This window comes from Mastigoproctus giganteus, chromosome 4 (assembly GCF_048544385.1).
Source record: "Mastigoproctus giganteus isolate SK-2022 chromosome 4, ASM4854438v1, whole genome shotgun sequence".
Taxonomy (NCBI): domain Eukaryota; kingdom Metazoa; phylum Arthropoda; class Arachnida; order Uropygi; family Thelyphonidae; genus Mastigoproctus; species Mastigoproctus giganteus.
The window spans coordinates 179,478,896-179,767,253 of NC_143578.1; the positions used below are offsets into that span (position 1 = coordinate 179,478,896).

At 36.3% G+C, this 288,358-nt stretch overlaps 1 protein-coding gene across 1 annotated transcript; it reads left to right on the forward strand.

The window, feature by feature from the left end:
- The first annotated feature begins 850 nt into the window (after positions 1-850).
- Positions 851-224,871, forward strand: LOC150087228 (CAP-Gly domain-containing linker protein 4-like). The gene is made up of 13 exons (XM_090372414.1): positions 851-1,120; positions 21,613-21,868; positions 39,222-39,365; positions 60,558-60,760; positions 100,194-100,329; positions 124,442-124,591; positions 141,037-141,171; positions 152,413-152,536; positions 182,695-182,768; positions 183,035-183,098; positions 193,443-193,468; positions 204,851-204,913; positions 224,663-224,871. Exons 1-13 carry the CDS (start codon positions 851-853, stop codon positions 224,869-224,871), a joined length of 1,854 nt encoding a protein of 617 aa, XP_090228540.1.
- Positions 224,872-288,358: the final 63,487 nt, after the last annotated feature.

Consider the following 288,358-nt stretch of genomic DNA (forward strand, 5'->3'; position numbering starts at 1 on the left):
ATTCTTCTGAATTGGCTTCTATAATTCCTGTTCTCGGTTTCGAAACAGTCCGAACACGTGCCACCATCAGCCAACATCCATTTACTGTCCAACTTCAAACCCACAGAACCAACTTTTCATCTTCCTCATTTATTCATTCAACTGCTGTTTTCTGGAACAAACAACCATTATGTATTTCCTGAAAATTACAATCTACAGAAGTTCAAGTCCAGTGTCAACAAATATCATCTTTCGTCTTCCCAACCTCCATCCCAAGCACGGTACTAAGTACTATAGGTTCTAATACCTCTCGTGTTTGGGGTTCACATAAAAAAATTAAATAAATAAAAAAAAAATTCTTCCTGTCATCAATGGGACGTGAACTCATGTCTTTTGCACCCGGGATGGGGAGGATGATGATTCTACCAACTGTGCTACCCACGAGGGCTAGGTACGAGCAACAAACTAAATGCTGTCGAACTCAACTACTCTTTCTGAAAAGAGTGAGTGATCTGGCAGCAAAGAAATGAAGTTCAAAAATGGTGCAGCAAAAAAAAGCTATTTTCGTTAAAGGCCTATGGATATGTGGTATTGTGGCTGAGAGTTCCATTTGTTTTGTTACCTATGAATAAATATATGTAAGTACAACTTAGTGTTTTTATTTCTAAATGTACTAAATTACTAAATATTTTCTTTTGTAGTCTCCAGAACAGTATTTTTGATAAGTTCGAAAATCCGAACAAATCGAAAGTCCCAATTACTCCCTTGCCCAATTAATTTGGATTATTGGCGCTCCACTGTATTGTAATGTAATTGTAATTTTCTTATAATTCTACTTTCAGTGCTGTAGTTGAATTATTGAAATTGAACCATGACTGCAACAAGAGAAAATCTTCAAAATGGCCAAGATGAAACACCTGCCCAAACAGAGCCACCAAGAGATTTTCCCATAATCCATCCATCATCTGATGCACCATTGTGCAAAAGCTGTCACCAGCTAGACCTGCCATTCTTTGATCCAAGTTGTCCAGGATGTTTGGAAATACTCCGGGATCCAATCACCACAGTGCCACAAATCTTTGCAATTATTCGACAGTGGATGCCTCAGACACAGCAGAATATTGAAATGTTGGTTAATGAGGTAATTTCCATATCTGTAATATATAGATGAGATTGGTGGGGGGAATGATATAATTATAAATGTGTGAATGCTTCAGATTAGGTAACTGTGTCATAAATTTATTTCATAAAACAACTTGAGATTACTTGACTTTGCTGTTGTCTCTCATTAATTAAAGAAAGCACAGTGGGATCAAACATCCTTCATGTAGTGCTTATCAGTGATCCAAGCTGTATCAGAAATGTGATAGGAAGTCATGTTTTTGAAATGCAATAATGAGTAGTAATCGTCTTAGTGGTAGCAGTAATGGTAAATGATGCAAGAAAGCAAGCTTATATAACATCGGGGGGGGGGGGGAAGACAAGTTCATCCATCCACACCCTACAAAAATTTGTCCAGTTCTCCCTTGAATTTATTCAACCCATTAGCTTCCACAACAACAGATGGAAGCTTGTGCCAACAATCAACTGAAGGCAAATTTCACTTGTCTGTCCTGCAACCATCCTTTGCCAACTTGAATTTATGCCCCCTCATGTGTAGCCTCAGCAAGTGGATGAATACCATTAACATTCTGCTTACTCAATCCATTCAAGGCTTTGAACACCTCAATTAGATCTCCCCGCAGGTGCCTGGTCTTGAGAGTTCTACAATTTGCAGAACTGAAGCCTTTCTAGGTAAAAGCACCCTCTTGTTCCTTTCCCCAATCTGGTTGCCCTTCTCTGCACCCATTCCAGCAGTTCTACATCCTTCCTAAAGTGAGGCCTTCACACCTGTATACAGTACTCAAGATGTGGCCTTATACCAGTGGTTAATCACCTCCTTATCCCATCTAGCAAAGTTTCTGTATATCATTGACAAAACCCCTTGAACTATCCTGGCAGCATGTCTGACTGCACAATTACTCCCAGGTAATTTTCATTCTCCACTACCCTGAGTGTAGTACCACACAGTTGATAAGTTACTCTGGGGTTACTGCTACCCATGTGCAGTATCTTGCATTTGTTAATGTTAAACTTCAACTGCCATTTCTCAGCCCGTCGACCCAATTTTCTTAGATCTTGTTGCTATAGCTCACACTGATGAATGCCATTAACCACCCTGGCAACCTTTGTAACATCTGCAAATTTAGACATTAATCCTCATACCATCATTAATATCTTTGATAAATATTGAAAACAGTGGACCCAGAATTGAACCCTGGAGAACTCCACTAATAACATTAGTCCACAAAGAGGACTAATGGATCTGCAGGATCATCTAGACAAGACTTCAGTTATAGCTCGGACACAGCATGGTTTTGTTAAGGGAAAGTCTTGCCTGTTCAATTTGATTGGATACTATGATGCAGTCATGAAAGAAATGGATGCAGGGAATAACTTTGATATTATATATTTGGATCTTAGAAAGGCTTTTGATCCTGTTGCACATGGAAGACTGCTGCACAAATTGGAGCGGTGTGGCATTGGAGGCAAATTGCTGCTATGGAAAAAGGTTGGTTGAGGGGGAGAAGACAGAGAGTGGTAATCAATGGACACTGCTCATCATGAACTAATGTTATTAGTGGAGTCCCTCAGGGTTCAGTGTTGGGTCCATTATTGTTTTCTGTATTTAGAAATGATATTGATGATGATGGTATATCAAGCTTAATATCCAAATTTGCAGACGATACAAAGGTTGGCAGGGTTGTTAAGGACACCACTGACGCTATGCTGCTGTGACAGGATCTGGAAAGGTTGAGCAGATGGGCTGAGAGGTGGCAAATGAAGTTTAACATTGACAAATGGGAAACAGCAACCCCAGAGCAACATATCAACTCTGTGGTACTACACTGACAGTGGTAGAGAATGAAAAGGACCTGGGGTAATTGGGCAGGCAGATATGAAGTTCTCTGAGCAGTGTAGACGTGCCTCAAGAGTAGCTCATGGTGTCTTGTCAATGATATACAGGAATTTTTCTAGCAGGGATAAGGAAGTGATTATTCCCTTTTATAAGGCAATGGTCAGGCCACACCTTGAGTACTATATACAGGTCTGGAGACCTCATTTCAAGAAGCATGTAGAGCTGCTGGAACGAGTACAGAGAAGGGCAACAAGATTAGTGAATGGAACAAAGGGTTGCTCTTATGAAGAAAGGCTTCAGTTTTGCAAATTACAGTGTCTGGAGACTAGGCGCCGGCAAGGTGATCTGATTGAGGTGTATAAAGCCTTGAATGGTTTGAGCATGCTCAATGCCGATGGGATCCTTTCTCTTGCTCAGAATAAACACCTGAAAGGGCATAAATTCAGATTGAGGAAAGACAGATGTAGGATAGATGTGTGGAAATTTGCCTGTAGTCAGCGGGTAGTTAGTTGGTGGAACAGACTTCCATCCCTTGTTGTGGAAGTTGATAGCCTAAATAAATTTAAGGCTCAGCTAGACAGGTATTTCGAACGAACGGAGGGGTGAAATGGAAGTGTTTTTTTTTTTTTTTTTGGGGGCTGATGCTACATAAGCTTGCTTTCTTGCATCATATGACTCTACTAATGCTAAGAGCAGTGCTCATTTATAAACACTCCGTCTTCTTCCACTTAATCATCCCTTTATCCATATAAGCAACTTGCCTTTAATGCCACATTGCTCCAGCTTGTGCAGCACTCTTTTATGTGCAACAGTATCAAAAGTCTTCCTAAAATCAAAGTATATGATGTCAAAAAATTATTTTTTGCATCCATTTCCTTGGTCACTGCATCACTGTAAACCTTCCAGCCTTTGCAGGTAGTTCAGGTTGACAGTTTGAGCGAATATACAAATTGTGCTTCCCTTCTCACATTCAGTTGACCTTTGAATTTGTTCAAACTGTCAGCCTCAACTACCTGCAAAGGCAACCTGTTCCAGCAATTGATGACTTGCTGGCTAAAAGAAAAGTTCCTACAATCTAGTCCAGATCTCTTCCCCTGTGATTTGAATTTATGTCCACCAGTTCTAGAATTCTTTATAATTGTGTAAATTCCACCTTTATTCATTTTACTAACCTCTCTGAGTCTTGTAAACCTCAGTCATGTCACCTCTGAGGTACCTGGTTGCCAAACTCTGTAGCCACATAATTGGGTTTGTTCCTTGTATGGTTGCCCTTTTGCAGATCTCACCATGTGAGCTGCCTGCCTTTGGGCTCTTTCAAGAAGCTCAATGAACAGAGTGCTAAGTGAATCAGCACTAAGTGAGCATCATATTTCCATTAGGTAAAATATGTATTTGTGAGTTTCGAAGACTCACAAATGTCGGTCAGTTTATTTAATATTCAAAAATTTGTGCATATCAAATATTCTATATTACATATGTACACTGAAAAGACAGAATTCGTGGGAATACCTCGTTCCTTGGGCAACACGATGCTGTTACCCCTCTTGTTAGTGGACAAACCCACCTCTTTGCAGGTATATAGGTACACTGCATTCACATAGTGGTAATTTGATGTCAAGTATGGATAAACATTGTGAGTTAACCGATGAGATGTTAGTGGGTGCCTGATGCATTGGTCACTATCATGAAGGTAGTACAGAAATTGCACGATCCCCATTCGGCAGTATCAAGAGTATCGGGAATATGCCATTTCCGGAATAACATCTCTTTGTGGACAGCGCTGTGCGCTGAGAAAGGTGGTGGATGAACGTGGCCGTCGACTGTCTTGCATTGTTTCAGCTAACCGGAGAATGACAGTGACACAAATCACCGCCGACTTCGAGAGAGGTGTCAGAAACGTCTCCACCAAGACCATCAGGTGATCATTAGCCACAATAGGTTATGGGAGCCGCTGACCCACCAAAGTTCCATTGCTAACACCGTGACACAGGACTCTGCGCCTCAACTGAGCGAAAGAACATCGGCACTGGACCTTGGATGATTGGTGATGGGTCTCATTTTCAGTTACTTTGAGCGGATGGGAGGGTGCATATCTGGCGGAAACCACATGAAGCTATGCATCCATCATGTCAACAAGGAACTGTTAAGGCAGGTGGATGGTCTAGGGCGTGTTCAACTGGCACATGTTGGGACCTGCACATCTCTGAATGGACCAGGTTACGTGTCCATCCTTGCAGACAATCTGCATCGCTTCATGGCCGCCGTGCACCCACTAGGCAATGGACTCTTCCAGCAGGACAATGCACCTTCCCACAAAGCCGTGGTGACTAGAACATAGTTTGAAGAGCATTCTGCATATTTTACCATGTAATGGCCTCTCCATTCATCAGACATGAACTCTGTGGAGCATCTTTGGGATGCTGTGAAAAGGTCTATTCAAGGTTTGGATCCTCCACCCAGGAATGTGATGGAATTATGGACAGTAGTGCAGCAAGCATGGATGGAAATACCTGTGGTGGAATGCTTTCATGAACTAGTGGACTCTGCCTCGCCGTGTCACTGCCCTTATCCGGGTGAAAGGTGGGCCTACCTATTACTAGGTAGGAATCCCACAATTTCTGTCCACTCAGTGTATATAATTATATTAAGTAACTACATTGTATATCAAAATTAAACTTAAAATGCAAATTAAAATCGTGAATTTATTAATCTGATGGCCCTTGGCTATTGAGTTTTAATATCTTTGGACTGAAAAATGTGTCGATTTTGTGTTGTACTTTATCCCTTTTCCTCTCGCTGTACAAAATCATGTAGGCATTCATTTCTTTCTTTCGTATCATATGGATAAATATATGTAACGCAAATGTTAAGCAATATGGAATATATCTTAACATCAACATTTTTCAAATGTTTATCTCAGAACTATGTAACAAGTCACTGGACTGCAATTAAATTAGGGTGGGAGAAAATTTCACTGCGCTTGCAAAAATTTCCTGAGTCTATGTTGAAAACATTTTAATGCTGTTTTGCTATTCATTCTCATGCTATTGACTACATCAGATGAAACATTTTCATTAAACATGCCAAAAATTCAATCTGTAAAAGCATTCAATTCAAAAATTCAATCTGTACACAGGTAAAAGGGCATTATAGTGAGTTGTGACAAAGTTATAGTGAGATAGACGCCTGGTCAGCATGAAGAGGGAAAGACCAAACCCAACAGCACGACGAAACAAATGGCCCTCAGTCCTCCAGCGGCTTTCACTCGCCCTCCTACGGCAGCGAGAAGATCAGAGTGAAAGCAGAGGGTGCTAAGAATCTTTTGATATGACCAGACTGCCATGCCCGGAAACTAAACTTGGCCTGTTACAACGTAAGATCACTCATCAATGAAGACAGGATATTAGAGCTGGAAAAGGAATTAGAAAATGTGATTGGAATATCATCGGTTTGGCTGAAAGAAGAAGAAGAAATGAATCACTTATAAGTTTATCAAGTGGAAATCTGCTGTATACCAATGGAAACAGTGAAAGGACCAAAGGTGGAGTTGGCTTTCTGGTCCATAAAGATATAAAAAAACAACATTTTGGAATTCAAAAGTACATCAAGCGTGTCAAGACTGCCACTCAGGATTTCTAAGAGGTACGTTTATGCACCAACATCAAGCCATAATGATGAAGAGGTTGAAGAAATGTACACAAAAATTTAGAGTATTCTAGATGAGCAGAAAACCCACTACACTATTATTATGGGGGACTTCAATGCTAAGGTTGGAAAGAGACAAAACAGTGCAGAAAGGGGAACTATAGAAAATTTTGGAATTGGAGAAAGAAATTAAAGAGGTGAATGACTTGTGGAATTTGCAGAATCTCGAAGAATGTCAGTAATGAACCCTTTTCAAGAAAAGGGTGAACAGAAAGTGGACATAGAAGAGCCCAAATGGATTAAAAACTAATGAAATCGACTTCATCCTCACTATAGAAGATATATCATGAATGATGTTACCATCCTGAACAAGGTAATGTTGGAAGTGATCACACACATGATATAGATGTAAGAAAATAAAGGAAAAAAACGGACTCGAGTAAATAATACAAAGGTCTTTGTGATAACAGAAGAGGAGAAAAAGCAGTATGTACTGGAACTTAAGAACAAGTTTGAGCTTCTGCAGACGGCTAAGGACCAAGATATTGACGAGTATTATTACAACTTTCTGAAAGTGATAAAGCCCAAGAAACCTATAAATAAAAAGAAATCCAAATAAGGAAAAATTAGTCGAAGAAACAATTGTTATGATGAACCGAAGACGACAAATGAAGGGCAAGATATACACTGACAAGGAGAAAATTGAGTATACTGAGTTATGCAAAGCCAATAGAAAGAGACTCAGAGAGGACATAAGATTTAACACAAGAAAAGTAGAAAAGCATTAAGGGAAAACAAAGGACATAAATCAGCAGCCATGAGCAGTAACACAGAAAGACAAATGATACTGAAACTGAAGAATACCGATGATGTACTTATAAAAAGCAGAAAAGGCATAATTCAAATAGTAGAAGACTACTATAGAGAATTATACAATGAGCGAGGGAATGATGCCAGCAGTGGGGAAGATGGATTGCAAATTAGTAACACATACAACATACCCAATATCCTTCCTGATGAGGTAGAATGTGCATTGAAGAATCAGAAAGCCCCGGGGGAAGATCAAGTTACTGTAGAGTTATTAAAATTTGGAGTAAGAGACATGACAAAAACTGGCAAGACCCTTCACAAAATGCATTAGAAAAGGTGTGACACCTAAGGAGTGGAATAATGCAATCATAGTTTTGCTGCATAAGAAAGGAGATAATTCAGAAATTTGTCTATAATTGGAAATTATAGAGTAATTAGCTTGTTATTCCACATGTACAAGTTGTTCACAAGGATCATTACTAGCAGATTAGAAAGAATACTTGACGAGAATCAACCGAAAGAGCAAGCTGTCTTCAGGACAAGATTCTCAAATATTGATGACCTTCACGTAATATCACAGCTAATGGAGAAAGCAAATGAATATAAAACACCATTATGCCTGGCATTTGTGGATTATGAAAAGGCATTTGGCTCCATACAGCATAAGGCAATGTTTCGAGCACTGGAAAGACAAGGCATAGATACCCCATATATTATGATTTTTAAGAAAATATATGAGAATGCTACCTCCTTTATTAGACTAGACAAAGATTGTAGCAAATTTAAAATTGAGAAAGGAGTTCGACAAGAGACACAATATCTCCAAAGCTGTTTACTGCTGCCCTTGAAGCTTTCAGAAGATTAAACTGATCACAGAAATAAGTCAATGTGAATGGAGAGTATCTAAATCATTTATAATTTGCAGGTGACATTGTGGTCCTAATCCACGATCCCAAAGAATTAGAGGAAAATCTTAATCAGTTGTGCAGAGTTAGTAAGGATTTTGGACTAAAGATGAATATGGCTAAAACAAAAGTAATGATGAAGATGAACAAGTATGCCACAGAAAGGGATATGAGTATTGAAGGAGCAGTAATTGAAAAGGTGGAGTCATATACTTATCTGGGACAAGTCATTAGCTGTAAGAATGATAAATGGCTGGAAGTCAAGAGAAAAATAAATTTCAGATGGATAGCATTCAGGAAATATAGTCACATACTGAGGAGCAATATCCCAATTTATCTGAAACATAAAATAATGAACCAATGTGTACTCCCCACCATGACTTATGGAAGTGAAACTTGGGCACTCACCAAAAGAATGGAAGAGAAGCTGAGAACTACACAGCGAAGAATGGAACGAATCACATTGGGAATCAGACTGTTAGATAAGAAGAGAAACACATGGATTAGGCAACAAACTCAAGTAAAGGACATTCTTATCAAAACTAAAGAACTAAAATGGTCTTGGGCAGGACACATAGCTCGAAGACATGATGACAGATGGACTAAGAGAATAACAGAATGGTATCCAAGAGGAGCTAGAAGAAAACCTGGAAGACAACAACAGATGGGCAGATGAAATTCATGAGTTTGTGGGTAGTAAATGGATGACCATTGCACAAAAGAGATGGAACTGGAAAGTTACTGGAGAGGCCTTCATCCTGCAGTGGATTAAAAATGGCTGATGATATAGTGAGATACGGGTTATAATATAAGAAAAGCATTATAGTGAATCAGTGTAAAGCAAACTGCATTATAACAAGGACCTACTGTATATTGGCATAATATAGGTAATATTCAAGGAAAGTTTGTTCGTCAAGACTACGGGCATTAAATAAATTTAATTATTTAATTTAATGTAAGGGCTTTAATTACAAAGAGGCCGACTATGGTGGACTCCAGTATTTCTTGAGCTCTATTAATCGGAGTTATTACTATATGCTGTTGAACACTAATGCATTATGGAAAGTGTTTAAGTAATTTATCCTGGTTATCACACTTATTCCAGTTTCGAAGTACTACAAAGGAACAATACCAAAAGAAAAGAGCGCTGTGAATGTAGTGCTGAATGTTAGAGAGGTTCTCTGACATTTACAAATACCTGAGACAAAAACAGTAACTGCAATCCTGGAAAACTGCATCCTTATAAGATCAAAACAGTTTGAGTTGTTGCCTTCCAGCTGAAAGTCTATCATGCAAACTTGTGTTGCTTAGCTTGAATATGACCAACAGTGGCTAGATTGAATTTTATGGGCTGAAGTTAACCCCTCAGAATAACAGACAAGCTGTTACACATTGAGATGGTAACAGTATGGTGTGGTTTCATATCATCCAGTCTTATAATGTGACCATAATTTTTTAAAGGAATTATTAAGGAATACTTGGTTACTGTATCTGCAACAGGCAGAGTCAAAGACTTGACAATGTCTGAGGAATTCTTTGTTGTTGCACAGCAGCAAAACAGAACTGATTTAGAGACCACTTCTACCTACCATGTAAAATAGAGACGAGAAAATTTAGTGAAAGTGTGAATGACTCATTTCTGCAAAACAACAGATGAATTTCCGGGATAAAGGAAAATTGCTGTCTCCTAATTCTCTAATATGGTACTTACAGCAGAAAACAGGTTGACCAGAGCCAATGTCCATGTCGGGAATATGCCCTAATCTTTGCCATTGGCTGTGGACACATAGATAGCAGTTGACCAGTACAACTTCTCGGTACAGTAGAGCCAGGTGTATCACCGCCACCTTATTTTTAAGGTGGCTGTGGTTGTATAGGTTTTACAGGCACCACTGAATTGTGGAATGTTTTAGCTCTTAATTCGTACTCTTAAGAAGTAATCCCTTTAGCTCTAAAAATCTAAAGGGATTAATTCTTAATTCCTTCTTTCTATAGCATCAGCTCTATTGCTTAAAGGCCAGAGGTGCAAACAATGCATAACCAGGTTTCTCAAAATCAATTCATATGGAAATTTTCTTCATTATACGGAAACTATTTTCAATGTAGTAAAGTAAAATATTCCAAATCCTGAATGGTCTTGAAAATTTTAACTATGTTGATCACTTAAATTTTGACTTTGTTGATGACTAGTTAGTGGGTGATTCCATGCTTAATTTTGAAGATGGTCCCTCCTCGACCATCTTCAATTTTGTTGGAACTTGGTGTAGATATTTAAACAGGTTTCCAAAGAAGCTGTGCAAAAATTCTTTTCAAAATATAGTATGCTTGAGGCATTAGCACCGTTTTTGTGGAGGTAACTTGTGTTACGTGGAGCAAATCACAAAAAATTTTCAAAGTTTTAAGTGTTACTGTTGCACAACATTGAGAGGTAGTGCTCTGAAACTTTATATACCTAGTTAACTTTTGGCAGGGCATGCAAAACGTTTGGTGTCCAGGTTCAAAAACCTTCACATTCTTTACAATGCGGTCTAAAACTGGCACCAAAAATTTGTTGCAACAAATTTAAGCAATACTTTTGAAAGTCATAACTTTGAAATAAAAACCTTTGGTACCTTCTTCTTTGGCATTCCATTTAACATCTGCATGAATTCAGCCTAACTAAATATGAGCTCTTATACTTGTTTGCTGGCTGAGATATTTTTCTTCAAAGATAGACTCAAAATTTGACCTATATTTAGGGGCAAATATCTTAATGTGGGACACCTTCAATTCTCTTGTTTTTGGCACCATTGGAAAGAGCAGGTTTTAAGCAACAAGAATCATGGTTTTTCAGTTTTGTGTTGACCCCTCCTTTCTTTGGGGTATGCCTGTGTCGTCTATCCTACTTCAATTATGCAATCAGTTAGGACAGTGATCTGAGTCCTCGGAAATCAGGGGTTTTAAGGGCCCCGGATCTCTGCAGCTGCAAATCGTGTTGTGTTTTTAATGGAGAGATCGCTTAGCATCTTTCCGCCGCACAAAAATCCATTTTCTTAATTTGTTTTCCCTGGCGTGGTTTAAGATGCTGACAGAGAGAAGGTGACATGCAAATAACACTTAACATTTATTATAAACAAAAAGGTCATGTATACAATCTGCGTTTACACAATAATAGTACAATGAGTAAAGTGTGCATCAATTCTAGGTGCAACGATATGCTAACGGTAGGACATAGAGTTACAAAATTCATTGGCGCCTCTGTAGCCAGGTGGGAAGGAGCAGCAGTGCATAGCACACGCTTCTTGATTAGACCGGGGTTCAAGCCCATCACCACCAAATACGGAGGATGCGGAATGGTCAGGGAATGACCACCGCATATCCCGCAGCAATATGGCCTTAGTTGCTAATGCTCCTAAAAACCAAATAACAAAAATAGCAAATGAAATTCATTGGTCTCGCGAATTCATGCGATTGTACATTTTGTCTTTCTAAACAAATCCTGTCCCTTACTTCTAACATCCTCTAAACAATTCTAGAACGTAAACTATGATACACCTTATTGAATTAATTCTAATTTCCACATATAAAAAGGAATAAGAAAGGGAGCATTGAGTTTAAAGTATATTTGGCTGTTTCACACATGTTCATTTATACATAAGGATGGTTTGCTTACCAGTTTAAATGGGTTTGTCCTATGGCTTGTTACAAGGCTTCCTTCTATAGTGGAGTGGACTGTGGTCTTCTCTGGCCATCCCAATCCTATCTCTTCAGTCTGAACATATGGTGCGGACAGCTACTGAAGAGACTTGGGCGAGAAGCCGGTGGTGACTTTGGCAACGACAGCGACCAGCATCGATGACCGCAGGGATCCACTATACAACGGTGAACCGACAGCAACTATGTCGATGGTGGTGAAGATCTTTAAGAAATCATGTTCCTCGAACATCATTCCTATGTTCGAGGAACATAGGAATGATGTTGACCCAAACCAGCAGAGCCTTCAGTGGTGGCGACGAAGACACACCCTTTGGGCTCATTTCGGGCCATTTTTATATTCTGTGCTGTCCTTTGTCTTCTAGAGCAAAACTCTTTCATTGGCCACTGAAGTCACGAGTTTCCTGCCCAAAACGGTCCAGGGATGACTCATGCTTCCAAAAGGTTCCTTCTGTATCTGGTCAACTTATTTGGGCTCCTTGGTGTTGGAGACATTAATAAATAAAAAATGCCCATCTACTTTCTCACGCTGGTTTCCCTTCTTGCCAATCTCCCATGACTCTCATTCTGTTACCCTGGTCGTAAAATCTTTTGGGTATTGCGGTTGGCCAAGGGGAGCTTGACGTACTGTATTCTTTCATTGTAGATTAGTTGATGCAATTCTAGATGTAACCCTAGATAACATTCTCTCTGGCTCATTGTATCCTATGTTCGACATATGCTGCGAATGTACTTATCTCCAGCAAAATCTTCTGATTCCCTGGCTTTCATGCTGACTAATAAGTGGACATTTCTGCAAGCAGTGAAAACTTAATTAACTTTATTACAGTCTTTGGCCTGGGTGCTATTAGTCTTCAGGGAAGTTTTATCTTACTTCTCATCAGATATGGGGGGGGGGCAACTAGTTAGAGCGAGAGATTTTCACATTCCCTGGGATACAAATTTCACCTAGCTACACTGGGAATATTCTCTCTATTCTTTCAACTGGCGATAGATGCCCAACAGTTACACGATTCATGCTTGATGTTGTTCCGTTACAATATTGATAACTGAGTATTAGTATAGATTGGTTATAATTACAGGGAAAGTAAAAACTCTCGGGCTAACACTTGTCTTGCTACTTAAGGCCTAAAAAATGGCCTTAAATATTTTATATTTTCCACATAATATTTGTATACTTATTTGATGGTGAAGTTTGACATCTCAATAAGGACAGAACTATTGCATTTACAAGAGTTAAATTTTCTGCAATTACTCTGCTCTTTGGTTTAAGGAGAAAGGATATATTGCCAATGCACAAAAATCTGTTTTACAATGGATGTGCAAATGTCAAGAAAAAAAATTGCATGGCTTTCTTTAGTGCAAGTTTCCAACCTGAAAAGTGGTCTTTATTCAGGATTCCAAGCATAAAGATTGTCGTCCCATTGTTGTTTTTGGAGCTGGAAGATTGGCAATAATTTGTTGTTCAGGAATTCAGCAGACATCTTGTCTAGCAGGCCAGTGAAATGAACGAGCTGCTCCATGAGGATGCATGAAATTTGCCAATACATCATGTTCTTCAATGAAATTTCACAAATATTTCCAATCCACCGATTATTGTCATAAATACAGGCAATGTATTGGCCAGGTTGTAAATTAACAATTGGCACATATTGAATATTGGCTTCACTAGTCTGATCTACATGAGCTGCAAATGATGATGGCGTGTCATTTGATACTCTGCAAACACGAATCTGTCTTGCATCAGTAGGAATGAAGTGATGATTTTCTCTTGAAATGGCTTTACTTGCTCAATTTCCTCTTTAGAAACAAAACAGAATTTTATTCCAGCCACATGCTTGTCAAAAAAATTCAAACGTTTCTTGGTGTCAGGATTTGGTTTTCAATTGGGCGTTGAAGACTTGCACGTGCTGCCAATCGATTTATTGTTCCACCAATTCCATCACATTGGTGACTTGCCATGGCTAGTGCCAAAGAAATTCCATTCAGCACTGATATCAAAATCCTTCAGATGATGACACAAGTTAATGAAATTCTTGTATTGAGGTGCAGAACCATCACTGAAGCAGTAAATGTGCCTGATTTCTGTCATGGAACTCTTCAAATATTCAGTTAAGTTGATTAGAAAAACATGCACTGCAATTGTCATGTCGAAGGCAGTCACTGATTATGCAGAAACTTTTATATTCTGAAGTTCAACATCCTTGTAATAAATATCAAATGGATGCAATAGCTTGGCTATTCTCCCAGTGGAACCATTGAACAGCATCTTGCACAACAAATGAATACTTTTCTGCAAAATCCATCAAGATGACGAATTCTCCTGTCATTAGGCTTTCCTTTGTTGACTTCAAATGGTAACTTTGATGTTTAGCAATGTAGTGTTGACAGGAAAGGTTAAATATTTTTGTACTCAACTCTTCAATAAAATCTTCTGTTGTTAATTGCTTTGTGTATCTCTGTCAGTGTGTATCCATTGCTTGAATTCAATAATATCTTCTGGTTCATTGTTTTCAAAAATATTCTCTAGAAACTTTTTTAATTCATCTATTCCTGGACATTTTTCACACTGATGAAGCATACAATTTTTTGACTCCAAATCACAGACTGTTTTACCAATGAGAACCTTGTAATCACATTCAACAGGACTTGCTGCTAGCATTAACTTGACATTTTGATGGATTCTACATACACATACAGAATGTGTTCCTAGTGCACCAACTGTGACACACCACTTGAGTCGAAGTTCACAAAATTTAGAAAATCCAATGTCAGATCCATTTATATCTCGATAAGTTATAAACATTTCCTTCAAGTTGCTGAGTAGTAGTCGCATTTGCATTTTTATTCCATCTGCATTTCTAATGGAAATGTAATCTTTCTTTCCAGGGCATATCCGACTAAATTCATCATCTTCAAAAAATTCCATCACCTTTTGTTTACTTGCTCAGAAAGCTTTTTTCCTTGCTTTTTTTCCAGGTATGGCCATGATTCCTTCTTCTTCTGCTTTAAGTTTTATAGCTTTCTTGTCCATTCTTTCTGAGACACTAAACTCTACCATTGTTTTCTTTATGGACCAACTAACTGGAGCTAGTGTTAATATTTGAAGTATTTCTGAATGACTTGATACCTCAACTTTTCTTTCGATTCTTTCAACAGCTCATTGCAATCTAAACAGTTTCCACACTAGTGACTTGCATTTGGCCCCATGATGTCATTTGGATCCAAGCCACCAATAGATGCAATTTTACTAGCACTTACATCTTGTACTTGACTTGCCTTCCTTTTGGCATAACCTTGTGAGTTTCTCTCTTAGCCATTCGCTGAAATTTCAGAGGAGAAATACCAATAGCCATCAAACTTGTGTTCAAGCTTTCAGTCAAATGCATTTTGTCATCATGGTCTGATCCAGATGAAGTTGATGTTCCTGTTGCTGCTTTTCGGCTGTTAGATTGTTTTCGGCATGATGGGCACAGCTTCTGGCCTGGTTTTATGTCTACTTTTGCTAGGTCTTTCAGGTAGTCTGCCATTGACAAATCAGTTGGTTGTAAACTTTTTTTTCACTGTATGATTTTTCTTCTGGAAAGGATTGCAACATGAACACTGCAAAAAGTGATATTTTGTCAAAAGCAAAGCTTCATGATGTAGAAAAATTGTCTTCTTCACCCAGTTTTAATCTCCGTCGACCTATCAGCTGTTGTTCTTCAAATTCAAATTCTTTAAATAATTTTAACCAGTTTTGCATGTATAGGATAGCACATGACATTTAGAATTATCCATATGACTGATGGCGCATGAGTCCAGCTTATCTCCAGCAAAATCTTCTGATTCCCTGGCTTTCCTGCTGACTAATAAGTGAACATTTCTGCAAGCAGTGAAAACTTAACTTTATTACAGTCAAACAATAAAAAATAGAGGAACAAAATAAACAAACTGTTCATCATGAAGATAAAACACATAACAGCATGGTTCAAATATCAGCTATTTATATTTTTTTTTGTATGGTTCTAGAATATTCCAGAGTTCTAGAATGTTCATCAGTTTTTTTTTTTTTTTTTTTTTTGGAATTCAAGAATATTCTAGAATTCCAAAAAAAAAAAACTGATGAACATTTTAGAATTCTAGAATATACTCTTTCTAGATTATTCTGAGCATTAGGCAGGATTAAGGAAGTGTTCTGCAACAAAAAAAATCTCACAAAATAACAATACGGTACATAAAACTACTTGATGTTTAGGCTTAATTTGAAGGCCTTAAATGCAAAGATACAAAACAGATAAACCATGATCCTTGTAGCTGAAACTCTGCTCTTTCCAGTGGTGGCAAAAATGAGAGAATTGTAGTTGTCCCATATTTGCCCCTTAAGATAGGTCAAATTTGACTTTCAAATTTTGAGTCAATCTTTGAAGGAAAATATCTCAGCCAGCAAACAAGTATAAGAGCTCATATTTAGTTAGGCTGAATTCATGCAGATGTTAAATGGAATGCCCAAAGAAGAAGGTACCAAAGGTTTTTATTTCAAAGTTATGACTTTAAAAAGTAAATGCTTAAATTTGTCGCAACAAATTTTTGGTGCCAGTTTTAGACCGCATTGTAAAAAATGTGAAGGTTTTTGAACCTGGACACCAAACGTTTTGCAATCTCTGCCAAAAATGAACTAGGTATAGTAATACCCCGACTTACGCTACCCCGACTTACGCGAACTCGGAGTTACGCGGTTCTTGATTTTTTCGTTTGGCAACGCTGCCGCCCACTATCTTCAAGGTCGTTTTTCATATGTTATCGATATACGGTGCGACGGCGGAGAATGAGAGCGAAAGATGAACAAAATTCAACTTTACTGCTTTTATGTTTTTTATATCAGTGAAGGGGAAACACATTTCACCATAATAACGTAAAAACCAACACAATTCCAGCTATCGGTATAATCGCAAATGCAATTAGATCGAGTTTACTACCAGTTTATAACAGATTTCACTAGCAGAAACGCAACTGGATTTTTATTGTTTTATGGTAGTAACCCCTAGAAATGTGAGGTGTTAATAGTGTATCTCTGCCTTTATGGTGTTGTTTATTCAGTTGCTACATGCGCGCAGCTTTGTTTATGCGTATCAAGCGTGCCTCCTCGTTTTGTAATTGTGCTTTATTCCTTAAAAATGAGTAAAATACTTAATTAAAAGATGTGAAAAGGAAGCGTCCTGGTGAAGACACTGCAGATTCAGAGAGAAAAAGAAAAGCAATTATCGATAAACAGAGGCGGACTGGGTCAAAAATTCTTACCCGGGAAAATTTATAGTGGCCTCATACTATGGTTTATGGCCAAAATCACACTGGCCCACCGGGGTTTCCCCGGTAAGGCTAATGGCCAGTCCGCCTCTGTCGATAGAGAAAAAATATGAAATTGTGAAACGCTTTGAGCGAAATGAAAGACCATGTGATATTGCACGTGCTACAGGCCTAAATGAAGCAACGGCGAAAAGTACATGACAATTGCAAACTTGACAGGTTGAAAATTGAAAAGGGCTCAATTGTAAAGGGCTTAAAAATTTTAGAAAACATAGACTCCAACGAAGAACGCGTTATAGCTACAAAGCAAGGAATAAAAAAATTATTAGCTTGCTACGAAGAAATTCTGTGTGAAAAAAAAGAAGGCGCGGTGTCGTCAGACGAATTTGTTAGATTTTATGAAGCCATCGACATCGAAATAACTTTTTAACGTAAGTCATTTGTTTTTTTAATACATATTTTGTATTAATATGTATAAAGAACTGCAATTTTATTAATATTTTTCTTCTAAACTAGTGTTTTTGTTAGTCCTTGGTCCCAATTAAGCAAAATTTATATGTATTTATATGCAAAGTTGTACCCCGACTTACGCGAATTCGACTTACGCGATTTTCGTCGGACCCACCTATCGCGTAACTTCGGGGTATTACTGTATACCAAGTTTCAGAGCACTACCTCACTGTAGTGCAACAGTAACACTTAAAACATTGAAAATTTTTTGTGATTTGCTCCATGTAACACAAGTGACCTCCACAAAAACGGTGCTAATGCCTCAAGCATACTATATTTTGAACTGAAATTTTGCACAGCTTCATTTGAAACCTGTTTAAACATCCACACCATGTTTCAACAAAATTGAAGATGGTCGAGCAGGGACCCCTAGGCCACTTGACATGGAATGACCCTAGTTACAGCTTTCACATGTTAGAATTCACTTAAAATAAACAACACTGTGGTGGTTTCTTGTGGAGCAGAACAAAGATCCACAAAGTTAAATGTATTTTTCTTTTTGAACATTCAAAATCCCAACAGAAGCTCAACAAACTTCTGATCTGCTTTGAGGTGTAGCTAGTTGGCTGCAGGAATAGGCACTGCTCTTGTGACCAACAACAAAGCTGCCACTGCACATTGTATCATGTTTCTTTACTGTTTTTCCAGCAGTGTAGGGTGTGTGATACCCAAAACCAACTGTTGGAAATATTGTTATGCCAACTGAAGACGGAAAGGAAAGCAACCATTCATCCCATGCTAACTGACCACATTAATCATCCCCTGAGCATATCAACAGTTGAAACTTGATAGTTGACAGAACTTCAGATGTAGGACCGACAACTATCAGAAAAATACTTCAGATAATAGGTTTGTCATGCAACAGCTTATAAGCGGAAGCAATAACCAGCAAAGCATGTCACTTAACGTTCTGTGAAACAGTCGCATTAGATATTGCAGCAGTGGCACAATGTTATGTGGAGTAATGAATTGCACTTCACAATAAATGGGTGTGGCAAATGCCCAAAGAATGTTTTTATTTAGAATGTATTGCAGTGAATTCAGTGGTGGTGATGTGAGCCTGTTTTACATGACTTGGACTTGTTCCACTGGCTGCTGTAGATTGCACAATGAAGAAACCTATCTGTTGTTGCATTCTGAACAATTCTGCCGTTCTTCCATTGTGCTACTTCTCTAGCAAGAGCCTATTTTTTTTTTTTTTTTTTTTTTTTTAGCATGACAACACACTTGGTTTCACAAAGCATGCTTTATTACAGTAATTGTTTGTGGAAAATAATGTGGCACCTAGAAATGACACCTGCACTTCTAGGCTAGATTGCATATCTTAATACAATTGTTGCACACATTTTGGATGTTTTTGAACAACAATTGAAGTCTGCAACAGGCCTTCCTAGTTCAAGCTGAGAACTAACTGCTGCCTTAATTCAGCTTTGTCTTTAGCTGACTTAATAGGTTGCTAGTAAGTCAGCTAAAGACAAAGCTGACTTACTGGCACTTTATTTTTCATGTAACTTCTGTATCAGCAATCTTGATAAACTATCTCTGGTCATATCTATAGGAGTGGAATAAGGCAGCTTATTTTGATGTAGCACCAGTATTCACATGCCAAAAACATGTGAAAAATGTCTTCCAAAAGGTTAATTTCATTATTCCCACGTGAATCTAACTTAATATTTAAAATTTCTTTTTTATAACCACATTTTTCATTTGGTACCCCTGTCTTGTGAGAGGATAGTGTATATAAACATTAGTAAAGTCATGTTTGTCTTTTTGAGCATTAGTGAAAGTTGAGTTTGTCTTTGTATACATATTATTTAGGACACAATGTTAGTATGCACCAAATGTATAAAACGCTAATAGGGCATTCATTAAATAGACTGACTAGTTTTATAATAACTGGAGCTGAAAAGCTAGAATTTATTTTATTTATTTATTTATTATTATTTTTTCTTTCCCCAGGTGCTAAGGAGAGGTGCTAACATTAATGATTAATGATTGGCCCCTTTGCGTGGAACATGGTCTTTGATGAATATTTAAATGAAGAAATGCCTGGTGTCACAAAGATAGCTTATGCTGACGATCTGGTAGTGATGGTTCAGGGAAATTCCAGATCTTCCATAGAAAGCAAAGCAGAAGAAGCTTTGAGAACATTAGAAATATGGACAAGGAAACATAAATTGCAGGTCTCAAAGGAAAAGACGGTTCAGATGTTGCTCAAGGGAAGACTAAGCATGAATAGAGCTCCTACTGTACGGCTGATGGGGAGTGCCGTTCGATATGCACAAGTAACAAAATATTTAGGCTTAATGATTGAAGAACGTTTGTTCTTTACAGAACACGTTAAGTATTTAAAAGTTAAAATTAAAACCTTATATGCCAAGCTCCGGAGGGTGATTAGAAGAGATTGGGGTATAAAAGGTAGAGGCCTCAATCTGTTATATGATTGTTTATTTTCACCTATAATGTGTTATGCTGCCGGGGCTTGGGTTCATAGGATTGGGAATAAGGTTATTCAAAAACACCTAGTACAAGCACAAAGATTTGCATTACTAGGGATTACTCGGGCATGTCGGACGGTGTCCACAGAGGCCTTGCAGGTAATATCAGGTAGGTTGCCAGTCCAGTATGTAGTATTAATAGCTGGAGTTGGATATCTTACTAAGCGAAACATCAGGAAGACAATAGTAAGAATAAGAACTTGTCCAGAACCAGGAAAAATTTATACAAGAGCAGATGTTAAAAATGAAAAGAACAGAGTTTTAGAAGAAGTTAAAATTAGATGGCAAATGGAATGGGAAACATCTGAAAAAGGACGACAGACCTTTATGTTTTTGCCGAGAATTAATATAATTGATGTTAAAAGAAAGTTGTGGCAACAGTTTGGTCTTTGTTCTACGTTTTTGTTAACTGGACATGGATTGGCATTAAGACTCTTTCAGCTTGGACTTAAAGAAAATGGGTTGTGTAAATGTGGAGAGCTTGAAACATCTGAGCATGTTATGCTTGACTGCAATTATTATGTTGACTTGAGAATGGAATTGGAACTATCAATTGGCTATCTGGAGAAAGAGAGACTCCATGTTATGTTCACTGATAAAAGGTTATTTACTTATTTTAATAAGTACGTTTCGGAAGTCTTTAAAAGAAGATTTAGATTGCTGGGTAGTAGTGGCACGCCTCCAAGTGGCAGGGATGTCAACTCATCCAATTAGGATCAATGGATAGAAAATCAAAGTTGATTATCCTTGCATGAGGCTAAGTGGCCAGATAGGAATTGTTTATTGTTCGGTTATTATTTATTTATTTATTAACAAAATTGAATTCTAAAAGTTAGGAAAAATCCCATTCTCTGACATTACCGCGGATAGGCTACGGCCTCGGTAGCGGATTCGGCGAATGGAGGTTAAAATGTAAAAATGTATAGGAGTGGAATAAGGCAGCTTATTTTGATGTAGCACCAGTATTCACATGCCAAAAACATGTGAAAAATGTCTTCCAAAAGGTTAATTTCATTATTCCCACGTGAATCTAACTTAATATTTAAAATTTCTTTTTTATAACCACATTTTTCATTTGGTACCCCTGTCTTGTGAGAGGATAGTGTATATAAACATTAGTAAAGTCATGTTTGTCTTTTTGAGCATTAGTGAAAGTTGAGTTTGTCTTTGTATACATATTATTTAGGACACAATGTTAGTATGCACCAAATGTATAAAACGCTAATAGGGCATTCATTAAATAGACTGACTAGTTTTATAATAACTGGAGCTGAAAAGCTAGAATTTATTTTATTTATTTATTTATTATTATTTTTTCTTTCCCCAGGTGCTAAGGAGAGGTGCTAACATTAATGATCGTGATGGATTAACAGACATGACCTTGCTGCATTATACATGCAAAGCAGGAGCCAGTGGTGTTGGTAATGTCAGTACTGCTACACGTACTGTTGGCCTATTGCTTGATAAGGGAGCTGATGTTCATCTTAGGTGTCGTTGGACTGACATGGCTGCTATTCATTATGCAGCTTATTTTGATGTAGCACCAGTTCTTGAATTGTTATTAAAAGCAAGCAAGGGAGCAGGTAAAATATTATAAATATATTATTGAAACTAAAGTTATAATAATATTTTATATTAATAAGTTGTGTAACAAGAAAAAAATTTTTAATAAATAAAAATAAAAGTATCCAAATTTGTGCATTAAATTTGATTTTGAAATGTGCAAAATGTAATGTCAGGTACACTGTAACATTAACTTTCTATTTGTGGTGAAAGGTGAAATTTGATTTAATGATGTCCTTCAATAAGATAGCATAAAAGCTTTCATTTTCTTTGTGTATGTAAATGATTTTTTAGTTTTAAGTGGTTTTAAACAATAATGTAATCAGACATTTGGAAATGGATAAAGCATAATGAACATAGCTGTAACATTTTAGTGTGAAGATGATATGGTATCATGCACATTGAATGCTTATTCACATTATTTATAATAGAAAATAAGGGTGCAGAGAGGGAAAATAAGGTTAGTTTTCAACATGAAAAGATTCTTACCAAGAAACACCAGGGCTTTGTAAATTGCATTCTCTGGAAATTAGACATCTGCTTGGCAATATAATTGAAGTGTATAAAGCTTTAGAAGGTTAACTAAACTAAATGCTGATGGCATCGTTATTCTTTCTCAGACTATTCTCTTTTTTTTTTTGTAGTTGTTGGCGCATCGGCTTCTGTGGCCATAATGCACCTCCCAAGTTTTTTGCAGTACTTTGATCCAAGCCCGAGGCGGGATTCGAACCCGCAACTTTTGGGTTGCCAGGCAGGCACTTTACCCACCCGGCTAGCCAGGTCGGTCAGACCATACTCGCAAAGGTACTTAAAGTGAAAAAGGATGGTTTTAGATTATATGTGCAGAAATTTGCATTCATCCGGGGAATAATTGGTTGTCGTTATTGAAGTTTGTAGTTTAAATAAAGGAGGTTTGAACAAATTATACTATGATTTTTAGCATTTTTTGAACAAATTATTAGAAGGAATGGAGAACTAACATAAATTTTTTTTTTTTTTTTACTAATGCTATATAAACTTTGCTTCCTTGCATCATTTTTATCATTACTAATAATAATAGTAATCTCCCTGTGAGCTGTACTAGTCATACAGGCACATTGTCCACAAATATGCCTCCCAATGAACGTAGAAAAAGTGAAATAGAAAAAATAAAAGTATGGCCGTGAGAGAGAACAAAAACAATATTATCCAACCCTTTGTCTTTTAATATAACTTCCAAAGCTGGCAAAAGGAAATATAGATGTAAAGTATATCCAACATCTAACAAACACCAGACAGAAGATATGGATGGTTTACTAAGCAACAGCAATTACAAAGACAGGTTCAGTAACTGTAATAATTGTGTCCTTTTTCTCTTTGTTTTGAAAATGGATAGTATTTGTGTCCCCAGAATTAAAGTCCAGTCAAACATACAGGCTCAGAAACATTTCATTTCTGGTCACTGTTGACATGACATATGAGTTCAAAAATGTGTTGGAGAAATAAACACATTGTTTTTGTAAAAGAATGAATGATGTATCGAGTCTTTAAAATTTACAGCTAAGATATAAGCTGTGTACATTCAGAATTATAACATTCCCATGCAAGTTACAACACGTACAAACAAAAATTACATATAAAAATTCTGACTAATTGATATTAGCTTTGTTAGCATTGTCCACAAATATGCTTCCCAATAGTAAAATAGAAAAAAAAAAAAAAAGTATGGCCATAAGAGAGAACAAAAACAATGTTATCCAACCCTTTGTCTTTTAATTTTAGTAGTCACATTTTTAATTTTCTAATTTCTGGTTGTGTTGCTAATGATTAGACACAATGTTTTGCAATAGATTTAATTTTTTTCATTGAGAGTTAATACAAGTAGGTACACAGAAATTGTTAATGATGATTCAAATATCTTTTTCAAAAGCATGTTTTATGTTGTTAGTCTATTCTTCATGCAAATTTAAAAAACTCATCCTTCAGTAAACGTTTTATAGGTTATTTGTTGATTTGAGCCATTAATTCTTGCATTAGAGTTAATATGAATTTAGAATTCCAACGTCATTAAAAAAACATTTGTTGAAGTGAGAGTTAAAAAAAAAAAAAAAAAAATTCTACTTCATCTGGAAATCATTGAATAACTTTCTTGACATTTCATTATCTTATCTTTATATCTTATCCACATTGTCCACAAATATGCTTCCCAATAGTAAAATAGAAAAAAAAAAAAAGAAGTATGGCCATAAGAGAGAACAAAAACAATGTTATCCACCGCAGATCAACCGTATTTAGCAGTCAGGGGTTTGAACCCTAGTTTACTCAAGTATATCAAGTATATCTTATACCTTATCTTTATTAAGAGATTTAAGCCCACTGAAATATATCATACTTAAGAGAAATTCCATTCACTATATTAACTAGAAATGGATAAAGCATAACATTCTAAATGTTTATAAAAGTATAAAAAAAAAAAAGGTAAACTGCAGCCATTATCAACCCACTGCAGGATGGAAACCTCCTCAACAACTCATGTTGAGGGAAATGGACCATAATCTGCCATGCTGGTCCAGTGCAGGTCGGCAGATCAACCGTATTTAGCAGTCAGGGGTTTGAACCCCAGTCTACTCAAGTTGCATGCTACTGCACTCTCGCTCCTGAACACTCGGCTACAGAAGCCTCTATAAAAGCATACAACTATTATTCATTAAAATTAATATTAATGCATCCCATCAAAGAAGGCAAATTTGATCCATGTATTTCCTTTTTCCACAAATTACTAAAATCTCATAAAGAAGACACCATATATCTTTTTTTTTGCCTAATAGTTTAAAATCAATAGCTTTGAACTCTATCATAACAAAACTAAACACTGTCAATACTCCATGAGCATATTCAGTCTCTAAGTTACTCCCAGTGCTAACAATGGGTAGCAGCAATGTCATGAAACAACTGCTCTCTCTCTAATTGGATGCCTCCGTAGCCAGGTGGGAAGAAGCAGCAGTGCGTAGCACATGCTTCTTGATTAGACCGGGGTTTGAGCCCGTCACCACCAAATACGGAGGATGCAGAAAGTTCAGGGAATGACCACCGCATATTCCCGGAGCAATATGGCCTTAGTTGCTAATGTTCCTAGAAACCTGATAACAAACAAACAAACTCTCTCTAATTATCCACAATGAGAACAAAACACCTGTGATACTGACAGGAATGTTGAACCCTTAGTACTTATAATTAAATGTAGTCCACTATATAAAAATGTGAGTATATACAGCTTAACATTAATTACTTTCTGAAGTTAATGTTTGTTTTCTTTCAAAACATGGATTAATAAACATGAATTTAATGATTGCTTACAATTATAAAAAGAAACCAGGAGCAGTATTTTAACAGTCCATAGTTTTTTTTTTTTTTTTCTCTTATTGTAATGACTGGGAATTTTCTCATTATATAAACTAATTGTTCACTTTAAAATAGCTCCTGATGCACAGTCATTATAGTGAAATTGAACAGAGAGAAAAAGAAGTAGAAAAAAAAAGTAGTAGTACAAGGTAGTGGTTGGTTTGAAAAATGTGCCATTTATGATGCTGCCACCAATCAAAATGATTCCAAGTTGTATACTGTTTGTGATGACCTTTCCTAACAAAAAAAAAATTATTAAATGCAGCTGGATCTCAGTCTTAATGTTGAAAGGTGACTCCTACTGGGCACAATATCAAGCGTCTTCTAACCTGAAAGCATCTAATAGGTTGTACAAGCAGCAAGGAAGTGATGCTAGCAGTGGGGAAGATGGATTGCAAATTAGTATCACTTGCGACAGACCCAATATCCTTCTTGATAAGGTATAACATGCGTTGAAGAAAATAAAGAATCAAAGTCCAGGGGGAAATGAAGTTACTGTAGAGATGTTAAAATTGGGTGGAAGAGACATGGCACAAAAACTGGCAAGGTTCTTCACAAAATGCATTAGAAAAGGTGTGATGCCTAAGGAGTGGAATAATGCAATCATAGTTTTGCTGCATAAGAAAGGAGATAAATTGGAAATTATAGACCAATTAGCTTGTTATCCTACATCTACAAGTTGTTCACAAGGGTCGTCATTACTAACAGATTAGAAAGAATACTTGACGAGAATCAACCGAAATAGCAAGCTGGCTTTAGGACAGGATTCTCAACTATGGATCACCTTCACATAATATCACAGCTAATGGAGAAAGCAAATGAATATAAAACACCATTATGCCTGGCATTTGTGGATTATGAAAAGGCATTTGGTTCCATACAGCATAAGACAATGTTTTGGGCACTGGAAAGCCAAGGCATAGATACCCCATATATTATGATTTTGAAGAAAATATATGAGAATGCCACCTCCTTTATTGGACTAGACAAAGACAGTAGCAAATTTAAAATTGGGAAAGGAGTTCGGCAAGGAGACACAATATCTCCGAAGTTGTTTACTGCTGCCCTTGAGGAAGCTTTCAGAAGATTAGACTGGTCTCCATTCACACTGACTCTCCAGTCAGTGTGAATGGAGAGTACCTAAACCATTTACGATTTGCAGATGACATTGTGGTCATAAGCCATGATCCCAAAGAATTAGAGGAAAACCTTAATCAGTTATGCAGAGTTAGTAAGGATTTTGGACTAAAGATGAATATGGCTAAAACAAAAGTAATGATGAACAAGTATGCCACGGAAAGGGAAATAATGATTGAAGGAGCAGTAATTGAAAAGGTGGAGTCATATACTTATCTGGGACAAGTCATCAGCTGTAATAATGATAAATGGCTGTAAGTCAAGAGAAGAATAAATTTTGGATAGATAGCATTCAGGAAATAAGTCACATACTGAAGTGCAATATCCCAATTTGTCTGAAACATAAAATAACGAACCAATGTATACTACTCACTATGACTTATGGAAGTGAAACTTGGGCACTCACCAAAAAAATGGAAGAGAAGCTGAGAACTACACAGCAAAGAATGGAAGGAATTATATTGGGAATAAGCTGTTGGATAAGAAGAGAAACACACGGATTAAGCAGCAAACTCAAGTAAAGGACATAGTTATCAAAACTAAAGAACTAAAATTGTCTTGTGCAGGACACACAGCTCAAAGACATTATGACATGGACTAAGAGAATAACAGAATGGTACCCAAGAGGAGCTAGAAAAAAACCTGTTAGACAACAACGGAGATGGACAGATGAAATTCATGAGTTTGTGGGTAGTAAATGGATGGCCATTACACAAAACAGAAGGAACTGGAAAGTTGCTGGAGAGGCCATCCTGCAGTGGATTGAAAATGGCTGATGATGTCCTTTTCTGATTAATTTATCTGTTGAAAGGGACTGTGCCTTTGAAAGCAAATGAATATTTGGTGGAAATTTACCACTATTTAGAAAGAATTAATTGAATTAATTTCAATAAGTGCATTCCATTGAAGAGAAAAAGGTTTTGAAACTTGGGTGTGCACATATTGGCTGATTTTGGGCAAATATTTAACTAGACTGGTAAAATAGTGGCAGCCTCTGACATGAGTATTTAAAGAAGACATTAGAAGTGAAGTGAAAAGCTATAGTGGAGAACAAAAAAACTGCATCACCTTAAAAAAAAAAAATAACATTTGTAGTGTAACGTATAAGATATTGTTTGATTACAGTCATTTTGTTTGTAACAAAGCAAAGGTATTGCATCAGATAACGCTTCTATTGCATCAGACTAATTGCAAGGTATTGCATCAGCCATTTCTATAAATATGCCATTGGAAGGGTATACCCGCTCATTAGTATTCTGTTTTGCAGAGGTGTAAGCATGGCTCCACATGTTCAGTTGACACGAAGAAAAATAAAGTGTAGCTGCTGCTCTGTCCCAGGAGTGGCTTTCTACTTGTCTATCGCTGATAAAATAGACTGCCACCAGTCAACAGTATCCCGGGTGCTGAAATTAAATCGTGAAACCAGTGATGTGAAGAGAAGACGTGAATCAGGCCATAAGAGAGTGACTACGCCTTCCCAAGATCGATATTTGAAACGGCTATGCCTTCATAATCGGCATGCTACTGCTCCTGATCTAAAACTATACTTTGAGATGGCCTCTGGTGTTGAAACAAGTGCACGAACTATCGAAAGACGGCTTTCAGAATGTGGTCTGCATGCCTATAGGCCCAAGAAGCCTTTGTTGACCCAACAAATGAAGAAGTGACTTGCTTCAGCTAAAATGCATGTTTCATGGACAGAAGAGCAATGGGACTCCGTCACCTTTCTGACAAAATGAAACCCGTTATTAGGGATCATGACACAGACATCCAAAACTGCATATTTCAACAGCACCTTGCCACACAGCAAAATTGGTATGTTTTATGCTATTTAGATTTATAGCATAAAACTGAGTATGAGTTTGTCTTCTTGTCTCACAAGGCTTAAAACATACACCAATATTTTTCTCTCTTAAGGTGCAGTCAAACCTCAGAAATGCTGGAATTATAGTGTTGGACTGGCCCGGCAACAGTGCAGATTTGAACCCTATTGAAAATTGCTGGTACATAATGTCATCTAAAATTGCTCAGAAGAAGCCAACAAGTATTCGGCTGTAGGAGAGAGCATTGTAAGGGTGTGGTACCACGAAATTGGGCAACCGTATATCCTGAAGTTGATTAACTCCGTGCCAGATCGTTGCAAAGCTGTAATTGCAGCTCGAGGAGGAACAACAAAATATTGAGGGCTTATTTTGCTGATTTACAGTAAATAATACTATTATGTCACTTGCCATTTCAGTTTGTACATGTAAATGCAATAAAATGTATGTTTGGTTGTCATGATTGCCATTTGCATGATTTCTGATATTTCCATTAATTGTGCATTTTACCCTTTGTGAAGATATTTATGGCAATTAGGTATATCAGATGGAGTCTTTTTATTGGATTTCATTTACAAAGAAACCCATCTAACAAATGCATTTCGAACATTTCTGCAACCCGCAATGTAGCGAAAAACACATTATTTGCAAAATTACAAGTGGTGCAATTTTTTTGTCCACCACTGTATATGAACACTTTTTGACATTACTAAATTGAAAAATGCAATGAACAACCACCAATTGCATGGTCCAAAAGATTTTTCAAAAAAAAAAAAAAAAAAAAAAGATGAACTTATGAATCACAGAAAAGAACTTGTGAATCACAAACTGCTGGTGCAATCAATCCAAAACTGCTCAGGCAAGCTGAAAGCTCTAGGCAGGTTATTCTCATATGTACAAAAGATTCATGTTCTTTTCATCTTGCTTGAATAAAGGATTTTGCTTGTTCCTTTTAAATGTTATGTCAATATTTGAAAATCTGAATAATGAGTGTTCAGTAAGGTATCCACCTACCTATGAAGGAAATGAGATAGAGGCAAAAATCTGTTTTTGTTTTTTCAGTGCAACTCCCCTGGCCTTCAATACACATGTTCCACTTTGTTGGCAATGAGGAAATACCAGACAAATAAAATTCTTTGTTCTGTCCATCAAAGAATGCAGAAACAGCAGACTTCAGTTGGTTATTATCAGCAAATCAACATCCATGTACGTTTTTGTTGCTGTGTCAAAACATGAAATAGTCACTGGGAGCCAGATCTGGACTGTAAGGTGAATGGGTAAGTTCTGTAAAGTCAGTCTCTCAAAGCAGCAGTAACAGCATGTGACCTGTGCACTGGTACATTGTCCTGAAGAAGCACACCTCTGGAAAGTTTTCCACAGCATTTTTCCTTAATGACATCCCTTAGTTGTACAGTAGGGCTGCATATGACTCCCCAGTGACTGTCTGCTTATGTTCCAAGTAGTGAATGTACAAAATTCCTTCAGTATCCCAAAAAATGGTGGCCATAATCATGCCAACTGAATGTTGTGTGTGAAAATTTTTTGGGTGGAGGAGAACCTTTGTGCTTACATTGCATTGATTCTTGCTTCCCAGTGATTAACCCGTTTCATCACCCGTAATAATTCTGGAGATGAAAGTTTCAGGATCCCTTCCATTGAGCTCTAAATTCGCCTCACAAAACTGTACTCTGAATTGCTTTTGTACAGGGGTCAGAAATCTGGGGACCCACCTTGCACTCACCTTACTCATTCCCAAATGTTCAAGGAGGATGGCTATAACTGTTCTCTCAGATGTTACATTCCCTAGAGATTTAGGACAGCTTTAAACATCTGTCATTTCAGCACAAGGGTTTCCATAGTTTGGCATATTTCTGGATTAGTTGCTATCACAGGCCTTCCTGGACGTGGATCATCTTCAATGGACTCTCTACCCCCATGTGAATTGTTTTGACCAGAATTTCACCTGGTGCTTTGAAGGTGTGCTGTTGCCATACACAGCTACTATCCTTTCATGAATGGCCTTTGGCCCATTTCCTTCTTTGCTGAGAAACTTGATGACTGAACAATGCTCCAATTTCAGAAAATCCATAATTTGATACCATTGTCTTCCTTCTTTCTGTTACAGCAGCACAACCTAAAAACATAGTGGGATCAAAATTAGTATGATTCAAGTTGAGACGTAGGAACATGATAAATCATGAATCATTGAAATATAACTATGGCAAATACCTTAGGTTGATAATTTATTGAATGCCCCTCGTAGTTCTTAGATCAACTGTGCCCCACCCCTATTTACCTTGGTCATTACTCCTTGATGTGTTAAAACGTGTAAATTTATTGGATCAATATTTGGTAGATATTTCGCTTCACTTTTAGAAGTTGATTACCCTAGCAGTCTAAATCAGAATTTGAAACGAGTCAGCATTTATTTATTTTTTCATGCTGGCGCCATAAAATAATTACAGTAAGTGCCGGTTATTATGATTTCATTTGCAAATTGAATTTTGATTCTATTAAACAACAATTCTAATAAGCAAAAATCGGAGAAATATTACCACCAGGCTATAAAAATGAAGGTATAAAGCACCAATTTACACTTTTATTACCTTACCAATGAACAAAATTAGAATTACTTGAAAATCAACAAACAAACTAAATGATAAACCAAGTGATCAACAAACTGAATGTTGTCTAACTCAACTATTGCTGAAAAGAGTGAGAGATCTTGCTATAAAGAAACAAAGTTTGAAAATGATGCAACAAAAAATAAGTAATTATATTCGGTGAAACAGATGTTTTATAGTAAAAGTTCTGTCAGTGACAGTGTGAATCACCATAAGAAGCCATTATAAAAGAAGAAAGAATTAATATATTTAGTTGAAGAAGAAAGATTGTGGTTGGAATTATAATAACTCTTCATAACAATGTCTAATGTGAGAGCATATTTAGCCATATGAAAGGAACAAAAACATCTAAGCGATCTTTTCAATGAAACTTTGAAAATGCTCTTCACAGTGAAATCCAGACAGCAGAACTATTGTTATAAACAACTTTGGTTCAAGGTTTTGTTTATAACAATCATCTTTAAAGCAGTGATAATCAGTTAGTAATAGACAATCTGTAGCCAGAAAAATACTGGATGCACTAATGCTTGAAAGCATATTTTTCTGCTAAACAATCCTAAAGTTGGTATCTTAATATGAAATGCATTCATTGTTACCGAAATTTAATTTCAAGGTGCAACTCTAGATTTATTTAATATGAAAATTTTAAATAAATTTTTACTGAATTTTAAATTCATTGTTTTGTTATATTTTTATCATTTTAATAGTATTTCTTTTGTATTTCAAATTCACGTTTATGACAGAATGTCTGCCTTCACTAAAGGTTGCATGGGGGTTTTGATATTTCTGGGGTCGGGTTGGGGTTCACCACTTTGATCCTGGAGTATTGAACTGCCTGTGTGTCAATAGTGAGGAACACATTATGAGTTTTGAATTTTATAATTGAATTTGAATTTAAAACCAGATTACATAATTTAAAATTGTGTAATCTGGTTTTAACGTATCATTTCGTAATTTATTCGCATAAGGAGTATTGGTAAAGAAGAAATTCTACTGACTGAATAAAAGATAACTCCTTGTTTATTTCTAAAATATTAATAGAATGTAGTAAAAAATGGGCTTATGTAAGCTCTCATTTATATAAGATTTATTTAAATATCCTGTGTTCTACTGCTCTCTGATAGAAATACAAATATCCTGCTCTTTTAAATTAAAAGGTTGTTGGTACAAAAAATGGGAGTCGGAGGTTTAATGGTTTAATTAAGAAACAGAAAAATGCACAGTGGAGTTACAGCTATTAAGAGATACCAGTTTATGTAGTTTGTGAGTATTATAAACCTGTATGTAACAATCACATATGGGATAAGACAAGTGAAAGCTGAGTATGAGGCTATAGAGAAGATGGATAACTAGCAAACAGAACTAAGATTGTAAACAAGTGGTTCTATTCATATGGAAATAAAAAAAAAATCACATGGGCACTTATTTGATTAAAGTGGAAAAGCTGTGGAAATGTCAGAAGTGTCAGTCAAGTTGAATAGATACTTAGCAATGATATTTACAGCTCACAGCACATTCAAACCATGTGAGAAACAGTAGCAAAGAATTAGAATGCCGTAAAATAATGATTTCTGAGACGTCTATCAGTAAAGCTGGAAAGACTAAAGGAAAGTAAGGCTGCAGAGGTGGACAGCATACAAAGGGTACTAGAAAAGTTTTGCAATATAACACAACAATGAATCACAGGAAGCTGCTTGTTGCTACATGTTGAGACATGTTCATACGTGCATAGTAGCCGCCGCGCCAAGTCGTTGGGCTCAGTTATTCATTAGTAGTGAGAGTGTCAAGTGCTTGCGATGGCATCGTGGTCATGAAATGAGATAAGGACAGTTTTGCGGTATAATTTCGTGCATGGTTTAACCATAGACCAGTGCTTAGAAGAAATGACTCTTGCACTAGATGATGATTGTCCACATCGTACAACGATATTCAGGTGGTATAGAGAATTCCAAAGGGGAAATTTCACTCTGGAGGATTCTGAGAGGCCGGGAAGGCCACGAACGTCAGTTACGGAGGAAAACGTTACTGCTGTGAGGAAAATGCTTGACGAAAACAGGCGAGTGACCTACCAACAGATAGAGGATACTTTGGGCCTAAATGCACCAGCAATTCATTCGATTCTGCAAGATCAATTTGCATGTGAAGAAACTTTGTTCTCTCTGGGTGCCGCATCAACTGACTGAAGAGCAGATGACACGACGTGTGACTTGGTGCCGGGAGATGTTAAAAAAGTTTGATAAGGGACAATCTCGGTATGTGAACAACATCGTGACAGGTGACGAGACTTGGCTGTACTATTACGATCTGCCGACCAAGGCTCAAAACAAAGTTTGGGTCTTTGATGATGACGACACACCCGTAATTGTCAGAAAATCCCGATCTGTAAAGAAGAAAATGATAGCTGTATTTTTCAAATCGAGTGGAATTGTGGAACGTGTCGTTTTGGACACGCAGAAGACAGTCACAGCTAAGTGGTATACTGAACAATGCCTGCCTAAAGTCATTGGATCTATGAAGAACCTGCGGCCAAAGTCAAGAATGGACACCTGGTACCTCCATCACGATACTGCTCCAGCTCACCATGCCAAAGCCTGCACCGAATATTTGACCACGACAGGACTGAAACTTCTCGAGCACCCTCCCTACAGTCCAGACCTTGCTCCCTGCGACTTTGCACTGTTCCCGCATGTGAAAATGAAGCTAAAAGGGAGGCGGTTTTCCAGTGATGAGGACCTTCTACGGGCTTGGGACAATGAGTGTGCTTTACTCCCTAGTGAAACTTGGCAGAACTGGTTTAAAGATTGGTTTCGGAGGACGGAGAGGTGTATTGAATGTAGAGGAAATTACTTTGAAAAAATTAAATAAACAAAGCTGTATTGCAAAACTTTCCTAGTACCCTTTGTATATTCAGTTTTATGTTAGAAAAGATGCATATCAGAACAGTCAACCTGTTGGGAATATAATGAAATCATCCCTTGCACTTCTCAATGCTCATGTCACATGACTTCATAAAGGAGGTAATAGGTAACTATAGATTGGTCAGTTCGAATTCTGTAGTGGGTAAGACCATTGAATGCATGGTTATCCTTAACCATAACCATCTCTATAAGTATATTATCCATAATCAATCACAGCGTGGGTTTGTGAAGGAGACAAATTGCCTGACCTATCTGGTAAAATGGCTATGAAAACAGGCAAAGTAATATAAACATTTGAATACAAGAAAAACATCAGGAATTTTTATTATGACTAAGATTTTTTTTTTTTTTTTTTTTGACACATTTCTACATGAAAAGCTAATTGTATAAACTGGAGCAAAGTGGAATTCTTTGTTATGTCAAGGGCAAGCTGAAAGATGGATGTTCTTCCAGGTGGACCAGTATGGACCTTTATAAGTGCTGGGGTCTTCTTTTAATTTGTTACTAATGGCTTTGGCATGGGAGTACAGAGAAAGCTGTCAAAAGTTGCTAATGATTTGAAGGTAGATAGTGACTCATTATTAAAACCAGACCTGTAAAGTGGCTACTAAAAGTTTATGCTTCTGATTGTAAGGTTTTTCATCTAGGTATCAGAAATCCAGGAATTTTCTAAGCTGGTGAGAAGGGAGAAGAGTAGTTTGGGTTGAAAGAATTATGGGTTTTAAAGCACTCAGATGTGAAGTTTACCATGCATTGAAAGCAGGCTTTTTTTTTTTTTTTTTATTATGAAAATTCCAAACTGTGTACTGTGTGTAGTTGAAGGTTAAGAAGATACTCGTTAACATTACACTTGCATTTCTGTAGATTGTAAGGGTTTGAAGTTTGATAGTAAAAGGATGTTGATTGGTTGTGACACTGTTTGGACTGATTTGAAAGAATGAGGGGGGGGGGTTATAAAAGCCAATTCAGAAGAACAATGCCCATAGAAGTATATATAAAAGGCAGGCAGAAGAAACAGAATATCAATGAGACAGAGTGGAATTAACTTAACTGCCCTCTTTTGAATGGAGTATAGAAGTCTGAGAGGTTATCAGTACACTGCTCCAGATGTGGAAACAATCTTCCTTGGATATTGTTTCAGAGCAGATATGAGATTTGTACAGAGTAAGTAGCTGTTTAGAAGTAAAGTAACACTGAGAACAAAAGAGAAAGCCTAGTTTTTTATATGCAGGGGAAACAGTGTTTGTGATATACGTCAAGAAAGATTAGCAGTCAGGGTAATCCCTAATAGAGATAGTAATCTTCTCTAGAAATCTAAGTGTCATCAAAGATAAGCATTAAAAAAAAAGAAGAATCCTTTTTGCAAGATATAAGACAGGACTGAGCTTTAAAAAGAAATTAACTAAGGTATCTTTGCCCCACTAGAGAATTATCTGAAGATCAGCATCTAAGGATCAGCATTTACAGGGAAAGGTTTCTCAAACTGCAAGGTGGAATGCAATATGCCATTATCAGCAAAATTATGGATAGGATTTCCATAGTCAGTGAAAGAAAGAACTGAACCTTGGGGAATACCACCATTAGTGGATAAGTTAGAAGACAGACAGACTGCTGTTTCCATCACTTAGAGTGGTCAGAAAGAAAACTGGATACCCAATTATAAAAAAGCAGTAAACCATAATATGGACACTTATTTAGAAGACCTATATTATGCTAAACACAATAAAAAGCCCTTGAAGTGTCAAGAGAAACTACCTGAGTTTCACCAAAATTTTCCATCGAATTTGTCCATAGATGGGTAACATAAGCCATTATATATCACTAGTGGATCGATAGTGATGAAATCCATATTGGTGATCAAATGGAAGGTTTCTAGATAGTTTGTTAATGAATTTCTCCATTACTTTAGAAAGTGTAGAAATAAGTGCAATGGGAAAATAATTGAATGGGACTGACTTGTTACCCTTTTTGGAACTGGCTGGATATGAACAAATTTCAAAATAGAAGGAAAAACACCTTTGAAATGAGAAAGTGAAAAGGGGCAACACAGAACAAGTTTTGAGAACAAGTAGAGAACTACCATCAGGACCTGGTACTTTCTTGGCATCAAGATTGTTCAAAATTTTTCTGACATTCTTTTGCTGGAAGATCACAAGAAGTATTTAATGGAATGTACTGGAAATGGTAGGAGACAGTTCACCGAAATTATCAATACAAGAGATAGAAGAAAAGTAGGACTAGTAAGTTGTCTTTATCTGAGGTGGCAATAGAACCATCAGTGGGTGTAGAGATGAACAAAATTTGTGGCCATTAGCTTTGGCAAGAGACCAAAATGCTTGACTATCATTTGTTGGACAAGAAGCAAGTTTTCTACTCTTAGCCTTTTCAAAATCTAGTTTGTACTGGTTAATAATTGCTTTGCAGTAGTTGCTAGCTTTAGTGTAGGCAGAAAATTGAACACGGAAATTTGGAAACAAGCCAGTTGCGACATGCAACATTCTCATCCTGAACAGCCTTAGTGCATTTATGGGCTAAGGCTGTTCAGGATGAGATTTTAAGCCAAGTTTTAGATAAAGGATGAGATTTTGCAGTGGAGTTTGGAATAAAAGATTTCATTCGTATGAGAATAATTTCATGGGCATGATCAGAGCAAACGGCAGTCGGATTTAAAACAGTAATCCAACAAAGAAAAAAAAGAATAGAAATCTTGCATATCATCCCATTTTGCATTCTTGTTATGCCAAACAACACTAGGTTGAGAACGGCCATGAGAGAATGGCTTTATTGGAGAAGAGACCATCACCAAGTCATGATCTGAGGTGCCTAGAGTTGGAAGGGTTGTTTTTGAGAAAAAGATCAAGAGCATTGGCTGTGTGGTTAGAATTGTCTGGTATTCTGGTAAGTAAATGAACAATCTGTGCTAGGTCATTAGCCATTGCAAAAGACAGCATCTCAACCGGCTGGGTCTGTGTTAATAGAAAAACGAAAACCAGCTGGAGTTTTGAACATTAAAATCATCAGGGAAAATTAACCTCACTGTTAGCAAGGAGAAGGTCAAGTTTCCAAGAAAGGAAGTCAGAGTTCCAAATGATTAGTGGAGTTGGGAGAACGATAGAGGCAACAGATGAATTTGAGAGAATGTGATGGATATTTTAAACTAGAGAAGATCTTAAAGAGGAGATTTCAAATTGCTGTCTCTGAAGAAAATGAAGAACCTTTGAAGCAAAAGGAATTGTACAGTGATTAATTACTTAATTCCTTTCCTTTCCTTTTTCTTGTTTTACATAATTCTGAAGGATGCTATCTCTTATGGGAGATTTTCTAAAAAATTTGCAAATTTTTCTAATTTGGGAAATTGATTGTTTGTAATTGTCAGACAACATAGGGAATTCACAGTCGTTATCTAGATCAAGAGAATTTTAAAAAATCCTCGCCATAGTATCTTCACACTCGATAACACATTAGTAACTGCTGAGTGTATGGCGTGTGAATAGTATAGTTGATTAATTATAGGTGATAATTGGCCAAATTTTTTCATAACAGTGGCACCATCATTTGTCGCTGCAACTATGTCGGTTGCTAGATACAACGTAAAAATTTATAGCCTCTCAGAAACTAATTCTAATGTTTTCTTAGCATCGCAGGAACTAACTATTGGAACTAAGTCCAAATTAAAATCTTCTGCAAAATGGTCTACGTTGATATTCAAATATCTGCAATTTCTTTTGCTAGTCCACTCATCCAAAGTTATAGAAAATTTTTTTCCCATTCTTCTTAATGCAATCCAATTCATTTATATTTTCACGTTTGGCATTGTCATAAAACATATAAATGAGATCCATTACTCGAGTTTTGTTTTTTGGTAATGAATATCCCCGTTGTTGCAAAGACTCGTATGAATGAGCTTGTTGCAATGCTATTAATGGACAATCCATCCATTGCAGCAAGTTTTGCTATAATTTCTTCTAAACTGCTTCTTTTTACGAAATTAAAAATACTGGCTTGTTTTTGTGGGCAGGAGGAGGGTCCGGGTGTTTCTTACTTGTCGATTATTATTTTACAAACTGCTTTCAGATGATAATGGAGATTGCTCATAGATGACCCTTTGCAGCTCAATATTTTATTACAATGATTGCAGCATCCTTGTTTTTTCCAACCTTTTTGAAATTATCCCAAACCTCCGACTTATTTGCAACATTTGTTTTGGTCTAAAAATCAAATGAAACATTTTAAATATTTTTATCAATGACATTAATATTAAATAATGAAAGAATGTTATATTATTAGAATAGACATTAATATATTTACTTCCATTGTTTTTGTTTTTACTGACTAAAACAAGAATAATAACAAGCAATAACATAAACTTCCTATTCCAGTTTAGTCCTGTGTACTACTGGGTAGTACACAGGACTAAACTGGTCTGGTCTGGTCTGGTCTGGTGGGGTACACATGAGCAACACAGCTGATGTCATCGGTCAGTTTGTGTGATGCCACATAGAATAGCATAATGGAATGCGTTTGTGGATTTGCATGTCAAATATTCGCTTGACTCGTGAAGATTAGTTTTACTACAATGCTTGTGCTCAAGGCAATTTCAAGTCAAAATGTTAACGTTTTTAATTAAATAATTAAATTTTTACATATTAATTCTAGTATCTAAAACTGGTTTTTAAAAACCGACAAACCCTAATTATAAGCAAGATCATATGTTAAATAATATGACATAACTGTTTTACTTGTATTGGGCTTAAATTTTTTTATTTATTATTTTTATTATTATTACTTTTTTCTTTCTTTTTTTTTTTTTTGTGTTGTAGTGCTCTCTTCACAAGTTGCCTTGATAATGTGCTACAGATGAGATGCATTTGAGTATACCTCAGTATTTCTTTTATGACAGGCACTGTTTATCTATAATGTGAAATAAATTATTAACTTTGTTCTTTTAAAAATTCCTCCTCTAATTGCAGGGCTTCAATCCTATTTTAATGTTAGTGGAAAAATGAGTATACAAAAAATGTGCTATAAAAATATACTATGCGACATGATCTCTTGGGTTGATGGGCCATTGTGTTGACTTGCCCTACTGTTATTATTCAGTGGATAAATAGCACTACTTTTGTGATATAAGAAGTAGTATGTAGTGGGGCATATTATTGCAAAAGGGGTCGTAATCGGGGGTGGGGAGAGAAACTGTTAATGTTGTAGTTTAGCTTTCACCCTTCTACAAATGGCTAAAAGTCTTTTAACTGTGAATTTAGAGGGATAAAAAATAAGTGTTGATAGAAACTTTTTTGCATTTTCATAAATTCCCTTAAAAGAAAGATTATACTTCACTTCATTGGAGTAAATAAAATGTGGTCTTATCAAGTAAATATTTTTGGATTGCAGGTAATGACTGCCTATTAGTAGTCTGAGTATGATTTTATGTATAATATTTCTTTTGCGATTTCTTTCTAATATATTGCGATTATATTGCGATTTCTTTCTAAGATATTGACAGCCGGTGTCGTGAGTTTGATGGTGGATCACCGCTTCACATTGCAGCCACTAACCTGTGTGTTGAAGCAGCCAAACTTCTTATAGAATATGGTGCAAATGTTTCGCTGAAAGACAGTATAGGAAGAAAACCATTAGGTAAATACTGAAAACCATTTTTATCAAAATAAATTAGCTTTTTTTTTTTTTTTTTTTTTGTGTATCTGTAAATATTTGGATTGCTTTTGAGATTGGAATAATACATAATTATATGTAATTAGAATTATATATTATGCCATTAGCATGAATGATAATGTACCTTTTTTATTTTAAATCAGAAAGTGCATTTCAGATAACTGGTGAAAGGATTCCACATCAGTTTACTTGAGTGTTTGAGCTATGCATGTAGGATTTTGAGTGACAAACTTTAGTTGTTTTTATCTTTGGATAACTTCAAAATGGCTAATTATTCTCATAATATCTTGTACTGTACTATAGTACTATATTTTATATAATTTTTTTGCATAGCTGCCTTACTTCCTTTCAAAACCGAAAGAGAGACCCACATCGGAGTAACTTGCCTGTGTGCACAGTTATCAAAAGAAACCATTCTTATTTTTGAAATTTTGTTAACATACTCTCACTGTTTTATTTCATGCATGATTTAATTTTAGTTTTTGATTTTTAATAATAGTGGGCACTTTCATTTAATGTTTGTCTGGCAGGGGAGTATGATTTTGGTATCTCAAAATGACGAGAGCCTTCAGTGGGGGAGTTGTGTATCTGTACCAGTAAAATATATAGTAGACAAAACACATCATCAGCCATTTTCAATCCACTGCAGGATGAAGGCCTCTCCAGCAACTTTCCATTTCCTTCTGTTTTGAGCACTGGCCATCCATTTACTACTCAAAAACTCATGAATTTCATCTATCCATCTCCGCCTTTGTCTTCCAAGTTTTCTTCTAGCTCCTCTTGGGTACCATTCTGTTATTTTCTTAGTCCATCTGTCATCATGTCTTCGAGCTATGTGTCCTGCCCAAGACCATTTTAGTTCTTTAGTTTTGATAAGAATGTCCTTTACTTGAGTTTGCTGCCTAATCCATGTGTTTCTCTTCTTATCTAACAGTCTGATTCCCAATATAATTCGTTCCATTCTTCGCTGTGTAGTTCTTAGCTTCTCTTCCATTCTTTTGGTGAGTGCCCAAGTTTCACTTCCATAAGTCATGGTGGGGAGTATACATTGATTCATTATTTTACGTTTCAGACAAAGTGGGATATTGCTCTTCAATATGTGACTATATTTCCTGAATGCTATCCATCCAAAATTTATTCTTCTTTTGACTTCCAGCCATTTATCATTATTACAGCTAATAACTTGTCCCAGATAAGTATATGACTCCACCTTTTCAATTACTGCTCCTTCAATCATTATTTCCCTTTCCGTGGCATACTTGTTCATCATTACTTTTGTTTTAGCCATATTCATCTTTAGTCCAAAATCCTTACTAACTGTGCATAACTGATTAAGATTTTCCTCTAATTCTTTGGGATCGTGGCTTATGACCACAATGTCATCTGCAAGTCGTAAATGGTTTAGGTACTCTCCTTTCTGCGACCAGTCTAATCTTCTGAAAGCTTCCTCAAGGGCAGCAGTAAACAGCTTCGGAGATATTGTGTCTCCTTGTCGAACTCCTTTCTCGATTTTAAATTTCCTACTGTCTTTGTCTAGTCTAATAAAGGATGTAGCATTCTCATATATTTTCTTCAAAATCATAATATATGGAGTATCTATGCCTTGTCTTTCCAGTGCCCGAAACATTGCCTTATGCTGTATGGAGTCAAACGCCTTTTCATAATCCACAAGTGCCAGGCATAATGGTGTTTTATATTCATTTGCTTTCTCCATTAGCTGTGATATTACGTGAAGGTGATCCATAGTTGAGAATCCTGTCCTAAAGCCAGCTTGCTCTTTCGGTTGATTCTCATCAAGTATTCTTTCTAATCTGTTAGTAATGACCCTTGTGAACAACTTGTAGATATGGGATAACAAGCTAATTGGTCTATAATTTCCAATTTCTGATTTATCTCCTTTCTTATGCAGCAAAACTATGATTGCATTATTCCACTGCTTAGGCATCACACCTTTTCTAATGCACTTTGTGAAGAGCCTTGCCAGATTTTGTGTTATGTCTCTTCCTCCCAATTTTAACAACTCTACAGTAACTTCATCTTCCCCTGGGGCTTTCCGATTCTTCATTTTCTTCAATGCATGTTCTACCTCATCAGGAAGAATATCAGGTATGTCGTATGTGTTGCTACTTTGCAATCCATCTTCCCCATTGCTGGTATCATTCCCTCGCTCCTTGTATAATTCTCTATAGTAGTCTTCTGCTATTTGAATTATGCCTTTTCTGCTGTTTATAAGTACACCATCGCTATTCTTCAGTTTCAGTATCATTTGTCTTTCTGTATTACTGCTCATGGCTGCTGATTTAAATCCTTTGTTTTCCCTTAATGCTTGTTCTACTTTTCTTGTGTTAAATCTTCTTATGTCGTCTCTGAGTCTCTTTCTAATGGCTTTGCATAACTCAGTATACTCAATTTTCTCCCTGTCAGTGTTTTTCTTGCTCTTCATTTGTCGTCTTTGGTTCATCATGACAAGTGTTTCTTGACTAATTTTTTCTTCTTTGGATTTCTGTTTCCCTATAGGTTTCTTGGGCTTTATCACTTTCAGAAAGTTGTAATATTCCTCGTCGATATCTTGGTCCTGAGCAGTCTGCAGAAGCTCAAACTTGTTCTTAAGTTCCAGTACATACTGCTTTTTCTCCTCCTCTGTTATTTTAAAGACCTTTGTATTATTTACTCGAGTCAGTTTTTTCCTTTCCTTTCCTACATCTATATCAAGTGTACATCTTACCATTCTGTGATCACTTCCAACATTTACCTTATTCAGGACGGTAACATCATTCACAATATATCTTCTGTTAGTGAGGATGAAGTCGATTTCATTAGTTGTTAATCCATTTGGACTCTTCCATGTCCACTTTCTGTTCACCCTTTTCTTGAAAAAAAGTGTTCATTACTGACAGTCCTTGAGATTCTGCAAATTCCACAAGTCTTTCGCCTCTTTTATTTCTTTCACCAATTCCAAAATTTCCTATAGTTCCTCTTTCTGCGCTGTTTTGCCTTTTTCCAACCTTAGCATTGAAGTCCCCCATAATAATAGTGTAGTGGGTTTTCTGCTCATCTAGAAGACTCTCAATTTCAGTGTACATTTCTTCAACCTCTTCATCATCATGGCTCGATGTTGGTGCATAAATCATTATAATCTTTAGCTTGTACCTCTTAGAAATCTTGAATATTAGTCTTGACACCCTTGGTGATGTACTTTTGAATTCCAAAATGTTGTTTTTAAAATCTTTATGGACCAGAAACCCAACTCCACCTTCACTCCTTTCACTGTTTCCATTGGTGTACAGTAGATTTCCACTTGATAAACTTATAAGTGATTCATTTCTTCTTCTTGTTTTAGCCAAACCGATGATATTCCAATTCACATTTTCTAATTCCTTTTCCAGCTCTAATATCCTGTCTTCACCAATGAGTGATCGTACGTTATAACAGGCCAAGTTCAATTTCCGTGCATGGCAGCCTGGTCGTACCCAGAGATTCTTAGCACCCTCTGCTTCCACTCTGATCCTCTCGCTGCCATAAGAGGGAGAGTGAAAGCTGCTGGGGACTGAGGGCCATTTGTATTGTTGTGCTTTCATTGCTGGAGGGTTTGGTCTTTTCCTCTTCACGCTGACCAGGCGTCTTGAAGAGAACCACTCTACACGTTCGTTGCCACCTAAGTGACGTAACAGGGCTTACCATCGAGAAGGTGTGCATGAGTGGATTTTAGGGAGGCAGGCCAACCGGACTTCTCCTAAATCTTCTGTAATAGAGAGATATTGGATCCATCAGTGTTTTAGGCTGAGTGTCTGATAACACACAGGATACCTGTTCCCCTCTAAGCCCCGACAAAACACAGTAATATATTAAATATTATTGATATACTGTAAATTAAACTATCAACCATACAAGGTGTGGTAGTGAAGTTCCTGAACTGATACATTAGAAAGAACACAAAGTTGAATTAGCTCAAAAATGGTTTTATTTTTATTCAAAGTAATTATGACCTGATTGAATGCACTTTTTGCACCATTCTAAAAGTTTCTGAAAAGAATTAGTGAAGGTGCCCAAAGAGTGTTCAGTTCAGTGGTTTCATATTTTTTTGTCCTCTGCATCCTGAAATCACTTTACTTTGAGGGCAGTTTTCACTTTGGAAAAAAGTAAGTCTGCTGGTGCTAAATCAGGAGAGAGTGAAGTACCTGTATGTAGAATGCCGCATTGACTCTCTCACATTTCAGGTACAAATTCCTTGCAAATCACACCCCTGTTTGTCAAAAAGCATGATTAGCATTGTTATGATCCTGAACTTAGTGAACAAAACTTTTTGGGCATTGGTGATGATTTTTTATTCCACTGCATGCTCTGACACTTTATCTCTTGGTCATACTGAAACAACCAACACTCATCTCCAATACAATCAAAGAAATTAAGATTGTCTTGACAAGAGGTCTTCACATGATGACATTCTTCATTGCTTTTGCTCATCCATGAGGCTATGCAGCACAAACATTGCACAGACCTTCCATTTTCCTAAATGTTCATGCAGAATTTGACAGATCTTCTTATTCATATCCAACTCATCTGCTGTCATTCTGTGGATCAAATGAAGAGCTATTGCCACAATTGCCCAAAGTTATGCAACCAGTGTTGAATCCAGAGTGTTTGCACTGGGGGGGGGGGGGGATGTAAACTTCAGGGGTACATGCACCAAGGGTAAGAATGTAAACTTTTGGTTCATGTAGTATATTTTTTATTATTATTTAATATTTGCAACATATGTATATGTTACAAACAAATCTGTATATTTTTATTTATGAATGTTATAATAAAAGAATATGAGAAAAATAAAATAGGAAACAAAAGGAAATATTTATTATTTAACATCTAAATACTAATAGTCAGTTCACAAAAACCACATTACTGGCAATAATCACAGTTTAATAATATGAAAATCACCGATTAAAATTTGCAAAAAAAAAAAAAAAATATTCTAATTATAATCAAACATGCACGTACTGTATTGTAATTATCTTATTTTTCTTTGCACGAGTATCAGTCACTTCATTTATTAATTTTTCCAGTAACTCATTTGGACCCTCTTAGCTTATCTTCATGCAATCTTTCAATATTACAGTACAGATGCATATATAATAAAAAGGATATAAAATGTATTGTTTATAGGCTGTGACCAAACTGCCTTGTTTGTATAGAAAGGAAGAATTAGCCACAACCCTTGCTGTGAAAAAACAAATAAAGGGAATGTGAAAATTATAGAGTGAAACTGCTAACGATTGAATTAGTGGTAGCTGCAGACTCCCCAGAAAGCTACAGGACACTTTATAATTACAATAACATCTGTCAGGAACTAATTCAGGCGAACCTATTCACCTGAATCTTTTTTGCGATATACAAACAAAGAATTGTCACAAGTAGACCGTTTGTGTGAAACACTATCAAGAGATGGTTCGTGTGACAATAACGGGAACCTGAAAACCATAAAATGAAAATGCGGACACTTGAAATAGTGGCTTTTAGTTACAGTTTGTGCAGTCAGAAATATTGCCCATTTAATTATTTTGAAAATTTCATGTCTTTTGAATTTTAGTGATTTATTTTTGCCGTGTGCCACCTACAAGTACCACAATAATTGATGTGATTTTTCATGTCATGTTTATTTGACATAAATTTATTGAATTCATGTTTTTTAAAATAAAAATTACTATTTTTCACTGGGGTGGGGTTATTCCACCAGGGGTGAAACTTACCCACAGTCATCTCCCTGGATTCAACACCGTTTGTGACTGTCTTCATTTTGAGAGGTTGGTGAATGGGCACTTCTTGAATGATTGTGAACATCCTGACATCCATCTTTGAACCGTTTATACCATTCAAACACACTGGTACAACTTAACGTTTCATCATAAACAGTTTTTAACATTTTATGTTTCTTTGCAGATTTCACATTTTAAAGCAAAATCTGATATTTGTTTATTGCTTTATTGCAAAATTGTAACATGGAACATTAATGCTACTATCAAAACTGGTCGTTGCTTGTAACATGTCAGCCTACTGGACAATCTCTATGTCATCATCTGTTGGAGGAAGTTTGAACTACAACATACCTCTTCAGTTTATTTTCAAATTAATCGAACATTTCCGCAACAGTACCAGTCTTCCCAGGTGCCTGGTTTCCAGACTCTGCAATTGCAGAATTCAAGTCTTTCTTGGTGAGAGTACCTTTGTTCCCTCACTAATCTCATTGCTCTTCTTTACGCTCATTCCAGATCTGCTGGAATGAGCGTAAAGATCTACATCCTTATAAAATAAAATAAATGACATGCAAGAACTCTCTGCTGTCTATGATCATTAATGAGGGTGCTAGGCACAAACTTTGTTGAAACACATTGCAGTCCCATATCTTGTGTTCAAATTGATTGACATTTCCCATAAGAAATAGCAGTTTCACTAGCAACTTCACAGAGAGTTGAATGTTGCACACTCCTGACCAGATCACAAATAAGCAATTGAATCATTATTTTTCAAACTTGTGGGTGGCCATAGCAAGAATTATCTTTGAACAACAAACAGCCTCCTTTAAACTTTGTGAGCCACTGATAAGTGTTCAAATTACACATAGTATCTCTTCCGAAAGCTGGTTTTAACATTTCATGATGTTCTGTTGCACTTATCTCTGATTTGAAACAAAATTTGATGCAAATCCACTGCTCAGTAAAATAACTCATTTTACACTGCAACAAAACAAATGACATCTACTCAACTCATGCTGATTCAGACAAACTGCAGATGATGATGATTCATTATTATATGTGAGTCACTGAATGTGTTACAGTAAATTGCAACTCACCATGACACTGCAGTTTCAGGATACAAATACAGTCTGTGAACTTTTTGATCACACTGTACATGTTCACATCACTAAGCAAAATGGCAATGAAGTAACACCTCACAATAGAGGACTAAAGTTGTGTGTGTGTTGCCAACACAATGTAACTATTGCACAGAGAAAATTCAGATTTCTTTTGAAACTCACCAGATACCTTTCAGTAAACATTCTTTGCTTCATTTTTTATTCATTTATTTATTTATCTTAGCTAATAAAAACAAATTTGGGTGGCCAGTATTCATACTCCAGAAAATGTTGGACTTTTGAGTTTCAATGCAACATAGTCCAGAAAAGTTAACAAAAAAAAAATGATGAACTTGGATTATCTCGGCATTCTGCTCAATCAATTGTTTAATCGGATTTGAAAATATTTCTGTACAGCATTGCAGTGCTGCATAAACTTTACAAAACAATAGGCTGAGAAGATTTCAATTTGCATATGGGTAGGGGCAAGAAATGTAGAATTACACAAAACTCCTTTTGAAATGAAGCTTATTTTCATTTTTAGAGCCGAAGCCCCCTGCCAGCTTCATAAGAAAAGTAGCCATTGAGGAAAAATGATTGTTAGTTTGTTCTATCAAGTCATGGTTTAATTAGACCCTTCTTTAATGAAACTTAACTCACAGTGATACCTTCATATACTTCAGAAACTTTCTAGCACAGCTAATAGCAATTCAACATGTTTCCTTGGACACTCAAGTGGTTAATTCAAGTTGACACCACACCACACCCAACCAGTGTTGTGTTGGTTATTTGCACACTGTTTTTGGTTATTGTACATGTCATACAGATCATCACATCTGCAGATATTTTTGCCTTCTGAGTTCAGATGCGACCCATGCAACTTTTTCTTGTATAGTTGCTTGAAATATGGGTTTTTCTGCAGGAAACCTGCTATATCCATGGACTTGAGAACTGTAATTATTACAGTTGTGTTGCAAACCTCACTGTATGCCTTCAGGAATATTTTATTAAAATGGAGGGCATCCAACCATCCAAGTCAAGACTGTGCCATCTGGAAAAATATTTTCCAATAATCTAAGCATTGAACATCAGATTGGGAAAGAAGGAAAGGAAAACTTACAAGGTATAATTAACCACAAATTAAACTAATCAAATTAATTGCCCTTCTACCGCACAAAATTAATAATGTTGAAACTTCAGCCCATTATGTTTTCAGGTAGCTATTGCTCTTACCATGTGGATGAGCGGGTAATGGAATTTATTTGGATTTTTATCTGAAGTTTATAATGGAAAAAATTAAAGGAATTTATTCAATACAAGGTATGAATATTAAATAATGAGACTACATGCAGCTACTGCACACAAGAGGATAAAGACACAAGTGCCATCAATGAAACAAGGGCACGACAGTTGGCCTTGAACCTTTCCCTAGTTTTCTGCCAAGCCACATTCCAGCAAGCTCAATTACTTTGCAGTGAGACAGGTTTCATTACCATATGTTTTTGCACTTTGCCTGAAAAATGACACACAAAAGAATCAAACAAACAATGAATCAACGACTAATTTTTAACAAAACTAAAGAAAACACCAAGTTATAAGTTGTTACGTCAAGTTTATGCAGTAGATACTATGTCAAGTGCTAGTGTGTTTGAATGGCATAAAAGATTTTTAGAAGAAAGAGAAAATATGGAAGGCTATGAATGACCAGGCTGTTCACGGTATCCATTACAACTGATAAATGTGGACTGGATAAGGACAGTCCACATTTATCAGTTGTGACTAGAAGTGAGCATTGTTTAAGAATGATTGCATTAGAACTGGTTATGGACAAAGAAACAGTTAGACAAATTTTAACTGATAATTAAGGCATGAGAAAAGTGTGCGCCAAGATGGTGCCAAAAACTTTGAACAGAGATCAATGAATGAGAAGACTCCAAGTTTGCAAAGATGTTTTGATAAAAATTGAATATCCAGACTTTCAGTACTGTAATCACCTGCAATGAAGGTTGACAATTCCAGTACAACCCAGAAATTGCAATGAAAGACTAAACAATCCTCCAGGGAAAAAAAGCAAGAATATCAAAATAGAAAATGAGAACCATGCTTCTTGTTTTCTTTGACATTAAAGGAATTATTTTGGCTTATTATTTCCCAACAAATCAGCCTCTCAATCAAATGTACTACATTAACGTTCTGACAAGACTGCATGAAAAAATTTTAAAGATGTCTGAATTGTGGAAGGATGGTTGGATGCTCCTTCAAGGCAGTGCTCTCTATTTGCCAGTTCCTAGCCAATAAAAAAAAAAAAAAAAAAAAATCACTGTGTGAACATGCACCCTACTAGCCACTAGTGAATATTATCTTCCCTAAACTGGAAAGTGTACTTAAGGGGAACCCGTTTGCAGTCAATCGAAGACATTCAGGGAAAAAAAAAAATTTTTTTTTTTTTTTTTTTTTTGTTTAATGAAAGCCCCAAAACACAGAGATATTAGAACATATAGTACTTAGTACCCTGCATGGATTAGAGGTTGAGAAGGCAAAGGGGGTTATTTGTTGACATTAGACTGAACTTCTGAAGACTAATTTTCAGGAAATACGTACGAAGGAAGGTTTTTCCAGAAAATGGCAGTTGAATGAATAAACGAGGAAGATGAAAAGTTGGTTCTATGAGTTTGAAGTTCGACAATAAATGGATGTTGGCTGGTGGCAGCATGTGCTCGGACTGTTTTGAAAGCGACAGCAGGGAATTATAGAAGCCAATTCAGAAGAACAGAGCCCATGGAAGTATCTGTAGAAAAGGCATGCAGCAGAAACATGTCTATGATACAGCGAGTGGAGAGATTCTGTTAGAGATGGGTCATTAATTAGCCTAACTGCCATCTTCTGAATGGAATCTAGAAGCTGAGAGAGGTTTGGGGGCACCACCTCAGACCATGGTAGGGTGGATTTGCGATTTGTACAGAGTGAACAGCTGTTTGGAAGAAAAGTAATGCCGAGAGAGAAAGAGAAAACCAAGTTTTTTTAGATGCAGAGGAAGAAATATATGTAATGTGCTTGTGCCAAGAGAGATTAGAAGTCAGGGTAATCCCCAAAAGAGATATATCACCTTGCCAAGAAATTGGAGCAGAAGAATCCTTTTTGCGAGATATAAGACAGGTCTTAGTTTTAGAAGGATTAAAATCAATTAAGTTGTCTTAGCTCCACTGGAGAATTACCTAGAGATCGGCATTTAAGGAATTGGTAGCAGATATTTGAGAAGTTGAAGCTGATTGAGCAGGGCAAGGTTTTTCAAAATTGAAAGTGGAATGCAATGTGCTATCATTGGAAAAACTATGGATAGAATTTGCAGTCAATAGAAGAATGTCATTAATATACAAGAGGTAAAGAGTGGAGGAAAGAACTGAACCTTGGGGGACACCAGCATGGGTGGAGAAGTTAGAAGACAGAGAGCCATCTTTCTTATAACTTCTATCATCCCATTTCAATTACTTTCAATGGGACGATAATTGGATGGGAGCGATTTGTCACCCTGTTTAGGAACTGGCTGGATGTGAGCAAATTTTCAAGCAGAAGGAAAAACACTTTTGGAATAGGAAAGTGAAAAAAGCAGCAAAGAACAGGAGTAAGTTCAGGAGCACAGGTTTTGAGAACAAGTGGAGAAATACCATCAGAACCTGGAGCTTTCCGAGCATCAAGTTTCGTCAAAATCCTTCTGACATCCTTTTGACGGAAGACAACAGGAGGCATTGAATGGAGCGTTTTGGGAATTATGGGAGGTGTTTTACCAAGATCATTAATATCCGAGTTGGAAGAAAAATGAGATGCTAGCATGTCAGCTTTATCCTTCTGTTGAAGTGACAACAGAACCATCTGGTTTTACAGAAGTGGGAGCAGAGAGGGCAAAAGTTGCGGCCAACAGCTTTGGCAAGAGACCAGAATGCTCGGCTACCATTAGGGCAAGAAGCAAATTTTCTACTCTTAGCCTATTCAAAATCTAGTTTAGACTGATTAATAACTGCTTTACAATTGTTGCGAACTTAAATGTAGCAGAAAATGAAACTGAAGAATTGGAAACAAGCCAATTACGATATGCAACGTTCTTCTCTTGAACAGCCTTAGCACATTTATTGGAAAATCAAGGTTTAGATAAAGGATGAGATTTTAAGGTGGAATGTGGAATAAAGGATTCCATTCCTACAAGAATAATTTCACTGACACGGTCTGAGCAAACGTTGACTTCAGAAGTTTTGAAAGCGTAATTTGACCAAGGAAAAGAAGAAAAGAAATCTTGCAGGTCATCCTATTTTGCATTCTTGTAATGTCAAACAGCATGAGGTTGGGAGTAGCCATCAGATAAAGGCTCCATTGGAGAAGAGACAATCGCCAAGGCGTGATCTGAGGTGCCTAAAGGACCACTCACTTCGAGCGTGTACTTAGAAGGGTGTTTGTGAGAAAAAGATCAAGTGTGTTGGCTGTATTGTTAGGATTGTCCAGTGTTCTGGTAGGTAAATGAATCTATGCGAAGTCATTAGTAATAGCAAAAGCCTCAGCATCTCAACCAGCTGGGTCGGTGTGACTAGAAAATGGAAGCGAGCTGGAGTTGTGAACATTAAAATCACAGAGGAAAATTACCTCACTGTTAGGAAAGTTGGACTGGACAAAGTCAAGTTGCAAAGAGAGGAAGTCAAAGAGCTTCAAGTGGTTAGTGGAGTTGGGAGAACGGTAGAGACAACAGACGAATTTGATAGAATAAGGTAAAGAGATTTTAAGCCAGAGGAGATTCCAAATTACGATGTCTCTGACAGGGAATATCGGAACGGACATATGCACAAGTACCAGCTTTGCGACAAAAGGAATCATACAGTGAATAATTTGGGAAATTGAGATGAGGAGTAGTTGAATCAACTGATATCTGAGATTCTGTCAGAAAAAGTACATGGGGTTTGGCAGAAAGCAAGTGGTAATGGACATCGTTGAGAATGGAAATGAGACCACATATATTTATGAAATGAACTAGGAAGTGTTTGGGAGGTTTAGATCTTTTTGCAGATAAGCTTACTCTATTAGTTTGACAATTCATGGTGTATTTAATAGTACGAAAAAGTGGTGGGACATGCTGTACGAAGTAATGAAATTTTTTGGATATGGCCTGCACATGACATGGCCTCGACAATGCCCCCCCTGCATACACACTACTCTGACTCCCTCCAGTCACTATCTGGCAGAGTACAGGTAGCAAGATTATTCACTAGCTGATCCGGAAGCCTCCTAGAAGGTTACCAATAGTTCAGTCCAGTGTACTAACTAGCGGCCAGCCTGTGAACACTGTTTTAGAACTGTACCCTCGAAATGTAAGGAAGATTGGATCTCGCCATGATGTCCATCATAACCTCAAAAGTCATCAGTCATACTGCATGATGGAAGAGATGGGAAGGGTTGACCGGAACTTAGCTGTGGAGACTAAACATGGGTTCCATCACTTCAAGCCTCCAATAAGCAAAGTGGTGGTATTGCACCGGTTGATGAAAGTTATCTACCACCTAGTATTTGTGTATTTATTTTATTGGTTATTAATTAATTAATTAATTTAACATTTTATTCTAAGCATGGAAATTTAACAGTTAATGAATGAATGAGTTCCTATATAACTGGAGTTGTAGGAGAAATGGACAGCATCAGTGTTTAAGCTACCTTATTTATTAAACGTCTTGCTTGAAACCTTATGAAAAGGTTTCATAAACCTTTTCATAAAAAGATCCAAATTCAAACCTAATCCTAGACAAAAAAAAAAAAAAAAAAATTCTTAAAAATTTTCAGATCACGAGAATTCAGAATCACAGTACAGAAATGAATAAGGGAGTGAAGAAAGCTTTTTAAAGAAATATTTTTTTTGTGAAAATTTTTCTGAAGCAATGTTGATTTAAAAAGGCAGAATCTGAAAACTTTCTAAGAGAATTTATAAATTTGCTAAGTAGATCTAATTAGTAAATTAATAAGAGGAGTTTACCTCAATATAGTACGTGGAACACTTCCGTATGATACCCTCCAGAAATTAAAACGGAAAAAACGAAAAAATCGTCAACTTACCGGTACATTAAAGTAAAATATGAATAATTTAATAATCAATTTAACACAATTCAAAATCAATTTAAAACAATTAAAATTCAAATTAACGCAATTAAAAGAATCTAACGAAAATATTCAAAACAATTTTCCTTCCTGAAGCTGACAGTGCTTTTCGTGATCACAGGAATGAAAATTACCGAATCAGGCTAAACCTGCAACTTAAATAGTGATTATATGTCTTCGCGCATGCGCGTAAAGGTCCACGCATCGGAGATCAAATATGGCCGCCGAACATTAACAGAATTCTCGTGTAATTTAATTTCAACGGTTTCTGCAATTAATAGTCGCATATAATTACGTTTAACGTTTTTATTTTGGCCTCGTTAAATAAAAAAGTGTTTTTCGTTAATCGCATGAAAGGCTAATTCTGACGCTGAACGAGAAGCACGAACTGAGGCTTCGTGTTGATTTACACGAATATTAAGAGAAAACCGCGTCGAACCTTGGTAAGACGAGTCGCAATCACCGCAAGAAATGTTGTATACCAGATCATTAATTTGTGTTGCGAACGCGGAAAGAACCGAGCGATTGTTCAGTATAGTGTGTAGCTTCCGTATAGGCCTAGCTATAATTTTAAATTCGGTATCTTTAAAGAATCTGTTAAGCTGTTTGTTCCACTGTTCAACATATGGGACAGAAATAAAGTATTTTTTGATATTACTATTGTTGGTAGGTGTAGTATTTTGTATCCTATCCTTAGCTTGTACCCGAATTCGATTTATTGTGTTAATGGGATAACCCCTGTTCAAGAATCTGCTAGTTAATATTTGTATTTCTGAGTCCAAAGCAGAATCTGTCGTTGAATATTTATAGGCATTTAGAAATTGATTAAAGATAATCGATCTTTTGTAGGTGAACGGGTGGTAGCTATTATAATGTAGAAGCATACCAGTGTTTGTGGGTTTTCGATAGATGCTAAATTGTATTTTGTTCGAGTCCCGGGTAAGCGTGAAATTTAGAAAGTTTAATGACCTAGTATCCGTATCTTCCCTTTCCAATGTAAATTTGAGTCTAGAATGAATATTATTAAACGAATGTAAAATGTCTTGGATAGTACTACTATCGGTAATAACTAGAACATCGTCTAAATACCTCCCATGGTATGTGATACGGGGACGAAAAGGTGTCAAATGTATCTGCTCAATCGTTGAGAGATAGATCTCTGACATTAAGCCACTCAGGCTCAAACCCATTGGTAATCCAAAAATTTGTTTGTACACCTTGTCTCGAAAGGTGATGTAGTTAGCCTCAACTAATAGTTTAATTAAGTGAAAAATTTCCTTAATAGGCAGCTTCGTATAATTAATCGGTGTCGAGTTTTTTATTTAACATATCCCAAATAATATCTAATGTGTATTCAACGTTTACATTCGTATATAATGAGGTAACATCTAATGAGAATAAATTGTCATTGTCGCCGAGTCTACAGTCTTTAAGATTATTAAATAATGTATCGTAATTCTTAATCCCAAATTGTATAACCTGTCTAAAAGGTTTTATAATGTTATATACATGTGTGGCTAAGGCTGAAAATGCCGAGTTTCTGTAGGAAACAATAGGTCGAATCGGAAATCCAGGCTTGTGTAATTTTACCTGACCAAAAAGTGCAGGAATATTGTATGTTCTGGACTTCAATTCCTTCAACTGAACCATAGTAATGTAGTCGTTTTTACGATATGTGGTTAACGTTTTATTGTATTGATTTACCAAATTAGTAAACTTCACGATAAGTGGAGGTATCAGACACAACTGAATCTAACTTATTAATATAATCATGTTTATCTAGTATTACCACTGTATCTCCTTTATCTGCCCTCTGTATAATAATGTCCTTATTTTCTCGAAGTTCTCGTAAAGCTGAAATGTCATGTGTATTCATTTTAGGAAGTCGCGTTTCTTTTATGTTATTCACTACTTGGTTAACCTGTTGAATAAATACATCTTTTTGTGGAACACTACGAAGTCCAAATTCAATATCAATTACGCATTGTTTTTTTGGCAGCTTCCGAGGTGGTAAATTATAATTTAATCCTTTGGATAAAAGGGAAATCTGGTCCTGCGATAGTGTACATGAGGAAAGATTTGTAACCTGTTGATATGTCGGTTCGTTGGATACTGGGTGAGGGGGTGTTCGTGAACTAGCCGACATATTCTGTGGTAGTGCGTTATGTGTCTGTGGGGGGGATGTCACCCAACTCGTGTGAACTTGGTCGCAAGCTCGTGACAATGCGTTAGAATTCGCATGAACGTGTCTTGAACTATTCGATAATGTTTGCAACTTATTAACGTGTCTGTTTTTTATTTCTGAGGCTTGTGCTTCCCGTCGCAAATCTATGGAGGTCTTCAATACAGACCAATCGTTCGGATGTAGATAATTTTTTAATTTATCGCGAAGCTTCCTAACCTGGGAAAGGTATTTTTGTTTATCCGAATATCGAGATTTTAAGGCAAGCTTAACAATATTACGTGATGTCGCCAGTGATAGTTGTTTTATGCCTGAAATTTTTTGATTTAAATTCACCCTGGGAAACTTCGGAACGATGTTGTTTTGAAGGCAATATTTTAGGAAAGAAATATGGTAACTTTGGGCCGAGTACCTTAGTGTAGATTTAATGTAATTTTGTACCAAGCCATTCAAAAAATCTCCCATAATTGTGTGTATCGATTGTATACTACTGGAGAGACAGGAAGTGAATGAAATAGTCAGTAAGAGTTTGAAAATTAATTAGATAGTATGAATCAGAGCTGTAATACTCAATATGTTCTACGTTGATAATAATATTAGTAAATTAATAAGAGGAGTTTAACCTCAATATAGTACGTGGAACACTTCTAGCTACACCTACCAACAATAGTAATATCAAAAAATACTTTATTTCTGTCCCATATGTTGAACAGTGGCACAAACAGCTTAACAGATTCTTTAAAGATACCGAATTTAAAATTATAGCTAGGCCTATACGGAAGCTACACACTATACTGAACAATCGCTCGGTTCTTTCCGTGTTCGCAACACAAATTAATGATCTGGTATACAACATTTCTTGCGGTGATTGCGACTCGTCTTACCAAGGTTCGACGCAGTTTTCTCTTAATATTCATGTAAATCAACACGAAGCCTCAGTTCGTGCTTCTCGTTCAGCAGCGTCAGAATTAGCCTTTCATGCCATTAACGAAAAACATACTTTTTTATTTAACGAGGCCAAAATACTTAACGTTCAACGTAATTATACGCTACTATTAATTGCAAAAACCGTTGAAATTAAATTACACGAGAATTCTGTTAATGTTCGGCAGCCATATTTGATCTCCGATGCGTGGACCTTTACGCGCATGCGCGAAGACATATAATCACTATTTAAGTTGCAGGTTTAGCCTGATTCGGTAATTTTCATTCCTGTGATCACGACAGTCGGTCGAAAAGCATTGTCAGCTTCAGGAAGGAAAATCGTTTTGAATATTTTCGTTAGATTCTTTTAATTGCGTTAATTTGAATTTTAATTGTTTTAAATTGATTTTGAATTGTGTTAAATTGATTATTAAATTATTCATATTTTACTTTAATTATTTATATTTTACTTTAATGTACCGGTAAGTTGACGATTTTTTTCGTTTTTCCGTTTTAATTTCTGGAGGGTATCATATGGAAGTGTTCCACGTACTATATTGAGGTAAACTCCTCTTATTAATTTACTAATATTATTATCAACGTAGAACATATTGAGTATTACAGCTCTGATTCATACTATCTAATGTAGATCTAATTAATATTAATTCACCAAAATCTTTTACATCTGGGGGAAAGCATGTTGACTCTTTGTTTCATCTGTTACTGTAGTAGTTTTGCCAGTTGTAGCAAGCTGAGTCAAAAGAAATTGAGAGTATTTGGCTTAGAATAGACTTGGATAGACTGTCTACTTTGAAATTGCCACAGATGGCAGCCATTTTAGCTCCCATAAGTATTAGGAATATCTCTCTTAAAGCAATTTGGTCTTAGGCAGTTTGTGAACACCATCATTTAATAATAATTGATCTTAATCTGATTAGCTGCAGTGATTATTCATGCATCATGAATCTATAGATAAAGGAACCACTAGGTGGCAGTAACCACAGTGTAATGATGTGGGATTTACTTATAGATGTAACTACCATAAGGGGTAAAGGGAAGGGTTTTTGCTTTTGTAAAGGTGACTGTGGTGGTCTCAGGCAGTTTTTAAATTCTATACAGTGGGACCAACTGATGATGTTACCAACAGCAAATTCTAAATGGGAAGCATTCAAGGAATTAATCTTGGAAGCTACTAGGCTTTTTATACTAACTAATAAATACTGTTCAAAGTTTAGGCATAAATCTATGTCAGATGAACTAATGAGACTCATGGCCGAGAAGAACTGCATGGGATGCATATAAATTATCAGGCAACAGAGAAGCCTATGGTAGATATAAGCTAGTCTGTAATCAAGTCACAAAGGAAGTTTATGCAAGCGAAGGCAAATTACAAGAAATCTTTGGCAAAGGATGCAAAGAAAAACAGCAAAGACTTCTTTACTTGTATAAACTCAAGATGGAAAGGATTAATCAGATTGATCCACTTGATATTCATGGTTTGACTGTAGGTGAATCCTGCTCAGATAGCTGGCAAACTGAATGAATATTTTACATCTACATTCACACATGAGGAATTCTGTAGGGAAGTTGAGGCCAGATCTATATCAAACTCTAAAAGGGAGCTAAATGATTTTGTAATAATTGAGATCAAAGTGGAGGAAAAATTGGATAAATTTCTTCTCCAATTGGAAACTGGATAGATCTCATCCACCCCATGTGGATGGGATCTATCCAATTATATTAAAGGAGGCTGCAAAGGAAGTAAGCAAACCCTTAGCCATAATTATGAGAGCATCTTTGGACTCAGGGAAGGTACTCATGAACTGGAGATGTGAAAATGTATCCCCAATTCACAAAAGGGATCAAAGGGGCACACGAGAATTTACAGACCTATTAGTTTAACTTTTGATCTGGGGAAAATAATGGAGTCACTGGATAAAGAAGCATTGCTGGTTCATCTAGACAACACTGCACTAATAATTCAGACACAGCATGGGTTTATTAAAGGAGTCTTGTCTGACCAATTTGATTGGATACAATGATGTGGTCACAAGGGAACTGGATGCAAAAAAGTAATTTTGATATCATATATTTGGATTTCAAGAAAGCTTTTGATACTGTTGCACATGGAAGACTACTGTACAAATTGGAGTAGTATGGCATTAAGGACTAGTTGCTACAATAGATAAAAGGATGTTTAAATGGGAGAAGACAGAGAGTGGCAACAAATGGACTCAGCTCTTCATGGATTAACATTATTAGTGGAATCCCCCAGTGTTTTTGGTGTTGGGACCATTGTTGTTTTGTAGATTTATCAATGATATTCCTGTATATCATTGACAAGACCTCATGGCTTGGTCTGGCAGCCTGTCTCAGAAAACTTCATATCTGACTGCACAATCACCCCCAGGTCTTTTTCTTTCTCCACTACCCTGAGTGTAACATCACACAGTTGGTACATTTCTCTGGGGTTACTGTTACCCCATATGCAGTACAGTACTTTGCATTTTCCAATGTTACTTCTGTTGCCACTTCTCAGTCCATCTGCAACAGGATCTAGAAAAGCTGGGCAGGTGGTCTGAGAAGTGGCAAAGTACTGTACTGCATGTGGGTAGCAGTAACTCCAGAGAAATGTACCAACTGTGTGGTGTGTTGCACTCGGGTAGTGGAGAAAGAAAAAGACCTGGGGTTAATTGTGCAGTCAGATATGAAGTTTTCTGAAGCAATAGTCAAGAAGTGCCTTGACTACTGTGTACAGATCTGGAGGCCTCATTTTAAGAAGGATGTAGAGTTGCTAGAACAAGTACAGAGAAGGGTAACAAGATTGGTGTGGAGAATGAAGGGATCCTCTTGTCAAAAAAGGCTTAATTTTTGCAAATTTCAGTGTCTGGAGACTAGGCACCTGCAAGGTGATCTGATTGAAGTGTATGAGGCCTTGAATGGTTTGAGCATTGCTGATGGGATTCTTCCTCTTGCTCAGATTAAGATCCTGACGGGCATAAACTCAAATTGAGGAAAGACAGTTGTAGAATAGATGTGCAGAAGTTTGCCTTTAGCCAGTGGGTTGTTGATTGCTGGAACAGAGTTCCATTCTTAAATAAATTCAAGGAAGAACCAGACATATGTTTGGAGCAAATGGATGGGTGAAGTGAGATGGGGGATTTTTTTTTTTTTGGTTATGTTGTATAAGCTTTCTTTCTTGCATCATATGCCTTTGCTAATGCTAATAAAAACCTTGGAGTGTGGCTAAAACTCTTTTATTAAGATCCTGAGGGGCATAAACTCAAATTGAGGAAAGACAGTTGTAGAATAGATGTGCAGAAGTTTGCCTTTAGCCAGCGGGTTGTTGATTGCTGGAACAGAGTTCCATTTAAGAGTTCCATTCTTAAATAAACTCAAGGAAGAACCAGACATATGTTTGGAGCAAATGGATGGGTGAAGTGAGATGGGGGATTTTTTTTTTTTTTTTTTTATGTTTATGCTGTCTTTAAGCTTTCTTTCTTGCATCATATGCCTTTGCTAATGCTAATAAAAACCTTGGGGTGTGGCTAAAACTCTTTTCAAAGAGACCCATATTAGCCTTTTCTGAAGCCTGCTGGCTTTCACATCAGATCATATACAATATATTACCAAATAAAGTTTGCAGTATCTTATACAGTGAACTTATGGAAATTAAAAAATTTTGTTGTACAAATATTTCATTATAATGCATGTCACTGAAAATTATTTCAAAAGAACCTTTATTTGTTCAAATAAATTCTATTGCATATTCTGAAATATAGACATAGCAATTTCCACTTTATTTTGCTTAAACGTTGACTTTAAAATCAATAAGTAAATAAAATGATAAGACCATAACTACAAGGGGAAAAAAATATTTACTTGAAGATTAGTTTTGAAAGTGTGTATTGTATTAATAAGAAATATGGTACAGTAAATTTAAACTTAGTTGAAAATATTAATTCAAGTTGCACCATGTTAAATTGGATTACTAATTCTAGGGGTTTATTTTTACAAATGAAATAAAAGGAAAGTAATTAGTAATTACTTGTCCCCCTGTATTTAGTAAAAAGTAATTAGCTGCAAAGTTTACAAAGCGTTATCAATAAGGGAAGTTGACTGTGAACTTGGGGAAATATATTTGGTGTAATGAAATTTTCATTAAAACAATATTTGTCACAGGATTTTATTGTAAATGATTTCTCATCATATTCATTAGCAATTTCTGGAGTTTTAAATTGAGAAATTCCGCAATAAATTATTAGAGTGAATAGAATAGTTTTTGAGCTAAGCCATGTGGGGGGCTTATGCCTCATCCACACACACACACACACACACACACACACACACACACACACACACACACACACACACACAAATGCACATTCATTTCAGAAATTTCACTCATTCTGTAGATTTGAATAAAACCTGATTGTTTTCCTTCAGTTCTCCTGAAAATGAGAATAGTTTTTCAAGCAACAGATACAATTTCAGACTTTGGATAACATGTTATACTTTTGAGAGGATGATGGAAAAGTTCAAAATGAAAGCAAACTATAATCATAAAAGTTTTTTGTTGAACGTATTTGGTAAGGAACTATACTAGAGGAAGGACTTTTTCCTTCTCTCATAAGACAAGTAATAAAACCATCACTGCTAAAAGAAAATCTTATTTGATGGATTGTATGCATTCTTGTAAATAGAACAGAACATTAAAAAAATGTTATGAATAAAAACTTAATGACCATGATTAAAACAGAAGGCATAAAGAATCAGAAAATAACTGAACACCGGGACATGAACCCCATGATCACAGATAATGGGATTGGCATCTGCTTTTTTGAAAGAAATTAAAATTCGAACATCTTCACTAAAATCTTAATGCATTAATCAGCTATTTTGATAAGTTATTTAATTTAATTGTATCATTTATTAATTACTGAAATGATATCATTATGGTATTTTTAGGGGCATTTTTTAGCACTGGAAAACTTCATTTTAGTTTTTATTATAGTGCACAAAAATCAAGTTGATTTTAACATTGTATTTAGAAATTTTGCATAAATCTTCCTAGAATGCATTCCTGATCTTCCACCTGCTGGCCATACTCCAGATCTAAGAGATGTCATAACTTCCTTAAGAAATTTACTCCAGGATGCTACACTACATAGTTCTGTATTTGCAGACATTACAGCTAAATGTGGCATCACAGGACGGGTAGTATTGAAATCAATGGGATTGCATTTAGGAGATAAAGTGATAGTTGGTGGAGCCAAAGTAAGGATAATAAATAAAAATTACTATTTTAAAAATATTTTCAGTATAAATAAAACATCCTTCTGTATCTCTGTTCTAACATAGGTTTTCTGCATCTTTTTCACAGAAAATAAAATTGAATCATTATTAAGTTCAGAATTTTTTTAAAAACTTTGAATATTTTCATAATAAATTGGCCACTAGCTATGATGGTGCATGATGCATAAATGAGGAATTACAGAGTAACATGTTTTTTTGTTGGTGGTGGGAAGTTATCACTATCCCTTTTTTAAGATGCCAAAAAAATATGACTTGATATTTCAGAAAACATACATTCAAGACTTTCCATGTATTATAAAATCCAGAAAAGGTAACATGTTGTTTGGTTATTTTCAAATAAGCATGAGAATAATGTGTGTAGCACACAGAAAGAAATGCAAATATAGATGTAGCATTTTGAAGTGAAGGTGATAGTGTCATATGCACCAAATTTTTTTTTTTTTCTCCCATAGAAGATAATCATCCTCCTAGCTGTGCTAATCATGCAGATGCATTATTCAGAAATATGTTAACAAATAGTGAAATAGAAAAAAAAAAAAAAACACAGTTTAGGAAGACCTGCAACATCAGGCTTGTTAGTGGACACAAAGGGGCAGAGGGAAGAAGTAGTAGTAGTGATGTTTTTGAGAAATGTACCATTTTCATTTGCTACAGGTGGCAGTTAGTGCTTGCATAAAACTGAGAAATTTCAAAACAGAGTTTAACCGAAGTTTACTCTTAAAACCGATTTTCTCAGATTTAGGGAAAATAATTAAAAGCTTATAACACAGGTATTTATTTTATCTTGGGTAGATTGTACAAATCGTAATCAAATCTTTTAAACAAAATCTATCACCTCTTATAGTAAAAAAACATAAAAAAATTAAAATGCTCCAAAAAAGTAACCAGCTTGAGATTATACAAAATTACAAATTGTATTCAAATCCTTTGAATAAAAACTATCTTCTCGTATAGTAAACAAAAAAATAATAAGCCCTGTAATAATAAATAAATAAAAATAATGTGAAAAAAAACAGCTTGGGGAAATTACTATTTATTGCACAGCTTTTTTCTGAAAATGATCCTTTAAAAGACACAGCATTTTTCATGATAGACTTGACCTTATTTTTGTGTTAAAGGGACCAGTGATCGAAAACACTCTCTCAGATTGGACACTTGTTGGTTTAATGGTCAGCAATAAACTTTCTCCAGCTTTTCACTTCTACTGCTAGTTGCCTCCAAAATTTTAAATTCTTTGTTGATTTCCAATTCACTCTGATATTTTGAAGGCTCTTCAGTTAATCTCTTTATTACACTATCATACTCTGGCATGAGTGTATCTCCAACATCGGAACTAGACGAGTCTTTGTTTTCTTCTAAAAGAACAGTTAGTTTATTTTCAGTTTCTTCGTTCAACGCTAAGAATCCTTCGGAATGTTTTGCAGATAATCTCTGATAAATCTCTTCAGCATGCTTTTTCAAAACTTGCTTGCTTGGAAAATCAAAAGTTATTAAACCTGAATCTTCTTTCCTAAACTTTTTGGGGTTGTTTAGATAGCTCAGCAAAGCCACAGTTTGGCAATTTCGTCTTGCATTGTAACGCTGCAAAAGGCTTTGGTGAAACTTTAAAGCAAATGGATTTTCTGCTGTATCAAGCTTAGCAAGCAGAAATTCTATTGAAGACTCTTCTTTAAGTAAGTCTGTATCTTCTGAGGTTGAAAGATTCTGAATAGCCTTCAGAATCATTTCAACTGGTCGCAAAGTTTCACATAGCAATTCAAGTGTTTTTCAGTCATCGTCAGACACAGCTTCAGTTGACAGTACTGCACATAGAGTATTTGGAATGCAATTTTTCAATTTCAAAAATCTCTCAATCATATAGAATGTGCTATCCCATCTAGTCTTGCAATCTAATATAAGTTTATATTCTTTCCCATTAAATTTTGCTTTAACAAAATTTTGCAGTATGTCATTTTTGGTAGGTGATTTTTGAAAAAGCTTGCAAATTTTTCTGACTTTGTTAATAGTTTATGCAATTTTGGCCATTGGATTGAAGAAATAAATGAGCTCATCGGTAAAGTTGGTTTGATAAAGCATGCCTTGCTGTCTTTCTTCAACTTCTTCATCATCACTACTTTCTTCATTATTTTTATTTTCTTCATTGCCTTTGGGAGACTCGGACTGTAGCACCATAACTGATTGCTTTTTCATAAAGTTCATCTATAACTGACAGATGTATACAATGGGCTATACATTGTTGATGATTAGGTGTAATTTGCTTGCCAAACTTAATCATCATTGCTGCTCCATCGGTGGTGCAGGCAACAATATCCTCATCCAAGTTCAAACCAAATTCCTTCAAGTGTCCATTCACAATTTTCTCAGTTCTTCTGTTATCAAGTGAACCATTAATTTCAATAAGACCTAACGACCAATGATTGTCTTTTGAATGCACGTTAATATTCGTATACCTTTTATTTTGTATAGATGTATATTCGTCTAGAGTCAATGAATACCGTGCATCCAAAACCAATGAATTTTTGAAATGCTGAATGAGTTCTTTCTTAGTTTTATAATAATTCAGAACCATATTTTTAATTCCATTCACTGAGGCTGGTGGTAATTTATCGTATTTATTTCTCTGAAGGTGAAGGCTTGATTGTATAAACTCACTCTTGGCAATTGAATTAAAAGAAAATCCATCTAAAGCAGCTAATTTTGAAATCTCTTCTTCCATTGATTTTTTAACGATAAAATTTTCGAATGTTCTTACCATTTTTACGGGAGGTTCACTGTTATCTTGTTTAATGTCAATCAGGTTCAGTGTTGGCATTCGAGGTGAGCGGACACGCTTAGTCAGGGCTCCTCAGTTAAGTGGTTTACTTTTGGTTAGTGCTTTTAAATATCTGATTTATTTAGATATTGTTGGATTATTTTGTTATAAGTTTTCCTGTAACAGTTTGATTTTAATAATATTATAGATATAATTTTGTAAAGTTAACTTTCATTGATATTTATTTAATTTTATAATGGTAGTTACGAAATCTGCCTTAAACACGTCACAGGGTATCGTGACTCACACGGAAATAGCCGATGGCGATTTACAGGTGAGTAATGATTTAATCCGTTGTGGAACCTGTGGAATGTTTTCCAAGGTCGACCCGGTGACTAATCCTACCTCACCTGGGGATTCTTTTCTTTGTGATCGATGTAAGGAGTGCACCGATCTTAAATTACAATTTGGTGCACTGATGGAACAATTTGAGTCTGAAAAAACGGGTGCTTGCCCTCGAGAATAATGCATCTGGGAGCTCGTTGGGGACTCAAGACTCCAGCAATCTACCAAGTGATGTACACCTGATTCGAGCCTCAAAACAGAAAAACCAAGTGCAAACTACTCTGGTTAAAAAGGACATTGTTTTATTAGGAGACTCAATTGTCAGGGAAATGGGGAATATTTTTTGTAATAAGAATAGGTGGAGTAGAACCAGGGTATGTCTGCCGGGGGCAACTATTGATGATGTCACCAGCAAATTGTCAGATTTTAAAGGGGTTAAAGAGAATATTATTCATGTGTGGACTAATGATATTAAACGTACACAATCTGACGATTTGTTGGAAAAATACAGGACCATGCTGAGGAAATGTCGTGAGCTAGGCCATAATGTCTATGTGTCTGCAATTCTGCCCAGACACGATAGGAGGGATTATATGTTAAGAGCCTTGTGGATTAACTCAAGACTTGAAGGAATCTGCAATTCTTTAGGGGGGAAATTTCTATCAGCATGGCCCACACTTGTAGATAGAAGGAATTTGTTTTGTAGAGATGGGATACACTTAAACAAAGGTGGTGCAAAAGTTTTTGATAGTATTATTGAGGATACCTTAAAGGTTCAGGGAAACTGCTAGTTAGGGGGAATGTGGGTAATAATGACACTCGTTTATCTGATAATATTGGTCAAAGTAACTCTTGCACATACCTTAAGAGTTCTTATCTGTTACCCCAACTGGATGTATTATCTAGATGTTCTGGGGGCAGAAACGTTTCACGTGAGTGGGTAGCTAATATCAGGGAAGAGAGCCTAAAAAACTTCAAGGGTTGTTAAATATACAAGAACAGTAAATCTTAATTGTTTATACAGTAACGTTAGAAGTGTCGTCAATAAAATGAGCAAATTCGAACTGCTGGTTAAAACAAGTAATGCAGACATAATAGGGCTTACAGAGACGTGGTGCCACCCGGAAATTGGAGATGATGAATTTAAGTACGGCTTGTATAATGTATTTAGGAAGGATAGGGTAGATAGAAGGGGTGGTGGGGTAATGCTTCTTATCAGAAGCAGCCTGAGTGCGACAATAGCTTTCCCCTACGGATTCAGACATTTCAAATGCTAGTATAGAGTCTGTGTGGTGTGAGATAGTTGGAAACAAAGGTATAATGTGAGTAGGAGTAATCTACAGACCAGGTGATTTTGAAGATTATAACAAAAGCCTCTACATGCAAATGGAATGGGTAAGTAAGCATCAATGCCTTATTATGGGTGATTTCAATTTGCCTCTAATTGATTGGAGTAAATGAGAAGGAAACTCAACATGGAGAACAAAATTTTTAAATCAACAAATGACTTTTATTTGTATCAACATGTCAGAGAAAGTACTAGAGAAAAGAATATCTTAGACCTCATCATCATCATCACACATGAATCAGATGACATAACAGGCCTGACAGTAGAGGAACCAGTAGCAGGAAGTGATCACGGAGTTCTACGGTGGATGATGATGAGAGAGGTAGCAGAAGTAAAAGGCAAAGGAATGGGTTTTAATTTCAGAAAAGGAAATTACGATGCCTTAAGGTACTACATGGCCTCTATTAACTGGATAGATATCATGCAGAAAATGAATACATTTGAACTGTGGTACGCTTTTAAAACATTAATCACAGATGCCTTGAATGTGTATATACCATTAAAAAAATACTCCACAAGGAGGGTTCCAAGTTGGATTAATAGTGAAGTTGCCACATTACTTGAGCAGAAAAAGGTGGCATGGAAAGGTTACAGAGCAATAAAAAGTACTGAAGCCTATAACAGCTACAAGGTATATGTAATAGAGCCACAGAAAAGGTTCGACAGGCAAAGGCAGTTTATGAGAAATCACTAGCAAACAGCAGAGAGGGGGGGGATAAAGAATTCTTCACATATATAAATGCCAAGAAGAGCAGGACAAACCAGATCGGACTGTTACGTAAGGGAAGGGAAAGGGGATAGTGTTAAATACACCAGCTGCCGTTGCAGATGAACTCAACAGTTATTTCGCATTGATATTTACAAATGAAAAACCTTTTGTGGCAATGGGAAATTGTGGGAGCGAAGTTAAAAAATATGTAATTAATGATATTGAAATTTCGCAAGATTATTTAATGAAAAAACTTTCGAGCCTACAGGCTAGTAAGGCCCCTGGAGTTGATGGAATATACCCTATAATCTTAAGGGAGGCAGCAAGCGAGTGCATTGAACCATTGAGGCTAATTATGCGAACATCACTAGACTCTGGGGAGATTCCCTTGGATTGGAAAAGTGCAAATGTATCTCCCCTACATAAGTGTGGCTCTAAAAGGGAAGTTGGAAATTATCGTCCTGTCAGTCTGACTTCAGTAGTAGGGAAAATCATGGAGGCAATGATCAAGGGTGGAATTCAGGATCATTTGGATCGAATTGAAATTCTCAAGGATACTCAGCATGGTTTTGTAAAGGGAAAATCATGTTTAACAAATCTGGTTCGCTATTTCGAAAGGGTCACTCACGAGCTGGATTTAGGGAATAATTTCGACATTGTTTATTTAGATTTCAGCAAAGCTTTTAACTCAGTCCCACATGAGCGGTTGCTTTATAAGCTGGAACAGGTTGGAATCACTGGGAAAATTCTTAGATGGATAGAAGGATGGCTTCAGGGCAGGAGGCAGAGGGTTGTGATAAATGGCTATTCCTCAGATTGGGTTGATGTAAGAAGTGGGGTTCCCCCAAGGATCAGTATTAGGACCACTGTTGTTTTTAATTTTTATAAATGACATTGATGAAGGAATAGAGGGCGTGATGTCTAAATTTGCAGATGATGTTAAAATTGGTAGAGTAGTTAATGATCACTTCTTCAGAGAGAGCTAGATAGACTTCAGGAATGGTCAGAAAAATTACAGCTATGCTTTAATCCAACGAAGTGTAAGGTATTACACCTGGGAAACAGTAATCCCAAAATAACTTATTCACTTGGTGGAGTTCAACTAAACCCAGTACTGGAGGAAAGGGACTTGGGTGTTACGATACGGTCAGACATGAAATTCTCTGAGCATGGAAGTAAGGCCCATGGTGTCCTATCGATGATCTATTGAACTTTTGCAAGTAGACGTGATAATCCCATTATATAAGGCTTATGTTAGACCACACTTGAATACTGTGTTCAAGTATGGAGACTGCACCTAAAGAAAGACATCGAGCTTCTTGAAAGGGTACAAAGACGGGTAACTCGCCTGGTGAGATCGGCAAAAGGGCGTCCTTATGAAGAAAGACTTCGAATATGTGGTTTGCAGAGTTTGCAAGCTAGACACCTTAGCGGAGATTTGATTGAGGTGTTTAAGGCTCTGAGAGGCATCAGTAAAATGAATGAGGACGAAATTTTCAAGATTATAAATGATGCTAGAACTAGGGGACATAAATTCAAGTTACGGGGAGAAATGTTTAGATTGGACTGCAGGAAGTTTTATTTTAGCTAGCGAGTTATAAATTACTGGAATAAGTTGCCTTCGTGGGTGGTAGAGGCCGACAGTTTGGGGAAATTCAAAGGTCATCTGGATAGTACTTTCGGGTAAGGGAAGCGCATAGGATGATAGGTTTAATTTCCTTTTTTTTTTTTTTTTTATTAATTATTATTATTTTTTTTTTTTTTATTTATTTATTTTTTTGTTTGTTTTTATCATTGTTTTGTTCGGATTTTTTTTTTTTTTTTGGCTGGTGCAGCATAAGCCATGGCTTTCTTGCACCATGCGGCTATTACTAATACTAATGCATTTTCTTTAAATGCAACATCAAAGTTGATGTAGATCCTCCAGATGACTTCATTATTTTCTGACATTTCGAACATTGTGCTTCATCTTTGCTTTTTCGAGCAAAATAATTCCATACATTTGATTTCATCTTAGACATATTAAGAGTAATAAATATTAATTAGTAGGAATTTATATCACAGACAATTTTAAATAAAAATATTGAAGATAACAAAGGCACAATACTATGCGTCACTCCCACAAACACTGAAGGAAGAGTCTAAACGAGGTAAGTTTCAAAATTTTCAGGAAAGAAATTTTTTTATTTATTTACTTGCAATTTTTTTTTCCCCCAATTAAATCTATTGTATTTTCAAAATTACATAAAAGCTAAATTTGGTGAAGCTGCTTTTGGGAGAACATTTTGATCGCAGATTTAATAGGAATAAAGAAGCAAAAAAACTTTCTACGATCGAAATTTGATGCAATATTCAGCGAATCTGTTTCTAATGGGTAGCCATCAATAAGGCACATTCCATAACTTGCCTGGCGAACAAGATAGATGGAACGGAGAAATGTTGAGCACTTTCTTTTACGCTATCGCTCCGACTCACTCAGTTGTAAATGAGTACACCTGCATCGTGCCATGTTACAGTTGGGAAGATAAAAGGTACCCCTCCTAGATTTGGGCCACTTGCCCGTGAGATTCGTACCTAAACATAAAATAAAATAATAAACGTGTCTAAAACATAAAGCAGTTGAACGATCCAGACAAACGAACAAGGCCTGACGTAGCCGAGTGGTCAGGAGCGAGGATGCATAGCACACGTTCCTTGAGTAGACCAGGGTTCAAGCCTGTGACTACTAAATACGATAAATATTTGTATTGACGATCTATTGTAAACTCTACTGACTTGATTGTCGTGCCAGAGTATAAACAGAAAAAAAAACAAAAGTAATTATTCTGAGTTTTTTTGGTGCCTCAGTAGCCAGGTGGGAAGGAGCAGCAGTGCTTAGCACACACTTCTTGATTAAACCAGGGTTCGAGCCCGTCACCACCAAATACAGAGGATGCAGAAAGGTCAGCGAATGACTACCGCATATCCCCAGAGCAATATGGCCTTAGTTGCTAATGCTCCTAAAAAAACCAAACAACAAACGAACAAACAAACAAAAGAAAATGTGCGTAACAAAAAAACTATATTCTAGGGCTAACTAAGAAAATATTCGAACCCAGTTTTAGAAGCTCGGTTTCGGTTTTAACAACTCAATATGAAAACCGATTTCAATGATTTTATAAAACCAGTTTGCAAGCCCTAGTGGCAGTAATCAAAGTGATTCTAAGCTATATCCCATTGTAGTGATATTTTTTTTTTTTTAAGGGAAAAAAGTCAATTTATCAAACCCAAGGCTGTTTGCTCTTAGTTTCAGTGTTGGAATGTAACTCTGTAGGGTACAGTAGTGGGCATACTCTTCTGAATAGCCTGAATGCATTGGTTTTCTTTAGAATACTGTCTGGCACTTGATAGTATTAAGCTGTCCTTGTCATCTGCTCAATTTGTGTACTGGTAAAGTGGAATGTAATTTCTTGCCTTCCTGTGAAAGTGGATGATTGCAGTTTAAATTAATTTCACTGAAGTGAAAAAAGATTTTGAAGCATCTGTTAACACATTAGTTTTCATTTGGTAACTGCTCAACTAGTTAAATGAATAGTAGTAACCTCTGACAATTCTGTTTAGCTGTTTTATTGGTGAGCTTACCACACTTGGGTGGAATCAGAACCTTTAACATTATCTCATCTAATTGGATGATGCAAATCTAGCCAAGTTCTTTGTTTTCTTGAAGCAGACAGAATTATTTAACAGATTTTAACTGGTAATTGCGCTACCTAATAGAATCAGGCACGATATGGCCTTAGTAGCACTTGTGCCATTAAACAACATATTAACCAACCAACACTTGGGAGGGTCCCTCACAGTGAAATTAACTAGCAGTGGGCTCTGGTAGAGTAAATTATTTTGTTTAAAATTTTGTAAAAATGAAAACTGTCCATAAATGCTTCATTGTCAAATGCTTAAGTAAAATTATTGTTAAAAACCAAATTAGCATTTTAATAAAATTGTAAATAAAACTTGTTGCTTTATTTGATGCAGCAGTATCAGCTACAGCTGTTTATGAAATAGTACTTGGTCATATTTTAGATCTGAATTCTGCAAATTCTTCAATTTTGGTTTTTGTAAACCCAAATATGCAACTTAGTGAATAGGTGTAATTTGTTTTTCAAAGTTGTTTTCATGCTGCTATCTATTATAAGCTGCCGCCTACAATTAGTTGGAGTTGGTTGCATACAGAGAGTGGGTGCGAGAGTACGTGTGAACAGGCGAAGTTTGTACGGCTCCAGCAAATAGAGAAGTTTTTGCTTTTTTATTGACTTAAATTGGAATATTAATTTATTTTTTAGAGTTGCTTTATATTCCTAGTAACAATACGTTAGTTTAAATTGAATTTAGACAGAGATTTTGTAGGTTATTACTTAGTATCGGTAAGGGTATCAAATCTACATATGGACAGGTTTTGCAGCTCCCGCAAATGAAAAGTTTTTAATTATACTTAGCCGCTTTATTGACTTAATTGTTAGATTAAATTATTTTCTATAAGTAGCTTATAGACCTAATCAAGCTCCGTGGTTTATTTTGAATTTAGATAGCGAGATTTGGAAAGTAAATAATACCTCGTGTCCATAGATTAACCGTTCGTAACTTGCTGCCATTGTTATAAGATACAACGTGTGCTAGCGTAAGGTTTAACGGAAAACTAGATAGCGTAAGGTTTAATGGAAAACCGGATAGCGGGTATAGTAGTATCAATTAATGAGTAAAATTTATTAATCTTATTAAATTTCATTGTCAATTGAATTGTACTATAACTAAATAAATATAGCGACCTAGTTATTACAAACATAACATCATAAATTAATACATATAAGTTGACAGGGGATAAAAAAGTCATATAATGTAAATTGGAGATAATATTTGATACCGAAATACATAAATATAGTGTTATAACTGCATTGGGATATAGATTTAGGGTTATATTTTGTATTGGAATTTTATTGAACTTGAATAGAAATCAATACTCAGACCAAAGCAAAAGGCTCAAACTAGTGGAAGTGCTGTGGCTCAGGGGAGAACTGAGGGGAGCGGTTGTCCTCTGAATCACAGTCTATTGAAATGCACTGCTTGTTTGATGTTTGTGGAGCAATCAGGAATGGGACATGATATTGACAAGGGGAATGTCTTTGTGTGCACACGATGTAAGGAGTGCAAGAAAATCAGGTGCCAACTCGGCATTGTTATGGGCTTACATGAGAGCTTGAAGGACGAGGTGGATGCCCTCGAAGGATTTAAATTGAGGGCCCATCAAGCTCTCAGCTGCCCACATCAATGCCAGAACTTGCACTTGAACATCGCGCAACACAGCGGCAACCCCCCAAGGCAGAATGTGCTGGTCCCAAAGGAACTAGTTGTTGTAGGTGACTCTGTTGTCAAGGAAACGGGGAACATATTGTGCAAAAAGGATAGATGGAACAGGAACAGGGTATGTCTGCCAGGGGAAAAGGTTGATGATGTTGTAGGGCAGATATTATCTTTAAGGGCACAAAGGGTGATATTGTTGTACACGTTGGCACTAACAATATTGAGTAGGAGACCGGCAGAATTACTTAGCAAGTACAAGACAATGCTGAAAAAAAGCTGTGAGTTAGGGTTGAATTTGAAAGTGTCTGCAATTCTGCCCAGACACGATAGGAGGGAGTATATGATGAGAGCCTTGTCGATCAATTCGGCCCTGGAGAGATTGTGCAAGGCTCAAGGGGTAGAATTTTTCTCAGCCTGATCTGTGCTTGTTAACAGGAGAGACTGCTTCTACAGGGATGGAATACACCTAAATAGAAAGGGTGCAAGGATATTTGCTGATGCTATCGAGGCAGAGTTAGGTGGGTCGGAAAACTGCTAGCTTGGGGGGATACACAGACTAATATATTAACAGTAGCCGCTGGCAGAGGTAAAAGTGATTCTTGCACTACTTCTATTGAAATGCAATTGGGCAGCAGCCTGGAAAGCAAAGAAATGGGAATTTCCAGGACTGCTGGGAGTCATAGTGGAACAAGTAAATACATGGGCTGTGTTAGGATAACTAAGAGTAGAAAGAGGTGCATGTATACTTGCATGTACACCAATGCTAGGAGTATAGTTAATAAATTTGATGAGCTTGAAGTGCCAGTCAAGACATCAAAGGCAGATATTGTTGGGATATCAGAGACATGGTGTCACACAGACATAAGAAGTGCAGAACTGGAATTTGGAGAGTACAATGTGTACAGAAAGGAGAGACAGGACAGGAGGTGAGGAGGGGCTATGCTGTTAGTTAAGAAACACATAAAATCTAAGGAGGTGCATCCAATTGATGTTGGTGGACAATGCAATGTTGAGTCTGTTTGGTGTGACATAAGCACTGGGAAAGGAAAAATGAGAGTAGGTGTGTGTTATAGGCCTAATGAATCTGATGAGTATAATGAGCAATTGTGCAGAAAAATATTGGGCCAGTAAATTAGTGTGTCTTATAATGGGGGATATTAATTTCCCGGATATTGACTGGAATTTGTGGGTTGGTCACTCACACACTAGCAAGACTTTTTGGATTTATTGGATGATTGTTTTCTACAACAGCATGTTCGGGAAGCAACTAGAGGGAGTAATTCTCTTGATCTGATTATCAGTAGTGATTCTTCATGCATCAAAAATCTGCAGATAAAGGAACCACTAGGTGGCAGTGATCACAGTGTGCTGAAGTGGGATTTACTCAAAGAGGTAACTACCATTAAAGGTAAAGGGAAGGGTTTTTGCTTTCGTAAATGTGACTACAGTAGTCTGAGACAGTATTTAAATTCTATACGGTGGTACCAACTGATGATGTTACCAACAGCAAATTCAAAATGGGAAGCATTCAAAGAATTAATCTTGGAACCCACTAGACTTTTCATACTAACAAAGAAATTGTTGTTGTTGTTGTTTGTTGGATTTATTGGTGCAAGGGCTACTAAGGCCATAATGCACCTATTTCAGTCTTATTTGGTACATGATTGTTATATTAAATAAAAGGATTCAGATCAGGTGATATTTGTTTATCAGTTTGAGGAAGGTAAAAACATCATTAATATCTCGTCGGTCTCCAAGAATCTGTTGTAAGGTAAGTTTATTAGAGGAAGATAGATGTGAAGAGAAAGCTGTTTTTCGTTCTCTCAGATATAATGGGCATTCAATGATCAAGTGGTTTACTGTGAGTTGAGTTTGACAGTTGCTGCATAGTGGAGGGTCTTCCTGAGTGAGTAAATAACTATGAGTTAGGTGAGTATGTCCTATTCGAATTCTAGCAAGTACTACTTCTTCCTTTCTATTGCCCCTTAGGCTTGATAGCCACTTCTTGTGATCCTTTTTGATCTGAAAAAGCTTATTGTTTTTTTCTCCCTGCCAAATGGATAGCCATTTTTTTCTAACATTGGTATGTATGATGCATTTTAAATCTGTGTAAGGTATCTGCATGTCTGATTTTATGTTACTGGCGTTCTTGGCTGCAAGATCCGCTTGTTCGTTTCCTCTGATTCCAGAGTGCCCAGGTATCCAACAGAAAATTAATTTTTGCCTGTTTGCAAGAAGCTGCATTAACTTGGTTTGAATTTGTTGTAGAAACGGATGACTGGATGGAAATTTACACTGAAGAGCAGATACAGCACTTAAGGAATCGGTGTAGATAATAGTTTGCGGATATAATGACTGTTTTACATTGTCTAGCGCCATCAGGATAGCATACAGTTCTGCGGTGTAAATACTGTACTCCAAAGGAAGCTGCTGGGATATTGTAATGTTTGGTAGAACTGCAGCTGCTCCAACTTTACTATCTGTCTTGGAACCATCAGTGTAAATTTGGGTAAAACTAGAGAACTGAAAAGAGTGAGTTGCATGGATCTGCTGAAGACTGAAATTTGGAAGTGCATTCTTTCCCCATTGTTGGAAGTGTTGGTCAACATTGGCCAAGGGTATTTGCCATGGTGGCATAGCCGTGCTATTATCTAAAGTTATGTCATTCATATTTAGTTCCCAGCACGTAGTTATGCTTTCTAATCTAATTCCACATGGTTTATTCTGCAAAGGTTTATTTTGGTACAAATTATGCCATTTTGGGGTGAATAAATACTGCTTTATTGGATGATGTGGGAAACTTTTGATTTTTGCTGCATAACTTAATAACAGAGCTTGCCGACGAAGAAATAGGGGTGGTTCATGTGCTTCCGTATAGAGACTCTGAACTGGCGATGTACGAAAAGCTCCCAGTGCAATTCGGAGGGCATTGTGATGTACTGGGTCGAGCCATTTTAATACACTTTCTCTAGCTGAGGCATATGCAGGTGACCCATAGTCTAGTTTGGATCTTATGAGCGACCGGTATAAGTGCAGCAGCATGTACCGATCTGCACCCCATGACATAGCGGAAATTGCCCTGAGGAGATTCAGCTTCTTTAGACAGGTTGTACGAATGTGTTTAATATGCTCTAAGAAACTAAGTTTTCTATCCAGAATTAGTCCAAGAAAGCTAATACTCTGTTGAAAAGAAATTGGATGAGAATCAAGATGTAAATCGGGATCTGGATGTAAATTCCGTTTACGGCAAAAATGAATTGCTGTTGTTTTTTGTTTTGAAAGTCTGTATCCATTGTTTTTGGCCCACTGAACAAGCTTGTTAATTGTACCTTGAAGCTGCCTTTCAATGAAACGCATGTTTTGTGACTGGCTTGAGATTGCCAGATCGTCGGCATACAGATAAGTTTCAACTGTGTCGGGAATACATTTGTTAATGGAATTAATCCTGAGAGAAAAGAGCGTGGCACTAAGCACAGAACCTTGAGGGACCCCCTCTTCTTGCAGAAACGTTTGTGAGAGAGCAGAGTGAAAACGTACCTGAAAGGTCCTATTGCTCAAAAAGTTCTGAATAAATTTTGGAAGATGACCACGAATACCGGATTCATAGAGATCGTGAAGAATTCCATACCGCCAGGTTGTATCAAAAGCTTTTTCGATGTCAAGACATATCATCACTAGGTGTTCGTTCCTGAGAAATGCATTTCGGATATTTCCTTCAGCTTTGACCATAAGGTCAAGTGTTGATCTAGTTCTTCGAAATCCATATTGATTTTGGCTTAGAATGCATTCAGTCTCTAGGAACCATGTCAATCTGGCATTAATTATTTTTTCTAATGCTTTTCCTATACAACTAGTTAACGCTATCAGTCTGTAATTTACTGGATCTGAATGGTCCTTTCCTGGTTTTGGGAAAGCTAGTACGATAGAATGACGCCAACTGGTAGGGTAGTAGTCCTCGCCAAAGATTCTATTATACAGTTTTAGCAGAGCAGAAAGGGATTCTTCACTTAAGTGATATAACATGGCATAGTACACTCCATCAGGGCCAGCAGCACTATTTTTGGATCTTGCAAGTGCGCTACGTAACTCTGCCATGGTAAGGGGTGCATTATATGGATGCTGTCGTGAAGTATTGAAATTGAGATTATGTTTTTCTGCTTGTATTTTATGTGCCTGGAAACTTGGCTCAAATGCGGTTACAGCGGAGATTTTTTCAAAGGTTTCACCTAATGTATTAGAAATATCGGGAGGATTGCAGATTTCTTTGCCTTTTAGATATATTATCGGAGTGGTTATAGGTGGATATTTTCCATTAATTCTTCGAACTTTATTCCAAACAGTTCTGATATTTGTGGTCCTGTTTATAGAGGAGGCATATTTAGACCATGTCTCTTTTTTGCTTATTCGTTGTATGTGACAAGATTTAGCTCTTGCTTTCTTGAACTGTATGAGGTTAGCTGTGGTTGGGTATTTACGAAATAAGTTCCAGTATCTATTCTTTTCTTTTTTCGCATTGGTACAGGCTTCATTCCACCATATTTTTGGGTGGGAGCGAGTTTTCATAGATGATCTGGGTATACTGGTTTCTGCAGCTGCTATCATTTGCTGAGTTATGTATGTTACGGCAGAGTCAATGGTGAGGGTCTCGATAGTCTGAATATCTAGATGTGCCAGCTCTTGATATTTCTTCCAGTTAGCTTTGTCGAATTTCCAAACAGTTTTTATCTCAGTTTGAGGAGGAGAGTTAGCCGATAGTGTGCATATTACTGGGAAGTGGTCACTATTTCGCAGGTTATCAGTGACCGTCCAATCAACCAGAGGAAGGAGGTTTGGCGAGCATATTGAAAGATCAATTGCAGAAGTTGACCTTGAGGAAAGATGCACGTACGTATGAGTCCCATTGTTTAATAATGTTAAGTTGTGCCTTTCAAGAAATTTTTCAATTAACTGACCTCTCTTATCAAGGTGCGAGGAACCCCATAGGGGGTGATGCCCATTCCAGTCACCCAAGATACAGAAAGGTGGTGGCAGCTGAGTAACTAAATCATTCAATTCTGCTAGAGAGTATGAACAGTTTGGCGAAAGGTATATAGAAACAACTGTTACCGCTATCTTAACCATAACTCTAGCAGCAATTGCTTCTAAAGTTGTTTGCAGTGGAACTGGTCTGAAAGGAGTTCTGGAGTTTACTAGCAATGCTACACCTCCATGTGCTGTATTAGAGTCATTCCTATCCTTTCTAAGCATTATATGATGTTTTATGCTTATAGTTATTTTAGGGGTCAAGTTTGTTTCCTGTAGACAAAGAACAGCAGGCTTATATTCGGTAATTAAGTCATAGACATCGTCTATGTTAGCTCTGAGTCCGCGACAATTCCATTGAATGATTTTGTGCATTATTGAGGATTATCGGTTGTGTCTGCTTGCTTACGGGATGTGGTCTGTTTGCGCCTGTCTAGTCTTTTTTCCCTTTTTGGGAAATTTGGTCTAGTGACGTCCATGTCCTCCTCTTCCGCATGAAGTTCAAGAAGTGGTTCATCTCGGTGTGAATTTCTATCTATGTCCATGGTATCAGTATTGGTTTTTTGATTATTTCTTTCAGAGCTTGTTTGATTAACTGGCTGCTGTACAGAATTTTTATCTGGCGGTATTGTCAATGGTGTGTTTACCGAATGAGTTGATTGCTGTTGGGTAGGCTGTTCTTTTGGTGTAGAGAGGACTGACCTGGCCCAATCAGAAATTGAGATGCTTGGTGGAACTGAACAATCTGTTTGTACTGTTATGGATCGCTGCTTTTTTACAACTGAAGAATAAGATGGCAATTTATTTGAAATTAAACAATGTCTTTTTGCTTCTTGGTATGGCACCTTGTGTTCTACTTTATACTTTTGTATATTCTTTTCAGTCTGCCACTGGATGCACTCCTTTGAAAATGCTGAATGATTCCCCTTACAGTTTGGGCAGCTTTGTATTTCATTGGGGCAGTCTGTGTGAACATGCTCTTTTGAACCACAGGAGGCACAGGTGGTTACACCCCTGCAGACTGCTTGTGAGTGTCCAAATTTTTGGCATTTAAAACACCGGACTGGGTTTGGAATATAAGGTCGAATTTTGCACCTTAAATATCCAGCTTTAACAGTTGTTGGTAAAATTGGTGTTTTAAATGTAAGAATGACCGTTCGGGTAGGAGTAAGAACCCCCATCTTTCTTAATGACTATCCTTTTGGCATTTATTACATTTTGATCACCTAATTCCTGAACTATTTCCTCCTCAGATACGTTAAGGAGATCCCACTCGGCTATTACCCCTTTAGAGGAGTTTAAGGTGGCATGCGGGGTAACCTTTGTGGGAATTCCACCAAAAGTCGATATTTTTAATAGTTTTTCCGAGTGTTTATTCTCGTTCATCTCCACTAGAAGGTCTCCAGATTTTAATCTTCTAACCATTTTTGGTGGGCCCGCCACATTCTCAAGACATTTCTGTATTAAGAATGGGGAGAGCTTACTCAAAGGACTGTCAGTCAAAGAATGCAGTATCAAAAAAAGAGGAGCAGGGCTTTCTGTTCCTTCTTTTTTCTGCCGTTTTGCATTTCCTGCATTTAAGTCTTCTCTGTTTGAGAGATCTGGATCATGAGATCCATAAGTGGCATGTCTATTTATGTCCATCTTTGCTCCTTTTTGCCCCGGGAGAGTGTTTTTCTCCTCCCAGGTTTCCAGCCCCGCCACGTGGAGGCAGGAGCGGTGCCACCAGTGACCAAGCGGTTTAGAGGTTTAGTTAGGTTAGTACGGATTATATATATATATACACAAGGAAAGAAAGGTGTATTTCCTTTCTGGATTCTACTTCAAAGCTTTTAAGTAAAGAATCACTTAAGAAAAACAAGAAGAATAGTGACACTGGAAAATAAATATAACTAATCCGCTGTGAAAGAACGCTATGTATCGCACAAAATATCGCTTGGGCACTATCGCTTGGCACTCGGGGCCAACAAAGAAATATTGTTCAAGATTTAGGCCTAAATGGAAGTCAGATGAACTAATTAGACTTGTGACAGAGAAGAAAATGCATGGGATACATATAAATTAACATGTGACACAGAAGCCTATGATAGATGTAAGCGGTCTGTAACCAAGTTACAAAGGAGGTTAGGCTGGAGAAGGCAGATTACGATAAATCTTTGTAAAAGGATGTAAAGAAAAACAGGAAAGAGTTCTTTACTTATGTAAACTCTAGAAGGAAGGGGATGAATCAGATTGGTCCACTTGATATCGATGGTTCAACTGTTGATGATCCTGCTCAGGTAGCTAACAAGCTGAATGAATATTTTGCATCGACATTCACAAATGAGAAGTTATTCAGGGAGGGGAATGCCAGAGGTCTATTCAATTCTGGCAGTAAGCTAGATAATCTTGTAATAACTGAGAGTAAAGTGGAGGAGAAATTGTTGAAGATAAACACAAGAAAGGCACCTTGGGTGGATGGAATCTATCCAGTTACATTAAAGGAGGCAAGCAAACCCTTAGCCATAATTATAAGAGCTTCCCTGGACTCAGGAGATGTGCAAATGTGACCCCAATCCATAAAGGAGGATCAAAGGGAAACACAGGTAATTACAGACCTGTTAGTTTAACTTCTGTTCCAGGGAAATTATTGGAGACACTGGTTAAAGAAGCATTTCAGGATCATCTAGACAAGACTTTAGTTATAGCTCGGACACAGCATGGGTTTGTTAAGGGGAAGTCTTGTCTGACTAATTTTTATTGGATTGGATACTATGATTTAAAGTACTACATATGGGAAGCAGTAATCCCAGAGTAACGTATCAACTCTGTGGTACCACACTGATAGGTATAGGTATAGGTATGTTGAGGGTCTGACGGCTCCGGGGATTTCTCCCATCTCCGCGTATGTTCTTTGTATCGAGTGACAGTACCCTGTCTATGCCAGAGGTTTAAAAATAATGTATGGGTCATGTGGTATGTAGTTTGTTGTGCCCATTGTTCATCCGGCCTGTTGGCCGCCGGGCCCCCAGTGGGACCCGGCGTTACCATACCTAGCGACGGGGACGCCGGCCGGGTGTACCAAGAGACTAATTATACTCTGGCAGGTCCTGCCACTTACTTTCCTGGGATTTCGGTGACGAGGACCTAAAATAAAGGTTGGAGTTATCGCTAAGTTGGAGTTATCGGTTTAAGTAAAATTGCATTTAGAAAGCGCTGCGTGGGGTTTTATGCTGAAAGAACTATTTGTAGAGAGCCTAAAAGGTCGGGCAAAATTTGATGTGATTTAAATTTGGACATCTGGGGCAGTCGCTGTACAAGAGAAAGTGTTGGGAGGGGAGGGTGAAGACTGGGGGGATGAAATAGGAAGAAGAGGGGTCGGATAGAGAGGTGACCCCACATTTTCAGTGGGGCATGCCCATGCCCCACCAGAGTGAAAATATGGGGAGGCGAGGAGAGGAGAAGAGCAAATACCCCCTCCCCTCCCGCTCCCCGAAAAAAAAAAAAAAAAAAAAAAAAAAAAACCGCACAAGGGAGTGCAGTTTTGGGTCGATAGTAGGCCATTCAAATCATCCTCAAGTCTTGTCTTTCTGTGGTATGGTGAGTTTATTGCTTGTGTTTTTTTTTTTTTTTTTTTTTATTACTTGTTTGACCTCCTGCATTCTTCCTAGTTGGGTTGCCTTTGGTATATTTCTATCATTGTTTTCCTTCTAGAAAATAGATCCTGGGCATATTGACTGAGTGCCTTGTAGTCCTCTTGAGTGTCTAGCAGTCTGGGTTCTTGGTTGTCTGGGATATATTGGATTGACGTTATTAGCTGTAGTCGCAGGTCGTCATACAAATCGCACTCAAACATTAAGTGTCTCCAGGACTCCGGGTTGCCACAGGGACAGTCCGCGTTATTTATGATACCAAGTTGGTGAAGTTTAGCTTTAAACGGGCCGTGTCCTGTAAGGAGGAAGGTGGTATTTCGACCAGGGTGAAACCACACTGGCGCCTTAGGGTACAGCTTGGTGACAGTGGGGAGGAATCTTCTGGTCACTGCACCTTTTTCTGTGTTGCACCATCTCCTCTGCCAAATCTGGATGAGGTGGTCGGTGATTCTTCTCTTCTCATAGTTGCGGTCATTAGTGATGTCAGTGGTGAGGTCATACATCGTAGCCGATGTGTTTCTGGCAAGATGGTAGAGCAGACCACAGCGGGTAGCTTCGAGATCCAGGGGTAGAACTCCTACTAGGACTTGGAGGGCAGCCGTGCTAGTTGTTCTAGTTGCTCTCGACATGGTAAGGAGGATGGTCCTCTGAATGGTTTCGAGGATCCGTTTATTCACTTCTAGTGCCGCCCTCGCGTACCAGACAGGGGAGCCATATGTGATGGCAGGGATGAAGATAGCATTGTAGTACAAAGACAGGGTAGTACGTCTGAGTCCCCAGTCCCTGCGAGTGACTCTAGCGAAGAGGGCCGCGTATCTTCTTATCTTTTGTTTAATATATTCTAGGTGTGGTTTGAAATTTAATTTTCTGTCCAAGATTATTCCTAGGTATTTAATCTGTTCGCACAGCTTAACTGTTTTGTTCTCAATCTTAATTTGTGGTGGTCTCCTTAAGTCTAACGTACCTTTTAGCAGCACCGAATTTGTCTTGTCGGGTGCTAGTTTGAGCAAGTGTAGCTTCGTCCAATCTAGCAGCTTTTGCAGGGCATCATTTGCTTGGATTTCTAAGGAGGATCTGCTGTCAGCCTCGATGGTCAAGATCAAGTCATCTGCATAGGCCTGGGCCTCCACACCACCCAGATCCATGGCGAGGAATTCGTCCAGGACAAAGTTCCACAGGAGTGGCCCCAGGACAGAACCCTGGGGGCAGCCCCTGTGGACTGGGCGACTGAGGCATTTATATGGTGTGGTAACTTGCACTGCTCTATCAGCCAGGTAATCCTTCATGCAATAATAAAGATTCAATGGAAGGTTGGCAGCTCTGAGTCTCGCCAAGACGCTCGGCCACCAGAGGGTGTCGAACGCCCCAGCAAAATCCACTGCGATGACGAGGAAGTATTTCCTTTTACAATGGGCGACTCTAGAGAGGAGGTTCTGTATTGCTTCGATAGTGGATTTGCCAGGAGTAAATCCGTATTGCTTTGTCATGTTAGGATTTGCTTCATCATAATGCCTTGTGATTCTTGTATGTAGCAGCCGTTCGAATATTTTACTGAGGGTTGGTAGCAGGGCTATGGGTCTGTAGGAACTAGGTGTCTCTGGTGGCTTTGTTGGGTTTTTTAGGATCAGTTTTAAATTTGCTTTTTTCCACTGTAGTGGAAATTTACCTGCTTCCAGGCAGCAATTGAATAGTTTTAGCAGTAATTCAGGTATATGTTCCGTTGCTTCTTTTGCCATCTCCGGTTCAATTAGGTCCAATCCAGGGCATTTCTTATTTTTCGCGCGGCTTGCTGCATCCTGAATTTCTTCTAAGGTGAAGGGGGTTTCTATTTGGTCATTATTATAGGAATTGTTTGCTTGGCAGATAGCCTGCTGCTCATCTGTTAGTGTTGTTGGCAGCTCCTGAAGGATGTTGTCCAGGATGTTCCCAATCGACTCCTCCCAGGTTATGGTTAAATTTCCTTGTGCTGTTTTGGTGGCTGTCACGACTTCCCCCCTGGGGAGTTTGTGAGTGGTAATTTTGTATACCACCCCCCAGGGGTTGCTGTTTCCTGACCCTTGTACCAACCTCTCCCATGATTCTCTTTTATTTTTCTTTATCTGTTCAGTATAACAATTTCTAGCGATTCTATATTGGTTCCTGAGTTCAGTGACTTCTTGTTGCGGCCAATTCCTCCTAGCCCTCTGAAATTGTTTCCTTCTGTGTTAGAAAAGGACCTGGGGATAATTGTGCAGGCAGACATGAAGTTTTCTGAGCAATGCAGACAGTCTGCAAGAGTAGCTCATGGTGTCTTGTCAATGATATACAGGAATTTTTCTAGCAGGCATAAGGAAGTGATTATCCCCTTGTATAAGGCAATGGTCAGGCCACACCTTGAGTACTGTATACAGGTCTGGGGCCCTCATTTTAAGAAGGATATAGAGCTGTTGGAACAAGTACAGAAAAGGGCAACAAGATTAGTGAATGGAACAAAGGGTTGCTCTTACAAAAAAAGGCTTAAGTTTTACAAATTACAGTGTCTGGAGGCTAGGCACCTGTGAGGTGATCTGATTGAGGTGTATAAAGCCTTGAGTGGGTTGAGCATGCTCAGTGCTGATGGGATTCTTCCTCTTGATCAGAATAATCACATGAGAGGCCATAAATTCAAATTGAGGAAAAAAGGTTGTAAGATAGATGTGTGGAAGTTTGCCTTTAGCCAGTGGGTGATTGATTGCGGGAGCAAACCTCCATCTGTCGTAGAAGTTGATAGCTTAAATAGATTCAAGGCACAACTTGACAAACATTTGGAGCAGGTGGATGGGTGAAAAAAAGGTGGGTTTTTTTTTTTTTTTTTGGGCTTAGGCTATATAAGCTTGCTTTCTTGCATCATGTGCCTATGCTAATGGTAATACACAGATCTGACTAATTGTAGGTGGCACTAATTATAGGCTTAAACTATCTTAATTTTTATAGTATACTATAAAAATTAAGATAGTTTAAGACATTTATCTACAGCAGTATGCTGAAAGGTTAGAAATTGTGAGAAGAATCATATGCGGTGGCTTCTTGATTTACATTATCTCGATTTTACTAACGAGATTTTACTCTTGATTCCAATTAATTTTCCAAGATGCTCTGCCTCAGACTTCTAAGATTTGGACCAGGGTTGCCAACTGACAAAAAGTTTAAATGCAGATTATTACATAGGTGCCAAGCTACTTCAGTTCAGTTTGTCTTTTACATGGGGGTGCTTCCGTAGCCAGGTGGGCAGGAGCAGCAGTGCGTAACACAGGCTTCTTGATTAGACTGGGGTTCGAACCCATGCCCACCAAATACGGAGGATACGGAAAGGTCAGGGAATGACCACCGCATATCCCCCCCCGGAGTAATATGACCTTAGTTGCTAATGCTCCTAAAAACCAAATAACGAACGAACATCTTTGACATGGCATGTTGTTTGGATGAGCTTTGCAGATTCTCTTATATATTTTAATAGCTTCAATAGATTTGTAGTTTTGAAAATAATTTTTATAAATATGGGACCTGTGAAGAAAAGTGATCAGTATAGTGATGTTATTTGGTTTTTAGGAGCATTAGCAACTAAGGCTATATTGCCCTGGGGATATGTGGTGGGCATTCCCTGACCTTTCCGCATCCTCCGTATTTGGTGGTCACGGGCTCAAACCCTGGTTTAATCAAGAAGCGTGTGCTATGCACTGCTGCTCCTGCTCACCTGGCTACGGAGGCACCGTATAGTGATGAAAGAAAGCTAAACGCATCCATAAATATGTTAAATTTAAAAAGTAAATTATAAAAATTATTCAAAGCAGGCAGCAAAAATGGTGAGTGTACAGCTGATATTGCTAAGCTTTTAGGTTTAGTGTAGACCACAGTTCACACTATGTTATTAAACAGGGAAAAAATGAAAGTTGGCCAAAATTAGTCCTGGAGAGACCAAAATAATTCATAAATATACTGTTATTGTAAATTAAATGGAGTGAGAATTATCTTTGTGGATTCAAAGAAAGCAACACAAAAAAGGCTACTTAAGTCAAGAGTTAATTAATGAGAAAGTCAGAGTCATTTTCTATATCCTTAAAGAGCAACATCCAGCAATTAATGTGGAGTTTAATGTTAGCAGAGGTTGGTTTCACAGATATAAAAGTAGGACACATGTTAAACTGTAGATACATCATGGTGAGGCTTTTTCAGCTGGTAAACAGAAATCTGATGAGTTTGTTGCAGGTTTTGGTGATTAGTTGAAGGAAAACATTAATGAGCAGGTATTTAAATAAGTTTTAATGAAACTGGGAGTTATTTTGGAAAAAAATGTCTAAAAAGAACCTACATTACGGAAAATTCGAAAAAAATTATCAGGCCTTGTTGCTTGATGCTTGGCTCAAATGCTTCTGGGGATTTTAAAATGACATCACTTTTTAATTTATCATTCTGAAAACACCAGAGCATTAATGAGCTTCAATAAGGCACATCTCCCTGTAATTTTTAAGAGCAGTTGAAATGCATGTGTCACCAGTTATATTTTTGATGACTGGTTTAAAAATTATTTTACACTAGCTGTGGAAAGGTATCTTAAGAACAGAAACTTAGCACAAAAAGCCACCAGTGGCTTCCCACATCTGCACCTTGTGTACCAGTAATACTATCTCTCTGATTCTGCCTATGGATCAGAGAGGTAGTATTGATAACTTTTAAGTGTCATTGCTAACATTTAAGAAGTGCTTTCACACTACTGATGGTGATGACAAACCCATCTTCAAAGAATTCTGGATATCTTATAACATCAAAGTTGCCATAAATAAAGTTCCAAAAGCTTGGGACTATATGAGCACTAAATGTGTCATCAGTATGGAAAAATATGTCACCTGACATTTCTGCAGATTGAGGGGTTTCAGTCAGAGAAAGAAACAAGAAGAAATTCCACACCTTGTTGAAAATCTTGGCCTTGCAGGTAACAGCTGAAGATGTGGATGAGCTTGTGGGCTCTCATTCTTCTGATCTGTCTGAGGAAGAAATAGAAGTCATTGGTGACGCTGTTGTGTCTAATTCAAAGGAAGTTTGCCAGCTTGAGTCAAGATTAACAGGAGAAAATATTAGAAAGATCATTACAGTAGCAGAACAATTAAAAGATAATGCTTGGAGAAAGATTTACTTTGTGATAGGGTTTTCAAGTCAGCCAATTTTGTGATGCTGCAGTGGAACCTTACAGGGTTATTTTGTGTGGGATTGTAAAAGCTAGGCAGAACAAGTTGGCAAACTAGGGTGCACCCCTGCTTGCCTAGCCAAGATTATGGCTAGTTCATGGTTTAATAAATGGAGAGTGAAGAAATACAGCAATAGTGAGAGGCTGGCAGGAACAGGTAAAGGAAATAGTGAAGGATTAAAGAATGGGGCATCTACCAGATGAGAGCAGTAGGAGAGGTCCACTGATCTTGTCTAACCCCCCCCCCCATGTAGATAGAGCAGCCTCTGGTTGGTGTTAGAAGAGTGTGGTCAGTGGTTTAGCCCTCTGTCAATGTAGACAAGGTTTGTAGGCTATTACACCAATGTGGATCTTGGGTGGGTACCCACTGCTAGCAGTAATCCTAATATAAGAAAAAGGTTTGCAGCAGTAAACGCTCCATGCTGAGCTGATTTACTTGGCATCCACTAGAACCTTACCCTAAGGATTAGCACTTGGAGCTATGTACTTTTTAAAAAGTCACCCACACTGAGCTGGTTTACATCTGCTAGAATTGTACTCTTAAAGATTACTGTTTGCAGGATTATGCTTTAAAGAGTTAACCCACACCGAACTGGTTTACAAGTGCCCACCAGTTATCCTACCCCTTGGAGCCAAGAGTTAGCATTTGGCCTTAAGGAGGCAATCTCACACTCGCTTTGAGTCACTGATGCCAGCAGATTGACCAACTAGGAGAGGGTTTGCAACATTCAGAAATGCTCCCATGCTAGAAGCAGATCCCCATGTCAACATAATCTTCCTTACAGGTCAGGGTTTGTGGTGGAAAGGCTATAATAAATCCAACACCTTGGTGCAAGGGGCCCTGGTGCCAGCTTGATCCTGCCCTACTGGAGTGTTTGCATGTAAATAATATCCACAGTTCTTTGTGGCACTAGTGTCAGCAGTTAAGTGATGCTTGTGTGTCATGGGGTGGATCCGTAGCCAGGTGGGCAGGAGCAGCAGCGCGTAGCACACGCTTCTTGATTAGACCAGGGTTCGAGCCCGTGACCACCAAATACGGAGGAGGTGGAATGGTCAGGGAATGACCATCACATTCCCCGGAGCAATGTGGCTTTAGTTGCTAATGCTCCTAAAAAACCAAATAACAACAACAATAATGTGTCATGTTATTGGAGGTTTTTGGAACTGTGGCTGTAGTCTGGATCATCTATGGGCAAAAGCTTTGGTGGCAAAGTGCTTGAAGGGCTCTGACTTCTGCAATGAGGTTTTCTTGGCAACCTGGAGGGTTCTGATGTTGTTTAATAGTATACTCCTTGGTGCTTACCATTTTAGAGATCCAGTGTGCCAGTAATCAAGAAGGTAGTGTAGAGGTCGGTGTTGTCTTCCACCTTACTGTCTTGACATTTGGGATGAATCTGTTAGTCACAGCGCATTTCTAGGTGTTGTCCCACCTTGCTTCCTATATTTGTACTAGCTTCATCTGGATTCCCTTAATTTCTCTTTTCAGATTATTGGCTAAGTCTGTGTTGTTTCCAATAAGGTGAGCAGGTATTCCTTTTCACAGACAATAAGTGAAGTCCAGATATATTAAGGGATATACATAGTGCCAGCAATGGCCTGCAGAACAGGAGAGTGATTCCATCTTTCAGGCTGTGGTGGTGGTGGTGGTGGTGGTGGTGGTGGTGGTGGTTGGAAGGATTGGCCTTCGCAAGGAATCCAGGTGATGGACATTGATGGCCCTGTCAGTGTGCTGGAACCTGACTACAATATAATACGTAATTAATAATTTTCAAGAATGTCAATTTGTATATAAGTGCCAGAATCCTGCTTCTGAGACTCCAGTATGGTAATTTTGAAAGTCTTTGGCTGGTTCTTAGGGCATATGTGGTAGAAGATGATCATTTTTTAACCTTCTTCTACCTGATATCATCCATATTAATATAGGTCTTTGAAGCTGCCACAGACATTCTCACAGATATGCTATGATTGCTACCTGGGAGCCTAAAACGCTGCTGGAACTGATATTCGGGCGACACTCAGTCAAGTGAACCCATTTTTGGCAAAGTCCAGATGGTCTGTGACAGCCAAATCCTCTGTTTGCACCTTCACAATGGTGGGACTGTTAATAATCCTGGGTATAACCCCCATGTACAAGCACACTATGGGTGACCACACAGGTATGAAGCAACGTAAGCAGGGGTCGAGGTGTGGCACCCACACCACAAGGAGAAATGCCTCGCCTCTGTGTTACCAGGCAATACTAGATGGTAGATGACTCATCAACCAAAACACCACCACTTTGCTTATTGGAGGCTTGAAGTGGTGGAACCCATGTTTAGTCTCCAGAACTAAGTTCTGGTCAACCCTACCCCATCTCTTTCATCTTACAGTATGATTGATGTCTTTTGAGGTTATGATGAACAAAATGGCGAGATCGAAACTTCCTTACATTTTGAAGGTACAGGTCTAAAATGATGTTCGCAGACGGGCCGCTAGTTAGTACACTGGACCGAACCTATTGGTAACTCTCTAGGAGGGTTCCAGATCAGCTAGAGTATAATCGTGCTGCCTCTACTCTTCCAGATAGCGACTGGAGGGAGTCCAAGTAGTGTGTGTATGCGGGTCGGCACTGTTGAGGCCACGTTGTATCAAGGATCTGGGTATATTCTTACCATGTACACCATATCCAAAAATTTCATTACTTCATACAGCATGCCACCCCCCCCCCCCACTTTTTCGTACTACTAAATACACCATGAATTGTCAAACTAATAGAGAAAACTTATCTGGGAATAGATCTAAACCTCCCAAACACTTCCTAGTTCATTTCATAAATATATGGCACCTCCGTAGCCAGGTGGGCAGGAGCAGCAGTGCGTAGCATATGCTTCTTGATTAGACCAGGGTTCGAGCCTGTGACCACCAAATACGGAGGATGCGGAAAGGTCAGGGAATGACCACCGCATATCCTCGGAGCAATATGGCCTTGGCTGCTAATGCTCCTAAAAACCAAATAACAACAACATAAATATATGTGGTCTGTTCTAATCTCAATGATGCCCATTTCTACTTACAGTCTGCCAAACCCCATGTACTTTTTCTGACAGAATCTCAGTTATTAGTTGATTCAACCACTGCTCATATCAGTTGCCCAAATTATTCACTATATGATGCCTTTCACCTCAAAGGTGGTACTTGTCTTATTCTGATATTCCCTGTCAGAGACTTGGTAATTTGGAATCTCCTCTTTTTGATCTTCTCTGGCTTAAAATCTCTCTACCTTGTTCTGTCAAATTCATCTGTTGTCTCTACTGTTTGCCCAGTTCCACTAATCACTTGGAACTCTTTGATTTCCTCTCTTTGCAATTTGACTTTCTCCAGTCCAACTTTTCTAACAGTGAGGTAATTTTCCTTGGTGATTTTAATGTTCACAACTCCAGCCAGCTTCCATTTTCTAGTCACACAGGCCCAGCTGGTCGAGAGGCTGAGGCTTTTGCAATTATTAATTACCTTGCACAGATTGTTAATTTACCTACGAGAATACCATACAGCCAATATGCTTGATCTTTTTCTCACAAGTACATGATCGAAGTGAGTGGTCCTTTATGCACCTCATATCACAACTTGATGATTGTCTCTTCTCCAATGGATCCTTTATCTGATGGCTATTCCCAACCTCATATTTGACATTACAAGAATACAAAATAGGATGACCTGCGAGATTTCTTTTCCTTGGTCGAATTACTGTTTCAAAAATTCTGAAGTCAACGTTTGCTCAGACTGTGTCAGTGAAATTATTTTTGTAGGAATGGAATCCTTTATTCCACATTCCACCTTAAAATCTCGTCCTTTATCTAAACCTTGGTTTTCCAATAAATGTGCTAAGGCTGTTCAAGAGAAAAATGTTGCATATCCTAATTGGCTTGTTTCCAATTCTTCAGTTTCGTTTTCTGCCTACACCAAAGCTCGCAACAATTGTAAAGCAGTTATTAATCAGTCCAAACTAGATTTTGAACAGGCTAAGAGTAAAAACTTGCTTCTTGCCCTAATGGTAGCCGAGCATTCTGGTCTCTTGCCAAAGCTGTTGCCCGCAACTTTTGGCCATCTCTGCTCCCACCTCTCTCTCAAAACCAGATGGTTCTGTTGTCACTTCAGCAGAAGGATAAAGCTAACATGCTAGCATCCCATTTTTCTTACAACTCGGGTATTAATGATCTTGGTAAAACACCTCCCACAGTCCCCAACACACTCCATTCAGTGCCTCCTGTGGTCTTCCGTCAAAAGGATTTTAACGAAACTTGATGCCAGAAAGCTCCAGATCCTGATGGTATTTCTCCACTTGTTCTCAAAACCTGTGCTCCTGAACTTACACCTGTTCTTTGCTGCTTTTTTCACTTTCTTATTCCAAAGGTGTTTTTCCTTCTGCTTGGAAATTTTCTCATATCCAGCCAGTTCCTAAAAAGGGTGATAAATCTCTCACATCCAATTATTGTTCCATTGCAATTACCTCTAATCTTTCTAAAGTAATGGAGAAATCAATTAACTGCCAACTCTTAAACTATCTAGAAACCTTCTGTCTGATCAACTATCACCAGTATGGATTCCGTCAGTGTCGATTCTGGTGACATTCTGGCTTATGTTACCCATTTATGGATAAATTCAAGGGAAAAGTTCGGTGAAACACTCGTAGTTGCTCTTGACATCTCAAAGGCTTTTAATCGTGTTTGGCCTAAAGGTCTTCTAAATAAGCTTCCATCTTATGGCTTATCAACTGTGTTTTGCAATTCATTATCCAGTTTTCTCTCTGACTGCTCACTGAGGGTAATGGTAGATGGCTCTGTCTTCTAACTTCTCCACTAATGCTGGTGTCCCCCCCAAGGGTCAGTTCCTCCCCCACTCTTTTCCTCTTGTATATTAATGACCTTCTTCCATTGACCAAATATCCTATCCATAGTTTTGCTGATGATAGCACATTGTATTCCACTTTCCTTTTTGAGAAACTTTGCCCTGCTCAATCAGCTTCAACTTCTCTAAAATCTCCTACCTATTCCTTAAATGCCAATCTCCAGCTAATTCTCCAGTGGGGCAAAGACAACTTAGTTGATTTCAATCCTTCCAAAACTCAGTCTTGTCTTATATCTTGCAAACAGGATTCTTCTGCTCCTATGCTTATCTTTGATGACACTCCGATTTCTAGGCAAGATGATATATCTTCTTTGGGGATTACCTTGACTTCTAATCTCTCTTGGCACAAGCACATTACAAATATTGGTTCCTCTGCATCTAAAAAAACTTGGTTTTCTCTTTCACTCGTGTTACTTTTCTTCCAAACAGCTGTTCACTCTTTACAAATCACAAATCCGTGCTACCGTGAAATATTGTTTCCACATCTGGGGTGCTGCCCCCAAACCTCTCTGCGGCTTCTAGATTCCATTCAGAAGAGGGCAGTTAGGTTAATTAATGATTCATCTCTAACAGAGTCTCTCCACTCACTGTCTCATAGACGTACTGTTTCTGCTGCATGCCTCTTCTACAGATACTTCCGTGGGGACTGTTCTTCTGGATTGGCTTCTATAATTCCCGCTCTCTCTTTCAAACAGTCGAACATGTGCTGCCAACATCCATTTACTGTCAAACTTCAAACTCACAGAACCAACTTTTCTTCTTCCTCATTTATTCATTCAACTGCCATTTTATGGAACAACCTTCCTTTATACATATTTCCTGAAAATTACAGTCTACATAAGTTCAAGTCTAATGTCAAAAAATAATATCTTTCACCTTCTCAGCCTCCAACCCATGCACGGTACTAAGTACTATAGGTTGTGTTTGGAGTTTCATAAAAAAAAAAATAAAAAAACCCCCACATATTCAGGTGCAGACTGAAAACCAGCATATAACACAAAACTCTCTTACATTTATCCTCTTACTTTTGCCATGATATAGACAGACAGGATACAGGTGCCACCTAAATATAACAACTACCGGGACATCACTTTTCTTTTCTTTTTTTTTTTTCTTTTTTTTTACTACTAATCATAAAATTTCATTTGGTAATCACACGGTTTGCATGGGCGGCTTGACATTCATTCATGTTTATACAACTCAAATATAGGAAGGACATTGTGTATTATATATATTGTCGAGCGGCACTGGTGGTTTCCCCTACAGGCTGTGTATTATACATTGTTACACTACAAACTCTGTCAGATAACTAACATTATCTCTGTCAATGCCAGAGATAATGTTAGTTTGCATAGTGTTGGGTTGTGTTGGTCTGTTGGTTCTCCGGCCTTTAGCCAGGGTCCCCTTGTTGCAAGTCCTTGCCTCCGGGAGGCAGCCAAGTGTGGTTATTCGAAGTTCCATGGCAGGGTGGATCCTTGACTGCGACTAATCTTGCCAGTGAAAGTCCTAATGGAAAAAAAATAAATACTAGAAGAGGAAAGTGTGAAAGGGGGTGACAGTAAAGAGGAAGGGAACAGATGAAGAAGATTAAGGTGGTGGGAGGGCTGTCTAGCTTGAAATAGGAAATTAAAGGGATAGGCGAGAGCACCCCTATGGGAGGAGCCCAGCCTCAAATGATGGGAGGGACAATATTGAGTCAGTTTGGTGTGACATAAGCTGAGTGTGGGTGACTGTGTTATAATTTAATAACTGTGATGAGTATAATGAACAACTGTACAGACAAATAGTGGATGAGTAAATTAGAATGTCTTAAAATGGGAAATTTTAACTTCTCATCATGTTAAACCTACCTTTTAGTTCAGAATAGCTGCACAGAAGGATCACTGTACTATGTCTGGCAGTTGGCAGGCATGGAATATAGCAAGATGTAATATTTACGTTTGTGTTCTTTATTTCCATAAGAGAGTGATGCAGTCATAGCTTGACATATTGTTACAGCAGGATTGTTAATTGTGGTAACTTGCTGAAAATAAAACTTCAATAGAACACAACCAATGTGATATTATACAGGTGGGTGATTTGTGAGTGCTTCCTACCTGCTGTCTTATATTATGTGTGATTTCATACCAAGACGTTTTTTTCATTTTGTTTGCAACTTAACAGTTTTTGAGCTGTGTTGTGACTTTTTGTGATACTGAGAATGCCCACAATTAAAAAAGAAAGGTGGCACCAAAGAAAAAATGCTCTCATCAGTATGCATTTCTTAGCATTATTTGAAATCATAGGTTTCCCTGCCAACAAACAGTTGCCAGTGTTTATTGTGGTAACAAACATTTTCAAATGAAGCAGTAGAACTTTTGTGGTTTCTCACTCATCTTAATGTAAGACAAATAAACAAAAAAGGGTGAGCCATTGGAATATTTTATAAAACATTAAGAAAGATTTTCTATGAACTCAGAAAGCAAAAAAATAAAATAAAGGCAGACATTTCATTTTACTGCATATGAGCTAATTGTTAAGAATGGTGAACTGCATAACACTTGTGAAATGTTAATTCTGTCTTTGTGGAAAGTTATACTAATTAGTGAAACAACAGCATAGGGGCTTTATCATTGAAATATTAGGTGATGAATAAGAATTTCCTTGCAGTTGGTTGGTCTTGGCGCATTATAGCCTTAGTAGCTAATGCGCCAATAAAACCCAAACCAAACCAAACCTTGCAGTTGGTTGAGACTACAGTTATGGACAAGCCATGTATCAGTTAACTAAAGAGAGTTGCAAATTACTGAGGGGTAAATTACACTGAACGACAAATTTTGGGTCATATTTTGTTATGGGCATGAAAGTAAGTCTACTTTATAGATTTTGGGCTGCTAAACATGTAAATCATGCTTAAAATGGCAGGGTGGCTCTTGTTTTCAAAAAAGTAGTTTTTATATTTATACAAGATGGCAGTGAGATGTAGCTACGAACATACCTGTATAAAACACTGGACCTTTTCGCCTTTCTCTTGTATTCAGCTTCGGGAGCATCCTTTGTCACGATTCCAACAATAACTGGCTAACATGGTGGCACCTCCAATTGCTTCTGTATCTTTACTCCATCCCTGTGATGTCTTGATGGAAGTGCTCACCGTGTTCGTTGCTGACAGCACCATCGTTTGGTGGGAAGAAATCCAGGTGTAAGTGCTAGAAATGCATCTTCAATGACATCTTTCACCCCAATTTTTCACAAGAAGTGATGAGATCTTTCACAAGCTGCCTGTAGTTGCCAGCTTTAACATTTCCTAGAAAACCAGTCAAAACATTTCGAAAGGCTTTCCACACCGATTTCTCTCTATCATTAATGACATGTTCGAACTGTTCTTCTTTGAAAAGTTGCCTTATTTGTGGACTGATGAAAATACCTGCCTTAATCTTCTCTGTACTAAGTCTTGGAAATTTCTCTTGCTAGTATGTGATTGCAGGACCGATCACTTCCAAAGCCTTCACAAAATTTTTCATGAGCCTAGTTTGATGGGGAGTTCTGAAAGCAAAACTTTTTTTGATTCTGCCAGAGGTTCAAATGCTGCATTCTTCATTCCAGATGTTAATGATTTTTGTTGTGGCCAACTCCTTGTTACAACTATCCCACTCGCAGAGAAAGCAACAGTGCTTAGTGTAACCCTTTTGTAGTTCTTATAAAATGACAATTACCTTTAAATCTCCACATACCTGCCACTCACACTTCTGATAATGCACACAACTAAGAGGATATTCTCCATGTTTGCATATGTTTCTTTTTTGTGGACGGCATACATAGGAGGTATTGAAGGCTGCATATTTCCATTGTGTAATAACACTGCCTTAAGGCTAACCTTAGAAGCATCTATAAATGGTCACCATTCTTCAGGAACGTGCCTCACATTCATTGCTGCCATTAGACCATCAACATCCTTACAAACAGTGAGTTCACCTTCTGTTTGATGGAATTTATCATATTCTTTATTTTGAGTACAAAATGTTGTCACTTTCACAGAATGATCTAGAAGATTCCACTGTTGTAGCCAAAAGCTCTGCCTTATTTTTTGGCAGTTCAAGATCCCTGATGAGGTCATTAAACTCACTTTCTGTGATCTTATGTGGTTCAGAAGGATAAAGATTTGGACAAAATGGTAGTTTCCTTTGGTTGTTGTACTTCTTTGTGTATATCAGGTTAATGTTCATCATTGTCTTCATCAGAGTGTACTGAAAAACGGTCTGGTGATTCAGGAATAGGTAGTACTTCACCGTGAGGCACAGGATGAGTTGCACATGGTATATTTGATTACATTACTGGCCACTTTTTCTTCATTGTCATCCCTTTTCTAATAGGAGGCACCCATATACATAAGTCTGTGACATGATTTGTTGGCTCCCTCCATATCATGGGCATTGCAAAAGTACATAAAACGTCCCTTTCTATTCACCCATGCATTGAGTTTTGATGAACAGGTAATGCTGCATACGTATGGAGCCCAGTTCTTGTCCTGCTCACCTACTTTACATCCAAAGTACAAGAAGTAGGTCTTTTTTTATGGCCTGAGTTAAGGAACTCTTTATTGAAGCTAATGTGACTTCCCCACATACATAACAGAAGTCATCTGGACTATTCACACAATTACTGGGCATTCAAACAATTGCATGACACAAATACTATGCAAAAAGAAGGAATCTCACAGAGAACAAATCACTCTGTACCTACTCATATTTGAGGATTATTGCAACATAGTTGAAGATTCATTTGAGGCAACAACTTATCACGTGATGCAGAGCAAGGTGACAGTTGCCAGTCATGTAATAAGAGCATGGTGGTACTGAAACTGCGATGTTGCAATGCGTTTTTCCAAGAGCCATAGTTGATAATGTAGAGTAACTCACTAATGTGAGACCTCAACTGTAATTTGAAAACAAGAGCCAATCGACATATTTTAATGTGCTTTTCGTGTTCAGCAGCATGAAATTAGACAATATTAAGTATTTTTGTTTTCATAACATTTTACGTGTTGACCAGTGTTATCGAAAGTATGAACAATTCACTTAAATGTCATAAATAATATCATGTAAAAGTAATATTAACATTAATAAAAATAACATAGACATGAAATTGTATTCAATAATTAAAGTGTACAAATTATTTCTCAGTAAACTGACATATGGCTCACCCTGTACTTTGTTTAGGATATGTGAAATATTTCGATTATTTTATATTGTGAGAAGATATGTTGTGACTGAAACTTAATTTACCCAGAAGGGGAATCAATTTTTGCAACTCTAAGGCATATTTTGAAAAATACCATATGCCATTGATAAACCTTATTTTCTGAGCAACTGATGAAGCACCCATTATTGTAGGTTGATATTGAGGATTTACACCAAATTAAAATTGTGACAAATTCCTTAAATATGATCAGATATTTAAACAGTTGTGCCAAGATAATGATAAGCAGTTTGTTTGCTTGTTACTACATACCCGGCACCTCTGTAGCCAGGTGGCTAGGAGCAGCAGTGCGTAACACACGCTTCTTGATTAGCCGGGGTTCGAGCCCAGGACCACCAAATACGGAAGATGCAGAAAGGTCAGGGAATGACCACAACATATCCCCAGAGCAATATGGCCTTAGTTGCTAATGCACCTAAAAACCAAATAACAACAACATACTACATACCCAAGAATTCGTTAACCCTCAAAAGGGAATTGCTTGACATGCTTTGTAGAACTGCATAATAACCTGTTGTTATTTTAGAGTAATGAAAATAAAATTGCCAGATGCAGTGCTTCAGCTGGACTCAACTGCAAAAATATTATTTTGGTATTCATTAACACTTTGGATATTTTCAAAAAAAAATTGTTGAAAAATAATTTGTCTATTTTGTGCGCCGTCAAAGATGATCTTGCAGCTTATGATAGACAAGTTCGTGGATCACCTTTATACCCTTAGAATTGACAATAGGCTTAAAAGTGTATTGAGTACATTGTTACTTCTATAGCTTGTAATACTAACCCAGTAAAGATTTTCAAGCTAGTCACAGTGAATTAGTATTAATATTAGCCATATAGTGCAGGCAACCCAGGCTTTTGCTGCACTGGCTAAAAAAAAAGAATGTTTGAATAGTGACTCCTTTCATCATAAATTGTGTGTGATGTGAATATAAAAAGGAGATAATAGAAGTATTTTATGGTTAGTTTAAAACTCATTTCAGCAAAGATGGATATGTACAACTTTAGGAGAACAAGAAAATATCTTCTATCCATACTTGTGAAAGAAAACATTGCCCTTGCTAGCTTTCCCTATCTCATATCTACTCAAGAAGGGATTCGGTGCTTTCTAGTCTCCTGTCCAAGAAAAAGAAATTACTCAGAAGTAACAAAACGAGGAAATCTTCAGATGATCCATTTAAACTTGAAACCTGATTTTAATTCCCTGCTTTGTAGGCTAGGAACAAAGTTGGCATTTAAAACGTTTGTGAAATGTTTCTTTTCATATTTTTTTTTTTTTTTTTTTGGGATCAATAAATATGGTTAAATTTGATGTCTTTTTAAACATATTGTGAAAAAAATTTCATTGCTAAGTTGATAGGGAATGTGGATGATGGACTTATTTCAAATGGAAAAATGTAGTAAAAGTGGGAGGAAATCATAAAGAATCAAGAAAATGTTGAAGTTCATTGATTTATGTGGTTTCATTTTTGTTTTACTATTAGGTTGTAACAATGGTTCTATGTGGTTTTAGCATCCCTAACTGATTGAGTATCTCTTTGTTCGTTGCCACAATTTTTTTTTTTATATTATATGTCATATCAAATTATGTTGATAATAATCAATAATAATTTAAATAATCAATATATATATATTGATTATTTAAAAAATTATAAATAATTTTGTAAAAAAGGGTAGAAATGGATTTAATTAAAGGCTTGAAAAGTTTGAAAAATTAAATATATTTCAGTGAAAGAACAATTGTAATAAATGAAAATACCACCCTAATTTAAAAGTTTCTACATTACAACATGGGAAAAACACAACACTTTTTACACCATTATCACAACTTACAATACCATTACATACAATTTAAAAAATAATAAATCAATGATAAAAAAGTTTTTTTAGAAAATTGTAAACAGATCTTCAAATATGATTGGAAATAATACAAATGTATTATAATTTGTTATGCCTCACTCTGGGAAGTATGCCACCCTGTCATTTATCATACTTCCACAGCTTAGTCTCATTGTATTCATTTAAACTGGCATAAGGTCTTAAAAATACAAAATTATAGCAATTTCTTTCAAATAAATAAATGTATTGAATTAAAACACTAAAATTTTAAAAATGTTCAGTCAAAATATAAAAACCTTTCTTCTTCATTAATACAAAGTAAAAATTATTCTACTTTGGCTAATCCCAGGTCAAAGTAACAGAGTTACTTTGTTGTATGAGTGAATTTTACTTGTTTATGATTTTAGGATTAAACTCTGATTTAGCAAGTTGGATTTTGTTTATGATGCTTGTTGTAACATTTGTGTAAAACAGTTATCTAGCAGTCTGTCTATATACTTAGGGTAGGACCATATACAGTGAGGTGTGCACTTTTAGTAATTGCTGGAGAAGTGAATAGATGTCTAAGTATGCTCTTCCCCCCCCTCCCCCCAACCTGGATTATTTAGAGTTCATATCAAAGTTTGAATTATAATGGTCTCAGCTAAGTATCCCTTAAAATAGAGTTTTGTCATTTCATCAGTAGGAAACTGAAATCTTAATATAAGATTTTTAATTATTTATTTTACATGCATTCTAATTTATCATGTGAAGGATCCAAAATCCAGAAAGCCTCTGGTCCCAAGCTTTCTGAATTATGGATCCAGTGCTGTACATATATTCACAGTTACATACAGTTTCATGTCTTTGGTGCACCGTGATATTATCCTAGTAGATGACTGCAATAATTGACAGACTTGATAAACACAAATTTATTTTTTTATTTATGAGATTAGAAGCTAATATGCTCATAAACTGGAAAGTGAAACTAAAACTAAGGTTTTGGTTTGCTTTCGTTATCATCTCTGCAGTCTCAGGCAAATTGCTGCTCTTTTTATTATTCCACTAAACTAGGAAAACTGCATTCTCAGTTTTCCTAGTTTAGTGGAATAATAAAGTTGTGGAGGTACTTTTTTATGTGTGCAGATGAACGAAAATAAGAATAGCTGAAAGTGGTAAGGGTATGGTGTCTTGGTCATGAGTCATGGCTAGCTCACTCAAAACTAAATTATCCAATGAAGGATAAGGTGTTCCTTCCCAACAAACATCTGTTCCAGCTTATAGATTAAGGGTTTATTTTCACCTTTAAGCAGTTTGTCCATGACTGAAAATTTCCAAAAAATGCAAGAAAATATCAGAGGAAATTTTAGTCATGGCAAACACCTTAACCTGGAAGTGAATACCGAACATGTGAATGAGTTAATGGAATATCATAGAGAAAACCTCACGATCGATAATTTTATTGAGTTGTAGGCAAAAATGCTTACTGAAGAAAGGAATGATAGTGATCATAAAATCTCTGGTATCTCTTCAAAGAGCATGAACCAGAAGTTTTAAGGGAAATCACGAGGTTGGAAAAGACAGCAGGAGTCGTAGAGGATTCCAATTCCAACGATGAAAGAAATAATGCTGTCAGAGTTTTTATGATATCACTGTTTTGCTATAAGGTTTTTATGATGGAAAGAAGACAACTTTTCATCATGAAATTCAGTTTTCTCTGAATGAATTTGTCAAATGGGATTAATTTATCAGGTGTATACAGTAATTGTATTTGTTTTCAGTCTGTTTTTCACAATCTCCACGTTAGCATTATTGTTGCAAAAAACTATACATTTCTGCAACTGTAGTATCGTGGCATTAGCATGAACTTAAAACCATATATCTATGTATGTGGCAGAGGGAGCTCACTTTAGTGGAAAAAAAGGGGAGGGGGAAGGAACATTCTAATAAAAGGATTAAACTCACTGAACTAACAGAAAGCAGGCTGATTTGGGTAAAGTACCTTATTCTATAAACTACTAAAAGCATATTACATATGTCAACTGCACTTTTCTGTAGTGTATAGCAAAATTTCAAAGGAATGTACTGTTCCTCTTTAACATCCATCAGACAAAGCTAGCTGGTGGTGAAAAACAATACTACTGACTAAACAGCCACACAGGTAGGAGCATAGTTGCTCAATTAACCCCGGGGGCTCACATCTGGTGAGTATGGGCTTGGCACACCCAGGGTCTTGAGCTGGATATCATCATCATTCTTCTCTTTCTTGGTGATTCCCTTCTACTTTTGTCTCTCTCTCTCTCTCTCTCTCTCTCTCTCTCTCTCTCTCTCTCTCTCACTCACAGGGTTACTCGGGAACTTTTTTTTTTCCTGGTGCAGCATAAGCCTCAAGCTTCCTTGCATCATATGGATATTAATAATAATAATATAATAATAATGACTTTGGTACAAGACACATTCTGTGCACCATAACTATTACCCCAACCACCAGTGCTGATAGGTTGGTAATCCATGTTTCCTTGTGAAGACAGTCTTTCTTTGATAAATGTTGCTTGTATATATTATTCTAAATTTTACTTCTAGTTTTTATTCCAAAAAAAAAAAAAAACCTGAATAATGAACATTTTTGTTTATGTGACTTTTAACTGGCCACTTCATTAGGACCATGAGCTAGTGTCATGTTGGCCCAAAACACTGCTCGAGCACAGCATTCTGTGAAGTCAACTAGCTATTGAAAAGTGACTCGAGGAATGTTGTTTCATTTATGTAACATAATTCATAACAAACACTCAACCAGTACAGTTTTCCTTTCTGCTTGTAAAATGTATACTGACAATCATGCCTCTGTGGAAGTTCAGGAGATTCTGTCTGTTTCCCACTGCTGATGAACTGATTTGAGCATTAGTTGGATCACATGATTTTATGACACTTTCATGCACCATGTGACTGCTTCACTTTATGTATTTTTTCATAGATTGATACATACATCCAAAACTCCATGATCCTAATAAAGTGGCTAGCTATTTTATTTGTTTTATACATCATTAGGCCTGAATGAAACTTAAATAGAAGATTATTATATTTCAAGGGTGTTTTTTTTTTTTAATAGGTGGGTACTCTACGTTATTGTGGAGGGACACAGTTTGCTTCTGGTATTTGGGCTGGTGTAGAATTAGAAGAGCCACATGGGAAAAATGATGGAACAATAAACGGAATTACATATTTCAAGTCTGCCAGCAATTTTGGTAAAGTATTTAACATCCTTCTAAAAGAATATCATATCAAGTTTAGAATTTTGCAAAATCAACTTTATCTTTTCATTGCAAATATTAAAATTTAAATTTGTGTTATATTCTCTTTGATATGACTATAAAAATATGACTATAATTCAAACTGTTGAATTTCAGTTTGTAAATTGTGTTGCTCTACACTTATCCACTTGGGTTTATTTTATTTTGTGAAACACTGATGGAACTGATATACATATTGCACAGTGTAATAGACTGAAACTTTACAAACTTCAAATGCCACAAGCAATCATGAATTGGCAACAATAGGAAACATTACAGTTTCCATATTAACATTTTGGTGCAAACAGACAAGGAAGAAGGTTAATCAACTATTTCATCTTCAGCAATGAGTGCCTTTTTTATTTGGATGGTCAAGTGAATAAACAAAATGATAAAGTCTTGGAAAATAAGAAACCACACACTTATAATGGAACAATTTTAGTGAAATTCCCAAGTTGAATGGGTTTTGTGCTTGTAATCACAAAGGTTTATGGTCTTTTCTTTTCATATTCTTTTTTGATATGTTAAAAAACTTTCTTCTACCACAGATCATCAGTCCATACAACACTAAGATAGTGTATCTGCTCATTTTTCTGTTCAGATACCTTAATTTCTTAAATTAGTAGATGGGGTTCCTGGACTGCGTATCATTAGATTTTTTCCTCTGGGTCTTTCTTAAGAATCAGATTTATAAGTAACTATTTTATCAGAAGATTTATGTGAATTGAAGAATAGAATCAGTTACTACCAATTATGTAACAACTGAATATTAGAGTGGGTGTGACAAGACTGACTTTCATTGGAATTTATGCCATATATACCTAGTGGGAGTTATGTTGATATGTATAGTTCCTAATAAATCCTTCAAGACTAGCTTTCATTCTGTGCTTCATATAATACAAAGGTCAGTGCATATTATGCAAAAACCGATGATAATCTTACCAATTGATTGAAATCTGTAATACTGAGTTCCATGCTACCCCTGTACTCATGCACCAAGATGGAAGTGTGATCCAATTTTTGAATGCAGAATGAATAAAACCTGTTGAAATTGAAATTTATTGTGGAATGTTGACTCAGTATAGTGAAGCACATATGAGTTAACTCTGAGCAAGTCTACAAGTGAGTGAATAAGCATAAGAATGATATTTATAGTGTTAGGGATTGTCCTTGACAGGGCAGGCACATCATATCGTAACACTGGAAGTAGAGTTGTTGGGCAGTGGAAGAACTCATGAGGAAACCATCACATTGCTATTGAAGAAATGAAGTAAGCAAAGGAAGTAAGCAAACCCTTAGTCATAATTATGAGAGCATCCTTGGATTCCAGGGAGGTCCCCATGGACTGGAGGTGTGCAAATGTATTAACAAAGGGGGTTCAAAAGGTGCCACAAGTAACTATAGACCTCTTGGTTTAACTTGTGTTTGGGTAAAATAATGGAGTCACTGGTTAAAAAAGCATTCCTGGATCATCTAGACAAGACTGAATAGTTAAGACACAACATGAGTTTGTTAAAGGGAGGTCTTGTCTGACCATTTAGTATCCACATAGTATCCAATAATTATTGGATACTATGATTTGGTCACAAAGGAACTAGATGCAAAAAATAATGTTGATATCATATACTTGGATTTTGGGAAAGCTTTTTATACTGTTGCACATAGAAGACTGCTTAGATAGTATGAATCAGAGCTGAAATACTCAATATGTTCTACGTTGATAATAATATTAGTAAATTAATAAGAGGAGTTTACTTCAATATAGTACGTGGAACACTTCCGTATGATACCCTCCAGAAATTAAAACGGAAAAAACGAAAAAATCGGCAACTTACCGGTCCATTAAAGTAAAATATAAATAAAGTAAAATATAAATAATTAAATAATCAATTTAACACAATTCAAAATCAATTCAAAACAATTAAAATTCAAATTAACGCAATTAAAAGAATAACGAAAATATTCAAAACGATCTTCCTTCCTGAAGCTGACAATGCTTTTCGACCGACTGTCGTGATCACAGGAATGAAAATCACCGAATCAGGCTAAACCTGCAACTTAAATAGTGATTATGTGTCTTCGCGCATGCGCGTAAAGGTCCACGCATCGGAGATCAAATATGGCCGCCGAACATTAACAGAATTCTCGTGTAATTTAATTTCAATGGTTTCTGCAATTAATAGTCGCGTATAATTACGTTGAACGTTAAGTATTTTGGCCTCGTTAAATAAAAAAGTATGTTTTCGTTAATGGCATGAAAGGCTAATTCTGACGCTGCTGAACGAGAAGCACGAACTGAGGCTTCGTGTTGATTTACACGAATATTAAGAGAAAACCGCGTCGAACCCTGATAAGACGAGTCGCAATCACCGCAAGAAATGTTGTATACTAGATCATTAATTTGTGTTGCGAACGCGGAAAGAACCGAGCGATTGTTCAGTATAGTGTGTAACTTCCGTATAGGCCTAGCTATAATTTTAAATTCGGTATCTTTAAAGAATCTGTTAAGCTGTTTGTGCCACTGTTCAACGTATGGGACAGAAATAAAGTATTTTTTGATATTACTATTGTTGATTGGTGCAGTATTTTGTATCCTATCCTTAGCTTGTACCCTAATTCGATTTATTGTGTTAATGGGATAACCCCTGTTCACGAATCTGCTAGTTAATATTTGTATTTCTGAGTCCAAAGCAGAATCCGTCGTTGAATATTTATAGGCATTTAGAAATTGATTAAAGATAATCGATCTTTTGTAGGTGAACGGGTGGTAGCTATTATAATGTAGAAGCATACCGGTGTTTGTGGGTTTTCGATAGATGCTAAATTGTATTTTGTTCGAGTCCCGGGTAAGCGTGAAATTTAGAAAGTTTAATGATTTAGTATCCGTATCTTCCCTTTCCAATGTAAATTTGAGTCTAGAATGAATATTATTAAACGAATGTAAAATGTCTTGGATAGTACTACTATCGGTAATAACTAGAACATCGTCTAAATACCTCCCATAGTATGTGATACGGGGACGAAAAGGTGTCAAATGTATCTGCTCAATCGTTGAGAGATAGATCTCTGACATTAAGCCACTCAGGCTCAAACCCATTGGTAATCCAAAAATTTGTTTGTACACCTTGTCTCGAAAGGTGATGTAGTTAGCCTCAACTAATAGTTTAATTAAGTGAAAAATTTCCTTAATAGGCAGCTTCGTATAATTAATCGGTGTCGAGTTTTTATTTAACATATCCCAAATAATATCTAATGTGTATTCAACGTTTACATTCGTATATAATGAGGTAACATCTAATGAGAATAAATTGTCATTGTCGCCGAGTCTACAGTCTTTAAGATTATTAAATAATGTATCGTAATTCTTAATCCCAAATTGTATAACCTGTCTAAAAGGTTTTATAATGTTATATACATATGTGGCTAAGGCTGAAAATGCCGAGTTCCTGTAGGAAACAATAGGTCGAATCGGAAATCCAGGCTTGTGTAATTTTACCTGACCAAAAAGTGCAGGAATATTGTATGTTCTGGACTTCAATTCCTTCAACTGAACCATAGTAATGTAGTCGTTTTTACGATATGTGGTTAACGTTTTATTGTATTGATTTACCAAATTGGTAAACAGTGTCGGGTCCACTTCACGATAAGTGGAGGTATCAGACACAACTGAATCTAACTTATTAATATAATCATGTTTATCTAGTATTACCACTGTGTCTCCTTTATCTGCCCTCTGTATAATAATGTCCTTATTTTCTCGAAGTTCTCGTAAAGCTGAACTGTCATGTGTATTCAATTTAGGAAGTCGCGTTTCTTTTATGTTATTCACTACTTGGTTAACTTGTTGAATAAATACATCTTTTTGTGGAACACTACGAAGTCCAAATTCAATATCAATTACGCATTGTTTTTTTGGCAGCTTTCGAGGTGGTAAATTATAATTTAATCCTTTGGATAAAAGTGAAATCTGGTCCTGCGATAGTGTACACGAGGAAAGATTTGTAACCTGTTGATATGTCGGTTCGTTGGATACTGGGTGAGGGGATGTTCGTGAACTAGCTGACATATTCTGTGGTAGTGCGTTATGTGTCTGTGGGGGGGTTGTCACCCAACTCGTGTGAACTTGGTCGCAAGCTCGCGACAATGTGTTAGAATTCGCATGAACGTGTCTTGAACTATTCGATAATGTTTGCAACTTATTAACGTGTCTGTTTTTTATCTCTGAGGCTTGTGCTTCCCGTCGCAAATCTATGGAGGTCTTCAATACAGACCAATCGTTCGGATGTAGATAATTTTTTAATTTATCGCGAAGCTTCCTAACCTGGGAAAGGTATTTTTGTTTATCCGAATATCGAGATTTTAAGGCAAGCTTAACAATATTACGTGATGTCGCCAGTGATAGTTGTTTTATGCCTGAAATTTTTTGATTTAAATTCACCCTGGCAAACTTCGGAACGATGTTGTTTTGAAGGCAATATTTTAGGAAAGAAATATGGTAACTTTGGGCCGAGTACCTTAGTGTAGATTTAATGTAATTTTGTACCAAGCCATTCAAAAAATCTCCCATAATTGTGTATCGATTGTATACTACTGGAGAGACAGGAAGTGAATGAAATAGTCAATAAGAGTTTGGAAATTAATTAGATAGTATGAATCAGAGCTGAAATACTCAATATGTTCTACGTTGATAATAATATTAGTAAATTAATAAGAGGAGTTTACTTCAATATAGTACGTGGAACACTTCCGTATGATACCCTCCAGAAATTAAAACGGAAAAAACGAAAAAATCGGCAACTTACCGGTCCATTAAAGTAAAATATAAATAAAGTAAAATATAAATAATTAAATAATCAATTTAACACAATTCAAAATCAATTCAAAACAATTAAAATTCAAATTAACGCAATTAAAAGAATAACGAAAATATTCAAAACGATCTTCCTTCCTGAAGCAATGCTTTTCGACCGACTGTCGTGATCACAGGAATGAAAATCACCGAATCAGGCTAAACCTGCAACTTAAATAGTGATTATGTGTCTTCGCGCATGCGCGTAAAGGTCCACGCATCGGAGATCAAATATGGCCGCCGAACATTAACAGAATTCTCGTGTAATTTAATTTCAATGGTTTCTGCAATTAATAGTCGCGTATAATTACGTTGAACGTTAAGTATTTTGGCCTCGTTAAATAAAAAAGTATGTTTTTCGTTAATGGCATGAAAGGCTAATTCTGACGCTGCTGAACGAGAAGCACGAACTGAGGCTTCGTGTTGATTTACACGAATATTAAGAGAAAACCGCGTCGAACCCTGATAAGACGAGTCGCAATCACCGCAAGAAATGTTGTATACTAGATCATTAATTTGTGTTGCGAACGCGGAAAAGAACCGAGCGATTGTTCAGTATAGTGTGTAACTTCCGTATAGGCCTAGCTATAATTTTAAATTCGGTATCTTTAAAGAATCTGTTAAGCTGTTTGTGCCACTGTTTCAACGTATGGGACAGAAATAAAGTATTTTTTTGATATTACTATTGTTGATTGGTGCAGTATTTTGTATCCTATCCTTAGCTTGTACCCTAATTCGATTTATTGTGTTAATGGGATAAACCCCTGTTCACGAATCTGCTAGTTAATATTTGTATTTCTGAGTCCAAAGCAGAATCCGTCGTTGAATATTTATAGGCATTTAGAATACACATACACAAATAGGCATACACAAATTAATGATCTAGTATACAACATTTCTTGCGGTGATTGCGACTCGTCTTATCAGGGTTCGACGCGGTTTTCTCTTAATATTCGTGTAAATCAACACGAAGCCTCAGTTCGTGCTTCTCGTTCAGCAGCGTCAGAATTAGCCTTTCATGCCATTAACGAAAAACATACTTTTTTATTTAACGAGGCCAAAATACTTAACGTTCAACGTAATTATACGCGACTATTAATTGCAGAAACCATTGAAATTAAATTACACGAGAATTCTGTTAATGTTCGGGCGGCCATATTTGATCTCCGATGCGTGGACCTTTACGCGCATGCGCGAAGACACATAATCACTATTTAAGTTGCAGGTTTAGCCTGATTCGGTGATTTTCATTCCTGTGATCACGACAGTCGGTCGAAAAGCATTGTCAGCTTCAGGAAGGAAGATCGTTTTGAATATTTTCGTTATTCTTTTAATTGCGTTAATTTGAATTTTAATTGTTTTGAATTGATTTTGAATTGTGTTAAATTGATTATTTAATTATTTATATTTTACTTTATTTATATTTTACTTTAATGGACCGGTAAGTTGCCGATTTTTTCGTTTTTTCCGTTTTAATTTCTGGAGGGTATCATACGGAAGTGTTCCACGTACTATATTGAAGTAAACTCCTCTTATTAATTTACTAATATTATTATCAACGTAGAACATATTGAGTATTTCAGCTCTGATTCATACTATCTAATTAATTTCCAAACTCTTATTGACTATTTCATTCACTTCCTGTCTCTCCAGTAGTATACAATCGATACACAATTATGGGAGATTTTTTGAATGGCTTGGTACAAAATTACATTAAATCTACACTAAGGTACTCGGCCCAAAGTTACCATATTTCTTTCCTAAAATATTGCCTTCAAAACAACATCGTTCCGAAGTTTGCCAGGGTGAATTTAAATCAAAAAATTTCAGGCATAAAACAACTATCACTGGCGACATCACGTAATATTGTTAAGCTTGCCTTAAAATCTCGATATTCGGATAAACAAAAATACCTTTCCCAGGTTAGGAAGCTTCGCGATAAATTAAAAAATTATCTACATCCGAACGATTGGTCTGTATTGAAGACCTCCATAGATTTGCGACGGGAAGCACAAGCCTCAGAGATAAAAAACAGACACGTTAATAAGTTGCAAACATTATCGAATAGTTCAAGACACGTTCATGCGAATTCTAACACATTGTCGCGAGCTTGCGACCAAGTTCACACGAGTTGGGTGACAACCCCCCCACAGACACATAACGCACTACCACAGAATATGTCAGCTAGTTCACGAACATCCCCTCACCCAGTATCCAACGAACCGACATATCAACAGGTTACAAATCTTTCCTCGTGTACACTATCGCAGGACCAGATTTCACTTTTATCCAAAGGATTAAATTATAATTTACCACCTCGAAAGCTGCCAAAAAAACAATGCGTAATTGATATTGAATTTGGACTTCGTAGTGTTCCACAAAAAGATGTATTTATTCAACAAGTTAACCAAGTAGTGAATAACATAAAAGAAACGCGACTTCCTAAATTGAATACACATGACATTTCAGCTTTACGAGAACTTCGAGAAAATAAGGACATTATTATACAGAGGGCAGATAAAGGAGACACAGTGGTAATACTAGATAAACATGATTATATTAATAAGTTAGATTCAGTTGTGTCTGATACCTCCACTTATCGTGAAGTGGACCCGACACTGTTTACCAATTTGGTAAATCAATACAATAAAACGTTAACCACATATCGTAAAAACGACTACATTACTATGGTTCAGTTGAAGGAATTGAAGTCCAGAACATACAATATTCCTGCACTTTTTGGTCAGGTAAAATTACACAAGCCTGGATTTCCGATTCGACCTATTGTTTCCTACAGGAACTCGGCATTTTCAGCCTTAGCCACATATGTATATAACATTATAAAACCTTTTAGACAGGTTATACAATTTGGGATTAAGAATTACGATACATTATTTAATAATCTTAAAGACTGTAGACTCGGCGACAATGACAATTTATTCTCATTAGATGTTACCTCATTATATACGAATGTAAACGTTGAATACACATTAGATATTATTTGGGATATGTTAAATAAAAACTCGACACCGATTAATTATACGAAGCTGCCTATTAAGGAAATTTTTCACTTAATTAAACTATTAGTTGAGGCTAACTACATCACCTTTCGAGACAAGGCGTACAAACAAATTTTTGGATTACCAATGGGTTTGAGCCTGAGTGGCTTAATGTCAGAGATCTATCTCTCAACGATTGAGCAGATACATTTGACACCTTTTCGTCCACATACTATGGGAGGTATTTAGACGATGTTCTAGTTATTACCGATAGTAGTACTATCCAAGACATTTTACATTCGTTTAATAATATTCATTCTAGACTCAAATTTACATTGGAAAGGGAAGATACGGATACTAAATCATTAAACTTTCTAAATTTCACGCTTACCCGGGACTCGAACAAAATACAATTTAGCATCTATCGAAAACCCACAAACACCGGTATGCTTCTACATTATAATAGCTACCACCCGTTCACCTACAAAAGATCGATTATCTTTAATCAATTTCTAAATGCCTATAAATATTCAACGACGGATTCTGCTTTGGACTCAGAAATACAAATATTAACTAGCAGATTCGTGAACAGGGGTTATCCCATTAACACAATAAATCGAATTAGGGTACAAGCTAAGGATAGGATACAAAATACTGCACCAATCAACAATAGTAATATCAAAAAATACTTTATTTCTGTCCCATACGTTGAACAGTGGCACAAACAGCTTAACAGATTCTTTAAAGATACCGAATTTAAAATTATAGCTAGGCCTATACGGAAGCTACACACTATACTGAACAATCGCTCGGTTCTTTCCGCGTTCGCAACACAAATTAATGATCTAGTATACAACATTTCTTGCGGTGATTGCGACTCGTCTTATCAGGGTTCGACGCGGTTTTCTCTTAATATTCGTGTAAATCAACACGAAGCCTCAGTTCGTGCTTCTCGTTCAGCAGCGTCAGAATTAGCCTTTCATGCCATTAACGAAAAACATACTTTTTTATTTAACGAGGCCAAAATACTTAACGTTCAACGTAATTATACGCGACTATTAATTGCAGAAACCATTGAAATTAAATTACACGAGAATTCTGTTAATGTTCGGCGGCCATATTTGATCTCCGATGCGTGGACCTTTACGCGCATGCGCGAAGACACATAATCACTATTTAAGTTGCAGGTTTAGCCTGATTCGGTGATTTTCATTCCTGTGATCACGACAGTCGGTCGAAAAGCATTGTCAGCTTCAGGAAGGAAGATCGTTTTGAATATTTTCGTTATTCTTTTAATTGCGTTAATTTGAATTTTAATTGTTTTGAATTGATTTTGAATTGTGTTAAATTGATTATTTAATTATTTATATTTTACTTTATTTATATTTTACTTTAATGGACCGGTAAGTTGCCGATTTTTTTCGTTTTTTCCGTTTTAATTTCTGGAGGGTATCATACGGAAGTGTTCCACGTACTATATTGAAGTAAACTCCTCTTATTAATTTACTAATAGAAGACTGCTGTACAAATTGGAGTGGTATGTCATTAAAGGCAAGTTGCTACAATGGATGAAGGGATGGTTGAGTGGGAGATGACAGAGAGTGGTAATCAGTGGACACTGCTCTTTGTGGACTAATTTTATTAATGGAGTTCCCCAGGGTTCGGTGGTGGGCCCATTGTTGTTTTCTGTATTTATCAATAATATCGATGAAGGTATATCAGATTTTAATGTCCAAGTTTGCTTATGATACAAAGGTTGGCACAGTTGTTAAAGACAGTATGTCACTCCAACTGGATCTAGATAAGTTGGGCAGATGGGCTGAGAAGTGGCAACTTAATTTTAACATTGACAAATGCAAAGTACTGCATATGTGTAGAAGTAACCCAAGAGAAACGTACCAACTGTGCAGTACTACACTCGGGTAAGTGGAGAGTGAAAGAGAGCGGGAGGTAATTGTGCAGTCTGATATGAAGTTCTCTGGTGGGCCTATTAAATAATGAGACTGTTTCAATAAAATAATGAAATATTTTTTATCCTACAAGTTATCCCCTTCAAAATAATTATGGGCTTGCACACACTGTTCCATACATTTCTTCCAAGTACAAACTTTTCTGGGAGTTGTCTTCAGTAATTTAACAGTGTTTTTTTCTCTGAATGTCATCATTAGACTGAAAATGGGTTCCCTTAAGTACACTTTTCAGTTTAGTGAAGAGAGAAAAGTCACAAGGGGCTATCTGGTGAGTAGGGTGCATGTTCACACAGAACATTCACCCTACTCGCCAGACCTTGACTCTGATTTAGTGAAATATTCAACAATATTTCCACTAAATCAAATAAAATAAAATAAATCAAAAATAAAAATTTTTGAATTTTTCAAAATAATTCCTTTAATATAAAAGCATGATTTTTCATTTTTGATTTTGACATTCTTTGTTTTCTTGGTCTTCCATTGTATTGACTGGCTTTTAGGTTCTAGGTCATACAGGAACAGCCAACTTTCATTGCAAGTAATTATAATACTCAAAGTCTGGATCTTCAATTTTTTTTCAAAAAAACATCTTCACAAACTTGGAGTCTTCTCATTCTTTGATCTTTATTCAAAATTTTTGACACCTCTTGGCACATGCTTTTCTAATTCCTAAATTTTTGGTTTAACTGTTTCTTTGTCCATGTTGATTTCTGATATAACCATTCTGATGCTTAAACAATGATCACCTCTAATCACTGTTCTTACCTGGCCCAAATTTTCATCAGTTTTCATGGATACTGGACAGCTTGGTCATTCATAGCCTTCCACATTCTTTCGTCTAAAAATTTTTTATGCCATTGAGACATGCTAGCACTTGACATAGTATCTTCCTCATAAACTTGACATAACTCATAACTTTGTGTTTTCTGTACTTTCGTTAAAAATTAATGGTTGATTCTATTTTCGATTCTTTTGTTCTGTCATTTTTCCAGCAACTGCAAAAACACAATGTAATGAAAACCTGTCGCACTGCAAAGTGAATGAGTGTGTTGCAGTCTCTTTATTTAATAGTCAAGCCTCATACACTAGATTCACCAATGCAAACACCATTTGAAATTCTTCCCTACCCCCCCAAAGACCAAGGTACTGTCCTCAGTGTTCTTGTGCACATTCTACAATGTGAAAATTGCTAAAAATCATATATTGATCAGAGCAAAAGAATTAAAGAAGGTAAATAGAATATGATCCAAGGCAACATAGCAAATTTGGATCCTGCAGGTTGCACTTGATGTGAAAACACCACTGGATTTTTAAAAACACCTTGTTCTTAATGATCATTAAGTTCTGTGAACAGAGACTTTATAAAAAAGCCTTTGTGATAGTGTAACTGATAATGCCATCTGTAACAAAAGCACATTAATAGAAACCACATAGGCATTTTCAAAAGCCAAGATATGGAACATAATAAAAAATGACCAAGAACCACCCATTAATACTACTATACACATTGCAGATTTTAGCAGTATCAGATGGCACCCTTTTCCCATAGAAAAATAAACCTCTAATACCCTAGAACCTGTATACAAATTATTGAGCTCAGGTTGTAGCCTTAGTCACAGAGTACATAACAGATAAAAATAGATACAGTAAATTCCATTAAATTGAACATTGTTTTTAACAAAGAATTTTTTTTTTTTTTCTAATTCATGGACAACATCTAATATTCATGCTTTGTAAAGCTTCTTTGAATGACATAATTTTGTTGAAAATTCAGTACAATGAATTTTGTCCACCTGTACATAATGTAGTGTTGTGTGATATAAGAAAACTATTGGAAAATTAGGAATGGCACTTTGTAGCCTATACTGTAAATGTCTTGAGATAGCTGCTTAAGAAGGCTGCATTGCTGCAGTTCATCATAAGTTCATCATAATTCAAATTTTATTTACTTGTGCACTATGCCACTAAAAAATAACTTTAAAAAAAAAATTAAAAATGAACTGATCAAATGATTATAATATAAATATTAGTAGTAAAATATTAGTAGTAGCAAATGACACAAGAAAGCAAACTTATAATAGAGCATCAGCCAAAAAAAAAAAAAAAAAAAAAAAAATTCTCATTTCACCTATCCATTCCCTCCAATAGTTTGTCTAGTTCTTGAATTTATTCAAACTACCACTTCCAAAATATATCAGATGTAGGTTTTTAAGTTTTCCAGCAATCAACCACCCATTGGCTGAAGGCAAACTTCCCGACATTCTGCAACCGTCCGTTGTCAATTTGAATTTATGCAACCTCGTGTACATAGTCTGAGCAAGAGGAAGAATTCCATCTGAATTGAGTTTGCTCAAGTCATTCAAAGCCTTAAACAGCTTAATCAGATCACCTTGTAGGCACCTAGTCTCCAGGCACTGCAATTTGAGCATTCCTTGGTAAGAGCATTCCTTGTTCTCCTCACCAATCTTGTTGCCCTTCTCTGTACTTTTTCCAGCAGCTCTACGTCCTTCCTGAAATGAAGCCAACAGACTTGTATGCAGTACTCAAGTTGTGGCTTGACCATTGACTTAAACAATGGGATAATCACATCCTTATCCCTGCTAGCCAAATTCTTGTATGTCATTGACAGAAATGTATGAGCTGTCCTGGCAGCCTGTCTGCACTGTCAGAGAATTTCATATCTGACTACACAATTACCTCAAGATCCTTTTCATTTTCCCCCACCGAGTTCAGTTTGTCAGCAACCCGAACAGAGTTGGCACATTACTCTGTAATTACTGCTATCCACATGCAGACCTTGCATTTGTCAATGTTAAACTTCAATTACCATTTCTCAACCCACGTGCCTAATATTTCTAGATCTTTTTGCAGCAACATGCCTTCATTACTGTCATTACCAGATTGCCAACCTTTGTATCATCTATAAACTTAGACATTAAACCAGATATACCTTATCAATATAGATATACAGATATACCATCACCAAACTCTGTGGAAAACTCCACTAGTAACATTAGTGTGCGAAGAGCAGTGCCCATTGATAACCACTTTGTCTTCTCCCAATCAGCCATCACTTTATCCATAGCAGTAACTTTCCCTTAAAGCCACACTGCTCCAATTTGTACAGCAATCTTTTATGTGCAATAATATCAAAAGCTTTCTTGAAATCCAAATATATGATATCAAAATTATTTTTTACATTCCATTCCTTTGTCACTGCATCATAAAAAATAATCAAATTGATTAGACAAGATTCTCCCTGAATGAACCTGTGCCGTGACTGAGGTATAACTGCATTCCTGTCTAGATAGTTCTGTATTACTTCTTTAACCAGTCATTCCATTATTTTCCCTGGGACATCAGTTGGGCTAATAAGTCTGTAATTATGTCACCTTTTGATCCCCCTTTGTGAATTGGGGATACATTCGCACATCTCAAGTCCACAGGGACCTTCCCTGAATCCAAAGATGTTCTCATAATTACAGCAAAGGGTTTGCTTACTTCCTTCCTTTGTTGCCTCCTTTAATATAATTGGATAGATCCCATCCACCCCAGGTGCCTTTTTTATGTTTAAATGAGACAATTTATCTTCTACTTTCCCCTCATTTTTTTTTAAATCATTTAGCTCCTTGTTAAAGTTTGATAAACTTCTGGTATGCACTTCCCTGAAGAATTACTCATGTGCGAATGTAGATGCAAAATACATATTCAGTTTGTCAGCAACCTGAACAGAGTCATCAACAGTTAAACCATTGATATCAAGTGGACTAATGTGATTCATCCACTGCCTTTTAAGTGTTTACATAAATAAAAAAGTTTTGCTGTTTTTCTTTGCATACTTTGCGAAAGATTTCTTGTAATCTGCTGTGGCTTGCCTAACCTCCTTTGTGACTTAATTGAAGAGTAGTTTATATCTACCATAGGCTTCTGTATCACCTTGACTTGATGCATTATTGCTTCAGACGCTGATGTGCCATAAAACCCCTAAACAAACAAACAATGTGTATCACCTGATAAGTTATATGCAGCTTATGCATTTTCTTCTATGCTGTGTGTCGCATTAGATCATCTGAAGTCCGTTTAGGTTTAACAGTATTTTTTAGTTTGTATGAAAAGCCTAGTAACTTCTATGATTATTTCCCTGGATGCATCCCTTTTAGGCGCCTCCGTAGCCAGGTAGGAAGGAGCAGCAGTCCGTAGCACACACTTCTTGATTAGACCGGGGTTTGAGCCCCATCACCACCTAATACGGAGGATGCGGAAAGGTCAGGGAATGACCACCGCATATCCCAGAGCAATATGGCCTTAGTTGCTAATGCTCCTAAAAACCAAACAAACAGCACCATCCCATTTAGAATTTGTTGTTGCTAACATTGTTGGTTGGTCTCACTGTATAGAATTTAAAAACTGTCTGCAACCACTGTAGTCTCCATTATGAAAGCAAAAATTCTTCCCTTTACCCTTCATGGTAGTTACATTTTTAATTAAATCCCATATCAATACACTGTGATCATTGGCACCTAGTGGTTTGTTTATATGCAGATTCTTAATGCATGAAGAATTGCTGCTGATTTACTGGCCCACTCTATTTCTCTGTGTAGTTGTTCACTGTACTCACCCCATTCATTAGGCCTATAACACTCCTACTTTCATTTTTGTTTTCGCAGTGCTTATATCACACCAAACTGACTCCACATTGCACTGGCCATCTATGTGAACTCTATGCACTGCATAGGATTTTTTTTCTGTTAACTAACAGCATAAACCATTTCCCCTTCCTGCTTCTTGTCCTTTTTTTCTTTATGGTAAAGCAAGGTACATTACCGAGTGGCCATGTTTGTGCATGCTCCTGAATAATTTATTCTGGGTTCGGAACAACAAACCATCTTGCTGCAGTCAAGTATTGATTGGTGAATGGGACAAATGGTTGTTGTTACCAAGAAAGGCTTAAGTTCTGCAAATTGCAGTGTCTGGAGACTAGGCACCTGCAAGGTGATCTGATTGAGGTGTATAAGAGCTTGAATGGGGAGTCTAGAAAATTTACCGCTGCATCAGTTTATCGCATAAACAATTTACCGCAGCGTCTGTTTATTGCATTTTACTGTCTAGAAGCAATGAGATGTGTTTGGTGAAATCATAAAAAAATATTTTTTATTTAAGTTTCTGCCTTAAGCTATGATTAACATATTTTTGGAATTCTATGAACTGTGAGGGAATAGTACGGAAATAAAAAAAAAAAAAAAAAAAAAACATGTATGGAAATATGTAATTTAATAAGTAGATTATGTATTTTAATAGTTGCATGTATCACAAAAATAGTAAAAAATCCATTATTTGAACAGTATAACAATTGGTTAATTTTAAACTAAACTAAACTAATTATAACATTATGTATGTCATAGTACACTGCAAAAATTCAAAATGAATGTTTATGCAATCTTCAGAATCAGTCACGTTGTGATAATTAATTACTAAGAAACTGTAATATTTACAACACAGTATGTAAATTATTAATAAGAAATATTATGCGCTATACCTCTTAGATAATCGACAATATCACCCCGTTTATCGTATGCACTAACAAGCCTTTTAATTCATTCATCACAATCATGATACTTTTTTTTTTTTTTTTTGTTGTCCAGATCACTTCCACTTAAATATTGTTCAATGTGCATTTCGTTAATACTTTGTTCTTTTTTAATGCAATCGATAAATTTCCAAATGTTGGGATGATAAGCAGCGACTTGTTTCTCAAATCCTCTATGCCACCCTTCAACAGAATTATTTGTTCTTGGTAATCCTTCAAGAACAAGCTGGCATACGTTCCACATTTCATGGGAATACTTTGTTGGTCGATGAAGATGTTATCTGGTTGGGTGTCCAATCCATGTATCCTCAAAATAATCAACAACTTCTTGTGATTCTGGAGGAAAAATACCATTTTTTTCACACAAATGTTCAAAAACGACCATCACAATTGGAGTGGGCACAAATGCAATTTCTGCCAAAATTCGCATAAATAAAGCAAAATTAGCGTCAGTTTCATAATGTTGTTTCAATCCATTATTCTGAATGGAATGAAAAATACATTGTGAAAAGTGGAAAAAACAACCCCGTTGCGAAGCGTCAGGAAAACCTCTTCTGCAAGCATTCATCATTGCTGTCTCAAAATCTATAGTTATTGATTGCGGGGACATAGCCGGTTCCAATACTTTCAGCTGCTGTAGTAGAGAGACTTGTTAGGCAATAATGCATAAACTAATGGAAGCGATATTTTGTCCTCGAATCCATGTATCGTATACTGCTGATTAAAAAAAAAAAAAAAAAAAGTAAGGGAACAGTTTTGAAAATCCCATTGGCATACCAGTGTTCACTTCGCGCTAACAACTGCAAATTTCTTTTTGTACTGAAAATTAACATACGATTTTCCTTGGGTTTAGAATCAAATTGTAGAAACAATTTTCCATTGCACGATGTTTTATATTCTTCTGTAAAAACTATGTTTCTACGATACGTTTGAAGAACTTGGCAATCAAAATTTCGATTTCTTATATTTCGGATCGTTCGTTTCATTGTATCACTTGGAAGCTTAGGGGCTGGTTCTTGGCTACAGATTCTCGAAGCATTTGAAATAATACCATGAGGTGTATTATTTGTTGTTTCTGCATAAGTTCGAACGGTATAAAGAAGTTGTGCTGCCTCAACTCCTGCTGCGTCTCCACAATGATTGTGCTCCTTCCATGTTTTAATGATGGTGTTATCTACCGTAGTAACTCAAGCGGCACATTTGGTTTTTCAGTAATTTTGACGCTTCCAATGAATTTTTGTTTCATTTTGCCTGTCTTTATGAAACAAATGCCCACTAAATTATGGTTTTCCTTTTTCTGATTTCAAAAATTCTGCCGACATGATGCATTTACAAACTCAAAAGGATGAAAAATCAACTCAAAATAAGAAAATGTTGCGATTGTAAGAGATTATAAATATATAAGTACCTCCCTAATCGGCACGCCCTACCCCCACTTCCCTAAAACATGCTACTTAAGTTAAAAATAAACTTATATAAATTATATGTATTTTTTGCCTGGCAATATTTGTAGGCTATAAATTGTTTATGCCGCTGCGGTAAACTGCTAGCGATTAATTGCTGGCGGTGAATTGCGGGCGATAAACTTTCCTAGACTTAGTCTAGGAAAGTTTATCACTGAAAGTTTAAGAAAATTTATAAACAATTTATAGCCTACAAATGACTGCTAGCATATTTTATCACCAGGCAATACATATAATTTATATAAATTTATTGGTCATTTTAAATTGAAAATATGGCTTTTCTATAGGTGTTATTTAAGAATTAAGTGCAGTTAAAAATGGAAGTTATATGAATTTATATATAGACAATGGAAAATCCAACCCTCAGGAATTGTATGATCATTTGTAAAGATAGGAAGATGGATGGTCTTACATGTGGAGGAGTTGCCATTGTCGCTGTAAATCACATCCCCATTCAGCCAATTTCACTCACTACTAACTTGAAAGCAATCTCAATTCATATTTCTGTAGGGTTTCTCCTAACTGTTTGCTCCATTTATTATTATTATTATTATTAGCCATATGGTGCAAGGAAGCCTGAAGTTTATGCTGCACCAGCCAAAAAAAATATTTCTGAATTATCCTGAGAGAGAGGGAGAGAGAGAGAGAGAGAGAGAGAGAGAGGAGAGAGAGAGAGAGAGAGAGAGAGAGAGAGAGAGAGAGAGAGAGAGAGAGAGAGAGAGAGAGAGAGAGAGAGAGAGAGAGAGAACAACAGTCAGAAGTAGAAAGGAATCACCCAGAAAGAGAAGAATGATAATATCCAGCTCCAGCTCAGGACTGTGGGTGTGCCAAGCCCATACTCAACAGATATGAGCCACTGGGGTTAATTTTTTACTTACTACCTAGGACTGACATCTCCCGGGAATGCCTTGACAAACTTATCTCATAACTGCCACCCTTTGTTCTCACCTTGGGTGATTTTAGTGATCGTAGTACATTATGTGGTAGTTCTAGTATTAACACACACACACACACAGTTAATTAATAGTGCTGGACTGCAATGACCATTCCAATTTAAACTTGGTGCCCAATACATACTTTCACAACCCACATGTGGTTTTACTGCCATTGATTTGTCCATTTTCTCCTCCCCTCTTCTCCTTATTTACATTGGAGGTAATTGAAAGTCTTCTTGGGAGTGATCACTTTCCAGTGATATCCTATTTGGATGCTAAGATGGAAGCTTGAACAAGCTGACTGGAATGCCTACAAATAGCTGAAACACTTTGATGTGCTTGCAGTCAGTCAAGCCTTAGTCAGTGATGCAGTAGCATCCTTCACTTGTAGTGACACAGGTTCAGGTAGTGATAAATACAAATCCACAAATATCTGCATGGCCGCTAGGAAGGCACAAAATGAAGCATGGAACTATTTCTTATGTTATCCCACTACTGAAAATCTTGTTTTGCGTTTTATCTGTCAACCAGCTCTAAAGTTGTCTGGGGGAAAAAATCAGAAAAGTGAGGGGCAAATATAATTCTTACCCAACACCAATCCTTCACTATAATGGAGGTCCAGTTACAGGTACATCCGAAACTGCTGATGCACTGGAGGACATGTTTGCATGTACTTTGGGAAAAACATCTTATACCCCAGTTTTTTCTGACTATTAAAGAAAGTGAAGAAAAGAAAGGGATTAGTTTTCTTCGAAGATGTCTGAGGCATATAATCAGCCCATCATTCAGAATTAGCATCCTGAATCAGAACTCAAGTTAAGAGAAAGTCATCCCAGTTAGATCGGAAGCTAAATTCCTGGGGAATATTTTTGACAGGATGCCGGCCCTCCTTTAGCACAATCATAAATTACAGATAAAATGCATGAGAGATATAATATGCTCTGTTCTCTCTCTGCTATAAATTGAGTTGCAAACCATTACGCTACTCTATTTGTACCATGCACTTGTTCAGGCTAAATTGGATCGTGATGTCCAGGTATATGCTTTAGACAGGGAAGATGCCCTTTGATGGCTTGATCCAATTCATCGTCATCATGGAATCTGTGTCGCTACTATCTTTTGGACATCTCCAGTCCAAAGTTGGTACTTTGGAGGGCACAGAAAATGAACCATGTCAATCACTTTGATGTATATAGCTGGCATTGCAGTATGCAATTAAACTGAAACGTCATCAAGACCATCCCACAGGGTCTGTAGTCTTTGGACCATGCTGGGAAAATCTTTGATGCTTGTCCAAGGTTTAACCAACATTTTGACATTTGGCTTTGAGAGCTCCTTCATTGGAGAAAGGGTAATACACCACAGGAAGTTTATCGGAAACTCCATGCTGCCCACTGAACTCATTCTGGTTTCCTACATATTTACACAGATGGTTCAAAATCCAAATCCTTTGTGGGATCAGCAGTAGGCTTCCTGAACATTTCCCTTCAATGTAGCATCTATACCGCAGAGATTTATGCAATAGAACTTGCTTTGAAACTTTCAAACTGCACAGTATTGAAGTATATAATATACTGCGGCTCCTTTAGTACCTCACAGGCTGTTGATAGGTACATAGTATAATACTTATCCAATTTTATACTGGGTCAAGAAAATGATCTGCTCTCTTTTGCAATCATGTTTGGATATTCAGTTCTGTTGATTCCCAGTCATATTGGAATTGAATGAAATGAGGAGAAAGGTGAGACAGTGAAATCGACTAGGTCCTTGAGTGGATGATTTCTAGTCCCATAAACAGACTATAGACCTATTATTTGTCATATATGCCTTGAACATTAACAAACATTATGACAAATAAGCTTTACCAAATTAAACATGATTTTTTCATACCTCTCCAGTCTACATATGGTATAGAAAGACAGAATTATTCTTACCAGACTCCATGTTGGGTACACCCTCTTGACACATTCCGTCTTTCCAAGAACCCCTTGAATCCCCTTTATGCAACTGCATTTTTCAATGTTAAAATTCACTTTCCACTTCTCAGCCCATCTGCCAAACTTTTCTAGATCCTGTTGCAGTGGCCTACTGTCATTACTGTTATTAGCAACCCTGCCAACCTTTGTGTCATTTGCAAACTTGGACATTAAGCCTGATATACCTTCATCAATATCACTGATAAATAAACTAAACAAAAGGTTCAACACCGAACCTTGGGGGACTCCACTAATAACACTGGTCCACAAAGAGCAGTGTCCACTGATTACCACTCTGTCTTCTCCCACTCAACAATTGTTTTATCCATTTGAAGCAACTTGCCCTTAATGCCATCTTTTGCAGATTTTTTATAAAGTGGTTTTTCGTTCAAGTGAATGCACCAAAAGCCATATTTATAATGTGGGCTACAAGAGTGCCAATTTTTCCGATAAAGTTTTTCTTTCATTGCAAACCAATATATTTTATGTACAAGTGGCCTTAATTTGTTATATTGAATTTAAAAAAAACATTTTGTTCAAATGATGCTTACAAAGTGCTAATAATAAGGAATTTTAGCTAGGACTTTAAAATTTTTTCTTTACATTAAGATTTTCAATAAAATGGTTTAGTCACTGTAATGGAATTTTAATGTATGTTAGATTATTACATGGAAGGATAATTATATGTTAATGGCACACTGGCATCTAGGACCATAGTACACAAAATCCAGGTTGTCATTCAGATAAAAGGATTGGTATTCTATACTAGAAAGTTTTCAGATCATAAGTTAGATGTTAAAAACTAAAGAGAAGGCATATAGATCAGGTATATATGATAAAATAAAGTACAGTTATATAGAATAATATAAATTGGTTCTCTTTAAAAAGGTAAACATATCAGATATATTATCACCGCCAGTTAAAATCTGACAGAATGCAAATGGCTTGGCCTGATGTTAAAAAGCAGCAAAAGATGCATGGCAGTCAGTTATAATTTTGATAGTCAATTAAGATGTTTAATAAGTAAAACAGGCTTAAGTCCAAGTTTACAAATGACACAAAGGTTGGCAGGGTTGCTAATAACAGTAATGACAGTATGCCACTGCAACAGGATCTAGAAAAGTTTGGCAGATGGGCTGAGAAGTGGCAAGTGAATTTTAACATTGAAAAATGCAAAGTACTGCGTATGGGTAGCAGTAACCCCAGAGAAATGTACCAATTTTGTGGTATTACACTCAGATTTGTGTAGTATGAAAAATACCGGGGGGGGGGTAATTGTGCAGTGAAGTTTTCTGAGCAGTGCAGACAGGCTGCCAGAGTAGATCATGGGGTTTGCCAATGATATGCAGGAATTTTGCTAGGAGGGATAAGGAGGTGATTATCCCTTTGTATAAAGCAGAGATGGCCAAGTCGATCGCGATCTACCAATTGATCACGGATTTAATTTCGGTCGATCACGACGAATTTTAAATATACTGTCATCCCTCGATTTGTGCACCTTGTGTAATGAAATTTTTGAGATGGTAGATCGTGGCACATTTTGAAGGGAAAAAAGTAGATCGCATCACAAATTAAGTTGGCCACTCCTGGTATAAAGCAACGGTCAGGTCACATCTTGTGTACTGGTCTGGAGGCCTCATTTTTGCTAGAATGAATAAAGAGAAGGGGAACAAAGGGGGGGTGCTCTTATGAAGAAAGGCATTCTGCAAATTGCAGTGTGTGGAAACTAGACACCTGCAAGGTGATCTGATTGAGGTGTATAAGGCTTTGAATGGTTTGAGCAGGCTCAGTGCTGCTGATGTTTTTTTTTTTCTCTTGCTCAGATTACAAACCTGAGGGGGCATAAACTCAAATTGAGGAAAGAAAGTTGTAGTAGAATAGATGTGCAGAAATTTGCCTTTAGATAGTGGGTAGTTGATTGCTGGAACAAACTTCCATCTGTTGTTGTGGAAGTTGATAGCTTAAATAAATGCAAGGAAGAACTGGACAAACATTTTGTAGCGAATGGATGGGTGAAATGGGAAGGGTGTGTTTTTTTTTTTTTTTCGTTGCTGATGCTGCATAAGCTTGCTTTCTTGCATCATATGCTTCTACTGATGCTAATTACACTTCTATATTTTTCACATTTCTGAATGATTGTTATTATTATTTTATTTTTTTTTTTTTCGAAAAAAAAACACAAGGGGAAAGTAATGAAAGAGGCTTCACTTTTTCACAATTTTCAATGCTTTTGCTCTATAAACACTCCCCAAAAAACTGCTCTCTCAATCAACAAAAAAAAAAAATGCATTCTAATTACTAATCAAATTCAGCTTTAGTCAGTTGAAAATTTTGGTTCAGATTACAGGTAAGTTGAATTTTCATATTAATATGAAGTAAAAAGAGTTAAACATTAAAAACAAAAATTTACTTATTAATTATGTAAAAAGTAACAAGTTATATCTGCTGCAGTAATTTCTGAATATGTGCTATTTCTTAAATTTTTTTAAAATTTCTAAATATTTGTACTTTTTTTAGTAATTAATAATAATAAATACCAGTTTATTGGGCACAATAGGGTACAAATAAGCTTGCCAAAGAAGAGAAGTTCCATCCTGCATTGCACATGGCCGGGGGGCTTGCATGGATATAATATGTACAGTACAGTGATCCATGTACAATTAAACATCAAACTCATACTATATACAAATAATGATAACAGTTATAATTATGACAAAATACATAGTTTACTCAGTAGATTACCAAGAGGGTAGATGGGCTTTACATTCTAGGCATCAGTTGGACAGATATCTCTCCCAAGAGAATATCAGAAGTAATTGTTGCACAATAATTATTGTGTAGGAACAGTAAGAGATCAGTATCATATGTTTTTTTTTTTTTTTTTTTTTTTACTAATTTGATAGATGAGTAAGAAAAAAATCTGAGAGATTTTCTTCTATTATGCAGAGGAATCAAAACACTGTTGAATCTGGTGTTTTTGGGCTGGACTCTAATGCTAATTTTATCCCATAAAGATGGAAAACAGGAAAGATTGAAGGGTAGATTTTTAGCAACCATATTTTAAGAGATTTTAACTAATAATAGTTTGGAGGTGAGTGTATATTAGAGATTTATATATATCTCTCAGGCCTTGACCAGGTAAAAGGGAAGACAGCTTTTATATTAGCCCATTTCAGAACTCTGAATTTAGAGTAGACTTCACTTTGGAATAGCTGTGGCTTACCAATTAATGGAACCACATAACACGACTAAAATCCAATGAGTATTCATGTATTAGACTGAGTTAGAGATGTGAAATTTGCCTTAGGTTAGTATTAGTACCAGCAGTATGGTGTAAGAAAACAAAGCTTATACAACACCATCCAAAAAAATACTACTTAATTTTCATATCCCTTTCAATTATCTGTCCAAACCTGCCTTAAATTTACTCATACTATCTGCCTCTACAATGCTAGGTGGAAGATTATTCCAACAGTTGGCTCCCTTTGGCTGAATGCAAATTTCTGCATATCTAATCTACAACCATTTAAAAATTAAACATCTCATATGTTTTAAGCACATTCGAGAGATTTAATTTTTGGGTATTGGAGATTAGTTCTGAATACGAGTTTGGAGTCTAAACGAAATCTTCGTGGACTTGAACTTGAGCTACAGAATTACCAATTAGTAGTGAACTGGAAAGGAGATCTCATAATTGGAAGACAGGCAGATTTCAGAGGATTTAGGACAAGGATATTTAATTAATTTGAATAGTAAATATATATAATTTCATCAGTCGAAAAAATGTGCGTTTTTTTTTATTTATTTATTATTGATTTTAAAGTAAATATTTTAATAAAATAAACGAAAATTATGACTTCTATGTATTAGGAAAGTGCAGTATAATTTATTTGAACAAATAATGATTATTTCAACAGTATCCATTTGAGCAAAATTTTAGTACAACAAAATGATTTGTGAACCCCAAGAAGTAACAGGATTTTACTCTCTCTCTTTCGCTGTGTGTGTGTGTGTGTGTGTGTGTGTGTGTGTGTGTGTGTGTGTGTGTGTGTGTGTGTGTGTGTGTGTGTGTGTGTGTGTGTGTTCATTCTGACATTTGTGTGAGTTGATGTTATTGTAGTAGATTAATTTCCTGTTTAAAATGTTTTTAGAAAATTTTTTGTTCTTTCCCTTTTAATCTGTTTAGCATTAACTTAATTATCAGTAGTTAGTATTGTATAATTAATATAATCCTTATGAGATCATCCAGTTGAAAATATTTTTCTGCCTTATTTATTTTTGCTTACAGGTATATTTGCTCCTGTGAGTAAAATATCAAAGTGTGATGGATTCTCTCATGGTCACCATAGATCATCATCAGGAAATCGAAGTACGCCTTCAAAAAACATTACTTATCCAAAAATTGATGTTTCCCATGTTACATCCAAAATAGAAACTGGTAAATTTGTTTATATATGTAACTCATAATTTTATTTGCAAGTGCTGTTAATGTTATGATGCACTCTATTTTGTGACATAAATGGTTTTGTTGGGTGTTGAGACATTTATTTGTAGAAGCTTAAAACACTATATATGTTAGTTTTTTGTTGAATTTTTGTTTTTCTGGTTAATAATACTATTGGCATTATACATTAAATATTATATTTTCATAATGGTTTTACTAGATTTTTTTTTTTCTTCTTCTTTATTTTAAATAATGGTTGTGTGGTTGATTTTTACATGTATGTATTTATTATGCTTATAGTGTAGCTGTGTATGAATGTTCGTCTTTTTTGAAACATTTCTATGCAGTTTACCAAATTATATGAATGCAAATTATTGTATAATAATTTAGGCATCGTGTGTTTAATTGAAATGAAATTGAAACTACATTCTATAATGCATAATACAGGCTCATTTGGCACATGAAAGAAATATTACATTAGTAGTTAAAATGAAAGATTGTTGCCTTGAATATTTTTGTTATTAATAATTAATTATTACAGAATAACATTACAAAATTATTATAATGATATTTTAACAACCTCCTTCTATGTAGTACATCCACCATACCTTTTAGTTTCTGGGCTTTGTTTTGAATGCAAATATTTGCTAAACTGTTTTAGCATTATGTGATTTGCCAATAAAATGATATTGGTTTTTATCGTCATAATTTGGTTACTGTATAGTAAATGGCTCTGTTTTCATCAGTTCAGTAATACTAATATGCATATTACTTATTTTTAGTGTGATGCATAAGTGAAGATTTCTTTGACTAACATGCGATGTTTGTTTTTGTAATTTAATATTACCAGATATAAGAAAAAAATGTGTTATAGCTTTCCTGCTGATAGTTGGTGTAATTGTTTCTTTTTTTATTATATTGATTTTCATAACAAAAACTGGGAAGTGGTGAATAGTAGTGATCCAAAAATTGAAATTTCTCTTAGTGAATCAGGTCAATGGATAATACCAGGTTCTTAGATAATAGTAGTTCAGCAGATGACAGTGAAGATGATTTTGTATTATAAATTTTGTTTCAATGGACTGTAAACAGAATTGTAAACTTGTAAACCAGAATTTCAAACAGATTGGTCCTGTATTTTTGAATGATGGCCATCTTGTTTTAAGGTGGTTGATGGAAACAGAAATACCCATCAGGGTGCAGATTTTCCCCACCATCCACCAAAAAAAAAAAAAAAAAAAAAAAAAAAGCATTATGTTTCATTTGGATGAGATTAAAAAAAAAAAAAAAAAAAAAAAAGAATTAGGCCCTGATGTAACCAAATGATCAAGTGCAGATGTTCAGTGGGAGTGGACCGTGGTTCAAGGCCATCAGGCTTCTAAATGCAGTTAATGATTTTATTCACCTTCAAACTGACTACAGGTAGTTCCCAACTTTACAAGTTAATCCGTTTCTAGTGTGCGCTCGTAAAGCAGGAGTTTATTTCCCATAGACGTAATGTTAAAAATGGGTTACGTTCTCAACTATGAAATTTTACAGTAGTAATGTTAAATAAAGGTCAAAAAAACAATAGTTTATGCTTAAACTATGATTTATTTATCCAAAGAAATGAAAGTAGCCTTTGAAATCAAGCAAATTAATAAAGAAATTATTTATGTCATACAAATTTTAAAGAATGTTTATTCTTCACCATCATCAACTAAATGCACACTCGTTGATGGTTCATCACTCATTGTTGGCTCGGCACTCGTTGGTTTGTTGAAAGCACAAGGAGTCGTCGTCTTCTTCGGAAATCCTTCAAGAGTCGTTTGTTTCTAAGACAGTCTTCTCTTTTCTTTATAAATTTCACAATAGCATGCATAAGCATTTTTTTTAAATCTATAGCAACTTTTGTAGTGTGCTCAAAATTTGAATCTTGAAACTTGAAAATTTCAGTTGTTTTTTTCTGTATTGAAAGCTTCATCAAGCCCTTGAGAGTGATGGAATGAACAGGAATTTCAGCTGTTAAATCTTCTTCCTTAGCTTATTTCCATTGCCTGTTGGAAGCAGATCAGTGACGTCAGTTGTAGAAATTTCAAGCTGCAGTTGGTTAGCAATATTAATGAATGCTTCTGTTTCATGTTATACGATCTCTGCTGGTTCTTGAAATCCTTCAGAATTATCAATAAGGTGATGATAGAGTTTATTCCAAACACCCTTCATGTTCTTCTCTGTAATTTTGTCCCATGCTCATTTTATTTTGATTTCATCTAAAATATAGAATTCTTTCCAAAGTTCTTTAAGAGTTGGACCTCCCTCCTTATCTCTGGCTGAACAAATAAATGCACGCACAGTAATAATATATTGTATAGCTACGCACGTGGTTTGAAATACCGTATTTATAAATGTTTAGCATTTATTTATTGCAATTAATATTCATATTTTCGATTTTGTTGATACTTGATATTTGAAAAAAAAAAACAAAAAAAAAACTTGTAAACCCGAGAACTCATAAAGCGGGAACTGCCTGTAATTGTAAACTCCTCTGACCCAGTGGTCGTGTCAGAGTATAAACAATTTTTTTTATAAAAAAGTGACACTTAAGGGGTATCAGTTTGCTTGAAAAATAGTAGTTAGAATTACTCCCCAGTTGGTGGAGAGAGAGAGAGAGAGAGAGAGAGAGAGAGAGAGAGAGAGAGAGAGAGAGAGAGTGGTTTTGATTGTACTGTAAACAGAAGTGTGTTACTAGATTGAAGATAAACATGTGTTAATCTCATAAAAGCTAACCAGTATTTGGAAAATACACAAAGAATGATAGTTTTTTCAGGCAACTAAGATATTTTCCTTAAAAAAACCTGTTTAAAAAATGCTCGACTGTTATGGTGTTTGGCAGAAAAGGAACTAATTTCCAATACAGCATGGGTTTCAAAGGGGGTGGGGCTACTTTGGATCACCTAATTAGACTAAATCCATGATGTTCTTCTAAATTCAGAACATCTGATGATGGTTTTCTTCAACATTGAGACAGCATATGATATGGCTTGGAGATTTGGAATTTTAGAAATTTTTGTCGTTAAAAATGTTTTTACTGGTGTTATTTGGAAAAAAGCATTACGTTACCTAGAAATCGTCACAAAACCCGATGCGCGTGAGTTGCACTTGTGTACGGTGACACAACAAGTACAATTGAACAGTGATGTGCTACGTTATACCGTTATATCAACATAATGATTAATATGCAAGTGACTGTGCCAAAATCTACAGTCCAGTGTTTGAAGGAATATCATGGAAGAAAGAAATGGAAGTTGGACAGTAATGTGAATCCAGATGAAATTCAGCAAAAATGTTTTGTTATGCCTGGGGGTTCTCAAACTTAAGCTGAAATAATGAAGGAATATCATGAACGGAAGAAAAGGAAATTAGAAATTCAAACTATTCCGAATCTTAATGAAATTAAACCGCAGAGTTCTACTATGCCTAATACTTATCAGGAACTTAAAATTCCAGCAGAATGAATGAATGAAGGAATATTGTGCACAAAAAAAAAAGTGAAATTAGAAATAGCTAATAATGAGATTCCTGATTACATCCCTAGTGTTTACATGAGCTGACAGTGAGTTTGAAAAACTAGTGTACAAAAGCCCATTTGGATTTAGTTGCAATGTTTGTGATCATTTATGGTTTCAATTAGATTTGAAACCATTTCCAACAACTTCATATGAATTACTTCAAAATGAATTTCATTTACAAGAGGTGAGTACTTTCATGATGTGTAATACATATCATACTTCTTTAAAAGAGGGACGAATACCAACTATGGCCACATCAATTGGATTTATATATCCAACATATCCTACTCATTTGCCTCCATTGGATGTTGTAACTGAGCGTTTGATGTCACGACAATTACCCTTTATATAAATTCATCATTTACATTATGAACATGGACAATATGAGATCATTGGACAAGTAATAAATGTACCAGTTAACGTAAATATGATGGTTCATCAATTACCTAGAGAATTAGATGACGATTATGCCATTAATGTACATATAAAATGAAGACTTGTACATAAATCATCATATCTACAAGGATGTGTGCAAAAGAAAATAGTGAAAATATGGTTACAGTACTTGATAAATTCACCTTTGTATAAATTCTGTGGCATTAAAAGTGAGTGAAGATTTCTTGGGGACAAATGATGATAGTGAACAGGAACTTTCAGATGAAATTGTGGAACTTTTCACCAATGATGAACTATTGTTAATTCAACAGTAAACATTATTATGGTCTGAAGATAAATATTTATGTATAGCACCGAGTCAGAAATCATTTCCAATAAGTTTCATATTTGATATACATGCAGAACAACTTTCTTTTCCAGCTATATATTTGGGACATGCACGAAAATTTAAAAATGGATTGAAAATTACTCCCTCTATGATGGCATTGAGTGAAATTCGTAGAGCTGATCGTCATGGAGTAACTCCCCAACATTTGCTATACATGGAAATGAAAATTATGCAAATGCATATCACAGAAAATTTGCACATTGCATTTAAATCTACAAATGCTTTAGTTGCAGATGAAATCCATGAAGTGGTTGCACAAGATTTATACCACAGATATCATTCTGAAGAACAATTAGCAAGTATGCGAAATAAAATTCATAAAATGTCAGTGACTGAAACTGCAGGACTTCCATACTTTGTACAATTATTGAAAAGAAAACCGTACATGATTTCTACAAATATAGATGTGGTCAATGGATTGGTAAACTGTGCAATCAATACTTTAGTATATTTCAAATTTGAGGATGACAAAACAGTTAAACAAGTATGGATGAAATTTCCTGAGTCGAAAATAGGACATAAGCTTCAATCTTGTTATAAACAATATGCAAAAGATAAACATTTACCTAGTCAATCCGTACCTATTATTATAAAATGATCAACTAAGATTTCATTCAAGAACAATAGAAAATTAACATGTAGACATACACAATTTCCTTTAGTATGTGCTTTTGCTTTGACTATACATAAATCTCAAGGAGGGACCCTCTACAAAATTGTATATAATTATGAGAAAGATCATCAACAGCAACTTGTATATGTGGCATTATCTCGAGTGATCTCATTGCAAGGTTTATATATTACAAATACCCACGACGATTTCACATTTCACGATGGCAAAGCTACTAGTAATATAGAACTTCGTGCTGAACTAGATCGCTTGAAAAATAATAACCTACTGTCTCTACAAGATGAACTGCAAGATTTCATACAAAGTGGTATATCTATATTGTCAATGAACATACAAAGTTTATGGGCTCATGTTCGAGTTCTTGAAATGGACACAATCTTACAGCAATCCAAAATATTGATATTAAGTGAAATGTGGTTGGATAATGATGAACATATATTACTTAAACCATTTCAATGCGCGACTCAATTTAAAAAGTCGGACGTTTGTAGTGGTGGTGTTACGATATATCAACGTGAAGGTTCAACTATCATCAATACACCACATATCTTTGCACAACATAATAGCAACAATGCGACAGTGGTATCAGATGAAATTGGAGATATTTTGTGGATCTTTGTGCAAATTCAGTAGTGAATCTATTTTTGTCATTGCCATATACATCACTCCAAGGATGTCATTAGATATAATTCAAAAATTCATAAACAATAATTTGATGCCATATTCCATTTAAGGTGGAAAATTATTGGAAGAGCCACTGGATCGTATACCTATAGTTCTCGCTGCTGTTTCAATCTAGAATTAAATTCTGAGGCTGGAAAGAAGTTTTGTAAATTTATGAAAGATGTCTTCAATTTAGATATTAAGTCAAATATTCAATAAATACTACACATAATGGAATGACAATCGATGGATTATTCACTCGGAAATTAAAATAATTTGAGTGTGAAAATTATATATCTTATTTCAGTTACCATAGACCAATAATTTTAGTGTTATTATAATATATTTTATATGAATTATTTCATTGTACCGAAATTATTTTTTCAATAAAAATAATGCAGCAATACTTTTTTTATTTATTTTCTGTACCAGTTTCATAATGAGTTCCTGCACTAAAGATGTTTTTAATGCAGCAATACTTTTTTTATTTATTTTCTGTACCAGTTTCATAATGAGTTCCTGCACTAAAGACGTTTTTAATGGCTGCCATTTTGACATTATCAGTGACACTATCAGTCTCAGAGTAGAGCAGCAGCAACTCGTTATGTACCTGGTACATATTTTTTTATACTGTTATAAACTAATATCTCTAAATTTCATCTGAGGGAAAACTCCCCGTTTTTATAAAGAAAGCAAATCAGCATATTCTATCTTAGTCTTTATAGGTTCTTTTGGCCTAATGGCCCACCTAGTACTTTTATGCTAAAGTTTTAACACACTTTGAGTACCCATATGGTACCAATTGCACTCTTACAGAAGTAGTAATTATATATATATATATTAGTCAAGAATAATGATATAGAGAAGCTATATGATATGGGAGGAAAATTAAGTTTAAAATTAGATAAGTCTGAATTACAATAACATAACTTATGGATCAGGGACACTGCTATCGCAAAACATACCCCACAGCCATAATGTGTACGTGTATATATAAAATATTTAGGTAGAACATGTTAACAAGCTTTATGTAAAAATTAAAACTGATGAATATACAGTATACCCTGGGAGCGATATATGTTGTTGAAATAAAGGGGGGTGAAATGAACAGGAAAATAAAACGATAAGATATGCACCGATTGAAACAATACCAGATAAATTTTGAAAAACTTGAAAGAACGATCAAGGTGGAAATAACATTGCAGTGTCTTTCATAATTTTTGTCTTCATCAGAGGTCATCCACCAAAATAATGAAAAAGACAGCAATGCTCTTACTTCTATTTCCGACATGCTCTGTATGCATAGGTACACGTGCGAAAAGACACGTGGTAATTTACAAATTTAATTTTAAATTTTGAATATAATTATACTAAAATTGATTTAACATTACTGTGCTAATAGAGGTGTTGCATACAGATCATGGATGACCTTACAGAAGTAAGTGAAACACTAAGTCTATGAAAAAAGTAAAGCCAAAAGTAAGGAAAAACAGTATATACTGTAAGACAAGGACTTACCATTACTATCCAAACTGAACAAAAGACTGTTTCGCAGGTTACTCGTATAGTCTTTTGTTCAGTTTGGATAGTAATGGTAAGTCCTTGTCATACGGTATATACTGTTTTTCCTTACTTTTGACTTTACTTTTTTTATTGCCTTAGTGTTTCACTTACTTCTGTAAGGTCATCCATGATCTGTATGCAACACCTCTATTAGCACAGTAACGTTAAATCAATTTTAGTATAATTATATTCAAAATTTAAAATTAAATTTGTAAATTACCACGTGTCTTTTCGCACGTGTACCCATGCATATAGAGCATGTCGGAAACAGAAGTAAGAGCATTGCTGTCTTTTTCATTATTTTGGTGGATGACCAATGATGAAGACACAAAAATTATGAAAGACACTGCAATGTTATTTTCACCTTGATTGTTCTTTCAAGTTTTTTTTCAAAATTTATCTGGTATTGTTTCAATCGGTGCTGTTGTTATTTGGTTTTTAGGAGCATTAGCAACTAAGGCCATATTGCTCCGGGATATGCGGTGGTCATTCCCTGAATGACCTTTCCGCATCCTCCGTATTTGGTGGTGACAGGCTCGAACCCCGGTCTAATCAAGAAGCGTGTGCTACGCACTGCTGCTCCTTCCCACCTGGCTACGGAGGCGCCTTTCAATCGGTGCATATCTTATCGTTTTATTTTCCTGTTCATTTCACCCCCCATTTATTTCACGACATATAGCGCTCCCAGTGTATATTCATCGGTTTTAATTTTTACATAAAGTTCGTTAACATATTCTACCTATAATATTTTATATATATATAATATACCCCTACCATATCCAGCATGTAAAAGGTCTCAGCAGTGCAGACTACCCCCCCCCCCCCCCAGTGCTCCCAAAGTCAGTGGCAGATCTTAACAGAAAATGTGCATCATCTCCAAAACGGTTCATTTGTGGCCTGATGTTCACCGGGACTTTTTTGCTTATTTTAATTTTTACTTTTCACCTTTAAATTATTGACCGTCATTTTTGAAACATCCTGTATATATATTGGGGCATGATTTTATTTAAATTTTTTGTGGGTGATTTTTATTTGTAATGGATGCATTTCAGGCATTATGGCCCGACTGTCTGCCTAGTAGCTGTTGGTTAGCCTATTGTTATATGTTTAAATTTAAAAGGAAATAAAGTTAAAAGAATTTTTAAAAGAATGTTATACTAAGGTTAATTACATTCATTCACATGACCATCTTTCCACTACTTCCTCAGGTGGCGCATTATAGCCTCAGTTGCTGATGCGCCAATAAAACCCCAACCAACCAACCAACTACTTCCTCAGGGGCTTTGAGTGGACAGATAGCCAATATTAAATGAATGTCTCATGCATACTCGTTTCTGTTGTCCCAATAACAGTTTTACTAATACATTATCATATTTAGTTTTTATCTTTAAGTATTCTGATTATAAGTATTTGAGCAGACGGGGCTAGCCAGGTGGGTAAAGTGCCTGCCTGGCAACCCAAAGGTCGCAGGTTCGAATCCACCTCAGGCTTGGATCAGAGTAAAATGCAAAAATTTTAGGAGCACATTATGGTGACAGAAGCCGATGTGCCAACAACTAACAAAAAAAAAAAGTATCTGAGATTATTATGGCCAAACTCATAGCAAAGAATCTGCATTTTTGTTAGTGATGCTGCATCATATATGGTAAAAGCCTCTTCTGTCCAAATCTGATCCGTGTTATTTGCTTGGCCCATTGGCTTATGTAGAGGCAATTCGGGAGAATTTTGGTGAAATTAACAAACTTATTTCTGTTATAAAATAGATTTTGTCAAAAGTGTCTTCAAGAATAGCAGCTTACCTACTCTTCTTCTCTCATGAAATGGGGAACATGGTTATAAGCAGCATTGTTTTATGCTAAAAATTTTGATTCTATAAAAGAATTTGTTGATTCCTTGGATAGTACACATTCATCAGCTATTAGTAGTGCTAAGGCAATACTTTCTGATTTGTCTAGAAAACATTTATTGTTCATCCAGACCCATTTCAGTTGGTTATCTTGAAATGTTGAGGTCTTTCTTTGACCAATGCAATTGGAGAGATGGAAAAGGTTGAATTGCAAATTTCAGCCATACCTGGATGCATACGAGAAGAAATAAGAAGAAAATACAATAATGTTTTAAAAAAGAACTCAGAATTTCACACTTTAAGGAAAATAGGCGCATTGAAAAATGGGAAAGGAAATGAACTTCTATTTCAAGTAGAGGCTTCAAAAGCTCACATTTCTTAAATACAGCCCAGTCACTTCCATAGAAGTAGAAAGGTCATTTTCTGTGTATAAAATGATATTGGACGATGAATGCTGCAAATTTACAGTGGATCACTTTGAGAAGTATATTGTAACACAATTATTCCAGGTGTGAGTTTGAAAGGAAAAACTTTTAAAAAAAGATGTTAAAATATTTTCTTAAATGGCTTTATTACTTTAACATGTTGAATATAAACAACTTGTGGTTCAATTAATTGTGATAAACAAGTAATAAATGTAAAATTTGCAGTGCATATATTAGTGTTTTGTTGCATATTTTAGTGCATAGTTGACCTGTTTTTAGTGCATATAATCCAATCTAATAATCACTCATACTTTGCCCATCACTGAAAAGTGACCATCCAGTTTTTCCTTAAACATTACCAAACTAGCCCCCCCCCCCAGAAGATAGATCATCCCAATAGTTTGCAATACTCTACCCTAAGGTAAGCTAAATGATGTGGTGTTCTGCTGCTTCCTAAGGTTTTGTCTCAAGTTCTTGTCTCTCCTACAAATGACAATGTACCTTCCTCATTCCTCCATTTTGTTCCTTTCCTTATACCTTGGAATCTGGATGCCTCCTAATGTGTCTAGTTGCCAATCTTTGCAGTCTGCATGAGCCATTCCTCATAGGGACAATAATTAATGCACTTTACCTATATAATTTCCACCTTTGAACTTTAGAAGTTCTGTATTATTAGCATTAGTAGAGGCATATGATGCAAGAAAGCAAGCAAGCTTATACAGCATCAACCAAAAAAAAAAATTAAACTCCCCATTTCACCCATCCATTCGCTCCAAATTTTTATCTTGTTCTGCTTTAAATTTATTAAAAATGGAAGTTTTTCTTTCCTGAAATCAGCCACCCACTGGTAAAGGAAAATTTCCGCACATCCATTCTACAACTGTCTTTCCTCAATTTGAATCTATGCACCCTCAGGTTCTTTATGTCAGCAAGAGGAAGAATCCCATCAGCATTGAACTTGTTCAAGTCCTTATACACCTCAATCAGATCACTTTGCTGATTAAGCTGGCAAGTCTCCAAGCACTGCAATTTGCAGAACTTAATCCTTTCTTGGTAAGAGCACCTCTTTATTCCCCTCACTAATCTTGTTTCCCTTGTAATTGTTCTAGCAACGCTACATCCTTCCTAAAATGAGCCCTCCATACCTGTGCACAGTACTCAAGGTGTGGCCTGACCATTGCCTTGTACAACGGGATAATCATCTCCTTATCCCTGCTAGAAAAATTCCTATATATCATTAACAAGACACCATGAGCTACTGTTGCAGACTGTCTGCACTGTCAGAAAACTTCATATCTGACTGCTTTTGTTATGACCTCAACAACTGTATACAGCAGGCCCCCGTTATAACGTGGTTCGCTTTACGCGGATTCGCTATAACGCTGTTCTTATATTATAACCCGTATCTGACTATAACGCTGTCACAGATCACTATAACGCTCTTTTACAGATTGCATTTTTGGCATATTTAACGAAATCGTTTCATTTGAGGGAGTCGATAGCTTGAAAATGAATAGCAAAACAGCATTAAAACCACGCCGACTTGAGAAATTTTCCCACGCTCCGTGAAATTTTCTCGCACGCTAATTTAATTGCAGTACAGTGACGTTACGTAGTTCCGAGATCAACATTTTTAAAAATGATCAAGTATATTTCTTGTAATATTTGCGTTATATGCATTTATCCGAAGTCTCCTCATCACTCAGTACGGTATTAGACATCATGCGTAACGGAAAGTTTACTTGAACATTGTATCATAATTAATTCAACCAACGCGGTTACATTTTCGAAGAGCTAATAATGACCGATAGGAATGAAAAAGCAACAACGTCTGGGCGCAGTACGAAGACTATAAATGTAAGAAAAAGACTGAATTTGAAAATCAAATTAGACGTTTTGAAGCGAATCGATTCCAGTCAAAGACAAGCGGATGTGTGCCATAATTTATGACTTGCAAGTTTAACTGTAAGAACGATTATAAACAAAAAAATAAAGAAATAATTTTAGCGGCGGGAAAGATAGCTGTTCCACTGCAAGCAACTAGGGCTAGGTCGGCTATTAGGATTGAAATGGAAAGACTAACTAATTTTATTGAAGATAATATCCAATGCAGAATTCAGTTAAGTTAAATATTAAAAAAAAATAATAAAATAAAAAATAGAGAGAGAGAGAGAGAGAGAGAGAGAGAGAGAGAGAGAGAGAGAGAGAGAGATTAGCCAATATGATGATCTGAAGAAAACTCGCCTAAAAAAAAAAAAAAAATGTGGAACCATTGAAATCTGGTAAGGACTGGTAGAATAAATTTAAAGTCCAGGGAGAAGCCTAGTGCAGATCAAAGAGCCGAAACTTTCAAAAAAGAACTTGTTAAAATTATTGAAGAGGGGTATTATGTGTTATACTTCTCAACAAGTTTTTAACATAGATGAAGCAGGACTTCTGTGGAAACGAATGCCTAAAAGAAGTTTCATATTGAAAGAACAAAAAACATGCCAGGTTTCACAACGGCGAAGGATCAGTTGACTTTATTGTTGGGTGGTAATGCTGCGGGCCATTTAAAATTAATACCCCTTTTAGTTTATTTGGAAGAGGGCCAAAGTTCAACTCAAAATCCACACATTTTTCATGATTAAATTCATCCATTAAATTAAATCAATTAAATTCATTATTTTAATTGGAATTTTAAGTTTACTTTTGATACGCAAGTAGTTACCACATAATTATACGTATGTAATGCAGAATATTTTATATGTGCAAATATTTGAATATTAAATATTTTGACCGACATTTGTGCATCTTTTCATTACTGTTTATTATTGATTAGGAAATATACTATGGCACCGACCGCAGCTCATAAATACATATGTTACCTTATGGGAAAGCGGCACTCGCTTAGCGCGGATTCACTTAGCGCTCTGTTTTTCCGGAACGAATGATCAGCATTAAGCGGGGGTCACCTGTACTATATTCCAAGTGTGGGTTTACCATCCCCTCCTTTATATAGAGGAATAATGATTTCCCGATCCCTGCTTGCAAAGGTCCAGTAAATCAGTAGAACAACCACATACCTTTCTGGCCTATACTAGTAGGCTGTTAGTCATATCTAAACAGCTGTAGTTACAGCTGACACTTTTGCAAAAAAAAAAAAAAAAAAAAGTTTGAAAAAGTTAAATCTCTTACAAAGAAAAGAATATCTTTAATATGACCGTTTTTTTGTTTTTTTTTATAACTTTTGGTGAAAAATAAGCAAAATGTGAATGACCTTATTACACTGGTCTACAAAATGAAGCTGGTTTTTTTTTTGTGTCAAAGACAAATATTTATTTAAACAAGTTTTGTGCTAATTTTGAATAAAAAGAAGTAAAATCAAGTAAATGAGTACAAGTTAATGATTTTGTTTCAGAACATATGAGACTAGTTACAATTACATTTTTATTACTTTTACAGTTTAAATCCAGTACACTTTATACACATAGTTAAAATAATACAGTACAGTATACTATTGTAATAAAGAAATTTACAATTTAAAATTGTGTGGGTGATTTCCTTTGGTACACTTTGTCCAGAATGTTGTGATGCAACATCGTAGTAGTAGTCTGTCAACGTGTTCTTTCTATAAACTTCGATAGCAATTTTCCATTGACTTAATGTCTTGATGGAATCATTTCCCCTGCTCATCACTCACCATGCCAAGATTTTCAGGAAAGAGACTTAAATATGAAATTAAGAAATGAAGTTTCCGCAACATATAACATTCCATATTTTTTTTAATATGCATCCAGTAGTTTCTGAACTCCATCTTTGTACGTGAGAGACCTGTGGTTACCCGAAAAGTTTCCACAAAGTGATTTAAAAGCCTGCCATTCTTTTAGTTCCAATACACTGAGGCATTTTTCGAAGCTTTCATCCTGCAGAAACTCTCTGACTTGAGGCAGCCCAAAAATTCCCCCTCTGGTGTTCATTGTACTGATCTTTGGAAATTTCTCCCTTAAGTAATTAAGTCCTTTTGAAATTCATCTTACCCACTGCACTCACAAAATATTTCATATTTTGTGAGAGCAGTGGGTAAGATGAATAGCCAAATCTAATGTAGAGAGATGGGAGGAAAATCTTCATTGAATCCAATAACAGAACATACTGCACACTACTCGTTCCTGTCTCATATGTGCTTCGTTGGGACCAGTCACTTCTGATGTAATGGTCTGGGACAGAATGGCTGTCCCATTGGCATAGGAAAAAAAAACAATATTTTGTGAAACCTTGCCCCCATTAAGATTCCAGTGACTTTGAGGTTACCACAGATATTCCATATATGAATGCCATATTGAATTGCTTTGACAGTGTCTTGGTGTTATAATATGTCTCCTTTAGCTGAACAGAGTGGGCAGTGGGGATGGATGGCTTTAAGTTCCTGTTATGAAAGCGAATAGCTTTCATGCTTTGCTGTGAGGAATTACTGAAGAGGTGCCTTTCACATGTAATATGTCTTGTGACATTTACTATAAAGAATGTCAACAAAACTTGCTTGGTTTCTTTCTTGACACTGATGTGTTTCTTAATCAAGAACAACATCAATGCCCCACAGCCTTGATGCCAGAAATTCAGCTTTATCATTGGAAAGGGTAGATATCTAATGAGATAATTCAACTCATCTTGGGTAAAAAGCTCAGTATCACTATCAGATGATACTGAGCTGTTTACATCTGTTGAACATCTTCTAAAGAAACTAGTTCATGTTGTGAAGGCACCAGAATTGGCTCTTATACTCATCCTCCACTGAGAATCCAGTTATATTCATGTTACAAACGTAACAATCACTATCGTGATAATTTGGCATTGACTTTCTTCCTTTTGTTCAACCAGGTGTAGTCCATTCAAATAAGCAGTACAATAAACAAACAACAAACATGTGGTGCTTACACCTTATTCTGGTCACATAGAGAACAGCCAACAAAGTACAACTGGTAAATTCTCCAAATATCCATTGTGCAGATGAGACTGATTACACCACAGACATATGTCTGTAGTATAATCAGTCTCAAACTAGATGTGATGAGACTGATTGGAGGAAATCTGAAAACAGGTTTGGAATTAGCATCCAAAGAACTACATTTTCTCTCTCTCTCTCTCTCTCTCTCTCTCTCTCTCTCTCTCTCTCTCTCTCTCTCTCTCTCTCTCTCTCTCTCTCTGAGGTAAGGTACTTGTTGACCTGTGTTATATTAACTGTTTTCAGAATAATCTTTATATTGATAAATTTATTTTTCTTTAAAATTGTAAAGGATAGCGTGTTTTGCTAAATTTTGACATTCGTGCTGTAGTGGTATAGCATGCAATTTTGTATCTGTTAGTTTTCATCACTTAGCATTCTGAAGGTAGCTTATCTTTTAGGTGCTGTTTCTTCATATACAAAATTAACAAAATTAGTTTCATAAAACTATTACTTCAATCCAAATATGATTCCCTAAGTGAAGTCAAAAATGTTTTGTCAGCAGCTGAGTGTCTTTCATATTACTGAGTCATGAAGGAGGATGGGGTATACTATTGTCAGATACAGTTTTGTGATTGTATGTTATTACACTGAGTGGACAGAAATCATGGGATACCCATGTTGGGTCTACCCATTACCAAGTAATGGGTAGACCCAACTTTCGCCCAGATAAGGGCAGTCGCACGGCGAGGCACTTGTTCTGAGTCCACTAGTTCACGAAAGTGTTCCACAGATATTTCCTGATGTGGTATTCCCACAGGTATTTCCTGATGGATGGAAAATGTTCCATTCATCCATGCTTGCTGCACCGCTGTGCATAATTCTGTCGCATTCCTGGGTGGAGGATCCGAAACTCGAACGGACCTTTCCACAGCATCCCAAAGATGCTCCACAGTGTTCATGTCCGGTGAATGGAGAGGCCATTCCATGATAGCAAAATCTGCGGAATGGCTTTGGAGCCATGTTCTCTCTACGGCTCTGTAGGGAGATGCATTGTCTTGCTGGAAGAGTCCATTGCCCTGTGGGTGCACGATGGCCATGAAGGGATACTGATTGATCTGCAAGGATGGACACATAACCTGGACCGTTCAGAGATACATCTAGACGTACCAGAGGTCCCAATGTGTGCCAGTTGAACATGCCAGAGACCATTACCAATCGTCCACATGCCTTGAACAGTTCCTTATTGACATGACAGTGCATAGCTTCGTGCAGTTTCCGCCAGATACACACCTTCCCATCTGCTTATAATAACTGGAAATGGGACTCATCGGACCAGGAGACCCATCTCCAGTCATCCAAGGTCGGGTGCCAATGTTCTTTCACTCAGTTGAGACGTAGTGTCCTGTCATGGTGTTAGCAATAGGACTCTGGTGGGTCAGTGACTCCCATAACCTATTGTGTCTAATGATCACCTGGTGGGCTTGATGGAGATGTTTGTGGCATTTTCCTGATTTGTGCCACTGTCACTCTCCGGTTGGCTGAAACAATGCAAGACAGACATCAACGCCCATGTTCATTCACCACATTTCTCTGCGCACGGAGAAATGTGGTGGATATTCTGGAAATGGCAAAAACCTGATATACTCTCGAACGGGGATAATGCAATTTCTCCGCAATAAAGTGACCCATGCATCGGGCACCTTCTGTCACCACGCTTCAAAGTCGGTTAACTCACGGCGTTTATCCATACTGACATCACCACCTATGTGAATGCAGCCTTGTGAATGCCACCTTGTACCTGTATACCTGCCAGGTAGTGGGTTTCCCATGAATTCTGCCCTTTTGGTGTACATATCTATACTAGAGTAGCAATGCTTCCACTTTTGTTTGAGTGGTAACGCAAAAAAAATTGCTTACTAACTGATAAATTTTTCCATTAAAAAAAAAATTGATTATCCCATGAATGAGTTTTTAAATAATAAAATAGATGGATATGCTATGTATTTACTTATCTTGAGTAATAAATATTTCCCTTTCCACTTAATCTGATAGGTCTCACTACTCTTAAATGTCGACAGCTTGCTACTTCTACAGAAACCAAAGAACTAACATTGGGAGATCGAGTTATTGTTTCAGGGCACAGAAGGGGAACGCTAAAGTTTGCAGGTGAAACAGAATTTGCAGCAGGTAATTCTTGCTCTTATATAAATATTCACCTTAGCTTGTATAAATATTCTTATTATAAAGTAGGTTTGATGTTAATTCTGCTGTAAAATGTATTATTTTAAATAAGATAAGCATGGTTGGTTAAGGGCATTACTGCAAATGCAATAATCAACAATTTTAGTAATGACAACAGTGCACTTCATTGGGATAATATATTTTTGATAATTCAGTAGGTACTAATTGACTGAATATAAATATCTTACATTTCGGAGCACAGTCAGTGACATCATACGCTGAAGCCAAATGAAGGCAAAGAACTGTATCCTAGTATATATTAGTTTTTACACCTTCTAGAAGACTTAGTTTTCCAGGAATTCTTGAAAGATTAGCCTAGGATTGTCCAGTAGAGGTACCTTTTCAGTGCTACGCATGCAAATTGTTGTGGTGAAGGTTGGAGAGTAACAGTTCTCTACGGTTACTGCTACCCATATGCAGTACTTTGCATTTTTCAAGGATAAACTTCAGTTGCCACTTCTCACCCCCATCTGCCCAACTTTTCCAGCTCTGTTGCAGCAGCATACTGCCATTACTGTTATTAACAACCCTGACAACCATTGTATCATCTGCAAACTTTGACATTAAGCTTGATATACCTTCATCAATATCATTAATAAATATATAAAACAACAATGGGCACAACACTGAACCCTGCGGGACACCACTAATAACATTATTCCATGAAGAACAGCGTCCATTCGTTACCACTCTGTCTTCTCCCATTCAATCATCCTTTTATCCATTGTAGTAACTTGCCCTTAATGCCATACTCCTCCAATTTGTGCAACAGTATCAAAAGTTTTCCTGAAATCGAAGTACAGTCAGTCCTCATATAGCACGATAGTTGTGTTCCTAGAAACCCTCGTGCAATATAAACAACAAGCCCTATGGGAAAAATAGGGTTAGGTGCCGACCACCCAAGATTGAACACACATTTGTAACCAAAACATTACCAAACACAATAAATAATCGTAATAAAATACGTAAGTATTTTATTATGGCTATTACATAATAAAATATTGCTAATTCTTTTGCTTCTATCTTAAGCAAACTTGTTTTTTTTTTTTGATTTTCTATCCAAACAGATGACAGCCGTTCCATCTCTTCCAATTCTTTGGAAGAGATGGAACGGCTGTTCCGTGTCTTAATGGAAATGTATCTGAATTTAATGGATTTTAATTACACTTTGAGTTGTTTCTGCTATAAAAGTTATTTTATTTTCTCTGCATTCTTTGTAATTCTCGGCGTTGGCCTCATTTAGGCCTGTAGCACATGCAATATCACATGGTCTTTCATTTCGCTCAAAACGTTTCACAATTTCATATTTTTCTCTATCGACAGAGGCAGACTGACCATAAGCCTTACCAGGGAGGGCACCTCCATAGCCAGGTGGGAAGGAGCACACTCTTCTTGATTAGACCGGGGTTCGAGCCCGTCACCACCAAATACAGAGGATCCAGAAAGGTCAGGAAATGACCACCGCATATTCGCGGAGCAGTATGGCCTTAGTTGCTAATGCTCCTAAAAACCAAATAACAAACAAACAAACAAACTTACCAGGAAAGTCACAGTGGGTCGGAGGCCGGTGTGATTTTGGCCATAAACGCTAGTATGAGGCCACTACAAATTTTCCCGGGTAAGAATTTTTGATCCAGTCCGCCTCTGTTTATCAATATTGCTTTTCTTTTTCTCTCTGAATCTGTTAGTGTCTTCACAAGGACGCTTCATTTTCACACCTTTTAAGTATTTTACTCATTTTTTAGGGAATAAAGCATAATTACAAAATGAGTAGGCACGCTTGATACACATAAACAAAGCTGTGCTCATGTAGCAACCGAATAAACAACACCGTAAAGGCAATGACAACTCTAGCTCACATTTTACTAAAGCACATTTCTGGGGGTTACTACCATAAAACAATAAAAACAATTTCCAGTTGCGTTCCTGCTAGTGGAGTTCGTTATAAACTGGTAGTAAACTCGATCTAATTGCATTTGTGATAATACCGATAGCTGAAATTTTATGTTATTATGGTGAAATGCGTTTCTCTTTCACTGATATAAAAAACATAAATACATTTTCAGAATCTTCTCTTCATTCCCATTGTGTTGCATTCAGTTGGGGTGATTCCGGTCCAACTGCCATTTCTTGTAAACACAAAGGCGAATCGTGCATAAACAAATTCAGTTCGTGTTATATACGATATCGTTCCCCTATATATAAATCGTATATGATCGAATTCGTGTTGTGTAAACATGTGTTATACGAGGATTGACTGTATGTGATATCAAAATTATTTTTTGCATTCAGTTCCTTTGTGAACATGTCATAGTATCCAATGAAATTGGTCAGACAAGACTCCCCTCCCTTAACAAACCCATGCTGTGTCTGAATTATTACTGGTCTTGTGTAGATGATCCTGGAATGCTTCTTTAACTAATGACTCGATTATTTTCCCTGGATCAGAAGTCAGTCTAACAGGTCTGTAATTACTCATGTCACGCTTTGCTCCCTCTTTATGAATTGGAGATACATTTGCATATCTCCAGTCAATGGATACCTCCACTGAATCCAAGGAAGCTCTCATAATTATGGCTAAGGGTTTGCTTACTTCTTTTGCTGCCTCCTTTAATATAACTGGATAAATTCCGTCCACCCTTTCTTATGTTTATCTTCAATTTCTCCTCCACTTTGCTCTCAGTTATTACAAAATCATTTAACTCCCTGTTAGAATATGATAAACATCTGGCCTTCTCTTCCTTGATTAACTCCTTATGTGTGAATGTAGAAGCAAAATACTCATTTAGTTTGATAGTTATCTGAGAATGATTCTACAGTCAAACCACTGATATTAAGTGGACCAATCTGATTCATCCCCTTCCTTCTGGAGTTTACATAAGTAAAGAAGTCTTCACTGTTTTTCTTTGCATCTTTTGCCAAAGATTTCTCATAATCTACCTTCACTTGCCTACTTCCTTTGTGACTTGATTACAGACTAGCTTATATCTACCATCGGCTTCTGTGTCGCCTGAAAACTTATATGCATACCATGCATTTTCCTTCTCTGCCACAAGTCTCATTAGTTCATCTGACATCCATTTCAGCCTAAACCTAGAACAGTATTTCTAGGTTACAACAAAAAACCTAGTAGCTTCCAAGATTACGTCCTTGAATGCTTCCCATCTAGAATTTGCTGTTGGTAAAATCATCAGTTGGTCCCACCATATAGAATTTAAAAAATCTCTGAGACCTCTATAGTCGCCTTTACGAAAACAAAATCCCTTCCCTTTACATCTGATGGTAGTTATATCTTTAAGTAAATCCCACATCAGTACACTGTAATCACTGCCACCTAGTGGTTCCTTTATTTGTAAATTGTTAATGCACGAATAATCACTGCTGATAATCAGATGAAGAGGGTTATTCCCTCTGGTTGCCTCTCTTACATGCTGCTGTGGAAAAACAGTCATCTAATAAATGCACAGTCTTGCTAGAGTGCGAGTGACCAACCCACAAGTTCCAGTCAATATCTGGGAAGTTAAAATCTTCCATTATAAGACACTCTCATTTACTGGCCCACTCTATTTCTCTGTATGATCGTTCATTGTACTCATCAGAGTCGTTAGGCCTATAACAAACTCCTACCCTCATTTTTGCTTTCCCAGTGCTTATGTCAACCAAACTGACTCAACATTGCATTGCATTGTCCATATATGTCAGCTGGATGCACTTCCTTAGATTTTGTTTTTTTTAACTAATAGCATAACCCCTCCTCTTTGCTGTCCTGTATATCCTTTCTGTACACATTGTACTCCCCAAATTCCAATTCTACACACTGCTTGTATCTGTGTGATACCACATCTCTGGTATCTCAACGATATCCACCTTTGATGTCTTGATCAGCACTTCAAATTCATCAAATTTGTTTACTATACTCTTAGCACTGGTGTACATGCAAGTATACATGCATTTGTTCTTACTCTTATTTACCCTAACACAGTAATGTATTTACTTGTTCCATGACGACTCCCAGCAAGCTCTCTAGGCTGCTGCTCCTTACAATAGAAGCAGTGCAAGAATTGCTTTCGCCTCTGCCTGATGCTACTGTTAATCTATTAGTTTGTGAATCCCTCCAATCTAACAGTTTTCCCACCTAACATTGCCTTGATAGCATCAGCAAATATTTTTGCAGCCTTTCTATTTAAGTGTATCCCATCCCTGTAGAAACAATCACTCCTGTTAACAAGTACAGACCACACTGGGAAAAATTCTACCCCAAGAGCCTTGCACAATCTCTCCAGGGCTGAATTGATTGACAAGGCTCTCTCATCACATACTCCCTCCTATCATGTCTGGACAACATTGCAGACACTTACAAATTTAACCCTAACTTGCAACTTTTTTTTCTACATTGACCTGTACTTGTTAAGTAAATTCACAGATCTCCTACACTTAATGCCATTAGTGGCAACGTGTACAGCGATATCACCTTTTGTGCTCTTAAAAGATGACATCTACTCTTCAACGTCATCAGCTTTTTCTCCTGTCAGACATACCCTGGTCCTATTCCACCTGTCCTTTTTGCACAATATATTTCCCGTTTCCCTGACAGTTGAGTCACCGAGAATAACTAGCTCCTCTGGGACCAGCGCTTTCTGCTCTGAAGATTGACGTTGTGTTGCCTGGTGCAGAAGGGTGAGCCCTGGCATTGAGTTTGGCAGCTGAGAGCTTGATGAGCCTCCCCCATTTTGATTCCTTAGATGGCATCTACCTGACTCTTCAAACTCTCATAGACACCCATCAGAACACTGAGTTAGCACCTAATTTCTTCACATTCTCTGCACCTAGCACACACAGAGACATCCTGTTCCAGAAAGGCCTGCAAACATCACATTTTGCACATTTTTTTTTAGACTGTGATGCACTGGAAAATCACCCCCTTCAGTTCTCCCCGAAACCACAGCACTTCCACTACTTTGTGCACATTGCTTTGCTAATCTAGTCTGGGGCATGTATTTTTGTTTAAATACAATTTAATTAACAATAAAAATTAATAATATTTATAAATTTAATTAATTAATTCACAATACTATATTAAGGTAAGGAAATCATCTTTTAAGGAAATGTGGACATGTCTGCCAAAAAAGTTGGAATTTCTCCTTCAGCACCACTATATAGCTGTTTATAGTTGTTAAAAGTGCCCTTAAGAACCCTAATACAGTGCTACGTATTACATTATCTAGTTTTACGATACACCTTACACTATCTAGTTTTACGATACACCTTACACTATCTAGTTTTACGATACACCTTACACTATTCCATATCAATGTAATTTACAACAATGGCGGCAAGCTTCGAACAGTTCAAGTTTTACCAATACTAAGTAATAACCTACAAAATCTCTGTCGAAATTCGAAATAAACTAAATATCATAACTAGGAATATAAAGCTACTTCTAGAAAATAAATTAATATATCAATTAAGTCAGTGAAACTGCAAAAATTTAAGAAAAACTTCTCTATTAGCTAGAGCCGTAAAAACTTCCCCCACATGGAGATACTCTCATTCCCCCTTTCAGTTGAAAAAAAATCAGAATAAAAATCATAAGATGAAAGCATGTTTAGAATGCTTTAATGCCAAACAGGATCAAAAGTCTCAAAAAAACGGATTTCCTGGGGCTGTGGGTAGCAATAAACATACCATTTGAGATGTTGATGCTAAAGAAATCAGTGGCTGTATTTGGTTGTTGTAGCAGTATTATTTCCTTGAAAGTGGACATGCACAAGGTACTTGTGCATATCCACTTATTGGTGCACTCAACTCATTTGAATATTGTGCTCCGCTTTACCTGCGATAGTCCAGTAGTTAATACCCGAGTTGCCTATTGTGATGTTTTCTTTAATGTAATGTGCCTGTTAATACAAACCACCATATTAATGCAAACATTACCCATTTATTGATTTATTCTCCTTTTATCTAAATATGGAATTTAAATGAGTACTAAGTATGTTTAAGTTAAATGCTCCCTAATTTATTGAGCAGAAATGTCGACATGTCTGCCAAAAAAGTTGGAATTTCTCCTTCAGCACCACTATATAGCTGTTTATTGTAACAGTAGTTCCCTTAAGAACACAATCTGTGATTATGATACCATCAGCACACATTGTTCTTAAGGCAACCACTGCAACTCTGTACTTACAACAATATAAAATTTCTTTAGTTGTGGTGGTGATGAATCATTGTGCTTCCATTGAGAAGCTTGATGAATAACAATAAGACTTTCTCTGGTCAATCATAAGATTTTTGATTGACAAGATTTTTGATGCAGAAACGTTATGATGAACATTCCACTCTTGCAAGGAAATTGATCTTTATTATGTCATACACATACACTCCTACTTCGGGTGTTACCACCTAATGAGAGCTTCATCTGTCAAGCAAAACACATTATACAAGTGACTGCATTCACATTCATTAAGACATTTGTGAAATATAAATAAAGAGATAATAATTTAAAAGTATTTTGGTCATTATTTTTTGTGTTTTAAAGATTAGTAAAAATTAGTGCATTACCTTTGTGAAAAATTACCTTTTTTATATAGCCAGGGGAGGGATATCCTCATGAAATATTGAACATTCATTTTTACTCATTTTATATTTATACACATGGGCATTTTTTTCACTTGGTACAGTGGCTAAAAGTGGCTTATTTTTGAATTTAACTAAGGGTTTAATAAATTACAGCTTATTCATAGTAACTTGTAGTAGTTAAATCACAGTGTGTTTTAAATTGTAGTAAATAAATAGATTGAAAATCCTAATCACGTAGATTAACTTCATTTTGTATTTAGCTAAGAATTTAGAAAGTCAGTAGCATTATTCAGAAATGTAACAGTAATTCTTATTGTCATCGCATAATCTGGGAATAGTATAGCATTATTATACTCTTATCGCTTAGTTTTTGTGGCATTTTTAAATTAAATTTAGACAAAAATCATATCTCAAACAAGAGCTGCAAAGCAAAAAGCTCAGAAGAGTGGGAGCACTTTGACTTAGAACAGAACCATCAATGGCTCCATTCATCTCTTGTGAATCAGAGCAAAAAAAAAAAAAAAAGTAAAGGTGTGCTACTTGTCACCTTTCTTTGCAGAATTATCTATGATGGGGCATGATATGGTCACTGTAGATATCTTTGTATGATTTTGTTTGCAGAGAGTTTGAGGAGATTTAGTGTCAATTCAAATGTAATGAGCCTATATGGGGGCTTTAGGAACAGAGTTGATGCCCTCAAAAAATTAAAAAGAGGGATCCATCAAACACTCAACTGCCTAGCACAATGTTGGAGACTACACTCATTCATTATAAGACACAATAAAATACCCTACAGTAGAAAGTGCTGGTCCCACAGGAGGTAGCCATCGTCAGTGACTATTGCCAGGGAAACAGGAAATATAATTTGGGTGAAAAAAAAGGGGATAGGAATGGGACTAGTATATGTTTGCCAGGGGGTAAAGTTGATTGTGGTCACTTATCATTTCATAAGGGCACAAAAGGTGATAATGTTTCTTTATGTATTGCTAATAATGATATTAAGAGTTCGAGATCTAGGGATTTACTTAACAAATACAGGAAAATATTGAGAAAAATTTGCAAGTAAAAGGTTGAAGGGTAAAGAGTGGAGTTTTTGCTTTTGTAAAGATGACTAAAGTAGTCTCAGACAGTTTTTAAATTCTGTACATTGGGACCAACTGATGATGTTACCAGCAGCAAATTCTAAATGGGAAGCATTCAAGGAATTAATCGTGGAAGCTACTTGGCTTTTCATACAGATAAAGAAATATCGTTCAGGGTTTAGGCCTAAATGGATGTCAGATGAATTAATGAGACTCGTGGCAGAGAAGAAAAATGCATGGGATGCATATAAATTATCAGGCAAGCCTATGGCAGATATAAGCTAGTCTGTAATCAAGTCACAAAGGAAATTAGACAGGCAAAGGCAGATATAAGCTAGTCTGTAATCAAGTCACAAAGGAAATTAGACAGGCAAAGGCAGATTGCGAGAAAAATATTTGGCAAAGGATGCTAGGAAAAAACACAAAGACTTCTTTACTTATATAAACTCTAGAAGGAAGGGGATGAATCTGATTGGTCCACTTGATATTGATGGTTCGACTGTTTATGATCCTGCTCAGATAGCTGACAAACTGAATGAGTATTTTGCCTCTACATTCATGCATGAAGAATTCTTTAGGGAAGTGAAGGAGAAATTGTTGAAGTTAAACACAGGAAAGGCACCTGGGGTGGATGGGATCTATCTAGTTACGTTAAAGGAGGCAGCAAAGGAAATAAATAAACAGTTAGCCTTAATTATGAGAGCATCCTTGGACCGAGAAGAAGTCCCCACGGACTGGAGATGTGCAAATGTATCCCCAATTCACAGAGGGAGGGATCAAAAGGTGATACGAGTAATTACAGACCTGTTAGTTTAACTTCTGTTCCAGAGAAAATAATGGAGTCACTGATTAAAGAAGCATTGCAGGATCATCTAGACAAGACTGCAGTAATAATTCAGACACAGCATGGGTTTGTTAGGGGGACGTCTTGTCTGACCAATTTGATTGGATACCATGATGTGGTTACAAAGGAACTGGATGCAAAACATAATTTTGATATCATATACTTGGATTTCAAGAAAGCTTTTGTTACTGTTGAGTATGGAAGACTACTGTACAATTTGGAGCATTATGGTATTAAGGGCAAGTTGTTACAGTGGATAAAAGGGTGGTTGAGTGAGAGACAACAGAGAGTGGTAATCAATGGACACTGCTGTTAGTGGACTAATGTTATTAATGGATTCCCCCAGGGTTCGGTCTTGGGCCTGATGTTGTTTTGTATATTTATCAATGATATTGATGAAGGTATATCAGGCTTAATGTCCAATTTTTGATACAAAGGTTAGGCAGGGTTGTTAATGACAGTAATGGCAGTGTGCTGCTGCAACAGAATCTAGAAAAGTTGGGCAGATTGGCTGAGAAGTGGCAACTGAAGCTTAACATTGACAAATGCAAAGTACTGCATATGGGTAGAAGTAACCCCAGATTGTACTACACAGTACCACCCTAAGTGCAGAACCACACTGTGTGGTTCTGCACTTAGGGTGGTAGAAAATGAAACAAGACCTGGGAGTAATTGTGCAGTCAGATATGAAGCTTTCTGTGCAGTGCAAACAGGGTGCCAGAGCAGGTCATCGGGTATTGTCCATGATATATAGGAATTTTGCTAGTAGGGAAAAGGAGATGGTTATCCCTTTGTATAGGTCAATAGGCAATAGGTCACACCTTGAGTTCTGCATATAGGTCTGGAGTCCTCAAAGTTTTGATTTGATTTGATTTGATGCACAGTGCAAAGTTTTGAATGGATTGAGTAAACTGAATGTTGATGGCATCCTTACTCTTGCTCAGACAATACATGTAGAAGGCATAAATTTAAATTGAGATTTGCTTTCAGCCAGATCATTGGAATAAACTTCCATCTGGTGTTGTGGGAAGTAGACAGCTTGATTAAGTTTAAGAAATTTGAGGGGGGGGGGGAGGTGAGCTGTGAAGGTTTTGTGATGTGGCTGATGCTGTATAAACTTGCTTCCTTTGCCACTATTCATTTGCCACTATTAATACTAATATTCTAAACTATATTGCATTGAAATTAGAAAGAATGTTCGGAGGGCATTTGTGAAAGTATGAGGGTGTTTTAATAAAGAATCGCCCTGACTGACCTAGCTGCAGAGGTGCCCGTTGATTCTTGGCACAGATTTTTAGTCCTCCTCTACATAGCCACCGTGCAGATTTACACAATTTTCCCATCAATGGATGACGCTACGGATGCCATTTTTGTAGAAGTGGTGAGGTTGGTCTTTGAACCATGACTCTGTTGCAGAAATGAGTGTCTCGTCGTCAGGGAAGTGGGTCCCCCGAAGAAATGATTTGAGGGAAGAAAACAAGAAGTCCGATGGTGCAAGATCGGGTGAGTAGGCTGGATGGGGCAGTATTTCATATCCACAAGTGGCCACTTGTGTGTCGTTGCAATTTCAGAAATGTGAAGCATTCTCACACCTTTGGACGGCATGCCACACCTACATGTTTTGATTTTCTCCCGTAATTTTGTGACTAAGTTAGCATAATAGGCACCTGTAGTTGTTTTACTTTTTGGTAGGTAATCAGTCATTATTATGCCTTTCTCATCCCAAAACACTGTCAGCAAGACCTTTCCTGCTGATGCTTGGACCCTTGCCTTCTTGGGTGGTGGGGAACCGTGATGTCGCCATTCCACGGACTGCTTTTTACTTTCAGGGTCAAAATGGTGTATCCAACTTTCATCCTGAGTGATTAGATGAGAGAAAAAGCCTTCCTCATTTTTTTGGCACAGGACTAACAAATTTCTATTTGTCGATCAGCCGTCTGGAAACTAGTCAATCAGGGAATTCACATTGCACTCAATTTCTGTAAATGGAGTTGGTCCTGAAGGACTCTTTCAACAAAGCCCACACAAATTTTCACCTCCTGGGACAATTCATGCACAGATATCTGGCGATCTTCCATGATTAACGACTCCACTTTTCTGATAATGCTGTCATCAGTGGGGATGACCTGGAATGGGCTCATATTCTACCGACGTCCGTCCACACCTAAACTGCTTTGCCAGTGCTTCACAATACCATAGGATAAGGCTTTGTCCTTATATACAGCAGTCATCTCCCTCATGGATTTCTTTAGGATATTTCCCCTCCAAGAACAGATACCAGATTGCAGCTCTGGCTTCAACTTTATCCATGATGCTACTTCGTCACACATTCAGCTCTGTAAGAGAAAAACAAGTTAAGACACAGGGCTGAAATTTTACACCTTTAGTATAGAGATATGTATGATGCTACACACAAAATATCATCACTCTGCAATATGTGGAAGTAGGTGAGGGTGATTCTTTATTGAACCATGCTTGTACATACAGCTTACTGAGACATTCTTGTCTGCTTTTGTAACTAATGAGAAAAATGTCTAAAAATTAAGATACAAAAAAAAAAAAATCTCTTATTGTAAAATACATACATTAATGATTCTTGTGTATATTCTTTCTTCATATTCATATTTCTCATCTTATATTAAATATCTGTATTGAACTCTAAAGATTCAATTAACTTATTTTCAGGTGTTTGGTATGGTGTGGAATTAGACAAACCCCTTGGTAAAAATGATGGATCTGTACAAGGTATCCAGTACTTTGCATGTAAATCAAACCATGGGGTATTTTCTCCGCCACATAGAGTTTCCAAGTAAGTAAGAGGGTTCAGTTCAAAAGCTGAGTGAATATATGAATCTTTTTTACATGACTGAAAAGATGAGTTGGGATATATATTTATTTTTTTTTTTTTATATATAAACTAATATTTTTCAGTTTAGGTGATCCTGCTTATGAAATTCAGTAATACTTCCATCATTAAAATAGATAAATTCTGACACATCACTTCGCTATTTAGAGAAAGTTGTTACCAAGGATTGCTTCAATGTAAGGTACAGTACCTTATGATAAGAAGTATACATAGGTACATAACATTAAATGAGTTGTAAATATGTATCTGTAAGAAAACAATATAAATTATAAAGTTGATTAATCCAAAAAACAAATTACAGTATTGTAACACTCACTAGTGAATTTTATCAAAACTTGTAATTTAATGACTTCCACCACGTTTGCTCCTGTTACCCCTCCAAGATGGCAGCACTACATACATGAACTATGGCTCTTTACAGAGAATGAGAAAGTCAATTATGAATGTTGGTCTAATTGGCCTTCTCATTCCTCTGAAAAGAATCTTTTGAAAGCTGATGGCTTGCAGAATAGTTCCTTCAGTAGTACTTCTACTCCATATAATTTTTTATGATAGTTTAATTCAACTCTGTATTCTCTTCATAAATGGCAGTCAGAAACATTTGTTGCCAAGACTTTAAATGAGTTGAGTCATTACATTTATGAGTTAATTACATTAAGATATAACTGTAGATTTAAAAAAAAAAAAAAAAAAAAGGCTATTACTCCGTGATGTTTACCTGTATGATGAGCATCATATTCCGGGACCTATATCAAACCCTCATTCATGTACAAACTCCTCTCGTTGATCATGATGTCCTAGCAAGTAAGAAAAGGGAGACGACAACATTGTAATTGATTCCCGATGGTCAGAGAGAGAGTCCGAGAAAACCTATTCTATCCTTTAAAGATCATTTCTCTCATGTTAATATACATGGTTTTGTGGCCTGAGTTAAAGCAAAAAAAAAAAAAAAAATTTTTTTTTTTTTTTAAATATATAAATTTATATTGTTTCCAAAAAGTTGCATCCCTATTCCTGTTTGTATTGTCTATAAATTTTCTTGACATAGCTTCTTTAATTTTTCTTTTAGTAGAATTCCCCCCCCCCCCCACATAGACATTTCAAAATTGTTTACACTGAAAGTGTAGGAACAACTATAGGTATATTCTGTGATTGATCTCTGATTTCCTGGTATTTCCCTTTTTTGCGTGTTTACAATGCTCTTCCCCCTCACTATTGAGTTAACCTTTCTGTTTCCCTGACATACACATTCCGACCTATGCACATGCTTTTGTAAATAACATGCATGTGTCTTGTCAGGGGTTTGAAAACCGCATGCAGTCCTATTTTTTGCATATTCTTATTGAAAGGTATCACTAAATAGTATGCTAATGACCAAAATTATTCAGACGTTCCTCCATGAATATTAGCATGCGAGTGACCAACCCACAAGTTCCAGTCAATATCTGGAAAGTTAAAATCCCTCATAAGACATTCTGATTTGCTGGCCCACTCTATTTTTCTGCACAATTGCTCATTATACTGATCAGATTCATTAGGCCTATAACACTTACCTACTCTCATTTTTCCTTTCACAGAGCTTATGTCACACCAAACAGACTCAGCATTGCATTGTCCACCAGCATCATTTGGATGCACTTCCTTAGATTTTGTGTTTCCTACCTAACAGCATAACCCCCTCCTCCCTTCCTGTCTATCCTTTCTGTACACATTGTAATCCCCAAATTCTAATTCTGCGCTACTTATGTCTGTGTGACACTACATCTCTGATATCCCAACAATATATGCCTTTGATGTCTTGACTAGCACTTCAAACTCATCAAATTTATTAACTATACTCCTAGCATTGGTGCACATGCAAGTATGCATGCACCTGTTTCTACTCTTAGTCACCCTAACACAGCCCATATTCTTTCCACCATGACTCCCAGCAATCCTGGAAATCTCCATTGCTTGCTTTCCAGGCTGCTGCTCATTCTAATAGAAGCAGTACAAAAATCACTTTTGCCTCTGCCTGTGCCACTGTTAACCTTTTAGTCTGTGTATCCCCCTAAGCTAGCAGTTTTCTGCCCCATCTAACACTGCCTCAATAGCATCAGCAAATATTCTTGCATCCTTTCTATTTAAGTGTACCCCATCCCTGTAGAAGCAGTCTCTCCTGTCAGCAAGCACAGACCAGGCTGAAAAAAATTCTACTCCTTGAGCTTTGCACAATCTCTCCAAGTCCGAATTGATCAACAATCTCTCATCATATACTCCATCCTATCGTGTCTCGACAGAATTGCAGATACTATCACATTCAGCCCTAACTCGCAACTTTTTTTCAACAGTGACCTGTACTTGTTGAGTAAATCTGCAGATCTCTTACTCTTAATATCATTAGTTCCAACATGTACAACAATATCACCCTTTGTGCCCTTAAAAGATAATATCTGCTCTACAACGAATCAACTTTTGCCTCTGGCAGAGCCGACCAGGCTAGCCGAGTGGGTAAAGTACCTGCCCGGCAGCCCAAAGGTCGCGGGTTCGATTCCCGCCTCGGGCTTGGATCAAAGTACTGCAAAAACCTTGGGAGGTGCAATATGGCCACAGAAGCCGATGCGCCAACAACTACCAAATCAAATCAAAAGCCTCTGGCAGACATACATTGGTTCTGTTCCACCTATCTTCTTGCATAGTATATTCCTTGTCTCCTTGACAGTAGAGTCACCAACAATAACTACTTCCTTTGGGATCAGCACATTCTGCCTCGGAGATTGCCTCTGTTTTGACTGATGCACAGGAATGAGCTCTGCAATTGAACTGGGCAGCTGAGAGCTTGATGGTCCCCTCATATTAATTTCTTCAATGACATTTTCCCTACACCTCAAGCTCTCATAGTTGAGTTGGCACCTAATTTCTTGACACTCTAGACACCTAGCACACACAAAGGCATTAGGCATCCTCCTTGGCTAGATCATGTCCTGTTTTAGAAAGGTCGGCAAACATTTCTCATTTTGCATATTTTTTGAGACTGTGATACGTTGGAGAATCGCCCTCTTTGTTTCTATCCCGAGTCGCAGCACTCTCGCTAGTCTGTGAGCTTTGCTTTCCAGCTCTATTCTGGGTCATGCTTTCCATTTAAATACAATTTAATTAACAATGAAATTTAATAAGATTAATAATATTTTTGATTAATTAATAATACTATAATAAGCTAACAGATTCCTAATTCAGTGCTTCTTATTACGCTATCTAGTTTTACTTTATATCTTACACTATCAGTGTGCAGTATACACTGTGCTTCCACTTTATTAGGTACACCTACCTAGTAGCGTGTTGAACCTCCTTTAGCCTTCAAAACAGCCTGAATTCGTTTAGGCATGGATTGAACAAGATGCTGAAAACGTTGTTGTTATTTTTACTTGGTTTTTAGGAGCATCAGCAACTAAGACCATATTGCTCCGGGGATATGCGGTGGTCATTCCCTGACCTTTCCGTATTTGGTGGTCACAGGCTTGAACCCCAGTCTGATCAAGAAGCGTGTGCTATGCACTGCTTTTGCTTCCCGCCTGACTACTGAAAACGTTGTGCTGGAATAGAGTACCATGCAGCCATGAGTGTGTCACGTAGTTCCTTGAGATTGTGGAGATGGGGGAAGCCCCTGTGCCGTCAGACAACTAACACACTTTACAGTTCTCTTAAGACTTATGCCTCCGCAGGGGGCCACAATCGTCTGGATCTCTGGAATTTAAAAAAAAAAAAAAAAAAGTTCCTTGAGATTCAACGGAGGTGTAGGCCTGCAGAAAATAGCCCTTTCCAGCTCATCCTAAAGATGTTCATTAGAATTCAGATCTGGGAACTGAGTGGGCCACTGCAGCAAAGAAAAGTCATTGTCATGTTCCTGGAACCATTCCATAGTGATTCGAGCTTTGTGCACCAGCACATTATCTTGCTGGAAGTAACCATCTGACTGAGGATAAACTGTCAACATAAACGGATGCACTTCGTAGCAATGACATTTAGGTACGATGTGGCATTCAGACATGAATCTATGGGTATCAATGGACCCAACATGTGCCAATAAAACATTCTCCACACCATAACACTGCCTCCACCACCTTGCACAGTACTCGTCAGACATGACGGTGTCCATGGATTCATGTTGTTTTCACCAAATTCTGAGCCTTCCATCAACATGATGCACCAGGAACTTCAACTCGGCAAACCAAGCAATTGTTTTCCAATCCACTATAGTCCAGTGCTGGTGTTGCTGTGCCCACAGGAAGCGTGCTCTCTTGTTCTTCATTGATAACTAAGGTACGTGATGTGGCCGTAGGCTGTTGTAGCCCATTCGCGACAAAGTGCGACTAGTAATCCATTGCCATATTTTGTTCTGCACACCAAGGTTGTATTCTGGCGTGATATGCGAAATGAATGGTTGCCCGTCTGTTTGCTTGCACAATTCTAGCCATCCTCCTCTGAACTCTCATCAACAAGCGATTTTCTTCCACAGGAGTGCCGTTGAGAGGATGTTTTCTGTTCGTTGCACCATTCTCGATACACCCTTGAAACTGTGATGCGTGAAAAGTTCAGAAGAACTGCTGTTTCAGAGATTCTTTGTCCTGTATGTCTTGCACCTACTACCATGCCATGTTCGAAGTCTGTTATATTACTCCTTTTCCCCATTCTTGATACAGTTTGTACTCTTAACTGATACTAGAAAAGTTGTTCAGCTGCATTTATATCCACAACTGTGGTCATGTGACTTGCAACATTGTGGGATAAACCATTTGTGTGCACAGCAGGAGTGTACCTAATAAAGTGGCAGCACAATGTATATACATTACGCTATTTCTTATCGACTCTACTATGGCGGCTAGTTCAACAATATTGGTGCCAACACTGGGAGTCGTAACTTCCAAAAATTGCTGGTTAAATTCAAAATAAGAAGCTAACGAACGCTACTAAACCTATTTAATATCTTTGTAAAACACAATGTATTATGTTAATTAACAAAGAATACAAAAAAAAATTAAAAATACTTATCCCTTTACAGCAGCCAAAAATCCACCGACTGTTCTCTTCCGTGACTAGAGTGCCCTCGATTAGATCATTTTTACAAAATGATTAGATCATCTTTACAAAACACAGTAATGAATTATGTCCAGAAGAAGGTAAAGAAAAGACCAGTATTGAATCAGAAAATGTAGAAAAAAATGCTGTTGGTGTAAATATATCTGTGGATCATTTAAATCAGGCAGGGTCATCAGATGAAAACAATTCAACAATAATAGACATGCCTTTGTCGGAAATTGGTGTTGAACGCACTGCACCATTTATTCCGTCAAGCGATCTTGGAGAATATGTGGACATCAACAATTCCGATGAAACAAAAAGAAGCATGAGTTTGTCACCTCGGAGACCTTAAGGACCTATGCGATTGGAAAAATTTATCTTTTCGGATTAAAAACTGTTTCTCAACATCATATCGAGGCATGTACTATACATGAAATGTGGCAAAGAACAGTGATTGATAAAGATCTTGAGGAACAAGTAAAATACAGATCCTCATTTTGTAAAATGGTACTAGTGTGGTTATTTCGGATTACACTTATGTTGACTAAAAATTCTTTAGCATTTCCTGGTCATCGGGAAGGATTTTCAGAAGATTACAACAACAGTTTTTTATCGCAAGTCCGTTTACTTTCCTACTATGATGATGTACTGAAACAAATTATTAGTAAGCCATCTGGTTCAGTAACTTATTTAAGCCCCACTATCCAAAATGAGTTAATAGAATGTTTAGATACCAAATTAACAAAAGAAAAGTATTACACTCAAAATTAATTCAGCACCATTCTATTCAATTTTTGATACTACAGTAATACCCCGAAGTTACGCGATAGGTGGGTCCGACGAAAATCGCGTAAGTCGGGGTACAACTTTGCATATAAATACATATAAATTTTGCTTAATTGGGACCAAGGACTAACAAAAACACTAGTTTAGAAGAAAAATATTAATAAAATTGCAGTTCTTTATACATATTAATACAAAATATGTATTAAAAAAAACAAATGACTTACGTAAAAAAGTTATTTCGATGTCTTCATAAAATCTAACAAATTCGTCTGACGACACAGCGCGTTCTTTTTTTCACGCAGAATTTCTTCGTAGCGAGCTAATAATTTTTTTTATTCCTTGCTTTGTAGCTATAACGCGTTCTTCGTTGGAGTCTATGTTTTCTAAAATTTTTAAGCCCTTTACAATTGAGCCCTTTTCAATTTTCAACCTGTCAAGTTTGCAATTGTCATGTGCTTTTCGCCGTTGCTTCATTTAGGCCTGTAGCACGTGCAATATTACATGGTCTTTCATTTCTCTCAAAGCGTTTCACAATTTCATATTTTTTCTCTATCGACAGAGGTGGACTGGCCATGAGCCTTACCGGGGAAACCCCGGTGGGCCAGTGTGATTTTGGCCATAAACCATAGTATGAGGCCACTATAAATTTTCCCGGGTAAGAATTTTTGACCCAGTCCGCCTCTGTTTATCGATAATTGCTTTTCTTTTTCTCTCTGAATCTGCAGTGTCTTCACCAGGACGCTTCCTTTTCACACCTTTTAATTAAGTATTTTACTCATTTTTAGGGAATAAAGCACAATTACAAAACGAGGAGGCACGCTTGATACGCATAAACAAAGCTGCGCGCATGTAGCAACTGAATAAACAACACCATAAAGGCAGAGATACACTATTAACACCTCACATTTCTAGGGGTTACTACCATAAAACAATTAAAATCCAGTTGCGTTTCTGCTAGTGAAATCTGTTATAAACTGGTAGTAAACTCGATCTAATTGCATTTGCGATTATACCGATAGCTGGAATTGTGTTGGTTTTTACGTTATTATGGTGAAATGTGTTTCCCCTTCACTGATATAAAAAACATAAAAGCAACAAAGTTGAATTTTGTTCATCTTTCGCTCTCATTCTCCGCCGTCGCACCGTATATCGATAACATATGAAAAACGACCTTGAAGATAGTGGGCGGCAGCGTTGCCAAACGAAAAAAATCAAGAACCGCGTAACTCCGAGTTCGCGTAAGTCGGGGTATTACTGTACTAGTCTCACAAAAAAAATCAATTAAGTGTTATTATACGACATGTTCACATAATTCGCAACAAAAATCCAAAGATTTTGAAATTTTTGAAACGTTTTTAGGATTCGATGACATGAATGATTATTTGGCAGAAATGATGACGGAAAATATAATGAAAATATTACACAAACTAAATATTCCCATTGAAAAATGTTATGGTTAGGGATATAATTGGGCTAATGCCACAAGTGGGGTTTATAATGGTGTGCAGTCATGCATTAAAACAATCCAGTGAAATGCAGAGTACATTCATTGTCCAAGTCACAATTTAAATTTAATTATTAATGATAGTGTAAATTGTTGTAATAACATTTCATCATTTTCGACATTGTTCAAATAAGTTTTGTATAATTTTTTTGGAAATAGTACAAAAAGATGCGATCTTCTTTCTAAATTTACTGGCAAATCTTGAAGTTACATTAAAAAAACCCAACCCTACTCGCTGGTCTGATAGATTACAGTCTATAACAGCTGTGAAAGTTCATTTTGCAGATATTATGAAAGCTTTGACAGAAATTAATCTTAAATTAACTAAAAAAACAGGCCGAGATGAAGCACTTAGAATAATGAAGCAAATGCTGGCATTTGATTTTATGTTCATTTGTATATTTTTGAATAACAAAAAAATATGTGCAAAATTAATTATGTTTCAAAAACTCGACAGAAGCACGATATAGACCTTGATGAATGTACTTCTGTATTGGATCAAGTCAGTAAAAATTTACAAAACATTCGAAATTCATACAAACAAATTAAATACGAATCTGAGCAAATTGCCAAGGAGTTTGGGGTAGATCCTAAATTTGAAGACAAACCACAACGTAGAACTAAACGACAGTACGATGAATTAGATTCAGATTTTTTGTTTAATAATAGAGATTTTTTTTTAATCAGTGTTTTTTACTGTTTTAGACAAAATTATAATACAAATTAAAAATCGTTATGAAAGTATGAAGTTAGTAAAAAATTATTTTGCAATACCAGAACCGAAAAAAATAATACGTCAAATGCTGATGTATTAAGCGAGTGTGAAAATCTCATAAAAGAGTAATCAAGTAATCATGGTACTCTCTCCCCAACTGCCAATTCAATATTGTAATTTAATCATACTTATTAAACAAGATTTATCAGCAGACATGCCTATCAGACAAATTTTTTACCTTATTTATGTTCTTTTTTACCCTTCCAGCTGTCTCTGCTGAAAGATCATTTAGTAAATTAAGAATAATAACAGATTATAAAAGAAATGCTATCAGTCAAAGTAGCCTGTACAATCTTGTAATGTTGGCTATTGAGCATAAATATGCCAGTAAAATGGATTTTATTAATGATTTCGCAAATGGAAAAGCGCTAAAAGTAACATTTTAGCTTTTTTCGTAAATTTATTAGTTATGGTATAATGTTTTATGTTTGTCAAATTGTATTTAATAAGTAGGATCATATTGTAATAATAATTTTCATGTTTTTGATGTTTGTAAAATTGAAAAGAAATCATAAATAAAATACATATGTTATTAAAATCATTCAACATTTTTTTTATATTATACCTCATTAAAATATATTTTAATGAAAATAAGGCCCCCAAAATGATTTCTTGCCTAAGGGCCCAAAAAACTTAGCTACGCCACTGTAGCGTAAGGAGTATTTGTGGAGAGACTGATGAATTTTTTTTGTGAGGGTTGTTTTACCTCAAGGTTTGCTCTGAATCCTCTTCTCTCTGCAGTGATGTTAGATGGCTTGACAGGAGACATTCAGGTGGAGTATGCCATGATGTTTGCTGACCTAGTTCTGATTGATGAATGAAAGAGGGGGTGAATGGTGAATTGGGGAAAGATAATGGAAGGGAATGGATTGAGGATTAGCAGGGCTAAAACAGAATGCCCTGGAATGCAGTTTTGGAGGTGGAAACAGAGAAGATATAGTAGTGAGGATAGAAGAGCAGGAGGAATAGCAGGGGACTTCATTCACATATCTGGCTTTGGTAATGCAGTAGGATAGGGTTATTAAGGATGTGACCAAAAGAATTTGTGTTGGATAAATAGCTGAAGTTTATATAGGCAAGTGGTGTGTTGAGTAACCAGTGATGGCCAATTAGGCTGAAGGGTTAGATTTATAAATCAGTGGTTAGGCCAGCTATGTTATATAAGTGCTGGATATTAAAAATTGACATTTCAGCCACGGCATATGGCAGAAATGCAAATTATAAGATAGATGAGTGGAGTTTCCAGGAAAAAAAAAAAGTGAGAAATGAATTACTATAGGAAGCCTGGGGGGTTGCACCAATTGAGGATAATATAAGGGGGGAGACAGATGGTTTAGACATGTAATGAGAAGGAGTGAGGATGGACCAAAAAATAGGATCTTGGATTTGTGTTGAAGGTGCGGGGCAGATAAACAAAACAGGTACAGTCTAAAAGAACATGGATGGAGGTTGTGGAAAGGGACATGGAAGAGTGCAAAGTTAGAAAGAATTTGATCCAAGATAGAAATCAATGGGACAGAATGACTTAAAGAGCTGGCCCCCAAATAGATAGGAATAAGATGTATACAGTAAACCCCCGCTATTCGCGGTATCTGTATTCTCGGTCGCTGATTTAATATAAAATAAAACCTAAAAAAAATGTGAATTTTAAATCACCGTGAACATTTTGCGCCATAAAAAAACATGGGTATGGCTAAAATTATCTTTCCCGGTCAAACCAGCGCTCAGTAGGTGGGGGGGGAGAGGGGTGACAAAATCGCGAGCGTGGATGTTTCTCGCTAATCCTTGTTCAGTATGTGTTATGCACTTGTCATGGCAGGTTTCGTCATTTGCTTTTAATTTATATGCTTATAAATTGAATAAATTTATCAATTTATAAATTGATATGCTTACAAAAGTGAAAAATCTACCGTTTTGCAGTGTAAAACAGACTTTTTTGAGTGTGTTAACGGAAGAAAGTGACTTTATTGTGGACAAGTTCCTTTCTAACTCCTACAAAAATATGGCTACGAATAACAAGGGAATTGTGAAAAGATCAAATAAGGTGATGACATTAGCGAATAAAATTCAGTTATTAGACAAAATTTCTAATGGTGAAAGTGTCTCGTCAGTGGCGAAACATTATAAAATCAATGAATCAATCATACGATCAATCAAGAAATCGGAAGAAAAAATCCGCCGTAGTGTCCGTGAAAACGCACTAATTGCTTCAAAAATTTGCTCTGTAACTCGTGATGTTAAATTAGAAAAAATGGAAGAAGCTTTGAATCTGTGGATAGAAGACTGAACTCAAAATAAAATTCCGTTGAGTTCAGTCATCATTCATGAAAAGACAAAACTCCTTTATCAACGCTTTAGCGAAACTGGTGGTAGCACTGGCAGGATAAGTTTTTTTTTTTAGCTATAGCAAAGGTGCTGGATTGAAAGATTTGTTTGAAATTTCTAATAAATATTACATTTAATATTAAATTGTTTCTTATTTTCATTTTATTAAATTGTTTCTTATTTTCATTTCGATGCCTTATGCTTGCATTTCACTATGTACTGTCTATGTACATAGTCATATTATGAAGGTACATATAATACATATGATTTTTGATGATATAATTTTTGGAACGGAACTCCTTTATTACTATGGGAGCCATAACTCAGTATTCGCGGCATTTCTCAGGAATGTAACCCCCGCGAATAGCAGGGGTTTACTGTATATATATATTCCCTCCCCACTAGTTAGTTATTTAAATATTTTATATTATGCAGACAATCCTTAACTTATGAACTTTAAAACATATGAACTTGTTCTTTCATTTTCAAAATTTTAAAAAATATCAGAAATTATACTAAATATTTAAAGCTAAAATTTCTGAATCATGAAACTGCCATCTAATAAATGATATTGCTGTTATGGTGTTGTTCAACATTCCCTCAAAAAAAATTGTTGCATCAAGCTTAGAATTATGTGTTTATTTCTACTTAAGTTTATAAAACTCTCCCATGCGATCTAACAATTATAAATGGTTTCTAATGGTCATAAACTTTGTTTTGAAATATTCATTATTATTTTTAAATAATAAACACAATTTGATTATCACTTGAGATAATGACTTAGCAGTGTGGGTAATATTTAAATTTTGTGCTATTAGCGGCACACCAAATTTGAATGAAACTTTGAAAACATCTGGGGAGTGAATAACAGCATTTAATATATGCATAGTTATAAAAAAATTTTAAAACAGGAAATATATTATAACTGTTTATACATAGTGTAAGTAGAAATACATGTATGCATACATTTTAAATTTTACGCATTTAACAGTTTTAAGCTAGAAAATAAAAGAGGCTAATAGCTTCACCTTTATATTTTATCCTATAACTTTTTTTAGTTTTCAACAGAATTAATTTTTTTTTATTAAATAGTTTTAAAAAATGCATACAATTATAATCCATTAAGAAAATGTGAAATATTGACATTGAGCACTTCAAAAATAAAAAAAAATTATCAACTTTTTCCAGAAATTAAAAAGGAAGTTTACATCTGTCCGGTGTAGTGCTCCCATGTTTGTAACAATTAGGGGTGCCAGTATTACATCCCTAATTGTTAAAGCAACAGATAAGTCTTAGACATTTTGTGATACTTCCTGCACCACTTCTTCAGTGATTTAAATGCCATTCTTATTAAACTCACTTCACACACACACACTCTCTCTCTCTCTCTCTCTCTCTCTCTCTCTCTCTCTCTCTCTCTCTCTCTCTCTCTCTCTCTCTCTCAAAGAACTTCAAAGTTAAATGTTCCTTGATTTTTAAATTTTTTTTTATCATATCTACACAATTTATTGATTTTGAAAATATACATGTATATGTATCTGGTCATGCCATAATGCTGTTGCTACAGAAGAAAAATAAGCTGAATGTGCAGTTATCAACAAGCTGTGATCCAGCAGTATTATAACTAATAAATTTTGACTGTAAGTGTACACAGATAGCCAATGAAATTAGCAGTTGAATTGCATGCATTGAATAGTGAATGGACAAAGAATACTGAAAGAACAATACTGCTATCATTGCTCTGCATACAGTCAGTATGACACTTACAGATATTTTGAAAGGTAGCCATTTGAATATCAGTCATTGATTTAATGGGCTATTAACTCTCATTAGGCTACCCAAGGAATGCAACTCATCTGCTGATGAGGCTAAAAGAACTACCCATTTTTTCCAGAGCCACTGAGTGGATCTTTATTTATTGATTGAAATTACAGTTTTTCTTTAACTGTTGATTTAAATTTAGTAGTATAGTATTTGTTTATTTTTTACTTTTCCCTTATAATCACTTAAAAAACCACAGTCAACTGCTGTCAGCATTGTGTGGATCGATAAGACTGTTCGAATTTTTTCACCATTGTTTTAGTATTGATATAACAGATATTGGAGGTTCTACGTAGCTTTGTAGCAGTGTAATCAGTATCAGAAGAGGCTTATAAACTATAATTTATAGCACCACATATGTGTTTTAATAAACTTACCTTTATCACATAGTCCATAACATATGATATTAATATTTATATAGCTTTTATTATATGTGATTAGGTGTAGATAGGTTGCTAGAGAGTTTGAATCACACAGGTTGGCCATAGATAAAATTAAATTTATTACCTATTATACTACTTAGAATTTACAAACGTAATGTTATAGCATAATACATATAACTTCAACTTGATTAGAAGATACGAAATACATATGCTTTAAGCTCAATATTGAAATATATATATGTATATGTTCAGTAACTTAACTTCATAGCATAACCTGTGCATATTATTACTCCATTAGGATATAGGTATAATGTAATATTTTAATTATATTGAATTAGAACCAAAATCATGCCTCAGAGCAGCACCATGCAAAAGGCTCAGGGTAGTAGGAGTCCCATGGCTTGGGGGAGAATTGAAGGGGTTGGGTGTCCTCTGAATCACAGCCTTATGAAAATGTACTGCTTGTTTGATGTTTGTGGAACTATCAGGAACAGGACATGATATTGCTAAGGGGATGTCTTTGTTTGTGTGCTCAATGTAAAGAGTGTGAAGATGTTAGGTTCCAATTCAGCATTGTTATGAGTCTTCATGAGAGCTTGAAGAACAAGCTGGATGCACTCGAAGGATTTAAATTGGGGCGCCCATCAACATCAGAGCTTGCACTTTATCATCAGGCAACACAACAGCAATCTCTGAGGTAGAATGCGCTGGTCCCGCAGTAGCTAGTTGTAGTTGGTGACTCTATTGTAAGGGAAACAGGAAATATATTGTGCAAGAAGGATAGGTGGAATTGGACTAGGGTATGTATGCCAGGGGCAGAAGTTGATGACGTTGTAGAACGGAAATTATCTTTAAGGGCACCAAAGGTGATATTGTTGTATATATTGGCACTAATTACATTAATAGTAGGAGATCTGCGAACTTACTTAACAAGTACAGGTCAGTGTTGAAAAAGTCGTGAGTTAGGGTTAAATTTGAAAGTATCTGCAGTTCTACCCAGATACAGTAGGAGGGAGTATATGATGAGAACTTGTTATCAATTCAGCCCTGGAGAGATTGTGCGAGGCTGGTGGCGTAGAATTTTTTTTTTCCAAGGTCTGTGCTTGTTAACAGGAAAGACTGCTTCTACAGGGAGAGGATACACTAAAATATAAAGGATGCAAGAATATTTGCTGATGCTATCATAGTGTGGTAGTGTTAGGTGGGCTGGAAAACTGCTAGCTTGGGGTGGGATACACAGACTAATAGATTAACAATAGCCACAGGCAGAGGAGGAAAGTGATTCTTGCACTTCTTCTATTGGAATTAGCAACACCCTGGAAAGCAAGATGCTAGGCATTTCAAGAACTGCTTATAGTCATCATGGAACAAGTGAATACATGAGCTGTGTTTGAGTAACTAAGAATAAGAACAAATGCATGTATACTTGCATGTACACCAGTGCTAGGAGTATAGTAAATAAATTCAATGAATTTAAAGAATTCACAGAAAAACATTTTTAAAAAATTAGGAACTGCTTTGATATTTCCAAATAAAATGTTTTAATAATTAAAACAAAAAGCTAATCCAAAAAAAGTTATTACATCAGCTGCATTGGTGTATGCTGCTCGCCAATTAAATTTTTGAAGGGAAAAAAAAAAGCAAGAAATAATTTAGAATTTAATTCTTAATTTTTTGACTACGTTGAATGATAAATAATACCTTTAGTAAAGGTCTCCATAGCTGAGTAGTCAAGAGTGGGAGTGCAGTAGCACACACTCTTTGAGTAGACCAGGGTTCAAGCCCCCAACTGCTAAATATGGTCGATCTGCTAACACACACTGGACCAGCTTGGCAGATTATGGTTCATTTCCCTCAACATGAATTGTTGAGGAGTCTTCCATCCTGCAGTGGGTTAATAATGGCTACAGTTTTTAGTTAACAGCTGTCTGGATTTTCAAAAAAAAAAAAAAAAAAAATCCAGTTACCATACATCTGGAACTGTAACTCAGGGAAAAGCTAAAATGGGTGAGGCTATATTTTCAAAATAATTAACAGTAAAGATTGAAAGTGAATGCTATACTTCAGAAAAACCGTAATTCACACTCATATAATTTTAATTAATATTAATTTTTAAATTATTTGTGATTGCTGGGTTACACCAGTGTGCCCACTAGATGGTTAATTAAGCTGTTTATTTAGGCAGGTTAGCGTATATTAATACAAAGTATTAATTTGTATTAAAGCGCGATTTGTAGCGCCATATAGTGCAAGAAAGCCATAGTCTTTTGCTGCACTGACAAAAAAAAAACAAGTAGATAAGAAAATACAAATTATATGCTTCCCTCTCACACAGGTAACTGTCCACTTGACCTCTGAATTTATTCAAACTGTCAGCCTCAACTACCAGCGAGGGCAACTTGTTCCAACAATCAATGACTCATGGCTAAAAGAAAACTTCCTATAATCTAATCTAAACCTCAAGCCCTGCAATTTGAATTTATGACCACTAGTTCTGGAATTCTTTAGAACAGTGAGAATTCAACCTTCATTCAGTTTACTAATCCCTCTCACCTCTCAGTGCCTTATAAACATAAATCACGTCACCTCTGAGGTGCCTAGCTGCCAAGCTCTGTAGCCCACATAATCAAAGTCTTTCCTCATACTGTCGTCCTGCTGATCTCACCATTCGAGTTGACCGTCTTTGGACCTTTTCAAAGTCGGTCTTTTTTCAGATGAGTTCTCCATACTTGAACACTGAATTCCAAGTGTGATCTTACAATTTTTGCTTTATATAGTGGGATTATGACTCCCTATCTGTACAGGATAATGTTCAGTAAATTATCAATTGGGCACCATGGGCTTTCCTGGCTGTCTGTTTATACTGTTAAGAAAACTTAAATTCTGCCCGTATTGTAACTCCCAGATCCCTTTCCTCCTTCACTGTTTTCAATTCAACCCCAACAAGCATAGAATTTATTTGTGGATTGCTATTCCCCAAATGTGTAAGACCTTGCATTTAGCAACATAAAACACAGCTGCCACTTCTCTGACCATCTTTAAACTCTGTTGAAGTCATTCTGAAGGAGTGCTGCTTGGCACATCATTAACGACTCTGCAAATTTTGACATTGCGCCTTCTATCCCTTTGTTGATGACATTTATGAAAATGTGAAACAACAGTGGTCCAAGAACCGGTCCTTAAGGGACCCAATTCCTGACATTACACCATTCTGAAGAATATCTGCGAATCACAACCTTCTGCCTGCCACCTAGCAGTTATCTCAGAATCTTACCAGTAATCCCGAACTGTTCAATCTTATATAGTAACCTCTCATGAGGAACAGTCAAATTCTTTGCTGGAATCCAAATAAATTATGTCGAAATTGTCCCTTAAATCCAACTCTTGAGTGTGTTAAAATAGTGTGTTAAAGTTAGTTATGCAGCCAGGCCTCGCATAACGCGAGTTTGATTAACGCATTTTTCAGTTTACGTGATGCAAATTTCCAGTTCACGTGATCTTTTTTGTGATAGTTGAAAAAAAATTCGAATCGCATGTTGAAAAAGGTTCGAATTGCATGCTAAGCGTCTGACGGCTGATAAACAAGCGTTTGCCCGCTGCCCGCCTCAGTGTGTTCTGTCAATCCTCGGAAGTAGACATGCTACTTGTTTGTCTCCTGCTAATAAAGTCACGTGCAGACGTATTTAAAAATTCTAAATTTCTACCCCTGTTAATTATGGATAAAAGAAAGAGTGAAAAACGTGATTACAATAAAAAAAAAATGAAAAGTTATTACTTTACCTGAAAAACTTCAAGTTATTAAAAAACATGAAAGTGGTGCAAACCATGAGAAAATCGTAAGAGATCTAGGATACAGTGAGTCTACCATGCGAACTATATTGATTGTTGAAAGGATGAATATAAAGAGAAAGGTAAAGTTTTATCAACTTCATTTGTTTTACAAAATACCAGAAACAGAACTCCAATAATGATTGAACAAATGGAAAGTCTTATCAATTTGGATAGAAGATTGCAATCAAAAAAGAATTCCATTATCTAAGGACAATATTCAGAGCAAAGGTATTAACATTTTTACTAAGATCCAAGAAACAAATGATTAGACCGGGGTTCGAGCCCGTGACCACCAAATACGGAAGATGCGGAAAAGTCAGGGAATGACCACTGTATATCCCCGGAGCAATATGGCCTTAGTTGCTAATGCTCCTAAAAACCAAACAACAACAACAAAGAAACAAAATACCAAGGGGAGACTGAAACATTCTTTGCTAGTTCAGGGTGGTTTGAACGTTTAAAAAATCGAGCAGAACTGCATAATATTAAAGTAACAGGGTAGTGCTGATGAGTAGCTGCTAGTGCTTGTGATGAAGATGCTGCAGCCAAATTTCCTGCAGAATTGCAAAAAATCATTCAGGATGGTGAATACAACGATCAGCAAATATTTAATGTAGACGAGACGGGCCTATTTTGAAAACGGATGGCAACTAAAACTTATTTGGCTGTAAATGAAGCATCCCAACCTGGGTATAAAGTCTCAAAAGATCGACTAACGCTTTTATTAGGAGGTGACACTGAAGGTGATTTTTAATTGAAACCCATGCTTGTGTACCATGCACAAAATCCTAGGGCTTTAAAAGGATACAGCCATCGCACTCTTCCAGTCATTTTTCGTTCAAATAAAAAAGCATGGATGACCAAAGCCCTATTTGAAGATTGGTTTACATCTTATTTCTGTCTAACAGTTGAAGCCTATTGCAAGAAAAATAATCTTACTTTTAAAGCTCTATTGCTTTTAGATAATGCACCTGGACATCCTTCTGCACTTGGTGACTTAAATGAAAATATGAAAGTTGTTTTTTACTGGCAAATATGACTTTGTTATTGCAACCCATGGACCAAGGGACGATTGCAACTTTCAAAGCTTACTATCTCTCTCTCTCTCTCCATAGAACATTTCTACAGGCACTTGAAGCTACAACAGGAGACAATAATGCAATTTCTGTACCAGTATTCTGAAAAAAATATAACATACGAATGGCCATTCAAAACATTCATGCAGCATGGGAAGAAGTGACAGCCAGCAATATGAGAGCAGTTTGGAAGCATCTTTTACCCCATTGTGCAAATGATTTTGCTGGCTTCAAAGATGCAGTTCAAAAAGTTGTTGAAGACATAACTAATATTGGTAATGACCTTAGTTTGAAAGACTTGGATACGGCTAACGTTCGAAAATCGCTGAATTCAGATTCCGAACAGAAGGACAACAATCTGCTTCAAATAGATGAACAGCACGAGTACGAAGAAGATGAAGAAAAAGAATGAGCCAGACGAAAATATTACTGCAAAGGTGATAACAGTAAAAGAAATAGGCCAAATCTTTCGTATCGCAGAAAACCTTAAATAAAAGTTAATGGATGTTGATCCTAAAATTGAAAGAAACATTATTTTGTCAGGGCCTAGAGAAGCTTGTTGTCGGCTATTGGAAATTGTATGATGAAAAAATAAGCCAAAACTGTTCAACCAACTGTGTTCAAATATTTCTGTAGCAAATAGTTTCTTCATTATGTATTTTATGCAATAAATATTTTATTATATTTTACATGGTATACAGGTATTTAAAAAGTATTTTTAAATTCTTTATGGATATTCCTGAAGGTCGCAAACCAATTATAATTTTTTCTATTGATTATTATATTCGATTAACGCGTTTCCATTTTTCGCGATGCGCTCAAGAGATGAATTAATGGAGGCCAGCCTGTACATGATTTTCCCTTAACAAAGCCATGTTGTGTGTCTTTCAGAATGCCATATATATCTAAATATCCCTGGATTGCACTCTTAATCATTGCCTCTAAGATTTTTCCTACCACAGATGTCTGGCTTGCCAGTCTGCAGTTACCAGCTTCGTTCTTAGAACTGCTTTTATGTATTGGCGATACATTAGCACTTCTCCATTTGAAAGGAATCTTCCCCAGGTTCAAATATGCTCTCATATTAACCTCAATGGTTCACTGCACTCATTCGTGCTCTCTCTCTCTCTCTCTCTCTCTCTCTCTCTCTCTCTCTCTCTCTCTCTCTCTCTCAAAACTACCCTGTATATGCCATCAACTCCGGGAGCCTCACTTGCCTTTATGCTGAAAGGTTTTTCTAATAAACAATCATCTGTAATTACACATCACTAATTTCATATGATTTAGCCTCACTCGCACAGCCTCCTCTCAGGAATATATAACTAATATACGTATAAATATACACAGCGTTCACTGATTTATGACCACCCTTATGAAAAGTGAATGTGACCCATTGACCATGTGGGGTACAAGAGTACGCAGTTAGTTTACCTACTTAGCATAGATAAGATGTTAGTGGTTCAGTAGGTAGTAAAATTCTGAGCGTGATGGGTAAAAGGAACGCTTTATCGGACTTTGATAAAGGACAGATTGTGGGAGCTTGATGAGCTGGTGCCTCGATTTCCCAAACGGCTGAACTGGTGGGGTGTTCAAGAGCTGCCGTAGTTAAAGTATACCAGGAGTGGAGTCAAAATGGTCAAATGGTGACCCGGTGGCAAAACTTCAAAGGTTAAAGGTTGTAGTTAGAGTGAGTGCCAGGTCCGACAATGCGAACAGGCACAGTACTGTTCAAGAGTTGACTACCCAGTACAACATGGGCCAACCCGGAACAATATCTGGCATGACCGTGCATCGCATGCTTTCACGTATGGGCTATACCAGCAGACGACCCCTACGGCATCCTCTCATAACCAAGGTTCATTGGCGTAAAAGACTCGTCTGGTGCAAAGAGCATGCAAGTTGGACGTTAGAAGACTGGAAGAAGGTGTGCTGGTTGGATGGGTCATTATTTACGGCGCCTCCGTAGCCAGGTGGGCAGGAGCAGCAGTGCGTAGCACATGCTTCTTGATTAGACTGGGTTCTCCGTACTTTGGTGGTCACGGGTGACCACCAAATACGGAGGATACGGAAAGATCAGGGAATGACCACCGCATATCCCCGGAGCAATATGGCCTTAGTCGCTAATGCTCCTAAAAACCAAATAACAACATGTTATTTACTCTACACCGTGGATGGTCATGTACGGATTTGGCATCAACAACATGAAGCTCTTGATCCATCATACAAGGCATCAAAAGTGCAGGCTGGTGGAGGTGGTTCTGTGGTGTGGGGCATGTTTCACTGGCAGGAACTTGGACTCCTGGTGTATGTGGAACAAGGATTCAGTGGTCTCTTCTATCAGCAACTGCTTGCTAACTGTGTAAACCCCGCTATGTTACACTTTTTCCCGAATGGCGATGGTGTCTTCCAAGATGACAATGTGTCAAGCCATCGGGCACTTGTTGTGCAGGAATAGTTTGAGGAACACAGTTCTGACTTCCAGCATATTGATTGGCCTCCGAACTCCTTCGATATCAATCCCATAGAGCACTTGTGGGACACTATGGAAAGGTATCTGGCATCTGGATATACCAATTGCCTCCATACCTGCATTGCTGGCTGCATTACGCACAGTTTGGTTGGCCATACCTCCCAAATGCTTGCGACATATTGTTGAATCAATGCTACGTCGGATAGCTGCTGTAGTGAGGGCAAAAGGTGGACCTACGAAGTATTTGGTAGGTTGTCATAATTCAGTGATCACTCAGTGTATATACATGTATAAGCAGTGTTTTTTTTTTTTTTTTTGGGACGGCACCTTTATTAACAGTGACGTGTGACATTTGGATGCAGTGCACTTTGAAATTTGTAATATTCCGTAAATGTTTTTCACATGTTTACCTACTATTCAAATAAGCTTACAATAATTTAATTAAATTAGCATTTTTTACTTTCTATTTTTAAGATATTTTCTATATAAAACTATATAACCATTTTGATAATTCTAAATTACTCCGTCGAGCCTCTGTTTAACAAAGTCCTTTTATAGCGAATTATTTTGAATTCCCCTTGGAAGTTACATAAATACAGTATTCCCCTTGGAAGTTAATATAAACACATTGGGTGAAGAAAATTTTCATATACATATAGCGAACAGATTAGGAGAGAATTAACTCGGTACCCACTGATCGCATTTCTGGCCTTCAGGCAATTTAGGCAATTAGTCCTGCTGTGCGAAATAAGAGAGCTAAAGGGATTACCATTCTACAACTTAGTGGTACCTGGTAAAACCTATCCGACCACATACTGAGGATGAGGAGAAAAATAACTGAAAAAAATTCAGTTATTTTCCTTTAGTGTGTTATATTTTCCACATCTTGTTGCATGTAAAAGTAAAATTGAAAATATCCGAAACTTTTGTTAAGTACAAAATGAGAATTTAATGAGAATTTTTTTGATAATTAGTAAAATTTAAAATGCTGTTTTATTTCACTTTCCCTGTGGGCCATAGGTTGGACACTCTGTGAATCAACCATAAGCGCCCCGTTCGAGAATTCTAAAAGTGATTTTCTTTTACCCCGACAAATACTCATCTGTTGTTTCGCAGAAGTGTGTTATCCACATTTTTCCTTAAATTTTCTCTATCTCTGTTTACTGGGTCACAGTACCTGAATATCCGAATGACACTGACATTTTGGACGGTTTCAAAAAAAAAAAAAGAAAAGAAAAAATTTAAATTTAAAACTAGTGACAATACTGATGACGAGAGAAGGAAAATGAGGACAACGAAGGTATTAAACCTTCTAAACATGAATTGTTGGCATTTGGTGAAAGTGAAGTTAGAAAATTGTCAATTAGGTTACAGTTAAATGAAAAATTGAAGCATTTGATGAACGCTCTGAGTACGATACCAATTTCATCGAGTGAATGTGAACGAGGATTTTCACAAATGAATCTGATCGCCAGCCCAACCAGCGCTTCGTTGATAGCAAAAACAGTTTCTTCACTACAATTTCTTAAAATTGTAGGCCCACTGCTGACCCGCTTCGATCCAGCAAAATACGTTGATTCGTGGCTGCTTCAGAAACGTCATTCAGCAACCGAACAAAAAGAAGAAGAAAAGAAGTGGGCATAGGATAGGGGTCGGCAACCTGCGGCTCTTTAACTTTACAGCTCACATGAAGCACAATTTGACATGGAGTTAGAGGACTTAAATATCAAGGACATGTGGAGTACAAGACTAAAATGCTTTAAAACTTAAATTGAGGATTTGGGGAGGCAAAAGGCTGCCCTTGCAATTCTGCACAAATGGACGGCGATAGATGACTTTGAAATGCAGACCAAATTGTGCTCAATGTGTGGAGTAGCTTACTGGACCCATATATAAATTTGAAAATATTTGCGTTTGGACTTCTCTCAGTTTTTGGTTCGACTTATTTCTGCGAGCAAATATTTTTGAACATGAACTATATTAAAAATAAATCAAGAAACCATCGTCTGAACGATGCGAGCATGTTTAATGTTGAGAGACACTTGCTCAAGAAGTTCATCAACAAAAGTCACATTAATTTGTACCTAATTGGATGTTTGTTACGTTTTTTCAGTATTAATAAATAATATTTCAAAAAAATATATTTTTTAATAAACACCATCCCACTCTATTCCACTTCTTAAAAACTCTCGTCCCCCGCACCTCAGCTTGAGCTGAGGTGCAGCTATTCGGATTCTCTCTCTCTTTCTTTTATTAATTAGATCAAAAATGGCTCTTCACTCAAAGTTTGCCGACCCCTGGCATAGGGTGTCGGATGAGAACTTAATAAAAATTTGGAATATTCTACAAAAACTTTATTATGAAATTATTTTTACTTATGTTATTATTTTTTATTTATTTTACTCACATTTTACTTGTTTTTTTATATACTTGAATAATAAATTTATGCTTAATAAACTGTGTGTTAATATACTTAATTTGTTGTTATTATTCCAAAAACGTTTCTGCTAAAACAACAATATCAGAAAATGCTTTTTTTAGAGTACTGTACTTTTCATATCCTTTTAATTTTCAGTTTTTCCTGATAGCAAAGAATGAGTACCGGAACCTATGTTTTTTTACAAAAAAAGCACTGTGTATAAGTATATATACGTATAGCATTATGTTATTGTACATTAGTGCCTATTGTCTTCACCGTGTCTGTCCCTCTCTGCACATAACAACTTGACTCCTAATGGACAGATTTGCATGAAATTTTTTTGGTTATATAGAAAAATGTGTCAAGCCATCCCAAAATTCAAAAAAATAAAAATCCAAAAATTATATCTTCTGTTTTTTTTTGTTTTTTTTTTCATACAATTTGTATGGAAAAAAGAAAGTAATTTATTAACTGTTCAGTAAAGTTATAATCTTAGTAATTACTAAGAAGGTAACTGAATTTTTTACTTCAGTTGATCACAGAAAAAAAGTCTAAAAAAAAAAAATTTTTTTCAATTAATTAAAAAAAAAATAGAATGCAACTGAAATTTAGTACCTCTATACCTATCTAACTTGTATGGGTGGTATGTTATCAGATGTTTAGGCATTACATAATAAGAAAATTCAGTCAGCATCACATTTTTAGCATATGTTTCATCGGTCCCTGGCTTTTAAGGTCAATCATACTTAATAATTAAATTGCACTTAATTATTAATTAATAATTATTAATTAGTTAAACTTAATTATTAATTTTAATTATAAATTACACTGAACAACAAATTTTGGGTAATATCTTGTTACGGGCATGAAAGTAAGTTTACTTTATAGATTTTGGGGTACTAAGAATAAAAAAAAATAATGCTGAAAATGGCACGTGGCTTCTTTTTTTTATTTTCTCGAAAACAGTAGCTTTTTATATTTATACAAGATTTTTTTTTATTTATATGGCAGTAAGATGTAGCTACGAACATACCTGGATCAAACACAGTACCTTTTCACCTTTCGCTTGTATTCTGCTTCTGGAGCATCCATTTTCACCATTCAACAATAATCGGCTAGCATGGTGGCACTCCGTTTGCTTTTGTCTCTTTGTTCCATCGCTGTGATATCTTGATGAAATCACTAACCGTGTTCGTCGCTGATGGCACCACAGTTTAGTGGGAAGAAATCCAGGTGTGAGTGCAAGAAATACATTTTCAATGACATTGCAACTCAATTTTTTGTAAGAAGTAATGAGGTTTTCCACAAATTGCCTGTAGTTGCCGGCTTTAACATTTCCTAGAAAACCAGTCAACATTTTGAAAGGCTTTCAGCACTGATTTCTCACTATCACTAAGGACACATTTGAACTGTTCGTCTTTGAAAATTTGTTTATTTGTGAACTAGTGAAAATGCCTGCCTTAATCTTCTCTGTACTGCCTTGGGAATTTCTCTTGCAAGTATGTGAATGCAGGACCATTCACTTCCAAAGCCTTCACGAAAGTTTTCACGAGCCCCAGTTTGATGAGTGGTGGAAGCAAAATTTTATTTGGATCTACCAGAGGTTCAAATGCTACGTTTTTCATTCACGAGGTTAAATGTTTCGTTGAAGGTTCCATTAAGGTTTCCAGGTTTCGTTGAGGCAAAAACTCCTTTTCTTGTAGTGACTATCCCACTTGCAGAGAAAGCATCAATACTTAGTGTAACCCTTTTGTAGTCCTAATAAAATGGCAATTACCTTTAAATCGCCACATATCTGCCACTCATACTTCTGATAGTGTACACCTAAGATGTTCTCCGTGTTTGCATATTTTTCTTTTTTTGTGGACGGCATACACAAGAGGTATTGAAGGCAGCATATTTCCATTGTGTAATAAGCTTAAAGCTAATAAAGCCTTAATAACCTTAGAAGCATCTATAAATGGTCACCATTCTTCGGGAACATGCCTCATGTTCGTTGCTGCCATTTAGAACAGTGGTTTTCAACCAGAGTGCCACAACAACATTCCAGGGGTGCCACTTAATTTGGATTTAAGTTACTTATTTTTTTATTTTTTTTATTTATATATTTATTTCATTATAAAAAGGTGTATGGTATCTTTGTAATTTTGTGATATATAATTAATATTTATTTAGTACCTCTATATAAAGAATAAAATTATTATTATATATAACAATAATTTTGATGAGTAATAATAATAATTTTATATATATATATATATATATATATATATATATATATATATATATAAAATTTGTATTATTAATTATAATTTTGTTTATAGTTATATTATAATAACTATCATGTAAATTTTTTTAATATTTTTTATATATATATATATATATATATATACACAGAGAGAGAGAGAGAGAGAGAGAGAGAGAGAGAGAGAACTGAATCTAACAGGCAGAAAATTGAGTAGGGATGCCATTATTAAAAAAAGATTGAAAACCACTGCATTCGACCAACATCCATGCAGCGAGTTCACCTTCTGTTTGATTTAATTTATCATAGTCTTTATTTTGAGTACGAAATGTCACTTTCACAGAATGAGCTAGAGGGTTCCACTGTTGTAGCCTTGAGGCCAAAAGCTCTACCTTATTCTTCAGTTAGAGATCCCTGATGAGGTCATTAAGCTCGCTTTCTGTGATCTTGTGTGGTTTAGAAGGATAAAGGTTTGGACAAAATGGTGGATCCCTTGACATAGACAGCTACTGTACTTCTTCGTATATATCAAGTTGATGTTCAACAGTATCTTCATCAGAAAAACGGTTGGGTGGTTCAGGAATAGGTAGCACTTCACTGCGAGGCACGGGATGAATTGCAGATGGTATATTTGGTTACGTCACTGTCCACTTTTTCTTCATTGTCATCCCTTTTCTAATAGCGAGCCCGTGACCACCGCATATCCCCGGAGCAATATGGCCTTAGTTGTTAATTTCCTTAGTTGCTCCTAAAAACCAATTAAACAACAAACTTTTCTAATAGGAGGCACCATACAGAAGTAGCGGTCTGTGATGTGATTTGTTGGTGCCCTCCATATCATGGACACTGGGAAAGGCATAAAACATTCATTTCAATTCACCCACGCTTTGAGTTTTGATGATTAGTAGTGCATCATATGTGAGGAGTCTAGTTCTTGCCCTGGTTGCCTACTTTACACCCAAAGTACAAGAAGTAGGTTTTTTAATGGCTCAAGTTAAGAGATGCTTTCTTGAAACTAACATGACTTCACATACATAATAGAAGTCTTCTGGACTATTCACACAATTACGGGGCATAATAAAAAGAGAGAGAGAGAGAGAGAGAGAGAGAGGTAGCAATCTCACAGAGAACAACCGTTAACTGAGAAGAAATCACCCAGTACCTAGCTGTATTTGAGGATTACTGCAACAAAGTTGAAGACACATTTGCGACAACAACTTATCATGCAATGCACAGCGAGGCTACAGTTGCCAATAACGTGATAAGAGCATGGTGGTATTGAAACTAAGGTGTTGCCATGCATTTTTCTAAGAGCCGTATTAGATAATATAGAGTAACTCGCTAATATGAGACTGTAACTGTAATTCGAAAACAAGAGCTAATCGACAAATTTTAATGTGATTTTCGCATTCAGCAGCATAAAATTGTCAATATTGGGCATTTTCCGTTTTAGTAATATTTTGTGTGTTGACCAGTGTATTTAATTCTTTAATTATTAATCATCACTTAATAAGAAAAAGTTCAGTCAATATCACATTTTCAGTGTTTGTTTCTTTGGTCCTTGGAAAGAATTTAAGATCACTCATAGCCCTTCCCCATCACAGAAATCAATTCATATAAAAGAATGTATATTTCACATATTACTTAAGAACAAAAAGTCAGATCTGGGCCAAATTTTCAACTTATGTTCTGTTAGTTCTTGGAAATTTTCAGGTCCAGTTGTGAATTCACAGCCCTTGTTCCCTCCCCTTTTACAAAAATTGGCGACGCCTCCATAGCCAGGTGGGAAAGAGCAGCAGTGCGTAGCACATGCTTCTTGATTAGACCGGGGTTTGAGCCCGTCACCACCAAATACGGAGGATGCGGAAAGGTCAGGGAATGACCACCGCATATTCCCAGAGCAATGTGGCCTTAGTTGCTAATGCTCCTAAAAACCAAATAACAACTACAACGAGAACAAAAATTGGCATAAATGAAAATATGTTTTCACATAATCAAGAATCAAAATGCAGATTTATACTAAATTTTCAACATATGCATTATGTTGTACCCTGGAATGCTTCTAAAGTTCAATTTCGATTTCATAGTATTCCCTCCCCAGTTTCACCTAGAGAAATGTTATTATAAATTTAGAACAGGAGCTTTGATTCATTTCAAAATTTCAGTGCTTAACTTAGAATATTTGAGGAATCTTTTTAACAAATTTTCTATTTGTGTAAGAATAAGAGAAATTTACCTCAATGTGATACATAGAACACTTCTACGATACTCTCCAGAAATTAAAACGAATAAAAGATTAATACAAAACAATTACAGTAAAAAAAAGAAAAAAATTAATTGAAAACAATTAAAAATTAAAGTTTAATGTAAATTTTGAAAAACGATTTTCCTTCCTCCCTTCCTGCAGCATTGTGTAATATAGTTAAACGTGCCTTAAAATCTCGGTATTCCAATAAATAAAAATACCTTTCCCAGGTTAGAAAACTTCAGGACAAATTCAAAAATTATCTATATCCAAAAGATTGATCTGCATTGAACACCTCCATGGATTTGCGACGTGAAGCACAGTCCACAAATATAAAAAACAGGCACATTAACAAATTGAATACATTATCGCAGGTATCAAGACAGGTTCATACAAGTTCAAACACATGCGGACAATGTGCTAACACACAATCAAAATGCATCAGCTGTTGCTCGAACACCCCCTCATCCAACATACTGACATGTCAATAGGCCACAAACCTTTCCTCGTATATGCTATATCAGGACCAAATTTCACTTTTATTTAAAGGAGGATTAAATTATAATTTCCCACCTCGCAATTTACCTAAAAACCAGTTTGTAATACAGATTGAATTTGGTCTTTGTAATGTTCCACAAAAAAGATTTATTTATGCAACAAGTTAACCAAGTGGTGACTAACATAAAAGACATGCGACTTCCTAAACTGAATAGATTGCAAGTTCAGTTTTACATGAATTTTGGAAAAATAAAGACATTTATTATTCAGAAAGCAGATAAAGGAGATACAGTTGTAATACTTGACAAAAACTGATTATATAAATAAGTTAGATTCAATTGCATCAAATACCTCCACTTATCTTTTGTAGACTCGTGACTATTTACCAATTTGATTAATTAGTACAATAAAACTTTAACCTCACATATTGAAAAATTGACTACATTACCATGTCTCAATTAAAGGAATTAAAGTCAAGAACTTACACCATTTCTGCACTTTTCGATCAGGTAAAACTGCATAAGACCATATTTCCTATTCGGCCCATTGTTTCTTACAGAAACTCAACATTTCCATACTTTGCCACACGTGTATGTAGTATTTATAAAACCCTTTAGACAGGCGATACATTTAGAATAAAAAAACTACTATACATTATTTAATAACCTTAAGGACTGTAGACTCTGCGATAATGATCATTTATTATCACTGAATATTACTTCATTATATATGAATGTAAACATTGAATACACATTAGATGTTCTTTGGGATATGTTTAATAATAACTCTATACCAATTAATTATACGAAGCTTTCTATTAAGAAATTTTTCACTTAATCAAACTTTTAGTTGATCTTAACTATATCACCTTTTGAGACAAAGTATACAAACAAATTTTTGGTTTGCCAATGAGATTGAATATAAGCATCTTAATATCGGAGGTCTATCTCTAAACGATTGAGTGTATTCAGTTGATAGACCTCCGATATTAAGACGCTTATATTCAATCTCATTGGCAAACCAAAAATTTGTTTGTATACTTTGTCTCAAAAGGTGATATAGTTAAGATCAACTAAAAGTTTGATTAAGTGAAAAATTTCTTAATAGAAAGCTTCGTATAATTAATTGGTATAGAGTTATTATTAAACATATCCCAAAGAACATCTAATGTGTATTCAATGTTTACATTCATATATAATGAAGTAATATTCAGTGATAATAAATGATCATTATCGCAGAGTCTACAGTCCTTAAGGTTATTAAATAATGTATAGTAGTTTTTTTAACTGGGAGGTATTTAGACGATGTTCTGGTTATTGCTGCTAGTAGCACTATTCAAGACATTTTATATTGGAAAGGGAAAATATGGATACTAAGTCAATAAATTTTCTAAATTTCAAGCTTACTTGGGATGCGAATAAAATCCAATTTAACGTCTATCGTAAACCAACAAACACTGGTACTTCTACATTATAACAGCTATCACCTGTTCACCTACAAAAGATCCATCTTTAATCAGTTTCTCAGTGTCTATAAATATTCAATGATGGATTTGCTTTAGAATCAGAAATACAGATATTCACCAACAGATTTGTAAACAGGGTTTATGAATCAACTTAACACAATAAACCAAATTAGGGTACAAGCTAAAGATAGGATACAAAAAACTAACAATACTAACCAACAATACTGACATCAAAAAATACTTTATTCTGTCCCATACATTGAACGATGGCACAAGCAGCTTAACAGATTCTTTAAAGATACTGAATTTAAGATTGTGGCCAGACCAATACGGAAATTACATGCTATACTGAACAATCGCCAAGGCCAAGTCCTTTCCTCTTTTGCGACACAAATAAATGACTTGGTATTCAACATTTCTTGCAGTGATTGTGACTCGTCTTACCAAGGATCTACGTGATTTCCGCTGAATATTCAAATAAAACAGCATGCATCCTCCAGTACATGCTTCTCGTTCAGCAGCATCAGAATTAGCTTTTCGTGTCATTAATGAAAACCATACATTTTTATATAACGAGGCCAAAATGGTTAGTGTCCAGTGTAATTATTCGAGACTTAATTGCAGGAACCATCAAAATTAAATTACATAAGAATTGTATAAGTTCGCCGTCCATATCTAATCTCCGATTCATGGTCTTTTGCGCACGTGCACGAAGACAAATAATCGCGGTGTTTTACATGCATGTGCAAGGACAGATAATCTCTCTTTATGATTCAAGCTCTCGTAAACCATAATTTCCATTCATGTGATCACGACATATGGTTGAAAAGCAATGTCTGCTTCAGGAAGGAAAATTGTTTTTCGAAATTTGCGTTTAACTTTTTAAATTAATTTTTAATTGTTTTTTTTTTTTTTTTTTTTTTTACTGTAATTGTTTTGCGTTAATCTTTTATTCATTTTAATTTCTGGAGAGTATAATTCGAGTCATATTGAGGTAAATTTCTCTTTTTGGCAACTATTAACAAATTTTCGTATCGATGGGTTAACTCATTTTGTTGTAAATCGTGGATTGATTACTATTTGCTAATAAGCCTGAAAAGTAATGTTCTGCATACATTAACTAACTTGTTTCTTTATTATTGTTATGCAATGCTTTAGAGGGAATATTTTCAGTTCCAGTTTAGGTTTCTAATTTTTCAGATATACGAAGAATTCGGAAGAAGAATCATCTGATCAAGATTCTGCTGATATGAGTATGAGCAGGAGTTCAACTGGTAACTATAATTTTAAATATAAAAATGTAAACTTAATCATTGTAAAAGCTTTTGCTGATATTGTTATTGACAGAATAGTTTTAAAAATATCCGTATTAAGTGGATAGATTTCAGCCAAGCATAAAATCATCTTTTTTTTATATATAAATATTGTGTGATGCTTAAAGCTTGGCTTTATGCAGATTATATTTGTGCTGTGACACTTATGTAAACCGAATTTAAAATGTTTAGTGAGTTGTGAAACAAACTTTTCCCTCCTCTTATAGATGGTGATGGAATGATCAGTCCAAGTTCACCACATTCAATTGGGTCTGGTAAAAAGTCATCCAGGTAAGAAGAGTATTATATTGTATGTGTACCTGTGAAGTCTTGTGTTGTATGTGGTTGATATGTGTTTTCTAGTGCATGAAGCAGAATTCATTGTTTAATGAATAATAAATACACTAAACACTTAATGCTAATTAACAACATTTATTTCTTATTGCTACAGCTGCTGGTTTGCTCTAATAAGATCTTGGGGGGGAAAAATACATTCTCAGATATATATATAATGAGTAATGAATTCATTAAATACTGAAATTGTTTCCTGAATTCACATGTAACAAACTATAATTCAGATAAAAATCTCAATAAGTTGCTGTTTTGTGAAAAAAAAAATTAAAAGAAACATGGTAAGACATTATTAGAAACTGTCATTTTGTATTTGTTAAGACAAATACAAAATGAGTTTCTAAAGAAACTAGTGAAGTGACCAATAAATATGGCTAATTAATGTGTAATGGGTAGCACTAGACATTTAATGAGTTAGACATTTTCCGCCAGGTTTGAAAAGGGTTTGAAGCAGAATTTTTTCACAAAAAAACTTTTTAGGAATTTTTTTGAGTGAAGACAAATTAGTTCTAGTCAGATAGAGATTGCAGAATTTACCCAGAAATTAAAGTGGTTTTTTTTGCTGAGAGACCAGCAACCAACTTTGGAATTCAACCTTAATACAGTCAGTCCTCGTATAACACATGTTTACACTACACGAATTCGATCATACACGATTTATAAATAGGGGAATGATATCGTATATAACACGAACCGAATTCACTTGTGCACGATTCGCCTTTGTGTTTACAAGAAATGCCAGTCCATTGCAGAATCACCCCAACTGAACACAACACGATAGGAATGAAGAGAAGATTCTGAAAATGTATTTTTGTTTTTTATAGCAGTAAAGGAAAACACATTTCACCCTAATAACGTAAAAACCGACACAATTCCAGCTATCAGTATTATCACAAATGCAATTAGATCGAGTTTGCTACCAGTTTATAACAGATTCCACTTTTATGGTAGTGACCTCCAGAAATGTGCTTTAGTAAAATGTGAGCTGGTGAGGTGTTAGTGCGTCTCTGCCTTTACGGTGTTGTTTATTCAGTTGCTTCATGCGCCAGCTTTGTTTATGTGTATCAAGCGTGCCCCCCTCATTTTGTGATTGTGCTTTATTCCCTAAAAATGAGTAAAATACTTAAAAGGTGTGAAAAGGAAGCATCCTGGTGAAGACACTACAGATTAAGAGAGAAAAAGAAAAGCAATATGGACAGACAGAGGTGGACTGGGTCAAAAATTTTTATCGGGGAAAATTTGTAGCGGCCTCATACTAGCATTTATGGCCAAAATCACATCGGCCTCCATCATCTTCTGGCCTCCAGTCTATCCGGGTTTCCCCGGTAAGGCTTATGGCCAGTCCATCTCTGTCCATAGAGAAAAAAAATATGAATTCTGAAACGCTGCGCAAAATGAAAGAACATGTGGTATTGCACGTGCTACTGGCCTAAATGAGGCAATGCCGAGAATTAGAAAGAATGCAGAGAAAATAAAAACAACTTGCATAGCAGGAACAACTCAAAGTGTAATAAAATCCATTAGAACAAGACACAAAAGATTGGAAGAGATGGAACAGGTGTCATCTGGTTGGATAGAAAATCAAACAAAGAAGTTTGCTTACGATAGAAGCAAAAGCATTAGCAACATTTTGTTACGTAATAGTTGTAATAAAATACGTATTTTATTACAATTATTTATTGTGTTTTGTAACGTTTTGGTTACAAATGTGTGTTCAATCGTGGGTGATCAGCACCTAACCCTATTTTTCCCACAGGGCCTATTATTTATATTGCACTAGGGTTTATAGGAACACAACTATCATGCTATACGAGGACTGACTGTACATAAAATTATATTCTGTGAAGTGTTGTCTCCAACAGTTGACTTGTAAAACTACAAGGAAGTTATGCCCTGAAATTATTTCAGTAAATTTAATTATTCTAAATGTAACAGACAAAAATAAAGTTGCCTACACATTTGTGAGTACACTGAAAGGACAGAATTCGTGGAACAGAATTCTATATCAAACTAATCATGAACCCTGGTTCCTGTTCAACATGATGCTGTCGCCCGTCTCGTTAGTGGACGAACCCACTTCCTGGCAGGTATATAGATACACTGCATTCATGTAGACAGTAATTCAATGTCAGTATGGATAAATGTCGTGGGTTAACCGACTTTGAAAGAGCGATGATGGTGGATGGCCAACGCGTCGGTATCGCGGAGGGTGGTACAGAAATTACACTATCCCTATTCGACAGTATCAAGAGAGTATCGGGAATAGAATACACCATTTCTGAAATAACATCTCATCGTGGACAGCACTCTTGGCGGAGAAAAGTGGTGGATGAACATGACCGTCGATGTTTGTCTCGCATTGTTTCAGCCAGCTGGAGAGCGACAGTGGCACAAATCACTGCTGACTTCAATGTGGGAGGTGCCAGAAACATTTCCACCAAGACCATCAGGTGATCATTAGCCGTAATAGGTTGTGGAAGCCACCGACCCACCAGAGTCCCATTGCTAACACCATGACACAGGACTCTACAAACTGGGTGAAAAAACATTAGCACTCTATCTTGGATGGTTGGAGATGGTCTCCTGGTCTGATGAGTCCTGTTTCCAATTATTTCGAGCGGATGGAGAGTGCATATCTGGCAGAAACTGCATGAGGCTATGCACCCGTCATGTCAACAAGGAACCAGGCAGGTGAACGGTCGGTAATGGTCTGGGGGATGTTCATCTGGCACATGTTGGGACCTCTGGTACGTCTAGATGCATCTCTGAATGGTCCACATTACGCGTCCATCCTGGTCATTGTGCACCCACAGGGCAATGGACTCTTCCAGCAGGACAGTGTGCCTCTCCACTGAGCTGTGGTGATCAGAACACGATTTGAAGAACATTCTGCTGATTTTACCACTGTGGAATGGCCTCCCTGTTCATCAGTCATGAACCCTGCAGAGCATCTTTGGGATGCTGTGGAAAGGTCCATTCGAGCTTTAGATCCTCCACCCAAGAATGCAACTGAATTATGGACAGTGGTGCAGCAAGCATGGATGGAAATATCTGTGGAACACTTTTGTGAACTAGTAGACTCGATGCCTCGTCGTGTGAGTTGCCCTTATCTGGGCGAAAGGTGGGCTTATCTGTTATAGATAGGTATCCCATTATTTCTGTCCACTCAGTGTATTCTGCCTAGAGAAGTTCCTAATTTCTCAGTTCCTTTCTTTTATACAGGAGAAATGAGACAGGTATGTGTTTTTTTAGACCATAACAGACAGTTTTGAAAGCTAGTGCTTCCTTAAACTTCATCATTGAAATTTATTATACACCATCTGGTGTGCAGTTCAAAATAGTCCTGTACTTCACTTGAGGATACTTTTCTTGATGTTGCTACCTAGGCCAAAGCCAATTTACATATAAAACAGTGCAACTCAAAATATAACATAAAAGCAAAGTGCAACAAAAATAAGGATAAAGAACTTTTGTAAACAAATAGCTCAGCAGAAAATGTCAATTTAGATCTTTCACCACTTGACCAGAGCAAGTAACACTTGTGCCATCCAGTCCTTGAAGTTCATCCCTATTGCTGTGGTACCAGTGGTCCCTCACAAAACTGCAATTTTTTTTTACTATCACATTTCCAATCAGTATTTTTTTCAGTTCTTTATTCAAATTCTCACAAGCAATTGCCATTAATTTTTGTTTGAAATATCTTTAGCTCATCTACCTTTTCCCATTTAATCCATATGCCCATTTCACCTTCAGTTTGCTTTTCTTACCTTTGACGGGACCTTTGTTACCCCCACATTTTTTCTTATTTACAGATTTGTAATGTCATCTTCCCATTATGTGCATCCATTAGTTTAATCTATTTTTCTTAAAATTCTTTTTTTCTGAAGGTTCTGATGTTTTCAAATGATAATGTGGAGGGGAAGGATTGGAATACTATAATACAGTCAGTCCTCGTATAACACGTGTTTACACTACACAATGATCACTACACAAATTTGATCATACACAATTTATAAATAGGGGAACGATATTGTATATAACACGAACCGAATTTGCTTATGCATGATTCGCCTTTGTGTTTACTAGAATGGCAGTCGAATGCGGAATCACCCCAACTGAACGCAGCACGATAGGAATGAAGAGAAGATTCTGAAAATATATTTATGTTTTTTATATCATGAACGGGAAACACATATCACCATAATAACATAAAAACTCACACAATTCCAGCTATCGGTATTATCGCAAATGCAATTAGATCGAGTTTACTACCAGTTTATAGCAGATTCCACTAGCAGGAACACAGCTGCAAATAGTTTTTATTGTTTTATGGTAGTAACCCCCAGAAATGTGCTTTAGTAAAATGTGAGCTGGTGAGGTGTTAATAGTGTGTCTCTGCCTTTACGGTGTTGTTTATTCAGTTGCTACACGCGCTCAGCTTTGTTTATGTGTATCAAGTGTGCCTCCTTATTTTGTAATTGTGCTTTATTCCCTAAAAATAAGTAAAATACTTAAAAGATGTGAAAAGGAAGCGTCCTGGTGAAGACACTACAGATGTAGAGAGAAAAAGAAAAGCAATATCGATAAACAGAGGCGGATTGGTTCAAAAATTCTTACCCGGGAAAATTTGTAGTGGCCTCATACTAGCGTTTATGGCCAAAATCACACCGGCCTCTGGCCCATCGGGGTTTCCCCGGTAAGGCTTATGGCCAGTCCACCTCTATCGATAGAGAAAAAAATGAAATTATGAAACGCTTTGAGCGAAATGAAAGACCATGTTATATTGCATGTGCTACATGCCTAAATGAGGCAATGCCGAGAATTACAAAGAATGCAGAGAATTACAAAGAATATGCAGAGAATATTTTATCATAATAAAATACTTACGTATTTTATTATGATAATCTATTGTGTTTGGTAATGTTTTGATTACAAATGTGTATTCAATCTTGGGTGGTCAGCACCTAACCCTATTTTTCCCATAGGGCCGCCTGTTGTTTATATTGCATGATTTTGCATTGCACAAGGGTTTCTAGGAACACAACTATCGTGCTATACGAGGACTGACTGTATATGCATTAGAAGTGACTGTTGTGGTTTTGAGCCTGCATAATTTCTGAATGTGGTGATATTCTATATCTTGTAAACTACTTCGACCTTATGTTGCTCTATCAGCGTATGAACAGTCAATAAATTTATTTATTGAGTTTTGATGAGTACTTTATTTCTTATCCAGTTCTCAATTAATTTTGGCAAATTTCTGTTTTCCTCTAAATTAATTTAACTGGCTTCTACCTTACTTTGAAGTGTAACCTTTCATCATCATTAGCTATTCTTAGAGACACAAAATTACTAACTTCTTTCAGATTTTGGTTATTATAAATTAATTACACCTATCTCTTTATATTTTTTCAGAAAGTTCATTCTTCTGCACTCTAAATTCTTCTTGTTTCTCCCAACTTTCATAACTTTTGTTTTTTGTAACTGATTTTCATTGCAATTTCTCTTCAGGCATTATATAATTTATTAAGAGATTTTTGAAAGTTTTTAACAGCATGCTATTGGCTGCATATAATATCAGTCTGATTTTTGTCTCCCAGACTAAACTTTTTCAGTAAAAAGTCAATTGGATCCACTTCACTTCAGCCAAAAATTAACTATCCCCACACAAAATTTGGTAAACATTTTTAGGAAAATGAGTGGTGAATACAATACGAGACTTCTCCTCTGCCTATCATGGTATGGAAAGGACAGAGCATTGCTGATCCTACACAAATTACCATTGCCTGAGGGGAGACGTTTACAAAAACATCAGCAACAGAGAGTTACACATCAGCCTTCCGAAGGTTCAAAGCAAGCTCAGAAAAATAGGAGTTAAACTTTTTTTCGAAAGAAGACGATGCATCTGCCCTCTCAACATCTAGGCACAGTGCTGCAGAACTAGATAACATTCATTATTTCTGTTCAACAGACTTTATTTAGTAAGTAAAGCACTTCCTAATTCATTTCACAAATATACGTTGTCTCAGTTCTAATCTTAATGATGTCCATTTCCACTTGTAGTCTGCCAAACCCCATGTACTTTTTCAGACAGAATCTCAGTTATCGGTTGATTCAACTACCGCTCATCTCAGATGCCTAAATTATTTGCTGTATGATTCCTTTTGCCTCAAAGGTGTGAATGTCCGTTCTGATATTCCCTGTCAGAAACTTGGTAACTTGGAATCTCCTCTTTTCGATCTTCATTGGCTTAAAATCTTTCTACCTCATTGTGTCAAATTCATCTGTTATGTCTACCATTCTCCCAACTCCACTAATCACTTGAAGTTCTTTGACTTCCTCTCTTTGCAACTTGACTTTCTCCAATCCAACTTTCCTAACAGTGAGGTAATTTTCCTTGGTGATTTTAATGTTCACAACTCCAGCTGGCTTCCGTTTTCTAGTCACACCGACACAGCAGGTCGAGATGCTGAGGCTTTTGCAATTACTAATAACCGAGCACAGATTGTTCATTTACCTACAAGAATACCGGACAATCCTAATCATACAGCCAACACGCTTGATCTTTTTCTCACAAACAACCCTTCTAAGTACACGGTCGAAGTGAGAGGCCCTTTAGGCACAACTTGGTGATTGTCTCGTCTCCAATGGAGCCTTTATCTCATGGCTATTCCCAACTTCGTGTTGTTTGGCATTACAAGAATGCAAAATGGGATGACCTGGGAGATTTCTTTTCTTCTTTTCCTTGGTCGGATTACTGTTTCAAAACTTCTGATGTCAATGTTTGCTCAGATCGTGTCAGTGAAATTATTCTTGCAGGAATGGAATCCTTTATCCCACACTCCACTTTAAAATCTCGTCCTTTATCTAAACCTTGGTTTTCCAATAAATGTGCTAAGGCTGTTCAAGAGAAGAATGTTGCATATCGTAATTGGCTTGTTTCTAATTCTTCAGTTTCATTTTCTGCCCACACCAAAGCTCGCGACAATTGTAAAGCAGTTATTAATCAGTCCAAACTAGAGTTTGAACAGACTAAGAGTAGAAAACTTGCTTCTTGCCCTAATAGTAGCCGAGCATTCTAGTCCTTTGCCAAAGCTGTTGGCCGCAACTTTTGCCCATCTCTGCTCCCACCTCTGTTCAATCCAGATGGTTCTATTGTCACTTCAGCCAAAGATAAAGCTGAAGCTGACCTGCTAGCATCCCATTTTTCTTCCAACTCATATATTAATGAACTTGATAAAACACCTCCCACCATTCCCAACACGCTCCATTAATGCCCCCTGTGGTCTCCCGTCAAAAGGATGTCAGAAGGATTTTGATGAATCTTGATGCTAAGAAAGCTCCAGGTCCCGATGGTATTTCTCCACTTGTTCCCAAAACCTGTGCTCATGAACTTACTCCTATTCTTTGCCGCCTTTTTCCAAAGGTGTTTTTCCTTCTGCTTGGAAATTTGCTCATATCCAGCCAGTTCCTAAAAAGGGTGACAAATCCCTCCCATCCAATTATCGTCCCATTGCAATTACTTCTACTCTTTCTAAAGTAATAGAGAAATCAATTAACCGCCAACTGTTAAACTACCTAGAAACCTTCCGTCTGATCAACGATCGCCAGTATGAATTCCGTCAGTGTTGATCAACTCTGGTGATGTTCTGGCTTATGTTACCCATTTATAGACTAATTCAATGGAAAGGTACGCTGAAACACAAGTAGTTGCTCTTGACATCTCAAAGGTTTTCGATCGTGTTTGGCATAAAGGTCTTCTAAACAAGCTTCCATCTTATGGTTTGCCAACTGTTTTTAGTAATTGGTTATCCAGTTTTCTCTCTGATTGCTCACTGAGGGTGATGGTAGATGGCTCTCTGTCTTCTAACTTCTCCACTAATGCCGGTGTCCCCCAAGGTTCAGTTCTGTCCCCCACTCTTTTCCTCATGTATATTAATGACCTTCTTCCATTGACTGGAAATCCTATCCATAGTTTTGCCGATGATAGCACATTGCATTCCACTCTCCATTTTTAGAAACCTTGCCCTGTTCAATCAGCTTCAACTTCTCGAAAATCTGCTACCAATTCCTTAAATGCCAATCTTCAGGTAATTCTCCAGTGGAGCAAAGACAACTTAGTTGATTTCAACCCTTCTAAAAATCAGTCTTGTCTTATATCTCGCAAAAAGGATTCTTCTGCTCCTATGCTTATCTTTAGTGACACTCCGATTTCTAGGCAAAATGATATGTCTCTTGCCGACCGGGCTAGCCAGGTGGGTAAAGTGCCTGCCTGGTAACCCAAAGGTTGCAGGTTCGATTCTCGCCTCGGGCTTGGATCAAAGTACTGCAAAAAACCTTGGGAGGTGCATTATGGCCACAGAAGCCTATGCGCCAACAACTACCAAAAAAAAATATATATATATATATATATGTCTCTTTTGGGGATTACCCCGACTTCTAATCTCTCTTGGCACAAGCATATTACAAATATTGCTTCCTCTGCATCTAAAAAACTTGGTTTTCTCTTTCGCTCTCGGCATTACTCTTCTTCCAAATAGCTGTTCAGTCTGTATAAATCGCAAATCCGCTCTGCCATGGAATATTGTTCCCACATCTGGGGTGGTGCCCCCACAACCTCTCTCAGGCTTCCTGATTCCATTTAGAAGAGGGCAGTTAGGTTAATTAATGATTCATCTCTAACAGAGTCTCTCCACTTGCTGTCTCATAGATGTACTGTTTCTGCTGCATGCCTCTTCTACAGATACTTCCATGGGCACTGTTCTTCTGAATTGGCTTCTATAATTCCCGCTCTCTCTCTCTCTCTTTTAAAACTGTCTGAACATGTGCCGCCACCAGCCAACATCCAACTTCAAACTCACAGGACCAACCTTTCATCTTCCTCGTTTATTCATTCAACTGCTGTTTTCTGGAACAACCTTCCTTCATACATATTTCCTGAAAATTACAGTCCACAGAAGTTTAAGTCCAATGTCAACAAATATCTTCTTTTGTCTTCTCAACCTCCATCCCAAGCACAATACTAAGTACCATAGGTTCTAATACCTCTCGTGTTTGGGGTCTACACAAAAAAAAAAAAAAAGGAAAAAAATGTACATTCTCTAAATAACAGCATAATGCTAGTCCTTGCCTTTCTCACACCAGATAAATATCTGATGAACCTTACTTACTATTGTCCTATTGCCTAGACTAGTTGCCTTTAAGGGAGCCTCCGTAGCCTGGTGGGCAGGAGCAGCAGTGCGTAGCACGCTTCTTGATTAGACCGGGGTTCGAGCCCGTGACCATCAAATACGGAGGATGCGGAAAGTTCAAAGAATGACCACTGCATATAATGACCCCTTAGCAATATGGCCTTAGTTGCTAATGCTCCTTAAAAAAAAAAAAAAAAAAAAAAAATTACAAATAACAAGTTGCCTTTACAAAGTTTTTGAAAAGATGGCAAATTGCTGACTGGTATAGTACCATTAAAATTTCAACCTCCTTCATTCCGCTCAGTTTGGTATTCAACAAAATAGATCAGCACTGGCTATAATAGTTAAGAATAGTGAACACTGTCTGGAATGCATTCTTTAGATTGAAACTTAATACAATGGTTTGCTTTGACATCCATAAGGCATATTCCACATGGAAGTATGGAAAATACTGTGAATTATGTCACCATGGGCTTTGAGGACATCTGCTGATCTTTATGTGAAATTTCCTGTATGAATGTATATTCCAAGTTTGCTTAAACTTCATTGTCAAAAATCTTCTCACAAAAAAAGAGGGAGTACCCCAGGGGTTTGTACCGAGTGCTAGTCATTATAATTGCAATCAACACCACTGCCGAACAACTCCCAAACACTGTGATATAGCACTATAGATAAATATAGCATTTATAGCATTTCGTGTTATACAAAATACATACTGTTGAGAGACAACTATGAGGGGCAATAATTAAGAACACTTCATGGGTACAAGTCAGTGGCTTTCAACTTTGTACACAAAAAACAATATGCATCCATATTTGCCACCAGTGACCTTCACCCACATCCAGAACTGCAACTTAATGGCCAACCAATACCAGTATTCAAGGTGTGACAATAAAGTTCTGAGAATAATTTTGTTTCCATCAAAGTGGCCATACTGTAAACCGTTACATCCTCCTGCTGTGTAGCCTGAACCCCCCCCCCCCTAACTGCATGCAAAGGGTAAACGTCGCGGACCGGGATAGCCGGGTAGGTAAAGTGCCTGCCTGGCAACCCAAAGGTCGCAAGTTCGAATCCCGCTTCGGGCTTGGATCAGAGTAGAAAATGCAAAAACCTTGGGAGGTGCAATATGGCCACAGAAGCCGATGCATCAACAAATAACAAAAAAAAGAGAGAAAAAAGGGTAAATGTCGTCAGTTGTTTCAGTCATTGCACAAGTTTATTTGTGGAAAGACGTGTTTCAGTTCAGTGTTACGTGAAAAATGGAACGCAATTTAGAGCAAAGAGTTGCGATACAATTTTTGGTGAAAAGTAGAAAAGTGTGAAAAGTGGAAAAGGTGTCAATGGACGTTTATGGAAATGATACCATGTTGAAACCACGCATTTTCAATTGGGCGAAACAGTTTCAAGAAGGACGTGAATCCGTCGAAGATGCTGAGCGTTCAGGGCATCCTTTCACAATTCGACATGGCGAAAACATTGTTTGTGTTTTTTGTCTTGTTCGAAGCGATAGGCTGTTAACCACAAGAATGATTGCCGAAAAACTAAAGATTAATTGGGAACGTGTTAGATTAATTTTGACTGAAGATTTGTTGATGAGGAAAGTGTGTGAAACCTTGTACTGAAAAACCTGTCTCATGAGCAGAAAGAAATTCTGTTGCGACATTCTCAGGAGATGTTCCAGATTTGCTTTCTCGCGTGATTACAGGGGATGAAAGCTGGGTATTTGCTTAAGACCCCAAAACAAAAAGGCAAAGCCAACATTGGGAGGGAACTTCCTCCCCAAAACCCAGAAAAACGAGAATGTCAATGTCAAAAGTGAAAACCACGTTAATTTGCTTTTTTTTTTATCGAAAAGGAATCGTCCACAAAGAGTTTATTCCACCTAATGAAACTATCATTCGACAATTTTGCCTTCAAGCTTTGGAAAGGCTTCGCAAGTGAGTAAGCCTGGTTCGACCTAAAATTGCTTAGTCATGGATTTTGCATCATCACAATGCTCCCACATATTCTGCCATTGTAGTAAACGAGTTTTTAACTTCAAAATCGATCACAACATTGCAGCACCCTCCGTATTCGCCTGATTTGTGTCCTTGTTACTTCTTTTTATTTCCTCGACTAAAAGGAGTCTTGAAAGGAACGCATTTTCAGTCAGTTTCTGAAATTCAGACTAATGTAACGCGGGTATTAAAACAGATACCAGAAATGTTGCAATCAATGGATCCTACGTTGGAATGCGTGTACAATCTGAAGGGGACTACTTTGAAGGCGATGGATGGCCTCACACCTGTATAATTTTCAAAATAAAATTTTTAAATGAATTATTCTCAAAACTTGGTCACACCTCGTATACTAACATGTTTTTAGGAATTTCATTACACCATAACCTTACCTTTCTAGAGCACATTAAAAAGCTAAGAATATTGTGTCAGCAAAAGCTAAACATCATCCAGATTCTCTTGAGAAGACTTTAATCCTGATACACCACCTAGGCTGAAGTCCAACTGAGTATAAAAAAATACAATTCAAAATATAATTTAAGCAGTATTGAGAACAGCAACATGCAAAGTGCAACAAACACAAGAATAAAACATTTACAAACAAATAACTCAACACAAAATGTCAGTGTAAGAGAGTTCAGCCACTTAGGTTCTCTAGCAGGGAATGACGCTTTTATGTCATGGTTACAGTTAAACAGAACCTTACCAATGCACTAGAGATGTTTTATGTGAAAACATCCTTGGCTTGGAAGAAGTTAGTGAAATCCAACCCAATAGCCTAATTAGGAAGTATGATTGTAACCATTTGTTGAATAGTATGATTGCAACAATACAAATATTTGTCATATGACTGCAACAATTTCTTTTTTCATCTCACATTTTTGTTACATTCCATTGTTAGGTGCCACTATAGATGTTTTCACATCGATTAATAAGATCTAAACTTGTCTATAGGGCACCAGTATATAGCTTAGCAAGGCCCATCATAGAGCAATATGCTTCATCTTAGGAGCATACAGTACGCGTACAATACATAGTATATATTCTGAAGCACGTGAACTACCTCTCTTTATCAGGACAATTTATATTATGCCATGCATATAAAATTAATCCATGCCTGAACACCCAAACTAGTAGATGCTTTTTATTCCTTAGTACAACACCTTATACCAAAACTGTCCCATTGCTAAGGGACAGTATCTAAGGGTATATTCTCATACCCTTAGGTATGAGAATGAAATAATTGTTAGCAGAATTAAATCTGACTTTTGATGATGTTGTAAATACCCCTCCTCTTTTTCTTCCTACTCCTTGGAACATGACTCCACCTCCATGTGATTTTTATCCTCCATAAATTGCACTATACAAAGATTTCTTGCAATTTTACTATGCTATAGTGCAGTGTTTCTCAACCTTTTTTTTTTTTTAATTATTGCTCCCTAAAGGGCTTTTTTTAGACAATTATTTTTCCCTAATCACCCCCCATGAAATTTTAAACAAGAAAATACTTTATACTTACTCTTTTTATTCACTGGGATCTGTGAGCCTGATGCTTCTCGGCTGAAAGTTCAATGTTCGGTATGATGTCAGTAAGTTTAATTGTAATGTCTTCTCTTGAACATGTATCATTTCTATTTCTTTCCTTTGTTAATATTTTATTTACTGAACTAAAACCACTTTCAACCATATAAGATGGAAAACCTAGAAGTACTTTGGCCATTTCAGACCACGTTGGATAAAGAAGTTTAGTTGCTTTTGATCCCCACAACTCAGCCGTTCCGCCTTTTTCGAATTTATATTTGCATTCTTCGTTACATTTTAATACAGTGAGTCCTTCAGTTTCTTCACTAGCAGACGTGGCATCACATCCATTGCTTCACTTCAAAACAAAATGAATCTGAAAATCTATTTTTCATTTCCCCTTTTAAAGAACACCAATGATCTGAATAATTCTTAAGGTCATTCTTTGTGAGAGAGTCATTGATTTCAGCTAACTCTTTGCATACCATAAAATTATTTTCTCTAAATTGCTTTCAAACATTTCCAGTTTTTCAGTGAAGGCTTTTAATATATGTTTGCAGTCTATCACCATAATTAATTTCCCTTGAAGTTGAAGTGATACTTTGTAAAGTTTTCGAAAAATCCAAGGCATACAGTATATGTTGTTTTTGTGTTTGCTGATCTCCTTTGCTAAATCTGTATCCCCCTTTGCTTTCTAAAAAACTAATTATTGTATCAAAAAGGTTTACAAATCTCATTAGACAGTTTCCTTTAGAAAGCCATCTGACTTCTGTATGTAAAAAAAGCCTCGTACTGTTCATCATTATCAACACAAAATTTTCTGAAAAGGCGATCATATTTGCTATGACTTTATTTTATTGATGGTTTTAATAACTATACTGAGAGATTGATTGAAAAAGAACTGGACTAATATTTTTTGCAACCAGATGATGTCGGTGCAGTGTATTGCAAGAACTTCGGGACATACTTCCTTTAGGTGGGCTATAAAACCTTTGTCTTCCAAACATGGAGGTAGCACCATCAGTGGCACAGGATTCCAAATTTTCCAGTGATACTTGTTTTTCATCAAACCATATTTTTACAGCAGCAAAAATGGATGCACCAGTACAGTCAGTTTATATAGATTTTACAAACAACATCTCTTGCAATTTACAGTCATCATCAAAATAATGAACGTATGCCATTAGAAAGGTCTTATTGTCAGTAACTGTAGATTCACCAATACGAATAGAAAATTTTTTCATTTTTAGTTTTCCAATTAGCTGCTCTGCAGTGTTAACTGACAAATCATTGATTCGTTTTCGAATTGAATCATTGCTCAATAGCAGTGCTTTTAAAATACTGGAAGGATTTTGATTCTTCACTGTTGAAGTTACAGTCTCTAACGTAAGTCGTATAATAGTCTCAACAACTGTATGAGCACTACCAGTTTTTGCAATGATTTCTGCAATTTTGTAAGATGCAATCATTCCATCATCATTTGTTTGTGTGTTCTTCTTAAATAAGGAAGTAAATGTTACATTGCTCAAATTTCTGTTTTAAATTTTTAAAATATTCGATGTTTACCAAATTTATCTAGATGTTTCCTTTTTGAGTGATCTAAAAGTCTTGATAGTTTCATAGCCTCATTTAAAAAGAACTATTACACATAAGACATATGGGCTGTCTTGAGTCGAATGGGCTTTCAATAAAACCATAAGCTAGATATTCATCCACATACTGTCGACACTATTTCTTTTCGACACTTACCATGATTGATGATGGGTTGAACAACTACAAAGATTTAAATAATAAAATATTTTTATTTAACTCTCATAGCCCATGTCACTCACAAAAGTCATGCTGTAGTCGCTTAGAAATCAGAAACAATAAACTGAAACATTTCCTCAACCCATCCATGCCTCATATATTGACCAATGAAACAAAAGAATAAATAAATAAACCACGCCTCCGCCAAGGTTGCAGCTGTTGGAAAGGTGCAAACACCAAGGATTGTGGGGACATTACCTCTGGAAGAACTTAGGCATTTAATGCCTATGAAAAGCAAAGGTGATTGAATTAAATCACATCCACTGTCTTCCTTCCTTTTATCAAAATTTCTCACTCACTCCTATTATAATATACCTATATGTTAAAAATCAACTGTCTCGGGGGAAAAGAAAATCCAATGAGAGAAATTAAATATTAAAGAATAAGATGTCTTCAGGTAGGGTTGAACTTTGGAGGGTCACAAATCATTGTAATATCCATGATTTTTTTTGCCCCATTGAGAACCCCTACTATAGTGTATCAGTTCTCCATTTATATCATACATACAAATGGGTTAAAGGATGATGTTGGAATTTCCACAGTTTTCCTGAACAACATGTTGGCCTGTCAATTTCCATGTGAATTCAGTATATTTTCTGTGGAACTAGCAGTTCAGGTGGACCTGAAGTATACTGATCCCCTGACATTCAGAATACACCTAATTCTGTTTTTACACGATAGATACGTTCCTGAAAAATACGTGTAAAAAAAATTCGTGTAAAAAATTACATTGTATTTATGGAAGAAAAGAAGATTGGTTCCGGATCTAAAAAATCAGTAAAAATAATTTAAAAAAAAAACACATAAAAATATTCTTTTTAAGCTTATTATTTTATTTCAACAAAATACACATGTAATAATATGTAATGAAAATGTATTAAAGTAAATTTGTATGCATATGAAATGAATTCTTCATGAACAAAAAAAATCTGTTTTACACATAACAAAATTTTATTCATTTTCACTTTCTGATAATAAACGGCGCATACGTTTGCGTACGACTGGAATATCACTGCTATCACTATAAATGTTGTGGACATCGTCTTCTTCCTCTATTAATGAAATTCTTTCTGTGATCTCTTGAGCAAAATCAGCACGAGTCTCCTCTGGTGCTGATGTTTCACCTGTTTTACGAACGAATTCAGTTATTAATCGTTGTGTTCGTGTTTTGGTTAGGCTGTTAAATAATTCTCTGTAAGAGGCTGTCAACAATTTCAGTTCAAGTTGAAACTTCTCAGCGCGTTCCTCATTAGGGTCATGTTTGACAAAATGATTACCTAATTTTCTGGCCAGTTCCAGACCTTCTTTTATTAAATCTGCATTTAGAACAGGATCATTTTCTTCATTATCACTACGTTCTGTGGGATAAGGAGTCCCAAGGACAATCTCTAATATTTCATCTTCGCTTAGGGCTTGGTCGGTTAACAATTCATCAATATCTTCAAACGATAGATCATCGAATCCTTCTCCACCAATTTTGTGTGTCATTGTAATGATGTTGGGAAATGCGGTCCTATTAAGGATGATGGGATTTTTGATTTTTACACATTGTGGCCAAACCGCTTTCCAACACGCATTTAAAGTTGCTGGTTTTAATTCAGTTAACGCTAATCCAACTTGATTGGTACAATCCATAATTGAGAATTTCTTCCACACATCAATGACTGTTAGTGTTTCATCATTCAGTTTGTCCAAAACGTGTTGGAATGTTCGTTTTACGTAGTATGTTTTAATTGTCGCAATTATACCTTGGTCTACCGGTTGTATCAAAGATGTAGTATTAGGTGGCAGAAATAAAATTTGTACGTTTGGGTGTTCCAAGACAGGATGGCTGGGTGCATTATCAAGAATCAGAAGAACTTTAAATTCGAAACCTTTCAAATTCATATAACGTCTGACTTCTGGGACGAAACATTTGTTGAACCATTCTATAAAGATAGCAGTAGTCACCCAGGCCTTCTTGTTTGCCATCCAGTGAACAGGTAGTTTATTGATATCTACACCTTTCATTGAACGTGGGTTTAGGGCTCGATTTACCAGCAGTGGTTTCAACATACGATCTCCTGAAGCGTTAGAGGAAAATAATAAGGTCACACGATCCTTAGCTACCTTAAAACCACCAGCAGTTTTCTGCAATTTGGCTACATACGTTCTGTTCGACATTCGTTTCCAGAAGAAACCAGTTTCATCTGCATTCCACACTTGATCAGGAGTGTATCCTCCATCTTCAATAATTTTTGCAAGTTCCTGCGGGAATACTTTAGCAGCCGATTCACCTTTAAGTTTTATATTATGAAGAGTATTCCTTTTAAGAAACCCTGTCATCCAACCTGTACACGCAGAAAATTCATACTTTCTGTTTAATTGAGATGAAGTGCTTGGCTCCTTTTCTTTAATCTGTCTGTAAATTCTTAGTGCTGTTTGCTTGATGGCATTTCCATCTACTGGTACTTTTTTTTGTGACTGGTCTTCTATCCATATTACCAGAGCCTTTTCCATTTTTTCCTTGACAATATCTCTTGTATATGATGATGAATTAACACTTACTTTTGTTTCAGAACATACCGACTTCCTAATTGCAGCTTCATTTTTCTTAATAGTTCTTACGGTAGCTTCATGTACACCAAAATGCTTTCCTACAGACGTAGCCCCTTGTCCAGTTGCAAGACGATCTAAAACCTGAATTTTAAGTTCCAAAGAAATCGCTTTCCTTTTCATTTTGGTAATAGGCGAATTATTCGACATTAATAAGGGCTACCGAAAAATATCTCAGTTATAATTAATAAAAAAAGGTATGAAAAATTTGTAAACTTACAATTTATTGACTATCGGCAAAATTAATAAATTTTTACGTGCACAAATTTCACTAAAGATTCTTTCACTTTGAAATAGAGCGTACTACTAAATGTCTTCCGAAGATACAATGCACAAATACCGTAGATGTGCACCAAATTCAATAAAAACGTTGACGATTCATAGATATCTAGACGTACACATTGGTAAACAAAAGCACGCGTTTCAAAACGCACACACTAGCTGTTATCCAATCTATTGGTGCATGTAAAATAGAAATGATACTAATATGCCACAAATTAAAAAAAAAATTTTCTTAGAATTTAGGCAAAAAAAATTAATTGAAATCGTGTTAAATCAAAATGACTCGCGTAAAAAGAGAATGAAATTTTTATTTTGAATTCGTGTTAAATCAAATTCGTGTAAAAAAAGTTCGTGCAAAAACAGAATTAGGTGTAGTTTAATTTTCTCAGATTCTTTAAGTGCAATCCAAGAAATGAAAAGCACCATGAACATTACCCACCCAGTGTTAAATGAGATAACCACCTCCTTTGAATACCTTAACTGAACTTGGGGAAAACACATTTCTTCTGTTGGACCCTAGGACATATGGAAATTCATTGAAGTAAATTAACCAACATTGCCCTGAAATTGGTTGTCTCACCCAAAGAGAAGTGGTTAGCTTGTTCTACACAAAGGCTGTAGACCAATAATCTGGGAACAATGCATGTCTCAGTGGCAATTAACCTGGCAAAGTTGGGAAAACAACAGACTTTGAAGTATCAAACCAACCCTTGAACAGTGGCCTTCAAGCTTTAAACCAAATAAACAGGAGGAGGTAACATTAACTCATCTGCAAATAGACCAAACAAATATTACTCGAGCTTACCTTTTAAGAGCATGGGGAGCCCCTCATTGTCATCGTTTACCCTTAATGCTTTGCTTACAGTCAGACATATCTTTGTCAAATGTACAAAATAGGCAAAACAATGCTAGAATTTCTTCATTCCGGTCACCAGTGAAGTCCTACTCACACTTATTCATTTTTAGATAATGAAACAAATGTCTCAAATATTTTCACTTTTCTAACAATGATTACTTGTACCACCTCCTTTAACTAGGAAAACAAAACTCCATTTCTAATAATAGTTTTGCAGTTTTTTCTCCAATAAATAAATAACCATACCACTTATACCCCGATGAGCCAAAACATTATGACCACCTACCTAATATGATGTTGGTCCTCCACATTCAGCCAAAACAGCTCGTACCCAGTGAGGCATGGATGCTACAAGATTTCTAAATGTGTCTTGTGGTATCTAGTACCAACACGTAACCAGCAGATCCTTTAACTCATGTAAGGTCCATGGTTGAAATGCTGCAGATTGGAGTTGCTGTTCCAACACAAACCACAGATGCTTGATGGGATTGATGTCTGGGGAATTTGGAAGCCAGGCCAATAGGTATAGGTACGTTGAGGGTCTGACGGCTCCGGGGATTCCTCCCATCTCCTTGTATGTTCTATGTATCGAGTGACAGTATCCTGTCTATGCCAGAGGTTTAAAAATAATGTATGGGTCATGTGGTATGCAGTTTGTTGTGCCCATTGTTCATCCAGCCTGTTGGCCGCTGAGCCCCTAGTGGGACCCGGCATTACCATACCTAGCAACAGGGATGCCAGCTGGGTGTACCAAGAGACTAATTATACTCTGGCAGGTCCTGCCCTGCCCTGCCAGGGCAATACGGGGAAGTCTTCCTAATGTTCCGCAAACCAGTCTCAAACAATCCGGGCAGTGTGGCATGGTGCATTATCCTGCTGAAAGACGTCACCGCCAGAGGGGAAGACTGTTGCCATGAAAGGGTGTACCTGGCCAGCAATGATATTTAGGTAAGTGGTAGATGTCAGAGTGCCTGGTACATGGATGACTGGACCCAGAGTATCCCAGCAGAACATTGCCCAAATCATGACACTGCCACCACCGGCTTGTTTTCATCCCACTGTGCATCCAGGCACCATCACTTTGCCAGGTAAACGACGCACGTATACCTAGCCGTCCACATGGTGCAACAGGAACCGTGATTCATCGGACCAGACTACCTTCTTCCAATCACTCAAGGTCCAGTTTCGATGCCCGTGTGCCCATTGTAGGCGCTGTTGCCGGTGAAATGTAGTTAGCATGGGCACTTGAAGCGACTACTCAGCAACATTTTTAGCAGGGTTCAATGTACTGTGTGTTGTGACACATTATTCCCGTCGCCAGCATTCCAATTACCAGCGAGTTGCCCTTCTGTTGCCATGTACCATCCAGGAGAGCCTTCGCTCACCTCGAGCGTCGATGAGCCATGGTTATCCAACACCTTGCCAGCGGTTTGTGGGTTTTCCCTCCTTGGACCACTTCCAGTAGGTACTAACCACGGCTGACCGTGAGCATCCCAGCAGCCATGCTGTTTCGGACATGCTATGACCCAGTCGTCTGGCCATTACAATTTGGCCTTTGTCAAACTCATTTAATTCCGCTGCTGCCTTTTCCCATCTGAAGAACAAGAGTAACACTGGTTAACGGAGCTCAGTGTTAGGTGCTTTTTTATACCGTGTCTCGACCCGCGCAAGTGCCATAGTTCACCAGTTGCTTCGATTTGCATAACAACTTGCTGGTCATAATGTTTTGGCTCATCAATGTATGTATGTATGGTGCCCTATGACTATAGATGCTAATATGCTAAAAACACCTGTAAAGAAAGAAACAAACAGGTTATGTGCCATGACTTTTCCATTATTTTTCTTAGTGTGAACTCATAATTCTGGCTTGTCGTTTGACTTAAAACTGTTTTTCTCCCAAGATTACGTTTCAAATCCTCTAATCCTCTTCCCTACTTGCATAGATTTTATTTTGTTCTAAGGAGTGAGCTTCCTCTGTAATCTCCACTTCATCTTTATTTCTCTTTTTATATATGTTGGTACAGTTAAAGCTGTGATCCACTCTTCTGGAACATTTCTTTCAGGAAAGCATCATGGAATAATATGTGCCCACTGTGACATATGTTTTCCTTCATCTTTCAGAACTTCTGGTTTGATTTCATCTAATGAAAATTTGATATTTGCCATGACATTTTCTACCTCAACAATATAAATAATCCATCATTTCCTCTTCTTCTTTTTTGATTACTTAAATGGTTGTTCCACCTCTTCTAAGATTTTTAACTAAATGCAAAACAATTTATCCACATTGCTGATACTTGTCTTCCCTATCTCTCTCTCTCTCTCTCTCTCTCTCTCTCTCAAAAAAAAAAAAAAAAAATTTTCTACATAAACTTTAATTGTCTTTATGCTGAAATATTGTTTGTAATTAAGAGTTCACAGCTTGCCCAAAATTCTAGTAACCGTTTTTGCCATTTTTATTAGTTTTACCTTTCTCTCCATAGTTTTCTAAAATATCTCTGTAGATGTAATTATCATTTTCTATCCTGCTCTTTAAGTCTCTAATTAATGCTGTTCTTTGTGTCATTTTCTACTGCTCTTTCTATACATTAGAGAACTCTTCTATTTCATATTTTTGTGAGCCTTTGGTTGCAGTCATATGCACAGAAATGTCGTCACCCAACTTTCCATATTAAATTTGCCCACATAATTCTACTGGGGTTTTTTTTTTTTTTTTTTACCCCCCTTCCAGAATAAATTAATTTGTAATATTGTTTAAGTTTGGGTCACTTATATTAAGTTTCTGAAGATATTTATTCAAGAAAGAACCAGATAATCTATTAAAGGGAATGGACATGTGATGTTGGATTTTTTTTTTTTTTATATGCTCTTTAGCTTGCTTTCTTGCATTATTTGCCACTACTAGTACCTACCTTGATACTAGTACTACTTTGCACTGTGTGTTCTGGTTTCTTAACAGAGAATCTTGTTGATCTGGTTAATATCCCAGTTGGTGTGAGTCTTGTTTGCAGTGACACTTCTGTGACATTTTGTGTGCATGCATGGTTAATGGTACTATTTATATGATGCATGTGAGATTACATCTAATTCATTATTTATTAAGTTTTAAATGCACTTAATTGGAATGGCATATTTGCTTGATACATTACAGAAATTTAACTTTTCATCAGATTTAATTTAAAAAACAAGAAAACTAAATTAAATAAAATTAATCTAATTTACATGTGAAAGTTTGCGTATATGAATAATGCATTTATTTTTGTATAATTAAACAAATTTCATTAACAACTTCATTAAATCAGGAAAGTGTTGCATACAGACTCACAAATTTCACATTTGTCATGTAATGTGTGTGTGTATTACTACCATTACTAAACTATTCTTGATTTAGGAGTTCAAAATCAAAGTCTACTTTTCCTTCTTCATCATCATCTTCATCAGGATCACCAAAAAAGGGATGTTGGTTAACACTTGGTGTTAATGTATTTGTTAACAATGAACTTGGTAAGTTTTAATACTTACAATAAAATGTTATATCACTTGATATTACTCTGTTGTTTTTTGCCATGTAATTAATTAATCTTTTCATATATCTAATGATTTAGCTCATCATTTCAACCTTATGATTTGTGGTTCTAGGAAACAAAAGTGGCCGACCGGGCTAGCCGAGTGGGTAAAGTACCTGCCCGGTAACCCAAAGGTCGCGGGTTCGATTCCTGCCTCGGGCTTGGATCAAAGTACTGCAAAAACCTTGGGAGGTGCAATATGGCCACAGAAGCCGATGCGCCAACAACTACCAAATCAAAAAAAAAAAAAAAAAGAAACAAAAGTTGTTCAGAAATCAATTCTTCAAATTATTGTTTTTCAAAAAAGGCTTATTTTTTGAATGATAGATAGTTGAATCGCTATAGATTAATCTTTGATGTGACAAATTTTAGCATTAGTTAAATTGATAATGCCAGACCAACTTATACTCTTAGGAATAGCAGTATTCATACTGTGGCAAAGTCCTCTCTGACAGTACAGTGAAAAATCAGAATTCTTAAACACCTCTTTTATCAGGCTGTATTTAAAGAGTTTTAACATGAGTAGAGTTTCCTCCGTTGAATTATTCTGGGTTTTCAGCACCAAGAACATCTGAAAATCTGCCTTTGAATACACTTGCACAGACAATAGATGACGATACCACCAGGGGGTACAGTAATTATCAGATTTTCAAACATTCAATCTCACAAACGAGAATTTTTGATCATCATACTCTGCCAACTCTCCAGTTTTTGTTAAAAATAAATTAACAAGACAGAAGTCTCTGTGAATCTGGATTCACAGAGACTTCTGTCTGTTAATTTATTTTTGCTTCTCCATCTCACCATCATAAAACAATGAAACTCTGGCTTTAATACAAAATTATGAATTTTTAAAAAATTATGTAAATTTCTTATGTTCACTAATCTGTACTTCAAAAAAAATTGTGGAACACTTGAAAAAAGTTGCATGAACAGCATACAAAGCAAATTTGTTTACTACATTTGCTGAATAAATAATTTGAATACACTGAAAATCTTTTTCTTCTGAAATCTTCACATCACACACAATTATCTTCACACCACACACACAATAATCGCTACATGTAATACAGAGAACAAGAACAAGAAAAGGTAAAAAGTGGATTGTGTGGGGGGAAAAAAAGTCTTGCTTTTTTATACTCTTTGTGTATCTCACTTTTTTTTAGTGTAGACTATCACATCTGATGGTCAATTCATTAGCAAAAACAAATTTATAAATGTTTTTAAAATTTCATAAAAAAATGTTTTTGTGAAACAGCATTTTTTGTACTCCGTTTTTACATGCAATGATTACCATATTTTTGTGTTGTATGAAGATTATTAGCAGCTTCCTTCATTAAGATGCTAAAAACATAGGTATATGCAAGGTTTTCTGTGTATTATAAAATTCAGAAATGATGCATTTTTTGCATTGTATGCTGTATGTAGATGCAATTTTTCAATTTCAGGTGGTAGGGAAATATACTCAGATTTGCAAACAAGCAAGCATAAGAAAAATTTGCAGTGCATTGGCAATAAAATGCAAATATAGATAGTGTTTCAAAGTGAAGATAATAGTGTCATATGTGCAGAATGTTTATTTGCATTGTTCATCATAGAACATGATCTTCCCCTGAAGTTTGCTAATCACGCAGTTGTGTTGTTCAGAAATAATTTCCCTGTTGTAAAATAGCAAATAAAAATGGAATGTGGAAGTACGAAAACAGCAGGCACTGTTAGGGAAATTGGACAGAGGGAATGAAGAGGTAGAATTAATATGGCTTTGAAAATGTGATATTTTCTTTTACCGCAGATGACAGTAATCAAACTGTTTGCAAGGTATATCCCATTGTTGGGTTAACTCTATATTATTGATGTGTGATGCTCCTAGTTAAAACCACCGGCGAGGTGATCTGATAGAGGTGTATAAGGCTTTGAATGGTTTGAGCATGCTCAATGCCAATGGGATTCTTCATCTTGCTCAGAATAATCACCTCAGGGCATAAATTCAAATTGAGGAAGGACGGATGTCGGATAGATGTGCAGAAATTTGCCTTTGGCCAGCGGGTGGTTGGTTGGTGGAACCGACTTCCATCACTTGTTGTTGAAGTTGATAGCCTAAACAAATTTAAGGCTCAACTGGACAGGTATTTCAAACGAACGGAGGGGTGAAATGGGAGTGGTGTGTTTTTTTTTTTTTTTTTTTTTTTGGCTGATGCTGAATAAGCTTGCTTTCTTGCATCATATGCCTATGCTAATGCTAAAACAAAAATGGTGACGTTGCACCTGACAGCTGTGAACTTTCTTTTTAATTTCTGGAAAATGTTTATGGGTTTTTTGAATTCTGCCTGGAGTATACCAGTTCATCCTTTTCTAATAGATTGCCATATATATTGTATGCATTTTTTTAGTTCTTAATAAATAATAATTAAATATTTAAAAAATGCTGTTGTTTACATCTTTTATTTAAAAAAAAAAAAAAGCAAACAAAATATTACATCCGTTGAAGATTTAAAAAAAAATGTTATGGGCATAAAATGTAAAGATGAAACTATATCCTGTTGTGGTGACCTCTTCCCTTTTCTAGTTTAAAAATCTTTAAACTCATGAAATTTAAAATGTGCACATGCACATATATTTCTGCTTATTGTATATATAAATAATTTTAAAAAAATCAGTATAAAATATACATATGTTAGATGCTATTAAAAAAAAGTAAAGTAAAGTGCAGCCATTATCAACCCACTGCAGGATGGAAGCCTCCTCAACAATTCATGTTGAGGGAAATGGACCATAATCTGCCACGCTGGTCCAGTGCGGGTTGGCAGATCGACCGTATTCAGCAGTCAGGGGCTTGAACCCCGGTCTACTCAAAGAGCGTGTGCTACTGCACTCCCGCTCCTGCCCACTCGGCTACGGAGGCCTTCTTATTTACTTTAATTTTTGAATTTTTTTTCAAAATTTATTTTGAATTTTTTTTCAAAATTTATTTTAAATTTTGCACGCTGTTGTGAAGCATGCAAAATGTTAATATTATGCATGTTGAGAGAGTTCTTTACCCCAGATGGTTATCACTTTCCATATTTTTTATTCATAAATAATAAAGAATATTTAAAATAGCTCTTACAAATAAAATACAGTTTTCAACCATAGGAAACTTAATAATGTTAGATCACATGGATCAGTTTTATAAATAACAAACGAGACAAACACAATTCACAACTCTCTATCCCTGAGTAATTATCACTTTCTGTGTTTTTATTATTCAAAAATTAACGAATCTTTCAAAAAGGCTTAGTTTACTACCAATAGAAACTGTTAATAATTGTCAGATCACTTGGGATAGTTTATAAATAACATTAACTAGAAACAAATACATTTAAAATCAGAGGCAGTCAATTTACCATGTTAGTGTTACTTCTAGTTAAAAGTAGAAAAAAAGTGGTGGGCTACACCTGCTTGGTGGATGCAATGATGCTATAATCTAGAAAAACAACAGATAAAAATTCAAACCATGCCACATAAAAAATTTATCTATATTTAGGAAGGTCCAGAAAATCACAGATATAGTACAACCTTGATATAATTCACCTCATCATACCATGATTTCAAATATACTATGAATATGATCATGCCCCCGAAACAAATTATGAAAAAAAAAGTAGTGTTCAAAGAACTAGCAATTTCACATTTTAAACTGAAAAAAGTGAATACTGTATATACTCATATTTATTGTGCATCCGATTACCATATTTCGAAGAGGAGAAATTAGCTAAAAATTGGCTGTATATTTGCTTCAATGTATTCATTTGCAAAGTAATTTTTGTAAACAAGACAAGACTTGTCAAAGACTAATTACTGTAGATACCCAGCTTCTACCCTCAGCTAGAGATGCAATAAAAGAATAAATCAGTGGAACACTAATTATAAACAGCTACCTCTGTAGGGGAATACAGCTACCATTCATCAAATGCATTATATTAGTTACAAAGTAAATTTTTGTACCAACAGCACATGACATCCTATCTTCGACTAGAAGTTATACTTAGGATAGCAAACACTGCTAAGGGCTATACTAGACAAAAATATACATGAATTGACAAATGATTTATGGAGACTGTGTGACTTCACTTCTGCACTATGAAATACTGGATACTTTGGTTTTGATTGTTTTCTCAAAACATGGTAAATTCTAGGGCATCAGAAATAAATACATGGAAAAATTAGTAAATCAGTAGGGCTGAAATAATCGCCACCAAAAGAAAAAATTATACAGTTGGAAAAAAGTTAGATTATCAAAAGAGCTAAGAGTGGTAAAACAAAATGCAATATATTTTACAAGTGTTCCAGGAGAATGATCTATGGTTGGATGAAAGAGAAAGAAGAATGATTCATTTGTAAACTCCATGGATGATGAAGTAGGCCTCCAAAGAAAGAAAACTAAGCTGTGAAAACAGTGATGTGGACTAATGCTTATACAAGTGGTTTCTACTTAGGCATAGCGAAGGAGTACTGATAAATGGGATAATTTTGAAAGCGCATGCACTTAAATTTCATGAGTTACTTGATGGAGATGATGACACATTTAAAGCTTCTGAAAGATGGCTTTGGACATCAAAGGCTCCTCATGGGTGGTGCCTCCGTAGCCAGGTGGGCAGGAGCAGCAGTGCATAGCACACACTTCTTGATTAGACCGAGGTTCGAGCCTGTGACCACCAAATACGGAGGATGTAGAAAGGTCAGGGAATGACCACCGTGTATCCCGGAGCAATATGGCCTTAGTTGCTAATGCTCCTAACAAAAAAAAAAAAAAAAAAAAAAACAAATAATCTTAAATGACATTTACGAAGTGATATAGGGCATAATGTCATAATTTGCAGATGATGTCAAGCTTGGTAGGGTAGTTAATAATCAGTACCAAGCAGTTCTTCTTAAGAACAAGTTAGATTAACTTCAGGAATGATTGGAAAATTGGCAGGTAAGTTTCAATGCAGCGAAATTTAAGGTCTTAAACTTGGGGAATAGCAAATAACTTATACACTTTGTGGGTTGAATTAAAAACAGTAGAGGAAAAAAAAGTGATTTGACAGTTATGATGTGGTCGAACATGAACTTCTCTGAGAAGTGTAGCGGCAAGGAAGGTCTGCAGTGTCCTATCAATGATTTATTATCCATTTCCTTGGAGACAGGAGATCATAATCCCACTAGTCCTTGAGGTTGTCACAGACATTCTCTCAGATATGCCAGACAAGCTGTACTTGCTACCTGGGAGTCTAAAACGCTGATGGAACTGATATTCGGGTGACACTCAAGTCAAGTGGACCCAATTTCGGCGAAGTCCGGACGGTCTGTGACAGCCAAATCCTCTGCTTGCACCTTCATGATGGTGGGACTGTTAGTAATCCTGGGTATGACCTCCATGCACAAGTACATGGTGGGTGACCATCCAGGTGTGAACCAACGTAAGCAGGGGTCGAGGTGTGGCGCCCACACCACATGGAGGAACGCCGCCCCTCTATGTTACCAGGCAGTACTAGGTGGTAGATGACTCATCAACCGGTGGAATACCACCACTTTGCTTATTGGAGGCTTGAAGTGGTGGAACCCATGTTTAGTCTCTAGAGCTAAGTTCCGGTCAACCCTTCCCTGTCTCTTCCATCGTGCAGTATGATTGATGACTTTTGAGGTTATGATGAACGTCGTGGCGAGATCCAATATTCCTTACATTTCGAGGGTACAGCTCTAATATGGTGTTCGCAGGCCGGCCGCTAGTTAGTACACCGGACCAAACCTATTGGTAACTCTCTAGGAGGCTTCCGAATCAGCTAGTGTATAATCTTGCTACCTCTACTCTGCCAGATAGTGACTGGAGGGAGTCCGAGTAGTTCGAGGCCACGTTATGTCAAGGATCTGGGTATATTCTTACCATGTGTACGCCCTATCCAAAAATTTCATTACTTCATACAGCATGTCCCACCCACTTTTTCTTACTATTGAATACACCATGAATTGTCAAAATAATAGAGTAAGCTTATCTGGGAAAAGATCTAAACCTCCCAAGCACTTCCTAATTCATTTCACAAATATACGTGGTCTCAATTCTAATCTCAACGATGTCCATTTCCACTTGCAGTCTGCCAAACCCCATGTACTTTTTCTGACAGAATCTCAGTTATCGGTTGATTCAACTACTGCTCATCTCAGATGCCCAAATTATTCGCTGTATGATTCCTTTCGCCTCAAATGTGGTACTTGTGCATATGTCCGTTCTGATATTCCCTGTCAGAAACTTGGAAATTTGGAATCTCCTCTCTTTGATCTTCTCAGGCTTAAAATCTCTCTACCTCATTGTGTCAAATTCATCTGTTGTCTCTACCGTTCTCCCAACTCCACTAATCACTTGGAGCTCTTTGACTTCCTCTCTTTGCAACTTGACTTTCTCCAGTCCAACTTTCCTAACAGTGAGGTAATTTTCCTTGGTGATTTTAATGTTCACAACTCCAGCTGGCTTCCGTTTTCTAGTCACACCGACCCCGCAGGTTGAGATGCTGAGGCTTTTGCAATTACTAATGACCGAGCACAGATTGTTCATTTACTTAGAAGAATTTCGGACAATCCTAATCATACAGCCAATACGCTTGATCTTTTTCTCACAAACAACCCTTCTAAGTACACAGTTGAAGTGAGAGGTCCTTTAGGCACATCAGATCACAACTTGGTGATTGTCTCTTCTCCAATGGAACCTTTATCTCATGGCTATTCCCAACCTCGTGTTGTTTGGCATTACAAGAGTGCAAAATGGGATGACCTGCGAGACTTCTTTTCCTTGGTCGGATTACTGTTTCTAAACTTCTGATGTCAACGTTTGTTCAGATCGTGTCAGTGAAATTATTCTTGCAGGAATGGAATCCTTTATCCCACACTCCACTTTAAAATCTTGTCCTTTATCTAAACCTTGGTTTTCCAATAAATGTGCTAAGGCTGTTCAAGAGAAGAATGTTGCATATCGTAATTGGCTTGTTTCTAATTCTTCAGTTTCATTTTCTGCCTACACCAAAGCTCGCAACAATTGTAAAGCAGTTATTAATCAGTCCAAACTAGAGTTTGAACAGGCTAAGAGTAGAAAACTTGCTTCTTGCCCTAATGGTAGCCGAGCATTCTGGTCTCTTGCCAAAGCTATTGGCCGCAACTTTTGCCCATCTCTGCTCCCACCTCTGTCCAAACCAGATGGTTCTGTTGTCACTTCAACCAAGGATAATGCTAACCTGCTAGCATCCCATTTTTCTTCCAGCTCATGTATTAATGATCTTGGTAAAACACCTCCCACCATTCCCAACACACTCTATTCAATGCCTCCTGTGGTCTTCCGTCAAAAGGATATCAGAAGGATTTTGATGAATCTCGATGCTAAGAAAGCTCCAGGTCCTGATGGTATTTCTCCACTTGTTCTCAAAACCTGTGCTCCTGAACTTACTCCTATTCTTTGCCGCCTTTTTTCACTTTCTTATTCCAAAGGTGTTTTTCCTTCTGCTTGGAAATTTGCTCATATCCAGCCAGTTCCTAAAAAGGGTGACAAATCCCTCCCATCCAATTATCGTCCCATTGCAATTACTTCTACTCTTTCTAAAGTAATGGAGAAATCAATTAACCGCCAACTCTTAAACTACCTAGAAACCTTCTGTCTGATCAACAATCGCCAATGTGGATTCCATCAGTGTCGATCCACTGGTGATATTCTGGCTTATGTTACCCATTTATGGACTGATTCAATGGAAAGGTTCGGTGAAACACAGGTAGTTGCTCTTGACATCTCAAAGGCTTTTGATCGTGTTTGGCATAAAGGTCTTCTAAACAAGTTCCATCTTATGGTTTGCCAACTGTTTTTAATAATTGGTTATCCAGTTTTCTCTCTGATCGCTCACTGAGGGTGATGGTAGATGGCTCTGTCTTCTAACTTCTCCACTAATGCCGGTGACCCCCAAGGTTCAGTTCTTTCCCCCACTCTTTTCCTCTTGTATATTAATGACCTTCTTCCATTAACTGGAAATCCAATCCATAGTTTTGCCGATGATAGCACATTGCATTCCACTTTCCATTTTGAGAAACCTTGTCCTGCTCAATCAGCTTTAACTTCTCGAAAATCTGCTACTAATTCCTTAAATGCCGATCTTCAGGTAATTCTGCAGTGGAGCAAAGACAACTTAGTTGATTTCAACCCTTCTAAAACTCAGTCTTGTCTTATATCTCGCAAAAAGGATTCTTCTGCTCCTATGCTTATCTTTAGTGACACTCCAATTTCTAGGCAAAATGATATATCTCTTTTGGGGATTACCCTGACTTCTAATCTCTCTTGGCACAAGCATATTACAAACATTGCTTCTTCTGCATCTAAAAAACTTGGTTTTCTCTTTCGCTCTCGGCTCTACTTTTCTTCCAAACAGCTGCTCACTCTGTATAAATCGCAAATCCGCCCTGCCATGGAATATTGTTCCCACATCTGGGGTGGTGCCCCCAAAACCTCTCTCACGCTTCTTGATTCCATTCAGAAGAGGCCAGTCAGGTTAATTAATGATACATCTCTAACAGAGTCTCTCCACTCGCTTTCTCATAGACGTAATGTTTCTGCTGCATGCCTCTTCTACAGATACTTCCATGGGCACTGTTCTTCTGAATTGGCTTCTTTAATTCCTCTTATCTCTTTCAAAACAGTCCAAACACGTGCCGCCACCAGCCAACATCCATTTACTGTCCAACTTCAAACCCACAGAACCAACTTTTCGCCTTCCTCATTTATTCATTCAACTGCCTTTTTCTGTAACAACCTTCCTTCATATGTATTTCCTGAAAATTACAATCTACAGAAGTTAAGTCCAATGTCAACAAATATCTTCTTTCGTCTTCTCAACCTCCAACCCAAGCACGGTACTAAGTACTATAGGTTCTAATACCTCTCGTGTTTGGGGTTCACATAAAAAAAAAAATATTTTTACTTCAAATATTGTGTTCAAATATGGAAACTGCACCTAAAAAAAAAAAAAAGTCATTGATCTTCTTGAAAGAGTCCAAAGACAGGCAGTGTGCCTGGTGAGATAGGCAAAGGGACATCCATATTAGGAAACTTTAAATATGTGGGATGCAGAATTTAGTAACTGGGCACCTTAGAGGAGACTTGACCTTAGGTATCTAAGGCTCTGTGGGAAGAAAGCAAAATGAACGACTCTAAAATTTTCACTGTTATAAATGATTCCAGAACTAGGCACTATGATTCAAATTGTGAGGGAAGAAGTTTAGATTGAATCGCGGGGTATTTTCTTTTAGCCAGTACATTGTTCATTACTGGAATAAGTTGCCACCATGGGAATTTGAGGCTGTTAGCTTTGGAGAGATTCAAAGATCAATTGGATAAGTAAGGAGAGAGTTAAATAGGTGGTTTTCTTCATTTTATTATTTATTTAATATATTATTATGTTTTTATTTTTGGCTGGTGCAGCAAAAGCCTCAGGCTTCCTTTCACCCCATGACTGCAGTCAGTGGTTAGCTGTAAATATTTTAACAATGGGCTCGCAGTTTTTTGACTTTCTACTGAGTTAATTTGATCGGTCATGGAAGTGACGTCATCAGCGGCTTCCACTAGAGGCGCTTCCCAAGCTCGCACTACTAGTAGTATGATTAATTAGAGCATGTGATGCATTTTTCGTGATCGGTATGATATCTCATGTCAGGGGTTGATTTAGGGGGGTGGACAGATGCAGCTTATTACCCCCCTTAACCATGCTTATAAGTGAATGTGTAAAACGTTTTTAGGTCTATCAAAAAAAAAAAAAAAAAACTTAAAAACCTGGTTGTCATGCCTCGCCTTACGATGATAACTGAATACGACAGTGTCTGGAGTTCTAACTTTTTAGAATTTTGAATAGTATGACGTCACAATCATGCTTCCTGAAGTTACTGCTGCAGTAAGTATGATTACAACAATACAAATATTTGTAATCAGTTTCTTTTTTTTTTTTTTTTTTCGTCTTGCATTTTCGTTACATTCCATTGTTAGGTTTCCCCTAACAGCTGCGTATATCTCTTCAAATACATGATCAGGTACATCACTCGGTGCTGTTTTACAGAGATATGTAAATACATTGCACTTGCAAGTATACATCTCTTATTATAGTTATCATAAATCTATTGTATCTTGTCTTCCAGAAATTATGAAAATCTGTGAATGATCAATAAAATAATTACAATAAAAAAAGCTCTTATTTCATAATCAATATATACAAATCAAAATTCCAAAAAGAAACGTGAAGGATGTTTCACTTGAACCATGTACCACGTGTGTTCGGTACACGCGCAACTTTTTTATTGGTCTTTTTTTTTTTTTTAACTACTAGGAAAATATAATGGATACATTTTTTTCATGTTAAAATTTTAATAATGCGAATAAAAATTAACATGAAATATTTCCCACGTCACAAATAACATAAAAACTGTCACAAAACATTGCACAATATAAAAACAAATATTACATAAAAAACAAACTTTCTAGAAAAAATACACAAAAAATCACAGATTTCATGAAAAAAATTATTTCACAAATATTCAAGAAAAATTTATTCTAAAAATTGCCAATTTACTTCTTTATTAATATTTGTTGTCGATCTTCTGCTTTGTTTAATAGCTGAAGGATGATTACAGAGGAATGATTTGACATAATGATCCAGATCAAATTGAAGCAATGGTTTTCCTTTTAGATGTATGGTCATCATAATCTGCAACGCGTTCATTTGTCACAATATTATTCATTACGCTGAAAGCTCACTCAGCTTCAGCACTGCTAATCGCAGTGGTTTCAAAGTTTCAAAAATGGTTTCTGGCTTTCTTAATTGAAAATGGAACTTCACTTGATTTTAAAGATAAACTGTCTTCGACAAAATCTCTAAAATCATTAATTTTTTTTCATATTTTATCAGAAAACTTAGGCACCTCCGTAGCCAGGTGGGAAGGAGCAGCAGTGCGTAGCATACGCTTCTTGATTAGACCGGGGTTCGATCCCGTCACCACCAAATACGGAGGATGCGGAAAAGTCAGGGAATGACCACCGCATATCCCAGAGCAATATGGCCTTAGTTGCTAATGCTCCTAAAATCCAAATAACAACAACAACATCAGAAAACTTAAATTTCTTATTTGGTTTTCACCATCTTGTAACCGAAACGAAAGTTCTTTTAAATTCCACAATTTCGGGTAGCATATGTTTAAAATTTCTTTCAACGTTATTGTAATTTTCTTTATTTTTTAATTTAAAATCACCCTGTTGCACTAATAACTTAGCACGAGGTATTTTTTTTTTTTTTTTTTTTACTTTCGATTTTCCTTCGATTCCTTCAAATTCTTTCAACATCAACATGCTCTCAACATTAGCTTCATAATTTCCTTCAGAAATTTTCAAATTAGCAATTGCATTGACAGTTTGAATAATTAATTTATCTGCTTTTACCTTAGTGATTCTGCAAAGCTTCTGAAAGGTAAGAGAGCTCCTGCAGGATATCGATCATTAGTGCTAAATGGTTAAGAAATTCCAGATTAAAAGTCGGATTAATAATCCTGATTATTTAACTTCTGATTCAAAATGTTTGCACAAAGCGGATAATTCCTCCAACCCACAGTCGCTGTCTGCGAGCTATATCGCGGCCCGAACATACGACCGATCTTTATAGTTTTCACATCAAGTTCTTTAGCAATCATCCTTAATTCGCGCTAGTTTTTTGGAGATTGGTAATACAGTTTTTTTTTTTTTTTTTTTTTAATTATTGCCTGTATGCCTTTATATTTTAGAACATTTTCTACACAGTGAAAGGCTCAACAAAGTTTTTTTAAAATCTGCCAACATTTCATCTTCATAAAGTTTCTATAATATCTTAGTTGCCTCAGCTAAGTTGCTACTGTCACTTCTTTGAATACTATGCAAAAAGTCGGAATCACACAGATATTCATCTACTGTGACCATGTAAACATAGACAGAGAAATTTAGTGGAAGGCGTGGATCACTCACTTCTCCAAAAAACATGTGCCCGTTTGTCGGAGTAAAGGAGAATCACAACACAGGTTGACCAGAGGCTATTATCAAAGTCGGGATTCTTCTTAATCCTCTGACTGGCTATGGAAAGCATATTGAATAGCGCGACTTCTCGGTATGTGACTGCATAGGTTTTACGGACACCACTAACATTGCGAAACGGTAATTCCTTTCACCCTTAATTCGCACTTTCTAATTATCTAAATTGGCTAAAGGCCAGAGGTGAGAACAGTGCATACAAAGTTGTCTCTCCTAATCCGTTCGTTACATGGAAATTTTCTTCATTCAACGGAAACTATTTTAAATGTAATTACCAAGGGGAAATTAAAAAAAATTCACTATAAAGAAGTTCGTTGAACAGAGGTCCGACTGTAATTAAATCAAAAATGAAGCAATTTTAAAATACATAGCCAATTGATTGTGCCATTAAAATGCTGGGGATGGGCCCCCGCTCGCCCCACCGTAGTTTCGGCTCTAGATACTCAATAATTGCATTCAGGATTTCATTTGTAAAATAAATGATCGTTTCAACAGTGGGCTTGCAAATTTTCAAAAAAAAATAACAATAGGCTTTCAGGAGCCCATGCGAGCCCACTATAGCTCGCCACTGACTACAGTTGAATCTCGTTAATACCTTTGTATTAACGAGATTCAACTGTAGTCAGTGGCGAGCTATAGTGGGCTCAAAAATTCAAGGGACATAAATTTTCACGTTTCGTAATAATGAGGTCACCCAAAAGTGCCAGAATTTTACCTTTTTTTTTTTTTTTTTTTTTTCTTTCTCTCTCCGGTACATACTAAGAATAATAATAAGTAGTAATAATAATGTCAAAAATAAAAATGAAAAAATTTATTAATTTAAATTAATAAAATGAAATAAAAACAAAACCCTTTTCTAACAATACAGTAATAAAAATAACACATTTTTAAAAGATTTTATTTTATTTGTAAGATAAACTTAGAGAAAAGCAATTAACGGAAATGAAAATATTATACAATGTGTATATTTTGATATATAAAAGGAGCCATGTAAACCAATAGCTTTTTTAATAAATTAATCTAATTTAAAGAAAGAATCCAATGTTGTTTTCACAGTTTATGTCCTATATGCATTTTTAACTACAGCACAGACATTATTAAATGCAATAGTTGTTTCTTTATCAATGTTACTGCAGGCCAGCACATTCTCTATTATGCCCAATGCATTTTGGGCACCTTTTTTAGATGGCAGTATAGGTGCTTCTTCCCTTTCACTGTCACTGGTAACAAAAACATCATTGTTTTGCTTGGTTCTCAGCAGCCCTTCTGGTGTTGTTGTAGCTGTGGTAGCAACTTCATCATCCACCTTCACAAACTTCAAATTTGCCAACAAAATCCATATGCTCCTTCAAATTCCTCCATTCCTCAATGTTGCTATCACATTCGTCTGCTGGACCATGTGTTTTGATGATATTCTCTCCAAAGCCACTCTTTCTGGAGCAGTTAATTTTTACACTTGATGCAATACTGTCCCAAGCAATAACAAGATTATGGATAGCATCCAAGACATTCCAATTTGACTGCAAATTGTTCCCTCTTATTTTGTGGATCAAGTACCTTATCAGGCAGGCTCTGTATGCTCTTGAGGTTATAAATAATGCCTTGATCCAGTGGTTGCATAAAATTGGTGGTATTTGGAGGTAAAAACAAAGCCATACATTTGTCAACTTAAGTGTCTCATCAGAATGTGCTGTACAATGATCTAGAATCATCAAAATGTTCCTTTTTTTTTCTGAAGCCATTCTTCTGTCCACTTTTGATAACTAAGACTGAAATTTTGACCATAAGCCAAGCACTTCTGTTGGCCCCATAATCACAGGGAAGTTGGTTAACTTCTTTAAAACACCTTGACTTGGAAAACTTACCAATCACAAATGGGCATAGTTTTGTACTGCCATCTGAATTGCAACATAACAGAACAATGAGTCTTTGTTTACTTAATTTTCTGCCGACCGGGCTAGCCGGGTGGGTTCAAGTGCCTGCCTAGCAACCCAAAGGTCGTGGGTTCGAATCCCACCTCAGGCTTGGATCAAAGTACTGCAAAAACCTTGGGAAGTGCATTATGGCAACAGAAGCCGATGCGCCAACAAATACCAAAAAAAAAAAAAAAAACCCTAAATTTTCCACCATGCCAAGACTCCTTGAATAGCAAATGTTTTACTTGGCAGCAAATTAAACCTGAAGTCAAGATTAAAAATATCCTTTGCTTCATATTTTTCAAGAATGGACCGTACAGAACACGACCAGTCTGTAGCCTTTTCTTTGTCGATTAATCCAGAATTGCCACAAACATTTTGCGAAACCTATTTATTCCTGTCTTTAAATCTTTGGAGCCAGCCACTGCTGCATTTGAAGTCACTAATTCCCTGTTCCTGAGCTAGATAATTTGCCTTTTCTTGCAAAATTGGACCTGATATTGGCAAATGAGATTCACACATTTGTTGGGACCACTCAAAGTTTTGTTTCAAGCTCCTTGTGTTTTGCACCACAAATTTGTTTTCTGTTTTTTATTGCTGCTGCCGTGTCAAACACTTAAAGTTTTTTTTCATTATTGTAGATAAAGTGTCATTGTATTCCTTTGCAATGTCCATTTTACTTCGAATTTTATTAAACATACAAAATAACTATTTCTCACATAGTGAAAACGAACATTGTAATACATCAACCAAATTTTGTAGTAAATAAATATACAGTTGAACTCTGTTATAACAAGCATCAAGGGCCGACAAAATTTCCTCGTTATAACCATTATTCACTATATCAGTGACGAGTTAAATCTACCTCCATTTTTTTTTAAATTCTCAATAGCTTTATAAAAAGATAGATACAGAAAACAAAAGAAATATTAGAGAGAAAAAAATATTAGTATATACCTACATATTATTTGTATGCTTGTATAAACTACAATGCACTTAATATTAAACACAATTTATTTGTCTGTAATTTTACACTTAATACTAAACACAATTTATTTTTCCATAATTAAAAACAATACTAATTAATTATAAACACTATTTCAATTAGTCTTTTTATTTATGAATCCTAAAGTTGATGTTGTTTTAAAGATTTCACATTGATATTTTTCAAGTTTCCCATTAAAAGTCTCATTATTTGCCTGAGTTCCTTCAAAAAAATTGACTGTGTCCATTGCACCTTGAGCATGGGAGATAGTCAGCACTGATTTTGATTCACTTGTCAGCATATCACAATCATTGTCTTTATCATTTTTGTTGAGCACAGCATCTACAATGTCACTCTCTGTAGGAAGACCACTAGTTAAAAGTGTCATTGACTCTTTCGAATTCAGTGATGTTATTAAAACCTACATTGTTACGAAGCAACCATTCGGATAATGTAAGTTTTCTTCATTTCCATCATCTTCATCTACAATTGAAATTTCATTTGAATTTAATTTCGATTTCTTGAAGCAAATCGATATGGTTGTCGAAGTAACATTGTTCCATTCATCATTCAATAAATTTATAGCATCCAATATTGATATAGACTCGTTGAGTTTCTGTTCTCTTTGACTGATTAGATGTAGAACTATAAATCTACTTTAAAATCCTTTCAAACTCTTGATTACACCATGTCCGTTGGTTGTAAAATTGATGTTGCATTGGAAAGCAGAAACACTAGCTTAATGTTGGACAAATTTTGAATCTGGGAATGTATACGGGACAATTATAAATTAACAATAAAATATTTTTTTTCTTTTTGAATAACTCCTTATTCCAATCATTCACAATACGTATCATTTACAAAAAATATCCGAAATCATCCAAGCATTCTTGTTTGTAGTGCAATCCACAGGAAGTTTCCTTTCGTTTTTGAAACATCAAGGTTTTAATGATTTTCCGAAAACAAACAGTTTGTTTGTTTTATCACTTCCTGTCATATATGCGCATACGAGCACTGTCAAGCAAGTCTTTGATATATTTTTTTTTCCACCAACACTTTTTTCCCTCTATGAATTTAAATGTATTGTTGGGTGTCAAATTATAAAAATCCTGTTTCGTCGGCATTGTAGATGTCTTCGCCATTGAAATCTTTTCTGCACTAATTTTTTAATAAAAGATGTGTCGGTTTTTAAATCGATCCAGCCAACTGTTACATACAAAATGGTTGCATCCAAATCGTTTAGCAAATTTTTCTGCTTGAGCCTTCAAGATCGGACTGTCTATTGAAAATCCAGCACTTCTTTGTGAACCATTGAAGCAATGCTTCATCGATGTTCAACTTTTTTGCGAATTGAGAGACCCTTTCTTTTGTTAATAGACATGTTTCCAAAGAAAGGGTTCATTTCTAACTGATTTTACTTTAAAATGATAGTAAAGTGATTTGCATACAAAGTTCTTAGAAGTCCTGTTCCTAAACTTCTTAAAGTCCTGTTTCCAGAATTCTTAGAAGTCCTGAAATAAATTTATGGTTCGGTGAATACAAGACTATCTGTAAATAGGGTAAATGCGACAAGTGGAACACGAATGCACTATTGTATAGTCCCATCCCCAAAAGGACAAGGTCATACACTGGCCACTAATCCAATGCGTGTGTTCATAAATGCTGTCACCCTTTTAATCTTAGTCTATTCCAAGAATTTGGTTTTTTCCGACTGCTTGAGCAATTAAGAATATTTGCATAGTTAACCAAAATTTGTACGGTATATCCATGTAGCAGGCTCGTTATAACACTGAGCAATTGTATAGGAATAAGCGTAAATAAAAATCATTATGACTTTTTGCTCATTACAGCTGTGATCTTGTTATTTCCGTGCTCATTATAACCAAGTTTGACTGTATTTACATAGAAAAACCTATTCTTTCACAGGGGAATGATATATGCTTCATATAAATGAGTACTTTGTATAAACAGAGTTTGTATTAACAACTGTAATACTAATACTATATCATTATATTAGCTTGACATTGGCAAAGTTTCTGGATGCTATTTTGAATCCTGCCGTCAGGCTTAATTTAAATTTGATTAAAGAAATATAAAGTTTGAAGTGCTATTGATACACCAATTATCCAACCCAGTTTTGCTCACTGCTAGAGCATAACCTAATTTTGTACAATGAGGTTATGTCCTAGCATTGAGAAAACTGGGTTTGATACTTGGGGCATCAATCTCTTCTCTTTGGGATGTTTTTACATCTTTCTTCCATTAGCAAGGACTGGATTAGATCATTCAGTGGCAGCAATTTACTGGTTTTAACTCCTTGCAAAATTCAGTTATTTGTATGGCCTAAATTAACTTTGAAATTGTGGAAGAATTTGTCAATGTCAGTCTTATTTGAGGGAAACAGTTCAGTTATAGAATTAAGCTTTGTTATGTAACATAATCTGATCTGCACATAATGTTGAACATTGTTCTTGAAAAGGATATTTCCGTGTGATATTATTTTTCAGAGGTACATATCTAATATCTTCTTCAATATAGGTTATATATTGAAGAAGATATTAAGAGCTTCGTATTTTATGGTTATTCACACCAGAAAAGGATTTTCCTCCACAACCTTAACTTTTACCAAATTTTCACAATTTGAAGCATTGTAGAGGCTATGTTCTTGGTTACATGTGAATTCCTCAGGTGAATTGGCAGCTTTTTTCACACCTTTGGGAGTAAAAATATGGTATCTAACATTATATTTAATTCTTATTATTTACAATATACTATTAGGAGTATCCCAGCTCTCTCTCTCTCTCTAATTAAAAGGATGTGATAACCAATTTGTGTGTGGATGGCTTTTTTTTTTTTTATTTAATTATTATTTACATATTTGGTAGACTTGTTTATCCTAGCCAATTGACTTTCTTTATAGATTTTAACAAGTTTTAAAAACTTTTCCCATAAAGGATTTTATATCTACAGCTGCTGGCACAACATACTTATATTGGTTGAGAGAATGCTTCTCATGATACTGTCAGTCGACTTTGAACCTCTCCCTAGATGTCTGTCAAGTCACATTCCAACATGCCCATTTTCTTTGCATTGAGACAGGTTTTCATTACCTTGTGTTTTTGCAGTTTGATAGAAAAATGACAGACAAATAAACCACAAATTTTCAATAAAACTAAAGAAAACAGTGACTGAAAGTTGAGTTGTTACACAAGTTTATAGAGAGAAGATACTATGCCAAGAGCTTATATTTGAATGGTGTAAAAAATTTTTAGAAGGAAGAGAGAATGTGAAGACTATGAACAACCAAGCCATCCATGAAAACTGATGAAAATGTGGACCAAGTAAGGAAATTGATTACATGTGATCATAATTTAAGTATTAGAATGGTTGCATCAGAACAAGAGGTTGATGGAAGCCAACTTCTTGCATCACTGCAAACTTCATCGTGTCTGTCTTTGAACAACTTATACTGTTCAAACACGCTGTCATGACTTAATGTTTCTACATTATAAATAGTTTTTAACATTTCATACATTTCTGTTGCAGATTTTCCCAGTTTAAAGCAAAATTTATATTTGTTCCTTGCTTTGTTGCAAAATCGTTACATGGAACATTAATGCTACTGCCAAAACTGGTTGTTACTTGCAGTCTGCTGGACAATATATGTACCACCATCTCTTGAAGGAAGTTTGAACTACAACATACCACAGCAATGTCATTCCAGGAATGTCATTGCCACACCTTGTAAATGCACATGTGCCTATTGTCCTCTTCTTGTCTGTCCATGCACTTATAACAGACAGATTTTTGTGAAATTTTATGCAGTATTTTTAATGCATTAAATTTTAATGCAGTATTTTTAGCTTTAGACAATCTATGCACTTTGCATCTGTTATGTGAGACTAGTGTACATGGTGTCAATTGTGGAGAGAGAGAGAGAGAGAGAGAGAGAAGCTACTTTAATAAGATTATTTTAAACTGAATGCAAAGTTTTAGAGAATGTAACACTATAGGGTTTTATTAAGTGTTCTATAAAGTAATTAATTGACAATTCAATATATTTAAGGAGAAAATATCTGATGTGCCTGAAATTTAATATACTGCTTTCATTAACTAACTTGTAATATTCTTTCTATAACTTAAACTTTTATTGCCTTAACTAAATTGAAAGGATATCAATTTTTATCCCTTTGCCATATGCATTGCACTGAAAATGAAAACCACACAGAACCCAGTCTGCTTAATGATTAAATGAACAATCACAGTGAACCTGTTTGAAGTGTTACCATGGCCATACTTTTTACTTTTGTCTTTTTTATAACATACCATATAACTCTTTTTTTCAGTGAACTTTCCAATTGCTATAATTGCCTTGGTGGCAGTGTTGCTTTGCTGCTATCAGAACATTATACTGTATGATCTGTTTTCAATAGTTGATGGCCTGTGCACTTTACCACTAGCTGTTTTGTTCAGTGTTAGGTTTCAGAAATCAAGAAAGTTTGATAATTGGTAAGTTCAGTATTGCCAGATTAGGAGGTTCTACCTATATTGTTTGAATTTTTGCAATTTTGGAACCTGTATTTGGTCATGTATATTTGACAAGTATGAATGCCAAGCAAGATAAATACTTGTATGATTTGTTATCAGCATTTGAAAAATTATATAATTACATATAAAAGTTTGATAATTTTTGTTTAGGGATTGTGAAGTACATTGGACCAGTGGATTTTGCTGATGGTATTTGGCTGGGTATTGAACTAAGAACTCCAAAAGGAAAAAATGATGGCAGTGTTCAGGGAAAGCGCTATTTCAGCTGTAAACCTAGTCACGGTCTTTTGGTCAGACCTAACAGAGTTACAGTAAGGGGTATCAATGGTGCAAAATTAATTAATGAGAGCATAAAATAATCTGTTATTAAAAGTTGTAAATAATGAAATGTTAATTGTTCAAGTGGTGATTAAGGTACAAAATGACTAGAAATGTGATTATGTATATAAATTAGTGTATATTGTAAATTTTTTTTGTTATTTTTAGTGCTATATTTATATTTGTAAGTTAAATACTAATGTTTTAGAACAGGAAAAGTTTTGCAAAAAAACACAAATGGCAGTGACCACTGTACATAAGTGATTTCATTGTGCATGAAAAGTTCATTATTGTGAATTTTGAATAATGTAATGAAATGTATTTGTCATATAAAATTTATTTCCAGTGTTTTACATTCCTGCTGGATAAATCAGTCAAGGTTGGAACTGTTTGTTCTAATCCTCTTGAATTTCCTTCATGAACAAAAGATTTTTCTGTTGTGAGTATTTTTTGAATAGTATACCACATGTGTTGTTTATTGGCTACTTCCCTATTACAGATCCCCCCCCCCCAAAGGATTGTGAATGTTGATGATTGACTTGGTGCCAAACTAAAATTTTATGATACTTTAAAGAGAAAAGTTGATTCTGGTTGGAAGTTCATTGAAACTTTTATGTTAATTTTTCATATTTTTTTTCTCATTCTTATTCCAAAAGAAGGGAGGAAAAGTCCTGGAAGATAAGTTTTAAATTATATATGGCACTGGAATGCTGTAGGAGGTGGCATTCTTCCTGAACAATGTGAATCATGTTTCACAAATTAAGTGTGTGTGTGTGTGTGTGTGTGTGTGTGTGTGTGTGTGTGTGTGTGTGTGTGTGTGTGTGTGTGGTTTATTTATATATGTATGTTGAGCTATTGTTAGGATTTCTATTTGAAAGACATTTCCATAAAAGTATTAGTGTAAAAGTTTTGCATTTGTATATATCAATCTGCTCTCCACAACAGGAATATCAAATAACTTGTCTACCTTAATTCTTAATAAACAAAAAAATATTATAAATAGCAAATAGTTGAAGATGCAAGAACTATATTTCCTTTGTTTAATTATACAAAGTGGAAATTGCATAATGTTTCCCACTGCCTGTTTAAAGATTAAGCTGAACTGTATTAATTGGTTTCAGTGAACAAACTAAATTTTACAAATTGGAGTAGTTTCTAAATTTTGGAATATTTAAAATATTCCAAAATCTGGAAATTGTGCCAATTTTAATTTTGAATTACTTCTTAGAAATTTAAATTACTCTTGGTGGTATGTTCTGAACTGTAATTAGTAAGTAATTCAGATTGTGCTACTAATGCAATTTTTTTCATATTTTTATGAGAATAAAAATTAGAAACTTATTATATTTAATAATTTTTCAAAGGAATAGAATTTATTCCGTACTTCGAGATATCAAAAAGTAGCTTATCATATTTTTATATATCTAATTTATAATTATTTAAGTAATATAAAGTTTATTATTAATGCTATTATTGGTAACATTTATTATCAACCATAGTTTTACTGGTTAAAATTATGATGCATTTGAAAGTTAAAAATGAAAAGTATCTTTAATAATAAATATTTGTTGTTAGTAGAACTTGTAAAATTTTTAAGCCAGTATATTATAACACTTTCATTTGATTGAAAATGTAAGGTTAATGTTTTCCAAAGAGTTGCCTTTAAATTTTGTTATGAAGGCCCTTGTTCATTGTATTTGGACAGTGATACAAATTATTAATTTCAGACATATCTGAAGTTGCCAATTTATATCCAAAAGGTTTAAGCATAGTGGGAAGATGAAGAATCACTAGGTGGTTTTGATGGATTTTAAGCATTCTTATCTTATCATATTCTTTTTTCATAATAATGTAATTTATCCTCTCGGAAATTGACATTAGTATCATTTTAAACATTATAGACATCACTTGTTATTATGCGCATTGTGTATAGTGCACAACATTACTGTACAGCGTGGTGTGCAGTAAGTAAAGTAGTGCTACTGCAAGTTAATTTTTTTTAAAGCTGGTATAATTTCTTGAAGTATCACAGAAACTAGGTTTTCTTTCTCGCATGTTTTTTTTTTATTATTATTTATTTATATATATATATATATATATATATATATATATATATATATATATATATATATATAAAAAAAACATAAAAATACAGGTAGCCCTCAATGTACATCGGGGTTAGGTTCCTGGGGGGACAGACACAAATTGAACTCTTTATATAATGGAGTCAATCAGAAATCACAGGGTTAGGTTCTGGGCACCAAAAATTTTACCTACCACTTTTCATCGATTGTTTTATTTTATTAGCATTCTTCATAGTTGTAGTAATTGTCGATGGAGGCATATTCATAGCCCTACACACATTAGGGCAGCTTTCATCAGATTCTATCCTCCGAATATTGCACTAGGATTCAATTAACTACTTTTACCATACATGGCATGTCTTTATTCCATTAAATTAAAAACTTTATAACACGATTGGAAAAAACTGCACACGGCTATCACTATTATTATTATTTAATTTATTAATAGCACAATTAATAAAAAAAATGTTAGCGTAATAAATAAATTTCCAACACGTGTAAATAGCGTAAACAACAACCAACTGATTGCTTCACCACATGTACCTTTCCTACCCGCATCCACGAGTGGTTACTTTGAGGGCAGGAATCTTTCTCATCTCTGATATGAATGCGCTAATTGCTGATTGGCTCAGATTGTCCTAAATCACTTGAACAGTGCATGATTCTTAGCATAGTATGATGCCAATAAATTTTGTCTGACGATTTTAAACTTTCAATTTTTAAAAAAAATTGCAAAAATAAAAATGGCGTTGTGGTCAGTGATCGGCGCTATTGCGAATTGGTGCAAAACGAGGCTACCTGTCTGTGTATATATATATATTTTTTTTTTTTTTTTTTTTTTTTTTTGTAGTATAAATGATAATGAAGGAACATTTTAGATAATTCCTTGTTATTCTTGGCAATTAGCATTGCTTTTTATTGAACCTTTTTTTTTTTTTTTTTTTGCACACTGTTTGAACTGCACATGGTTTGAGCTAGACATTCCATTTAACAAGCCACAGAAAAGCTTGTCTGTTGCATTTTTCTTGGAAGAAAATTCCCATCTCTAATCTCCTGTACATATTTTGCTGTGTGATATTTTGTGAGGCTGTTTACAAGCCCCCCCATTAAAAACTATAAAATTTTATTCATATCATTGTCTTTTCATCCTCTTTTAAACAAAATTACTGCTTTCAAATGTAAATTGCCCTCCTGTAGAACAAATTTCAGTCTTTTGTTTCAGTCACTTTACCCTTAATTTTGTCCACAAAATGAAAAAAAAATAAATAAATAATAAATAAATAATAACTGAAATTGAAAATAGGAAACACTTAAATCACAAAAGAGCTACAACAAATTAATTCTGTTAATAGGTCATACATAAGTTAATGCTGTTAGTGGTATTAGCATTAATTCTGTTAAAAAAAAAAAAAAAAAAAAAAAAAAAGCCATTTATAGAATAAACATACCAGCCTTCAAAATTACATTAAAAAAAATAATAATAATAAATAAATTATTGTCGGTCAACTGTGGTTTAATTAGCACATAATGGGTAGCAACGATGGCAACTCACTCCTGTGGAAAAGTAATGATTCTCTAACTTGCCATTGGCGCCTCCGTAGCCAGGTGGGAAGGAGCAGTAGTGCGTAGCACACACTTCTTGATTAGACCGGGGTTCGAGCCCGTAACCACCAAATACGGATGCGGAAAGGCCAGAGAATGACCATCGCATATCACGGAGCAATATGGCCTTAGTTGCTAATGCTCCTAAAAACCAAATAACAAAACAAACAAACAATAACTAACTTGCCAGCACATTTAGTGGCATCACTTATTCAGATTTTACCAAAAACTGTTTATATAAATTTAATAACAAAATTGTTTGATCTATAAATGTACAATATAATATCAAAAAACATTCATTCTTTACATAAATTACACAAGTGTGGCATGTTACTACTATACTTCCTCCACTACAGAGGCGCCTCCGTAGCCAGGTGGGAAGGAGCAGCAGTGCATAGCACACGCTTCTTGATTAGACCGGGATTCGAGCCTGTCACTACCAAATATGGAGGATGCGGAAAGATCAGGGAATGACCACTGCATATCCCGGAGCAATATGGCCTTAGTTGCTAATGCTCCTAAAAACCAAAACAACAACAACAACCTCCACTACAGACTTCTTGCAAAAGGAATATATAGTGCATTAGTTTTGTTGTCCTGACATTACTGAATTTGACAGTGGTATTACATAGAATATTCTATCTGATACCACTGTCAAATTTCATTGTATATCCACTTCAAGCCTTATTATCTTGCTGAGGTGATTGTCATCTGGAATGTTACATACTATGCTTGGAGAACTTCTGCTTGTTATAGTGTGAAATTATAGTAGCTATTCCCTTCTGTTATTTCTTTGAAAGGATTCCAGGTGTTTGTAGCATCTAAGTCTAGGGTATCATAGAGTAGTCGTGTGATTCTCATTTGGTATAATTTGAAATGGTCCATGTCTAATTTGGAAGTCTTCTCTCTCTCTCTCTCTCTCTCTCTCTCTCTCCCTTATTATTTTCAACCATACTACAGCAACAAAGACTCAAATGTGGGGTGGATTCTAACTACCCCACCATCTCCTTCCCAGTCTACTGGTACTAGGTGTTGTGGATACAAAGTGCCCCAAACCATCGGCAGCACTACTGGTCATTCTCAGGATCTATTGTGATAGCTTCGTGAGTATCAGTCAATGACTGATATGGCAAAAGTGTGTTGCCAGTATGATTTGCCATTTGAGTCTTGTAAATGATGTGCACAGTCTCTGAGTCCTTCAGTATTCTTTTTGCCTCACTGGCATTGCTGCCCTAACATTTTGTCTTGTATGCGGCACCATTCTTCATCATATCCAGAATAGGGGTCTTTATTGTAGCATACACTGATTGCAACTTCCTGCTAGGATGCTACATATATTGAATATCCTATTCATACAGAATCCTGCTGGTAATTGCTTCAGACAATCCCAGGCAGAATGGTATTAAGCACTATCCCTATGTGAGCACATAGGGATAGTGCTTAATGTACTGTACCCACATGCCGGTGCATGGCATAATGCATAATTAATAAACTGATCTGCACATATGGTTTTGGTTTTTATGGCATAAAAATGACTAGGATTATAATGCACCATGTCACACATATGTTTTCAATCTGTTTGGTGTCCCCAAAGAGATCTCTGGTTCTGCAAATATTTTGTTATTGAATATTTGTTTAATCTCTCTCTCTCTCTCTCTCTCTCTCTCTCTCTCTCTCTCTCTCTCTCTCTCTCTCTCACACACACACACACACACACACACACACACACACACACACATACACACACACTCTACTGTTTTTAAATATATTAGGATTAAAAAAAATTTGAGTTTGGAGTAAGGTTATTGAAAAATAGTTGTAAAGCACTGCTATAAAGTATTTAATTTTTTGACTAGCCATGCACCCTGGCACATTGAGAAAGTCAGAGAAAAATCTGATTCAAAATCTGTATTCAGTTTCAATTTAATGAAAGAGGATATACCAATGTTTCCCGAACTTCTTTCCTCGCAGACCCCTTTTGGCCTTGAAAAATAACAATGGATCCTCACATCCTATCTCACTAAAATATGGGGTGTATTGTTGATAGGTATCCAAAATTAAAAATTTATATCTCAGAACTGATTTTATTATATGTTTAAATCTACTTCAGATTTATTCAAAAAATAACTGAATAATAAACTGTCAATATTTGAGTATACAATCAGTTGTACCTCATAGGCAGTGTGAAGAATGGTGTTTTTTTTTTTTTTTTTTCTCCATCTCACAAAGTCCTTTAAAGTTGGGAGTGATTGTAGACTCGTGAATTCGCATGTTGGGTGCAACATTTAGTCTGTAACGATATTTAGATTTTGTTTTAAAAAATTAGCCAGGGGTAAAGTGCCTGCTTGGCAACCCAAAGGTTGCAGGTTTGAATCCCGCCTCGGGCTTGGATCAGAGTAAAATGCAAAAAGTTTGGGAGGTGCATTATGGCCACAGAAGCTGATGTGCCAACAACTAACAAAAAAAAAAAAAAAAAAAAGTTTTAAAAAATAATTTAAATTCAAAGTATCCATTACAGAAATTATCCACAGATCCCCTGGGAACTGTTTGTGGATCCCTTGGATCCACAAAGCATAGTTTGGGAACCACTGGGATATGCTGTTCAAATATGCAGAAGTTCGTGTTCCTTTAGTATGATCATAAAACCACATCAGTGAATTTCTTTATTATACTAATGTGGTAGAGTGGATTGCAGATAATCCTTCTTATCCTTCTTTAACAGTGTTAGTTACACTCATGCTCACAGGAGATCCTGTGACCAACCCACATACCTGTTTATGTAAGGTTTTCCCAATGTTCAAAGATGGCATTACAAAGACATTTGTAAAAGAATATGAGAATTTTACCTCAATATGGTATGTAGAACACTTCTATATGATACTCTCCAGAAATTAAAACGAAAACAATTAAAAAATTGAAAATCTTACATTACAATAAGAAATAATTAACAATAATTAAAAATCAATAACGCAATTAAAAATGAAGACAAATTAATTTAACAAAAAAATTGCAAAATGGTTTTTTGTTAAATTAATTTATTTTAATTGCGTTAAATTGATTTTTAATTGTGTTCATTTGATTTTTAATTATTGTTAATTATTTCTTACTATAATATAATGTAAGATTTTCCGATTTTTTAATTGTTTTCTTTTTAATTTCTGGAGAGGTATCATACGGAATATAATACGTAAAGTGTTTTACGTATTATATTGAGGTAAACTTCTCTTATTCTTTTACAAATATTGATATCAACGTAGAATGTATAGAGCATTATAGCTCTTGTTCATACTATCAAATTACAAATTCATAAATTAGATCTTCACAAATGGCAGAAACACTAAGTTCAGTTATGTTGAGAGTGCTGTGATTTGTTAAACACCTTTCCACATTTTGCATAGCTTGTTGCCTAAGTAAACATATGTGCAAAGAAGACAAAGAAAATGAAAACTTCTTTCCATATATTTGGGTGTTGGATGTGTAGATAGGGTTGTCAGGTATTCTGGTAGGTAAATGAACAAATGAGAAAGTATCTAACAAGGAATATCAGAATGAACATATGCACAAGTACCACCTTTGAAGCAAAAGGAATCATAGAGTGAATAGCTAGATTATTTCACAGATAAGTTTATTCTATTAGTTTGACTATTCGTGATGCATTCAGTAGATAACTGTAAAAGTGGAAGAGATAACATGTTGTATGAATGGAATTAATGAAATTTTTGGATATAGTGTGTATGCAACAAGCTACACCCAGCTTGTTAACATAATATGGCTTTGGCAATGCTCCTCTACCCATCTTAACTTCAAGATACATCATTCATACTATATGATGGAAGAAGTGGTGGCTAGCACCTTCTCTGAATGCCATTTTTAACATTTGTGGGTTTCTCTTGTACTTTTCTGTAATTTGAAACAAAATTGGATGTAAATTCACTGCTTGGAAAGAATCACTCATTTTAAATGTGATGAAATGCATAAAATTCCTATATAATGCATGCTGATTCAGACAATACACAAATCATCCTTTATGCAGATAAAGGATGATTTGTGTATTATTATGTCTGGACATGTTGCAACGTCACAATTTGTTACATTGCTGCAATTTCAAAGTATAAAGTCAGTCACTGAACTTTTTGATGATGCTTCATACGTTCAGTATGCCTTATAAGTAGTCACTTGAAGGAATGAATTTTGTCATTTTACACTTCTCTGGGCCAACTGGCAAACATATATATGAGGATAGTGGTATGGATTTAAAGGCACCAGTGCAGCTGGGACCAAAATGTGCTTATTCCTACATTATAATTCTATATACTGTATGAGGAGACTGGCCCCAAAGAGCATTATAATCAGTCATTAATACCAGTAATTTTTGGTAATTTCCAAATTTGTGGAAACCCTTAAAGTTGTGGCAGTTGGCAATGTGTGAGAGGGCATCTCTTATATGCTTTTTTTTTTTTTTTTTTTAATTTTCTTTATTATGCAGTGGCCAAGTAAAATATTTTCTTTGACTACCCAAGCAGGGATTTATATTAAACAGCCTTGTATATGTTCAGTCTTTAAGTAAATCCAGGGTTTATTATTTGTTATAATAGTCTTCCATGCCTTTTTTTTTTTTTTTTTTTTTTTTTTTTTAATGAAAATCCCAAAATTGAAGATTGAAAAGGGGCTAGTTTACATTAGACTTTGAATATCTGTAGATTGTAATTTTCAGGAAATAACGTGTGAAAGGAGGTTTTTACAGAAAACAGAAGTTGGACTAAGCTCCATATGCACTTTTCTTTATCTACAAATTGAGAATGCATTTCTAAAATCATTTCTGGTATTTTGATTGACAAAAATAGAGTTGCCAGTAGCAAGTGTCAGCAAGACAAACTTCTACAATTTAAACACACAAAATATTATTTACATAAAATATTAAAAGTAAGCACTCTTTACAATGAAAATCTATATTCCATTGAACCATCATCTCTGGCATGATTAGACCAGGTATGTCAAAATGATAATCCGCTGATTATGTGAGGACATGATAGGTTTTATTTAAATCTATATGAAAATAATCATAAATGATAATGCACTAATATAAGATTTAAATAAAATACATAACTTAACCCATTATGAATGTTCATGGTAATGAGATTGAATATATATTCTCAAAGGAATATATTTCTCTCAGTCATGCCACACTAGTGTGCTGTGTGCATACCAGTGTGTCCAGTGAGCTCTCTGATAACCATGTTTGGCACACAAGCAATTCTGAGTTTGACAACCCTTGATTAGAACATTCCAGTATATTCAGTGTTCCCATAGATAGGGTACACTGAATATACTGTAAAATCTGTTTAAGAATTAGTAAGTTAGCATTAGCATTAGTAGAGGCATGTAATGCAAGAAAGCAAGCTAATGCAGCATCAGCCAAAAAAAAAAAAACCTCCCATTTCACCCCTCCTTCAATTTATATAAGCTATCAACTTCCACAACAAAAGATGGAAGTCTGATCCACCAATCAACTACCCACTGGATAAAGGCAAATTTCTACACATCTATTCTACAACTGTCTTTCATCGATTTGAATCTGTACCTCCTCAGGTTCTTAATCTGAGCAAGAGGAAGAATTCCATCAGCATTCAGCTTGCTCAAGCCATTCAAGGCCTTATATATACCTCAATCAGATCACTTTGCAGGTGCCTACTGTCCAGATGCTGCAATTTGCAGAACTTAAGCCTTTCTTGGTAAGAGCACCCCTTTGTTCCCCTCACCAATCTTGTTGCCCTTCTTTGTACTTGTTCTAGCAACTCTACATCTTTCCTAAAATGAGGCCTCCAGACCTGTGCACAGTAATCTAGGTATGGCCTGACCATTGCCTTGTATAACGGGATAATCACTGCCCTGGTCCTGCTAGCAAAATTCCTATATATTTCTGTACATTCAGACCTATAGCCTGAATGTACAGAAAGAAGTACTAGTTTCATTTTATGTGGCTTCTTTGTGCATGTTTACTTATTCAAGAAAAGTGTGGAAAGGTATTTAACAAATGGCAGCATGCTCAGTATAAGAACCAAACTTAGTTCCTGACATATGTGAAGATTCTAAAGTTGTTTTTATAATGACACCTTTATATACAGGAACACTCCTTTATAAACAGGTATGTGGATTGGCTGTGGTATCTCTATTGAGTGTGAATCTGATTAACATAGTTTTGAAAGGACTGAATAATTGGATTATCAGCAATCCACCATTTTACCCTGCCTCTTTGATAAAACTCCTTGTAGAAGGTAATCAGACCAGGTTTACCATTTCTCAACATGTATAGAGCTAACCAAAGAGCTATACAGAGAAATAGAGTGGGACAGTAAATCAGACTGCCTTATAATGGGGGTTTTAACCTTCCAGATGTTGACTGGAATTTGGGGTTTGGTCAAAAGTCTTGCTAGTGAGTACACTTGCAAGACTTTTGCAGATTTATTGGATGCTTTTCTCTATAATCACTGCTGATAACTCTTGACCTAGTTATCAGCAGTGATCTTTCTAGCATTAAGAACCTGCAGGTAAAAGACCCACTGGGTGGCAGTGACACTGTAAATATGGAATTTAATTAAAGACATAACTACTGTCAAGGGTAAAGGGAAAGGATTTAGCTTTCGTAAGGGTGACTACAGTGGTCTCAGACAGTTTTTAAATTCTGTGCAGTGGGACCAACTGATGATGTTACCAACAGCAAATTCTAAATGGGATGCATTCAGGGAAGTAATCAAAGAAGGTACTAGGTTTTTCATACCAATGAAATACTATTCAAGACTTAGACCTAACTGGATGTCAGATGAACTGATGAGACTTGTGGTGGAGACAAAAAAAATTTGAGAGATGCATATGAATTATCAGGTGATACAGAAGCCTATGTATATATAAATTAATGTGCAATCAAGTCATAAAGGAGCTAGGGCAGATTATGAGAGGTCTCTGTCAAAGAACAGCTTAAATGCTGTTCTTTGCCATTGATTAAATGCTGTTATTAATAGTAGAAGGAAGGGGTTGAATCACATTGGTTGATGTTGAATCACTGTTGATGATACTGTTCATTGCTGACAAATTGAATAGGTATTTTTCATCTACATACACACACGAGGAATTTTTTAGGGAAGGGGATGCCAGGAGTTTATCAAACTCTAATGGGGAGCTAAATGATTTTGTGATAACTAAAAGAAAGTGGTAAAGAAATTATTGAAGCAAAACATAAAGGCACCTGGAATGATTGGGATCTATCCAATTACATTAAGGGAGGTAACAAAGGAGGTAAGCAAACCCTTAGCCATATTTATGAGAGCATTCTTGGATGTTTCCTGCAGACTGTAGATGTGCAAATGTATCCCAGTTCACAAAAGGGCATGAACTGTTAAGCTAACAGGTCTCTAAATACTCAGGTCACGAAAAAGGTGACATGAGTATTTAGAGACCTGTTAGCTTAACATCTGTGACCTGTAAAATAATGGAGTCACTGGTTAAAGACGTAATGCAGAACCACCTAGACAGAAATGCAATTATACTGCAGTCGCAGCATGGATTTTTTAAGATACAACATTGTCTTACCAATCTGATTGAATACTGTGATGCAGTAACCAAGGAGCTGGATACAAAACATAATTTTGATATCATGTACTTGGATTTCAGGAAGGCTTTTGATACTGTTTCACATATCATCCTCGTCTTTTCTGCATTTCTATCAACAAGCCTACCACCATCTTAATATCTATTACTCATACGTCACTCCAAGAGCTGTAAAATTTGAAAAAATAAAAAATTAAAAAATCACTATTACAATATACCCCATGTTTATTTTTCACAGGACCCCAGAGCCTCGCAAGTAATTTTTGAACAGGACCCACAAATTTTGGGGCTGGCCCTGACTGTATCAAATCTGGACGCCTCACGGTAGGAAGGATGTAGATCTGCTGGAACAGGTGCAGAGAAGGGCGACCAGATTGGTGAAGGGAACAAACGGGTACTGTCACCAAGAAAGGTTTCAATTTTGCAGATTGCAGTGTCTGTAGTCTAGGCACCTGTGGGGAGATCTGAGGTGTTTAAAGCCTCGAACAGATTGGTAAGCTAAATGTTGATGGGATTCTTTCACTTGCTGAGACTACACACATAAGGGATCATAAATTCAAGTTGAGGAAGGATGGTTGCAAGACAGGTGTGGGGAAGTTTGTCTTCAGCCAATATGTGGTTGATTGTTGGAATAGGCTTCCATCTGTTTTGCCGTTGAAGTGAGTGATTTGAATAAATTCAAGGAAGAATAGACAAATTCTTGGAGGGTGTGGATGGGTGAAGTGTTGTAGGGTGGTGGTTTTTTTTTTTTTTTTTGTTAATGCTTTATAGGCTTGGTTTCTTGCATCATTGTCACTACTAATACCAATCTGCAATTAAAAATAATGGCATATACAGTAAAATCCCATGATAACACTTTTAAGGGAACAGGTCTCAAAGATCATTATATGTGAAGATTCCGTTTTTTGCAGTCAGTTTTGGGTTTTTAATTTTTTTGTTAATATTTTGGTGGGTGTTTTTTTTTTTTTTTTTTTAGGTGTTTGTGAAGCTGTAATTGATATATAAGTTAAAAATCTTCACACTTTTTTTACAACCTACAAACATTTTGTATGCTATTAAAAAGAATGAAAAAAGTTTTTATTAAATTAAATTAATCATCTTCAGTATTATAAACAAATATATGTAGTTAACATAATGCCAGCATTAGTGAAATTTATTTATATCATGTTGAACACATACGAAAGACACTGATTACTGTACAACAAGGAAAATGGAAGAATAATGTTGAATTTCAAAAAATAAATTTTTAAAAAAATTTTAGTAGAGTGTGCAAATGCAATAATAAATAACTAGGCACAGAGTTCTAAAGAGTGGCTTTTCTGCCTTCAAAGCTTCAAGTTAAATATGAAATAAATATCACCTGCATGGGAAATTATTTCTGTGAAGTAAGCAAATTGCACAATAAATGATTCCTAGAATTTACTCTCTACCATCCATTTACCAAAACCAAAAATCAAGAAGTGCATCTTATCTGGATTTATTCCTTCTTGGGACCTAAAAAAAAAAAAAAAAAAAAAAGCCTATAAATGGGAAAAACATTTTGCACAGAAGTTCTGTAGACATTAAAAAAATGCATGGTTTTTTGTCGGATTGTCCATGGAGCCAAAATAAAAGAACATTAAAAGCAAGATACCACTATAAGTAGGAGTATTATAATAGAAATTTATATTAAAACAGTTCAGTTTGCTGATTATGCATGCTTCCTGCTCCACCACATAGGGTACACATGACATGTACTTTAATGGGTAGCCTGTTCTACTATAGTGATATAATAAGATAAAAATGGGACACAAGAAATTGTCAAAATCAGGGCCAATTGGCATATATGGTTTCTCAAATTTGGGTCCTTGATCATTAAGAAGTTTTAGGGAAAGTGCACATCCCAAATATTAGTTTGGCTTGCATGCCATTATATCCAAAATTGTCTGGAGTAATTACCAAGATCCTTTGCAAATATATAAAATTTATTCAAGATTAACTTAGTGCGTGTATGCATCAGAATGGCAACATGTTCTTGGTAACCAAATATTTAGGTATTACCAAATGATACCAAGTATTGCACGCACATTCTTTGGAATACAGCTCTCTTTCCTTTGCATAGTCATTTACCTCATGCATTCACATTAGAAGCAGTATGTGATGACTCCAGACTTTCCACTCTGTACAATGGTACCATATTGCCAAATTTCTGTTAAAAGCAGAAGTGAAACTGGCTGAAATTCTCCACAGGTTAAATGCATAATATGGGAAAGAGTTATGCAAATGTGTGTGGTTTGGAAAAGTTGCTCTGCGCTTGTAGTCATCAGCTCTCAAAGCTTGAATCATTAAGATTATGTATTGTATTGAGACAGTTATTTTGCAAAACAGACAAATTAGATTGAGTGATGCTGCTTCAGTGGTGTGTGTATAAGTATTGAAGTGTATTGTACAATTGAGTATCCAGTTATTCATGGACACTCAATTGTGCCGAAGAAAACGTGTGAATTTGGGATTCCAAAGTTGCCATCATTTAACCAGAAGCAACATGTTACTCTTTCTGTTAAACAATTGAACTGGAAGAAAACACATTGCTGCATTGAAAAGAACAGCATTCATGCTGTTCTCTTGGATTGACAAAAAATGTTTGCACATGCTGAATATATTTTGTGATAGTTTTGTAGCATACAGAGGTTGCAACTTCTTACCAGGTACTGCCCCCCCCCCCTGCATATTATGAGGGTAACCTATTTCGAGTTTTATTAAAAAAAAAAAAAAAAAACCAAACAGACATACCAAAATCGGCAAATTTACCACTCTTCTTTTCGGGGCAATTACTTCTCTATTTTTGCTGCTAGCACAGCTAGGCAAAAATGCTGGGAGTATCACTTCTTACCCAATTAGCATTGAAAGTAACAAGATGCAGAGTGCACTATTTAATTTCAGAATCAAGCAGGTGATATGATCATGGTTTTTTTTTTTTTTTTTTTTTTAAATCCAGAATGGTTGATTTTCTGGCACCTTGCACACAACACTTAATGCTCACTATTACAGAGACTTGCTTGTCAGCGATTTACATACTACAGCTGGCAAGAAATGTCTGGAAAACTGATTGGGGAATCATTGAGCTGCACATTCATATTTGATGATGACATTAAAACCTCTGGATTGGAAAGTAATGAACCAGCCTCTTTTATAGTTTGGATTTAGCCCCCAGTGATTATCACTATTTGAGCCAATGAAGGAATACCTGGGAGGATAGAATTCAAAACAGTTGATAACCTGTTGAGCATTGTGTGCTGAATTGGCTAAGAAGTGATGCTCCCAGCATTGTTGCCTAGCTGTGCTAACAGCAAAAATAGAGGGGTAATTGCCCCAAAAAGAAGAGTGGTAAATTTGCCGATTTTGGTATGTCTGTTTGGGTTATTTTTTTAATAAAACTCAAAATAGGTTACCCTCATAATATGCAGGGGGTAGTACCTGGTAAGAAGTTGCAACCTGTGTATGCTACAAAACTATCACAAAATATATTCAGCATGTGCAAACATTTTTTGTCAATCCAAGAGAACAGCATGAATTGTTTAATGTGTGATTTCATGGCATACAGGTAAAAGTCCAGGGGTGCAAGATCAGGGAATCTTGTTGGCCATTCCACTAGTCTCTACTTCCCAATCCAACTTGGAGAAAATTATTCCTATTCCCTCTGATCGCATGGCAGGCACACCATCTTTGCTGGAGTCATTCCAGATATTCACCTTGTTTGTGGAGAATGCTTAGAAAAGCTCCATTCTGAAACATATCAAGTATGGTACAGCCTTCTTAATATTTATATGTATGCTTTACCATTAATTGTCATTCCATGTGGCTTAATGCCAAGAGAAATTTTGCCCCCAAATGCTGATTCCACAACCACTGCACATACAAGTGTGTGTGCATTCTTTGAATTTTTTGTTTTAGGTGAAGATGTGCGTCTCCATTCAGTTTTTTTAGGATTACATTGATGGTTCCAGATTGTCACTAGTGATTATTTGACAATTACAAATGCTAAGCTTTGATTGCTGGTAAATGTTTTGGGACCCAGCAAGCATAAACTTCATGATAACTGATTATTCAAGTATTATGGTATGTGCTGTTTCACAGGAAATGTTTGATATAGAAGCAATGGTCCCTACAACTATCCTCAGTTTTTCAGAATCAGTTCCTCATTGTATGCACACATTGTTCAGCTCTGTTTTAGGTATCCACTGCAATTTTCGTCATGAGTATTAAATCTGTGACAAACTTTTTGAAATTTTTTGAAACTATTCTCTTTTTGAAACTATCCTATACTCTTATCAGAGTATAGTGCAGATGCACAACACACCTTGCAGTTTTCAGTAAATAAGTATAATAAAAGAAACAAAAAACTGTCACTGTTTCCTAACATGCTGTACAGTCATTATCCATCTCCTTAAATCTGTGAATTACTTGTAGATTTTAGCCATTCAAATATTTTTGGCCCAGAAAAGTATATCACACTACAGTTCTTCTGAGCCTCATGTTTGGGGCAAGAAGACTGTTAGATCAGCACAAAATTTCTTGTGCCATCTCAGTTTTTTACAATGTTTGCCAGCAACAATGTTGTCACAAAAAGAAATTAAAACTTCATAACACTAAAGTTATGGCCTTGGAAAACACTTTTTTTTTTTTTTTTTCATCATTTCTCACAGGTAGTATGGATAACAGCAGTTCTTGCAGAAATGCTACCATCAGTTGCATTTTTGCAAGAACTAAGCCCTGCAAAATGGATCTCCATTTGCAGGCTTAACTCTTATCAGAGTATAGTGCAGATGCACAACACACCTTGCAGTTTTCAGTAAATTTATTCCAAATTTTTGCTGTAGCCAGAGCAAATATGTCTGACTTCAAACATTGCAGTTTTCTGTATTTAGGCAAGTCTAAGGTACTTCATGATTTCTCAAAACTTGTTTCTTTCTCTTGTTAAGAGTGGGTAAATACCCTAATCCTTGGCTAGTCTAATTCTCTACAAGCTTCTGCCTCAGTACCCATTTTGATACTGTGTGATATTGTTCACTGTAACAATAAAAATTCCAAGAGACTGCTATTATTGATAACTCTGATAATAGCAGTGATAACTCTGATAATAACTTTGATATTGATAATTCTGATAATAGCAGTCTCTTCCAAGAGACTGCTATTATTATTGATATTATTGATTTTGTGTGTGATATAGATCCCAAGTTAATTTTAAGAAATTTTTTGAAACTATTCTGCCTGGCTTGGTAATCCTACCCTCCATATTTGTCCATAGTGTTGTTTCATCCTTTCCTATAATTTGGATGTTAACTTAAGCATAGTAAAGTGTAGTAGTCACTTTTAGCATCTTTAATGATTTCCTATTCCTCAACCATCTTTGCTGAATTCATCTGTTGCCTGAAAACTGGTTATGTTTCTTTGTGTGTTATTCCTTTTCTGTGACCTTGTGGGAGCTAATATGCTGCTCTAGTTTGATGAGGGTCAGTTCCAGGGAGTGATAGTACCTAATTTTTATTTCATGTAATATGCAAGATATGCATGGGAAAATTATATCGTATTTAGTCAGAACATGAAGAATACATTTTTCAGTACAATCCCCATCTTTTTGAATAGTTCTTTCCAGCATTAAAAAAGTGCATGTATTTCTGTTTAATAAGTCTTTCTTCACCCTCGATGTTCTGCTATTATTGCAGTTTTCTTCAGTGTGTTGTCATATTCATAATAATGTTTCCAGATTTTTCTTCATGTGGCCAAAGAGATAAAGTAGTAAAAAAATATCTGAACTATAGGAGGATAGGGCATCACTCTGGTGTCCAACCAAATTTTGCAATGGGCTGCAGTATGCACTTATGTGGAGTCTATTAACATCAAGGGGATTCAGACATTTCTCTTGTGGTAGGAATTCATCATATGCAAGTTTTTAATTTTAATAATATGCTCACTTAGCAATCTGAAGTTACTATGACACTAAACACAAGAAGTTCACAAGAATTGTGCCTTTATTATCCCAGCAGGACAGTGTATGGAGGGACCACTACTGTGTACTTTGTTATGAAGGTGTGCTTCTGCTGTTTTCACTTCATAAATATATTTTTCTCTACATCAAATGATACTAACATCACAGCTGTGTCACTTTGTGCAAACATTTGTGTGCCCATGTCAGACTCACCTTTGGGTTTTTGGTTTGGGTTTTTTTTTTTTAGGAGCATTAGCAACTAAGGCCATATTGCTCCGCGTATATGTGGTGGTCATTCCCTGACCTTTCCTCATCCTCTGTATTTGGTGGTCACAGGCTCGAACCCCGGTCTAATCAAGAAGCGTGTGCTACGCACTGCCGCTCCTGCCCACCTGGCTGTGGAGGCACCCTCACCTTTGGGAGCTAGTCATCTGTGAGATCAGATTGTAACCGTGGCAAACTAATATTTCATTACTACACCAATGATCATTTGCGTATGCAACAACCTAAGGAGAAAAAAAGATAGGAGGTATTGCTTTCTGATTGACCCTCTTATGTGGGTAACATAAAAATTTAGCATATACAGGGTGATTCACTACCAGTGCGACAAACTTGCAGGAGGTGTAGGGGGCACAAAGACGAATCGGAATCACGTAGCATTGCAGGGTCCGAAATGCCTTCATCATGCGGTAGAGGACGTTGAACGGGAGGTCGCATGAACAGCGATCCCGCTGGAAGTCAGCATTTGCAAACCATTCCCTAGGCAGTAGGATGGATGAGTATTCAAACGTTGAACTGGCCGACATGCACCTTGCGTATGGAGCTGCGGACTGTAACAGGCACACTGCTCTGCGCTTGTACCAGGAACGTTTCTCGCACAGGCATGCTCCTCATCATACGATTTTTGCACATGTGCACAAAGGTTACGTGAGACTGGTTGTTTCACGAGAGGTACCATTAATCGAGAGCGAACGACGAGGACGCCAGACAATGAGGAGAATGTCCTACATCTTGCAGAAGGCAATCCGAGTACGAGTACTCGAACGATAGGCCAACGATTGGGTATTTCCCAATCCACTGTATGGAGGATACTGTCAACAAACCAAATGAGTTCATACCATCTGCAACGCGTCCAATCATTGGAGCCTGTGGATTATCCACTCCGGAGGGCTTTTTGCTACTTGATTTCTTCAGCAGAAACAGTTCGCAAATGCTGACTTCCAGCGGGATCGCTGTTCACGCGACCTCCCGTTCAACGTCCTTTACCGCATGACAAAGGCATTTCGGACCCTGCGATGCTATGTGATTCCGATTCGTCTTTGTGCCCCCTACACCTCCTGCAAGTTTGTCGCACTGGTAATGAATCACCCTGTATATGTAACAGCTTCAATTGGTTCATGTTTCGGTGTGTAAGTCTGCTTGTAAGAGCTTTGTGCACGTGGTTCCACTCTGAATTTCATCTAGTTAGCAGTTTTTATTAAATAACATAGACTTATTAATGAATATTAAAGGTCAGTAGTGTAGTCTGCTTTGCAATAGTTTTTTCTTTTTAACATCTGACTTCATTGTCATCTATGTTACTGCCACTACCTACCTCATCCTTTTCCAGATGATACTTCATTATATATTCTCTGTTTTTATTTATGGCCCTAGTTAAGCTAATGTCTAAAGGAAGTAAGGTAGGATATTGTTTTCAGACAACTATCATATGATTTGGTACACTGAGCACAAAAATTGATGAAACAAAATACTCTAAACAACAAAATCAGTCTCCAGAAACTCACTTCTTCCTCTTGATTGCATGCAAACTAGCCTACTAGTGTCTCATGGCCTAACTTGCCTTGTCTCATTAAATTACCCAACAAAAAAAAAAAAAAAAAAAAAAAAAACCCACACCACATGTGTGGGTTTTTTTTTTTTTTTTTTTTGTTAGTTGTTGGCGCATCGGCTTCTGTGGCCATATTGCACCGCCCAAGGTTTTTGTATTTTCTACTCTGATCCAAGCCCGAGGCGGGATTTGAACCTGCGACTTTTGGGTTTCCGGGCAGGCACTTTACCCACCTGGCTAGCCCGGTCGGGGAGCGGAGGTGTGTGTGTGTGTGTGTGTGTGTGTGTGTGTGTGTGTGTGTGTGTGTGTGTGTGTGTGTGTGTGTGTGCGCGTGCGTGCGTGCGTGCGTGCGCGAAAGAGAGAGAAAATTAATATTCAAAATTTCAGTATCTTAAATAAATAGATGAATAGCAATTTAGCTTAATGCATTCCAAAACTGGGTTATTTTTGTATGTTGTTTTTAATGCCAAAGTACATCATGCTTTATAAAAAAATAAAAAAATTGGAATATTTCATCTTTTTATGATTTCTTGTTTTGTGGATTATTTCATATATATATATATATAAACAGGAATGTGATATATAAACTAGTTTTAAAGAACATACATTTGTTTTGAATGTAATAACTCTCGAGTTTTTTTAAATTTGAACTCTTTGCTTAATCCTACAGTTAGGTTTGAAAGACTTGTGCATTTATCTTTTTGTTTGTCTGTTACTCATTTTATGTAAGATTTTTTGTTGGTAATCATTGTACCTTCTTACCCTTTCTTTGCCGCTATATCAGTTAGCTGTCAGTGCACTTTGGTTTAAGAAATATATCAGCAGATTTTTGTTTCAATATGTGAGACCTAACCTTTGGCAGTAACATTCTGTAAAAGTGGAAAAGCTGTTTGTTTACAATTTCTGTTTGTCTGATTTTTAAATAATGTAGTTCTTTGCAGACCATTCTTATTTCAATGCACTTTAGTAGTAGAGATATAAGAAATATATCTTTCTGTATGGCATGTGAATGATTTGTATAGACTGCATGAATAACATTGCTGATAGTTTGTGTAAACACAGTGTGTTGAAGGGTACTCTTTGGGTAGGGAGGGGGCTATTTGTGTTTTGAACTTCAATTTGCAGAAAAATTTTATTTCTTCTCAGTGAAATGAGGAGAGCATTAAAATTCTCTTCTTATTGCATTGAGAAGAAATAATTTTTTTTTTCACCCAATCACTGCAGGATTCAGCAATTTTAGAGAAACAACCATTTTGTCTGTTAGGTTCCTTTGTTTTCATATGCATGGCATATATTTTTTTTTATTAACCTAATCTGGTTGTCAGATATACATACCTTAATTCCATTTTAGCAAAAAGGAAGAATTGACAAATAAAATTCAACACTTCCTCAAAGTGTTTACATTATAATTATCAGGAGCTTTTCCAAATATCATACATTTATTATTTACTATATAATATTGGTGTAAATACGCCATAGTTTTTCTTGTTTAATTCTTGAATGCAGCATCCATTATCAGGATTTTAACTTGCTGTCGACTATCAAAGAATAGGAATATTGTATGTTAACTTATGCAAATAAAAAAACAAGTTAAACTCAGTCAACCTGAAATTCCTTACAGGTCACTATTCTGAAATATTCTGTTATTTCAAAGTAATTAGGCATGTAAAACTAAACTAAAAGAGACAATAATAAAGAAAAAAATGGAATAACATTTTTTTTAAAGAATTTTATGAACTGAACTTAATGTGCAGGTGATATTTTCTAATGAAAAAGCTGTATTTTTCAGTTGCATACCTGACATTTGCAACACCATAATCAGATTACCACCCTCAAATTTGCCCTGATCACTTCTGAAAATGAGAGTCACAAGAGAAAAGTAAAAATCATGATTTTTCATCATAACAGCAGTTTTCTTAATGAGAAATTGCATATCATCATGTTGGTTTAAGCTCTCAGTACCTGCCACAATGTTTGTTTGGTTTTTTTTTTTTTTTCTTATTGTTTCAAATTTATCTTTTATCAGCAAACTTCAACACATATTCTTTTGAATTTCACTTTAAAAAAAAGTATTACCAAAAGCACTGTACATATTTTTTCAACAAATTTTCTGAAGTTTGTCACTTTAGATTCTTGGAATTTCTCTTAATATTCTCTTTATTGTGTCTTCTTAAATATTTAATTTTATTCAACATTGTCTTAAATCATTTACCTCCACCTGCTACTGGATTGACTCTATGCTTGCATAATGGTTATGTGGCAACATTAAAATTTTAAATGTTTTGTACTTTTTAATATTGCCTCATTTCTGCTTCAGGCAAATGTTTTCAACTTATCTACATATTTTTCTTCTTTAATAAATTATTTTTTTTTGATAACTATACAGTGTCACTAATCACATCAAAACTCATACAAATTGGATATCTTTTTTTCTTTTTTCAAGTGCAAAGAATTACAGCCTCCATATTTCTTATTTGTAACTTATGAATACTGTTTTATTTGCAGGAATGAAACTGCATTCAAAATACTTGTTTACTGGGTAAAAAATATTTTTTTACTTTAGATCATTTCAGATCTAAAGTAAAAAAATATTTGTAAGTTACAACTTGAGGAAATACATTTATGCATGTGTGTGTGTGTGCGTGTGCATGCGTTAAACTCGAATTCATTTATATCTTTGATGACTGAAACCATACCCATTTTTTTTAGTGCATGAATAGCACTAGTATATTGCTTTGTCTAGTCTACCTTCTATAAATTTGCCTCTGGCACAACTCTTCTTAAAAATTCCATCAGTAAGTTTTATGATTTAGGCAGATTTTCATGGTGGCAGAGAAGAAAAGTCTTTCATTAGGGAATGGTAATAGAAGATGGTACTTGTGTATTGTACTCACCAAAAATCTTTTTTTTTTTTTTTTAATACTGGATAGTTTAAGGTTAGCTAATTCCTGACCTTTATCATAAAGAAATGTAAACAAAGCAGTCAATGAAGAAAGAAAACGATATTCTCAATTCTCTGTAATATTAGAATAAACAATTACGTATAAATATCAGTTAATCCTATAAATAAACAATTGCCTATAAATATCAAATGGCACATACTATCACCATATAGTATGTGACATTTGCTACATGATATGAGGACAATAGGTTATAAGAAATAACCTATTGTCATGTTGTTTTGCTCCAAGTTCAAATAAAAATAATGAATAATGCCATCTTCACTGAATAATTTCATTAAAATTCAATAAGGAGGTTAAAATCACCTCTACAAAATGCAGTTGACAAAATAAATAAAAATACAAATCACAGTGTGTTTCAGAACCACACCAGAGATAAATATTATAATATACTGGTGAAATATTGTAATTTGTAGTAAAATGGCAACACTTATTATTAATTATTTTATTACTTATTAAAGCTGTAGTTTTGTTGTTTGTTTATATATATATATACACATTGGTGTTCAAAGAAAGTGCACCACCTAGGAATTTCACATTTCTAACCTTTTTTCACGATGGTATGTAACATACCGTCGTGAAAAAAGGTTAGAAATGGTGGTATGTTACATTAATGACTAGCATCACAAATAGAAATATAAACAAAAGATATTTATTAATAGTTAAGGCAAAGCTAAGTAATATTTGACAGGTGCTCTCAAAATATTCCAAAATGAGCAATTTGCAACCTTTATACAACAATTTTGGTAAACACTACAATTATGGCTGAAATGTTATCAGACACCCTCAGTTTGCTTCAGTTTATCATTTTAAAAGGAAAACAAAATGCAAAGTTCACCAGGTGCAAACAAATATTTAGTTGAACCACCTCTGGCCCTGATGACAAGGCATTAATAAGATCAATTTCTGAAGATAATCAACTGATAGTTTGTGGTTCCAAACACAAATTATGGCTTCCTGAAGTTTACGAAGGGTCTTTGGTTTCTTTCTGGCAACTGCTGGGCAGGAGCAGCAGTGCGTAGCACACGCTTCTTGATTAGACCCGGGTTCAAGCCCGTGCCCACCAAATACAGAGGATGCGGAAAGGTCAGGGAATGACCACCACATATCCCCGGAGCAATATGGCCTTAGTTGCTAATACTTCTAAAAACTGGCAACTGCAGATTCCACGCTATGCCAACAGTTCTCTATAAGATTCAGGTTTGGGCTGTTTCCTGGCCAGCTAAGAGTTGTAATGGACTGTTCTTCCAACCATTTTTTTCACCTGTAACAAATGCAAACACATTACTGTCACACCTCTTTAATGCAGAAATAAAGCTAAAGTAACTACAGAAGTGCCTACTTACACTTTTTGCCTGATGACAAGAAGCAGAGTCGTCCTGAAAGATGCAGTTACTTGGCAGGTTGAAATGGTCTCTAATGGTTGGCAGCAATTTGCCTTCTAATATAGCCAGGTATCCTATGGTATGGCATTTTACGTATGGCATCCAGGTATGGCATTTTACGGAACCTTTTATAAACTGCAGGTGACCTACTCCATGATACGAAATGCACCCGCATATCATTTGGCTGGTAGGGAATTTCACTGTAGACACCATACCGTCTGGGTGGTATTCTTTGCCACGTCTACGGCGAATTGTTTGTCTCCCATCAGAGCCATGCAAGTTGAATTTCTTCTCATCTAAGAAAATAACTGACTTCCACTGCTCGGGGTCCATTTGACATGCTCCTTACAGGTTTTCCATAGCCTAGTGGTCAGGAGCGGGAGTGCAGTAGCACACGCTCTTTGAGTAGACCGGGGTTCAAGCCCCTGACTGCTGAATACGATTGATCTGCCAACCCGCACTGGACCAGCGTGGCAGATTATGGTCCATTTCCCTCAGCATGAATTGTTGAGGAGGCTTCCATCCTGCAGTGGGTTGATAATGGCTGCAATTTACTTTTTTTTTTTACACCAAATTAATCGGGCTTTTTCAGTTTTTGTGTGAGGATGACAGGCTACAAGTCCATTTTTGAAGAGGTGTCTTCTGACTGTTACTGCACTTGCTACCACTCCTGTATGTTCTTTCCATTCTCTTTTCAGCTCAGGCGAAGAATCTTTACGGTTTTTAAGGCATAAGCGCTTCAAAATGTGGTCCTGTTTTGGCATAGACTCGTTTGCATCCGGTTCCTTTTTTCCTATCAGCAGAACCAGTATTCTTGAGTTTGGAAAGAAATCTACTCACTGTTGACTGATTACAAGGCACTCTATAAACAGTATGACGGGAAGAACATTCTTCCTCACATAAAGCAACAATAGCACTCTTTCTTCGTGGCGTCATCTGCACATAACTTGCCATTCTGACACAGGCAAAGAATGACTGCAACTCTTGCAGAGCGTGCTTATATAGCTGAACAGCTGATGCAACATTACGTCATCACCTGCTGAATGAATCTGTAAGAAATATTGCCATATACTTACATTATTCGGACGACAATTACAATTTTAAGGAGTGATGCACTTTCTTTGAACACTAGTGTGCGTGTGTGTGTGTACTGAATATAATGTCAAATCCTTAAGCAATGTGGGTTGAAATCTGAAATTATTATATGTAGTTTAAGATTTTATAAATAATTATGTTCAGTGCTTGTGGGGGGGGATCAGTGGGTAGGGGCAAACTGCATGGTTTCATTAAGTTTGTCCTCTGCATAAATTATAATTTATAGTAAGTAAATTAACTTATATTTTTGATTAAATAAGTATATTATTAAATTTTTAAAATTAAAAGTTACTTTGACTAGGTTGTATATTTCTCTAAAATTTATTATAGAATGCTACAGAAAAAATATATGCAGAAGTACAAGATGTGGCCTATTAAACAGCATGACTATTGCAAAAAATAAATAAATACGTATTTTGTACTTTACAAGTTATCCCCTTCAAAATAATTGCCTTGGGCTTGCACATGCTGTTCCATATGTTTCTTCCAATCACAGAAACTTTCCTGGGAGTCATCTTCTGTAAGCCCTTTAGCACTTCATTGAAGACATTTTTTTCCCGAATGTCTTCAGTGGACTAAAAATGGGCTTCCTTAAGTACTCTTCTCTGTTTAGGAAAGAGAAAGAAGTCACAAAGAGCTAGGTCTGGCAAGTAGGGTACATGTTCAGACACAGGGATTTGTTTTTTGGCCAGAAACTGGCAAACAAAGAGTGCATTGTCTTGATGGAGCATCCAACCATTCTGCTAGAATTCAGGTCTCTTTCTTTGAATTTTTTCACACAGCCTTATCAGAACTTCAATAATTCCTTTAATATTGAAAAAAAATAAAAGGCATGGTTTTAATTTTTGATTTTGACATTTTTTTTTTTTTTTTTTGTCTGAATTATTGTTTTGTCTTCCATTGCATTGACTGTCTTTTAGTTTCTGGGTCTTACTGGAACTTTCAATTTTCAACGGCAAACTTGCATTTCAAATAATTACAATACTCAGCATGATTCTTCTTCAGTTTTTCAAAACATCTTCACAAACTTAGTCGTCTCATTCTTTGATCTTTATTCAAAATTGTCACCATCTTGGTACATACTTCTCATGTCTAAATTTTCAGTTAACATTTGTCTAACTGTTCCTTTGTCCATATTGAGTTCTGATGGAACCATTCTAATTCTTAAATGACAATCGCTTCCAATCAATGGCCTTACCTGGTCCACATTTTCATCAGTTTTCATGGGTACTGGCTGCCCTGGTCATTCTTGTCTTCCACATTCTCTCTTCCTTCTAAAAAATATTTTGCATCATTCAAACATGTGAGCTCTTGACTTAATATCTTTCCTATAAATTTGACATAACTGATAACTTTCAGTTGGTGTTTTCTTAAGTTTTGTTTAAAATTTGAGGTTGATTCTGTCTGTCATTTTTCCAGCAAACAAAAAACCCAAGGTAATGAAACCTGTCTCACTGCAAAGCAAAGGAATGTGTCAGAACGTGACTTGGTAGAAAACTGGGGATGGATTCAAGTTTAATTACTGTGTAGTTTAATTATTATTTTTTTTAATATTGTTTAATTATTTTGTAGTGGCCATGCATATTTATTAGCCACTCCTTGTATTCATTTCATTATAAATATCTATGGTAAGTTTCTTAATTTATTCCATTATGATTATACAATAATCAAAGGATTCTTTATTATTATTATGTAGTGGTCATGAAAAAGAAACCATAAAATTGCATTTATGTTATAACAGTTTACTAATAAATACATAGCTTCGAACTCTGCAGATTTATAACATAGCTTCCATCTCTTTACTCAATTCGATCCATTCTCTGTCTCACCATCTTAACAAAGTTGGTAAAAAAGAGTTTCTCCAGCTTTTTCTTTTAGCAAGTCATTGATAGCTGGAACAAGTTTACTTTGCGGGTAGTTGAGGCTGGCAGTTTGAATAAATTCAAAGGTCTACTGGATACTTACCTGTGTGAGGAGGGAAGCATATAATTTGTTTTCTTACATACTTGTGTTTTTTTGTCGTTGTTGCTGTTGTTGTTTTTTTTTTTTTTTTTTTTTTTTTTTGCCAGTGCAGCAAAATCCTGTGGCTTTCTTGCACTATATGGCAAATAATATTACTAAAATGTGAGACTATATTAAAATCAGAATTTTTTAAAATATTTTTTGAATTTATGCTTATTTTCATTAATGAATTGGCCATCAGGAGTGCTAGTCTACATTGCAAAACAGAAATGCAGGATAATAGCATTATTCTCTGTAATGTTCAATTTTTCATTGTGGTTGTTTGGTGTGAAACTAATTATCAGTGTCTTCAATAAGATGCCAAAAAAATATGATGTAAAATTTCAGAAAACACATATGCAATATTTTCCATGTATTGTAAAATATGAAAAGAGGTAACATGTTTGTATATTGTATGTAGATCAGATTTTTCAATTTCAAGTGGTGGTAAATGCAGTTTCATTAGATATTTGCAAACAGATAAGTAAAGATAACATACAGTCCCTATACGTATTTATTTTGTGCTTATGGTTATTTATTTATTTTGTTCATAAAAAGAAATGCAAATGCAGATGTTGGAATTTCATAGTGGCAGTGATGTCATATGTACCAAATGTTTATATGCATCTTTTTTTCAAAAAAAATATAAGCTTCATTTGAGTTGTGCTGATTAAACAGTCATGTTGAACAGAAATATGTTTTCCAGCAGTGAAATAGCAAAAAATATGGTTGTGGAAGAATAAAAATGAGAGACAGTGTTAGTGAAATTACACAGACAGGGAAAGAGGTAGTGATGGCTCTGAAAAATTAGCTGTTTTTAATTTCTATATTAAACAGTGATTCTCACTATATCCCACTGTTCATAAAAAATAAATAAATAAATAAAAAAAAGTCAAATCGAATGCAGCTTGTGCTTAGTGCCTGCAATGGGAGGTGATTCTAGAGGGTACATCTTCTGAAAGCTTCATAAATCTGGCACTTGTGCTGGTGATGCATCTGTTATAGTAGACCTAGAAACTGGTATAATTAAGAGTATTAAAAGAGGAGATTGGGCATTGGTTGTTACTAGGCTGTCCTTGCCATCTTATTAATTTGTGTGCTAAAGAGGGAGCTGCGTGCAATCCTGGGAAAGGGGATGAAATTTGTCGATTTACTTTTATTATATATGAACTTACTACTAACTAGAGGCGCCTCCGTGGGCAGGAGCGGCAGTGCGTAGCACACGCTTCTTGATTAGACCGGGGTTCGAGCCCGTGACCACCAAATACGGAGGATGCGGAAAGGTCAGAGAATGGCCACCGCATATCCCTGGAGCAATATGGCCTTAGTTGCTAATGCTCCTAAAAACAATGAAAAAAAAAAAAAAAAAAAACTACTAACTAGAAATAAGTGCTAAATGAGAAAATTGATGCTTACCACTGCATTAATCATTTTGAAACATTTGTGTGTATCATTGACTGTCTTTGGTTAAATATATAACTAGACTGGTAGAACAGCAGTGTTCTTAAAGAAGTCTAAAGATGAGGTTAGAAGTGGTGAGATAGCCATATGAGCACTTCTCAGAGTTATCAAATTGAAAATAACAAATGATCACTAGTGAGTGATCACCACTGACTTTTTTTTTTTATTGTTAATCTGAAGTAGTCATAGGCTGCCAAAATCATGGAGATTCTAAAACAAGAGAAAATTATTTTGTTTAGTGAGGAAATACTTTATCGCAGCTTGACTACGTGGTGCACAAGTTACCATTGAAAAATGATATTCTTAGAAATGCCAAGGTGGCCCAAATTTCATCATTCGGCAGTGCATTATTTTTAAACTTGTAATTTTTTGTGGGTAACTTTTCATTACTAACTCAAAATTTATCAGATAAAGAAATAGGTTAAGTAATAGATATTTTGCAGCATCAGTTCTGTCATTTTCAGCAAATATATCAGACACTATTATGAAAGAAGAAAGAATTGGTGTACAGTTGTCCTTGGTCAGCAGCTGACAAGTGCACAAAAAAAAGCCTGAAATATAGAAAATTATTCCAAGTCATTGTTGGTATTTTAATAATTCCTTATGGCAATACTATGAGGAATTATTAAAATTACTATCTGTCAGATAATATTTAACTTTTGGGGAATAAAACTGAATTGAGATCTTTCTGGTGAAGTTTTGGAAATGCTCTTGACAGTCAATTTGAACAGCAGTGCCATTATTATAATCAAAACCTTTGACTTAACATTTCTGAAAAGTTGTAAAGTCTGCAACTGGATCTTTCTCAAAGCAGTCATAATCGGTTGATGTCTAACCAACAATAATATGCATTTTATATTAAATATAAATATAAAAAATATAAACATTTTATATTAAATTTTATATTATTTTGTCAGTGAAATTGAATTTGCAGTGTAGACTACAAAAACCTCCTGCTTTTCGCATCCAAAACACACACACACACCTGTTTTGGCTCAAAAATCTGCTTTCCTCCTGTATACAGTGCCTGACTTCTAGATTTTATGAAAGTAAAAAGTTGGAAGCTATGTAAATATTACAGTACCCAATAATGAGAACAGTATGACATTGAACTGTGGTTTAATGATATATATATATATTTTTTTTTTTTTTTCAATTTTTTAAAATAAGTATTTGTAATATTATTTGGAGTAAGTTTCTGAGATGTTTCTTTGTATTTCTACTGTTTTTCTTAAATAGTTAATGCTACTCGTAAATTATCACTACCAAATTATTGATGTGTAATGTTTAATCAAGTTTAAATATCATATTAATTAACATTGTGTTCTCTGTGATAAAAAAAAAAAAAAAAAAAAGATAGAGAAATGTTAACTTAAAAAGACTTCATCACTAATTCAAAATGAAAAATATACAAGATGATTAATTGACCTTGTCAAATTTGTAGTGGCGATATTGCTTTTAGAATGTTTATGTATGTGGAATATGCTTTAACCTAATACATATGATAACTGAAAATTCATTGTTTGCAATTTATTATGGGAAATGAAAACATGGTTATATTGCTCTTAATTAAATTAAAGGAACACTTGAGCCATAAAATAAATGCAGCAAAATAATTGATGCTGTTAGTAGGGTTGCAGGTGCCCAAAACAAGGGGATGGTGCTATTCAACTCTTATAAACCTAACCACCCCTGTATCAAAATAAGCTAAAGAATAGGACAGAAATGAACCAGAGCAATGTTCAACCTTGAAATGAGCCATGCACCCATTCAAACACACAGCTGTCCTGAGGGTTCTTTAAATTTTAATTTAATTATAGTAAACTGAATTTAGTGTTGTTTTGAAGTTATTACAGTATGAATGTGTTATATCACTTTATATTTTGCCATGACCTAATGATTAAAGCACGTTGCCATTCACGATTTGTGAAAATATGCACTCATTTTTTTTAAAGGTCATCATTACAGTGCATGTCACTTGCCAAATTATAATGCATTTCTAAAAGAAGTCAGTGTTTGAAAATCTGCCCTCTTATAGAAATAGAAAAATAAATATTGTCTGTTTGTAATATATTTTGATATTTTATATTTTGTTGTATTCATGGTTGTGGAAAATGCCAATGGCCCTGGATTAATAACAAAGTTTTTGTTAGTTTATAGCTGTTAGACTTAATTTAAGACATGTTATTTTCAACATGTGTTGTTTAATAGGTTTTACTATTATAATTTTCTATTTATTAGGATATTTTCAATTCATACTCCTATTATGCATTTTCTTTTGAATAACTTGACAAAGTTAACTTATTTGTGAGCATAGTTGAAGTGCATTCTAAGTTTAACAGTCATTCGACATCAGGAATTTTTAAATAAAAATTCATTTATGAATATAGTTTTCAGTAGCCGCTCACATTAATCAGTTAGTATGCCTGTTCCTTCTGATTGAAACAACATTATCAATTCCTTGTAGATAAAGTTTTATTATGCTAGCATTTAAAGGAGTTCATGAGTTGATCTTTGTGATCTGTTTTGTCAAGGTAATTATTTTATATGGGTGTAGGGCAAAGTCTGTGATAAGTCTTTAATTTCTTTGCCGTTTAAAGATAAACTTTTCACTACCTTTCTGTTTTAAAAAATAATAAGGAATCAACACCACTGAAGAAATGTTTAATAGTATTGTTTCTGCTGTTACCATTGTACTACATTCTGTGTAATATATGATTTCCAGAATTTTGATATCACTTTTTAAATAAAACAGAATGACTAGTTATGCTAAGCATACTTTATAATAAACTTTGAATGTTACACATGAATCTCATTTTGCTTGTTAGAATTTTTACAGTGCTGTTTCATACAACTAGTCTATTATGCCTAGAAAAATTCATTAAATATAGAAAAGGCTTGTTTTTTTTTTATTCTTTTTCCTCCTCTCCCTCCTGCCTTCAGACTGTAATTTGCCTTTCTGAGTGCTGAAATTACTGCCTTTACATTATTAGGGAGTGGAAAATTAACTGTAGCATGATGTTTAATAGTTTTACTTAAGTGCTACACCTAAACATTTCCAGAAAGTACAGAGCAGCATCAGTTAACGCGTGAAGATATTTTTTTTACTGATAGTACTATATAATTTTTTTATTTTTTGAACTTGAAATGGTCTTTTCTATCGAAAGAAGCCTCCAGGATATACCTAGTGGTGGGGGGGGGGGTAATTTGGGGACCAGAGATTTATGATTGAGGGAAAATTTTAAGATGACTGATAATTTTCATAAAAAATCAGTTTTACTGCTTTAGTATCCATTCCCAATATAATAGCAACAAATGTTCAAAAAAAAAAAACCATTTGTGTATTGACAGTAGCCAGCAAATATAATAAAATATAATTCGAACAGTCATTTTAATAAAATATTTATACTTTATCTGTCATTAATGCCTCGCAATTATATTGCCATTAATTACATTAGAAAATGGTTTACATTTGAAAAAACTCACATTGCATATTTTAAAGTTTAAAAAAAAAAGTAAAGAAATATCAACTCTAGCCTACATATTTATAAATGTCAGCTATTCATTAATAATAGGCATCAATTATATTGTTCCAGTTCATTAATAAAGTTGTATTTTTTATGATCTCACAGATTAAATACTGCTGTTTGTTAATTTGGCACCTTAAGTTGAATTTGACAACACACTAAAATATGTAGTACAGGATAGACCTTTCTTAATGACTAATCACTTAACAAAAATTTTAATGAAAATAATGAAAGGAAATTTAATGAAGCTTAAATAATTTCTGTAAATATTAAAACGTGCACTGCCAAATAGCAGCCCACCAAGCTGAGCAAAAAATAAATCATTGTTGCAACATATCTCACGAAACTGAAGCATCATAAGTAAATTGATGGTGTACTCGGTTATATGTTATTTTCACTTGTGTTCCGCTTGCCTGATTCATTTATTTGTTTCCCCTCATTAGTTCCTTTTAAAATGGGTCCAAAACACTCGTGAAAGAATGAAGCAAATAGGTGTCCTTCAATTATTTTCTTGATGTAAAACCTGAATTTCTGGGATTTAAAAAAAAAAAAAAAAAAAAATCAACAACAACAATGCTGCCCCTGCCTAGACAGGACTTTGACAGGATTCAAATTAAACTGATTTTTATCTGCAAGGGCTTGAACTTGGTAACCAAAGAATGCAGAACAAAGTTTAAGAAATGTGAATGCTGCAGTTAATAATAATCGGGGTAATCAGGTTAGCCGAGAAAGATGAAGACAAAAAGCAGAAGAGTTAACAGGGTCATAAAAAGCGTACTTTCAAATTATTTGGAAGAAAAGTATACAGTATACTTAAATTCATATTCTAAATTTTAGATGGTCTTTGACCATTTCCATTTTTCTGAATTTAAAAAGAAAAAGTTAATTTTTGCTTTTTATAGTTTCCTGTTTTTTCCATATTTAAAAAGAAAAAGTTAATTTTTGCTTTTTATAGTTTCCTTTTTTCCATATTTGTAATCTCAATGGTTCTGATAACTCCACAGTAAATGAACCAGTGATTCAAGAAGTTTCAAGCTTCTCTTATTTATTATGCTACCATACAACTAGAATTTAATATGCTATCATAAAACATGAATATTATCCATAGAACTTATTATTATGAGCCATGTGGTGCAAGGAAGAAGCCTGAGGCTTATGCTGCACCAGCCAAAAAAAAAAAAATTCTGAGAGAGAAGTAGAAAGGAATCACCAAGAAAGAGAAGAATCATGATATTCAACTCAGGATCCTGGGTGTGCCAAGCTCATACTTACCAGATGTGAACCCTCTGGGGTTTTATAAGGATATATAAAAAAAATTTGTATTATTAATATTTTATAACTTTGATAATTGCTACATTAAACTATTATTATTCATATTTCATTTTTATCTACTTCATTTCCTGAATTAAAAAGAATCTAGCAATTTTTTTGCATTAAAAACTGAAGTTCCTTTTATCTCCATTTCAAATTATGTACTTTTTCCATTTTAATTAAATTTCATATTTTCTGAAGCAAAATTAGCTTATCTAGTAAAATATGACATATGCATCATATATACACACACACATGCCAGGTATTACAGATCATCCTCATCAGTATCTCATTGTGCACTTTCATGTTGTTCAAAATATGCTTGTATTCGCAAAAAATTCCTTCTGTCACATGTCTGTAGCCCTTTGTGAATTCTTTTTTTCTATATGTGTTGCCCTTTAAATGAAGAATGTTTCTTATCTCCAGCTGAAATAAATCCTGTATATTGATTGCTTCTTAAATCAGTTAATTTTTAATTATCTTCTTTATAGATACTTTAATATTTTCTTCTTTAAAGAAAATTTAAGGTAAGTATAGCTATTAACCACAAATCTATAAATAACAAACTCTTTCACTGAACTTTTTTTTTTTTTTTTTTTTTGACAAGCCCTTCATCAGTTTCCACTAATGCCTGCCAAGCTTTAAGTAGTTATGTTTTTATTTCTCACAGCAGCTAAAAACTAAACTAACTTTTCACAAAGCAATATTATACTTGCTCATGAAATATATAATTTTTGTGTACATGGTTCCTAAAGTGACTTTTTAATCCTCTAGCAATTGAAACTAATATACAAGATCACATGCACTTTTGAGGGTTATTTTGACTTGTGGTTTGACCTTTTTCTGAATTAGAAAACTGTAAAGCCCTGAAGGTCAAAAATGACCCCCTTATGCAACTGCCAGTAACTTATTCTAAATATGAGGCAAAGCATCTTCAGATTGGGAAAATATATGTTAAAATTCACAACAGAGTATTTCATCAATCGATAGCTGAACTGCAGTTGGAGCTTAACACATTTACTTACACTTGTATTTGCTAGGGTCCTCTATTTGTGCGTTGGGGTGCTAGAAGTAGGAAGTGCTTTTCAGTAAATGAATATCATCTGTTAATCATCACTTCAAGTAATGTCAGCACCTGTTGTTTGTATTGTTCTAACATCGGTAGATGCATTTGAACAAATTACAGAATCTGCACAACTTGTATAGAATTATATTTCAGTATCAGGTGACATATTATAAACAGCTGATTCAATGTCATCAGCTTCAGCTTACTGCCTATCACTGTTCCTTTTTAGTCCTGATGCCACAGGCTGTGGATCCATTATTACAACCCTTTAGAGTAAAATTTTATAGGAAAGCACTCTTTACACAATTTTATCAGTAGACACACACACACTAAGGATAATCTTTTGTTTTTTACAAACAAAAGAATTAAAATTTAGCAAGCATATCTTCATAAAATTTTACCTTTTCTTCTTGTGGAACATACTAAACTAAATAAAGTAACTTCATCACAAGCATAAGGAAATATACTAAATTAGACCAAGTAACTTCAGCACAAGCAAAGAACATATCAAACTGTGAATCGCCTGTACAGCTTTTATACTGCTCTCTAGATGGTGCCGATTGACACTAAGCGAAATCCCAGTCAATACAATAGCCTGTGGTTCAATCGGTGAGCCACAGGCTGTTCATTTTGTGCGCTTTTCCTTTTACAGCACTCATTTTTTGACCAAAATTCAGTGGACGCTTATTTTCATTGAAGCACAAAAATTGCAGTTTGTTTTGACACAGATTTGTGTTCAGGCAGTGAATGTGTTAGCTGGATGATTTTCAGTCAAAAATTTATAAATGTGTATCTCAATCTCAACCATTACAGAATTATGAAAATTTATAGTTATAATATGGTCTTTGCTGAAAAGTTGGTATATAAAAGGAAAATCAAAATTCATAAGCATTTTTGATATTAGTTAATAGCTATATATAGCAGATGAGAGAAATATTTGTTAAACAGCATAATTGTCTCCATGGCAGTTGGTTTTGCCACTTGTCACTTATTTTGAGGGTTCTGGGTTTGAATTCTGTCCAAGATCAGAGGAATTCTAGAAAATCTCTTCAGTTGTGTTGTAGTTAACTAACTTCAGACAGTTGAAGTAGCTACTTTGCTCTTCCCTTTTATTCTTTTTTTTTTTTTTTTTTTGTTTTTAAGTCCACATAACATACAAATCTACCCATGAACACGTACTCACTTGTGCTGACGTGTAATACGTGAAAAACCTTAAGAACTTAGGTCTATCATAAGAATTGGCACGCTGGCCTGAGTAGTCTGTGTCTAAAATTCCCAAGGACGAGATATGACATAGCAACATAATTAGATAATTTTCAGATAAATACCACTAAGATACAGTAGACCTTCCATTATGCGAGGGTTCCATTCTCCAGAAAAATTGTGCACTCAAAGTTCACACAAATGTTTGTTTGTTATTTGGTTTGTAGGAGCATTAGCAACTAAGGCCATATTGCTCCGGGGATATGCGGTGGTCACGGGCTCGAACCCCGGTCTAATCAAGATCAAGAAGCGTGTGCTATGCACTGCCGCTCCTTCCCACCTGGCTACGGAGGCACCCACACACAAATGTAACTTAAGGAACTGTAAAAAATGGGTTATGTTCTAAGATTAATTTCAAATTTTTGTACAAGTTTTTTTTTTTTTTTTTATAAATTCTAATATTAATATTACATAAGTTAATACAAATTGGAAATGATAAAACAAAAGTTGAATAAACAAGTTTATTTACTTAAAACAAAAAAAAAAAAAAACATAATATTTAGATACTAATTGTAGTCTATTGCCGATTAATGTGCTGTGCCAGAAGTTCCTGGTTCAGAAACACTGCTTGGTCAAATGAAAAACTCCAGTGCTGTTGGGCTTCCATCTTCAGTTTAATCAACATTAGATTATATGGAGCTAGTGCGCTGTTAACATCTCATCGTATTTCCACGAGCATAGTTGGCATCAAGATTCTGCAAAAAATTTATGCCATCTTGAACATCACATGTTTAATGCCTGCTATAGGTTGGAAATGGGTAAAGTTTCACAGGTAGCACAGGTGCAATATCTTCCTCTTCATTTTTTGCTTTGAGGGGTTGTCTGAGAAGAACTAACTGTTGTTCTCAGACAAACCCCTCTTCATGACTATTTATGATTTCATGAAAGTAATCAAGCTGAAGGTCGTCAAAGCCTTTGCCACCATGCTATCTCCCAAGTGCTACCAATTCAGTTAATGCCTTCTATAACTGCTTCTTGGATTTCCACTGTTGGCCACATCACGTGAATACATTTTTGCCTCAGTATCTGCCAACAAGCATTTATTGTAGATTGTTTTATGTTTGTCCATGCACCATGAATGTTGTTAATTGCACCCATGAATTTGTACAACTTAAAAAGGTAATGAAAATTTACTTCTGGATTTTCCAAAGCATTGAACATTGCATTAAAGGTTCACTTTAAATATTCTTTAAATGTGGAAATGTGCCTTGATCCATTGGCTGAATCAATAAAGTCATGTTCAAAGACAAAAAACATGACTAACATTTTCGTTCATGATTTTCAGGTGTTGCAAATGACTTGAGGAATTATCAGTTAACAACAATGCCTTGTATTGCAAATTCAGCCTTTTACAATATTGTTCAACTTCTGCACAAAAGTCCTTGACGAAACAGTCATTGAACATTTGTCCTGTCATCCACACTTGGCTATTGAACCTCCAGTGGATAGATAGGCTTTTATTTTAACATTTTTTATAGTATAAACCAGAGCTGTGGTACTCAATACATTCTATTTTGATTTCAAGATATGTAAAAGAATAAGAGAAATATACCTCCGTATCATACACTTCTGTATGCTATTCTCCAGAAATTAAAATGAATATAACGTTAATGATTACAGTGAAAAATAAGAAATTGAAAATAATTAAAATAAGTTTAATGCAAATTTTGAAAAACGATTTTCCTTCCTCAAATTTTGTAAAACAATTTTACAGAGGAATTTTCTCTTATTCTTTTACAAATATTTAACATTTTTTCAACACTGATATTTTGGGATTTTCTGATTTATAAATTAAAAGCAACTTGCACTTAAAATCTCCAATCTTTAGATACCTTGAATCCTGGAGCCATTGCCTCTTCCTTAAAAATAAAGGTCCTTGCTGGCATCTCTTCTAGTGCAAACCCATCTCATGCATTAAATACCTACTTTGCTGTGTAGCCTTCCCTCTGGATTAAATTTAACAGTTTAGCCAGATATCAGTTAGCTGTAGAATGGTCGGCACTTGCAGCTTTACCACTAAACTCAATGTTGTGCATATTATAGGGCTTGCAAAACTTGTCAAACTATCTCTTACTTGCCAAAAACTCCAGGACTTTGCCACTACTTTCTTCAGCTTGCACATGCTGTAAGATATTTATGGCCTTTTGTTTGATAATGTTTCCATCAACAGCAATTCCATAGCATTAACAAGTTTCACATATATTTAATGGTTATTGCAGACAGAGGTCTTGAATGCTGCACAGATGACTTTATTTAGCCCTTTTTGCAAATGGCACTCATTGTGGATTTGTTTATTCCAAATGCACGTCATTAGTCCAACATACCTTCTCTACCTTCAATCCTTGATAATTCCAAGTTTCTTCTCCATTCTCATCTTCTTTCTCCTTCATGGGTCCAGGTCTACATCTAGTAAAAATTGCATTTTTGCAATTTTTACTAGATGTAGAAATTGCATAAAACAATTTTAAACAGTACATACAGTTTAAAGACAAAGTACTTATGATAGGGATACTTGACAATGACTAGGCTAGACCCTCCATGACTATTTTAATGACCATTTTTACAACGTCTAAAAACTTGACATCCATTGCTCATAAACCAATGACCAAGCAAGTGCATAATGCATTGTTTCTTTCTCATTCAACTGCGTTCCAGGCATCTGCACAGCACAGTGCGTCTTCAGCATTATATACCAATAATACAACTGTTATTAGTATGACTAGTCACTACATATTTTGAAAGAGCATCACACAATAATATACTTATGCGGACAATTTTTAATGATTTCATTTGCTTCTTTTTTTATACATAAACTTTATGTATAGCAGAATTTGGCTTCACATACAAAAATTACAAGTATCTAAAAATAATTTACAAAAATTTTAATTTGCACACAGATCTGTCACATATGGAGGGGCTAGTGTATATTATGGTTATGTTAAGATACCATTTGAAATACATCCACCATTTCTATGCCTTGCACATTTCCAGTCTTTATTGTTTTTCAAAAAGTTTTGCCAGTTTTCCATATATATAATTAGCAACATCTATCAACCTGCTGTTTTTGCTAGTATGTCAGACTTTCATGTAGTCACACAAGAAAAGATCAAAAGGCATAATATTCATTTACCAGGTTTTGGGAAACCCATGTAGGTAATGCCAGTTTTCATATACTGTTGTTGATCATCATGAGGTTGAAATGGTAAATTTTTTTTAAATTCAAAATCACTTAATGTATTGGTGTGTTTATGTATACATTGAAATAGGACCACCAACCTAATATCAAGTCACATCTCTGTAGGCTCAGAGGACACTTGCACACTATTGTGGCATGGGAGTTATTACAAGGGACCTGAAACATATTTTTAATATCACCATGCTTCTCTAATTGTCAAGCGCTGTAGGGTGATAGATCTACACATCTTGAAGCCATTCAGTTTCACGTGACAAATATCTGATTGGGGCCCACTGGAGGCAAAGTCTTCAGAATATGTAGCAAACTTTTACTGCAAATATCTAACCAGGTGACACAGTTCACTATCCTGCTGTAAGATGCTCACTATTAGGGAACAAAATGAATATTGATGTGCATATATGGCCTTCAGTGATGGTGTGATAGGTCTTCTCATAAAATGTACTTGCACACTTATGATTTGACCTTAATTGGATACCAATAAAACATTCTCCAGAACAGAACACTGCTACAAAGTTGTCACGTGTACTTCCATCAGCATTCTACAAAAGGAAACAATTTTTCTAACAAATATACCTTCCCTCTCTCACTACCTTCTTCCACCATTGATTTTGCACCATAGGGTTTTGTGCCCACTGATTCTTTTATTCCCTGTCTGCCACTGTGCAGTCTCAGAGATTCATGCATGTATCTTCTCACCTGCACCAGTAGTCATGCCTCATTAAAGTCCAGTTTTACTATTTCATTCAGATAGATGGAATTTATAAAGTTAATAGCTGCTAATATGCATTCTATTCCCAATCATCCAAGGGAGAAGACAGATGAGCAGCCTACATAATTAAGCAAAGTAAAAAGTATGACTGATATTAAGGAAAAAACTTATTTCAAGAGGAACAGATTTTTAACGTGTACTGCAAAAGCACAATACTTCTAAATTCTTGAACTGAAAGCACTTCACCTGTGTAAAGTTATTTGAATCTATCTATCTATTGTTAATAGAGCTTCAGTTATTGTAATTGTGCTATTACCCCATCACAAAAAAAGTAGTTTGGTCTTTTGGTACTTTTTGTGAAAGTGTAAGAGCAAGGTTACAATCACTAAAGAAGTGGAAGAGAACAACTGCAAAATGTATGCATTGAAGATAATTAACAATAAATAAATTCAAAAACTTTAAACAAGTGAAGTGCTTTAAGCTCAGAAATAACCTGGTGCACCATACTATACTAGCATCTTTTTAATACAAACTCAGCTTATATAAATTCCTTATTTATTAAAAAAATCATTCAACGTATATTACAAAGTGCATTTTTGTATGGTATACAAAACTTGGTACAATCCTAATTAAAGTATAATTTATTCCAAAAAAAAAAAAAAACTTGCTGTTGAATGAAAGAGCCTTGCAGTAGTGGAAAATGAAGTGAAAAAAGCATTACTATTCTGTTATGCTTCAGCGCAGATAGCGGTACAAACTGAACCCACTTCTGATTGGCAAAGTTTCTAAGCCAAGGTGTTTTAAAATATTTAATTAACTTCCATGCAGTTATGAGGCCAATAGAGGTTGCTTGACTTGCAGTTTAAATTTTTCAGTCTTGATTATTGCGAGTGGATAAATGAATAAAAAAGGAGGGGGGGGTCAGTTTGATGAATATGGATCACTGTATAGTATATCCTGTTGAGACACTAAATCCAAAGAATATGCTTTCTGATAACATTACTGTTTTATGCCAGACCTGATCAAGACGTTATAACCTCAAGAGAACATAATAAAGCCTGCCTCATAAATTACTTGATCCTTAATTGAAGAGGTGGGGAACAGTTTCAGCCCAAGTGAAATACCATGGATACTATTCATAATGTTATTTCTTGGGACAGTATTGCATCAATGGCTTTGAAGTTAGTTTTGGCAAGAATATCATTGAAAAACATGGTACAGCCAATGAATGTGATAGGATGGGATAGGGTAGAAAATGAAGTGAAAAAAGGCATACAGGTTTTGTTGGAGCATTTCTCGAATTTGATAAGGTGGATGGTGATGGTATTGATGCAACAGCAATGCCAACACTAGAACTACCGACCACCAAATGGAGCCTTTGTTACCTGTAATGAAAGTTAAAATGTCTACTGTACATAAGAATTGTGTATGAGAGACAAACTGTACAAATGAAACTGGATTTCTTTCTTTAATTTATTAGAGAATTAATTGGTTTCATGTTTCCTTTAATATTAATGTCGATTTCTTCTTTTACTAGTTATTGTGATACCAATCATATTTTCATTTCAATTTTGTTTATTTCTTTTCTCATGGCTTCTCTTATAAATAAACGAAAACCTAAACAAAAGATTATTCTTATTATTGTTAGTCAAAGTTTATGTTAATATTAATATTGAAAATGATCAAGTTTTGACATTTTTAATGAACCTCATTAATACAAAACCCAAAAAATTAGTTCCTCCCTTGAACTTTGTATTAACAGAATTCTGTTGTAGTTGTATATAATATTACACAATGAATGTTAAAAATTATAGAACAGGTTTCTTAAAACTGTTCAGAATAAAACATAAGTACTAAGAAATACAAATAGAAATGCCATTTCCTTTCTATCTATCTAGTTTGTTATCCAGAAAATGTTAATCATGCTCATCTTCCTTTCAGTGAGATCCTTTCCATCCATTTCATCTTCCCAAGTAGACATTTTAGTGTGATTCTATCTAAAATGATTTTCTCCAGTCTTATATTTTATCTGTTAATTACTGTAAATTGTATTTGGAATCTTGAGGGCCAACAAGAAGTACCATTTTACTTGGAAATAAGATAATAAATATTTACCAAGACAATTTTTATTGAAAAAGTACTTGTATATCTATCTTAATGTTACCCTGAACTAATTCTACTCCCAAACCATTTCATTTTTATAAGATTGCCCAAATACACTTATAAGATTTTTGTTGTTTTTATGCAGCATCTTACTTCAGTTTAAAACTATATCGTTATGTATGTGACTTTTGTCATTAAAAGTAACTCATCTTATGGAGAATAGTGCCTTTCTTAATCTATATAAAATACCATAAAACTGAATTAAGTAAGCATATATTGTGAAAAATTGGCACATTTCATTATTGTTAGATCTACTTAAATCATATAATTATTAAAGAGTACCTTTGTTAATTTCATGCAGTGAATGGACTATTTCATTCTATACAAATATGCATAAGTGAAGCTTTGCTGCTGCTCCAGTTCTGGAAATGTTCCCACAAGAAAATATTGAACATAGTTTTCTTAGAGTTGAATATTGGAATAAGAATATTTTTCTGACAGGGTATCTCCGTTCTTACAGTATTATGGCCTTGTTCTTTCCACCTATTCCAACTGTGATTGTAGGCAAAATACACCATGTTACCTGTATTAGTGAAATACCTCACTGTTTTAAAATTTTTTTATTTACTACACTTTTAAACTTAACTTATTTTGTAGATATCAATACAGTTGTAACCAAAATATTTAAGTAGTATAGTTTTTTAATCTTTATATAATACTGATTTTTTAATATATCTTCTTTGTTTCTCTGTGTATCCTCAGAGTTACACAAGAAGTTTTATAAGTTGGGGGATTAGAAAATAGGAGGTGTCTGTGATAGCAGGTTAGTTATTGTCTATTGTTTGTCATTTCCATCTTTTGTAAAGAAAACTTGTACAATGTAGTGGCCATAATGTTCTTCAATTATATTCATCTAAAGTAAAATTCTGTGATGTAATAATTTACTGGTTTGTTATTCAATGTTGTACTGGCAATGAAAGAAATTGTAAATCAGTTTCAGGTATTGTAAAAACTAACTTGTTAAAGCAGTTTGTACTGATTTTTGGGATTGTACAGATATAGGAATAAATTTTTTTAAATTAAAATGTTTTCAGTAATACCCATCATACATATTATACACAAGAAAGTTCGTCTTAGTGCTAAGCATTTATTCAGTTATATAATATGCACAAGACAGTGGTGTTAAGTCTATAACATATTTATCTTAAACTTTTCAAGCTGATAAGTAACTTACAGTTAAAATTTAAGTATACAGCAGTATTTACTCTTGAAAAATACTGTTCTAATGAAGCTAATTGAGAGGATTTTATTACTTGAAAGAGCTAAGAAACACACCGATGAGCCAAGACATTATGACCACCTACCTAATATAATGTTAGTCCTCCACATGCAGCCAAAACAGCTTGTACCCGGCAAGCCATGGACACTACAAGATTTCTAAATGTGTTTTGTGGTATCTGGGACCAACACATAACCAGCAGATCCTTTAACTCCTATAAGGTCCGTGGTTGTTATACTGCAGATCAGAGTTGCTGTTACAACACAAACCACAAATATTCAATGAGATTGATGTCTGGTGAATTTGGAGGTCAAGGAATACCTGGAAGTCTTCCTCATGTTCCGCAAATTAGTCTCGAACAATCCAAGTGGTGTGGAATGGTGCATTATCCTGTTGTAAGGTGGCACTGCCAGAGAGAAAGACCATTGCCATGAAAGGGTGTACTTGGTCAGCAATGCTGTCTAGATAGGTGGTAGACATCAGAGTGCCCATTACATGGATGACTGGACCATGGGTATGCCAGCAGAACATCGCCCAAAGCGTGACACTGCAGCCAATGGCTTGCTTTCATCCCACGGTGCATTCGAGCTCCATCTTCCTCAGGTAAAGGATGCACATGTACCTGGCCATCCACATGGTGAAACAGGAAACGTGATTCATCAGACCAGATGACCTTCCAATCATTCAAGGTCCAGTTTTGTTGCTCGTGTGCCCATTGTAGGCGCTGTTGCTGGTGAACCCTGGTTAGCATGGGCACTTGGAGCGGCCTGTGGCTACACAGCCCCATTTTCAGCAGGGTTCGATGTACTGGTGGTCTGAAACATTACTCCCGTCACCAGCATTCCAATTACCAGCGAGTTACGCCACAGTCACCCTTCTGTTGCCACGTACCATCCAGAAGAGCTTTTGCCCACCTTGAGCAATGATGAGCCGTGGTCGTCCAACACCTTGCCAGTGGTTCATGGGTATTCCCTGCTCCACCACTTTCAGTTGTTATTTGGTTTTTAGGAGCATTAGCAACTAAGGCCATATTGTTCCGAGGATATGCAGTGGTCATTCCCTGACCTTTCCGCATCCTCCGTATTTGGTGGTTACGGGCTCGAACCTCGGTCTAAACAAGAAGCGTGTGCTACACACTGCCGCTCCTGCGTTACTTTAGGCACCTGGCTACGGAGGTGCTACCACTTTCAGTAGATACTAACCAAGGCTGATCATGAGTACACCACCAGCCATGCCATTTCAGATAGGCTCTGACCCATTTGTCTGGCCATTAAAATTTGGCCTTTGTCAAACTTGCTCAAGTCTGTTGCCTTTCCCATTTGAAGAACAAGAGTAACACTGATTAACGGAGCTCAGTATCAGGTGTTTTTTATACCATGTCCTGACCTGTGCACATGCTGTAGTTCACCTGCAGTTGCTTCAATTTGCATAATGACTCAGTGGGCATAATGTTTTGGCTCATTGGTATATATATCTCTGTGATTTTGATTTGATTTAGGTTTTATTGGCGCATCAGCAACTGAGGCTATAATGCGCCAAATATCTCTGTGAATGAAATCCAATAAAAAGACTCCATCTGATATAACTAATTGCCATAAATATCTCCCCAAAGGTTTAAAATGCATAATTAATTGAAATATGAGAAATCATGACAACCAAACATACATTTTATTGCATTTATGTGTAAAAACTGAAATGATAAGTTAACATAATAGTATTATGTACTGAAAATCAGCAAAATAAGTCCTCAATATTTTATTGTTCCTCAAGCTGCAATTACAGCCTTGCAACAATCTGGCATAGATTTAATCCCCTTCTGGATATTTGGATGCTCAATTTCATGGTACCACATCCTTACAATGCTCTCCTGCAGCTGAATCTTACTTGTTGCCTTCTAGTGAGCAATTTTAGACATCATGTATCAGCAATTTTCAATAGGGTTCAAATCTGCACCATTGCCAGGCCTGTCCAACACTAATGCCGGCACTTCTGAAGTATGACTGTACCTTAAGGGAGAAAAATTAGGGAAAACATTGGTGTATGTTTTAAGCCTTGTGAGACAAGAAGACAAACTCATTAAATCTAAATAGCACAAAACTTACCAATTTTGCCATGTGGTAAGGTGCTGAGTCCTGTTGAAAATGCGGTTTTGGATGTCTATGTGGTGATCCCTAATAAAGGGTTTCGGGCACTCCACGATAGCAGTGCAGGTTTCTGCATTCACTGTTTTGTTAATAAACTTAATTTGCCCCACACTTTTACTTGTTATGCAAGCCCAGACCATCTGACCAGTGGGTAACTTTGGAGTTGATGTTATGCAGTCAAGTTGGTATGCCTCCGATTTTCGTCTTCTGAATCGCTTCCAGTTTGAGCCATGCAAGTTGAATTTCGATTCGTCAGAAAAGATGATAGTGTCCCATTGCTCTTGTCTAGGAAACACTTTTTAGCCCAAGCAAATGCTTCTTCATTTATTGGGTTAACAAGCACACCACATTCCAAAAACCATATTTGGATAGTTTGTGCACTTTTTTTCAACACCAGAGATTTTTCAGTGCCATCTCAAAGTCTAGTTTTAGATCAGGAGCACCGTGATTACGATGGCAGAGCCGTTTCAAATATTGACTTTGGGAAGGCGTAGTCACTTCTTACAGCCTCATCCAGGTCTTCTCTTCATATCAAGGTTTCATGCTTTAATTTCAGCACCCAGGATACTGTTGACTGGTGGCAGCTTATTTTATCAACTATATCACGGGTAGAAAGTGTAGCTGTTGCACTGTCCCTTCCTGGGACAGTCAAAACATTATTTCATATTTCAAACCGAACAAAATGTTGAATTTATGTATTATAGAAGTAGAATGACTGATGTCCTTTGAGGTTATGATGAACACCTTGGCGAGATCTATACTTCCTTACATTTCGACTGTACAGCTCTAAAACGGTGTTTCCAGGCCAGCCACTAGTAAATACACCGGACCAGCTGGTGTATAATCTTGCTACCTCTACTCTGCCAGATAGTGACCGGAGCGAGTCCAAGTAGTGTGTGTGTGTGTGTGTGTGTGTGTGTGTGTGTGTGTGTGTGTGTGTGTGCAGGGGGCATTGTTGAGGCCATGTTATGTCACGAATCTTGGTATATTCTTACCGGGTGTACACCATATCCAAAAATTTCATTCATACAGTATGACACCCCCAAACACTTTCCTACTATTGAATACACCATGAATTGTGTAGATGAACAATTCATGGTGTATTCAATAGTAGGAAAGTAGGAACTAATAGATGAACATTAGCTCTGAAAAGATTTAAACCTCCCAAACACTTCCTAGTTCATTTTACAAATATACATGGTCTCAGTTCTAATCTCAACGATGTTCATTTCCACGCAAAGGCTCCTCTGGATGGTACGTAGCAACAGAAAGACGACAGTGGTGCAATTCTGGAATGCCGGTGATGGGATAATGTGCCACAACACACAGTACATCGAACCCTGTTGAAAATGGAGCTGCATAACCGCAAGCTGTTCCGAGTCCCCATGCTAAACACGGTTCACCGGCAACAGCACCTACAGTAGGCACACGAGCATCAAAACTGGACCTTGAGTGATTGGAAGGTAATCTGGTCTGATGAATCATGTTTCCTGTTTCACCATGTGGACGGCCTGGTACATGTGCATTGTTTACCTGGGAAAGTGATGGCGCCTGGATGCACCGTGGGACGAAAAGCCGGTGGTGGCAGTATCAAGCTTTGGGTGATACCCTGTGTACAGTCATTTGTGTGCCAGGTGCTGACGTCTACCACCTACCTAAACATCGTTCCTGACCAGGTACACCTTTTCGTAGCAATGGTCTTTCCCTCTGGCAGTGCCATCTTTCAGCAGGATAATGCACCATGTGACACCGCCCGGATTGTTCAGGACTAGTTCGTGGAACATGAGGAAGACTTCAAGGTATTCCCTGACCTCCAAATTCACCAGACATCAATCTCATTGAGTATTTGTGGTTTGTGTTGGAACATCAATTCAGATCTGCAGCGTCTCAACTACGGACCTTACAGGTGTTAAAGGATCTGCTGGTTATGTGTTGGCACCGGATACCACAAGACACATTTAGAAATCTTGTTGTGTCCATGCCTCACTGGGTACAAGCTGTTTTGGCTGCAAGTGGAGGATCAACATAATAGGTAGGTGGTCATAATGTTTTGGCTCATTGGTGCATGTCCGTCCCGATATTCCTTCTCAGAGACTTTATAATTTGCTATCTCCTCTTTTTGATCTTCTCTGACTTAAAATATCTCTACCTCATTCTGTCAAATTCATACGTTTTTTTGTACCATTCTCCCAACTCCACTAATCACTTGGAGCCCTTTGACTTCCTCGCTTTGCAACTTGACTTTCTCCAGTCCAACTTTCCTAGCAGTGAGGTAATTTCCCTTGGTGATTTTAATGTTCAAAACTCCACCTATCTTCCGTTTTCTAGTCACACAGATCCAGCTAGTCGAGATGCTGAGGCTTTTGTAATTACAAATGACCTCTTAATGTACATTTACCTGCCAGAATACCGTACAATCCTAACCATACAGCCAACACGCTTGATATTTTTCTCACAAATAATCCTTCAAAGTACACGATCGTGAAGTGAGTGTTACTTTAGGCACCTCAGATCACAACTTGGTGATTTTCTCTTCTCTAATAGAGCCTTTATCTCATGACTATTCCCAACTTCTCGTGTTGTTTGCATTACAAGAATACAAAACGCAATGACCTGCGAGATTTCTCTGACGATACCGCTGCTACCACGCAAACAGGTGGATAACACAGAGGGGATGGGGCGATGTTCGACCAGAGGGTGTGTTTAATGTCAAACCGCACCAGGGGTTTCCCTATCTCTATGAGGATAGGTACATGTATCCTTGCATATATACCAATGCTATAAGTAGTAAATAAATTTGATGAATTTGAAGTGTTGGTCAAGACATCAAAGGCGGATATTGTTGGGATATCAGGGACGTGGTGTCACAGATATTAGGAATGCAGAATTGGAATTTGGGGAGTACAATGTATAGAGAAAGTATAGGAACGGAGGAGGTGTTATATTGTTAATTAAGAAAAACATAAAATCAAAAGAAGTGCATCCAGTTGATATAGATGAACAGTGCACTGTTCAGTCAGTTTGGTGTGACTTAAGCACTGCGAAAGCAAAAATAAGAGTAGGAGTGTGTTATAGGCCTAATTACTCGAATGAGTACAATTGTACAGAGAAATAGAGTGGGCTAGTAAATCAGAATGTCTTATAATGTGGGATTTTAACTTCCCAGATATTGACTGGAACTTGTGATTGGTCACTCTCACACTAGTAAGACTTTTTTGGATTTATTGGATGATTGTTTTCTGCAGCAGCATGTTCGAGAGACAACCAGAGAGGGTAATACTCCTGATCTGGTTATCAGCAGTGATCATTCGTGTATTAAGAATTTGCACATAAAGCACCCACTAGGTGGCAGTGATCACAGTGTACTGATGTGGGATTTACTTAAAGATATAATTACCATCAGGGGTTAAGGAAAGGGTTTTTTGTTCCGTAAAGGTGAGTACAGTGGTCTCAGACAGTTTTTAAATTCTGTACAGTGGGATCAACTGACGATATTACCAACAGTAAATTCTAAGTGGGAAGCATTCAAGGAATTAATCGTGGATGCTACTAAAAGTTTCATACCTATTAAGAAAGATTGTTCAAGGTTTGGGCCTAAATGGTTATCAATGTTGTTGTTGTTGTTGTTGTTTTGGGTTTTTTGGCACAAGGGCCTCCTGGGCCATATTGTGCCTTTTCATTATTAACGTATGACTGAGTTATTAATATAATTGTTGTCAGAGGCCATTATATACATTTATGCTCTTCAAGTATCTAAACAGTGCTTCAAAATTATTATTTCATTATTTCCAAGTATGTGTAGTAAATTTAAAGGTTCCAGCAGATTGGATGCAGAATAAAAAGTGGATTTCCGGTTACTAGAATAATTAGGGCATTCTATTAGAAAATGTTTGATTGTTAGCTGAGTCTGACAGAATGAACATTGAGGTGGGTTTTCTCCCATAAGCAAGAACAAATGAGTTGTATATGTGTGTCCAATACGGAGTCTTGCCAAAATCACTTCTTCACGTCTGCTTTTCCTGAAACTAGAAGACCACAACTGAGGTTCTTTTTTAATCTGAAACAGTTTATTATTCACTTGTGTTTGCCACAGATTAGTCCATTGAAGCCTACATGCTGTTTTAATAGTGGATTTATAATCAATGTGTGGGACTTTCAGATGATAGAGTGATCTATTTGTAGGATGTTTAGCAGCACGATCTGCACTTTCATTACCTGGGATGCCGACATGCCCAGGGATCCAGCAGAAGGTAACCAACTGTTTGGATATTGGTATAATTGAGACCGTATCTGTTTCAGAATGGGATGTTGGGAAGAAGTAGTAGATTGAATGGCAGTGACGGCACTTAAGGAGTCGGTGTATATAAGAGCTTTTTTGATTTGCTGTTTGGTTATATTATCTAGAGCTAGTTTTATTGCATACAGTTCTGTGGTATAGATACTGCATTGTGTAGGAAGAGACACAGCTATTGAAAAAGCAGAAGAAATTGCTGCAGCACCTACAGCTTCATCTGTTTTGAAGCCGTCTGTATATATATGAAATTTCTCTGCGTTTTCTAAGGCATGGGCTTTATGCAGCTGCTGGAAATTGTTGTTTGGCAGGGAGCCTTTTCTCCATCTCAGAAAGAAATTATCACAGAGATGTGAGTAATGGGACCAGGGATGTTCAGTAGGAGCTAAACAGCTAAAATACTCAGCTAATCTTCAAGGATATGCTGGAAGTTAATATTCCAACTGAGCATCAGTTCTTGCAATCTAATACCCACAGGGCGGTTTTCATTAGGTTTATTACGATATAGCATTTCATACTGAGGGTCAAACAGGTATTCCCAGCAAGGATGAGATGGAATACTTTTTGCAGCATAGCTACATAGTAAGGATTTTCGTCTAAGGTGTAATGGCGGTTCATTTGCGTCAATATACAGGCTGTGGACTGGAGACGTCCTGAAGGCACTTGTGGCTATCCTTAGGGCACTATGTTGAACAGTATTTAGACGTAACAAGGAATTGTTTCTTGCAGAGTCATAGACAGGTGACCCGTAATCTAAGCGGGACCGGATAAAACTTTTATAAAGATGTGTGAGGGAGTGTCTATCAGCACCCCAGGAGTTAGATGACACAGCTCTTAAGATGTTTAATTTCTTTTGACAGGCCGTTCTAAGGTAGGCTAAGTGATTGGAAAAATGAAGTTTACTGTCTAGATATAAACCCAATAAACGAAAATTGTTGGTAAAAGGAATCCGATTGTTCTTTAAATATATTTCAGGATCTGGAAGTAATTTTCGTATTTTGCAGAAATGAATTGCAGTCGATTTATTTTCTGCTAATGAATAGCCATTCCGTTGCGCCCACAATTCTATTCTGGCTATGGACAGTTGAAGTTGCCTTTCAATGGAAATCATTGTTTGTGACTGATAAGAGATAATCAGGTCATCGGCAAACATGTATGATTCAACTGTTTTTGGTATGTCTTTTGTTATATTTGTAATTCTTATTGTGAATAGTGTTGCACTCAAGATGGAACCCTGCGGTACACCCTCCTCTTGTTCAAATGATTTGGATATAGCGTTCCTCTATCTGACCTGAAAAGTTCTGTAGTGTAGGAAATTTTGTATAAATTGTGGTAACTGCCCCCTCAGACCGAATGAACGAAGATCCTGAAGGACACCATATCGCCAAGTGGTATCAAATGCTTTCTCAATATCGAGATTGACCATAACCAGATGTTGTCTCTTGATGAAAGCATTGCGGATATTTGTTTCTGCTTTAATCATCACATCTAAGATTGAGTGGTTTTTCCGAAAACCATACTGATTTCGGTTTAGCAGATTGTTTGTTTCCAGAAGCCACGTTAACCGCCTGTGCACCATTTTTTCTAAGACTTTGCCTAAACAGCTAGTCAGCGATATCGGCCTGTAATTATTCGGTATGGTATGATCCTTGCCTGGCTTCGGAAAGGCCAGTACAATTTGAGTGATGCCATGAGTGTGGATAAGTATTTTCTAAATAAATTCGATTGTAGAATCTCAATAGGGAACTTATTGCTTTATTATTTAACTTTTTTAACATTATAGAGCATACTCCGTCCGGGCCGGCAGCAGTACTTGATTTTTTGTTTAGAGTACTTGTTTAGAGACTCAAAAACTTCCTTTAACGTGAATGGCTGATTGTACGGTTGAGATGCCTTAGTATAAAAATTTATTTTATGTTGTTCTGCAGATGCCTTAATTTTTTGGAAGGTTTGACTGTATGTGGACACTGCTGATATACTGGCGAAAGACTCAGCTAATGCGTTTGCTATTCTTTTGGATCAGACAATTCTTGCCCTTTCCAGTTCAGGATTGAGGCTGGAGACTGCACAAATTTACCGTTAAGTGCTTGAATTTTCTTCCAGATGAGTCTGCTGTTCGTATCCTTGTTTATGGTGGAAGCAAAACCTATCCAGGCATCTTTCTTTGCTTTTCTTCTTTTTTGGCGGAAATTGGCCTTGAGTTTTTTAAAGTTAATAAAATTAGCAGTTGTAGGAAAATTTCTAAACAGATTCCAAGCTCGATTATTTGTCTGTTTAGCATGTGTGCATTCCTGATTCCACCAGTAATGACTCTGTCTGTGTTTCCCAGGTAAAGATTTTGGTATTGCAGAATTTGCAGCTTGTAATATTTGATTTGTTATATGATCGTTGACACTATCTATGGGCTGAGACTGGACTATCTCATCATCAAACTGGATTAGGGAGGAAAATTTATGCCAGTTTGCCCTATAGAATTTCCACGTGGATCGCTGCAATGGAGACAAGTTTACTTGTGTTTGAATATTGCAAAGAATCGGTAAGTGATCACTGTTTAGCGGGTTATTGAGAACTGACCACCCCATATTGGCATAAATGGAGGGAGAGCAGATTGAAAGGTCTATTGCAGTCATGGATCCTGTAGTAAAATGGACATATGTGGGTTCACCAGTGTTTAACAGAGTAAGGTTATGAGTATCAGGCAAGCAGCAATTCTATTATTTTACCCCTTTTGTCAATTTTTGGCGATCCCCATAGAGGATGATGAGCATTAAAGTCACCCAGTAAGCAGAAAGGAGATGGCAGCTGATCTACTAACTTTTCTATATCATCTGAGGAGAAAGCAAAATTAGGAGGGAGATATATAGAGGCTATTTTAATGGTGATACCAATTTCAATGCGCACTGCCACTACTTCAAAAGGAGTCTGAAGGGAAACATGCTTGGATGGAATGTTATTTCTGACAATGATAGCCACCCCTCCATGAGCTGGCGTGTCAATGCTCCTATCTCGTCTAAAGATAGTATAATTTTTGACGGAAGGACACACTCGTGAATTTAGAAGAGTTTCCTGTAAGGCTATGCCAGCTGGTTCATACCGATCGATTAGATCCTACAAATCATCTTTTGAATTTCGAAATCCTCTGCAATTCCACTGAAGGATTTTTTCCGTTATGTGGTTTTTGTGTTGTTTTCGACTCTGACTGTTTTTTAGTTGCAGCTTGCTTGTATCGATTAATTTTTGCTTTGTCTTTCCTAGGAAAGACGGGTCGGGTCACATCCATCTCATCATTTGCATGTAGTTCTAAAATTGTATCTTCTGAATCGTGATGTTCGTCAATGTCCATTCCGGTGGTGGATGTTTGCGGTTTCTTGGTTTCTATTACTTTTGGTTTTATTGTTGAGGAGGCCTCCGTTGGTATGGTAATTGGGGTATTATTGGACTGTTCACTTGTTTTTTGTGTAGGACACTGTTTTGAAATAGAAAGCAACGAACATGCCCAGTTCGCAATTGATATATTTGGAGGAATCGATACTTCAGTTTGGATCCCTACAGACTGTGAAGATTGAGTTGCTGGGGCATATGTTTGCTTTGTCTCTGTTTTGATTATCTGTCTTCTTGCCTCTGAGTATGTCACTTTGTTCTCTACTTTATATTTTTGAATTTTTTTTCCTTGCTTCCATAATTCACATGTTTTTGAGAAAGCTGGGTGGTTACCATTATAGTTTGGGCAATGCGGAGTGGTAGTGGCACAATCAGATTGGTTATGGTCTTTTCACCCGCAGTTGGGACATACTGCCTCACCTCGACATGCAGTCTGGGAGTGTCCATATTTTTGGCATTTGTAGCACCTGATGGGATTCGGAATGTATGGTCGGACACGGCAATGCAAGTAGCCTGCTTTCACAGATGTTGGTAAGTTAGGAGTGCTAAAGGTAAGAATTATGCTCCTTGTTGGAACGAGTGTACCGTCTTTTCGGGTCATGATTCTCCTTGCTGGGATGACTTTTTGATCATGTAATTCTTGGACAATTTCCTCCTCTGGTACAAGTAATAAGTCCCATTCTGTTATTACTCTCTTTGAGGAGTTTAAGGTGGCATGGGTAGTAACTTTTTTTTGGTGTCCTCCAAAAGTTGTGAGCTTTAATAGCTTTACAGAATGTTGAGGTTGAGTTGTTTCTATTAGAAGATCACCTGATTGAAGTCGCCTTACTGATTTAGGTGGACCAGCAGCAGACTGAATGCATTTCTGCACTAGAAAACGTGATAATTTGCTCTGAGGCTGATCTGATAGAGAGTGCAAGATGAAGAAGGCTAGTATCTCCTCTTTAGGTGTTGTTTTCAACCTCATTGGTTGAGAATAGTCATTTTCATTGTCACTTTTATTTGCTAGTCTTGAACTCGATGGCTCTAAAGGTGGAAATGAACTGTTTTCCATCTTTGCTCCTTTCAGCCCTGGGAGAGTGGATTTCTTCTCCCCGCCACGGGCAGGCAGGAGCAGTGCTGCTAGAGTGACCAAGCGGTATAAGGGTTAATACGTTAGTTTAAAAAGAAAAAAGAAAGGTGGATTTCCTTTATTAAAACTTGCTTACAATTTGTAAGACTAAGTTATTAATTAAAGAGAATGTAAAAAACTTTTTAATCTAAATAAGAACTTTGGCTCTGAGTAAACGCTCTATGAATCACTCTGAAATTCGCTTGATCACTATAACGCTTGGCACCCGGGGCCATGGTTATCAAATGAACTAATGAGACTCGTGACAGAGACAAAAATGCATGGGATGCATATAAATTATCAAGGGACTCAGAAGCCTATGGCACATATAAGCAAGTCTGTAATCAGGTCACAAAGGAGGTTAGGCAGGCTAAGGCAGATTATGAGAAATCTTTGGCAAAAGATGCTAAGAAAAACAGCAAGGATTTCTTTACTTCTATAAACTCTAAAATCAAAGGGATGACTCTGATTGGTTCACTTCATATCGATAGTTCGACTGTTGATGATCCTGCTCAGATAGCAAACAAACTGAATAAGTATTTTGCATCTACATTCACACATGAATTATCAAGGTTTGAAAATGGCAGAAGGTTATCAAATTGTAGCAGGGTGCTTAATGATTTTGTAATAACTGAGAGCAAAATGGAGGAGAAATTGTTGAAGTTAAACATAAGAAAGGCACCTGGGGGGGATGGGATCTATCCAGTTATATTAAAGGAGGCGGCAAAGCAACTAAGCAAACCCTTAGCCATAATTATGAGAGCATCCTTGGACTCAGGAAGGTCCCCACGGACTGGAGACTGCAAATGTATCCCCAGTTCACAAAGGGGGATCGAAGGGTGACACAAGTAATTACAGACCAGTTAGTTTAACTTCTGTTCCGGGTAAAATAATGGAGTCACTGGTTAAAGATGCATTGCAGGATCATCTAGACAGGACTGCAGCAATAATTCAGACACAGCATGGGTTTGTTAAGCGAAAGTCTTGTCTGACAAATTTGATAGGATATTATGATGTGGTTACAAAGGAACTGGATGCAAAATATAATTTTGATATCATATATTTGGGTTTCAGGAAAGCTTTTGACGCTGTTGCGCATGGAAGAAAATTGTAAAAATTGGAGGAGAATGGTATTAAGGGTATGTTGCTACAATGGATAAAAGGATGGTTGAGTGGGAGAAGACAGAGGGTGGTAATTAATGGGTGCTGCTCTTCGTGGACTAATGTTAGTGGAGTCCCACAGGGTTCGGTGTTGGGACCTTTGTTGTTTTGTATATTTATCAATGATATTGATGAAGGTATATGAGGCTCAGTGTCGAAGTTTGCAGATGATACAAAGGTTGGTAGGGTTGATAATGACAGTGTGCTACTGCAACAGGATCTAGATAATTTGGGCAGATGGGCTAAGAAGTGGCAACTCAAGTTTAACCTTGACAAATGCAAAGTACTGCATATGGGTAGAAGTAACCCCAGAGAAACGTACCAACTGTGTGGTTCTACACTTAAGGTGGTAGAAAATGAAAAAGACCTGGGAGTAATTGTGCAGTCAGATATGAAGTTTTCTGAGCAATGCAGACAGGCTGCCAGGGCAGGTCATGGTGTTTTGTCAATGATATAAAGGAATTTTGCTAGCAGGGAAAAGGAGGTGATTGTCCCTCTGTATAAGGCAATGGTCAAGCCACGCCTTGAGTATTGCGTACAGGTCTGGAGGCCTCATTTTAGGAAGGATGTAGATTTGCTTGAGCGTGTACAGAGAAGGGCAACAAGATTGGTGAGGGGAATGAAGGGATCCTCTTACCAAGAGAGGCTTAAGTTCTGCAAATTGCATTTGCACCTGCGCGATGATCTGATTGAGGTGTATAAGGCCTTGAATGGGTTTAGCGCGCTGAATTCTGATGGAATCCTTCCACTTGTTCAGATTACGAACCTAAGTGGGCATAAATTCAAATTAAGAAAAGACAGATGTAGAATAGATGTGCGGAAATTTGCCTTTAGCCAGCGGGTGGTTAATTGCTGGAACAAACTTCCATCTGCCGTTGTGGAAGTTGATAGGTTAAATTTAAGGAGGAACTGGACAGGCATTTGGAGGGAATGGTGTGATTTTTTTTTTGGCTGCTGCTGCTGCATAAGCTCATACACTTGCTTTCTTGCATCACATGCCACTACTATTACTACTACTACTACTACCGCTACTACTATCTCCGCGTAGTATACATTGTGGGTGAGGCGCCTCCATAGCCAGGTGGGAAGGAGCAGCAGTGCATAGCACACGCTTCTTGATTAGACCGGGGTTCGAGCCCGTCACCACCAAATACGGAGAATGCGGAAAGGTCAAGGGAATGACCACCTCATATTCCCGGAGCAATATGGCCTTAGTTGCTAATGCTCCTAAAAACCAAACAACAACAACAACATTGTGGGTGTGAAACCGAATACTGTCAATGCCAGAAGTTTAAAGGTATATGGATTTTGTATACGTGTACAGATGTTTCTCTGGTCATTTAGCTGCTGGGGCCCTAATGGGTCCAAATTTACCCACACTCCACCCCGTGGAGGCAGACCAGGTACACCAGTATCATAGTTATTTACTCTGGCTGGTCCTGCCACCTAATTTCCTGAGATTTCAGTGGCTAGTACCTAAAAAAAATAATAATAATAATAAAAACGCTATAGATAGGGATCAGCCAAAAGGAGTACTGATTATGCAGAAAAGACAGAGATAAGGGGTCCATAGAGAAGATGACCCCAAAAGGGAAAGGAGGGGTGGCGAGCGAGTGGTAGAAGACCAGGGGTACCCTCACCTGGGTGGGTTGGAGGCAAAGAACCACAAGGGAGCGTGTCAAGGAAAGCTTAATGGCAGCAGCTGAGTAGTCTCGCGGTAGCACAGTGGTATCGTCACCGACCTCCCCACACCGGGTGGAAAAGGCCCGGGTTCGAATCCCATCGATCACGCGAGCAACTTTAATTGGTTTTTTTCACTCCGTGACTGAGTTAGTCGGTCTCAGGTATAGATAGCAAGGTTTTTCCCCAGAAAATGGGTTTTTAGTCCATCAAACGGACAAATCGACCATAGAACACACGCAATTAATAGACATAAGACACAGCACGGCAGATGAATTTAATTATTTGGGTGGCCTAAATATAATAGGTTTTTTTTTTTGACGCAGCTGAGCTGTGCTGGTGGAGTGTCATACCTTGGACGAAGGTCCCATACTGTCTTCTTATTCAGAGTCTGGCGAATCTGATATGTCAGTTCTTGTGGTCACACTTGGGACTGTACATCATGTGTCCCGTCCGATGTATACTGGTCACTACGAGTTCGGAGCTTTCAGGTCTGGTCGTTAGGGATGTAGTTATCACTGGACTGTGTTACTAGTAGGGGTCTCTCCTCGGATTTTTTTCCCGTTTGGTAAGTCAAAATTAGAGATGTATGTTCACTGCAGTCTGACTTGGGAGCGGTCTCAGGGCTCCCATCCATTTAGTCACTGGGTGAGCAGAGCTGCATAATATCAGAGTTAGTGAAGAGTCTAAATTAGGAAGGTCCAAAACAGTGTTAAGTCATTCATGAGACACAGGTCCCGTCTAAATATTGATGGTAGTCAGGTTGACCGTCCTGCTTGAATTTGGACAAGACAAGTTAGTCAAGTGTATGTTGTCGTTCCAGTGGTAGGGATCTTGAGCTGGCAGTATTGTGAGAAGGCCTTGTACTCTCTGTCACTGTCCAACAAGTAATGCTCCTGGTGTTTTGGATTGAAGTTAATTCTGGTAATCAGAATGCAGCAAAGGTCCTCATACATAGCGCAGTCATACATTAGGTGACTCCATCTCTCCAGCTCTCTGCAGTGGCAGAGGGAATCAATAATTCCAAAACTTGAAAGCGTGGCTCTGATGGGTCTGTGACCTGTTAGCATGAAAGTTGCCTGCAGGCTGGGGGAAAACCATGAAGGAGACTTGGGACATACCTTGTTGATATGTGGAATAAATTTGCTAGTGATATCTACTTTAGTGGAGTTAGCCCATCTATCTTGCCAAGTCTGCTGTAAATGGAGGTTAATCGCTTCTTTTCAGCCTTCAAGTTGTTAGTGGGATCAATGGTAAGTGTAAGTGTAAGTGTAAGTGTGTGTTGTTGTCTTACGGCACCAGGGGTTTCCCCCATCTCCGCGTTGCTTTCATTGTGGTGAACCAGTTCACTGGGAAATGCCAGAGATTTAAAAGTGTGTGGGAATTGTTCATGTGTTGTGTTCTGTACCGTTGTTCATCTGGTCATTTAGCCGTTGGACCCCTATTGAGGCCCAACGTTGTCCCACTTACGCCCCGTGGAGGCAGACCAGGAACCCAGTAGCTGTAGATTCACTCTGGCAGGTCCTGCCGCTTAATTTCCTGGGATTTCGGCGGCTAGGACCTTAAAAAAAAAAAAAATAAATAAAATAAAAAAAAAAAATAAAAATAAATAAATAAAAAAAAAAAAAAAAAAAAAAATAATAAAAATAAATATATAAGTAAATAAAAAATCTGCGCTGGGGTAATGTCGCTTTGGTTTGCTAGGCCGAGTTTTGGGCGTAAGGTAATTTTATCATATTTAGTTTTTGACGTGTGGGGCTTTCGCTATGATGAAGGTAGAGAGGGGAGGGAGACCGAAGATTGGGGGGAAAAGACAGAAATATGGGGCCAATAGAGTAGATAGCCCCAGTTTTCAGTGGGGCATGCCCATGCCCCACCAGAGTAGAAGTTTGGGGGTGGAGGAGAAGGAACAAAAAATGTCCCCTCCCCCCAAGGAAGTGGGAATAATAGGTGAAGAGGGCGAGGGTGTCCTCTTCAGATCGCCATCAAGCTGTTTGCAACTGTGCTGCGTTTAGTCTGTTCTCTACTGTCTGTGCTGCATTCCCCCGTCCTTGCTTTTCTCTTCCGTGTGATCAGCACTCTTCTTTTCCAAGTACTGGTCCTCTGCAAGGTTTCAGTTTTTTTGTCACATTTGGCGCCGATTTTTGTCAATCTCTGTGTACGTTGCTGTAGATAGCTATTAGTGTTTTTCTCCTGGTGAATAAGTCTTGCGCATACTGGGAGAGTGCCCTATATTCATCCTCAGTGTCCAGGAAGTGGTGCTCCAGTCCTTTTGGGAAGTATCTTAACCTTGTTATTAGTAGCCCTCTGAGGTCTTCCTAGTGTTGACAATCATAGACTATGTGGCTCCAGCTTTCACTTTCTCCACATATGTAGTTGGGGTCCTCAACAAGTCGGAAGCCAAACAGCTTCTCCTTGTAGGGTCCGTGTCCGGTTAATAGTGTTGTCATATGGTACCCTGGGAAGTACCACGGTGGCTGCTTTGGGTATATTTTCTGGAGGTCTGGTAGAAATCTTTTTGTTACTTCGCCTTTTGTAGTCTCTGTCCATCTTCTCTGCCAAAGATCTAGGAGGTGGGTCTGTAGCCTATTTTTTTCGTGTTTTAGGTTGCCCGCCGGGTCAGTCGTGTATCCTTGGTGGGTAGCGGCCACTCCCCTGGCCAGCAAAAACAGTAGCCCGGCCTGAACTGCCTCCAGGTCCAGAGGGAGCGCTCCAGCAAGTACCTGCAATGCTGGGGTACTTACCGTGCTGCAGGCGCGCGTTGTTGATAGCAGTATGGTCCTTTGGGTCATTTCTAGTGTTCTTTTGTTGACTACCAGTGTCGTTTTTGGATACCAAACCGCTGCTGCATAGGTGATTGCAGGCAGGAAGGTTGTTTTATAGTAAAGCATCAGTGCTTTTTTCTTGAGTCCCCAATCTTTCCTTGTGATTCTGGTTACCAGTCCAGAGTATCCTCTGATTTTTCTTCTGATGTATTTCAGATGCGGCTGGAACGTCATGTTTTTATCTAGGATAACGCCCAGATACTTCAGTTGGCTCACAAATTTGATTGTTACATTGTTGATTTTAATTTGCGGGGGTCGTCGTAGTTGCAGAGTCCCCTTTAGCAGGATCGATGAGGTCTTGTCTGACGATATTTTCAGCTGGCTCTTTGATGCCCATTGCTGCAGCCGCTGCAGTGCCTGATTTGCCAGCGTCTCCAATTGGGCCCTGGAGTCCGCCTCTACCGTCAATGTCAAGTCGTCCGCGAAGGCGTGTACTGCCACAGAACCCAGGTCCGTAGTCAGGAATTCATCGAGGACCATTGTCCACAGAAGCGGCCCAAGCACCGATCCCTGCGGACATCCTCTGTGCACCTCTCTTGTTATTTTTTGATAGTGTACATTGATTTCCACTCTTCTTTGTGTTAAATAGCTTTCGATTACTTTGTAGAGGTTAAGAGGCACCTCAGCCTCCCTCAACCTTGCCAGGACGCTTGGCCACCAAAGTGAATCAAACGCCCCAGCAAAGTCAACAGAGATGAGCAGCAGATACTTTCGTCTACAATCCTGGAAAATCCTTAGCAAGTTTCCCAGTGCGTCCACGGTTGAGGATCCTGGTCTGAAGCCATACTGATTTCTGGCATGTAGGCCTGCCGCTTCATAGTGTTTTATAACTCTCACATGGAGTAATCTTTCAAACAATTTGCTTGCCACTGGGAGCAGTGCGATGGGTCGATATGAATCCGGAAATTCTGGATTTTTGGTAGGATTTTTCAGTATTAGTTTTAAATTTGCTGTTTTCCATGCAGTTGGGAAATGTCCTGTTTCCAAGCATCTATTGTATAGTGTTAGGAGTAGGTGCGGATTGTATTCCACGGTTTTCTTCAGTATTTCAGGCTCAATAAGATCGAGGCCCGGGCATTTTCTATTTCTGACCCTACTAGCGGCCAAGCTGAGTTCATCCAGGGTGAAGGGAGGCTCAATCGCCTGGTTTCTGTAGTTATCGTTTCTGTAGCATGTCTGTTTCTGACCTGGCATAGTTAACATATTTGGTTTTTGATATATTCTGTCGAGTATGTTATTCATCGACTGCTCCCAGGTTGTGGTGAGATCTCCCTGCCGAGTCCTAGTGGTAGAAATCACCCCCCCCCTAGGCAGTCTATTGGTTGTTACTTTGTAGACAATGCCCCAGGGGTCATTGTTCCCTGCTGGGGATCAATGGTATGGTCCATGAAGGTCATCGATGTGCCTTTTGATAGTTGGTAGAGGAACTCGCGTCGTATCACCTCCAGGTCCAATGGGAGGACGCCTACCAGCACCTGAAGGGAATGGGTGCTGACAGTATGGCAGGCCCTGGTAATGGTAAAGAGAATAAATCTTTGAATAGTTTCGAGCTTCTTTCTGTTTACTGCTATTTTTGCTCTCAGATACCATATCCCTTCAGCGTATGTAATCGCCGGTAGAAATACTGCTCTGTAGAACAGCGAGAGAGAGAGAGAGAGAGAGAGAGAGAGAGAGAGAGAGAGAGAGAGAGAGAGAGTGGCGGTTGAGGCCACAATCCCGCCGCGTAACTCTGGCGGTCAAGGCAGTATAGTTCCTTAACTTTGTCTGCAAGTGTTTCAAATGTGGGAGGAATGTAAGTTCTGAGTCCAGGATTTCCTAAATATTTCAAGTACTTCTAATTTCCTTTACATGTTCAAATTCTTAATACTTTGATCTAAATCATTTTGTCTGAAAACTTTTGATGTTGGAACTGAAGTAAAAATTTCCCAGTGTGCTGCTAATAATTTTGGTGTTGCGAATAGTTGAATTGAGGTGAGATTATGTTCCTTTCTCGCTGTGCTGGGAGGAAATGTAAAATTGCATTAAAGAATATCAAAAAGCAATAACGCAGTATCAAGTTACAGACGACTGATTTGTAGTTAGTGTTTATTGCTAGCGTTGTTAAGTTAATAGAATCGATCTTCTTGCCTACATTATATGAGATTACTTTGGATATTATTTTCTCCTACACTGCAGCATGGAGGGGAAATCGACGAGAAAATCATTACGAAAAGGGGGAGGGGTGGATGAGGGTTCTGCTTTTACCCCTCTACCCTCTAGAGTTCCCAGGTTGAATTGAGAACAAATTAAGAAGTTAGAAGGTAAATATCTCAAGGGGAAAAGTACTAAAGTTGTGAATACAGTGTCAAATATGGATGGTTTGCAAGGAACAAGTGATATTGCCCGGCAAAATACTGTTCAGGTAGAAGTAGTTGGAGAAATTACAAGTGTGACAACTGAACAGGGGGTGCAAATAAATGATGAACTAGAAGTATTTTGTTCAAGGTTTGGCAGAGGTTGAGTTTGATGATTTTACAGATCGCAATGTAGATGGTGATTTTGATAGCTTATATGGAGATATTACAAGAATTACAGGAACCAATGTTCGTGAAAGTGATATCATTGCGTCAAATATTCAAGAACAGAGGTTATGTTATTGTTATGTTATGTCAACTGTGTATGAGTTAATCACTAAGTTAAAGATTGGTAGGTTTTCCTTTAACTGCTAAGTCAGTTTATGTTACTAGAGTGATGCCAAGAGTAGCAACAGTTATTTTTAATAGGAATTTAAACATAACTGTGGTATCAGGATTGTGCAATCAAGATGTTGTTTGTATTCATGTTGTTATGCCTGACATTTCGTTTTATTTATTGTCAGTGTATTGTTCTCCAACAGATAATATTGAATATTTCATTTCATGTATGGAATTGGCACAAATAGGTTATGGCAATGTATTATTGGCTCTTGACATAAATGCATTGACATAAATTTTTGACATAAATCCATTGACATAATTGGTGCATTGGCACAAATAGGTTATGGAAATGTATTATTGGCTTTTGACATAAATGCTAAATCCAATATGTGGTTCAGTGGTATGACTGATAACAGGATTTTATAATATGAAATAATTTAGTTGTACTTAATGAATCACAACAACTGTATACTTTTAGCAATGTACATGGACAATCGAACATTGATTTGACACACACACTTTCACCAGATTTTGTAAAGAGAGTGTGTCACTGGGTTGTTGATGAGAATGCAACAAACAGTGACCATCGGGCTATATTATTTCATGTAAATCTGGGGGTATATAGTAAGACATTATATTAAAATCAATGAGAAGATGAGGCTTGCATACAAACAGATAAATTGGGAAAAAAAAATTTTTGTTTTTAATGATTCCTTGCAATTGGTTTTTGGTAATGATAAGTATCTGGCTCTGAACATTATGAATGTCACAGAATATGCATTTTATATTCAAAGTGTACTTTTTGAAGCTTTGAAGTATGCAGCTAGGCGTAGGAAAGCCACAGATAAGCAGGTACCATGGTGGTCTGAACAACTGAAAATTTTAAGGCGCGATGTTTTTTCGGCCATGAAGCAATTTCAAAGATATAGGTCTCGTGATATAGAAGAGGCTAACTATTATAACGAAATATATAGGTGTGAAAGGAGGGAATATCATAGGGCTATTTATCAGCATAAATTAAGATCGTGGCAGAATTTGGTAAGAACTGCAGGAAACAGTAACCCTACTGTATAAGTTGACCATTACTAAAAAGATAGAGCAGGATGTATTTCACACAGTAATAGTAGATAGTAATATAAAAATAGCGAAATGCTTAAAGATGGTAGTAGTTGGTAGGGAAATAGTTAGTTGGGAGACAACTATTAAAGTTGTCATAGACAAACGGTTTCCCGAGGATTGTGCAAGTAATGATACTCTTAAATAGCATGAGATGAGAGCAGATAATAGAGATTATGTTAACGATAAGAATCTCTCTCTTTTTACAGCAGAGGAGTTACTTGTAGTCGGTAAACAGATAAATGTTGATAAAACTTCGGGGATTGATTTAATTGAGAACAACAGAATCAGTAAGTTATTAGAGATATACCCTTCAGTTCTGCTTAATATGTATAACAAATGTTTATTGGAAGGCACATTTCCTGTTTTCTGGAAATGTGCCCTTCTGAAATTGTTGCAAAAACCAGGTAAAGAAAAAAACATGCCCGAGGAGCTTTCGACCAATATCGCTGTTACCTAACCTCAGCAAGTTGTTTGAGAGATTGATTTTCCTGTGATTAAGTGACTTCATCAATTTACACCACATTGAGTTGCCATTTCAGTATGGTTTTAGTAAATCGAAATCTACTGAGGACGGGATTAATGATTTAGTGCTTTACGTTAAAAATGCAGATAGTAAATATGTTCTTGCTCTGTTCATTGACTTTGCAGGAGCTTTTGATTCAGTCTGGCACGAGAGTATTCTTTACTCGTTAAGACAG

Bases quoted from the DNA above. Each gene is read 5' to 3' on its own strand.
- LOC150087228 (XM_090372414.1), top strand. From the start codon at position 851: ATGACTGCAACAAGAGAAAATCTTCAAAATGGCCAAGATGAAACACCT. The intron at 100,330-124,441 runs GTAAAGTATTTA...TTTTGCTTACAG, and splicing joins CAAGTCTGCCAGCAATTTTG to GTATATTTGCTCCTGTGAGT. The intron at 182,769-183,034 runs GTAACTATAATT...CTCCTCTTATAG, and splicing joins TATGAGCAGGAGTTCAACTG to ATGGTGATGGAATGATCAGT.